This window comes from Panthera uncia, chromosome B4 (assembly GCF_023721935.1).
Source record: "Panthera uncia isolate 11264 chromosome B4, Puncia_PCG_1.0, whole genome shotgun sequence".
Classification (NCBI taxonomy): domain Eukaryota; kingdom Metazoa; phylum Chordata; class Mammalia; order Carnivora; family Felidae; genus Panthera; species Panthera uncia.
In genome coordinates this window covers 35032217-35320574 of record NC_064809.1, presented here as the reverse complement: position 1 = coordinate 35320574, position 288358 = coordinate 35032217, and the positions used below count along the sequence as shown (strand labels likewise).

Sequence of the window (288358 nt, the reverse complement as noted above, 5' to 3'; positions counted from 1 at the left end):
ATCTGTGGCCGTGCCTCAGTTTTCCTCTGTTGCCCTTTGAAGGCAGGTGCTCTGTTTTACCTACCAATTTTTCTTCTCAAGCCCTTAGTACAGGGCCTTGTACACAGAAAGAAAGTGTGTGATAAATGTGTTGAATGAATGACTTAATGCTGCACATGGCATATACTCACTCCTTGGCCTTTTTTCCGCTTTCTGGATCTCTGCTGTAGGTCATTAGCTGTGAACCCGGTGCAGAGACCCGAGGTGTTTATCATCGGTGCCCAGCCCGTGTGCAGCCAGCTTCCCGGGCTGTCCCCTGGCCAGAGAAAGCTGTGCCAACTGTACCAGGAGCACATGGCCTACATAGGGGAGGGAGCCAAGACAGGCATCAAGGAATGCCAGTACCAGTTCCGGCAGAGGCGTTGGAACTGCAGCATCGTGGACAACACGTCTGTCTTCGGGAGAGTCATGCAGATAGGTAAGAGGCCTCCCAGACACCGCCTGGCTAAAGGAACTGGGCTCACCCGGCCTGGGTGCAAGTACCTCAGGACTGGCGCGGAGAGCCCTCACAAGTGTCCAGTTCTCTCGAGGCTTGGAAGCAGTGTGCAAGGCGACGGGGAAGCATTCAGGAAGCAGAGTTTTGGATGATGTGTGGGTGGCACAGCTCAGTGCTCAGCTGGTGCTCCGCTGCTGGCCTCATCCTTTTTGGGACAACCAAACTTCCTCACTCGAGAAAGGTGGCAGAACAGCCGAGCTGAGTTAGAGTGGATTAGCAAGACTGCCTGCCGCCACTGCCCTTCGCCCCAGCACAGGGCAGCTCCCGTGCTCCTGCTCTGGTGGCAGCATTGGGTAGAAAACCAAAAAAGCCTGTATGACTTTTGCCTCTTCCACTTGGACCCTGAGAGAGATAGAAACTTTGAGCCAAATTGCTGATAGCTATCATTAACCTGACCCAGATCCAGTCCTGGCTTTTTCATTCCAAAGGGGATGTGTGTGAAAGTGGGGGAAGGGGACAGACCCAGAAGAAAGAGGAGAGGCCACCACCTCTTCCTGGATTCCTGTCCTTTCCCCTCTCCCACTTGGACCCTCTGGCTGCCCTATTGCTTGGATGGAGGTGTGATCTGGGGTCTAATTGTTTTAGGTCCTTTTGAAATGCAATCCTCCTCTCCCTGGCAAGAAATTGAGAAATCCGGCCCTATTCTACTGGGTCTGATCCCCAGGGCCATAAAAGGAAGGTGTTAGAGCACTGTATTCTTCTGTCTGCTATTCTCCCAAAAAAGTTTCTCCTCCAAGGATGGCATTCCGGAATTACCTGAGGCTGAGTTTTCCCCAAAGAATGCTTTTAGCAGCAAGCAGGGTGTTTGGAAGACCTCTCCTTCCTGACCCTTTTCCCTATCTCCCCTGCCCCATATTGACAAGCGAGGACCAGGGGAAAGTATGCTCTGAACCTTGCTGTTCTCTTCCTTCCTTCAGTATTCACTCAAGGGCCATACAAGGAATTCTCATGTGTTCCTGCAACAGTCTTATCAGGCAGTTTTCCTAAAAAAGAATGGACTTGGGTTAAGTGAGAATTGTTTGTAGTTTATTGATTCTTCTAAATACACTCGGTATATGGTGAAGTCTTAGCAGCACTGCCTGCTCTGGGTTCTGGGGGAGGAAAGTAGGAGACCCAGGTATAGAGAGAGGCATCCACTAATCACTGTAAGGGAACTCCTGTTTGTTTGGGACCTCATGTGTGCCTGACATTGGCTAGATCCTTTTCATGTGTAATTTTGTTTGAGTGAAGGCCAAGAATTGAGCTTTACTTCAGGAAAGAATCCAGATTTGATTGGGGGAATGACCTATGAAAGCAGATCTTACCATTGTCTCTGTACGCTATTCTGTTACAAATGGAACCCTCCGCTTGACTTCTTTCCACAGTTTCTTTTTGTAGCTTCCCTGCAGACAGACTTATACTACCCAGGAAGTTATCCTCCAGTCATCCCTTTGGGCCCAGGGTGGCTCCTAGTGAGTCTTCTGTCTGCTATCTTGTGTTACAACTTCCAAGAAAGTCCTGCCTTTTTTGAAGCTGCTGCAAGACTCCACCAGCAGAGGGCAGCAGAGTAGCTTGGAGGGAGCTACTGACACTGCCCCCAGCCTTGGTCAGGGGAACATGGGGGCACCTTCCTGGCAGTGGGTGTGGAGCAGAGACAGAGAGCATGGAACTGTCCTGCTGTCTCCTAGGGGATAGATGGCAGGTATCTCCAGCAGTTCCATGGCTGCTGGTTTCTTAGACTTTTTACTTGAGATGGTTTGAGTTTCCGCTCTGAGTTTTTCCACATATAGAGAAACTCCCCACCTTGCTCGTCCATTCTGAAGCCCTGCATCATGTCTTGTTTTCTGGGAATGGCACTATGGTCTGTACTAACCAGGCCTGTCGGAGGACCCAAATGCTCCCCCTGAATGCAGAGCCACCCACACTCAGTACCTAATGATGCCCCCAACCAAAAGAGGCAGAGTAATTGCAAGGACAGCTAATCCACCTGAGGACAGACTGGGATCTGAAACCATCAGGACAGACCAGGACCATCAGAGCACATAGTGGCTGCAGTATTATGCTCAGTTGTAGGTACGTTATTTTGAAAGGCAGTTCTGGGAGGAGTGATTTGGCTCTGAAAAGCATGTTTCCTAAAAAACCGAGGAAGAGATCAGACGTGTAGCCTGGAAAAGAGAAAACATAAAAGGCGTATCAGTTGTTTTCAAATGCTGAAAGGCTGTCAAATGGAAAGGGATTAGACAGCGTAGCTCCAGTGGGTGGAAGTTATAGGGAGGCATTTTTCAACTTACTGTAAGAAAGAATATTCTGGTGAGTAGAGTCATTAATAGATGATGGGATGGGATGGGTTGCCTTGAAAATCCAGCCTGCTTCCCTGAAAAATGCGTGAAAGGAAGACTCACGGTGGGTGGGTTGTCATTGGGCTGCAGATCAGAGGCTCCTTCCTGTCCCAGAAGGCCCAGTCAGGGGCTTGAGGCTCCATTTTAGCAAGACTTCTTAGACATGGCTCCCTCAAAGTGGGGCCTAGGCCCTCCTCCCTAAAGGCCTTTTGGTCACCCTAGCATCCTGGTTGCTCATTCTCATAGTCTGACTACCCTAGATTAGATAAAGCTCCAGTGGTTTCAGCACTGACTACATGTCGAGCTTGATGGCTGAATCATGAGAGTGACTTCCTGCATCACCTGGGTTTTTCTTGCGTGGCTCCTAGTCCACATCTGACCAGAAGCTGACCCCTGGTTACTTGAGAAACACTGACTTGCCCAGTCTGGTCTGGTTGCAAGCTTCACCGTGTCCTGCCCAGACAATTGAGAAGTAGGGCAAAGTTGAGAGATCACTCTAGACCTATTGATGAATGCAGGCCACTTCCCTGTCCACCTGCCAAGACAGGATTATGGGATGTCTGCTTCTGACCACAAGACTCAAGAGAGGAGGAAATGGAGAACAGAAGATTCTGCCTAGTTTAATCCCTGAGATCAAGATTGGATCTCAGATTCCTGCTAAGAACCTAGCCCTTTTCTTCCATACCTGAGTTTTTATGAGTGGTATTTATTATGACAGCCTTACTGAAACAGAATTCGCATGCTGTATAATCACCATTTTAAAGAGTACATACAGGTTGGTGTATATTCAGAGGATTGTGCAACCATCGCCACTGTCCAATTCCAGAACATTTTTGTAACCCTATGAAAAAACCTGCATACCTGTTAGTAATCACTCTCCCTCCCTCCCCTTCTGCTGAAACCCTAGGCCATCACAAATCTTCTGTCTCTATGAATTTTCTTATTATGGACATTTCATATAAATGAGATCATACACTATGTGGTCTTTTGTATCTGGTTCAGTACAGATGCCAAATGCTAGGGGCACCTGGCTGGCTCAGTTGGTGGAGCATGTGACTTTTGATCTCGGGGTTGTGGGTTCCAGCCCTATGTTGGGTGTAGAGATTACTGAAAAATAAAATCTTTTAAAAAATGTTAAGTGATTCACTCAGTATAATGATTCAAGGTTCATCCACATTGTAGCTTGTACCAGCACTCGATTACTTTGTATGGCTAAATAATATTCCACCGCTTGGATAATGCCACCTTGAGTTTACCCATTCATCCACTGATGGACAATATGAGCTCTTTCCATTTTTTTGGCTATGATGAATAATGCTTCAGTGAACATGCAGGTATAAGTTTTTGTGTGAGTGTATTTTTATTTATCCTGGATATATCTTAAGAGTGGAATTGCTAGGTCATATGGTGATTCTGTGTTTAACCTTGTGAGGAGCTGCCAGACTGTTTTCCAAAGCTTAAGGTTTCCACTAGGACTACATGAGCATTCCAGCTTCCTCATATCCTCACCAACTTGTTACTAGTGCCTTTTTTTTTAAAGCTTTTATTTTTTTTTAAGTCATCTCTACACCCCCTGTGGGGCTTGAACTTACAGTCCCGAGATCAGGAGTCGCATGCTGTACTCACTGAGGCAGCCAGGCACCTTACTATTGCTTTTTTGATTATAGCCATCCTCGTGAGTGCACAGTGGTATCTCACTGTGATTTTGATTTGCATTTCCCTAGTGGCTGAATATTATTTTTTCATAACATTTTTTATTGAAGTGGAACATAACAGGAGTTTTTTGTGTTTTTGTTTTGTTTTGTTAATCTCAGTAAGATCTCTTTTTAAGTTTATTTATTTATTTATTTTGGGGGTGGGGAGTGTGCATGCAAGTGAGGGAGGGGCAGAGAGAGAATGAGAGAGGGAGAATCCCAAGCAGGCTCCATGCTCAGTGCACAGCCCATGCTGAGCCTGATGTGGGGCTCGGTCCCACAACCCTGGGATCATGACCTGAGCCGAAATCAAGTTGGACGCTCAACCGACTGAGCCACCCAGGCGCTCCTACATCATATGAGTTTTTAAGTGGTTAGAGGAATACAGTTCAGATTTTCTACTGGGAGTGATTTGGATATTTGGAGAGACCATGCTGAGGGTCCTATAGATGTGGTTTCCCAGTGCTCATGAGTTGGGAGGCAGTGTGGACCCAATAGAAGACAGAGGGAAACAGCTTGGATGATCCTGGACATTGTAATTCGGGTTCACTTCTACTCCTGGTCTTTGCCACTATCTAGCTAGATAATGGCAGCAATAAAAAAGGCAGATGCATGGCCCATAGAGTGGTGAGAACTTGGCATCTGTGAGGGAGAGGTTTGTGCTAGGATACAGTCTTACTATTGGTCCCATGATTGCTACTCTGTCTCATCTTCCTCCCACAGGTTCTATAAACTCCTTAATGCCCACTGTCCCCTCCAGTTAGGTCTGCCTCCTAGGAATCTGCTGGCTATGTACCCTTCCCTGGAATGGATGTTAGTGCGGGCCAAGGCTGGAGGGGTTCATTCATGCCCTGTGTGTGTTCACAGGGCAGAGGAGGCAAATTTATGCTCATTATCAGGAGAAGTTTCTGACCATTAGAGCCATGGAAAGTGAAAGGTGCTTCTCCTGACATCATTTCCCCTGGAGTATTAAGGCCCAGGCGATGGTTTTGGGTCCAGGAGAGACAGAAGGAAGGAAGGGGCCTCCCCAGAGAGCTGGCATCCTTCACCACCTCTCTTGCCTTCTCTTGCAGGGAGCCGGGAGACGGCCTTCACCTACGCAGTGAGCGCGGCAGGCGTGGTGAACGCCATCAGCCGAGCTTGCCGCGAGGGTGAGCTCTCCACGTGTGGCTGCAGCCGGACAGCGCGGCCCAAGGACCTTCCCCGGGACTGGCTGTGGGGCGGCTGCGGGGACAATGTGGAATATGGCTACCGCTTTGCTAAGGAGTTCGTGGATGCCCGCGAGCGGGAGAAGAACTTTGCCAAGGGGTCGGAGGAGCAGGGCCGAGTACTCATGAACCTGCAGAACAATGAGGCGGGTCGGAGGGTAAGCTGGAGCTCTCCCACCTCCACACATACCGTGGGGTCCCTGGCTCATTCCTGGCTGAGCCAGGAACAGTGGCTTGGCTGTGAAAAAGGGGGTAGGTCTGACCATGGTGATTCTTACCTACCGTGGCTGACCTGGATTCCTGCATTAATGCCCCATTCCATTTCACAAGGCTCTGTTTCCCAACGGGCACATGCAGGTGTAATTTTTATAAACCTCATTTATTTTTTCACAGGACATCTGTCCCTATGGGACTTAGGAGGCATCAGGATTCTAGGCATACAGAGTAGAGTTCTTGTCTGCCCTTCCTTTGTAACGTGAGCAGATAGGATGGTGGGAAGTTTAGGCCATTTGACCTAGCCAAGGGTTTATGATTTGTTGGAGGCTCAGGTAAAAGCAGAGCTGACTTTTAAGAGCTGCCACCATGCGTGTCCAGAAGCCCAATCCAAAAGCACATGCAAGTGCTAACATCAAACACAGTTCTGTGCATGAGTGGAAGCAGGATGGGTAACCACCTTCTCAAGGCTGTGTCACGAATGTGATGCGAGATGTGACTGTTGGGTGAGCCTCCGTTTCAGTGGAAACTATAATGTGGGGTTTGAGGTGAGCGTGGTTTATTGCACATGCAGAGCATACCTGGGCAATGGCTCTAGCTTTCCTTTGTGGTGTGCTGAGGAGCACGGGCCTTCTCTGCCTGCCCCTCGCTCATGAAGGCCTCACCGCTGAGCACATGCTCTGCCTCCCCTTCCCTTTGCTGCTCCCGACATGATCTGTCTCTGCTGCAGGAAACCAGAGGGCTCGCTGGGGCAGAAGCTCTCCTTCTGCTGGTTTGGTACATCCCGTGTGCAGGGGAGTGTGGATGTGCGTCCAAGTCTCCTCCTAGAGAGGTCTGAGGTCTGAGCTCTGGGGAGTCCCTCCTGGCACAGGGCCAGGGGACTGCAGACCTCTTAGGAAACCACACAGACTTCTTTCTGGGAGCTCTGTCTGCACTCAGGTCTGCATCAAGCCAGTTTGCAAGGTACTGTAGGGACACCAGAGATGAACCCGTTAAACAGTGGGGCCAGCAGCTTCTTGAGAAGAAATACATTGAGAAATTTAGTGTTGGTTCATTGGTGATTCAGCAATAGGATATGGATGTATTTCTTAAAAAGTTTATTAACTTAAAAAAATCAACTCATGTTTCATAGGAACACATATTGAATAAATGGAACTGAAATGTCTTTTATAGGAACTGGGATCTGTGATGTTGGTTTGGTAGAACATGGTGCACTTGTGTAAACTTAGTATCATCAATAGTGTGATGTCAAGTTGAAATTAGAATTGGTTACTTAGCCAGTGTCTTTCTTACAAAGCCCATACCCGGAGGCTGAATCTGGGGTTGGGGGGGTGGTATTAATCTGTGGTGATGATAGGAATTCTGGGTGTTGCTCCAGTACAAACCAGAGCAGAGAGAGCAGCACTGTCTTAGATGACCTTCCATTCTCAGGGCATCTCCGGGGCCACTTCCTTCCGCCGTCCCCCAGGACTTTGTCTCTGTTTGGCAGTCTGCTTGCCAGTCTTTGGGTATCTACCATGAGACATTTGGCAAAAAAGGTTAGGATCTTCACTTTATCTCCTGAATGCCCAGATTCTATCCAGTTTTCAAGATCCCACTTCAAACAGCACCTACTCCTTAAAATCTTCCCCACCCCCCATAATTAGTAGTCTCTCTGCCTTTGAACCACAGTAGAGCAGTTGCTATGTTTCTTGAGGTATTCCTTACTCTACCTCATCCCACTGGCTGTGACTTCCTGAGGACAGGGATTCCATCTATAGCTCTTTGAAACAACGCTCACCGTGCTTTACATGAGTGGGCACATGCAAATGTGCAGAGCAAAGCCCCCGTATTGCCTCCTAGGAAGAGGTCAAATTCATGGAAGGCTGTTTCCCGTCTCTGCTCTGTGCTATCCTTGGGGAGTTGTGGCAGATGCCGAGGTGACTAGGCATTCATCCTAATCGGGACTCCATTTCAGTCACAGTCTTGACCCCACTTCTGCTGGCTCCTCATTTTATTGCCCTTAATTGTTTGTTTGTTTGTTCTGGCCCTTATCTTGGCAAACCTTCCTTCCATCTGCCTTGTTTCTCACTTACACACCTTTCCTGTCTTCCTCTGTCTGTCTCCCTGCCTTTGGGCCCCCTTCCTCCAGTCTCCACACCTCTTCCACAGCCTTTATCTCTCCCTTTGCTCCTGTCTGCTCCAGGTTGGGAATTCCTGTCCCTCTCTATTTTTTCTCCCCTCTCTGAGGAGCAGGCCTCTGCCATCAATCACCATCTGAGGCCAAAGGTATTCACCTCCCACCTCCTCACACCTACACAAACAGTTCCTTAGGAAAGACTAAAATGGCGGCAGGGATCGAAAATTCCCTGCACTTGTATTCTACAACCAATTAAAAATTTTATTTTTAAGTAATCTCTACACTTAACATGAGACTCAAACTCACAACAGCCCCAAGATCAAGAATTGCACACTCTACCGACTGAGCCAGCCAGGAGCCCCAAACCATTTTTTTAACAGACTATCTAGGATCTGACGTGTTGGCCACAGAATAAATCTTGGGCATACTTTGCAAGCAATTTCTCTTGGCCTTTGAGAGTCTCTAGTAACCCCATTCTAGACATCGATGGCAAGAGCAGTGGGTTGATACTGCCTTGTCACTCAAGGGCTTAAGCATTTTCCAGATAAAAGCTGCCTAATCCTTGTGACATTCCTATCAGTTACCAAGCTCAGTCACACCATTAGTGCAGAAGAGGGACTTAGGGCTTTGGCAAGGAGCAAGATGTAGAACCAAGAAAATATTTTAAAACTTTGTTGCTTTTTCAGTTAGCAGAAAAGGCCAAACATTGAGATTTTCCCCCCTTTTCCTGTAAGAGGAGCTTATATATATTATCAATAGTAAACTATTTGAATATACAAATATTACAGTGTCTCCATAGATGAAAGGTGGAATGAATGTCTGCATAGTGAAGATCCGTGACACTCTTCCTCTTGGATTTGTTTTACGAAAGCTCCGTTCTTACTCTGCGGAGTCGTCTCCGGCTCTCCTTCCCCAAATCTCCCTAAGTGTTTGCTTCCAGTAGAGATGCTTATCCTGTTCCCTTGGTCACTTAGTGGTGGGGTATACAGTTTTAGGCCCTTAATGTTTCCTCTTTCCAGCAGCACCAGATGCCTGACCTCCCTCTCCAAACCGAGGACCATTTCCAGAGGAATGTCAGGCCCCGGCTCAGACTGGGGGATTTGTGCCAGAAGAGGGTAATTGCAGACCCTGTCTTTGAAGTGCCTGTTGGAATGGGGTGTTGGTTCCTTTATGCCCTGGGCCTGGAGCTGCCAGTCAAGTGCTGGGCCTTTAACGCTAGGGAGGAGGCTCCTTCCTTCTCCACCCTAACCTGTTTTTAAGCCCCAAGATTGGAGTGCAAAAGTGCTAGTCATCCTGACTCCCTTCTGGGTGGCCCTGGCCAGATTACTGAGCCTCTCTAGAGCTTCAGTTCCTCCACCACAAAATAGTGGGGATAATTCCACACCAGAAAAAAAATCAGGAAGAGTTTTGACAATAGTAAGATGAGCTGATGATGGTTAAGCTATTTCTTGCACCTGCAGTGGTCTCTGTGCAGTGCTGAATAAAGACACAATCTGGGGACTCTTGAAAAGAAATCCTAGAGAAACCCTTGAAAAAATGAGTCCCGACTCCGTCCATGACAATAGCTGTGGCATAAGAAAATGTTTTGCAGCAGGCTTGCATTTTTATCTTGCCATCTGTACACCCGGGCCTGCCTCCAGGGCTATTGGACACAATGCATCGGTATGCTTTCATTGAAAAGCACTTTGTAAGCAGCTTTTTGCTGCTTTTTTGCTGCTCCCTCTCATTGCCTTCTTTCTCCTCCCCTCAGGCTGTGTATAAGATGGCAGACGTGGCCTGCAAATGCCACGGCGTCTCAGGGTCCTGCAGCCTCAAGACGTGCTGGCTGCAGCTGGCCGAGTTCCGCAAGGTGGGGGACCAGCTGAAGGAGAAGTACGACAGCGCGGCCGCCATGCGCATCACCCGCAAAGGCAAGCTGGAGCTGGTCAACAGCCGCTTCAACCAGCCCACCCCGGAGGACCTGGTCTACGTGGACCCCAGCCCTGACTACTGCCTGCGCAACGAGACCACAGGCTCCCTGGGCACTCAGGGCCGCCTCTGCAACAAGACCTCGGAGGGCATGGACGGCTGCGAGCTCATGTGCTGTGGCCGCGGCTACGACCAGTTCAAGAGTGTCCAGGTGGAGCGCTGTCACTGCAAGTTCCACTGGTGCTGCTTCGTCAAGTGCAGGAAATGCACTGAGATCGTCGACCAGTACGTGTGCAAATAGCCAGCGAGGGCCCGCCCACTCCTCTGGCCTCGCCTCTGCTCTGCCTCACAAAGTTTATATTATAGAAATCTATATAAATCTATTTTATATTTGTATAAATAAATGGATGGATGATAAATAATTAAAAGAAGAAAATGGAAAGGAAAAGCTTATTTAAGAGACGCTGGAGACCTTTGAGGATTGAACTGTGCTGGTTCTCTACTCTGGGTGGTTGGGGAAAGGGGATTCTCCCCCTCCCTCTGGTGGGTCCTTGCAGTGGGTAGGGACTCGGGGATATTCACTGTCAGGCCACCACGGCCTCGAGGAGACTCATGGTGGTTAGATGGAGAAGATGCTTTTGTCTGAAGTCTGGAGTCTTTGCTGGGTGGACAGCCGCCCTGTGACCCCCGTCGTTAGCCAGGAGGCCCTGTGCAAGGTGGCAGAACTCAGCTCAAACCATTGCATCCTCGGGGTCTTGTCAGAAAACCGATCATTTCTGTAAGAGGCCCAGGGCTTGCTTACCCTTGGGTTTATGTGCACCCTTGCAGAATCCACAGTTACAGGAACGAGGACAGGTCCCATGTCATCTCTGACCGGTGGCCACAAAGTAGACCTGCATCTCCCCAGACTCCTGGACCTGACTTTCCAGCGAGAATTATTCTCCCTCCACAGTTCACTAGCTCCTGCAACCCATTCCCTGTGCCGAGGGGAAAGCGAGTCCCTTGGCCTGACTTGTTAGGAGACATGTGAACGGAGTATTTGTGCCACAGCTGCAGAGAGCCAGGAGCATAACTGGACCAAGTGAACATTGATTGCACTGTGCTCCCGCAGGGAGGGGCAGCTGGGGTGTTGCTGTCACTTCCTCCATCACGGGGGCCCCACCAATGACAGGACGCGTGGCCAAGTCAGGCTCCGCTGGCCCGGCACCGTCTTTTCATCTCTGCCCCAGATGTACAGTTTCTCTCTGATATTAAATACCCTTCACTGGAATTTCTCTCCCTTTCCTTTTTGGACACGCGATTATGTTTCATGAGTCTCCTTTTATGTTTGATCTGATCCTTAGAACCCTGCTCCACGGTGCACGTATGGGAGAAGGTAAGGGCATGGAAATGCTTTAGAACTCTAGCCTGGTGGTTGGAGACAGAATAGTATGAAAATTAAGTAAGTTTATGCATTTAAGCACTCTCCCCAAGGGTTAGCCCAAAGTTAAATACTCATAAATGATAGCTATTAGTATTACTATTATGAAAAAAATATCACAATTCTAAGCAAAAGAATTCAGAGATTTCAGTTTAAACCTCATGTCTACCTTCCCTTCTTCCATTTTACAGCCCACCCAGTTATCCCTGGTTTGGTCACTGGGTCCTTGGTAAAGCACAGGTGATGGGGACACTCTCTGCAGCCTTCTCTATGTTGTGATCTCCTGTCTTGGACTCCAGGATGTGGAGACGGGAGAGAGAGGGAGACAGAGTTCAGGGGTGATCCACAAAGGGAGATGTTATATTGTAGAACAGGAGGAAGTAGTTATGGGGAGACACATTGATCCAGGTGCAACGGAGTGGCTAGCCTGCAGGTGACCCAGTAAGTAACCACATAAAAACACCAGTTTTATTCTAGAAAAGTTTACTTCTGGGGAAATAATGGAATTAAAGGAGTTAACTTGGGTTGTAATGAACAAATTATATTGCAAAACAATGTGAAAGAGGTTCTGTCTGAGGGTATTCATGGTCATGTATACTACTTGTATCTTCAGTGCCTAAAGAAGAACCTTCTGACTCGACATCAAAGAACACCAGACCTAGGGTTATTTCACTAGTAACTGCTCCTCACACTGTTACTCAGATTCCTTTGGTTGACATTTTCAAGATGAGTAGTCCATGAAAGAAAGGGATTGAACTCATCTGGCACACACAAGATCAACGCTGTGTCCTCATCTTCATTAGTTGGCATTTAGCCAAACTAACGTGGTCACACAGACCAGCCATGATAATAAGGGTTTTGAAACACTGGCTGGCATTATTTCCTACATCACTGTTGTAACTCCTGGAGAGTTACCTTATGTCAGGTGCTCAAAGTGTCTAAGAGCTGAAATCCAATTCATCTTTAGAAACTTCAGGAAATTAGATGACAGTGACTGGTCCACAAAAAGTGACTTTAACGTTCGTGAAAAGGAGATAGATCATCCCTGTTGTGTTGAGGTTTTCCTGCAGAGTCATGGCAAGGGGACTGAGTAAATATTAAATGTTTTCTTGAGAAAGCAAGTCACATGTTCCAATACCAATGTGACTGTTGCAGCCGTTGACCACCAAGGTTAGGAAAGATTTAACCTTCAAAATAGATTGGGATGGAGTAATAGTTACATGCTTGTTAAATCCTGATGAATTGGCAGTTGTCTGTGTTGTGACCAGTAATGCTGTAGGAATGTGGCTGGAAAATACCAACCTAAGAAAATGAGATTCTGCTCAGAACCACACAGTGTTAGAGCAGGAACAGAAGGTGGCAGTCAGATCTCCTGCTCCTGGGTTTCCAGATAAGGGCCTCCAAATCTTGAGTAGGTCCCAAAGTCTAGTGTGTGTAAAAATGCAGAGGCCTGGGCCTCCAGCATCAGAGATTTTTATTCAGTTGGTCTGGAGTGGAGCCAGGACAACTGTCTGAACCTTTAACAAGACCCTGAGGGGATCCTCTGCTGATGGTCCAGGCACTACACTGGACCTATGGTCAGTAAAAGTGAGCCCAACATCCACAGGGAGACAGGCATCTGAGTCGTCTCAGCAACGCTGTGCAGGATTATTTCCTGGTACCTGAAATTTATTATGGTTAACCTAGAGTCTAACTGAAAGCGCACTGCATTGGATGTAATGCCTGGACCAAGCAGTCCTAACCATCTCAGGGATCCTTTTTATTGAGAGGGGAAAGAGCATTCTGGCATAGAGCAGAACTGATTTGCCCTGGGATGTTCTACCTCCCTCTTCTGCCTAGGACTGGTCGGGGGAAACCTACAGATCTATTACAAATATAGTACGGTCATATTTGCTTAACTGTCTGCATGTATTCACCTTGTCTTCAAGATAAAATTCGGAGAAAGGTATGTCTGACTGCCTCCACTTAAAAGTAGATAAGCGGGGGGCGACGCCTGGGTGGCTCAGTCGGTTGAGTGTCCAACTTCAGCTCAGGTCATGTTTCGTGAGTTTGAGCCCTGCATTGGGCTCTGTGCTGACAGCTCAGAGCCTGGAGTTTGCTTACGATTCTGTGTCTCCTTCTCTCTTTGCCCCTTCCCCACTCATACTCTGTCTCTCTCTGTCTCTCAAAAATGAATAAACATTAAAAAACATTTAAAAAAAAAGTAGATAAGAGGGTAGGACGGCAGTCACAACCAGGGTTAAGATGAGGGTGGGCCTACATTCATAAAAGCGTTCTGATGCAAGTCTCTCAAGAACTTGGATTCGAAACCCTAATTTGGAGAACTCAGTGGTCATCCGCTGCCTATCCTCTGAGGTCAGAGACAAAACCTGCTATTTGTATTAAAACCCCAAATTAGTTATTGCTCCTGAAATTCTGCTCTGCTCACTGTCTTACTTAAGCTTTGTCATTTGCTGGAGTTCTAGGAGCTAGCAAGACATCTGTGGTTGAGATTGCTCCACGAGATACAGATCTCACAGCTGCAGTAGCTTATCAAAAAAGAAATCTATTTCTTGGGCAGAGAGCCGCACGATCCAGAGAAGGTGGAAGAAAATAGTCATTTCCATCTTAAAACAGGCTCTGACGCATAGCCAGACCCCACTGACACTGGTCACATGTATTTTGGGAGAACTTCAGTGTGTGTATGTGTGTCTGTGGGTGGGTGTGTGGGCATGTGCATGCATGCTCATGCACACCCATGCACACAGGAATGAATGTTTTTCATTAATTTGGGAAGAGAGATGGGGAGGCACTTGAGGCAAGGAAGCTGTAAAAAAAAAAAAGTAAAAATAACCATCATTTTTTCTGGCTGAGATGTTGCAGGATGTGGATTGTCCATCTTTATTGGAAATCTTTGCGCCTTGGTTGGCTAGTGATGACAAACTTCCTATCTCTAGAAGGGATGTTGGGAAGCTGAGAAGGGCCACCCGAGACATGCTTGCTAAATATTTTCCTTACTCCTTTATAGCAAAGGAATCCCTGCGCTGTATTTATACCAAAACAATAAGTAAAGGCTGCTTTCATTCCTGGTTTTACATGAGAACTATGGGTAATTTGCCCATAAATAGGAAGATATGAGGGTCAGACAGGCAACAGGGAAGACTGAGCTCTCCCACGTTTAATTTTCTAGATTGTTTGAGAGTTTGGGCATTCACCCTGTAGATTATCCACATTCTTTGCTTTCTCCCTCCTGCTGCCTGCCTTTTGCTCTTCAATCTGTTCATTTGCAACTCTACCAGAGGCAGCAACAGAAGATAGAACCAAATCAGTTCATTTGGGCCTCCTAAGTAGTTTTGATAAATAACTGAGTGGGAAAAGGAGTGGCTAAAATTAGATTTTAAAATTATCTGTGAATTTAATGTGTCACTTATGTGTATTATCTGCTGCTCCCCATGATAACTGAAAATAGACTGAAGCTGTCCACAGCCAAAGCAGGTAGGAAATCACAGTATCTATTAAGAGAGTTTGTCTAGGTGTGGGGCCTATCAGCAAAGCATCAGAAAGGGCCTAAGATGTAAAAGAAAAGACACTATAGAAAGGGTGAAGCTTTTTTTTTTTTTTTACCATTTAATTTAATTTATTTTTTAAATTTACATCCAAGTTAGCATATAGTGCAACAATGATTTCCGGAGTAGATTCCTTAGTGCCCCTTACCCATTTAGCCCATCCCCCCTCCCACACCTCCTCCAGTAACCCTCTGTTTGTTCTCCATATTTAAGAGTGTCTTATGTTTTGTCCCCCTCCCTGTTTTTATATTATTTTTGCTTCCCTTCCCTTATGTTCATCTGTTTTGTATCTTAAAGTCCTCATATGAGTGAAGTCATATGATATTTGTCTTTCTCTAATTTCACTTAGCATAATACCCTCCAGTTCCATCCACATAGTTGCAAATGGCAAGGGTGAACCTTTTTTAATCCAATCATATTGTAAAGCTAAAAGGAATGAATATTGTTTTAAGTGTCCCTGGCCCTCCAGTACATTTTCTAAGATGCCCGGCATGTGCCCTATCTGTTGGGTCAATCAGTCCTTTGGCTAGTACATGATTTGAAGTTTATATCTTCTCTCATATACTTATACCATTTCCAGAGACTGTTTAAGTGGAAGAGAAGTTTCATGAAGAAAGGATTTTGAAAAATCTCTCGTGCTTCCAGCTATGTCTCCCAGAACTTTAAAAAGTGCCTAGTGCAGAGGAATATTCAGTAAATATTTTCTGAATGAATGAATGAATGATGATTCTTACTGAACAGATGAGATTAACTGCCCAGGCCATTGTGTAGTTTGTGCTCTCACAGTTGTAAGCAGCAAAAATCAACTTGAATCAGCTTAAAGGGAGTCAGGTAGTATAAGAGTTAGGAGAGTCTCATTGACTCCAGGGTCTTTGCGGGGCTGAAGGCAGATACCTTGGCTCTCTCTCCCTCCTCCTCACTCTTCTCTGTGGTCTGCTCTCCTCTGTGCCTCTGCAGACCAGCTTCCTCTGCCCCTCATGGGGAAACATGGCAGCCAACAGAATCTGAGTTAACAAGCTCCAGCTCCAGCCATGGGAAGTGACTCTGAATCTCTCCTAAACCTTGTGCCAAATTCCTGGGCCAGGGCTGTCTCCACCATCCTGTGACCTTACAGTGGTTCAGGGTCAATGAAGTAGAGGAGTTTATGAATTCATCCAAGGGGCACCTGGGTGGCTCAGTCAGTTAAGCATCGGACTCTTGATTTCAGCTAGGGTCATGATCTCACAGTTCATGGGTTCGAGCCCCTGAATCAGGCTCTGTGCTGGCAGTGTGGAGCCTCCTTGGGATTCTCTCTCTCCTTCTCTCTGCACCTCCCCTGCTCTCTCTCTCTCTCTCACTCTCAAAATAAATATTTTTTAAAAGTAAAAAAAAAAAAAAAAAAAAAAGGAATTCATCCAAGCAGGAGAAGCCACTCCTTTCTCCATCAATTTCCCTGATGACAGATCAGACAGTATGTATAATCTAGCTTATTGTTGTGCATGGAAATACCTAGGTGTTTGTTTGTTTGTTTGTTTTTCTGAAATAACCTAAGCAATTCGCCCTGGGAATGCTCATGAAGAGTCTTTTATCTGTGGAAATGCATAATTATGGGACAAGTCCTGAGACTCTTCTCAAAGAGGTAAAAACCTGAGCCCAACAGTGTGAAGAGGAAGGCTCCTGTTCCCTAAATCACTGCAGGGATGAGATGGATGCCATTGATGTGTCTGACAGACACAGAGGAGATGAGGATGCTAAGAAGCAGATGACTAGATAAGACTCAGTGACAACGCCTGGCTGACATTCCATCCCGCAGACGTAGCAATTTTTTTTACACTGAACTCTATTTGAAGAGTCAGCCATTCCTGTTAATGATTTAAAGATATCTTCCTTTTGGTGGTGTAACTACAATGTCAAATGCTTCCTTCATACTTTCCCTAGTTCTTCGAAGTCTAAGTACACGCCAAAAAGAACATGTAAGAGATAAAAACAAACAAAAAGAATACGTATGAGAGATAAGGATTACAAGATTTTTCTGTAAATCTTCCATACCTCCCAAGGAGTGACACAGCAAACATCTCAAACTTTACCCATGCCCTGTGGCTAGCCTTCTTTTGTCCTTTTTGCTTTGAGAGCACAAGCCATCCAGCCTTCAAATCTTGAGCTGCGGACAGGGAAGACCCATTTGTAAGGTAGAAAGTAATTCCTCTCACACTTGCAAGGTGCTATGTTTCCTTCCTCATTTGACGTTCTGACTGACAGAGCTAACGGCTCATCTGCCGGCGCCAAGACTGTGGGCTCACGAGGCTCCCTCTGGGCGCTGGGCTGTGCTTCTATCTGACCACACGGAGTCGCTGTTTTACCAGTTCTAGCCAGACGTTTGCGTGGCTCACACCTTGGTTCAACAGTTGGGCAGTGGGGTCCTGGTGAATTAATGGCAGAAACGAAATCTGAACATCAAACGAAATCTGACTTTTAGATTTTTATTTGTTTGTTTGTTTGAACCAATTTGGAAAGAGGTGTTATTCTACTTATTTTTAGAGATGAGTGTGGAAAGTAATAGAGTTAAGGAAACCATGAGATTAAAAAATCAAGCAACCGGGCTGCCTGGGTGGCTCAGTTGGTTGAATGTCCACCTCTTGGTTTTGGCTCAGGTCATGATCGCAGGCTTGTGGGATCAAGCCCCATGTTGGGCTCTGTGCTGAGCATGTAGCTGCTTGGGATTCTCTTTCTCTCTCTCCCTCTGCCTCTCTTCCCCACTGGTAAAAAAAAAAAAAAATTGTTTAAATCAAGCAACCATTGGGGGAGGGAGAAGGAAACCATGAGGACAATGCCTAGTCCTGCTTGGCTGGGCCACTGAACTTGAGTGATGACAATGGAGTGTGGGTCAGGGAAGTGGCTGCATACTGGGCATGCCTTTGGCCAAAGTTTATTCCTTGCTCTTAAGTAGTTTCTATGCTGCGAAATACTTTGCATGCTTTGCTTGAAGGTTATCATTATAGACGTGGGGAATAATTATAGCTACCAATTATCTAGTGCTTACTGTATACTGGCTGCTCTATATATATTACACATAATTCTCTCAGCACCTCTGTAAGCTAGGCATTATTATCCACATGTGACAGATGGCAAAACTAAGACTCAGAGAGGCTATGTAATATCATTTGACTCACACAGCTAATAATTGATGCTGACACCGGAGCTCTTTCTTGTTCCTTAGTGGATTTCTGGGTAATTATAGCATCTAGTCACCTGAAATAAGAGGTGCCTATTTCCTTTTAAGTCTCAAGGTGTGTACAGTAATCTTCCTCATCTAGCCAGCATGAATTTTGGATGAGAAGAGCGACTGAGGAAATTTCTTTTGATGGGGCACATGGTGGAAGGAACTTGGTGATCTCAAATCTAAAGTCAAAGGACGGGGGTGCCTGGCTGGCTCAGTTGGTAGAGCATGTGACTCTTGATCTCTTTTGATCTCAGGGTTGTGAGTTTGAGTCCCATGTCAGGTGCAGAGAGTATTGAAAAATAAAATCTTTTAAAAAAATTGAAAAGATAAAGTAAAAGGACAAAGCATACAGAGCCAATTACAGGAAATCAGGCACAAAATGACCAGAGTATATTTATGTACATGTTGAAGCAAAGAGAGAGCTGTGTATTGCTGAACTTGGGGAGTTACATGTCTAGGACCGTGCAACCAACTAGGCAACTCACAGTATGAATTACAGAGCTGCCTTTGTGGTGGGGTCATTGTACACAAGAGAAGTGGCTTTTTTTTTTTTTTTTTTTAATAAGCTCCACGCCTGACATGGGGCTTCAACTCACAACCCTGAAATCAGGAGTCATGTGTTGTACCGACTGAGCCAGCCAGGCACCCCAGTTTTTTTTTTCTTTGCGAATCTTAATTTGTTCTGGCAATGTAAGTAACACAGCATTAGGACTTAAGCCCTCAGGCTAGGTGAGACATTGTGGCCCTTGGAGAAAGCACCAAGCTGGCAGGAGGCAGTGAGATGGACTCTTCATGGAAAGGGGATGAGCCATACAGATGAACAATGGGTAGGTTTCATGTGTCAAATCCCAAGTGCTAAGAGGGAGAGGAGGAACTGTCCCAGCCTTAATGTGGAGCTTTGAAAGAAAAAAATACCCTTCCTTTCAATTATTAAGGACAGGTCTGAGGGGGAAGGGGACAAGTCAAGTTGCTCATCGCTTGCCCTTCTATGGACCTACAGGGTCTATGAACAGAGGAAAGAATGGGGATTGGCTGGTGGGAGAGCAGGGGTGGGAAGGGGAGTCACACAGTTCCCTGGTTTATGAGTCAGTCCCTGTGCTGGCCTTCATCCCCCAAAGCCAAAGCAGCATCTCTTCCTTCTGAGGAGATGGCCTGAGCTCTCAGGACTGGATGCGTCAGCTTTCTGGCCTTCCCCATGATCCTTGGTTACTGGGATTCCCTTGTATCTCAAAAGCCTTGGAACAGTAAAGTCTCTCTCCAGGAATTTCCTTTCCAGTCAAAAAGCAGCCAAGTCTCCTGGCAGAAATGTCCTTTCCCTACCAGCAGGGTGGAAATCTGGCCAGTCCTCAGGAAGGGGCCTCAGAGGCCATTCTCTTCTCTGCTGCTTCCCCTGTATTTACCCAAAGGAAAACTCTCTTTCCATTGCCTTTCCCAGGTATTAGGAGTCTGAGGTTTTGAATAATAGTGGTCTTTATAATTCACAAGGGCTCTAAAAATGTCTGATGGCAAACAGACAAAACCATGAGCTGAGCTTCTGAACTTCCGTTCCCCAAGTGCTCTTCCAGCTGTCCAGTCTCTATGCCAGGACTTAATTCTTCTTCACAAAGAAGTAATTTCTATCGCAAGGAAAGGAGACAATCTGAAATACTTTTGAATTACGTGACCCATTCAGCCATTTGAAAGGCCCCATCTCCAAACCCAGTATAGCCTTGGCCCTTGACTAGACCAGTCAAAGCGTGGAGGCTGTGTGCTCCACAATGGGGTCAGAGGCACTGTGGGGACAGTGACACTGAGGGCAGGGCACAGAGGGTGTTTTGATGCCAAGTGAGAACGTGGAACTCTTCTCGTCACACTTGCCAGGTGTGCCCAAGGGAGTGTCTCACCCGGGCATCTGGGCTCAGAGCAAGAGTAGGGGAGTGCTGTGGAGTGAGCAGCTCTTGGGGTTCCCCATCCTCCAGCTGCTTGGGGAGAAAGGAGCCCCGGTCAAAGCAAGATGGGGTTTAGTGTCACAGGAGAGGAAGCTTGAAACGGACATCGAGCAGAGCTTGGATTGCAGCTGGTTATTTTGAGTTCAGTCTGAAGCAATGCTCTCTCTATCTAGTGTGTGGAAACAGTGAAATAAGCAGTTATGTTCCCCTTTTGGTGGTGCTGGTAAGGAGGGAGTTCATTGCTTGCTAGGCACTGGTTCCTCATTGCTTGCCCTCGATCTGGCTGAATTGAAAACTTGGGACTCTCAGGATCTAGACCTAGAGATACTGCTGAGTGAATCTGGGGTGGGGCCTCGGAACCTGTGTTTTAAAAAGACCCCTTGGGTGATTGTGCTCAGCAGCAAGGTTTGTGAATTGCTGATAGGTTACCATGTCTGACTACACCCAAGTGTTCCATGCAGTAAGATTGGCTATTGGCAGGAACAGTTGGGCTTAGAAGTGTGACCCAAGTCCCAGGGTGTTAGAGGTCTGAGGATGGGAATTCAGAGTCAATCATCAATGTCTACTCAAGAGTCAACTGGGAGGGGTGCCTGAGTGGCTCAGTCAGTTAAGCATCGGACTCTTCATTTTGGCTCAGGTCATGATCTCGTGGTTCCTGAGTTCGAGTCCCGCATTGGGTTCCATGCTTTCAGTGCCACGTCTTCTTGGGATTCTCTGTCTCTCCCCCTCTCTCTCCATCCCTCCTGCACATATGTGCTCTCTCTCGCTCTCTCTCAAAAATAAATAAACTTAAAAAAAAAAAGAATTCTCCCCTACATTTGACAAAGGCCTAAAAAGAGAAAGAAAAAGGGTGAACTGGGAGGGAGACTGGTAAACTGTCCCGGATTAGAATCTCCCAAGAGACTAAAAGCAGTACAGTCTGTCCCCAGATCCTCCTACATGAGAAGATGTGTAAATGTAACCTCCTAGACCCGTTTCTAATCTCTACTGTGGTCAGTTGACTCCCCTAGTTTTGGAGAGTTGCACCAGACACAGCACGCACAAGCAGCACTGCTCTCAGATTGTACAAGACTACACGCCTTGTGTGCAGATCTGGGCAGACCTGAGAGATAAGAGCTCAAGAGAAGCCTCTGAACGTTGTGGGTTCCCATGCCAGCCAGAGCAGGGCAAAGCTCTGCTGAACTGAACAGTTGCACACACTGGCTGGCTCTGCCCCAGGACTGACTGGCAGAAGCCAACTGGGGCTTCGTGTTCTCTAAGCAAAGTGCCCAGGAAGCATCTCTGTTTCTGTTTCAGCAGTCCTGAATTTGGGTTTGGCACCAAATTAAGAACTCACCCCGATAAAAACTTGGTTAACCTGTAGAGTCAATATGAACTTTTGATGGGCATGGAGACCCAGGGCCAGAGACCAGAATTCTCATCAGCTCTGTTGACAATTTGTGTAAGAACCTTAGACAAAAACATCAGGCTTCCAGGCGTTAGCTTGCTTATCAGCTCCTGGCCAGCTCTACCTACCACTCAGGGGTTGTGTAAGGCTTAGCTGCCACAGAAGATGAGGAAGTAATGTTGAAAATGCACACAATCCATTCCGGTGTTAGTTATTTCAGTTATGCTGTGGAGTGTTGTGAACTGACCCAGTCCCTCTTTCTAAGCCTTCTATTGCGTTTTCCCAAAAAACACTTATTCTGCCAAACAAACTTTTTTTTTTTTTGGTAACAAAAAAACCCCAAGGTGGATATAGAATAGCCAGACAGAGGCTATTTGTCACCAGGACAGGTAACTGAGAATTATAGATCTCATTCCCTAAGAAAGTTAAGAAAATAAGATACATTTAGATGTTTGGGAGAATTTAGTACAATCTGGGGACAGGGAGAAAACCAGACACACTCAGGAGACTCAGCTCAGCTACTCAACTCTGTGAGTCCTGCCTCCCTTAGGGAATTAACCAACCTCTAAACAAACATTAGCAAGGGCACAGATCTGGTGCAGATACTTGGCTTCTCAAGCAACTAGCTAAGTGATCTCATGCAGTTTCCCTGGCAATAAAACAGGGATAATAATATCTTTACCTCAAATAAGATAATGGATGTGAAAACCTTTTGTGAAATATAATCCTTTGAGAGATTGAGATATTGGTATAGATACACTGAGACTGTATCGAGGCAAAAGCAAAGAAAGCATGATTTTTAAAAAGTACAGGATTATGACATGTAAGATCTTGGGAATCATCTCTTGATTGAAGCCAACTACATCTGTAAGGAATCTCACCTGGATTTCTTTAGTCTTTTGCATACCCGGAAATCCACCGTTCTTTCCTATGTCAACTTTGGTCTTTCCTGAGACGGTCATTAACTGAAAAATAAGTGAATGTTTATAAATTAGAATTTCAAAAACGTGAAAATTCAAAATTAAGTAGAAAACCCGCTCTTCTTCAAAAGGGAGCCATTTTTTAAATCTCCAGTCTGCTTACCATTGTTTCTGGGGTACAAAGACCTTAGGAAACCTCAAAAGGACCAAGAAACCTGGACTAGAAGCAGAAGGAAAGTAGGGTTATCCTTGGGGCTCTCAGAAGATGTGGACGGGGAGCCAGATGCTCAGAGGAATTCTGGGATTTACTCTGCCTTCTTCAGGTTCTGGCCCCGCTGCTCATAGCTCTTTCTTTTCTGTGGCCTCCATCCCATGCTGTGGCAGTCACACAGAGGGCTGAGAATCGGGGAAGTGCCCCCGCCCTCCAGAAAAGTTCTCTGATGGGGGAAGAAGATTCTCAGGATCTCAGGTTGGACGTTGGAAGGCATTTTCTGAGGGATAACTCCCCCGGTGGGGTGGGGGGGGGGGTTGTGTTACCCTTGTACAAATGATGATTTCAAGGACACAGGAAGTTCTCTTGGGCTGTTCTGAATAATTAAGATTACACATTCCCTTGTTTATCTAGGGGAAATGCCTCCCAATTCTAAACATTTGACTTACAAATTCCCCTTCCGAGAACAATGCCCATTCATGAGTTGGGGACATTCTGTACAAACAATGGCTGGTCAGCTGTCACAATTCTCAGGACAGGGAGGTTGTTAGCATGTCACCCCTACAGAGTGGGGTGTGTTTAGAAACCCAACTCTTAGGGGCACCTGGGTGGCTTAGTCGGTTAAGTGGCCAACTTCGACTCTGGTCATGATCTTGCGGTCCGTGAGTTCAAGCCCCGCATCGGGCTCTGTGCTGACAGCTCAGAGCCTGGAGCCTGTTTCAAATTCTGTGTCTCCCTCTCTCTCTGACCCTCCCCCGTTCATGCTGTCTCTCCCTGTCTCAAAAATAAATAAACGTTAAAAAAAATTGTTTTAAAAGAAACTCAACTCCTAGTGTTTGTTAGGGACGCATAAACATAAAAGACAGGTCCAGACCTGTCCAGAGGAACATGCCCTGTGCATGTGACAGTCACACGTCCTAACGTGTCACCTAACCTTTGCTCTGAGCTGAAGAATATTGGGTAACTGTGACCTCCACTGAGGTCATAGTAACACACCTTCAGATATTATCCAGGCTAACAATGTTTAGAAAAAATTAACTCCCAAGTAGCACACTTATCATTTTTCCTGCTTATCTTTTTTTTTTAAGATTTTATTTTTAAGTAATCTCTACACCCAGCATGGGGCTCAAACTCACAACCCCAAGATTGAGAGTAGCATGTTCTACCGACTAAGCCAAGCAGGCACCCCTCTCCTGTCTTTTGACAATACAGGAGTAGAGAAACTCTTTGGAAATCAAAACACTGAGGTTATGTTTTTTTTGCATTTCATGTAGAGAGTTTCTTTCTTTTTTGCATTTCTTTCTTTTTCTTTTCTTTCTTTATTTCTTTTTTGCATTTCATGTAGAGAGTTTTATTTATTTCTATTTCAGCTTTTTAAGAAAACATCATTGGCATAAGTACTGTACAAGTTTAAGGTATACAGCATAATGACCTGACTTACCTATGTTGTATAATAATTGCCACAGTAAGTTTAGTTAATGCCCATCATCTCAGATAGATACCAAAAAAAAAAAAAAAAGAAAGAAAAAGGAAAGAAAAAGACAAAATGCTTTTTTTCCTCATAATGAGAACTTTTATGATCTACCCTCTTAGCAACTTTTAGATGAACCGCATAGAGCAGTGTTAACCACAGCCATCACGCTGTCATTACGTCCCCAGGACTCATTTATAGAACCTGGGCTTCTTCCAAATCCCAATTTGTAGAGTTCTAGGCAGACATAGATTAAGATTTTGTGGGACTTAAAGGCTATACAATGGAGGTGGGGGAGACAATAAAAAAAAATAATGAATACCAAATTATGAATAGCAAGAGAGACACCCTGAAGCTTAAACTTCACTCTGGTTCTAGGGAAAGCATCCAGAAGATTCCATGAAAATCTTATAGAGGCTTAAATTGTTTTTTGTAAAACATTCTCACTCCTCCTTGCCTTAAGTGAATTCTGGAATTTCCTTGACAATGTCCTCAGTTGAAAAACTTGCTAGGGTGCCTGGGTGGCTCAGGCATGAAGCGTCTGACTTTAGCTTAGGTTTTGACCTCACAGTTCGTGAGTTCAAGTCCCCATCAGGTGAACTCCAGCTCTGTTTTGGGGGAGTCCCACTTCTCTCTCTCTCTCTCTCTCTCTCTCTCTGCCTCTCCTGGGATTCTCCTTCTCTCTCTCTTTGCCCTTTGCTCAGTTGAGCCCTCTATCAAAAAAGAAGAAAGAAAGAAAGAAAGAAAGAAAGAAAGAAAAGCTTTCTAGGATAAAGGCTCTTCTTTCTCTCATGCCCCCATGCTAGGGGGCTTGAGGAGAGGGAGGTGCTGCGTGCATACCCCACAATTTCAGAACTAGCCAGCAAAGCCTCCAGTCAGACTTTCCCCTCTCCGCACCTGGGGGTTCCTCTGCAAAGGCAGTGGGATTGAGGCACGTGGCTACCTCTTCCTCCCAGCCAGTCTCCTGACAGCAAGCTGGGCCATGTTGGCAACTCACAAGCTGGCCACACCTGTGGAACTTGTCCCCTGATTTTTGTATTATCTGGCAGTTTCAAAGCCTAGATGCCCTTTGGAATCCCTGAGCCCCAGCTCCCCTGCCTCGCCCTCATGGCTTCCAAACGTGCCCCGTGCTCTCATTACTACACTTCCTGGCTGTCTGCCCTCGCCTGCCCTCATTTTCTGCTCTCAGGACCGGGCCCTCATGGCCAGTCATGAGCACCCACCCCACCGGCACCCTCAGATTCCATCTTCCACTGGCCATTTGTTGAGAAGCAGCACTCAGCAGCGTGTGACTTACAGGGGTGAGCTGGTGGCATCCAGCCACTGAGGAAATACACTTCACTTTCTCTCCCACTGGGACAAAGAGCCTTCTCAGATCCGATTCCTGACCCCTGCAGGGTAGGAAGGGTCTTTTGCACCTGTATACAAACAGCTTTCAAATGCTCAAAGTGCTTTCCCGGGGCATGACCTTGAATGGTTACCTCCTCACCTTGGCCACCCACTGTCTGATTTCTCTCTGTTCCTTTCTCCTGCTGTGGTTTGCTGAAGAAAAACCACAGACCTAGGCATTCGCCCTCAGACAGACTCCTGCGGCTGGACCTCTCTTCTCCTCAGATGTGCCCTTCTCCCCTCTTCGGTTTCTCACCCTTGCCCCCCCCCACTGCCCCCCCACTGGTGTCCTCATCCTCTCCGCTGATGCTGCTCTGCCCTGGCCCTGAGACTGGGGGCGACACGAATTCCTGCCATTTCGCAACCCCTTCTCCCTCCAGAATTGTCCATTAACTTCACTCTTCCTCCACGACAGCCTTCACTGTGGAGAAGAGAGAATTCAAGGAAGGTCCCAATGGGATTTTGTCCACACCTCCACTAGATCCCCCTCATCATGCGCAGTGGAGGTGTCTGTATATCTTGAAGCTACAGTTGGGACCTGCTAATAACCCCTGTTCCAGTGAGGGATTGGCTACTGGAAGGAAGTTTATTTAGTGATTTGTTATGGTGTTTTCTTTTTACTTGTTTTCAACATTTTATTTATTTTTGATAGAGAGAGACAGAGCACAAGTGGGGGAGGGGCAGAGAGAGACGGAGACACAGAATCCCAAGCAGGCTCCAGGCTCCAGGCTGTCAGCACAGAACCCGGCGCGGGGCTCGAACTCACAAACTGCAAGATCATGACCTGAGCCGAAGTCGGTCGCTTAACCGACTGAGCCACCCAGGCGCCCCAGTGATTCGTTATATTATGTCTGCTAGATTGTACAGGTGCTGAAGACAGTGCTTGGATCTGTTGGATACAGCACCAGTTCACGGCACATGTGACTGACACATGTTAAAAGCTCAGTAAACATTTGTGGAAGGGAGGGAGGAAAGAAAGAAAGGAGGAGGGAAGTTGCTTAGGGGTAAATATTTCTAGGGAGGGTGCAGCCATGCTAAGGGCTAGTAGAAGGTTCAGATTGGAACCTTCTACTGAGAAGGGCTGTTGAAGGCAAGAACGATGAGGGAATACACCACTCAGTCCAGAACAACTAATGATCTTTTTTTTTCAGTCTTATTTTTTAATACTCAGCGCTTAAATAATGATGTTTTGTGCAGCCCTTTGTATTTGTGATAGAAGAGATATGGAAAGAGCAAAGGAAATAGCTGACCAGGGCAGTTTGTCTTTACAAACTAGGGAAGAAGAATTTGACGAAGAAAATGAAAAGGATGTGTGTGGGTGAAACCTTCAAAGAATACACTAAAGCAAATTCCTAGTTGCACACTCACCTGTACACCTGTATTTACCTTTATGGCTTTCTCTAGGAATTAGAAATTGTGCATTTGCATTGATAGCCATATTCCAATTCCAGTCAACACCATAAACTTCATTTTCATTTTCTCTGACAGTGAGAAACTGGCTCCAATGAGAAGTATTTTAAGGAGCTGAAAAGAATAAAAAAGAAGCAATGGGTCACCACGATCCTAGCTCCCGTGTCAGCCTCTTTGTAATGCCTGCAAGGGCGTAGCTCAGACTAGGGCAGAAGCAGTCTAAGCAGACCAGCGTGGCTGTGGGTGCACCCCCAGATTGTAAGAAGTCCCAGATGTGTCAGTGCTTCAGATTGACTTAGGACACCCTTTATTTATTGATTTAAAAAAAATTTTTTTTAACATTTATTTTTGAGACAGAGAGAGAGCATGAACAGGGGAGGGTCAGAGAAAGAGGGAGACACAGAATCTGAAACAGGCTCCAGGCTCTGAGCTGTCAGCACGGAGCCCAACGCGGGGCCCAAACCCACGGACCGCGAGATCATGACCTGAGCCAAAGTCGGACGCTCAACCGACTGAGCCACCCAAGCGCCCCGATTTAGGACACCCTTTTAAATGCACACCAGGGCAAAGCTGAGCCAAAGCCAACTGGTGCCTCTGTGATTATGTCAAACCTCCAGGGTTCACATGGCTTAACTCTGGGTGACTTCCTCCTGTTGATCTAACCCTAGACCCAGGAATATGAGGTGAGCTTTTGGTTAGACTGGTATCAGATTAATTTTGGTATTTGGAGAAAATGAGAAAGTAGGAGAGACAGAGAAGGAAGAGAAAGCAATAAATGTATCATCACTTTTTTTTTTAATTTTTTTTTTGTATCATCACTTTAAAGCTGTCATAAAGTTTGTCATAAAGCTGACAAACCCAAAAGAAAAATGGGCAAAGGACCTTCAAAAAAATCATAAAAGAAGAAATACAGATGGCTTTCAAACCATAAATAATTGATCAACCTCATTTTTAAAAATGTTTATTTATTATTTATTTTTAAGAGAGAGAGACACCAAGAGCACGAGGTGGTGAGAGGCAGAGAGAGAGGGAGACAGAGACTCCCAAGCAGGCTCCATGCCAGCAGCACCAGTGTGGAGCCTGAAGTGGGGGCTTGAACCCTCAGGAACTGTGAGAGCATGACCTGAGCTGAAGTCAAGAGTTGGACACTTAACTGACTGAGCCACCCAGGTTCTAACGAAAGAAATGTAAATTCAAATTATAAGAGATGTAATTTTTCACCTAATAGATGAGTAAAGATGAACAATTTTTGGATAAATCACTGTGTGAGAGAGGATGTGGAGAAACAGGTACTCCGTGCATTGTTAGTTGGAGTAAAAATTGGTACCACAACTTTGGAATATCTATCAAAATAAAAATACACACATCTTTTGATCCAGTGAACCCACCTCTATAGAATTATCCTAAACATATGTGTATACAAAGATGTTTGCACAAAAAAAAAAACTTCTTACATCATTATTTGGGGAGGAAAAGTCTGAAAGAACCTAAATGCCTATCAATAGAGGGAATGAATATTAAACATGGCTATTATGTAAATTGAAAAATACACAAAATGGTTCATGGGCGTATATATGAACGCATGTGAAAATATACAAGCTTACTGAAAGGATATAACAAATTCATGATAGCACTGGATGGGAGGAGGAGGGCAGGATTGACTGTGAAGATCATAGAAATTTTTTTTTTTGGTCTTAGACTATTTCAACTTTCTCTGTAACATTTTACCTCATTTATGTAAGAAAAAAAAAAACTGTTATGACTAAGCATTCTCATCAGCTCTGAAACTTTGTGTATTGCCTCCTACTTTTCTGTATTTTTCCAGAAGGCATGATATAGATCAGTGGGTATAAGGTGATATCTTTTATGTAAAAAAAAAAGGCACCTGTGTGCTTGGTTACATGGAACCATCTCTGGAAAGATAGACAAGGTGACAATGGTTGATTGCTGGCAAGGGGAACAAGGAAGTGGGTGAGGGGTGGGAAGGAGATTAATTTTTCACTGCACATTCTGACTCTGTATATATTTAACCATGTGAGTGTATTACTTAATAATCATAAAGAGCAAACAAAAAGCATGTGTTAAGAGCCAGCTCTGCTTAGAGAGCAAGATAAGCATTGCCTGCCCTCTAGATCTGGAGTTACCTCGACTTTACCAAGAGAAGAAAGGGCATCTTTTGGTTCTCTGAAGTCTTTGCCTGAGGAGAGAGAGAAGGGGAAAGATGGGGTGCACACCCTCAACCCCTGCCGAGAGCCAGAAGCAGCTATTACCACACCAGTTATGTAGTGCACAGGCAGGAAAAAACACTGAAAAATGTCCAGTATGGCAAAGACAAGTATATTTTAGGGAGTGAGAAGGAAGCCCCATGGCCAGGCAAATTTTCAGATGGTTATTCTGTTTTCAAGTCAGAGTCCTCAGCAAGAAAACAAAACAAACAGTCCAATCAATGGAAAACAAACTATAAAAACCTTATGACAAACATGGATGAACCCTGAAGATGTTATGCTAAGTGCAACAGACCAGTCACAAAAGGACAGATACCGTGTGGTTCCACTTCTATGAGGGACCTACAGTAGTCAGAAGAGACAGAGAGTAGACTGCAGGTTGCCAGGGATGAGGTGGGAGTAGGGGATGGGGAATTTGTGTTTAATGGGAACAGAGACTCAGTTGGAAATGAAAAAGTTCTGGAAATGCATGGTGGTGATGGGGTCACGGCAATGTGAATGTACTTACTGCACTGAACTGTATGCTTAGAAATGATTAAAATGATAAATCTTATGTGATGTACATTTTACCACAATTAAAAAAAAGAAGTTGCCTACCGAGCTGACAGTCCTGACGAGCATAAAACCATTAACTAGTCATTTAAAGGTGCTATGTGGAGCACCTGGGTGGCTCCATCGGTTACGACTCAGACTTCAGCTCAGCTCATATCTCACCATTCCTGAGTTCGAGTCCCACATAGGATTCTGTTCTGACAGCTCAGAGCCTGGAGCCTGCTTCAGATTCTGTCTGTCTGTCTGTCTCTCTCTCTCTGCCCCTCCCCTACTTGTGTGCTCCTCTCTCTCTCTCTCAAATAGTAAATGAATAAACTTAAAAAAAAAAGGTGCAATGCTTAACTGGTCTTATTATTGCCTCATGAACCTTAACCAAACCCTCCTTTATTTTTTTCTCTATAAATTTTTTGATGAGAGTGTGAGTTACAACTCTGACATTCAGACATAAACAGGCGTGCATGCGTGAGCTATTAACATAACTATATATATAAATATATATATGTATATAAAACTAACGACAACAAAACTAAACTAAACAAACAGCTCTTAAGTGATGAAGACAGTGAGCCTTACTCAGATTTCCTTCACACAGGTGGAAACATCCAATGAACCATTGGATGAACCAAATGAAACCATTTCTGTTTTCTGTAATGGCCAAGAGGGGAGAAACATTGCAACTGTGGGAGGACCTCCCCCCGGCCCCTCACTCCTTCCACACAGCAACTATCCGTTGGTAATGTTCAGGTGAATGACATTTCACTGCTTTTTGACCTTTCCACCAGTGTCCTAACTGAATTTCCTTTCAAAGACAGTGTCATAATATGTGTGAGCGAGCATATCTCAAGCTCTAGACTTTAGGGAGAGTCCTGGTTTCTGGACTTTGAACAGAACTAGGGCAGAGGGAGTCTGGTATCTGAAAGTGATATTGCTGTCTACTTACGCCAGCCAAATGCTGGTTTTGTAACTTTGTGTAGCCATGACCCAATCCCTGCTTGCCCCAACACTAATTAGCCCACTTTATTGTGCTCTTGTTATTCAAAATAACAGTCTGAGAGCCAAGGTGTCCGGTGGCATGTCACCCTATACCGCCTCTACCAATGACAGGGCCCATTTGGTGTGCCCAGCCCAGGCCTGTGCTCTGGTCCCCGAGCCTCCCACTCAGCACCACGGGATCTGTACATGGCCTAATGGCATGGAAACATCACTGCCATTGGACTCTGACTAGAGAGAAATTGAAATACCCATCTTTGATTGGGAAACCTAGCTAGAATATTTCTAATCTGCCTTGACCCTTGTCTAAAAAGAACTTTTATTTCAGTTGGCGTTTATTTGTCTTACAAATGGGAGCTCTGGCTCAAGGAGGAGGATTGGGGAGAAACAGACTATTACAGCAATTGGGTACAATTTGAATCCTTGACACATTAGGTTTTTTGTTTTTTGTGTTTTTGTTCTTCTTGTTTTGTTTTGTTTTTGTTGTTGTTGTTTTGGCATTACCTTCAAATAACCTCTAATTATCAGAAACATCACAAGCTTTTGCTTGCATAGACCAAAGAACCCCTCAACACATCTTATTTCTTCTGGTGTTAGAAAAAACAGGGCTCATTCTATACTCTTACTACCTCCAAACACTCAGGCTACAGGGGATACTTGGCTTCTTCCACACTCCAATCCAACTCTCTTTCTGAAGAACACGGAGAGGCAAGTACTAATATCACATCTCCTTCTGTGGGCTGAAGATTTGAGGGTGGAGGAGAATCAGCTCCTTAAGGAGGGAGAATGAACCAAACCAGAAAGGGGATGCATGGACCTGTTTGGGCCCTTTAAAGCTTTCCTTGAAGACCTTGCCTGGAGGCAAAAGCTTCTTTATCTTGGAGCAACCACAGCTGTCGCCTCCTCTTCACTCACTTCCAAAGCTAATAGTGCCTGACTTTGTTTCCACTGCAAGCAATTCTTTATAACGTTCCTCAGACAGGCACTCTCTCCCCCTATTCTCTATTTTTATCCCTACATTTTTCTCGTTACTGGTACAGGTCTTCCACAAAACCGGTTAACGGAGGGAATCCTGATGATTTGTTCATTCATTCATCTTATATTTGCTGAGCACATAATTTACAAACCACTGGAGGTTTAGACTTCATTCCATTAATTTAAGAAATGATATAGTTTACAACTCATTTGGAAAGACTTTGCTTGTTAAGTTTCTCACTTCAACTAAATTATAGTTGGTTTTGTTTTGTTTTGCAATATGAAGTTGTCGGTGTGTTATTAGACAGTGTCCAGGACAGTGTTGTGAGTCACAAGTCTACTCCTGACATCTGGTAAAAGGTCTGCCACGTTGGCCCCAGTGTATTTACACCTGTAAGTGCAGTGTTCATTTTACCCTGTGGTTCTCACTGGCACCAATGTCTGAATCTTGAAGCTGGCACAGTATAGCTTTTCCCTAAGATTCAGATGTACTTTTTCACCTTTAAAAACCCCAGCATTTTAACTTTACCAATACAGCTAAACACACATTGTTTTTCCTCCCAGTTGCTCCTAAAGCTGGATGTTCCTGGAGTTCTATGTCTCTACCGGGCCTATCTCAGGTCCACAGTAGACATAAGAAGTACACAGAAGCTTCAGCCTAAGTCCCATTGCTGTAACTCTGGTGCTCAAGGGTCCGCTGTTCCTTCCTAGTTTTTTCACATTGATGCCATAGGGCTGGGTTTTTACTTGGTTTCCCTGTCTAGGCTTCTAGTTTCCTACTGAGATTAAAGACTGCAGTGTCTGTCTTTCCGTATTGGTTCCTTTAAGGACCCCTCTAAAGTTTTATGTGATCCTGGTGAGGCTATGAAGACCTCCTCCTAATCCCTGGATAATAAAGTGCGATAGGTGTGTGACCTAGGCTGGCCAATCAGAGGGCCCTATCTTCCTTAGTGGTGGTGGTCAGTTCAGGAATAGGTAAAACCCATGCCAGCCCAATCAGAACTCTTCTTAGACTTTTTTTTTTTTTTTAACTAAAGTTACCTGGAAAGATGTTCTCTATCCATTAGGACTGCTGAGCTTGGGGAAAGTGAGACAGGAACAGTTAACAGCCATCTTGACTTTGGCAACAGAGCCTATATGCTAGGGAAGCCAAGCAGAGGCAAGGAAAGTTCAGAGATAGAGTGGGTGGTGGATTGGATTATAGCTTCCAAATCTTCATGCTTAATTTGAAATTATATATATATATATATATAGAGAGAGAGAGAGATTTATCTATTTACCTATCATCTATCTCTATCCATCTCTCTCGCTCTAATCTTTTGCCATTTGACTTTGCATTGCCTCCCACTAGAGTAAATGGAATTACATCCGTGCCCATTGACTTTGGACTTGGCCATATGACTTATTTTGACCAGTAGAGCAGGGATGAAAATGACCAGTGCAGGGGCTCCTGGGTGGCTCAGTCTGTTAAACATCTTCGGCTCAGGTCATGATTTCATGGTTTATGAGTTCAAGCCCCACATCAGGCTCTGTGCTGACAGCACGGAGCCTGGAGCCTGCTTTGAGTTCTGTGTCTCTCTCTCTCTCTGCCCCTCCCCTGCTCACACTCTGTCTCTCTGTCTCTCTCTCAAAAATAAGTAAACATAAAAAAAAGAAAGAAAGAAATGACCAGTGCGCCCATTCTAAGCTGAGGCCTTATGAGTTTCCACCAACAATTTTGGATCTTCTGCTCTCTCCCATGGAAAGAACAGATAGCTGTTCATCCCTCTGCTTTGGTCCCAGGATGAACACATGGAGCAGATCTGTAGCTAACCTGAAGACTATAGTCCAGCTAAGCCCATCCATGACCAGCCAATATTAGCTTAAACATAGCCAATCTACAGACTTGTCAGCAAGAAATAAATTTTCATTGTTGTAGGCCACTGAGATTTTGAGTTACTTGTTACATAGCATTGAGGTGAGGCGGCTAACTTGCTACAAAACATGTTTACAGCAAAAGTGACTAACATAGATGGCCAGTGAAAAAGAGTTGTGAGTGTATCATTTAAACCTTTGATCACATTGCATCTGAAGTTAATGCCACCCAATTATGTGAGTTTCTATTATTAGGAACTAAACAGGTCCCACCAATGCAAAAATCCTTCGTAAGCTCGCAGGATATAGTCTTACAATCTTCACTAGTCCTTACCAAATCTCTCCCTCAATATTGGTTCTGTATATCTGCTAGCATCCTGACGTAAGTGGTCAGATCACAAGCAATAACACTATTGCCACAGCCTGACCTTTAATCTGACCCAACACCCAACACTTTTAACAGAGCTGGTGTATTCCAACTGCCAAATAATCATCTGTCCTTTGTCCTAAGGGCTGATATCTGTCCTAACTACAGCTGAACTTGCCCTAACCCTTGGATGCTGCCCTTTTTAGATCCAGCCTCTGTCACTGGATCTGTTTCTTCAGTTCCTTTGGTCCACTTAACACTTGGCTGTACTCTTGCCCACAAACCTACATATCTGAAACAAAATACACTTTTACTATGACAATGTAAATATAGCAAATATAAAAAATAAGTGCAAGATAAACATTTCACCTTAATTCGTGATGTTATCTTTGACTGCACTACAAATAGAATGTTTTTTTTCTAACTTACCCTGAATTCTATTCTGGAGTTAAATTTGTGAGGAGAGGAAATCTGAAAATGTGGATCAACTTGGTCAGAATCTAGAAATAGGAGGATGGAGAGCAAAATTGGTGTATGTCCTCCCATGAAGCAGGTGCATAGCTCCAAGAAAATCCACATGCTAGCAAGGATTATTTATAGAACATAGATGACATTAGGCCAAAACTTTAGATTGCTCTTTAGACTCCCTAATTCTTCTTTTTAAAACACGTATATAATTTTCAGACATTTATAATATATTTTTAAAATTCAAGCACAGATAATAATATAGAAAACACAAATAATATAACAAACACCTCTACTCTCACAATCCAAGATTTCTGTTAAATTTTTGTCTTATGTGCTTTATCTTTTTTCCTGCAGAGAAATAAAACATTATGAATGTAGCTAAAGTCCCTTTAACCACGACTCTTAGTTCTTTTCCCTCTCCCTTTCCATCCCATGAGCAGATAAGTTCTTTTTAATTCAAATCAATGCCATTTTACTGTTCAGGTTCTTTTGCCACTTGGTTTTAGTTCGTGTGTGTGTGAGTGTGTGTGTGTGTGTATGTGTTTGAGAGAGAGAGCGAGAGAGAGCATGCATGAGCAGGGTAGAGGCAGAGAGAGGGGGACAGAGGATCAGACACTGTGCTGACAGCTGCTCTGACCCGTGCTGACAGCAGAGAGCCTGTTGCGGGGCTGCAACTCAAAAACTGTGAGATCATGACCTGAGCTGAAGTTGGACACTTTTAACTATGAACCAACCAGGCGTGCCCACGTGTGTGTTCTTTTGATAGTATATGTTTATTTTCTTTTTAATTTTATTTAAATCCAAGTTAGTTAACATACAGTGTAATAATGATTTCAGGAGTAGAATTTTGTGATTCATCACTTACATAGAACACCCAGTGCTCATCCCAACAAGTGTCCTCCTTAATGCCCATCACCCATTTAGCTCACCCCCCACTCAACACCCCTCCAGCAACCCTCTGTTTCCTGTGTTTAAGAGTCTCTTATGGTTTGCCTAGTCTATGTGTTTTTGAGATCTATTTTTTTTCAACTTTGGTGTAAGTGAGATCATATTGAATGTATTCTACTGTAACTTGCTTACCTCAAAACACATTATGTTTTGCAATTTATAGCAGGGGCACCTGGGTGGCTCAGTCGGTTAAGCATATGACTTTGATTCAGTTCATGGGTTCAAGCTCCCTGTTGGGCTCTGTGCTGACAGCTCAGAGCCTGGAGCCTGCCTCAGATTCTGTGTCTCCCTCTCTCTCTGCACCTCCTCCACTCACTCTCTGTCTCTCAAAAATAAATAAATGTTAAAAAAATTTTTTATTGAAGTATAGTTTTTAGATGTACAACATATTAGTTTTCAGGTATACAACATGATTTGACATTTGTATATATTGCAAAATGATCACCACAATGTCTAGTTACCACTTCAAAAAATCCTTTGCAGTAATTGACCTATTCAGATTTTCTATTTCTTTATGAATCAGTATTGGAAGACTATATGTTTCTAACAATGTTTCTATTTTTTCCCAGGTTGTCAAATGTGTTGGCATATAATTGTTCATAGTAGTGTCTTATGATTCCCTGTATTTCTTTGCTATCAAATGCAAAATGTGACATCAAAAATATAAAAAGTTATGGAGAGGAACTAAAAATGTAGAGTTTTAGAATGCATTCAAACTTGTTATCAAGTTAAAATAGATTGCTTTTTGATATCACAATTTACACCTTTTTATTTTGTACATCCCTTAACTAATTATTGTGGTTATAGTTATTTTTGCTACTTTTGCCTTTTAACCTTCATGCTAGCTTTGTAAGTGATCAACCCACTACCTTTACTATATACTTATATTGGAATTTTACTCTCATATGTTTTCTTCTTACTAATTTGTGCCCCCCTCCCTTTTTTTTTTAGCTTAGAGAAATTCCTTTAACATTTTGTGTAGGACCAGTTTAGTGGTGATGAAATAATCCTTTAGCTTTTGTTTGTCTGGAAAGCTCTTTATCTCTCCTTTACTCTTTTTTTTTTTTTTAAAGTAGGTTCCATTCCTAACTTGGGGCTTGAATTTACCCCCCTGAGACTGAGAGTCACAGGTTCTACTGACTGGGCCAGTCAGGTGCCCCTCTTTATCTCTCCTTTAATTCTGAATGATAACCTTGCCAAATTGAGTGCTCCTGGTTGGAAGATTTTCCCCTTCAGCACTTTTGAATATATCAGGACACTCCATTCTGGCCACAGGCATTTCTTTTTCACATTGTGCTTTGTTTTTTCTCTTGCTGCTTTTAAGATTTTCTCTTCATCTTTGACTCTTGACATTTAAAAAAAAATTTTTTTTAACATTTATTTATTTTTGAGACAGAGACAGACAGAGCATGAACGGGGGAGGGCCAGAGAGAGAGGGAGACACAGAATCTGAAACAGGCTCCAGGCTCTGAGCTGTCAGCACAGAGCCCGACGTGGGGCTCTATCTCACAGACCACGAGATCATGACCTGAGCTGAAGTCGGACGCTTAACCAACTGAGCCACCCAGGCGCCCCATTAACTCTTGACATTTTAATTATAATGTGTCTCGGTCTGGCTCTCTCTGGGTTTATCTTTTTTGGAAGTCTTTTGGCTTTCCTGGACCTGGACGTTTGTTTCCTTCCCCAAGTTAGGGAATATTTCAGCTATTATTTTTTCAAAGAAATTTTCTGCTCCTTTCTCCTCTCTCTTCTCCTTTTGGGACCCCTCTAATGCAGATGTTATTCTGCGTGATGTTGTCTCACTTTTTAAAATTAATTTTTCTTCTTGCTACTCTGATTGGGTGAGTTCTACTTCCCTCTTTTACAGCTCACTGATTCTTTCTTCTGCTTCATCGAGTCTGCTGTTATACCCCTCTAATGTATTTTTTCAGTGCTGTTATTGTACTCTTTAGTTCTGTAACTTCTGTTCGGTACTTTATTATATTTTCTGTCTGTTTGTTGAAGTTCTCACTATGTTCATCTATTCTTCTCCTGAGCTCAGTGAGCATCTTTATGATCATTATCCTGAACTCTTTATCAGGTAAATTACTTATCTTTGTTTCATTAAGATTTTTCACCTCTGGGGTTTTATCCTGTTCTTTTTTAGGGAATATACCCCAGTCTCCTTATTTTGCTTAACTCTCTCTTTCTATACATTAGGTGAAACAGCTATCTTTTCCAGTCTTAAAGGAGTGGCCTTTTGTAGGAAAGAAAACCTATCATTTAACTTTGCCTTAGTTCTTGGTTGTTTCTCCAACTTTAGTGATTGTCTAAGCAACCTGATTTATTCCTTTAAAAAAAATTTTTTTTAATGTTTATTTTTGAAAGAGAGAGAGATAGAGTGCAAGCAGGGTAGGGGCAGAGAGAGAGGGAGACAAAGAATCTGAAGAAGGTTCCAGGCTCTGAGCTGCTAGCAGAGTCCAATATGGGGCTCGAACCCACAGATCGTGAGATCATGACCTGAGCCGAAGTCGGTCACTCAATTGCCTGAGCCACCCAGGCACCCCAACCTGATTTATTCCTGATAGGTCCCAGTTGTTGAGAGGCTTCCAGTTCCAGAGGGACAGTCTCAGCCCCTAATTTCAGGCTAATTGGAAAGTAGACCCTCAGGCAGCAGCTTTAAAGGTATGCAAATATATACAGTCCTGTGGTACCATAAAGGTTAACCTTGCTGGCCTCCAGATCAGGAAATCTGAAAGTGTCTCCTTGGAGACAGTTGCAAAAATCAGGACTCCAGATGAGTCCTTTCTGGGAGGTACTAGAAAACTGTAGCAAGGCCAAGGGACAGTGCAAAGATGGCATCCCCAGGCTACATTCCCTGAGAGCATTTCTATAGCCTCTGGGTGTGTGGCTACCCAAAATTTGCTGCTCTATTCATGTCTTCTGCCCATTAAAAAAAAATTTTTTTTAACGTTTATTTATTATTGACAGACAGAGAGAGACAGAGCATGAGCATGGGAAGGGCAGAGAGAGAGCAGGATACACAGAATCCGAAGCAGGCTCCAGGCTCCGAGTTGTCAGCACAGAGCCCCACCCGGGGCTCAAACTCACAAACCTCAAGATCATGACCTGAGCTGAAGTAGGTTGCTTAACTGACTGAGCCACCCAGGTGCCCTTCTGCCCATTTTTTAACTGAATTATTTGTTTTTTGGGTATTGGGTTTTACAAGCTCTTTATATATTTTCGATACTAACCCTTTATCAGATATGTCATTTGCAACCATCTTCTCCCATTCCAAAGGTTGCCTTTTAGTTTTGTTGATTATTTCCTTCACTGAGCTTTTCTTTTCTTTTCTTTCTTTTCTTTTTTTTTTTTCTGTAGTCCCAATAGTTTATTATTATTTCCCTTGCCTCTGGGGACCCTATCTAGAAAAGAGTTGCTAAGCTAGTGTCAGAGAAATTACAGACCGTGCTCTCTTTGAGGATTTTTATGGTTTCAGGTCTTTTTTTTTTTTAATGTTTATTTATTTTTGAGAGAGAGAGAGAGAGAGAGAGACCGTGAGTGGGGCAGAGACAGGGAGACAGAGGATCCAAAGCAGGCTCTGAGATGTCAGCACAGAACCCGATTCAGGCCTCAAAATCATTAGCTGTGAGATTATGATCCGAGTCAAAGTCAGAGGCTTAACCAACTGAGCCACCCAGGCGCTCCTGGTTTCATGTCTTGCATTGAGGTCTGTAATCCGTTTTGAATAGATTTTTGTGTATGGTGTAAGACAGTAGTTCAGTTTCATTCTTTTGCATGTTGCTGTCCAGTTTTCCTAACACTATCTGTTGAAGAGACTGTCTTTTTCTCATTGGATATTCTTTCCTGTTTTGTCAAAGGTTAATTGACCACATAATCAGGGGTTTATTTCTGGGCTTTCTATTCTATTCTGTTCTATTGATCTATATGTCTGTTTTTGTGACCTATATGTCCGTCTTGATTACTTCAACTTTATAATACAGAACTTAAATTTTGGAGTTGTGATGCCTCCAGCTTTGCGTTGCTTTTTCAAAATTTCTTTGGCCATTCAGGATCTTTTGTGTTTCCCTACAAAGTTTAGGATTATTTGTTCTAGTTCTGTAAAAAGTGTTGTTGATATTTTGATAGGGATTGCATTAAATGTGTAGATTGCTTTGGTTTATATAGACAATTGTTCTTCCCATCCATGAGCATGGGTTATTTTTCCATTTCTTTGTGCCGTTTTCAATTTCTTTCATCAGTGCTTTATAGTTTTCAGAGCACAGACCTTTCACCTCTTTGCTTAAGTTTATTTCTAGGTATCTTATTGTAACTGTAAATGGGGATTGTCTTCTTAATTTCTCTTTCTGCTGCTTCAATATTGGTGTACAATCATGCAACAGATTTCTGTAGAATGATTTCGTACCATGTGACTGTACTCAATTTGCTTATCAGTTCTAGTATATTTTTGCTGGAGTCTTTGAGGTTTTCTATATATAGTATCATATCATCTGCAATAGTGAAAGTTTGACTTCTTCCTTGCCTGTTTGGATTCCTTTTATTTCTTTTTGTTGTCTGATTGCTGTGGCTAGGACTTCCAGTACTATGTTGAATAAATATGGTGACAGTGGACATCTTAGTCTTGTTCCTGACTTTAGGGAAAAGGCTCTCAGTTTTTCCCCATTGAGGATGATGTTAGCTATGGGTTTTTTCTATAAGGCCTTTATTATGTTGAGGTATGTTGCTTCTAAACTTACTTTGTTGAGGGTTTTTATCATGAATGGATGTTGTACTTTGTCAAATTTTTTGTCTGCATCTATTGAAACAATCATACAATTCTCTTTTTTTAATTTATTTTGTGAGAGAGAGAGGGAAAAGGGGAGAGACAGAGAGAGAGAGAGAGAGAGAGAGAGAGAGAGTGGGGGGAGGGGCAGAGAGAGGCAGAGAGAGAATCCCAAGCAGGCTCTTCATTGTCAGTGCAGAGCTCGATGCGGGGCTCAAACTTCCAAACTGTGAGATCATGACATGAGCCGAAGTCAGACGCTTTACCCACTGAGCCACCCAGGTGCCCCACCATCATATGATACTTATCCTTTCTCTTATTGATGTGATGTATCACATCGATTGATTTGCAAATATTGAACCACCCTGGCAACCCAGGCATAAAACCCACTCGATCATGGTGAATGTTTTTTAAAATGTATTGTTGGATTTGGTTTGCTAGCATTTTTTGAGGAATTTTGCATCTATGCTCTTCAGAAATATTGGCCTGTAGTTTTCTTTTTTTGTGTGGTGTCTTTATCCAGTTTTTGTATCAAGGTAATGCTGTCCTCTTACAATGAATTTGGATATTTCCTTCTTTTTCTATCTTTTGGAATAGTTTGAGAAGAATAGGTATTAACTCTTCTTTAAATATTTGGCAGAATTTGTCTGTGAAGCCATCTGGTCCTAGACTTTTGTTTGTTGGGATTTTTTCCCCAAGTTTTTTTTTTTTAATGTTTATTTTTGAGAGGAGGAGAGAGACAGAGACAGAGCATGAGTGGGGGAGGAGCAGAGAGGGGGACACACAGAATCTGAAGCAGGCTGCAGGCTCCGAGCTGTCAGCACAGAGTCCGACATGGGGCTTGAACTCATGAACCGTGAGATCATGACCTGAGCCAGTGTCAGATGCTTAACTGACTTGAGCCACCCAGGCACCCCTTCCCAAGTTTTTATTTAAATTATAGTTAGTTAACATATACAGTAAAATTGGTTTTAGGTGTAGAATTTAGTGATTAATCAATTACAATAACGCTCAGTGCTTATCACAACATCACAACTGGCATCACAACCCAGTGCCCTCCTTAATACCCATCACCCACTTAGCCCATCCCCTACCCATCTTCCTCCATCAACCCTGTCTGGTCTCTGTAGTTAAGAATCTCTTATGGTTTGCTTCCCTCTCTCTCTTCCCCCCTATGTTCATCTGGTTTGTTTCTTAAATTCCACATATGAGTGAGATCATATGGTATTTGTCTTTCTCTGACTGACTTATTTTGTTTAGCATAATACATTCTAGCTTCATCCATGTCATTGCAAATGGAAAGGTTCCATTCTTTTTGATATCTGAGTGATGTTCCACTGTGTGTGTGGGTGTGTGTGTGTGTACACCACTTCTTTATCTATTCATCAGTCCATGGACATTCGAGCTATTTCCATAATTTGGCTATTGTTAATAATGCCTGCTATAAACATCAGGGTGCATGTACCCTTTTGAATCAGTATTTTGTAGCCTTTGGGTAAATACATAGTAGTGCAATTACTGGGTCATAGGGTAGTTCTATTGTTAACTTTTTGAGGAAACTCCATACTGTTTTCCAGAGTGATTGTACCAATTTGCATTCTGACCAACAGTGTAAGAGGGTTCTCCTTTCTCCACATCCTTGCCAACATCTATTGTTTCCTGTGTTGTTAATTTTAGCCATTCTGACAGGGGTGAGGTGGTATTTCATCATGGTTTTGATTTTCATTTCCGTGATTATGAGTGATGTTGAGCATCTTTTCATGTGTCTGTTAGCCATCTGGATGTCTTTGGGAAAATGTCTGTTCATGTCTTCTGCCTATTTCTTTCTTTTTTAAAAAAATTATTTATTTATTTATTTATTTATTTACTTATTTATTTAGAGTATGTGCACATGGGTACAAGCAGGGAAGGGGCAGAGAGAGGGAGAGAGAAAATCCCAAGCATGTTCCACACTGCCAATGCAAAGCCCAATGTGGGGCTTGAGCCTATGAACCTTGAGATCACAACCTGAGCCAAAACCAAGCGTCAGATGCTTAACTGACTGAGCCACCCAGGTGACCCACTTCTGCCTATTTATTACTGGATTATTTATTTTTTGGGTGGTGAGTTGGATAAGTTCTTTATGTGTTTTGGATATTAACCCTTTATCAGATATGTCAGTTACAAATATGTTCTCCCATTCCATAGATTGTTTTTTAGTTTTGTTGATTTTTTCCTTCACCGTGCAGAAGCTTTTCATCTTGATGAAGTCCCAATAATTCATTTTTGCTTTTGTTTCTCTTGCCTCTAGAGATGTGTGTAATAAGAAGTTGCTATGGCTGAGGTCAAAGAGGTTGTTGTCTGTATTCTCCTCTATGATTTTGATGGTTTCCTGTCTCACATTTAGGTCTTTTATCCATTTTGAATTTATATTTCTGTGTGGTATAAGAAAGTGGTCCAGGGGTGCCTGGGTGGCTCAGTCGGTTAGACGTCCGACTTCAGCCCAGGTCACGATCTTGCGGTCCGTGAGTTCGAGCCCCGCGTCGGGCTCTGGGCTGATGGCTCAGAGCCTGGAGCCTGCTTCTGATTCTGTGTCTCCCTCTCTCTCTGCCCCTCCCCTGTTCATGCTCTGTCTCTCTCCGTCTCAAAAATAAATAAACGTTAAAAAAAAAATTAAAAAAAAAAAGAAAGTGGTCCACTTTCATGCTTCTGCATGTTGTTGTCCAGTTTGTTTTTTGAACCCCATTTGTTGAAGAAACTGTCTTTTTTTCTATTGGATATTCTTTCCTGCTTTGTTGAAGATTGTTGACCATATAGTTGTGGGTCCATTTCTGGGTATTCTATTCTGTTTCACAGATGCATGTGTCTGTTTTTATGCCAGTACCATATTGTCTTGATGACTACAGCTTGTGATGCCTCCAGATTTTCTTTTCTTTTCTTTTTTTAAATATTTTTTCTTTATAATTAAAAAAAATGTTTATTTCTGAGAGACAGAGCACAAGTGGGGGAGGGGCAGGGAGGGAGGGAAAATCCAAAGCAGGCTCCAGGCTCTGAGCTGTCAGCACAGAGCCCAACCTGGGGCTCGAACACAGACCGTGAGAACATGACCTAAGCTGAAGTTGGACGCTTAACCAATTGAGCCACCCAGGCGCCCCTAATTTTTTCAATATTATTTTGGCTATTCAGTGTCTTTTGTAGTTCCATACAAATTTTAGTATTGTTTGTTCTAGCTCAGGGAAAAATGCTGGTGGTATTTTGATAGGGATTGCATTAAATGTGTAGATTGCTTTGAGTAGTATAGAGATTTTAACAATATTTGTTCTTCCAATTCATAAGCATGGGATGTCTTTTCATTTCTTTGCATCCTGTTCAATTTCTTTCATAAGTGTTCTATAGTTTTCAGAGTACAGATCTTTTACCTCTTTGGTTAGGTTTATTCCTAGGTATCTTATGGTTTTTGGTGCAATTGTAAATGAGGATTGTCTTCTTAATTTCTCTTTCTGCTGCTTCATTATTGGTGTATAGAAATGCAACAGATTTCTGTATGTTGATTTTATATCCTGGAACTTTGCTGAATTTATGTATCAGTTCTAGCAATTTCTTGGTGGAGTCTTTTGGGTTTTCTACATTGAGTATCATGTTGTCTGTGAATAGTGAAAAGTGAAAAGTTTGATTTCTTCCTTTCCAATTTGGACACCTTTTATTTCTTTCTGTTGTCTAATTGCTGAGGGTAGAGACTTCCAGTACTATGACAAATAACAGTGGTAAGAGTGGACATTCCTTTCTTCTTCCTGACCATAGAGGAAAACCTCTCATTTTTTCCCTGTTGAGGATGATATTAGCTGTGGGTCTTTCATATATGGCCTTTATGATATTGAGGTATGTTCCCTCTGTCCCTACCTTGTTGATGGTTTTTATCAAGAATTCATGCTATATTTTGACGAATGCTTTTTCTGCATCTATTGAGAGGATCACGTGGTCCTTATCCTTTCTTTTATTAATGTGGTATATCACGTTGATTGATTAAGATATTGAACCACACCAGCAGCCCAGGAATAAATCCCACTTGATCGTGGTGAATAATTCTTTTAATGTACTGTTCAATTCGATTTACTAGTATCTTGTTGAGAATTTTTGCATCCATGTTCATTAAAGATATTGGCCTGTAATTCTCCTTTTTTTAAAAAAATCTTTATTTATTTTTGAGAGAGAGACAGCATGTGAGCAGGGGAAGAGCAGAAAGAGAGGGAGACACAGAATCCGAAGCAGGCTCCAGGCTCTGAGCTGTCAGCACAGAGCCCGACGTGGGGCTTGAACTCAAGAACTGTGAGCTCAGGACCTGAGCCAAAGTCGGACGCTCAACTGACTGAGCCGCCCAGGCGCCCCATGTAATTCTCCTTTTTAGTGGAGTCTTTGTTTGGTTTTGGAATCAAGGTAATGCTGGCCTCATAGAATGAGTTTGGAAGTTTTTCTTCCATTTCTATTTTTTGGAAAAGTTTGAGAAGAATAGATATTAACTCTTCTTTAAATGTCTGGTGGAATCCCCCTGGGAAGTTATCTGGCCCTGGACTTTTCTTTGTTTCACAAGTTTTGATTACTGATTCAATTTCTTTGCTGGTTATGGGTCTGTTCAAATTTTTATTTATTCTTGTTTCAGTTTTGGTAGTTTGTATGTTTCTAGGAATTTATCCATTTCTTTTAGGTTGTCCAATATGTTGCCATATAGTTTCTCATAATATTCTCTTTTTTGAAAAAAAGTTTATTTATTTTTGAGGGTGGGAGAAGAAGCAGAGAGAGAGAGAGAGAGAGGGAGAGGCAGAATCCCAATCAGGCTCCACACTCTCAGCACAGAGCCCAATGTGGGGCCTGAACCCATGAACTGTGAGATCATCACCTGAGCTGAAATCAAGAGTTGGAGCCACTCAGGTGCCCCCATAATATTCTCTTATAATTGTTTATATTTCTATGGTGTTGGTTGTTATTTTTCCTCTGCAATTTGTGATTTTATTTCCTTGGGTCTTTTTTTTTTTTGCTTGATAAGTCTGGGTAGTGGTTTATCAATTTCATTGATTTTTTTCAAAGAACTAGGTCCTGGTTTCATTGATCTGTCCTATTGTATTTTTTAGTTTTATATCATTTATTTCTGCTCTAATCTTTATTATTTACTTTCTTCTGCTAGTTTTAGTTTGTTGTTGTTGTTGTTGTTGTTCTTTTTCTAGCTCCTTTAAGTGTAAGTTTAGGTTATTTATTTGAGATTTTTCTTGCCTCTTGAGGGAGGCCTATATTGCTAAACACTTCCCTCTTAGAACTGCTTGTGTTGTGTCCCAAAGGTGTTTTTTTTATGTTTGTTTATTTTTGAGAGAGAGAGAGAGAGAGAGAGAGATCATGAGTGGGGAAGGGCATAGAGAGAGAGTGACAGAGGATCTCAAGCAGTCTCTGAGCTGACAGTACAAAGCCTGATGCAGGGCTCAAACTTATGAACCATAAAATCATGGCCTGAGCTCAAGGTGGACCTTTAACCAACTGAGTCTCAAAGTTTTTGAACTGTTGTGTTTTCATTTTCATTTGTTTCAATGTATTTTTTAAATTCCTTTTTTAAAAAAATGTTTATTTATTTTGAGAAAGAGAGACAGAAAGAAGAGGGGGTGAGGGGCAAAGAGAGAGGAAGAGAGAAAATCTTTCTTTTTTGCGGGGGGAGGATCTTTTTTTAAAATTTTATTTATTTATTTGAGAGAGACTGAGCACGAGTAGGGGAGAGGCAGAAAGAGAGAGAGAGAGAGAGAGAGAGAGAGAGAGAATATCCCAAGCAGGCTCCACACTGCCAATGCAGAGCCTGATGTGGGGCTCAAACTCACAAAACCATGAGATCATGACCTGAGCTGAAACCAAGAGTTGTACACTTAACCAACTGAGCCACCCAGGTGCCCCTGGGAGAGCAAATCTTAAGCAGGCTCCGTGCTTAGTGTGGAACCCAACACAGGGCTCGATCCCACGACTGTGAGACCATCACCAGAGCCAAAACCAAGAATTGGACACTTACCCAACTGAGCCACCCAAGTGCCCCTACCTGTATTTTTAGATCTAAAATGAGTCTCTTGTAGGCAGCATAGAGATGGATCTTGTTTTTTTGATCTTTCTGTCATCCTATGTCTTTTGATTGGAGCACCTAGTCCATTTATATTCAAAGTAATAATTGATAGATATGTATTTATTGCCATTTTATTACTTGTTATGTGGTTGTTTCTGAAGGTTTTCTCTGACCCTTTCTTATCTTTCTCTCTTTCCTGGTTTGCTCGTTTTCTTTAGTGATATATTTGGATTTTTTTCTCTTTATTCTTTGCATATTTGTTACTGGTTTTTGATTTGTGGTTACCATTTGGTTTGTATACAATATCTTCTACAGGGGCGCCTGGGTGGCTCAGTCAGTTAAGCGTCCGACTTCGGCTCAGGTCACGATCTCACGGTCTGTGGGTTTGAGCCCCGCATTGGGCTCTGTGCTGACAGCTCAGAGCCTGGAGCCTGTTTCAGATTCTGTGTCTCCTTCTCTCTGTGACCCTCCCCCGTTCATGCTCTGTCTCTCCCTGTCTCAAAAAAAATAAATAAACATTAAAAAAAATTTAAAAAAACAACAACAATACCTTCTACATATAGCAGTCTATATTAGGTTGTTGGTCATTGAAGTTTGAACTCATTCTTTACTCCTTTCCTCTCCATGTTTTAGGTATATGTTGTCATATTATACATCCTTTTATTTTGTGAGTCCCTTAACTGATTTTTTACAGAAATATTCATTTTTACTGCTTTTGTGTTTCCAACTTCATATTGTCATTTTTTGGTCTTTCTTCTCAAAAAGTCTCCTTTAGTATTTCCTACAGGGCTAGATAGTGTTCATGAACTCCTTTACTTTTTATATTTCTGGGGAATTCTTTATCTATTTTGAATGATAGCCTTGTTGGATAGAATATCCTTGGCTGCAAGTTTTTCCCTTTCAGCACTTTGAATATATCATATTAGTGCTTTCTGGCTTGGAAAGTTCCTGTTGAAGAATCCACCGATAGCCTCATGGAGTTTCCTTTGCATGTTACTGTCTTTATTGTCTTTCAACTTTTAATATTTTTTCTTTATCATTATATTTTTGCTATTTTAATTACAATATGTGTTGGTGTGGATCTGATTTTGTTGATTTTGATAGTGGTTCTCTGTGAGTCCTGGATCTGGATATCTGTTTCTTTCTCCAGATTAGAAAAGCTTCCAGCTGTTATTTCTTCAAATAAATTCTCTGCCTGCTTTCTCTCTCTTCTTCTTCTGGGACTCCTATAATATGAATGTTACTACATTTGATGGAGTCCCTGAGTTCTCTAAGTCTAATCTTGTTTTGCATAATTCCTTCTTCTCTTTCATTCAGCTTGATTATTTTCCATCACTTTGTCTTCTGGGTCATTAATTTGTTCCTCTGCTTCTTTCAGCCTGCTGTTCATTCCATCAAGTATGTTTCCCATTTCATCTATTGAGTCCTTTATCTGTGCTATGTCACTCCATATTTCTTTTTTTTAATGTTTATTTATTTTTGAGAGAGAGAGAGAAAATGGGGGAGGGGCAGAGAGAGAGGGAGATAAAGAATCAAAGCAGGCTCCAGGCTCTGAGCTGTCAGCACAGAGCCCAATGTGGGGCTTGAACCCACAAACAGTGAGATCATGACCTGAGCCAAAGTCAGACACTTACCAACTGAGCCACCAGGTGCCCTTGTTATTCTGTATTTCTGTGTTAAGGGTCTCACTCATGCCCTCCACTTTTTCTCAAGTCCAGTGAGTATCTTCATGATCATTGCTTTAAATTCTCTATCAGGCATGTTACTTATATCTGTTTTGCTTAGGTCTTTGGCCACAGCTTTGTCCTGTTCTTTTGTTTGGGACAAATTCCTCTGTCTTCTCATTTTGTCTAAGTCTCTGTGCCAGTTTCTCTGTGTTAGGAAAGTCAGTTACATCTCCTGTTCTTGAGTTTAATGGCTTTATGAAGAAGAGGTCTTCTAGTGCCCTGCAGTGTAATGTCCTCTTTTCCACAGGGCCTGACACTTCTGAAGGTGTCTCCAATGTGTGCTTCATGTGTTCTGCTGTTGTGTCCTGGCCACTTTATCCTTTTGGCCATTTGCAGAGGCTCTCTTTGCCTGTGTGGGCAGTGTTTGGTCCCTGGCCTGAATATGGTGAGTTTAACTATGTGTGCTCTGGTCAGCTTGTGAAATGAGACCCATTGCTACCACCACCACAACAGAGGGCTCACAAAACTCTTGAGTCAGGAGACTTTGTGTTGGGAAGGGTGTGGGCTGGTCTTCTGGGGGAGGGTCCCACCACACTGGGACTGAGGCAAGTATGACTGGGAAGAGTGGTTTTCTGGAGCATGGGGGAAGAGGCTTGGTGTAAGCAAGTTAGGTAGCAAGTGTGGGCACTGTGCTGGCACCTGCAGATGGCTCTGTGTTTATGCTGAGTGGGGGAAGAGGGAAATGGTAGCAGCTAGCTCCTTTGTTTCCGGAGGGGTCCCTCTATGTATGCTGCCTCTCTGGGACATGCTCCGATATGAGCAACTGTCCTCACCACTGTGTGCCTGGGATACTCTTCAGATTGCTGTTTCCATGTTGTATGTTCATGGGTTGTTTGCTTGCCTTCTCTCCAAGAGCAGCCCCAATGGCTCTGAGCTCTCCTAGAGCCAAGCACACTGACCTTTAAAACTCCAGGCTTTAAGCCCCATTGGTTGCAAGAATTTGCAAAATTTGGGTCCTCTTTCTTTCCAGGCCAGTTGCTACGGGGATTTGTTTTCCTTGTGTGCTCCTTTGTGTGCTAGTTTGTCTCTCACCCTTCTCTGAGTCCATAGCTCCCTCCTCACTGCAGCAGCTACAATCTGTTTCTTTCTCAAACCACATCTCTGCACTTCCTACCTTCTTCAATGTGACCTCTTCTCTACCTTTAGTTGTAGAGTTTGTTCTGCCAGTCTTCAGATCAATTTCTAGAGTATTTAGGATGATTTGGTAGTTATCTAGTTGTATTCGTGGGACAAGGTGAGCCTAGGGTCCTCCTACTCTGCCACCATCTTCTCTTCTCCCTTTTCTCCTTCTAGATCACATTTTATTAGAGTTATAATGAACATATATTCCTCTTTTCTCTAAAAGTCTATTCTTTCTCTCTCATCTGTGATGTCTTCTAGGTTAATCCAGCCAGTCTTTTGATTTTCTCTTTAGCTATATCTAATCTGCTGTTCAACTTATTCACTAAATGTTTATTATTTTTAGAAATTTGATTATTTTGCATTTCTACTTGTTCTTGTTTCATTTATTCTTGTTCTTATATTTTTCTTTTAGATAGTTTATAATTTTAAAATCCTTATTTTTTAGCATCAGTAATATTGTTCTACATTTAAATCTTAGGCTTACATGGTTATTGTAAGGTTATTAATTTCTCAGGGAAGACTTTTTTCTTTTCCCTGTTCCCTATCTTCAGGGGAAAGTTAAGCTTTAATTCACATTTACTACAGTGGTTTTCATTCCCTTTGTGAAACCTGAGTAATTAAATTTCTTTCTTGAGTATTCAGTGTTGCATTTAAAAGAAAGCTTTTGAATTTATTCAGCAGTTCTAGGTATTCCTCACAGGAGAAATTTCAGGCCATCTAGTCTGCCAACTTGCCAAACTTGAAGGTTATTAATTAACTGTGTGTATGTGTGTTAATTTAAACAAGTTTTGAATTGTGGTAAAATACATACCATAAAATTTATGAGTTAGCTTTTAATGATGTTTTAATGATTGTTAACCAAATGGGCAAAAAGGGTGCCCATTGTTAGCTGCAGTATTAGAAAGGACTTCTTAATAAGTTAGTAGGAAGCTAAGGTTTTCCAAAAGAAGGAAAGGCAGAGAGGCAGAGAGTGGAGGACATAGTCTGGGAATACACGGTACATGGTACAGGAAATGATGTGAGCAAATTTCTGGAATAGTAAATTAGTGACAATGTGGGGGGCCTTGGATGTCAGCTTAAGGGAATTTGGACTTTGAAAGTCCTTGAAAGTTTTCAAACTTGGTTCATTTTGAAGGTTAGTCTTGGCAGTAATATATAGAATGGTTTAGAGGGTGGTGAGACTGATGGCAGAGAGACCAATTAGGAACTTATTGCAGTAGCCCAAGAAGAAGGTATGAAAGCACATAATAGGGGTAAGGCCTGACAAAGACTCAGAGCTGCTGAAATGACCAAAGCATAATTGTAGTTATTAACCAAATTGGGGCTGACAAAAGATGCTGTTATAGACAAATGATAGCATTCTCTAGAGCTAAGTTGCTTCCCAATAGAGTAGCATTATGAACTCTCAGACATGCTATTTATAAAATGTCTGCTCATTAGCCTGTTGAGCTAGTTAGAGCTTTCCTGTGATTGAACCCAGGCTTGAAAAACATGCATCAGTACAGTTTGAAAAATAGTTTTAAAACAGGAAAAATAGAGGGGTGCCTAAGTGGATCAGTTAGTTGAGCGTCTGACTTTGGCTCAGGTCATGATTCGTGGGTTTGAGCCCCACATCAGGCTCTGTGCTGACAGCTCAGAGCCTGGAGCCTGTGTCTCCATCTCTCTCTGCCCCTCCCCTGCTCACTCTCTTTCTCTCTCCCTCAAAAATAAACATTAAAAAAAATTTAAAAAAAAAACAGGGAAAGTAGAGCAAAACAGAGAGATCCATTGCTCTACAGAGTATAAACAACTGTTCTTAGCATCAGCAGTAAGAGTTTTAAGGGGTCCCCTGTTGTTTGCTTCTATTGTTAATGAGATCTTCTGAAATCATTGATCTGGACTTTCTATCACCAAATTTCTTAGCAGGCCAATTTAATCACCTGTTTCTACTGGGTCATATGTCTAGCTGGCATGATGACAACCTAAACTGTCTTGGTTTGCACTTGTTTTCTCAATACTCTGGTATATTCTAAGGTTATTGTCATACACGTGTCCTGAGTATGAGTCTCCCTTCTCCAAATTGTTGTGGGTTGTTTTCTAACTTGTTTTTTAATTGGCTAAATTAATTTTTTAATTATTTATTATTTTTTTAATGTTTATTTATTTTTGAGAGAGAGAGACAGAGTGTGAGGCAGGGAAGGGGCAGAGAGAGAGGGAGACAGAGGAACTGAAGCAGGCTCTGTGCTGATAGCAGCAAGCCCAAGGCTCGAACTCATAAACCACGAGATCATGACCTGAGCCAAAGTCAGCCGCTTAACTGACTGAGCCACTCAGGTGACCCTTAATTGGCTAAATTTAAATGGACACCTGCTATTCAGAAATGCCACATTTAGTATTTAATTAATGAGTGAACTAATGAAAAGCAATAGAGCTATCAAGCTAAGAAGTGTATTGGAGCAAAACTCAACTGAATTTTGAGAATGAGTTGTCAAGGTGTGGGTGTGGACTGAGGGAAGAAAGAACTTGGAAAGTAAAGGCAAATATTGATGTTCCCTCACCAGATTTGCAACACCTATGTAGATTTTGCTTTGAACCTTTATATATTCTTTTGTGTGTTTTTCTAATTGCTAGCTTTGTTCATCACAGATTTCACATTTCACAGATTTCACAGATTTCACATTTTTGGTGTGTTTGTTCCTCAGTGCCTTTTAAATTCATACCCTTGATGCCTAGCACGGTTTATATTACATAATAAATATTCAACAAATCTTATTAAATAAATATTTGAATAGGTGAATACTATTAAAAAGGAGCTAAGGGGTGCCCGGCTGGCTTAGCCAGTGGAACATACAACTCTTGATCTTGGGGTTGTGAATTCGAGCCTCACACTGGGTGTAGAGATTACTTCAAAAGAATCTTAAAAAAAAGAAGTTGAATGATATTTTGGAATCACATTTACTACACTACTAAGGAACATTATGATACTTTTACCTTCCTTTTCTCCCTTTTCTTCTCTATCAACATTTATTGGCACTTAGTATAGGTAAGCACCATGTTACATGCTAGAAATTACGGTGATTTGTTCTTTCAATTTGAAATAATTTGGCAGTTGATAAAAAGCTTTAAAGTTTGTTGTTTAGGGGCACCTGGGTGGCTCAGTTGGTTAAGTGTCCAACTCTTGATTTTGGCTCAGGTTGTGATCTCACAGTTGGTGAGATTGAACACCGTGTTGGGCTCTGAGCTGATGGCACGGAGCCTGCTTAGGATTCTCTCTCTCCTTCTCTCTCTGCCCTTCCCATGTTTGTGTGCACGTGCGGGCTCTCTCTCTCTCTCTGAAAATAAACACTAAAAAAAATTTTGTTATTTAAAAATAGGCTGTTTTTGGATTTGATGATATGGTACAAGCATAAGGCTTACAAGTTTTATTAATGGTCTGAGTCCACACTTCACAGAACCATTAGATTTTTCTATTTATTTATTTATTTATTTACAGACAGAGAAAGAGCATGAGTGTAGGAAAGGGGGTAGAGAGAGAGAGAGACAGAGAGAGAGAGAGAGACAGAGAATCTTAAGCAGGTTCCACACTCAAAGCCCTATGTGGGATTCGATCCCATAACCCTGGGGGATCATAACCTAAGCCAAAATCAAGAGCCCATTGCTCAACTGACTGAGCCACCCAGGTGCCCCACCATTAGATTTTTAAATTATTTTTGTCTTTGGCAGTTATAGCTATTTTATGATTTTAAATAATTAGTGTCTGGAGCAGGCATTTTTAGCCTGAGATTGAGTCATAAAGGTAAATGTATGGTCTTGGAGGAACAAAGGCAGTCCTCTGACAGTTTGTAAATATGTGCTGTATATATTTATTTTTCTGAGGGATATAGATTCTCAAAGGAGTCCATAACCCCAAAAATGTTCCAAACAACTCTGTTTGCTTTGCTTCATTAAGCTCCCTGAATAGTGCTCTTTGCTACATTGTCTAGTGGTTAAGTGCTTGAGTAATATAGTCATAGTCCCTGTGTTTGACTCTTGGCTCTGCTATGTAATAGCCGTGTGACCTTAAACAAGTCACTTAACCTCTCTGTGATCAGTTTCCTCATCTGTAAAATGGAGATAACAATGGTACTGTGTCATGGGGTTGTGGTAAGGATTACATGACTTAATATATATATATATATTAATATATACATATGTATATTAATATATATGTAAAATATATAATATATATGTATAAATAGCTCAGAAAATGCTCAGCACATAGTACATAGTCTATCTATATTAGCTATTGTTTTTACAATTATTACATGCATGTGGCATTGATGATAACGATGGTGAAAATCATGATGACTTATATCTTCCCAAAGCCACTTAAGAGTGAATAAAAACGAGCAACCATAAGAAATGTTGAATAACCAGCTGACCATTTTGGGTGAAGCTAATACAGCTTTTCTCATTCTACTTTAAGGATAGCTAGGCTCTTAAGCCTGGGTAATCTTATTTGACAGCTGAGATGAGTGTATTCAAGTTGCATTTTGACTCTTAGATTTAACTAACATGTGCACTGGTTCTATTTTTTAGCCTGGAATGAAACTGACTCACTGCCTCAGTTGTTTTTTTACCCCATGGAATGTGCATTGTTGATAGTTTACCAATGGTAAACATTGAATGGGGAAATGGGAACTTTTGATTGGCAGTCAAAGTTTTTTGGTCCCAGTGCTCCTATAAAATACTGTGACAATCTGACAAACATTTTCTTTAAGTCCCCATCTCTACCCACTCATCTCTACTGCTCAAAGGGTTAGGTGAATTAGATTAGATGACAATTTATTCCAAAGGTCTTTAACTTTTTCTGGCTTTTGATGACCAAAGTTTTCTTTTGACAATTGAATTTCAGGGTTATCTGTTCACCTTTGTTGGGTCAATTTTGCCTCCCCTCAAATGCCTGAGAGTGATTGTTCTCCTTGTATTATTTTTGAGGTCTCTACCTTTTTTTTCCTTTCTTCCTTGAGCAAATAATTTCCAATTCCTGTAACAACTGCCCCCAGGAATTTGCTTCCTGTAATAATGGCTACTTATCTCCCTGGGCTCTCCCTCTGGAAACAAACCCACTTAGGAACCCCTGATCCAAGAGTGCCAAGTAGAAATTGTGTAAAGCGATTTTATTCAGATGCTGGGTATCTGTCAGTCTTAAAATCCAATAGACCTATAGACAGTTGCCTGAATATTTTCAGTAGTGAAAGATTGAAGCCTAAGGTCTAAACCCTACTGCATGTTTTTCAAAGTGTGGTCCATGGGGACAGGACCAACTATGTAATTTTCAAGACCCAGTGGGAAGGGTCTCTTGTTCAAAAGTAAGAATTTCAACAGCTACAAGAGAGCATTAAACACAAGTGAAGAGTCCTTTTGAGCACAGAGCCCTGTGCAATGGCACAGGGTGATGTCCATGAGACTAAGCCTGTGTGGAGCCCATGGCATCAGAGAATATGGAATCTGACTGGTAAATTTGATTTCTGGGGCCTACCAGAGAGTTAATGAAATAGAATCTCTGGAGATAGTGTTTGTGAATCAACATTCTTAAGAAGCTCTCCAATGTTGATTTTGTACAAACACACAAAACTGATAACCTTTCACCTATTTCTTTCATTTGCTTGGAAAGAAGAAAGCAATTCTATCTTTTAAAAGTGTATGGCTTACTTGCCTTGATAGCTACCTGAGGTGGCTACCTTACACCACCTTCAGCTTTTCTTTTTGCTTTCTTTTCTCTTTCTCTCTTTACTTTCTTTCTTCCCTTTGCTCTCCTATTCTACATTTGTTTGGGGCCTGTCAGTAGTATGCCAGGCATGGGTAAACTTGGCTGATGATACCCAAAGCATATGAAACTATTAAACAAAGAGAAAATTTGAGAAGAGTGAGTAAGACTTTCAATGGTTTAGGCACTTTTTCTGTAGGGATTGTGTGTGTGTGTGTGTGTGTGTGTGTGTGTGTTTTGCGAGAGCCCCCTTTTCTTACTTTAAGTTTGCTTTTACTTAAAAACAAAAACGAAAAAAAAAAAACAAAACAAAAAAATAGAAAAGGAAAAAAATTAGAGAAACAATGCTGTGAGAACAACCCCCAATTTCCAGCCTCACTCTCAGTGACTATTTGATCACATTTATTGGAATTTAATTCCAGATCAGTCCTGTTTCTTTCACGGTAAATGCCTGTCAGTTCTTGGCACTTATTTCTGCAAAATGTCTCTTCACTAAATTGCAACCTCAAGGGCTCGGGAATTCATACTGGGTAACCTGATGAGAGAATTCTTATCAACTTACCCTAAGCACTTGGTTGTAAGTTCTGAGTTTAACTGTACATCATCAAGATATTTCAAGATTAAGAAACCTCCTTGAGCACAATAAATGCTCTTTTTTCTTTTTCTTACTGGTTCGCAGTTTTCCCTGTGTGGGTGATTGCTTAAGTAGTCACTAAGCAGAACAGATGTTGTCTTGAATTTTTTCTTAATAAAAAGCTGACAGATTTTTACTAGCAGTTGTGTCTAAATTACTTATGAGACTAATTTTATCTTTATTGATTTTTTACCTCTGTTTCCTGTCCTCCCCCCCTCCAGTATTTGTAGCTTTTTAACACAGAGCTTTATTACTGTGTTTTTATGTTTTGTATCTATTTATTTTTAAACTTTATTTATTTTGAGAGAGAGATAACTTGAGCAGGGAAGGGGCAGAGAAAGAGGGAGAGAGAGAATCCCAAATAGGCTCCATACTGTCAGTGCAGAGTCTGATGCAGTGCTCAAACTCACAAACTGTGAGATCATGATCTGAGCAGAAATCAAGAGTTGGATGTTCAACGGACTGAGCCACTCAGGTGCCTCATATTACTCTATGTTTTTAAAGTAATGTAAACTTTTCTGTTTCTATTTCCATTCTCACAGTAAATGAGAGACTAAATGAAAACAACTCTTTGTAACTTTGGAATATTATGTAACCCTGAAATTCTTAAAAAATATATCCTGCTTGCTTTTTATTTGGGCAAAGAAGTTCTATGCAAGAAACACAAACTTACCATATAACTCAACTATTCCAGTCCTAGGTATTTATCCAAAAGAAGTGAAAACATATGTCTTTTCAAAGATTTATATATAAATGTTCATAGCAGCTTTTATTCATAGCAGTCAATAAGTGGAAATTACCCAAACGTTCATCAATGGGTGAATAGGTGAAACTGTGATATATGCATACTATTTAGCACTAGAAAGGAATGAAGTACTGATACGTACAAAACATGAATGAATCTCCAAAACGTTATGTTGAGTGAAAGAAGCCAGACACAAAGGAATACGTACTGCAGGATTCCATTGATTTGGAATTCTAGAAGAGGCAAAACTACTCTGCAGTGACAGAAAGATCAGTGTTTGCCTGGTTTGGGAGGGGGCTATTGACTCAAAGGGGAATGAGGGAATTTGGGAGGGGGGTGTTGGAACATTCTATATTTTGATTAAAGTGATGCTTCCATGAGTGTATACCTTTGTCAAAACTCATTTGAACTGGATGACTGCTGAACTCCTCTCTTCTCATGGACACACCAAGTGCATAGCAACACACAGAGCAATACGTCTGAAAGAAATCCAGAAACTACCTATACATTGGGTGAATGAGAAAATACTCACATCAGAATGTGCAGGTAAGGGTGAAATACACTCTTACTATTAATCTCACCCCCAGCACAACATTACATCATGGGGAGGGAACTCCCAACTTCTAGCTTCTCCCTGAAGAGCAAAGGATTTGGACTTCACATTTAGTGCCCTAGCTTTTAAGATTTCCACCTGAAGGATGGGCTCCCAAAGCACCTAGCTCTGAAAGCCAATGGGCTTGCATCCACAAAACCCTCAAGAATATAGCAAACCGGGGTGCCTGGGTGGCTCAGTTGGTTGAGCGTCTGACTTCAGCTTGGGTCATGATCTCGCAGTTTATGAGTTCAAGCCCCACATCAGGCTCTGTGCTGACAGCCTGGAGCCTGGAGCCTGCTTTGTTCAGATTCTGTGTCTCCCTCTCTCTGCCCCTTCCCCGCTCATGCTCTGTCTCTCTCTATCTCTCAAAAATGAATAAACTTTAAAAAAAATAAAAAAAGAATATAGCAAACAAAGAAGCAGCGTTAACTGGCAGTTAGCACTCAACAGCTATCCCCCCAGGCTTGGAGCAGAAAAAGGCAAAAATTTGTATATATATCAGCCTTTTCCTGAAAGGGGTCCATTTGTATACTTTGAAAGCTATTTCCTGAGGGTCAAGCTTCTAATTTAGCACACATCTAGAGGCTGACTGTGACCTCCCCAGAGACCAGGGAAACTGGTGGACAACTCCCCCACTCTCTCTCTCCAGCCCCCTCCAAGTCACCAGTATTCCCCTTGAGTGAGTGTGTACACACTGTGCCCCAACTTTTTCAGCTGTTGCCCAAGACACAGGTGTCTAGATTACCTGACTCTCAGAGCCATGGGATTTACATTCGTAAGTCCCACAGGACTATAGCAAACAAGAAGCAGCTCTTCATGGGTGCCAAGAGTTATCTCCTTGTAATTTTAGACTTGGGCCCAGTGCAGAAGGAGCAAACAAAAATGCCCATCTCCTAGTTTCTCCCTGGAAGGGGCTTAACTACATATTTTCTTTTTTCTAATTTTTTAAATGTTTATTTATTTTTGAGAGACAAAGAGAGACAGAGCATGAGCAGGGGAGGGGCAGAGAGAGGGAGACATAGAATCTGAGGCAGGCTCCAGGCTCCGAACTGCCAGCACAGAGCCTGATGTGGGGCTCAAACTCACCAACTGTGAGATCATGATCCGAGCCAAAGTTGGACGCCTAACCAACTGAGCCACCCAGGCACCCCTTAGCTACATACTTTCTTAGCTCCTGCCTGAGGGTCTGGCTCCTAATCAGCCCTTATCTAGGTGCTGAATGAGATCCTCCCCTTTGGGGCACTGATGGGTCTTGGCACACTCTCAACTGCTGGGAGACACTAAGAACAAAGAAGGTGGCTTGGATAATCACACAGGTTTGGGAGACAACCAGGAGCTCAGGCCAGGCTGATTGACAAGGTTGGTTTCCTACATGGGACCACTCTGTCAAAATTGGAAGAGGTGGCTGTCTTATCTAATATACAGAAACCAACACAGAGAATCAAGGAAAATGAAGAAAAAGAAATATGTTTAAAAAAACAGACAAATTTCCAGGAACAGATGTAAATGACACTATAGAGAAAAGTAATTAACCTGATCAAATTCAAAATAAGGGTCATAAAGATGCTCACCAAGATCAGGAGACTAATGCATGAACAAAGTGAGAATTTTAACAAAGATTTTTAAAATATTAAAAAGTACCAAACAGAGGCACCTGGCTGGCTCAGTTGGAAGAGCATGAGACTCTTGATCTCAAGGTTGTGAGTTCTAGCCCCATGATGGGTGCAGAGATTACTAAAAAAGTAAAAGTACAAAACAAAAAATATGGAGCTGAAGAATACTATAACTAAGCTGAAAATTTCAATAGAGAGGTTTGACAAAAGATTACATCAAATAGAAAAAAAGATCAGCAAAACTAGAAGGCAGGGCAGTGGAATTCATCCAGAGTAGCAAGAAGAAAAAAGAATGAAAAAAGTAAAGATTCTTTAAAGGACTTATGAGATACCATCAAGCAGACCAATATATACATAATAGGGGTCCCAGAAGGAGAAGAGAGACAGAAAACGTCAGAAAGCTTATTCAGAGAAATAATGGCTAACAACTTCTCAAACCTGGAGAAATACACGAATATCCAGATCCAGGAAACCTAGAGCATTCCAAAAAGGTAAACCAAAGAGACCCATACCAACTCACATTATAATTAAACTGTCAAAAGTTAAAGACAGGAGAGAATCTTAAAAGCAGCAAGAGAAAAGCAACTTGTTATGAACAAAGGAGCCCCCATGATAGTATCAGCAGATTTTTCAGCAGAAACTTTGCAAGTCAGAAGGGAGTGGCATGACATATTCATGGTGCTGAAAGAAAATAATCATATCACATGTACACCTGAAAACTCATGTAACATTGCATGTCAGCTATACTTCAATTAAAAAGTAAATTATTAAAACACAAAGGAAGGGACAAAAGAAATAAAGAATTATAAAACAACCAGAAAACAATGAACAAAATGGCAATAGTAAGTTCTTGTCTTTCAATAATTACTTTAAATGTAAATGGACTAGATTCTCCAATCAAAAGATATAGACTGGTTGAATGCATAAAAACAACACCCATCTCTATGCTGCCTACAAGAGACTCATTTCTTTTTTTTTTTTTTCTTGTTATTGTGTATTTTATTTTATTTTTTTTTATTTTTTTTATTTTTTAATATATGAAATTTACTGTCAAATTGGTTTCCATACAACACCCAGTGCTCATCCCAAAAGGTGCCCTCCTCAATACCCATCACCCACCCTGCCCTCCCTCCCACCCCCCATCAACCCTCAGTTTGTTCTCAGTTTTTAACAGAAGAGACTCATTTCAAGTTTAAGGACGCACATAGCTTGAAAGTGCAGAGATGGAAAAAGATATTGCATGCAAATGGAAACCCAAAGAAAGTAGAGCTAAACTATACTTATATCAGGAAACAGACTTTAAACCAAAGACAGTAACAAGAGACATAAGCCACATGCAAAAGAATGAAATTGGAACATTATCTCACACCATATAGAAAAATCAACTCCAAATGTATTAAAGACTTGACAATAAGACCTGAAATCATAGAACTCCTAGAAGAAAACATGGAGGATAAACTCCTTGACATTTGTTTTTGCAGTGATATTTTGGATTTGACACTAAAAACTAAAGGCAACAAAAGCAAAAATAAGCAAGTTGGATTACATTAAATTAAAAAGCTTCTGTTCAGCAAATGAAACCACCAACAAAATAAAAAGGCAACTCATGAAAGGGTATAAAATATTGGAAACCACATATCTGATAAGTGGCCAATATTTAGTATATAGGGGTGCCTGGGTGGCTCACTAGGTTAAGTGATTGACTCTTGATTTCGGCTGGGGTCGTGATTTTGTGGTTTGTGGGTTTGGCCCCATGTCCAGCTCCACCCTAACAGTGCAGAGCCTGCTTGAGATTCTCTCTCCTTCTCTCTCTGCCCTTCCCTGGCTTATGTGCACTTTCTCTCTCAAATAAACAAATAAACTTAAAAAATATATAGAAGGGACTCCTACAAGCTAATAGCAAAAAAAAAAAAAAAAAAATGTAACCCAATTTCAAAATGGGCAAAGGACTTGAATATACATTTTTCCAAAGAAGACATACAAATGGATGACAAATACATAAAAGGCTCAACATCACTAACCTTCAGAGAAATGCAAATAAAAACTCCAAGATATAACCTCACACCTATTAGGATGGTTATGCTAAAAAATACAGGAGCTAACAAGTGCTGTGAAGAATGTGGAGAAAAGGGAACTCTTGTACAATGCTGGTAGAAATATAAATCATTATAGTGGTTCCTTAGGAAATTAAAAGTAGAACTACCATATGGTCCAGCTATCCCACTTCTGGATATATATCCAAAGGAAACAAAACCATTATCTTGAAGAGATATTTGCACCCCTGTGTTCATTGCAAAATTATCCACAGTAGCCAAGATGTGGAAACAACTTAAGTGTTTATCAATGGATGAATGGATCAAGGATATGTGGTATATATATGTATATACGTATATATGTATATATAAACAAACATGCACACATGCACAATGGAATATTATCAGCCTTAAAAAGAAAAAAATCTTGTCACTTGCTAAACATGGGTAAAGCTGGAGTTCATTATGCTAAGTGAAATAAGCTAGACAGAGAAATACAAATACTGCTGCATGGTATCACTTACACGTGGAATCTAAAAAAAGTTGAACTTGTAAAATCATAGAGTAGAAAAGAGGTTGCCAGGGGCTGTAGGGTAGGGGAAATAGGGAGAGGCTGGTAAAAGAGTACAAACTTTCTGTTATGAGTAAGGTCTGAGGATCTAAATTATAACATGGTCACCACGGTTGTTATACTATATTATATCAGTGAAACTTGCTAAGAGAATAGAACTTAAATCTTTTCACACACACACACACACACACACACGCACCCACACACACACGTAATTATGTGAGGTGATGTATGTGTTAACTCACTGTGTGTGTGCGGGAATCCTTTCACAATATACATGTATATCAAATTGTCAGGTTGTAAACTTTAAATATTTTATAATTTTATTTGTTCAATATACATCAATAAAGCTGAAAAATCCATTATTTGAACTGTGCACAAAAAATTGGTGCATTTTATTGTATGTAAAGCGTAGTTCAATAAAGTTGATTTTTATAAACTACAAAAAATGTTTAAAGAAGACTCTCACACACATCCACGTGCACACGACCCAGGGTTAATAAATGTTAAACATTTTGTCATTTGCTTTATCTTTCTCCATATAGGAGAAATGAATTATTACCAATGAAGGTGAATTCTTAGTTCCCAGATCTATTTTCAACCCCTTCCCACCAGCAAGCACATTCATAAAGTTGTGTGTTTCTTTCTCTGTCCATTAATAAAATGTATTAATAGACATCCTCACTTTACTAATGAAGATATCAAAGCTTGACAAGAACTGTGTATAGGTCATAGTTAAACAGGGAGTCAGTTAGCAGCACAGCTGGTAATAATGTTCCCAGTCATATGCTCATTCTCCAGGACTATGTTACCTAACTTGTGTTTGTGGAGCTACTATCATAATTTATGTAGTTATGAGGACGTTTATACTGTTCTTTATCCTCAGTTTTAAACTTTACAAAAATGTGGCCTAAATGGGAATTTAGTGTGTTGTGATGTTTCTCTAAGTGTTTAAAATGGACTCCTTGAAAACTTTCAGACTAATGTGATATTTATCAATATATGTTTGATATCATTTCAATTGTAATTAAGCAAGAATGCAGATATTTATGTTTTTCACTCTAATTTTGCCATATAGATTACTAGATTATTTTTATTTTCTTATTTTTTTAATTAAAAATTTTTTAATGTTTATTTATTTTTGAGAGAGAGAGAGAGAGAGAGAGAGAGTGGGGGAGGGGCAGAGAGAGAGGGAGACTCAGAATCAGAAGCAGGTTCCAGGCTCTGAGCTGTCAGCACAGAGCCTGACGTGGGGCTTGAACCCATCAACCACAAGATCATGACCTGAGCTGAAGTTGGATGCCCAACCGACTGAGCCACCCAGGCGCCCCTATTTTTATTTTTTTTAATGTTTATTTTGAGACAGAGTGTGAGAACGCATGAGTGGGGGAGGGGCAGACAGAGAGGGAGAGAAAGAGAATCCCAAGCAGGCCCTGTACTATCAGCACAGAGCCTGATGTGGGCTCAAACTCACAAACTGTGAGATCATGACTTGAGCCAAAATCAAGAGTCAGATGCTTAACTGACTGAGCCATGCAGGCACCCCTAGATTACTAGATAATTTTTAAAGCAACTAACACCATTGATTCCTAATGCTTCAAACTCCAATTAGCTGGCTGCATTTGACTGTTTTGCATTGGAGGGGTTCAGAACACGCCACTCCAAAATATGAAACTTTGGCATGTTGATTATTTTGAGCTGAGAGTACTTGAGAAACAGCAAATGCACGAAGCACTCTACCCTGTCCCTTTTTACCTAAAAGCAGGCCATAAATTTCCTATGAGAAAGGTAGTCTTTCTGTACCAGGAAGAGAACATTCTTTTTTTTCTCCCAGTTTTATCAAGATATAATTGACATTTTAACATTGTATAAGTTTCAGGTGCACAACATAATGATTGGATATATGTATACATTGCAAAATGATCACCACGAAAAGTTTAGTTGACATCCATCACTTAAGAACATTCATATCAGAGATCGGGATTCAATGCCCAAGTGGACGTATACAACCTGCTAAAGTAACCCTTAGCTTCTCCACTACAGTTCCTAGTCATTTTCCCACAGTTTATTGTCCTTAGCGCAAGCCCCTTGATCTTGCTACATCCCTAGAGTTCTTCATTTTTTGTGTAAAAAGTATATAAGCTTTTGTGTCTAAAGTCATCTTCAGGTCTTCATTTTCTTTCTGAAGATTCCTGTGTACATGTAAAAATATTAAATACATTTGCATACTTTTCTCCTTCTAATCTATTCTATGTCAGTTTAATTCATATGCCAGCCATGGAACATAAGAGGACAATCTCTTCTCTCCTACAACATGTATATGACACAGACACAGGGACTGATTTGACATGTCTTGCATTTACTTCTGGTTTATCTTTTTTTTTATGGTCCAACTTCTATATTGTCCAGATTTTTTTCCTTCAGTTCTAATGTTCATATTTCAAAAGCTTATAGATCTTGAGGGACAAAAGAAGAGTTTAGCTGGTTTTAGATATTTTGTAATAATGAAGCTGATTTCCTTTGTAATCTTTTGGGGAAAGTCATACAAACAGTTCTCTCAAAGAAGACTACTAATTTTGGTTTTCTCTAGCAGATAATTTGGCCTTTTTTCTTCTTGAAAATAGCAATTGTTCTGATTAGGAAAATAATGAATGAAATAATTCTTCTTTTCTTTATAGAAGTAACAAAAACCAGTTGTGAACTCAAGTTTAAGTTCACAATGGAGTGTAGAGTACTTTTTTCTTACCCTTTAGAATTTGAAAGCTGTACCTTCATTTGCTTGTCATTTTAGATACAACTTCAATTCCCATTGGCTATTGACTCACATATCACAATGGAACCTAAGCCTGCTCCTCCAACGAGTCCAATATCAACATTTTGGCAACATATTGTAATGTCACTCAAGCCTCATTCTGGGATGGCTACAACTAGATTATGAATGTTACTCACCCAGTGATGCATTCTCTTTGTCAACAATATCTGATAATTGTTGAGATGACTACATCAGACTAGCTGTGCCACAGGCACTATTGTGTCATTGGTGACTGGTATGGAGAGTAGGGGTGGAAGGGACTCTTCTTGGTGCTGTGGAAGATGAAGAACTCCACTCTCCTGTGGTGGGGAAGTGTGACACTTTAAGAATGGAGACAGCAGAGATTCTAAAGATCCACAGCTGACACTGAAGACACAGAATTGTCCTGAATTCTCCTTGGTTTTTGGACAGCGAGTCATAAGTTAATATATAAAGATTAGCAACTGAAGTACAGCCTGGGAGAGAGTCCTGAGAAATCTGCTTTGGAACATTTAATGGTGACATTTAGGTAAGGGATATGGGTGAAGCCAGTATGGACATGGGCCTCAGGGGAATGTCCCTCAGGTGAAGTATGTTGGCAACACCCTCAATAGCTGAGAAGTTGTGAGCATTCTGAGGAAATGAAGTGGTTTATCATTGTGAACATCAAGAATTGGCAGTAGTGATCTGGGAACGGGATCAAGGTGACAGAGAATGGGAGGTAAAATCTTGGTGGGAAAATAACACTCTTTCTCACATGTTTTAGCACACAATGGACTGTTCCAGAGGAAGTTTCTTTGAGTTGAGCATTTTGTCAAAGCAAATCATTAAAAGAGAAGGATGCTTTGAGAAAAAATTTGAGATCCTGGATCTTTTCTAATTGTCTTTTTTATATAGCTCTGTTCCCTTTAGCAGACCTTTTATTAACTCTCAGGCTCTTGTTCTCGTCTTTTCCCTATGTGATTTGGTATACCGGGTCAAATTTACCATCCAAAGGTGTCTGTGTTTCATTTCTAATGTGCTGTGGAAGTGTATCAATGTCTTCCTTGATATCAATCTCAAAAGCTTTATGTCTTTACCTGGAAAAACAGAAGTCATTATTGTTAGATCTTTTACAAATTATGTAAATTAAAAAATATGTAAATTTAAAAAATTTACATTTTCAGTGTAAACTACTCCTTGAAGGGAATTTATTCTTTTAATTTCTATAATCTTATTTGCATTAATTTTATCTCTTGCAACCTTAACTGGGTGGCCTAACTTATCAGTATTAAGAGCATTTTATTCATGCTCCTCGTGATTTTAGTGACTTTAATCACTTCTTAGAATTTACATTTCCAGGCTTGAAGAGTTCCCTATTTTTTTTAGGGGCAGGTTCCTCATACATTAGACTCTAGGCCTTTTGATTATGAGATCTGTGCAGGTTTTTCCAGAATTCTTTGTTTTCTCCTGCTGTGGTTCAAAGGACAAGCAAGGTATGGGCATAAGTGTTCTTGAAAGCTTATGGATTTCCTCTATATCAATAAAGGAGTTTTGACAGTTAAGGCAATTACCTCTTCAGAGTGTGATAAATTCATCTTATAACTGAACGTGAGAAACACATTTTTCTATGCCAACCGATTTCACCTGGCTATCCGAAAGTACAGTGTTCTCACTGAAGCCTTTCCAAAGCCAAGGCGAAAAACAAAGAAACAATTACCATTTCGGAAAAGCGAAAACCTTTTTTATTTTATTTTTTTAATTCTTCCGGTTAGTGAAAAAGCGAACTTTTGGCTGGGGGGTGGGGAGCTTTTACTTTCTTTTCTTATAGAATAAGTATGTAACCAAACCATTCTTGGTTTCTTAGAAGTTAGAGCTCAATAGAAACTCATTCTGGGAAATAGACACAGTATTTAATGCCAGATTAGTTTCTTCTATTACATTTCTGCTATAGTGATCTATTACGTTAAAAACATTTTACAAATTAGTCCGAATTACATGTATTTTAAGAGTGAGTGGGTTCACATTTGTTTTTTAGAAGGCATAAATCATAATACCTTAACAAGGCAATAAAAGGTAAACGCTATTGTCTTGCACAAGACTTGACTAATACTTTTGGATTTATTTCGGAAGCTCTCACAGACGACGCCTAGCAATATACTGGCCGTTGGCAGAAACACGAGCCACCCTAAAAAAAATCCCAAAATTTTGGCTTCCGCCCAAGGTGTGTAGCCCGTATCCATAGAGACCGGAAAAAGCGTCCCCTAGCCGGGCGGGCCCTTGCCTCTTCTGATCTAAATGCTTCCGCTTTCTATGCGAGAAAGAAAACGAAGGAGATTTGTGTGAGCGCCCGTGGAGCACTTTCTCAGTACTGTTTTCGTTGAGTTCCTGGCCGAACCACAACTCCCAAGATGCCACCACGTTCTAGAGCGGTCAGAAGAGCAGTTTCCGGTTTTGGCCAGCGCGCCTGCGCACTAGCTGTGACTTTATTGGTTCGAACCGCCTCGTGCGATGCGCGTCACGGCGACGTGCAGTCGTGGGGGCGGGAAGACGCGGCGGCGGCGGTCGCGGCGGCGCGAGCACGATCCCAGACGCGGTATCGCGGCGGCGGCAGCGGCGCGGCTACCTCGGGTTCGGTCCCCTCCCTCCTCCGCTCCCCCCTCCTCCCCCTCCCCTCAGCTCTGGTTCCAGAGGAGTCCGAGACGCGCGGCGAGGCGGCGACAAGCTCTGGGTGAGGGTCTCTGGAGTGTGAGTGCCGTTTCGGGGGAGAAGAGGGAGAGCCCGGGGTCGAGAAGGAGGTGAGGGCTCTGAGGGGGAGACTGTCCCCGGCGCGGGCCGGGGAGCGCGCGCTCCGTCCCAGCCTTCAACTCGGCCTCCTTACCTGACCTGTCGCCCTGCACGGCGTGTTGTGCTGTGACCGGGGGGACAGACCGAGAGGGGCCTGGAGTCGCCCTCCTTTCAACCGCTGTCTGTGGCGCCTGGCGCCCACCACCTGCCTCGCCCCTCCTGATAAAGCGTCCGGAGCACTGTCTCAGCTCTTCTCCCCTTCGCGTGCAGTTGCCCTGCCTTACTGCCCACCGAGAGAATCTGCCCTCCCTTTCTTCATTTTTGTCTCTTTTATTAGCTCTAGGAATTTCTTTGGTGGCAGGCTTCGAATGGATCTGCTTAGTGCTACTTTTCTAGTCCCTGGGGTAGGAAGATTTTCTTTACCTTTTCTTTGGTGGCGCTTCAGGCAACCTACTTGGAATAGTTAGTACCTTGGGCCCTGTTTTCCCAAAACTGGTTTGGCCTTTCGTCTGTCATTGCTTGCTTCTTTTAAAACTGATGCTGACAGGGTTTAAATCAGTTCTTCTAGGGGTCCATGAGAGAGTTTGGATTGGAAACTGACAGGTGACTTTTTTTTTTTTTCCTCTTTTTGGTTTTTGACATTAAATACAAATACGTTTGTCTCTGGAATTTGATTTTATGAGACGGCCCAACTGTGACTTTTGGTAGAAGGATTCAAATGTCAGATTGGAATTTTACTGGGTATGATGACTTCAGTGCAGGTTGTTGGCATTTTTTTTAGTACACTGGCCTTTTAATATTTTTATTTTTAGATGCTGGATTTCTCAGCCTTATGTTAACCCCATTAAATCTCTTCCAAAAACAGTGCCCCCATCCCCAAGAAACTTTAAAATTTGAAGAAATCTGTTGCAACATTTAAAATAATTTGATCACAGAACTTTTCAGTGAAATGTTAAAAATAATTTCCTTCAACACAAAGCTTTAATTTTGGAGGGGAGATCTTAAACTTATTTCTGAAGTTTGAAGTGTTCTCTTATCCAAAGGCCACCTCTATGTCTCCTTTTACCACCCTCTGACTTTTTTTGTTAGAATTTGATAGATTTTTCTACTTTTTCATTTCATAGAAATGAAAATTTTCATCCATAGTATTTATTTTATAGAAATTTCATTTCTACTGCTGTTGTTCATAGATATTTTCATGCTTTCTCATAAATATGTCAGAGTGCTGACTGTGATGATCTGTAACTAAAATAATTTCATCAGTAGTTGGGACTTCCGCACATGTGTTGGCAGCTGCTTGGTGGTGAATTATTGCAAACTTTGAAAACATTTCAGATTGATTTAAATATGAAAGACGTTTCTTTTAGCTTCTATTTGTAACTACATACCCACCAGTATATGTTTATATCTACACTTTATAGGCTATTTAGTAGCAAATTTTCTCTTCTTACCTGAATGTTAGGGATGAGAAAAGGATTTCCAGAGCCTAAGAGTTTGTCTTTTTCTATTCCTAGACTATGAATAAGTAAATGGATGGATTTTTTTTTTTTTTTCTTCCCACAATGGTATCAATTTAGCTGATGCACTTTCTTTGGTATAAATCACATCAGGTTTTCCAAAATGAAAATAATTTTATTTTTTATCTCCGGGAACAGACTTTATTGCTTGTGGGGCAACTTTTGCTAGCTGTTTTTGTAAATTAAGTTTTTATTGGGATATAGCTGTATGTATTCATTTTGATGTTGTTTGTGGTTGCTTTTGCAGTGTAAGGGTAGAACTGAGTGAGTAGTGGGACAGAGACTCGTATGGTCTGCAGAGCCTAAAATATGTATTGTCTGGTCCTTAATAGAAAAAGCTTGCTGACTCCTAGTTTATTTTATTAAAAATCATGCATATGTAATGTAGAAAAATTTTTTTAATTTTTTTCAACATTTATTCATTTTTTGAGAGTGAGAGAGACAGAGTGTGAGTGGGGGAGGGGCAGAGAGCGTGGGAGACACAGAATCCGAGGCAGGCTCCAGGCTCCAGGCTCTGAGCTGTCAGCACAGAGCCCGACACAAGGCTGGAACTCAGGGACCTCGAGATCATGACCTGAGCTGAAGTCTAACGCTCAACCGACTGAGCCACCCAGGCGCCCCGTATAGAAAGTTAAAATGAATCAGAAAAGTATAAAGAAGAAAGTAAAAATTGTCTAGAATCACACCACTCAGAAGGGTTTGTTTTTGTGATTATTCTTATAGAATCTGTTAGTTGTTTTTGTATAAATGGGCTCATATTGTTAAGTGTTGGTTTGTAATCTGGTTTAAAAAAAACCCTCATTGTCTACTTATTTATATTGTGTATTTGTTTATTTTATTTTAAGTAGGCTCCATGCCCAACCTGGAGCTCAACTCATGACCCTGAGATAGAGTCATATGCTTTACCAATGTAGCCTGCCAGGTGCCCCCAAACTCAGATTATTGTTACATCGCTATTGAATACATTTGTACTTCTGCATCAGAGAGCTCACTGGAAAGGGGCTGGATGAACCAGGTTTTCCTAATTTGTTTACCAGTTAAGATAAAAATAAAATCAAGAATGAAAGATGCTTGATGGTGATGGTGGTGGTGGGAGCACTTCTGGTGTACTGGTACTTTTCCAATACTTTCGTGTATCAACTTACTTACCTGCAGCAACTCTGTAGAGACATGTACTAGTATCCATAGTTGAAGATGAGGAAACTGAGGTACAGAGAAATTAACTGCCCAAGTTTGTCAGCTAGTTAATAGTGGAGTTGGGATTTAAATCCATGCAGTCTGGTTTTAGGACCCAGGCTCCCAATATGCTACAGAGCCTTTCCGCTCAGTGTAGAAAGTTTAGACAGTCCAGGGGTACGTGATGTAGAAATTTGTTACACACTTTATTTCAGTTTCACTCTCCGTAGAAACCCACTGTTAATAGTTTGATACAGAGATTGCCACCTCTTTGTCTGCTTATACAAATGTTTATTCCCAAATCTGTCCACATGTGCAGGTCTTAAAAAAATTAATAGACTTCATTTTTTAGAGAAGTTTTAGGTTTACAGAAATTTCTATGGATAGTATAGAAAGTTCCAATATCACCTACTCTCTGTTTTCCCTTATTAATAACATGTATTAATGTGGCATATTTGTTACAATTGATGAACCAATATTGTTACATTGTCATTAATTAAAATCTGATTATAATAGGGCTCCTCTTTGTGTTACAGAGTTTTTTAAAAAGGGATTCAACCTGTCATTGTTCTATAGTGTGCTTTGTGGTTTTCAAAATACAGTGCTTCTGGACTTTTTAATGCAAATGAACATCATTGTTTCACTAATTTTCAGATTAATGACACATATTTAACAGTCTTCTTGGAATGGAAAAGTTGCTTGAAAGTTACTTCATTCTGTTTTTTTCTTTTTCAAAAGTTTATGTTATAGTGCCAGTTGCTTTTCTCTGAAGGAATGCTTATTTTTTGATTGGACATTCTGGCTCCTCCTTGAAGCTCTTCAGCTTCTTGGAGATTTTGTTGCTGTTCTTCCTTGGAAGCGTGATAACACATCAACCTATTTACCATTAGCATTCTCTGCCTCACTGAGACAGCTACTTCCCCATGCATCTTTTTTGTTCTCTTCCTCTTTCTCAATTTCCAACACTTCTGTTCCTAGAATATAAGCTTTAGCATCTAATTCTCCATATCCTTGTACTCTTGATTTTATCTAGTCTTAACCTGGAATTTCTTCTGCATCTGAGAAATTCATTGTTCAGAAGAACTGAGTCAAAGTTGCAGCAGACATCATCAGATTCTTTACTTTGAGTGTTTTGTACTAGGCCAGGATTTGGGGAAATTGTGTCATTAAGCGGTTATCTTTTTCTTAGAATCTCCTTCATTGATTCCTACTGTCATGATTTCCTCAGAGTTCTTGTCCACAACAAAATGGGTGGCCTCAATTATGAGCAATGACTGATCTCTGGGACTACCAACTTATGAGATGTTTGTGCACAAACAGAAGGATCTTGCTCCTTCTCTTTGGTGCTGCTATAGAAACCTTTGCACAAAGGGATAGAAATTAGAAAAAGCTCATGAATTCCCACCAATCTGGAGATAAGTTTGTAGAGTATCTCTTTAGAGCTCTTCAGCGGCAATAGTATTTCTGCAAAACCTTGGGGAATCATGACTCAAATGGATAGCTGAGAAGTTAAACACCTCCGTTTTTTTCCCTCTTCTTTTGTTTCTAAGCACTTCCATAACCTTTTCAACCTTTCCTTGTATTTGGAGCCTGTTTTCCTTATGGCATACTGCACTAAGATTCTTAGTCACTGTCCTGTTTCTCTTGTTCTTTTTTTCCTAGGAGGAAGGTCAAGGTAGCAACTAATACTTTGGTGACCTTAGAGAAGCATGAATTGTGATAACACTGGCAGTCTTGGCATCATTTCAGATGTTTCTTCTGGAGTTCAGTCATCACTTTCAAAGATATCTTGGCTACAGTTGCATTGCTGTCTCTTAAAATGTGCATATGGAATTCTGCAATAGTATATTCACTTTCTTCTTCTTGTTTTAATGTTTGTTTATTTTTGAGAGAGAGAGAGCGTTGGGGAGGGGCAGAGAGAGAGAGGGAGACAGAGGATCTGAAGTGGGCTCTGCACTGACAGCAGAGAGTCCCATGCAGGGCTGGAACTCACGAGCTGTGACATCATGACCTGAGCTGAAATCGGGCTCTTTTTTAAAAAAATTTTTTAGGGGCGCCTGGGTGGCTCAGTTGGTTGAGCGTCCTACTTCAGCTCAGGTCACGATCTCACGGTCCGTGAGTTCGAGCCCTGCGTTGGGCTCTGGGCTGATGGCTCAGAGCCTGGAGCCTGCTTCCGATTCTGTGTCTCCCTCTCTCTCTGCCCCTCCCCCGTTCATGCTCTGTCTCTCTCTGTCTCAAAAATAAATAAATGTTAAAAAAAAAATTAAAGGGGCGCCTGGGTGGCGCAGTCGGTTAAGCGTCCGACTTCAGCCAGGTCACGATCTCGCGGTCCGTGAGTTCGAGCCCCGCGTCAGGCTCTGGGCTGATGGCTCGGAGCCTGGAGCCTGTTTCCGATTCTGTGTCTCCCTCTCTCTCTGCCCCTCCCCCGTTCATGCTCTGTCTCTCTCTGTCCCAAAAATAAATAAAAACGTTGAAAAAAAAATTAAAAAAAAAAAAAATTAAAAAAAATTTTTTTTAATGTTTGTTTATTTTTGAGAGAGAAAGCATGAGCAGGAGAGGGGCAGAGAGAGAGGGAGACACAGAATCTGAAGGAGGCTTTAGGCTCTCAGCTGTCAGCACAGAGTCTGATGCGGGGCTCGAACCCACAAACCATGAGATCATGACCTGAGCCAAAGTTGGACTCTTAGCCGACTGAGCCATCTAGTATTCTTGTATTTTACACTTTTTTTCTTTTTTTTTTTTTTTGTAATTTTTTTTTTTTAACACTTATTTATTTTTGAGAGGCAGAGAGACAAAGCATGAGTGGGAGAGGGGCAGAGAGAGACACAGAATCCGAAGCAGGCTCCAGGCTTTGCTGTCAGCACACAGCTGGATGTAGGGCTGGAACCCATGAACTGTGAGATCATGACCTGAGCCAAGTCCTGATACGTAACCGACTGAGCCACCCAAAACCCCTCTTTTATTGTTTTTAAGGAGGCTTCATGGCCAGTGCAGAGTCCAATGAGGGGCACGAACTCACAACCCTGAGATCAAGAGTTGGATGCTTAACTAACTGAGTCACCCAGGTGCCCCAGTATTTCACAGTTCTATTCTGTTCTGTTACAAATGAGTGTATAAAGTCTTAGAAGCTTATATGGCAATGTAGAAGTTAAAAGAAGAACAGTAGTGGGGTGCCTGGGTGGCAGTTAAGCGTCCAACTCCTGATTTCAGCTCAGGTCATTATCTTATGGTCATGACATTGAGCCCCACATTGGCTCTGTGCTAGGCATATAGATTTAAGATTCTCTCTCTCCACCCTCTGCCTCTTCCCTGCTCACTCTTATGTGCTCACTCTTGTGTGCTCTCTCTCTTAAGTGCTCTCTTTCTCTCCCTCAAAAAGAAAAAAGAGCAAACTTGATGGGTTGATCAGATTCTTCTCCCAGAGATCAAAGATTTGCAAAATGTTATTGGAAGATCTGTGTTCAAGATAGTGTAATTGTAGGAGAGCAGATCTTTCAACTCTTGAGGAAAGTTGTCTAGATGTTCTGGGTAGCAGTGACCAATTGGTGCCATAAACATCACCAACTTTGCCAGTTCTTTGCTGGGTTTATTTGGTTGCAGTTTGAAAATCTCTACTGAGATTTGCATTGAAGTTGATTTAGAATTATTTTAGGTGGTGCTTACATTCTGTAGTTATTCTTCCTAGTACTTTCTTAGATCTGTTCATCTATTAAGATTTCCTACTTAGCCCTTGAAAGCAGTGTGATTTTGCCACCCCTCTTAAAAAAATCTGAGTGATGGCCAGTAGATTATATATTTCTTGAGGGTAAAGAGAGGATAGCTTTCTTTATATCAAACAGCAGTCCTGGTGTATAGCAAGTAGGGAGTAAATGGTCTTTTTAAAACCTAAATTGGATTGTATTCTTTTGCTAAGTGAAGTGCTTCAATTCTGTTAAAAATAACCTTTTCAAAGTCTTTGTGAAATACAAACTTGAAAAATTGCAGCTTTATCTCCTCTTTTAATTCTAAAATGAAATAAGGCTGATTGATATCCTAGGACCTGTTTGTTAGGAATAATTAACCTAATCTATTTAATAAGTACATTTAGTATTTAGTTTTGGAAGTTAAATGGATTAAATAGAGGATTTGTTTCACGTGACCCATGGTTTTGATTTTTCTGTTTCGTAGCATACCATGCGTTAGAAGGGATGTATGTTGGTTAAGTGATTATATAGCCTGGCTTAATCAGACATTTTAAGTGTCCAGACAGAAGGAAAAGTGAAGCTAAATTCTGGAAACGGCCAGAATGTCTTCAGACATGGGGAAAATAACTGTGGGAAAGGACAATTGAAGTTTTTTGATGTAAGAGCACAGAAAAATAAGATTTTTTTAATAGCTGACTTACAGTATTGCATATTCTTTTTGGACTTCTGTATTTTCCACATTATGTACTAGAAAACAAAGCATATAAAGCATATGGTCTTGAAGAGACAAACTTAATTACCTTATTAAATTTTGGCCAGCTAGGCCTTTTGTATGCATTTTTTTGTTAGTATATTGCTGATTATTTTTCACTGGCAGCATATTCACTTTAATCCTATGTGCCCTGAAATCTTACTTTAGTGAGCGTGTATACATAATTGTATCTGTACATTCCTTGGGTCAGGGAAGAAAGTGGTGGTAGTAAAAACTGTTTAGCATGTTGGAACAAGAGGGTTACTTTTATTTTCTTGGAATTTATTTATATCCAATTTCATCCAGAAATGTAATTATAAGGAGGAAAAGGAGGAAGCATAATTCAATGACTAAGAATAAAATTTGGATTTGGGTTTTCTTGGCAGCAAAGGTAAAAATGGAAATATGGTAAAATACATAGCACTAAACTGAAAGGAGGAATAAGACCAATTTTCCAGGGGTAAATCTTTTCTTGACAGATTTTAAAGAACTGTTTAAATTGGGAATTACATAAAAAGCTGTTTCTTTAATTTTTTGTTTGTTGTTTGTTTTTGCTAGAGGCCCTAGTTAAAGGGCTAGGACCAAGCATTAGCATTTCAAGCCAATGGAAGAAATTTTTTATGGGGTTTGGTTTGAATTTGGGCTGCACATGTGTTTTTTATTTGGCTAACAGATTTTTTTTTTTCTTCAAAATACTTCAAACATTCAGAATACAGAGACCAATATAATTAACATTCGTGTATCTACTCTACAGCTGTATTATATCTTAACATTTTTCTCATTTCCATTTTTTTAAGAAAAAAATTGCACATACAGTTGAAGCACCTTCTTGGATTACATTTCAGTTTCTTTACAGAAGTAATGATATCATGAATTTGGTGTTGATCATTCCTAATGCCTATTTTTATGTAATAGCTGCATAGAAATACGTTTATAAACAAATCATAATATTGTTTTGCATATTTTCAAACTTGATGTAAACAATGTTCTGCATATTCTGTAACTTGTTTTTCATGAAATGTCTGTATTTATTTACTTAAAAAAAAATTTTTTTTAACGTTTATTTATTATTGAGAGACAGAGACAGAGCATGACCGGGGGAGGGGCAAAGAGAGGAGGAGACACAGAATCCGAAGCAGGCTCCAGGCTCTGAGCTGTCAGCACAGAGCCCGATGCGGGGCTCGAACTCACAAACCGCGAGATCATGACCTGAGCCGAAGTCGGATGCTTAACCGACTGAGCCACCCAGGTGCCCCTATTTTTAATTTTTTTAAATTTATCTTAGAGAGCGAGCCTGCATGACAGTGTGGGAGGGGCAGAGAGATAGGGAGACTGAGGATCCAAATTGGGCTTTTGTGCTGACAGCGTAGAGCCCAATGTGGAGAGCCTCATGTAGGGCTGGAACTCATGAACTATGAGATCATGACCTAAGCTGAAGTTGGAGGCTTAACCAACTGAGCCACCCAAACACCCCATGAAACATGTCTTTTAGATTCATATGAAACTGTTGATACATTACCATTTTTGACCTACAAGAATGACAGTTTCCTGTCGTTCAGCCTAATTATAGTCATCACTTTTTTCTGGGGTACAATTACATTATTATATGAATACATCCATTTTTAATTTATCATGTTGATAGGTATTTAGGTTGTTTCCAATTTTTCCTCTTTTAAAAACAATGCTACGTTGAACATTCCTGATTAGGAATCCTTGTGCACATATTTCAGCTCTTTGGCAGGTTTTCTAAACTGCATGTTGGAAGCCATTAATGGGTTCTGAAATCAGTTTTAATCAGGAATTAAAATAGGATAGAAAAGTATTAGGTTGTATTACAGGCAGTATGGATAAAATGCTTTGTGAAAATTTTGTTTCTTTTTGTGTATGTGTATCTATGTGGTTACTAAGTGTTTTTTTTAAGTTTATTACAATTTTTTTTTTTTAATGTTTATTTATTTTTGAGAGAGAGAGAGACAGAGCCTGAGCTGGGAGGGACAGAGAGAGAGAGGGAAACACAGAATCCAAAGTAGGCTTCAGGCTCTGAGCTATCAGCACAGAGCCTGATGCAGGCCTCAAACTCACAGACCTGGGAAATCATGACCTGAGCTGAAAGTCGGATACTTAACTGACTGAGCCACCCAGGTGCCCCTGTGGTTACTAAGTTTGAAATGAAGTGAAAATTACCCAGAAATGAAGTTATTGGGTTGGAGGTTATGGAGATTATGGGAACTTTTAACTATGTCATAGATTGCCTAATTATCCTCCCAAATTGTGCCACTTTATTTTAGCACGAGAATATGAGAATTTGCTGTTTCCAAATCATTAGGATCCATGGCATTGCCAGATTTTTTTATGTGTTTACAAATCAGATGATATTTTTACAGAAAAGTATCATATCATCTTTATTTTTCTTGATTAATTATGAGATAGAACATGTTTCAATTGTTGAGTGACTATTCAAGTTTCCATTTCTTGAATTGACTATCTGCTACCTGTCCTGCCTATTCCTTTGTCTTTTTAAATTGATTATAGGAGCTTATTAAATATTTTAGTTGTGTCTGCTAAATGAATTGCAAATATTTTCTTCCAAGCTATGTGGTTTATTTGTTAACTTTTTATATGGTTTTGTTGAATATAAATGATTATTAAATCTATTACCATTTTCCTTATTTGTGTCCTTTGTGTCTTAAGAAATCTATTCCATACCCCAAGGTCATTAAGAGTTTTCCATACTTCTTTCTAAAAGTTTTTGAAAAAATGTTTTGAATATTTTGCCTGAAAAAAAAAGGTATTTTTATATAATATGAGGCAGGGATCTAATTTAATTTTTTATATGCATAATCAGTTACTACAGATTTAATTTAATTTTTTATATGCATAATCAGTTATTACAGCACCATTTAACAGTGTGTTTTAGAATTTGAATTGTTAATCTTTTAAGCAGTTTTGGTTCAACACAGTAACAGCCTTTGTCTTTACTCAGGCTGTTTCACATGTTCAAGTTTGTGACTTCTGGGCAAGAGGAAATGATTGAGCGATTACTTGATTCAGAAGTACAACCTAGAGGAGTAGATAGATACAGAGCATATTTGTAGATCTCACCCATGTCATTTTTCTCAACCACTTTTGTAATAGAACTGGTGTGCAGTTTAAGGATACACTTTGAGGAAACAGATTTCTGTCTTTTGCATTGCTGGTTAATATCCACAGACTTTGGAAACCAGATAAGCAGGTGTTCCATTGACATCTTGATACTTGAAACTTCAGAATATAGTTGACCTTTGAACTACATGGGTTTGAACTGTGCAGGTCTACTTAATACGTAAATTTTTTATAGTGCAGTACTGTAAGTGTATTTTCTCTTATGATTTTCTTAATAACCTTTTTCCTCTAGCTTACTTTATTGTAATGGTACAGTATATAATACATATAGCATAAGTCCAGTGTGTTCCCTCCAATTCTGTTTCTTAAAGGCTTAGAACTTGACTTTATGTTTTGGGAATTTGACAAAATTCAGATTTTTTTTACTGAGGAGTAGAAACTTTTTTGGTCATGTTTATGGTTTAGCTTTTTAAAAAGTCAAATTTATTGAGTATAGTTTACACTCTATAAGATTCACCCTTTTTTTAGAGGTACAGTTCTGTGAATTTTTGCAAACATTGCTGAAGGATTTTTTATGCCAAAGTGGACTTGATAACTGGTGGAAAGGCCTATAAAGTAGCAGCACAGCAAATAACAGTTGGCATCTTTTTATCACTTTAGAAATCTTTATAGGAAGATTTGCATTAGGCATAACAATAGACCAGTTGTGTGGTCTGCTCCACTGACTTTTCCCCCAACTGTCATTCACATGATCATGGGATTTGTTTTTTTTTTTCTCCCCTCAAGAAAGTTGGTCAAGTGGGATATGGCAGTTAGAACAGGTTCCATGTGATTTTACTTAAAAGTTGGCCTACTTCATGCTAGGGCAAAAAAAAAAAAAAAGTAGTGTAAATGATTCAAAGTGTTGCCTGTCTTTATATATTCAAAATAATTAAAAAAATTTTTTTTTAATGTTTTTATTTTTGAGAGAGACAGTGTGAGTGGGGGAGGGGAAAAGAGTGAGGGGGAGACACAGAATCTAAAACAGGCTCCCTGAGCTGTCAGCATAGATAGAGCCTGATGCAGGGCTCGAACCCACGAGCTGTGAGATCATGACTTGGGCTGAAGTCAGATGCTTAACCAACTGAGCCACCCAGACTCCCCTATTCAAAGTAAATTTTAAAAAATAAACTGTTTGATTTGAAATGTTTCTTTGTGTTTATAGCAGTTAAGATTTTATGAACATGAAGGCTTGAGAATGCTTGTCTTAAAAATTGAGGTATTTCTTCTTCTCAGTTGTCAGCTGTACCATTTTCTTAAGGGCTGTATCAGTAGCATATGTTAGGAACTTTTCCCATTTTATCAGTCCCTCCCCCCCCCCCCCCCCCACCATTACCAGTTTTGTTTTATTGACATTTTTCTACTCAGAAATGTTTTGAGTGTCTGGGGAAGAATTCCAATTTTAATCAGTCGTTTCATTGGTTCTGGTATGTAGCAAGGCTCTATGTTCTTCCCTATTTTTTGACTGTTTCTTAATATTTTCAACGTTGTTGTAAAGTACAACGTATTATCAGTGTTTAAACTCCTGATTTTGGCATTTAAGTAGTATGCATTTAGTAGAGCTTATGTTTCATGGAAACAGAGGGTTGTGAATAAGAGCATTGACTTGGGTGTTAGGCAGAGTAGGTTGATTAGGTAGGTTAGTTTGCCACTTGTAAATATAGTTAACTCAGGCAAGTTATTTGGAAGTTTCCTGGGGGTTTTGTCATTTCCAAAATGGAGGAAATAATTGTACCTATCCCCCAGGATTGTTGTAAAGATTAAAGAGATAATTCATGGGAAATGTTCTTTGCATGTAGTAAGTACTCCTCCTCTTTCTCCTCCTGTTCTTCTCCTCCTCTTTTTCCTCCTCCTACACATCCAACAAAGGTTTTGAGTTCCTACTTTGCATCCGTGTTATGAAACAAAAATGGATTCTAAAGGTTTTCTGACCCTAAGAAGTTTCCAGGAGGGGAAGGCAAACATGTAAATGGATAAATGCAGTAAATTGTGACAGGTGCTATAATAAAAACATTAATAAGAATAAAGGAGTTAGTGTTAGGAGCCTGGGGAGGTCAGGGAAATTAATTTCTGCCCCTGAACTTCTTACAAAGTTTGAGTAGTAATTCCCTATACATTTATTTGGCAAATACTTATTTTGAATACAGTTAGTGTGTGCCAGTTGCTGTTTTAGGTGCTAGGAATATAGGAATAAAGAAGACAATGTCTGTTCTCTCAGGGGCTTTCATTCTAATGGGAAAAGAGCAGTAGTAAACAAAAATCTCACAGACAAGAAAGAGATTAAAAGGTCATGTGGTAAGGAGTAAGTTGAGTTAGGAGGTGCCAATTTAGATGGTGTAGACAGAAGGATTCTTTGAGCAGGTGACTTTTAAATTGAGATCAGCATGTGTAGAAGGAGCCTGCAATGGGGATGATCAGAGGGATGAGCATTCCAGGGTTTGGGAAACCTGGTGACATAAAGCCCTTTGAGCTTTTGGAGTGTTAGAGGAATAGACAGGTCAGTGGATGCAATGTAGTGTGCAAGGGGGACAGTGGTACAAGAAGAGGTCAAAGGTAGGGCTAAAATCACTTAAGGTTTTGTAAGCCAGGATAAAGGTTTTTCTAGTTATAAAGGAAAGTTATTGGAGGGCTCAAAACAAGGGGGTGCCTTTTGATAAAGATCACTGTGACTGCTGTGTGAGTAGTGGATTCTGGATTCTAAAGCATAAGGAATGGGGATAGTTGGGTAACAAAGATGGAACCAAGGAGACCTTTATAGGCTAGTGTATTAGGACAGGTGAGAGAGATTTTATTTTCTGGCTGAAACCAGAAAGTAATAGAAATGGGTAGATTTGGACTATGTTTTGAAGACTGAATTAGTAGGACTTGCTGAGTGTATTATGACAGCTCTTATTACTTTGGTGCCTAAATAATGTTTTATAGGTATATGTTGCATCACATATCACATGGTAATAATTGTGAAGAGTATTATGTAAACATTTTAATAATATTGTATCTAGTTTTGAGCTTCTTATGCTAGATAGGATATGAAAAAAGTGGGTCGAGTCTAGTAAAGTCTCCAGGAAATGATCAGAAATTAAAAAATGAGTCCTTTATGGAAAAGCTTAATGAATAAGAATTATTTAGCCTGGATTGGTCAAAGTTGAATTAACAATAATGATTTGCAGCAAACTAATGGATATTATCATTGTGGAAAACTAAAATGATGATGTCTTTTGATATTCATCCTGAATACTATGGATTTCTAGACCTTAAGGACTATTAAATATTTGAAGAAATGCTTGTGGGAGAGCCTCATCTTTGGAGACCTTTGAGAATCTATTGAATGATTTCCACTTGGTATAAAGAATTGAACCCATCACATATTTTGAAATCATGTATTGGGTTTGATTCTTTATATTGCTTAGTGAGAGAAGAGTAGGTATTGGTTAGTTATCATTATTTCCATACTTTTGCATTTCATTATGTGATTATAAGCTAGGGCTTCCGCCATTTAGTTTAAACACTACATTTATACTTAGCTAATTCTTTTGTATACTATGGGTACCTCATCTTCCAAATAAAAAAATGGCAGAGAGAAATGCACAAATTTAATGAAATGGCATTAAGGTGGTTTTTTAAATTAAAAAAAATTTTTTTAATGTTTATTCTTGAGAGAGAGAGAGAGAGAGAGAGAGAGAGAGAGAGAGAGAGAGAGAATCAAGCAGGCTCCAGGCTCTGAGCTGTCAGCACAGAGCCCATCGCGGGACTCAAACTCCCGAACCATGAAATCATGACCTGAGCCCAAGTCGGGTGCTTAACTGACTGAGTCACCCAGGTACCCCTAAGGTGTCTTTTTAATACTGGTTTGTCATTAGTGTTTGTTGTGACCAGAAACTTCACAATCTTCAAATATGACTATCGCTACTTGGTGTGTGGTATTTAGCTGGGCTTTCTCACTAGTGATCTCATTCTATTGCCAACCTCACAGGGCATGATTTAAGTTAATTCTTGGTGCTTTGCCTCTGTTAGCTTATTCAGTTCTCACAACTATGCATGACATGGAGATTGTTGACTCTTTTACACATTAATTTGCCATCTGCCATGGACCTTTGAAGTTGTTAAAAATTAGGATATTAAGTCTTCAGATTCTGAGGGCCGGTAGTGCAGTGTCTCTTTGTATTAGTTGGGACACAGTGAGTAGGGTGTAATAGTTGAAATCTAGGAGCATCACTTTCTAGTTCTATAATTAGATTATTCAGTGGTAGAGGACAGGCTGCCAAATATGTCCCAAGGTTTTTGTTGGCTTCCTCTAAGGTGAAAGTAGCCAATTTCAAAGTGACTGGAAAGTTGTATACTGAAACTATTCTGTGGTCTATCATTCCACACTGAGGTATGCCTTTGAAGTTGGTGCATGGTTAATGAGATTCCTGATATCAAATTCATGCTTTTCCTTCATTGGAAACCTGAATGGTGCAAAATGTTCTACATGGAAGTATTGGTATGTTGTGTCCCTTATTACCTCCTCTTTCAGACTTCATTGTGAAGTAAAATATAGTGGATACAAATTGTTCAGATTTAGTTATTCAACTAATGGAATGGGATTATTTTTTAGGATGGAATAGTTTATTCCATCAGTAGGATCAGTAAGAATATTAAAGGTGCTAGATTTTCTTTTGAACCCTAGCTTTTTCCTTTTTAACCACTATCAATGAAGTACTGATGTGTGTTACTTGACTGGCTTAAGTTTTTACAGAATTCGGATGGAAGATTTCTGTCACACTAACTGCACGGAAAGTGGTTGATCTCTTAAAATTAATACTTACAGAACGGTACAGTGATGGGGGAGAGGTGTCCTCTGGATACCAGAATGTTGTTCCTTGCTGGTTACGTGACATTTATGCTTTGTGATCTTTGTGAACTCTGTGTGCTTTCTTGAATGTATTTTTTACATCAATAAAAAGTTTATTAGACAAAGAGGCAATGCAGTACTGTAGTATATTTTTCTGGATTGCAGCCTTGACATCTTATTTCACAGTTCTTAAAACTTTAATTTGGTACCTTTTTCTATATTTTACAGGCTGTGGACTTTATGGGCTTTAAGCTGAGCATGTTTTTTTGAAATATATTTCTATTTTCTTTATTCATCCAATTTTTAATGGTAATTTGACTTACAATTTTTAAATTTCTTTTCATTTATTCCCCAAGTAGGGATCAGTGAATTGAGCTTTTTCTTTGCTAATATTAATCATTTATTAATAAAACTATAGAAGTAGCATTGATTAATAAGAGCACCAGGAATGAGCACTAGATTGAAATTTTAGCTCACCAGTTACTAGTTGTGTGTTAGTTACTCAGACTGTTTTGCTTTATGTCCTCATCTATAAAGTGGGAATTGATAGTACCCATCTCATATCTCAGAGTTTTAACTGAATTAATTCTTTATTACTTAAAAGACACAGTGCCTGGTGTATAGTAAGCACTAAATAAGCTATAGTTGCTATTACCATTTTTCTTACTGTGATAAAATATACATATGAAGTTTACTATTTTGAGCATTTTTAAGTTTATATTTCATTAGTGTTTAATATATTTACAATGTTGTGTAACCTTTACCAGTATCTATTCCAAAACTTTTGAATCACCTAAAACAAAAACTAACCATTAGCAATAACTTGCCATTACCCCCTCTCACTAGCCCTGATAATCTGTGTTCTGTCATTTGTACCATGAATCCAAACTTAATCCTCTTTTGTTATTTATTAATAGCTTAATAGTTCATTGTATGTTTTTAAAAAAAATTTAATGTTTTATTTTTGAGAAGGAGAGAGAGAGAGGAAGAGAGTATGCATGGGGGAGGGGCAGAGAGAGAGGGAGACACAGAATCCGAAGCAGGCTCCTTGCTCCAAGCTGTCAGCACAGATCCCGACATGGGGCTTGAATTCAGGAACCTGGAGATCATGACCTGAGCGGAAGTCGGATGCTTAACCTACTGAGCCACCCAGGCACCCCATTTCATTACGTGTTTATATTACATTTTGTTTATCCATTCATTTGTCCATGGATGCTAGTAGAGTTTCCGTGTTTTGTCTATTGGGAGTATTGGTATACAAGTATCTATTTGAATTCTTGTTTTCAATTTTTAGTATATGTCCAGGAGTGGAATTGCTGAATCCCAGTAATTCTGTTTACCTTTTTGAGGAACTTTTGAGGAACCTGTTACTCTTGTTTTTATTATCATTATGGTCACCATTATTTGGTGAAATGTATTGATGAGATTTTTTTTTTAGAAATTACTACCCAGGTGCTATTAGCATTGTGGTATGTATTTTTATCGGAAACTATGTGCATGATTTTCCACTCCTTGCATTGAAATTTCTGGTGTGGAGTATTATGTATAAAACTGTGGAGCTGGACTTGCCTGCTTTCTCTCTTTTTTTTGAATTAAACTTTTCTGTTGGAGATAATTGTAGGTGCATGTGCAGTAGTAAGAAATGATACAGAGATCCCCATACACTTTGCCTAGTTTCTCCCACTGCTAAAATCTTACAAAACTATATCTAGTGTAATATTGTAATCATGATACTGACATTGTTTTTTCTTTTTATGATACTGACATTTTTAAGATACAGGACAATTTTTTTTTTTTTAATTTTGAAATTTAGTTTAGAGAGCAGGGAGGGGGCAGAGAAAGAATCTTAAGCAGGCTCCACGCTGAACGCAAAGCCCCACATGGGGCTTGGTCTTTCGACTGTGAGATCATGACCTGAGCCAAAATCAACAGTCAGACGCTTGACTGAGCCCCCTAGGTGCCCCAAGATACAGAACAATTCTGTTAACCCCAAGGATCTTTCATGGTGACCTTTTATGACCGTATCCACTTCTCACTCCTATGCCTTCCTTAAGTCCTGACAACCACTAGTCTGTTCTCCATTTCTATATTTTTGTTATTTCAAGGATGTCATAAAAATGGAATCATACAGTATATTACTTTTTGGGATTGTTTTTTTTCTCCCCAATTAAAAAATTGTAAAATGTATATAAAATTTACTGTCTTTTTTACTACACATTTTAAAAATGTGCAGTCATGTTGTGCGTTTTGTGCAGCCATTTATCTATAGAATTCTTTTCATCTTACAAAATGGAAACTATAAATTAAGCAGTAATTCCCTGTCCCCCCCCACCCCCCAAACCCTGGATACCATCATTCTACTTTCTCTGTGATTTTGACTACTTTAATAAGTTCTCTCATACAAGTAGAATCATGTAGCATTTGTTCTTTGTGATTGGCTTATTTCACTTAGCAAAATGCCACAGTTCATCCAGGTTGTAGTGTGTGTCAGAATTTCCTTCCTTTTTGAGGCTAAGTAGTATTTTGTATGTATAGACTATATTATTGATTCATCCATTGATAAGACACTTGGGTTGCTTCCATGTGTTAGCTGTTATAAGTAATGCTGTTATGAATACGAGTGTATAAATGTCTCTCCTGGACCCTGCTTTGAATTCTTTTGAGTGTATACCCAGAAATAGAATCGCTAGATCATATAGTGATTCTATTTTTAATTTTTTTGAGGGAACTACCATACTGTTTTCCACATCTTGCCTGTTCTTTTAAAATTGAGGGCAACATAAAAATCAAAATCACAAAATAGGTAAAGTAATACATTGTACTAATATCATCTAATAACAAGCCCAACTTACGATTAAATATAAATAATTTTAAATCCTTTTCTTTTTTCCATTTGTCCCCCTAGAGAATGGGACATTTATTTGTTCATTCAAGAAACCTATATTGAATGTCTCCTGTGTATCTTGCAATTTGTGTTTCAGCAGTGAACAAAACAGGAATCCTTGCCCTTATGTAACATGCAAACTATTGTTTTTTAAAAAATACATTTCCTAGAATAGAGTTGTATTTCTAGACCTGAAGTGTCAAACAATTAAGTTAGCAATTTCTTCAGGTAGAAAAAATTGATTTTGAGGTACATGTAAGTTACCTCGGTGTTTTTAATCAGTGTAGTAACTTTATGCAGTATTATTTGAAGGGAAAGTGAAGTCTATGAAGTGGGAATTTAAAATTTTCCATTGCTTTTCCATTAGAAAGGCAACCTGGTGTTAGTACATTTGCCTGGGAGTCAAGAGATCTAGGTTCCAGTCCATCATGTAATATTTGGTATTCTCCTGGATTCTTCACTTTCATTTTTGTCCCTCCTCACTTCTTTTTAAAGGATTTTGGCCACTGTTGTTAGGCTGGTAACTATGTTAGATCACTTTTGTTACTGGTAACACCCAGTACTGTTTTCAAGCTTATTCTCTTTTCTTAATTTGTGCTTCCTGATATCAACTGAATATTTGTTACTTCAAACTTCATTTCCAAAAACAATTTCATTACTTTCCCCTTTAACATCCCTTCATCTCATTGAATGGTATTCTCTAAATACACTTAACTGCCTAAGCAGAAAACCTGAGTCATCTAATGTCTTTGTATTCTTCATTGACCCTCATTTAATCAGTCATCCAGTGTTGATATTTCTCTACTGAGTATATCTTGAATCTGTCCCTTGTCCTCTAATTTTTGAATAGACCTTACTATTCTTGTTTGCATATGCTCTTTGCACAGAATACCTTTCATCTATTGTGATTGGCAAACCCCCTCTGTAAAACCTTGAACATTTCTTTTGGGAGAAATGTTGTAGCATGTGTCAGTACTTCATTACTTTTTTTTTTATTGTGAAAAAAATAAAATTTACATTTTAACCATTAAAAAAATGTTTACTTTGAGAGAGAGGGAGAAAGTGAGCACGAGTTGGGGGAGGGGCAGAGAGAGAGGGAAAGAGAGAATTGCAAGCAGGCTCTACAGGTCAGCGCAGAGCCCAAAGCAGTGCTTGATTTCCTGAATCATGAGATCATGACCTGAGCTGAAGTTGAGTCGGACGCTAAACTGACTGAACCACCCACATGTCCCCATTTTAACCCTTTTTTAAGTGTACAGTTCATTAAATACATTTACATGTTGTGTAACCATCACCACCATTTCCAGAACTTTTTCATCATCCTAAAAAAAATATGTACCAATTAATAACTCCTACTCCTTCCTTTCCATTCCTTCTGGTAACTTCTGTTTTACTTTCAGTCTCTGAATTTGCCTATTCCAGTAACCTCATGTAAGTGGAACCATACAATATTTGTCTTTTGTGTTTGGTCTGGTTTATTTGGTACATAACATAATGTTTACAACATTGGTTCATGTTATAGCATGTATTAGAATTTCATTTCTTTTTATGGCTGAAGAATAATCCATATTATGATTATACTACATTTTGTTTATCCATTTGTCTGTTCTTTCAGCTTTTCACCCGTTGTGACCAGTCCTGCTATGTAGATTTGTTCTCTGCCCTCCTCTAGCTTTATATGTATACACACATACACATTTTGTAAGGTGGTTACCACAGTCCAGTAATTGACACATCTATCAACTGACAGTTACCTCCCCCTCCCTTATCTATCTGTCTAGTAAAAACACTTAAGATTTACCCTCTTAATATACAATGTTAAGTATGTATACAAGTATTCAAGTATACAATATTCAAGTATACAATACAACATTATTAACTGTAATCACCGTGTTGTATATTAGATCTCCAGAACTTACTCATCCTGTGTAACTGAAACTTTGCACCCTTTGATTAACCTCTCTCTGTGTCCTGTACTACCCAACCCCTGGCAACCACCATTCTTTCTGTTTTTTGAGTTTGACTTTTTTAGATGACAAATGTTAAGTGAGCTCATGCGATATTTGTTGATCTGTGTCTGGCTTATTTTACTGAACATAATGTCAAGTAATTATTAACAGTTATTATAATTATATGTATAATATATATAATTAAATGTTTTATGTATAATGTTATATATAATGTTAACATAATTATTAACATAATGTCCTCCAGGTTCATCCATGTTGTTGCAAATGGCAGGATTTCCTTCTTTTTTTAACACTGTGCATGTGTGTGTAATGGAATGTTAACGTATCTTAATTTCTTCATTCATCTGTCAGTGGACACTTAGGTTTTCTTTCATACATATATATATTGTGAATAATGCCTCAAATGAATATGGAAGTGCAGACATCTTCTTGAGATCCTGACATTTTTTCATTTTCTTGGCTGTATACCCAGAAGTGGGATTGCAGGATCATCCTCTGTCAACACTTGTTATCTTTTGTGTGTTTGGATAATAGCTTTTCTAACAGGTGTGAGATGATATCTCTTGGTTTTGATTTGCTTTTCTCTGATGACTAGTGATGTTGAGTACCTTTTAGTATACCTGTTGCCATTTGTGTTTTCTTTGGAGATGTGTGTATTTAGTTCCTTTGCCCATTTTTTAATTGGGTTATTTTTTCTTTGCTGTTGAGTTGAGCTACTTGCATATTTTGAATATTAGCCCCTTATCAGATATATGGTTTACAAATATTTTCTCTCTTTCCATAGATTGTCTCTTCATTCTGCTGATTTTTTTGTTTGCTGTGCAGAAGCTTTCCAGTTTAATGTCATCGCACCATCTTTTTGCTTTGATTAGCTTTGCTTTTGGGCTCCTATCCAAAAAATGATTTCCCATGCTAAAGTCAAGAAGCTTTTCCCCCATATTTTCTTCTAGTAGTTCTATAATTTCAGGTCTTACATTTAAGTCTAATTTATTTTGAGTTGATTTTTGTGTATAGTGTGAGATAATGGTCCAGTTCCATTCTTTTGCATGTGGACATCCAGTTTTCTCAACACCATTTATTGAAGAGACTGTTGTTTCCTTGTTATGTGCTTTTGGCACCATTGTCGAAAATCAGTTGACTGTAGTTGCATGTGTTTATTTCTTGACTATTTTGTTCTGTTAGTCTAGTCTGTTTTTATGTCAATACCATTTATTTTGATTACTGTAGCTTTGTAATGTATTTTGAAATCAGGAAGTGTGACGCCTTCAGCTTCATTCTTTTAGCTCAAGATTGCTTTGACTATTTGGAGTTCATTTTGGTTCTATATGGATCTCAGGACTCCCCCCTAGCCCCTCCCCCCCCCCATTTCTGTGAAAAATGCCATTGGAATTTTGGTAGGGATTGCTCTGAATTTGTAGATTGCTTTGGGTAGTATGCACACTTAACAGTGTTAGTTCTTCAATCCTTGCACATAGAATAACTTGCTGTTTATTTGTGTCTTCAATTTCTTTCATCAATACTATAGAGTTTTCAGTGTATAGATCTTTCACCTCCTCGGTTAAATTTATACTTAAGTATTCTTTTGAAGTTATTGTAAATGAGATTGTTTTCTTAATTGTTTTTTTTTTTGGATGGTTCCTTGTTAGTGTATAGAAATGCAGTTGATTTTTGTGTATCAGTTTTGTATCCTGCAAATTAAAAAAAAAAGCCCTGCCATCTGCAAATAGAGATGATTTTACTTTTCTAACTAAGATGCCTTTTATTTCTTTTTGTTGCCTAAGTGCTCTGGCTAGGACTTCTAATGCCATATTGAATAGAATGGGTGAGAACAGGCATCTTTGTCTTGTTCTGAACTTAGAGGTAAAGCTTTCAGCTTTTTACCATTGCATATGATGGTAGTTTGTCATTAGCTTTTGAGATGATCATATGAATGATAATCACAATGACCCTGTTAATGTGGTATACTACATTTGTGGATTGCATATGTTGAAACATCCTTGAATTCCAGGGATAAATTTGATTCGATCATAGTAAATGATTGTTTAAATATGCTATTGAATTAGGTTTGCTAGTATTTTGTTGAGGATTTTTGCATCTGTGTTCATCAGGGATATTGGCTTGTAATTCTTTTTTCTTATAGGGTCCTTGTCTGGCTTTGGGAAGAATTTGAGAAGAATTGGCATTAATTCTTATTTATGATTGATTAGAATTTACCAGTAAAGTCCTCTGGGGGACTTTCCTTCTCCCACCCTCCCTCCCTTCTTCCCTCCCTTCTTCCTTCACTCCTTCCCTCCCTCCTTCTTTCCCTTCTTCTCTCCCTTCCATCCTTACATTTACTTATTTTGAAGAGAGAGTGAGCAGGGGAGAGACAGAGAAAGAGAGAGAGAGAGAGAGAGAGAGAGAGACAGAGAGAGAGAGAATATCCCAAGTAGGTTCCATGCTGTCAGAACAGACCCTGACACAGGGCTCGATCTCACAAACTGAACTGTGAGGTCATGACCTGAGTCGAAGTCAAGAGTTGGACCCTTAACCAGCTGAGCTAGGCATTCTGGTGCATTTTTCTTTGTTCAAAGATGTTTAGGGGGGCATCCGGGTGGCTCAGTCGGTTGAGTGTCTGACTTTGCCTCAGGTCACAATCTTGCAGTTCACGAGTTTGAGCCCCATGTTGGGCTCTGTGCTGACAGCTCAGAGACTTGAGTCTGCTTTGGGTTCTGTGTCTCCCTCTCTCATTCTGCTCCTCCCTGGCTTACACTCTCTCTGTCAAAAATAAACATTAAAAAAAAAAAAAAAAAAGATGTTTGGGGTGTTGAGTTTGGAGTCTGCTTAAGATTCTCTCTCTCCCTCTGCCCCTCTCCCCTGCTTGTGCACTCTCTCTTAAGTAAAATAAAAGACATTTGATTACTGTTTCAATCTTACTTTGTTTTTGGTTTGTTCAGATTTTTTATTTCTTCATGATTAAGTCTTGGTAGGTTGTATGATACTAGGAATTTATCCATTTCTTTCAGGTTATCCAATTTGTTGGAGTGAAATTGTTCATAGTAGTCCTTTATGATCTTTTCCATTTTTTCAGTATCAGTTGTAGTATCTCCTGTGATTTGTAATTTTCTTTTGCTTGGTTAGTCTAGCCAAAGATTTGTCAATTTTGTTTCTCTTAAAAAAACAAAAACAAAACAAACCACAACCCAAGTTCTAGTGTCATTTTTTTTTTTTTTTTTTTAAGAGAGAGCGAGCACTCTAGCATGCTGATGAGGGAGGGGCAGAGGGAGAAAGAATCTCAAGCAGGCTCCTCACTCACTGTGGGACCTGCCGTGAGGCTTGATGCCTTGACCCTGGGATCATGACTTGAGCCAAAATCAAGAGTCGGACACCCACTGACTGAGCCACACAGGTGCCCCTCTAATGTCATTGCTTTTTAAAATTTTTTTTCTTGTCTCTATTTTATTTTTGTTCTAATCTTAGTTCCTTCCTTCTGCTAACTTTCGGCTTAATTTGTTTTTTTCCTAGCTCCTTGAGGTATAAAGTTAGATTGTTTATTTGGGATTTTTCTTTTTTCTTAATGTATGTATTTATTGACTTAAACTTCCTTTTAGAACTAACTTCTTTTGCTGCCTCCCAGAAGTTTTTGATATATTTTTTTTCCATCTTTGTCTCCATGTATTTTTTTGATATCTCTTTTAATTTTTGCTTTGACCCATTGGCTGTTCAGGAATGTGTCATTCAATGTCCACATTTTTGCACCTGTTCCCATTTTCCTCCTGATTTTGATTTCCAGTTTCATACCATTATGGTTGGAAAAGTTAGATATACTTTTAGTCCTCTTAAATTAGTTAAGACTTACATTGAGGCCTAACATGATCCATCCTAGAGAATGTTTTGTATGTATAGTTTGGTTCATATTTACTTTATGTTTTTAGGTTGTTTGGTGTTGATTGCATGTGTATTTACACTTACTATCCTTTTGATGAGTTGACCCCTTTATTATTGCATAATGACCTTCTTTATCTTTCTTTTTGAATGTTTTATTTTTGAGAGAGAGCGAGTGCATGAGCAAGCATAGGGGAGGGGCAGAGAGAGAGAGAGGGAGTCACAGAATCTGAAGCAGCCTCCAAGCTCTGAGCTGTCAGCACAGAGCACGACATGGGGCTTGAACCCACAAACTGTGAGATCATGACCTGAGCCAAAGTCAGATGTGTAACTGACTGAGCCACCCAGGTGCCCCTCTTTTTTGTCTTTGTCATAGTTTTTAACTGAGAATCTGTCTTTGTTTTATATAATAAGTACAGTTACTCCTGCTGTCTTTCATTTACTATTTGCATAGAATCTCTTTTTTCATGCCTTCGTTTCCAGCCTATGTGTGTCCTTGCAGCTAAAGTGAATCTCTTGTAGTGAACATACTGTTGGATCTTGTTTTTTAATCCACTCACATACTCTTATGTCTTTCATTGGAGAATTGAATCCATTAAGATTTAAACAATTATTGATAGGTAAGGACTTAACTCTTGTCATTTTGTTAATTGTCTTCTGTTTTCTGACTTTATTTCCTTTGTGCCATTCTTCCTTTCTTACTGTCTTCTTGATTTAATGATTTTTTAAAATAGTGGTATGCTTTAAATCTTTCTCTCTTTTTTCTCTTCTCTTCTCTTCTCTTCTCTTCTCTTCTCTTCTCTTCTCTTCTCGTAGGCTTCACGCCCACTGCAGAGACCAATACGGGTCTTGAACTCACACCCTGAGATCAAGAGCTGAGCTGAGATCAAGAGTCAGATGCTTAACCTAATGAGCCACCTAAACACTGCTGTATCTTTTTTATCTTTTGTGAATCTACTAGAGTTTTCTTTGTGGTTGCCATGAGGCTTACCTAAAATCAGCAGTTTATTTTAAGCTGATAACAATTTATCATATTCTTTAAAAAATTTTTTTTTAAACATTTATTCATTTTTGAGAGATAGAGTGTGGGTGGAGAAGGTGCAGAGAGAAGGAAACACAGAATCTGAAGCAGGCTCCAGGCTCTGAGCTGTCAGCACAGAGCCTGACGTGGGGCTTGAATTCACAGACTGTGAGATCATGACCTGAGCTGAAGTTGGATGCTTAACTGACTGAGCCACCCAGGTGCCCCCAATTTAACATATTCTGTACTTTTACCCCCATTCTATATTTTATATTATTGATGTCACAATTTACATATTTTTATATTGTGTATTCATTAGTAAAATATTATGGCTATAGTTGTTTTTTTAAGTTTATTCATTTATTTTTAGAGAGAGCAGAGAGAGAGGAAGAGAGAGAGAATCCAAGTACATTCTGTGCCACTAGTGTGAAGCTGAATGTGGGGCTCGAACCCCTGAACTGTGAGACCATGACCCGAGCCGAAACCAAGAGCTGGATACTTAACTGACTGAGCCACTGAGGCACCCCTAGAGTTAACTTTTTAAAAAATATTTATTTTGGGGCGCCTGGGTGGCTCAGTTGGTTGAGCATCCGACTTTGGCTCAGGTCACGATCTCGCGGTCCGTGAGTTCGAGCCCCGCGTTGGGCTCTGTGCTGACTGCTCAGAGCCTGGAGCCTGTTTCACATTCTGTGTCTCCCTCTCTCTCTGCCCCTCCCGCGTTCATGCTCTGTCTCTCTCTGTCTCAAAAATAAATAAACGTTAAAAAAAATTTTTTTTTTTAAATTTATTTTGAGAGAGAACGGGAGAGAATGTGTGAGTGAACAGGGGAGGGGCAGGGAGAGAGAATCCCAAGCAGGCCCCGTGCTTGGTGTGGAGCCTGAGACAGACTTGGGGCTTAATCGCATGACTGAGATCATGACCTGAGCCGAAATCAAGAGTTGGACACTTAACCATCTGAGCCAGCCAGGTGCTTCTAGAGTTATTTTTAATAGTTTTGTTTTATAACTTTTAAAGTTAAAAGTGATGCCCACAACATCATTACACTATTAGAGTATTCTGTATTGAGTCTATACTTGCCTTTGCCAGTGAGTGTTATAATTTCATATGTTTTCATGTTATTAATTAGTATCCTTTCATTTCAGTTTGAAGAACTCTTTTTAGCATTTCTTGTAAGGCAGGTGTGGTGGTGAAGAACTCCCTCAGCTTTTGTTTGGGAAAGTCTTTATCTCTCTTTTGTTTCTGAAGGACTGTTTTGCTGGGTATTCTTGGTGAAGATGGTTTTTTGTTTTTGTTTTCTTTTAGCATTTTTAATATGTCATCCCATTTTCTCTTGGCCTGCAGAGTTTCTGCTGAGAAATCTGCTTATTGCCTTATGGAGGTTTCCTTGTATATCATGAGTTGCTTTTCTCTTTCTGATTTCAAACTTCTCATTTTGTCTTTAATTTTTGAGATTTGGTTATAATGTGTTGTTGTGTAATCATTTTAGGATTGGTCCTATTTTGGGACCTCTGAGCCTCAAGTATCTAGAGGTCTATATCCTTCCCATAATATGGGAAGTTTCAAGCATTGTTCCGTTAATTTTTTTTAAAGTTTATTTATTTATTTTGAGAGAGAGTGTGAGCATGTGCACGAATGGCAGAGGGGCAGAGAGCGAGGAGAGAGAGAGAATCCAAAGTTGACTCTGCACTGTCCATGCAGAGCCTGACTTGGAGTCTTGAACCCACAAACTGTGAGATAGTGACCTGAGCCGAAGTCAAGAGATGGACACTTAACCAACTGAGCCACGTAGGCCCCTCTCTGCCATTGTTTCTTTAAATAAGTTTTCTGCCTTTTTTCTCCCTCTTTTCTTTCTGGGACTCCCACTATGGGTATATTGGTTCATTTGATGGTAGCCCATAATTCCTGTAAGTTTTCTTCGTTGTTTTTCATTTGTTTTTCTTTTTTCTTCTCTGACTCAGTGATTTGAAATGACATGTTTGAGCTCAGAGATTCTTTGTTGTGTTTGATTGAATATGCTTTTGAAGTTTTCTATTGCAGTTTTCATTTTATTTATTGTATTCTTCAGCCCCAGAATTAGTGTTTGATTATTTTTTGTGATTTCTATATTTTTGTTGAACTTCTCGTTTTTATGTCTTTTTCTGATTTCATTGAGTTGTTTATCTGTGCTCTCATGTAGGTCACTGAGTTTCCTTAAAAAGCAATTTTGTTGTTTATGCTGAAAGGCTCCCATTTATTTTTTCCTAGGGCAGTGTCCTGAAGTTTTAAAGGCCGTGTACCATCTTTCAATCCAGGAGAGTTGAGCCAGCCGTCTGTGATTGCTTTGTCTATGATTTTCAGTGCTTTGCGTGAGCTGGTTTCATTGGGGAAGAGCACATGGAGTGCTGGGGGCACATGGGGCCTAGTTGGGGTTATCTTCAGGTAATGTGTCTTATGAGGTTTGTGGGTAGGCCTCTTGCTGGAGCCTGTGAGTGGTCAGTAACATCCATGGCACTTTATTGAATTCTGTGCCCTAGTTGCTGTGAGCCCTGTTTCTCTTCCCTGCTTTGTCTCAGTGTTCTGGGTGGAATGAGAATGAAGGGGCCCCTGAGCAGCATCCTGTAGATCTGGGGAAGTGGGTGCTCATTTTGTTCGCACTTTCCCCTGTGGTAGAAATCACAGGTGGAAGGATTCTTTCTTGGCACTGATTTGTGCTGCTTTAGGGAAAGTATGCCATTGGTGAAGTTGTAACTGTTCTTCTTACTTTCTTCAGTGTACTTACTTGCAGATTTTTTTCCTCCAAAGAGCTTATGAGACCTCTCTGGGACTCCAGGGTTCCCACAAAGGTACTCTAGTCCATGGGCAATTATCAAAATTGCTGTTTCGTGGGAAATGAATGCTGAAAACTCCTGTTCCTTCTTGTTGATATCACTGTCTGTCGATTCCTTTTTAAGCAACATATTAGATTGTAAGATTTTTCGTGATGTTTGCATGACTTAACTGATCATGTTAACTCAGGTAATAAAATGATTTTGGAAATGTTTACAATGATTTAGATTGGACTTTATATTGAACTTTTAAGAAATTGATGTATAAATTCCTATCTATAGAAAACAGTTTTAAAGTGGTGTTGAGATAAATCTCTAGCTTTGAAAAATGTGATAGACCAGGTTGGACATTTATTTTCAGTGTTGGTTTTCATCATAACTATGTGGTATCTTGTCATCAGTTGAGCTGTAGTCTGTGGATGATTTTGTGGTAATTATAAACTAAGTAAGAGATGAGTAAAAGAAGTAGAGTTCATTTCTTCTAAAGTCTTAAAAATTTGAGGGAGGCATATGTTCCTACTGTTCACATCAAATTCTTCACTTTCCATTGAAATCATTAGTCATTCATAGTCACTAAGTGACTGAAATTAGCTGGCAATTATATAGATTCCTCACATCTTCCCCCTCTACCCCTCAATATGTGGTGTAATAGTTGAAAGCTGCCACTCAACTTTTTTTTTATTCCAAATTGAGGACAATTAAAAAAATCACAGATGGATAATTTGTGTGCGGTTTTATGTAGGTAAAACTAGGAGTGAATTGATTTCTGTTTGGGGACTGGGCAGCTACTTCACACATTGCTAGAATTATATTTCATGGCTGATGTGTTGCTAAATATAATACATGAAAATAACCAATTCTAAAAGGAAAAAAATATCACTGATTAATCCACTACTCTACCTGAATGATCTTAGTTTTTTTATATTTGTTTTTGTCAAAGTTTCTTTTCAAAAAAATTAGTACCTTGTGTTTTTTTTGAGCAATTTTAAGTTTTTAGAAAAATTGAATGGAAAATACAGAGTTCCCATATACCCTCTCATTTCCTCCAGTTTCATCTAGTATTAGTATCTTTCATTAGTATAGTATGTTTGTTATGTTTGATGTGCCAATATAAATGTTAATATTAACTAAATTCCAAAGTTTACAGTAGGGTTTATTCTTTGTGTGGGTTGTGACAAATGTGTGTATGTATCCACCATTACAGGATCATACAGAATAGTTTCACTGCCCTAAAAATGTCCTGTGCTCCACCTATTCATCTCTCTTTCCCATGAACTCCTGTTAATCACTCATCTTTTTACTGTCTCCCTAATTTTGCCTTTTTCAGAATGTCAGCTTTGAAATCATGTAGTATGTAGCCTTTTAGAATGGCTTCTTTCCATTTAGCAAAATTTCCTCTATGTAAGTTTCTTTGCATGACTTAATAGCTTCTTTTTTTTTTTTTAATTGAGTAATGTTTTGTTGTATTGATGTATCATAGTTTATTCACCTATTGAAGAACATGTGGTTGCTACAACTTTTGGCAATTGTGAATAAAGCTACTATAAACTATTTGTGTAGCTTTTTGCATGGACGTAAGTTTTCAACTCATTTTGGTAAATTGCCTTTTAAACTTTTGTATTATACACACATTTTTATATAGCTGTAAAGCTTATTTTTATCTAATTGTGATAAGCATTTTATCTTGTTCTTTAATTTTAAGATACCATAAATAAACTGTTCATACATTTCTAAATGTTATTTAATATTCTAATAAAAAAACACAAGAATGGTTAATTGCTTTTTTTTCTCTCCCCAAAATAAATACTTTTGTGCATATGGATTTTCCTGTTTTTGTATTGCTTTAGTATCAGTTTCAAAGAGAAATTTGAAAGAGTAGGATTTTAGGTCAAGGAGTCATGGCTGTTTTTTAGATAATTCTTGATATATAACTAGGTCTGCAAGTCTTGTTCTATGTAGATTGGAGGTTTACTGCAGTTTATATTGCTATCTAAACAAGAGTAATACCAGGTTATGTGTAATTCTAAGGTCTAACTGTTTAGCTTTTAAGCTTCTCAGTGGTTTCCCTTAAGAAAGTGGTGATACTGTGGTTTTTTTTGTTTAAAAATTAATGTTTGTTATCTGTATCTTCTGTTCTTGATTACTTTAGAACACTAAATGTGCATTTAGTGTAATTAAATAAGATTTTTTCACAAATACTGCTTTTTATAGGTGGGGAAACAGGATTTCCTTGAGATAGCATGCTCTTGGAGATAGCCCTAAGAGTAATTAGACTCTTGAGACCTGCATTAACTTCTTTTTTTGCAAGTTTTAAATATCAATATCAATAGAATTACTGAATCAAAAAAAATTTTTTTGTAGATTATTAAATTAGATTTTTTGGAGCTGCATTTCAAATATAGAAATTTAAAGTTAGGAAAATACAGAGGCACCTGAGTGGTTCATTCGGTTAAGTGTGTGACTCTTGATATCGGCTCAGGTCGTGATCTCACACTTGTGAGATCAGGCCCTGTCTTGGGCTCCTTGCTGAGCGCAGAGCCTGCTTGGGATTCTCTCTCTCCGTCTCTCTCTACCCTGCCCCCATGTGTGCTTTCTCTTTCTTTCAAAATAACTAAATAAACTTAAAATAAAATCAGGAAAATATATTTCTAGTTAAACCTTGCACCCTATTTTTGGCACAAAAAATTTGGTCAGAGTTACTGTGCATATTGTTGGTCTATTTTCATTTCCACTTAGAGCATCATGGCTGACTGGAAAGTGTGAAACACCTGAGTTTGAACTCTCTTCTTCCATTTGCCAGCTGTGAGGCTTTGAGTTACCTGCTCAACCTGTCTGAGCCTCAGATTCCTCAGCTGTAGATGGGAAGTATTGAATCTTTACAGTGGTTATGAAGAATAAATCAGATAAAGGATACTTGACAATATATGTTTATATTAAATAATGTATATTTATTTCTGTTTGAAATGGTGGTCTCCTTTTGTTAGATATTCAATGTCTAAATACTTGTTCTTCAGACAGATCGTTTAAGTATATTTCAGTGTGCTTTTCATAGTTGAAGTTGTATTTGTTTTTGTTTTTAAAGAGAGTACCCAAGATACTTGGGGATTTTTTTTTTAAACAAAGAGTGTTAATAATTTGTCATATAGAAAATGTATGTTTGTTACCAGGCTTTAGGTTTTCTGCTGAATTGTTTCAAAATTAGTCCATTCCCTCTAGAGTTGGTACCTAGTTGTCTTCATGGTATTAGGTGCAATAATTTCCAAGTTTACCAAATAGAAGTATGGGTCCTTAAAGAAGTCAGTGAGTGATTAGTTTTCCTATAATGCAAAAAACACGGTTTGTTATACTGACTTTTAAAGACAGCATTACTCCAACACTTTTCCATATTCATACTTGGAATTTAAGATTTGGTCGGTGTCTTATTAGAGTTTTCAGGTGTCAAATTCACTTAAAAAAATTTTTTTTTTCCTATTCAGGGGTGGAAGTAAATGTTAGAATATTATCACTACTTGATTTTAATGTGTTATTCCCTTATGGGCACACCTTGATGAATTTTATTACTTTGTTTTATTTACAAATTGTATTTAATTTGTCATGTCAGCCAATAAAGCTCCAATTCTGTCATTTCTTGTTTTAGAGAAAACAAAACAACCCTTTATCCCCCTGCCTAGGGAGTTTGTATTTTCCTCCCTCTCTTACTGTTTTTGTTTAAAGTGTGTCTGGAAGAATTCCAGAACCTAAAAGAATAAAATACTATATTAGGTGAATTCTCCAGCCAGCAGAAACCATCTTATCTCAAATTGCTAGTTATGCTGGTTTCTCCTTTCTTCCCACCATCACCTTTTGAGGGTGGATAAACTCTGGTACTCAAAACTATCTGGCAGCTTCATAAGCATGCTTATTAATGGAGTGAGTACATTTAAGAGACAAGATTTTCTTCTGTGTTGAATGATGAAGGCATTTTCATGGATTTTTTTCTCTATTTAAATCTTCAGATTTATATTTCCTTTTAAGAGCACAGGAATATTTTTCTTAAAAATAAGAATAAATAGTTACATTAATTAGTAACAATAAAAAACCCATCTCAAATATATTTGAGGGTAGGTTACTTGTTTTAAAGAATAACATTTTTTGAAAGAGATTCTCTTCAAGATTTCTTGTTTAATTTTATACTGCCATAAAAATTCTTTTTTTTTTTTTTTTTTTGGTGGGGAAAATAACTTCCATAAAGGCTTCTTTTGGGGGCGACGGGAGGGAAGGGGCAGTAATTGATTTGAAAGAGAAATAAATAAATTTTGAGGGTGTACTGTATGACAGACACTGTTAGAGATACATGTGGTGAACAGGACAGACCAGGTTTAACACTTTTGGAACTGATGGTTTAGTGGGGCAAGATAGATAATAAAAAAGGGAACAAGTAAAAATATGATTTGAGAGTGGGAAGTGCTATGAAGGAAATTAAACAGTGTAAAGTGCTATCAGTGACTGGTATGGAGGCTGGGGTAATGCTGTGTTAGGTAAGAATGGTCATGTAAGAGTTTTTACAAAAGGTGACTCTAGGGATCAGGTCTTTTTCCAGGTCCTGATGATGATCAAGATTGGTATAGACAAGGATTAAAAGAATAAGTGAACCGATGAGTGAGCTTTATGAGTTAAATTGGAGAGATTGACAGAGACAAAATCATGAAGGACCTTGTGGAGATTATGGAAAAGATTTTGGTTTTCCTTTGCACAAGGAATAAAATGTACTGGAAGGATTTTAGTGGGATAATTGGTATGATTTTTCTGTTTGAAAGAGCACTTTGGCCATTGTATAGAGGACTGTAGGTATAAGAGAGACAGGGAGACCCATTAGGGGATTATCAAAAGTATGCTTTTTTTTTTTTCAAATTAAATTTTATTTTCTTAAGTTCATTTATTTTGAGAGAGAGTGAGCGTGAGTGGGAAAGGGCCAGAGAGAAAGGAAGAGAGACAATCCCAAGCAGGCTCTATGCTGTCAGCACAGAGACCAATGCCGGGCTTGAACTCATGAACCCTGAGATCATGACCTGAGCTGAAATCAGGAGTTGGATACTTAATGAACTGAGCCACCTGGGTGCCCCTATCAGAAGTATTCTTGGTCAGAGAATACTGGATAACCTGGCTTAAGAAGTGTGACAGAGAAGAGGAAAAGAAATGGAAATAATTTGAGAGGTATTTTGGAGGTAAAATCTATAACATTTGCTAATGGATTGGATATGGCGATTTGAGATAAGGGAGGAATATCTTTAGCAATAATGTTGTGTAATACTATCCTCTAAGGCAAGTAAATCTATAGTATTAGCAAGTTGATTGTTGAATCAGCAAGTTGAAGAGTATAACTTAGAAAGGTAAAGCCTTAAATCATTAAGCAGGAAAATATAAGGTTAATAAACAGTGGTTTGGTTTATTTAATTCAGTGGCCAACTGACAGGCTAGGAATCACTAGAAAACATGTAGGGCATTCATACTTTGCCAGAAAGTGTACCTTTGGGACAAATAACCTGTCTGGAACTAAAAAGCCTTGGAGAGTCTTACAAAATAATAAATGTCAGGTTTAATGGAATGATCATGAATGCCATTAAGTGATTTTCTTTAGAGATAGAGCTCTTTATTCCAAGGTAAATGTTTTTAAAGTGGAACAACCCTTAGGTGAAAGTAGGTATGGTAAATAACATAATGATAGGTAGAGATGAGATTTAATAGATTAAGATGGTCTTTTTGAGATTTGAAACATTCTAATACCAAGAATTTGAACTCATTGGGAGTCAGTTGTGTGATCTGGATCTGATTTTTGCTACTTACTTCCGTTGTTAGATCTCTACCTCTGAGGCTTAGGTCCCCCAGCCATAAGATAGGCACCTACTAGAAGAAAGAATTTAGTAATTCGAGGTTCTGAATGGAATGTACAAAAGTAAGGTTAATATGATAGCAGCCTTCTTTATCTCAAGACCACCAAGTTTTGTTTTATTTTCCTTATGAAAAGTAGGGAATTGAAGGGTTTAGTTGTGTTACTTTCTTATTCAGGGAGATTATAGCAATTCTTTCTTTCCTTTTTGTTTTTTTAATATTTATTGTCAAGTTAGCTAACATACATTGTATACAGTGTGCTTTTGGTTTCGGGGGTAGATTCCCGTGCTTTATTGCTTACATACAACATCCAGTGCTCATCCCAACAAGTGCCCTCCTCAGTGCCCATCACTCATTTCCATCTCTGCTCTGTCCCCCCCCCCCCCAACTCTCAGTTTGTTCTCTGTATTTAAGAGTCTTTTATGTGTTTGCCTCCCTCTGTGTTTGAAACAGTTTTTTCCCCTTACCTTCCCCCATGGTCTTCTATTAATTTTCTCAAGTTCCACCTATGAGTGAAAACATATGATATCTCTTTCTCTGACTGACTTACTTCACTTAGCATAATACCTTCCAGTTCCATTCGTGTCATTGCAAATGGCAGGATTTCATTCTTTCTCTTTGCCAAGTAGTATTCCATTGTATATATAAACCACATCTTCTTTATCCATTCATCAGTTGATGGACATTTGGGCTCTTTCCATGATTTGGGTATTGTTGAAAGTACTGCTATTAATATTGGGGTATAAATGGCCCTATGAATTAGCACTCCTGTATCTTTTGGATAAATTCCTAGTAGTGCAATTGCCTAGGTCATAGGATAGTTCTATTTTTAATTTTTTGAGGAACCTCCACACTTTTCCAGAGAGGCTGCACCAGTTTGTGTTCCCACCAGTAGTGCAAAAGAGATCCTCTCTGTGCATCCTTGCCACCATCTGTTGTTTCCTGAGTTAATTTTAGCCACTCTGACAGGTGTGAGGTGGTATCTCATTGTGGTTTTGATTTGTATTTCACTGATGATTATGATGTTAAGCATCTTTTCTTGTGTCTGTTGGCCATCTGGATGTCTTCTTTGGAAAAGTGTCTATTCATGTCTTCTGCCCACTTCTTCACTGATTTATTTTTCATGTGTTTAGTTTGATAAGTTCTTTATAGATTTTGGATACTAACCCTTTATCTGTAAGTCATTTGCAAATACCTTCTTCCATTCTGTCGGTTATCTTTTAGTTTTATTGATTTTTTCCTTTGCAGTGCAGAAGCTTTTTATCTTGAGGGGGTCCCAATAGTTAATTTTTGCTTTTATTTCTCCTGCCTTCAGAGACGGGTTGAGTAAGAAGTTGCTGCGGTTGAGGTCAAAGAAGTTGTTGCCTGTTTTCTCTTCTAGGGTTTTGATGGTTTCCTGTCTCACATTTAGGTCTTTCATCCATTTTGAGTTTGTTTTTGTGTATGGTGTAAGAAAGTGGTCCAGTTTCATTCTTCTGCATGTTGCTGTCCAGTTCTTCCAGCACCATTTGCTGAAGAGACTGTCTTTATTCCATTGGATACTCTTTCCTGCTTTGTCAAAGATTAGTTGAGCATGTATTTGTAGGTCCAGTTCTGGGTTCTCTGTTCTATTCCATCGGTCTGTGTGTCTGTTTAGTGCCAATACCGTACTGTCTTGATGATTACAGCTTTGTAGTAGAGGCTAAAGCCTGGGATTGTGATGCCTCCCGCTTTAGTTTTCTTTTTCAACATTACTTTGGCTATTCGGGGTCTTTTGTGGTTCCATATAAATTTTACAATTGTTTGTTCTAGTTTTGAGAAGAATGCTGGTGCAATTTTGGTTGGGATTGAATGTGTAGATTGCTTTGGGTAGTATTGACATTTTAACTATATTTGTTCTCCCAATCTATGAGCATGGAATGTTTTTCCATTTCTTTGTGTCTTCAATTTCTTTCATAAGTTTTCTATAGTTTTCAGCCTACAGATCTTCTACATCTTTGGTTAGGTTTATTCCTAGGTATTTTATGGTTCTTGGTGCAATTGTAAATCGGCTCAATTTCTTGATTTCTCTTTCTGTTGCTTTATTGTTGATGTATAGAAATGCAGCTGATTTCTGTACATTGATTTTGTATCCCGTGACTTTGCTGAATTCACGTATCAGTTCTAGCAGCTTTTTGGTGGAGTCTTACGGGTTTTCCACGTAGAGTATCATGTCATCTGCGAAAAGTGAAAGTTTGACTTCTTCTTTGCCAATTTGGATACCCTTTATTTCATTCTGTTGTCTGCTGAGGCTAGGACTTCCAACACTATGTTAAACAACAGTGGTGAGAGTGCATTCCTGCCGTGTTCCTGTCATGTTCCTGATCTTGGGGAAAACTCTGGTTTTCCACATTGAGGATGATATTGGCTATGGGCTTTTCATGGGCTTTTTATGATATAAGATATGTTCCTTCTATCCCGATTTTCTTGAGGGTTTTTATTAAGAAAGGATGCTGTATTTTGTCAGATGCTTTTTCTGCACCTGTTGATAGGATCATATGGTTCTTATCCTTTATTCTATTAATGTGATGTATCACATGGATTGATTTGCAAGTATTGAACCAGCCCTGCAGCCCAGGAATGAATCCCACTTGATCATGGTGAATAATTCTTTTAATATACTGTTGAGTTCGATTTGCAAGTATCTTGTTGAGAATATTTTCATCCATGTTCCTGAGTGATATTGGCCTGTAATTGTCCTTTTTAGTGGGTTCTCTGGTTTGGGAATCAAGGTAATGCTGGCTTCATAGAATGAGTCTGGAAGCTTTCCTTCCGTTTCTGTTTTTTGGAACAGCTTGAGAAGATAGACATTAACTCTGCTTTAAATGTCTGGTAGAATTCCCCTGGGAAGCCATCCCAGGACTTTTATTTGTTGGGAGATTTTTGATAACTGATTCAATTTCTTTGTTGGTTATGGGTCTGTTCAAATTTTCTATTTCTTCCTGAGTTTTGGTAGTGTGTGGGTGTCTAGGAATTTGTCCATTTCTTCCAGGTTGTCCAGTTTGTTGGCATGCTTTTTCATAGTATTCTCTAATATTTGTATTTCTGTGGTGTTGGTTGTGATCTCTCCTCTTTCATTCGTGATTTCATCTATTTGGGTTCTCTTTTCTTTTTGAGAATTCTGGCTAGGGGTTTATCAGTTTTGTTTATTTTTCCAAAAAACCAGCTCTTAAATTCATTGATCCGTTCTGCTGGTTTTTTTTTTTTTTTTAATTCTATATTGTTTATTTCTGCTCTAATCTTTATTATTTCTCTTCTTCTGGTGACTTTGGGGTTTCTTTGCTGTTGTGCTTCTAGTTCCTTTAGATGTATGGTTAGATTTTGTGTTTGAGATTTTTCTTGTTTCTTGAGATAAGCCTGGATGGCAATGTATTTTCCCCTTAAGACTGCCTTTGGACTGTCATGTTTTCATTTTCATTTGCTTTCGTATATTTTTAAATTTCTTCTTTAATTGCTTGGTTGACCCATTCATTCTTTTTCTGAAGAAATGTTCTTTAACCTCCATGCATTTGGGGGTTTTCCAAATTTTTTCTTGTGGTTGATTTTAAGTTTCATAGCATTGTGATCTGAAAATATGCATGGTATGATCTCAATTCTTTTATATTTATTGAGGGCTATTTTGTAACCTAGTATATGATCTATCTTGGAGGATGTTCCATGTGCACTTGAGAAGAATGTGTATTCTGCTTTTGGATGAATAGTTCTTAATATATCTGTCAAATCCATCTGGTCCAGTGTATCATTCAAGGCCATTATTTCTTTATTGATTTTCTGCCTAGATGATCTGTCCATTGTTTTAAGTGGAATATTAAGGTCCCCTGCAATTACTGTATTCTTACCAATAAGATTGCTTATGTTTGTGATTAATTGATTTATATATTTGGGTGCCTCCAAGTTGGGGGTGTAAACATTTGTGATTGTTGGCTTATCTTGATGGATAGACCCTGCAATTATGATATAATGCCCCTTTTCATCTCTTGTTACAGCCTTTAGTTTAAAATCTAGTTTGTCTAAGTATGGCTACTCCAGCTTTGTTTTGACTTCCAGTAGCATGATAGATGGTTCTCCATCTTCTCACTTTCAATCTGAAGGTGTTTTCAGGTCTAAAATGAGTCTCTCATAGATAGCATATAGATGGATCTTGTTTTTTTTTTATCCATTCTGATACCCTGTATCTTTTGATTGCAGCATTTAGTTCATTTACATTCAGCATTATTGAAAGATATGGATTTAGAGTCATTGTGTTATCTGTAGGTTTAATGCTTGTGGTGATGTCTCTGGTCCCTTGTGGTCTTTGTAGCATTCCACTCACAGAGTCCCCATTAGGATCTCTTGCAGGGCTGGTTTAGTGGTCATGAACTCCTTAATTTTTTGTCTGGGAACCTTTATCTCTCCGTCTATTCTGAATAACAGCTTTGCTGGATAAAGGATTCTTGGCTGCATATTTTTCCTATTCAGCACATTGAATATTTCCTGCCCCTCCCTTCTGACCTGCCAAGTTTCAGTGGACAGGTCTGCTACTACCCTTATGTGTCTACCCTTGTAGATTAAGGCCTGTTTGTCTCTGGCTGCTTTCAGAATTATCTTTTTATCTTTGTATTTTGCCAATTTCACTGTGAAATGCCTTGGAGAAGACTTATTCTTGTTAAATCTGAAGGGAGTTCTTTGTGCCTCCTGGATATGGATGTCTGCCTCCTTCCCCAAATTAGAGACGTTCTCAGCTATAATTGTGTTCAAATAAACCTTCTGCCCCTTTTCCTTGCTCTTCTTTTGGAATTCTTATGATATGGATATTACTATGTTTCACTGAATCACTTAGTTCTCTAATTCTCCCCTTGTGGTGTGGTATTTTCTTATCTCTTTCTTGGCTTCATCGTTTTCCATAATTTTATCTTCTATTTCACTTATTCTCCCCTCTGCTTTCTCCATCCTTGATGTCACTGCGTCTGGTTTATTTTGAACCTCATTTACAGCATTTCTGAATTCATTGTGACTATTCCTTAGTTCCTTGATCTCTGCAGCAATAGATTCTCTGCTGTCTTCTACACTTTTTTCAAGCCCAGCTATTAATCTTATGACTATTAATCTAAAATTTCTAGCTGTCATTTCTTCCTCTCTTGTCATTTCTTCCTAGAATTTCTTTTGAGGAGAATTCTTCCATTTTTTCATTTTGGGTAGTTTTCTGTACCTTATGTGTTTTAAAAGCTTATTATGTGTCCTACACCTGGAAGCACTATTATATTAAAATGGGGTCATAAACTATCCAGGGCCTGGTCCTTCAGGACGTGTTTTTGGAGTGTGTTGCGTGCTGTCTCTTGTTGTGACTCTGGGTGCTTTATCTTCCTACTTGTAGTGGTGGTTTGGGCCTTCCACCAGGTAAGCTTTGATTTGTTCATTGAAGTAACCCTGGAAAAATTTTAAAAAAAAGAAAAAGGGGGGTGTGGTAGAAGAAGGCTATCCCATACAAAAAGAGAAATGACGGGTAGGGAAAAAGAAAACAAACAAACAAAAAAATTGACCAGGCAGAGAATCAGAGAAACTATACGGCTTAATCCAGAGAGAGAGAGAGAGAGACAGAGAGACAGAGAGAGAGAGAGAGAGAGGAAAATAAAGAAGGAGATAAAGAAGAGGTGTAAAAAGAATAGATTAAAAATGTCTGCTTAAACAACTCAATAACCTTAGTAACCAGAATAGAGAAGGGAAGGAATAAGCAGAAGAAAAGGAAGAAGGAAAAAGATACATATTATTTTATATGTATATATAAAATATAAAATAAGAATTGACCAAGAATCAAATCAGAAAATGCAAAAATGCTGGACTGATACCTGATGGTGCCTTGGAACTGGTGGCAGTGCTGGTCTGGAGGAGGGTCTGTCTGGTCTGGTCATTGTCAATCTTGCTCAGGTAGACATGCAGTTACCAGGCCCAGAGGGGTGTGGTTTGGTGTAGGTGGTCCCGCCTCCACTGTGGGCCCCTCATCCGTTCCCTGAAGCCCCACCTTGTTGGTGATGGGGAGAAAAATGGCGATATCCCAGTCTCTTTCCCCCTGGACTGGGTGTCCCAAACCACTCTGTTCAGGCCATCCTCACTGTGCTGGGCAAGTGTGCTCCACAGTCTCCTGCACCTCCAAAGTGCTTGGCTGGGATTCAAACCCCGATATCTTAAAGGATCCCACTCCCAAGTTTCCTGGTTCTGGGGAAGTGCCACTCCAGAAGCCAACAAAGGGCCTCTGGCTCCTCACAGTGCTAGGTGGGCATGAGTGAGCAGGTTTGTTGGATGTCTTAAAGGATCCTGCTCTGTGCCCCAGTTCTGGGGTAGCACTACTCTGCTCAGCTGGTAAGGGGCCTCTGGCTGGCAGGAACCTGCAGAGTCTTTTGTTCTTGGAATGGCTTTTTGCCTTCTTCCCACAGCATTCAAGGGAGAGGATTGCTGTCTCTGACTGTGCCTCTGAACTGGCTACGGAGACTGAGGCTGGCTCCCCTCCTCCCCAGGTGCATGCACAGGGTGGCTCCAGTCTGGAGAAAGCCCTGCCACCCTAGAATGAGGTAGAAATTGGTTCCTTCTGTTTTTTCTGTTCCCAGGTCTGTGGTTTTTCTCTTGTCCAAATACAGTCCTACGTTTCCACAGCCTCCCTTTCTCTTCCTTTTGTCTCTCCACCGAGGGGAAATCTCCCGTCTGTGCTTGTACCACCCGTTTTATCTCTCCTAGTTTGCAGTCACACACCTATAGCCTGTCTAGTTGTCCCATGGGTCCCTGGAGATGTTTCTGTCACTGTAGCCCAGATTCCTGGAATTCCCAGTCTTCTGGCCTTAATACTGCTGCGTTTGAGGGATGAGGGAACTTTGGATCCCCCTACTTCTCCACCATGTTGACTCCTCCCCTAGAGATTATAGCAATTCTAAAGGCATTTGCAAAGTACAGCTCTTAGAGAATCATTAAAAAATACTGCTTGTGAGGGGCGCCTGGGTGGCTCAGTCGGTTAAGCAGCCGACTTCGGCTCAGGTCATGATCTCACGGTCCGTGAGTTCGAGCCCCGCATCGGGCTCTGTGCTGACAGCTCGGAGCCTGGAGCCTGTTTCGGATTCTGTGTCTCCCTCTCTCTGACCCTCCCCCATTCATGCTCTGTCTCTCTCTGTCTCAAAAATAAATAAACGTTAAAAAAAAAAAATTAAAAAAAAATACTGCTTGTGAAAAGAGATTTATGACAGCCCCAAATTTGTCAAGTGGCATTGGCAGGCAATAGCTCAAATTCTGTGAAACATCTAACTCAGATATCCACATACTGTTATTGGTAGGTGTTATTTTGAATTGTTAAAACTAAAAATTGATCATTTTTGGTGATTTCTATTTGTATAAAGGTCTGGCTTAAGAGAGCTGTATGTGATGAATAGGCTATACTATGTACAAAAGTTATATATATAAAATAATGTAACTTTTTTTATTACATTAAAAATGTGACCTTTGGAGTTGTCATTTCATGATCAGTCTTTTAATTGTTTCAGACTCAGACGTTATAGGACAGTTTATGTAAAATATGGAAAGGTGGGGTGCCTGGGTGGCTCGTTTGAGTGTCAGACTCTTGACCTTGGCTCAGGTCGTGATCCCAAGGTCATGGGATTGAGCCCCGTGTCGCGTTTTACACTTGAGTGTCGAGCTTGCTTGAGATTCTCTCTCTCTCTCTCTCTCTCTCTCTCTCTCCCCCTCCCTCCCTCTCTCTCTCTCTCTCTCTCTCTTTCTCCCTCTCTCTCCTCCCCTCCCTCCTCCCCTCCCTCTTCCTCTCTCTCTCCCTCTCCCTCTTTCTGTCTCCTTCTGCCCGTCTCCCCTGCTTGTAAGTGCGTGCGCTTCTCTCTCTAAAAAAGAAAAAAATGCAGAAAGGAATGCTTAATTTTCTTTTATGTTCTGAATACTTGGAAAATTTTATTTATTTTTTTAATGTTTACTTATTTTTGAGGGAGAGAAAGAGAGAGAGCATGAGCAGAGGAGGGGCAGAGAGAGAGGGAGACACAGATCCAAAGCAGGCTTCAGGCTCTGAGCTGCCAGCACAGAACCCAGTGTGGGGCCCGAACCCACGAACTGTGAGATCATGACCTGAGCCAGACACTTAACCTACTGAGCCACCCAGGCACCCCTGAATACTTGGAAAATCTTAAAAGGTACCTATACTTAATGATTTTGGTAGTAAAAACTATATTTAGTGCTTTTGACTATTTTCATTTTTTATTAATTTTTAGAATTATTAAATTTATATTGGAACAGATACACGAAGTACAAAATTCTGATCTTAGAGAAAAAGTTTTAAGTCTTTCACTATTATGACGTTTGCTATGGTTTTTTTTTTCATATATGACTTTTGTGAACATTTCCTTCTCTTCCTGTTTTACTGAGTGTTTTTATCATGAAAAGGTGTTGAATCTTGTCAAGTGTTTTTTCTGCATCGGTTGTGATGCTTATGTGTTTTTCCTTCATTTTATTAATGCGATGTATTACATTGATGGATTTATCTGTATTGAACTAGTCTTGCATTCTAGGAGTAAGTCCAGTTGTCATGGTGTTTCTTTTATGAAGGCCATGCAGCAGAAGATCTATAAGATATTTGGTGGGACAGACCTAAGATTTTCTTCCTCCTCCCTGTTCCTGCCACTCTACTCTCCCTTCCCCTTTCCCTTCCTTCCCCTTCCCTTTTCCCTTCCTTCCCCTTCTTCCCTTTTTCCTTTCTTTTCCTTTCTTTTCCTTTCTTTCCCTTCCCTTCCCTTCCCTTCCCTTCCCTTCCCTTCCCTTCCCTTCCCTTTTTCTCTTTTCTTTTCTGTTTATTTATTTTGCGAGAGAGTGCTGGTGAGCGAGGGGAAGGGCAGAAAGAGAGGGAGACAGAAGAGAATCCCAAGCCGACTTCGTACTGTCAGTGCAGAGCCGGACGCAAGACTCAAACTCACAAACCGCAAGATCATGATCTAAGCTGAAATCAGAGAGCTTAGTCGACTGTGCCCCTGGAAAACTTATTTCTTATTATTTGCTTTTTTTTTTCTTTCTGAGTTGTGGATTACAAAACAATTCTAACTTAATAGAACATTCCATTTATATTCTCATAAATGAGCAGTACTCCTCCATGTATAGCTCCCACTTAGGAGAAGTTTAGTGTGGTCATATTTCAAGGCTACTTTGCAGTAAACTTTATTTTACTTGCTACAATTTGTGAATAAAGATTCTGATTCTGTAGTTTACTTGCCATGTGAGCCAAATGACTTTAGGGTTCAAGTTTTTATCTCCCCCCCCCCCCCAATCTTAATCTTTTGAGTATAGAAAGAACATGGATATTGTGCAGGCCAGAAAGACCTGGATATAAATTCCAGCTGCTCCTCTTGACTAATGGTCTTGAATAAATTAACTAATCTCCAAGTCTCAGTTTCCACATCTATAAAATGAGAGATAAAATATCCCAGGGGGCTATATATTAGGGTTATGTGAGATACCACATGTAAATTCTCTGGTATGGAATTTAACTTTGTTGAATTGTTGATCTGCAGTAAATGTTAGCTTCCTCTTCCCTGAAACAAAATGAAATGGTGGGTGTGAAATAGCTTTGTGAAGTGTACATAAATAAACAGAAATCATTAACATTGTTTTCTCTTTCAGAATTTGGCATTAATAGCATAGTTTATAATCTCAATATTATTAATATGCTTGCTTAGGTCCTTATGTGATAGGAACGTGCTAAGTTTTGGTGATCCTTAAAGATTTGTATTTGTTCTTGCTCCAGAACTTTGAAAGCCCTTAGAGAAATCCTGAAGCAAACTCAAATGATTTGTTAAACATATAGTTGGCTAATTTTTAGTCCAGTTTGAATTCTAGGACTGATTCTTAGTTTTAGTACCCATATATATGAAAGCCAGATCCACATTTTACCTTCTTTTTATAATATCCAGGCCCTTCCACTTTGCCCTACTCCTCCTTTCCCCCAGTAAGAACTTTGAATCTCATGGGATTTATAGCATAACACATACCCTCGCTTTATCATGTTTTAGTGTTTCTAGTTGGATTGGCTGTGATAATGACCTTATTAGTATATATAACTACATGTCTAAATTAAGTTTTGCATGTGAGTTAAGAGGGTCAAGGACTTGAAATAATTGAACACCTAGGAAACGTACTACAGTCTAGTTTAGAGAGATAGTGATGATTTCTGGAAGTGTTTTTACACAAAAAACATTTAAATATTATTTATCATATATTCATTAAACATTCATGTGCATAGTACTTTCTGGGAACTCAAGGAATGTAAAAGGAGTATGCTCTCTCTGGTCCTGAGTTTCTTGCCTTCCAGAGTAGTCTAGTTAGAATTCAAAACAACTCAAATATTGAAATGTCAGACATTTAAGCAATTTATATGCAAAATATTACCAATAATATGTGCTATAAAAGTCACAGACTTTGTCCTGTTTCATACAAAGTATGGTGAATTTTTGTTTCCCTACCTGAAAAGTAGAAACACAAAAAATATACCCTGTAGGGTCATTGTGATGTTTAAATGAGATTAGATATATAAGACCCAGCTGTATTCTTTCTGCAGATAGGTATGTTTTTCATTGAAAAAGTAATGGTATGTTGTAAAATAGTATATTTGAAACAGTAATGGCATATTGTAAAAAAAAAAAAAAAACAGACAGAACAAAATGATTTGTTAAACAAATAGTTGGCTGATTTTTAGTCCAATTTGAATTCTCACTTGAGACCCTAAGTTCTTCTCTGTGTACCAAGCACAGTTTTGACTATTTTCCAATAATTACTCTGTGTACATATACAGTTATAGTTTTATAACTTCTGGGAACATTATCTGCATTGTCTTGTATACTGCTTTTTTTATTTACAAATAGATTTTGGCAATCTTTCCTAGATATTATATACATTGTTTTATTTTTCTTAATGATTGCTTAGCATTCTTTTGTTTGAGTGTATAATAACATAACCTGTGTCTTCCTCCAGCACTCATTTAATATGTTTATTTAAAATATGTTAATTCATAACTTTCCTCTCCTTAGCGTCAACTCAGTATCCAGAAAATCCATCCTCCCAAGAAGAAGGGACAGAAAGAAACATCTCTTTGTAAGAAAGGCTTGATTGTCCCATGAACCAGACAGCAGAAAACCGATTGGGGTGCAGCAGGACTCCAGAGCCAGATATAAGGCTCAGAAAAGGGCACCAACTTGATGGTACAAGGAAAAGTGATAATGACAACCACCAAGGAAATTTGGAGCCTATTTTAGAGGCATCTGTTCTTTCTTCGTATCATAAAAAAGTAAGTTAAAGGGGGAAGGATGGTAAGTAAAACAAAGTTTATGGGAATGTGGTTGGAAGGAGGATATTAAAAAAAATGTATGGGACATTGCTGGAGAGAGGACGGGGTTTTGAAAAGGAATCTTGAGCATATTTGTTTTTGTTTTTGTTCAAGATGATTTGAAGTCCCATTTTTAAATTGGCTAGGTATTCTTTGATTTTATAATCCTTTTCTGCGGACACTTAAAATCATACTTTGTCTGCTTTATTTTGTTTGAGAAGGGAAATGGGTTTTTGTAGTTACTATTTAGTCTTTATAATTCAACTTTATTATTTATTTTTTAATTTTTAAAAATGTTTTATTTATTTTTGAGAGAAAGAGAGCAAGCAGATGAGGGGTAGAGAGAGAGAGGGAGACACAGAATCCGAAGCAGGCTCTAGGCCCTGAGTTGTCAGCACAGAGCCCTGCGTGGGGCTTGAACCCATGAACCGTGAGAGCATGACCTGAGCCGAAGTTGGTTGCTTAACCGACTGAGCCACCCAGGCACCCCTAAACTGTATTTTAGTTATGACATTGTCATTTATAATTTTGGAGAAATTCTGACTCTGTGCTGGAACTGCTTCTCCAAATATGGTTTATCTCCAGTGCATACCTTGGGAGTCATTAGAATTCTAGGAACAGAAGGTAGGTTTTAATCTTTCCTTTTACTTCCCAGAGAAAAGAGCAGCTTTTAAATTATTTAAGCACATCTACCTAGAGAGCAAAGGCATAAGTGTTTGTGAACAGCATCAGAAAGTCCTTATTTATAGGGGCACCTGGCTAGCTCAGTTGGTTGACCATCTGATTTCAGCTCAGGTCACGATCTCACAGTTTGTGAGTTTGAGCCCTGCATTGGGCTCTCTGCTCTCAGTGCAGAGCCTGCTTCCAATCCTCTGTCTCCCTTTCTCTCTGTCCTTCCCCTGCTCATGCTCTCTGTCCCTCAAGAATAAATAACTATTAAAAAATATAGTAAAATATTTGTATACTATAAGCCCTTATTATAGATATTTAGCTATATGCTTTGTAACTTTGAATCATGTAGCATGTGTTCAGTGTTGTGGCTCTAGTACAATGTTTCTAAAACTAGGTTGTGTCCATTAGTGGTTTGTGAAATTTTGGTACTGTAAGCTGTGTTTAAAATATTAAGCAACAAAATAGAACAAAGAGGTGCATATATGTAGTAATGTTCATTTAAACTATGTTATTTGATGAAATTGTTTAGTTTTATATAGATATGTATACAGATATGAAAAATACATACATGTGAGTTGTAGCTAAAAACATTTTGAAAGCCTCTACTCCAAATTGCATCTGTACCATCCTAAGACATACATTGGTTGTGTGGGTAATAGTGGTGTTGGTTTGAACTCCAGAGGGTTGTCTTGTCCTTTCAGGTCTTTTATAAGAATTTCATCAGAGCATTGTAGCAGTATAGGTACAGAATAGGAAATTTAAAGTATTTCTTCTGTTCTTGGTAACACTTTCTTTATAAGTCAGCTTTATCTTCTTGGCTAGGTTGTACTATGGTGAAGGATTATTTGCATGCATGTGGGTGTATATACCCATACATACACAGGACAGATTAGTAGGATTAAAAAAAAAAAAGCTGTTTGCCTACACTACATATGATACAATTTGGCTTTTAAGCCAGCATTATTATTTTTTTTTAAAAAGTTGACCAGATAATCTGGGTCAAGAACTTGTATCAACACTTAAGACCTTGCCTTCTTGCTGCCATTTTACTGTAATAAGTACTAGCAACTAAGACTTCCCTATCCAAGCTGAGCCAGCTGTTTTCCTCATTTGCTGTTAAGGCCTAAGCAATGTTACTAAGCTTGGATGAGTGACTGGGGTTATCTTTTTTTTTTTTTTTTCTTTTTATTATAGTGAGCACAACATGAAATCTACCCTCTTAACACATTTTTTAAGTGTATGGTACATTATTGCTAACTATATGCACATTGGATCTCTAGAACTTTTTCATCTTACATGACTGAAACTCTATAGCCATTGAATAGCAACTCCCCATTTTTCTCTGCCCCTGCTAGCCCTTGGCAACCACTATTCTGCTTTCTGCTTTTATGAGTTTGACCACTTTAGACACCTTGTATAAGTGGAATCATACAGTATCTTGCCTTCTATTATTGGCTTATTTCATTTAGCATAATATCCTCAAGGTTTGTGCATGTTGTAACATGTGATGAGGCTTCTTTCTTTTTTTTTTTTTTTTTAAATGTTTTTATTTATTTTTGAGACAGAGACAGAGCATGAGCAGGGGAGGGGCAGAGAGAGGGGGAGATACAGAATCTGAAGCAGGCTCCAGGCTCTGAGCTGTCAGCACAGAGCCTGATGCGGGGCTCAAACTCACAGAGTATGAGATCATGACCTGAGCTGAAGTCGGACGCTCAACCAACTGAGCCACCCAGGTGCCCCGAGGCTTCTTTCTTAAGGCTAAATAATATTCCATTGTAGGTATATACCACATTGCTTTTATCCATCCATCCACTGATTGACATTTAGGTTTTTTTCCATGTCTTGGCTATTGTGAATAATGCTACCAGTAATGTTTTCAGTTCTTTTGCATAAATACCCAGAAGTACTGGATTACTGGGTCATAAGAGTTCTATTTTTACTTTTTTTTGAGGAACTTCCATACTATTTTCCATAGGAGCTGCATCATTTTACATTCCTGTCAATAGAGCACAAAGGGTCTAATTTTTCCATATCCTCGCCAACACCTACTATTTTCTTTTTTGTTAATGGCTATCATAACAGATGTGATGTGGAACATCATTGTAGTTTTGTGATAGGTTTCTTTGATGTTAGTGATGTTGAGCATCCTTTTCATATACCAGTATGTGTCTTTGAAGAAATGTCTGTTCACATACTTTGCCCATTTTTTTAAGCCAGTATATAGTGATTGAGGCCCCCTACCCCCTGTTGAGTTACATGTATTTTAGATATTAACTCCTTATCAGATATATGGTTTGCAGGTATTTTCTCCTATTCTGTAGGTTATCTTTTCATTCTGTTGATTTTTCTGTTGTTGCCGTGTAGTAGCTTTTTAGTGTGACATTCTCCAAATTGTCTAATTTTTGCTTTTATTATTTGTGCTTTTGGTGTCATACCCAAGAAATCATTGCCAAGACCAATATTATGAAACTATTTCTCTATATTTTCTTCAAGGAAATTTGTAGTTTCAGGTCTTACATTTAAGTTTTTTTTGAGTTAAGTCATTTTGAATTGTTTTTTTTGTGTTATGTAAGATAAGGGTCCGGTTTTACTCTTTTGCATGTAGGTATCCAGTTTTCCAGCACCATTTATTGAAGAGATTGTATAGTCTCTTTCCTATTATATAGTGTTGCTGTTCTTGCTGAAGATCATTTGACTACATATGCATGAATCTATTTCTGGGCTCTTGATTCTGTTCTGTTGGTTTATATGTCTGTCTTTATGCCAGTACCGTACTATTTTGATTACTGTACTTTTGTAGTATGTTTTGAAGGAAGTGGGATATTTCCAGCTTTGCTCTTTCTCAAGACTGTTTTGACTTTTGGGGCCCTTTGTCATCCCATATGAATTTCAGGACTTTTTTTTTTAATGATTGAGGTTATCTTTTTTTTTTAAACTTTTTTTTTTTTTTTTTTTTTTTTTATTTATTTTTGGGACAGAGAGAGACAGAGCATGAACGGGGGAGGGGCAGAGAGAGAGGGAGACACAGAATCGGAAACAGGCTCCAGGCTCCGAGCCATCAGCCCAGAGCCTGACGCGGGGCTCGAACTCACGGACCGCGAGATCGTGACCTGGCTGAAGTCGGACGCTTAACCGACTGCGCCACCCAGGCGCCCCGTTGATTGAGGTTATCTTAAAGAAAGTGGAAATGTAATAAACAGAATTGGAAGAGGGTTGACTAGTTCACTGAACACAGGGTCAGAAGACCTATCATTTAGCCTTATAAAATAGGCAAGTTATTTAATTTCCCTGGATTTATTTTTTTGTCATATATAATAGGATAATAGTTGATGCCTGTTTTCATTTCCAGTTGTGATAGGATTCTACATTTTTATCAAGTTTTTGATATTAAGAAATATTCTCAAGGGTTTCTAGAATGTACACATTGAACTATTCCTTTTTTTTTTTTTTTTTTTAAGATTTTATGTTTAATCTCTACACCCAATGTGGGTGGGACTCAAACTTACAACTCCAAGATCAAGAGTTACAGGCTCTACCAACTGAGCTAGCCAGGTGCCCCACATTGAACTATTCTGAAATATACCCATAACTAATTTAAAGAACTGATGGTGATAAGTAGTACCTCTGGCAGTTTCTAAAAGTGATTATGTAACTGAATGCTTAGTAAAGGCTGGTTGAAAGTGAGGGAAGAGGAAAGGAGGAAGTATGTATAGGGCATTTCGAATAATAGGAGTAGTGTGTTCAACGCCTTGAATCTGAAAAAATCTTGGCATATTTAAGAAGTGTGGTCAGTGGATAATGGGGAGGATGGTAAGAGATGAGGAAAAAATGTAGTAGGACCTTTGTAGACCATGATATGGAGAAAGTACATTGGAGGCTATTGGAAAGTTTTAAGCAAGGGAGTGATAGAATCTTATTTACGTTCTGAAAAGATCACTTTTTGGCTCTGATGTGAAGACAGATTTTGGGGGCTGTTGGTGGGGAGAGAAACTTGGGGATGAGTCAGAAGGCTGCTACAGAAATTCATGAGAGTAGCTTATTCTGGGTTGATGGTGATTGTTGGTTGGCAAGAAGTGGATACATTTGAACTATGCCTTGGGGATAGAGTTGACAGTTTGCTGGTAGATTGGATGTGATGGGTTAAGGGAGAAGAGAAGGAAATGACAAGAATGAGTCTGGGGTATGATGTGAATATTTAGATTGCTGGGGTAAGAATCTGTATTTTGAGATGGGAAGAACTAGAGGATAAGTTTAGAGGTGAAGTAGGTTTAAATGGGAGGATCAAGTTTGCTTTTGGCTGTGTTAAATATGAAACGCAGGGACTCATTCAGTTGAGCATCTGACTCTTGATTTTGGCTCAGGTCACGATCTCACCTGCTTTGGGCTCCGTGCTGACAGCATGGAGCCTGCTTGGGATTCTCTCTCTCCCTCTCTCTCTGCCCCTCCTCTGCTCATATTCTCTTTCTCTCAAAATAAATAAACTTACAAAACATAGGAAATGTATGTGAGACATCTTACTGGCTGTGTCTAGAAGATAGTTGGGTAGGAGTGTGGCATTCCTAAGAGTGGCCTGGGCTTGAAGTAATTATTTAGGAAGTAGCTGCAGTGTAGCTGATATTTAAAACTGTTGAAATGGTTAAGGTTACTTAAGAGTCCTAAGATCTAGCTTGAAGAACACCAGCATTCACAGGGCATTTCAAAGAGAGAAAGCAAGTAGAGGAAGGAAGCTAAAGACAACAAGCCTATAAGGTAAGAGGAAACTCAGGAAAGTGTAATATCACAAAAATTAAAAGTGTTTCAAGAAGGAGGGAAGGGAGCAGTGATTGGTTCGTTTCTACTGATGCTAAAGAAATCGTGGACAAAAAGGATAGGCTAGTGACCACTGGTTCCAGCAACATGGTGGTCATTGGTGAACTTAAGAGCTGTTTTGGTGGAGGAGTGGGAACAGAAGCCAGACCTTGGAGTAGGTCAGATTGTGAATAGCAGGTGATGAGTATTCAATGGCATGTGTACTAAGCAGTCCTTTCTCTGTCATGTAAAAAAACATGTGAGCTTTTTTCCAAGTGTGTTTCCTGTGTGCTGAAATTATTTTAAACTTTCTGGTTTCCCATACAGAATAATAATAAAATTACATAAAGCCTTTAATTTTTTGCTTATTCCTTTTATAAATGAGTACATTTTAGTCTGCTGATGGCAAACGTGTAGATACAAGTATTTATTTTTTGGTGTTTTTTTGACTATAAAAGGAATACTAAGACTAATTTGGAGGACACGGGCCTACTATATTCCAACTCTCTAGATTTGTGAACACTTTTTCCTGGATTCTGTGTACTTGGTAGTTATACTGTGCTTTGTGGTATTTGTTTTTTTATTTTTTAGATATTTATTTATTTTGGGGAGAGCACAGGACAAGGAGGGGCAGAGAGAGGGGGTCAGAGGATCCAAAGTGGGCTTTGCACTGATAGGCTGAGAGCAGCGAGCTTGATGTGGGGTTCAAACTCGTAAACTGAGATCATGACCTGAGCTGAAGTTGGACGCTCAACCAAGTGAGCCATCTTTGTGGTATTTAAATATTGAAATGTGAATTGAGAATTTTAAAACAACTGTCTTCAGTACAGACAGATGTTCTGATAATTTTTTTTATCTCTGAAAACATTCATAATATGTATATTGAATAATGTTAAAGAAAAGCAAAAGATTCTGTGTGTGTGCGTGTGTGTGTGTAGAGAAAGAGAGGGAGGGAGAGGGAACAACTTATAATGTCCTATACGCTGAAATTCACAGTTATGTAAGTATTTTAATGTTTGTGTACTCAAAAAAGTACATCCCTGTGTTAGTCTGCTTTTGCTGCAGAAACTAAATACTCCAGAAGTTCAGTGACTTTACAACAATACAAACATACATGAGGGCAGTAGGTAAAATGTTACTAGTCTGTGTTGCCGGTCTGTTGCAGGTCAGCTCTGTGAATCCATTCTGGGACCCAGGTTGAAGGAGGCTGGTTGGCACATGTTCTTGTGGCAGATTGCAAAAGTCCCAGAAAACAAACCAAATTGCATTTGCATTCAAAGTTCCTGCTCATATATGATGTGTGTTACATTTACTTATGTTCCGTTGGCCAAAGTAGTCATGTAGCTAGGTCCAATGACAATGGGGTGGGATTATATTCTTCTGAGGGGAAGGAGTAAGTGAATAATTGAGAACTTTAATATATGATCTGCCACAGTTTCTAAAGGAAAAAGGCATTCCCTATCCCAGTATCTTTATATAGGTTATCATACTTCATATAATAAGTTTTCAGTGTTGCGCCACATGCTGGAGATAATTTTCTTGTACCACAGAATATTGGAATGACAATTGGAAGATCTAGGTTCTTCTATTTATCGAACTCCTAATTATGACTTTGCAGAATTTTTCAGTGCATCAGTTTCTTTGGAAAAGAGCAAAATAACATTGTGTATATCTTCTATATGCATGTTATATGAATAATGTGAAGATTTGTGAAAATTCTTTTAGTTTTTAGATTTAATGCTTACTTTGCTATACCACTTTGTTGCCCTAAATTCAAATAATGAGCATTGGGTTAAAAAAAACAAAAACAAACTTAGTTGTGTAAATATCCAGAGGTTTCTTCAGATGATGTAAACGAGTGTGTACAGTTGAACTGACTATGATATGTTGAGCCTCTTTGATAAGTTGAGCCTTTGTGTGTTATAGATGAGAAAACTGAGATGGTGTAAGTCCAAGTGACCATTCCAGTGGTTTACAATTTGGGGCAGTTGTGACTCCCAGGAAATATTTTGCAGTGTCTGGAGTCATTTTTGGTTGTTAAAACTAGTGAGTTTATGCCACTAGCATCTTGTGGGTAGAGGCCAGGGATGCTACTAAACATCCTACAATGCATAGACAGCCTCCACAGCAAAGAATTACCTAGCCAAGTATGTAAGTGCCAAGGTTGAGAAACCTAACCTATGTTCTGGCTACCTTGGTAGCACATTGTTGCATTAGCATATCTAGAAATATTATAGTTTTATTAATGGAAGTATTGTAGGAATACATTTTTCAGATCCAGGTCTGTTTTTTTGCAAACCTCCAAGAGATTTTCATCAAATCATAATCCATGTGAATGATCCATCTTAAGTTGTGCTGTGTACAGCCTAGAGGGTAGAATATGGTGGCCCTGTCTGGACCAGCTGCCTTTCTAAGTGCTAGGAATATGGTGATGGGTAAGAGCCACAATTTTTCCCTGCATGGTGCCAGTGCAGAGGTAGGGAAGACATGGGCAATAAATCCGTGAAACACATAAATGAATAAGATAATTACAAACAGTGATAAGTGCTACAAGGAGAAAAGTATGCTAAGGTAATGAGGTGAGGTGATTTAAAAGAAATACTTTTTATTAAGATTTTATTTTTTTAGAGTAGTTTTTAGGTTCACAGAAAAATTGAGGGGAAAATATAGAGATTTCCTGTCGTCTCCCTGCCTGCACATATACATAGCTTCCCTCACTGTCACCATCCCCAACCAGAGTGCTACCTTTGTTACAGTTGATGAGCCTATATTGACAAATTGTAATTACCCAAGGTTTACTCTTGACATTGTATATATTATGGATTTGGACAAATGTATAATGATATGTATATATCCATCATTATGATATTATACAGAATAGTTTCAGTGCCCTAAAAATCCTCTGTGCTCTACCTACTCCCTCCACCACCCCCAGCAATTCTTTAGATATAGTTAAGGAAAGCGTGTTTGAAGTGAAGCCTGAATGATAAGGAACTAGCAAAGACCTTGGGGGAAGAGTATTTCCAGATAGAGGAAACAAGCTAGTACAGAGGTCCTTTCCTCCCTCTGCTTCTGCTGTTTCCTCCTATCTCCTCCTCCTTCCCTCCCCCCCACCCCCCCAGGACTGAAAGACTAGTGCAATTAGAGCATGAGGAGCAAGAAGGAAGAGTGAAATGAGGTCAGTAGGCCAGAGAGGGACCAGGATTCTATAGGTGTATAGAAAAAGCTTAGATTTTATTTTAATAAAATCCACTAGAAAGTAGGCAGCCTTTGGGGTGTTTAAACAGGGGGTAGGGATTGGTGATTTTATTTATTTGTTTATTGTTGAGAGAGAGAGAGATAGCATGAGCAGGGGAGGGACAGAGAGAGGGAGACACAGAATCCAGAGCAGGCTCCAAGGCTCTGAGCTGTCAGCGCAGAGTCTGGCGTGGGGCTCGAACCCACAAATGTTAGATCACGACCTGAGCCGAAGTCAGACGCTTAATCAACTGAGCCACCCAGGTGTCCCGGGATTGATGATTTTAAAAAGATGACTCATTGTGGAGAATGAATTGTGAAAAGACAGAATGGAAGGACAGGAGCCTATAGAACATTCCAGGTGAGAATATATTCCAGTTTTCCATGTTAGCTTGAAACAGGGTGATAGTAGCAGCAGAAATGGAAGTGGATAGATTCCGAATATATTTTGGAGGTCAAGTCAGCAGGACTTTCTGGTGGGTTTGATGTAGACAGTGAGGAAAAGAGGGGAATCAAGGATGATTATTGGATATTTTAACTCAGCAAAAACTGGGTGGAATTGGTAAAGTGAGCAGGTTTATAAAGGGGAATCAAGGGGTGCCTGGTTGGCTCAGTCGGAAAAGTGTGTGACTCTCAGTCCTTGGGGTCGTGAATTTGAGCCCCACGCTGGGTGTGGAGATTACATTAAAATAAATAAATAAAAAACTTTTTGAAAGTGGGGGAGGAATCAAGACTTTTGTTTTAGAATGTGAGACTTGAGATTCTCTTTAGTCATCTTAGAGATAATTGAATAGTCAGTAGCTGTATCACTGTATGATTTTTAATGTACCACTGTTTCTTAATTATATTTATTTTTTAAAATTATTATTTTCTTAACTATATTTAAAACTGATACATGTTCTTATTTAAGCTAAGGAATTGTAAAACTAGAAGGAATTTCAGACTAGCCAATTTGACTGAGATTAAGAATGGCAACAAAATTCTGTATATAATATTAATTATGAGACAGTAAAATGTTTTTAGAGTTGAGAATTTATCCATCCTGTCCTTTTGTGTCAGATTCACAGTGGTTATCTGTTTCTCATTATACTATGTATTTTTGTTTATCATCTTCATTTGATAGAGTGGTATCTTCTAAATAACAATGTTTGTGCTCTTTGTTTCACTAAATAATAGTGTTTTTGTTTCACTAAAAACAGATAATTAAGTGAATGTGATTTTTTTTCATCCTTACGAATGAACTCATTCTATTGCCTTGAAAACCTGTATTTCATTTTCCTTTACTCTAAGTTAACCCAGAAGCCAATAGCCTGAACAAAACCATTTCTTTCTTCCTATCTGTTGTAACAGATTTTCTGTGAGGAATCATGGAGTTGAGAGAATCAGATCCATAGATTGTGGAATGTTACAGTTGAAAAGTCTCTTTTGAAGCCATCTTGTTTACCTTCCTCAATTTACTAATGAGGAAATTGTGTCTTTTTGTTCCTTTGCCCTTTGTATATTATTTCTCTTTGGTGTAGAAGTTCTTTGCTGAAAAAAAGAAGGTGGTTTCTGAAAAAACCAGTCCATCTGTAGGTACTACCTACTTGGGAGATAGTTTTGATAGAAAACTTAGTGGATCATTTAAGCAATGAAAAGTTTTCTGCTGCGCTAGTTCTCCCTTGGCCCTTCCTCTTCATTCATTGCTCTATATACAGCACTGTTCCTTGCTGCTAATTTCAGGGTTATTAGTATAGAATAATCATGGGAATTAGAAAAGAAGGAAGGTAGAGTTACAGAAAACTGTAATTTTGAGACTGGAATTAAACACAAAATATTAACTTAATATCTTCAAGGGACTTAATGATTTCCATACACTAATTTTTTGTTTGTTTTTGAAGGAAGGACTAATTTCTTGAAATTTCCAGTTTTGAAGTGGAAGTATGCGAACTGTTAGCAGATGGAGAGTATCCTTCTAAATTATAATAGTGCCTTAAATTTGTATGTAGCACTTTCACAAACATCTAATTTGCTTCTCAAGATTGCCCTCTGAAATAGGAAGAACAGATATGATCTCTTTTAAAAAGTGGATAAAAGTAAGATTTAGAAAGTTTAAGAGTAATTTGTCTAAGTTCACATGTATACGAGAGCGTGTGCTAATTAATTAGTCCTCTGCACTCTCGTCTGAACAAAGCTGCCTTTATAAAAATTGGCAGCAGGTTGACTTCATATTTCTCAATTCCAAACTCTGCCTGAGTATTTATGTTGAACCCAGAGGTTAGATTCAACTATTGGTACTTGTATTTTGACAGAATTGTTGCACACACCTTTTTTTTTGTTAGGCCAGGACAATTTTGCCTCTCAGATGCATTCTAACCTTTCAATGGATTTTTTGCTTACTTTGAAATTAAATAAACCTAACGTTATCATGGTGCGGTCTTCCACATTTCTGATAATTTTGCATTATTTTCTTTGTCTATATGTTCCCTCTTTTTAAAAAAAAAATTTTTTTTTAACGTTTTTTTATTTATTTTTGAGACAGAGAGAGACAGAGCATGAACGGGGGAGGGGCAGAGAGAGAGGGAGACACAGAATGGGAAGCAGGCTCCAGGCTCTGAGCCATCAGCCCAGAGCCCGACGCGGGCTCGAACTCACGGACCGCGAGATTGTGACCTGAGCTGAAGTCGGACGCTCAACCGACTGAGCCACCCAGGCACCCCTATATGTTCCTCTTTTTAAGATGTACAACTTAAGTACATTGCATAGGCTTTTAAAAAATGTGGCAGTTTCCATTAGACTCTCTAGGTACATTAAATGCCAATTGTGCATAAGAATAAAAATGTAATAGAAAAGATAACAGGAGTGTCTTTTTTTTTTTTTTAAATAAAAAGTGAAATTCTGAATTTATAAAAAAAAATGGGTTAAAGGTAGTTGTAATCCATTACAGAGTGATATGTCTTTATGATCAAGTGTATATCAACAGGTTCCTTTAAGTCAGTGAATCTGTTAGGAGTGCTTATCTGATCGCTTATCTGATCATGACCTGAGCCCCAGGTGCCCCAGCCTATGGCCCTTTAAGGAAACTTGGTTCCTGGAATATCAGAATGGAGGGAATACCAAGAGTCATTTAGTTTTAGTAAAGATACATGCATTAATTGGGGCGCCTGTGTGGCTCAGTCGGTTAAGCGTCCAACTTCAGCTCAGGTCATGATCTCACCGTTTGTGGGGGCTCTGTGCTGACAGCTCAGAGCCTGGAGCCTGCTTCAGATTCTGTGTCTCCCTCTCTCTCTGCCCCTCCCCTGCTTGTTCGTTCTGTCTCTCTCTCTCTCGCTCTCTCTCAAAAATAAACAAACATTAAAAAAATTTTTTTAAAAGATGCATCAATTTTCTGCAGATGTTTCTAGTGTTTGTTTTTTTTTTTTTTAAAGTATGTATTAGCACTCTTGGAATACAAAGATAAGACATAGTGTCTGCCTTTAAGCAGCTGACACTCTAGTCAGAAGGACAGACAAGTATATTGATACATTTATGCTAAGTGCTATGTGATTGTGGAGTGTACTATGGGAGCAACTCTAATTTCACCTGGGCATCTAGGGAGGTAAAATTTGAGTTTCAGAGTTAACTAAGAGAAAAGCCTAAGGACATTCTGGACAGAAGGAACAGATGTGAAGACACAGAAGTAAATAGCATGATGCTTTTAGGGAATAGTACCAATAATAGCTAACATGTATCGAGTATGTACTGGTGTGTACTGGTATCTAAACCTGTTAAATGTTCAGCATAGTTAGAATGAAGGGTCAAAGGTACAAGGCAGTGGAGGATTTGGTAGTAAGTAAGCCTAGACAATTGAGGCCTAAAATGCAGATCTCTAGAGTCCTGGTGCAATATTTTTTATCATCCAAAATTCTTTTTGAAATGTATAATATGGTGTATTGGTTGAAATGAATAGGCCATTTCTTCCAGGCCTCTGACTCTAAAACCTGGACTGTTTTAACTGTATTTGTTGAAGTATATAGTTAAGCATTTTGTAAACTTCCTTAGACCAAAAAAAAAAAAAAAAAAAAAAAAAAAAAAAAATCACAAAAGAGACATTTGAAACCAGGTTGCCCTCATCTTTTTTTTTTTGTTTGTCCCCCCCCCCCCCCCCACCGTGCTCCCAGGTCTCTGAATTTTCAAGGTATTAAGTCAGATAAAGAGAACAACCTTTATGGTTGTCCTACTTTTCCTCTGCTCCAGATTCTTACACGTTTTCCAGGGCTTGGTTCAGATGTTACTTTTCTAGAAAACTTCCCAGCAGTGCCAAAGTTAAATATTTTTCTATTTGCATCAGACCTTTTTCATACAGTTCATACTGTTCACTAGTTCCTTGCTGTATTTACTTACATGCATGGCTTCTCCACTAGGTTTTGATACTAACTTTAATGTTCTTAGTACCTAGCCCATCATCATAATAGTAAGGACCATCATTTATTTCTTGTCTTCTGAGTCCTGGGCCCTGTGATAGTTTCTTTTTATTTATTATCTTTGATCCTGAAAACTTCTGTATTGTAGATACAATATTGTTAAAATCATCTCACAGGTAAGGGAACTGATGCTTTAGTTAAATACAATCTTGTCAAAGATGATAGAATTTATCAGTAGTCACTGTTTATCTGACTTTAGACTCACTCTTAATCCATTATGGCAAGCCACCTTTTCCTAAAAAAAATATTTGACTAAATGTATAAACAGTGTTTTTGTACACTAGTTGGTATTTGACTTAGACCATACATCTTGCATTCTGAATGTACTTGTTTTCTTTCAATAAACATGTATTAGCTTTGCTGAAGATGTGAACCTGTTTCTTCCCCAGCAACAGGGTCATTATTCCTCTTCCCTCCCCATGATTGGGAAGTTGAACCATTCATCTCTCTTTTCTGTATATGGGTATAGTGGTGAGTACCTATGGAGAAAGGTCACCTTATCCTCCTTTCTTATCTAAGTCTATAATTTAAGATTAAGTGCATAAAATGACTTTAGTTTGCCAGGGAGACTGGCTTACCTTTTCCTATCAGTAGTCTTCTGTGGATCCAAATGCATTATTAACCTGATACTCAAAACTAACTGGTTGTAAGTAATCCCATTGATATGTCAGACAGGTCTACAACTTTTAATAGGATTTTACTTATGATAGTACAGGAAACATTTAACTATAGTTCTACTTTATGTGCTCATCTGTAGTTTTATTAGAAACTGCTGGCATAATTTATTTGTGAGAAAGTCCAGACTGAATCTTTGTTTCTGTTACTCTTTGTGAAGAATTAAATACATGTTGAACATGTATAAATATTTGAGCTGTTTTACATTTTATATATAAATTTATATTTTATACTTTAAAATCAGTCTGCCAATCATTTTAAACTATTATCTATTTTCAGTTTTCATATAATTGATTAAAAACATTTTTTTATTATTTATTTTTGAGAGAGAGTGGGAGCGAGAAAGGAGCACAGAGAGGGAGACACAGAATCTGAAGCAGGTTCCAGGCTCTGAGATGTCAGAGTCTGACTCTCAGGGCTTGAACTCAAAAGCCGAGAGATCATGACCTGAGCTGAAGTCAGACGCCTAACCGACAGAGCCACCTGGGTGCCCTGTATTTGATGTTTTAATGAAGTTTATCATTTTAATCTTATGTTTTATTAGGCACAATCCTTTAACAATTTTTGTTGAAAAAATTTTAAAGCATTAATTAATTAATTGAGGCCACCATGAAGTATATAACATATTACAGAGAACTGTTCTCGGGGCCATGGGAAAGAAGACCACAAAGACACTTAAAGTCTTCTTTAGGAAATGATACACTAAAAAAGTAAAATCCAGTCAAACACGAAATAAAACAGTGTAAGTCAATGAGACGAGCTGTAAATCAGATATTATATTCGTTGTCAAATGAGAGCTGCAGACTTCAAGTGTTAGAGAAGTTCAGAAAGGGAGGCAGTTGCTATGGATTAGGGCATATATATTCTCTGGTGAAAACTGCTTCTTGATTGAGGGGGATTTGAAAAAGTCTTAAATATTACAGTGGTTTGTAGCCCTCCGAAGAGCCATAGCACATAAACATGTAGTATATCTAGGTTAATAAAATTTTCTGGGAATGGGAGAAGCAAACTAAAAGTGCCTTGGGGGAAAGTGGCAATCATGAGAAACTGGGCACCGAAGGACAGACAATAAGTTTTAGGTAAGTAATGAAGAGAGGGTGTTTTATAAGTAAGAATTGTAGAGAAGCAGAGTCAAGATAGATTTCTTGGAGAAGATAATTTTTTAACAGTTGAGATTGGGTATGTTACATGTCTTACATGCGTCTTAATACTAAGCCCCTAGTTATCTTGAAGAGTAAAGAGTAGGAAACTAAAATCTTAGGATTTCATTTTAAACATGTCCAAATTCAAGTGTTGTGGTAGATTACCTATTGTGCCTACATGTTCATCCTTTACCAGTTTTCTGACTGGAGGTAGAAGGTCATTTCATTTCTTCATGCAGGTATGTTAGCAGTACTATTTATCTAGCAGACTTATTAGATATGGAATTACCGTTCTCTTGTGCTTTCATTTATTCACTAAGTTGCAGAATATCAGAATTTTAGAGAATAGGGAAAACTGTAGAGATTGTTTAGTTTTAAACTCCTCTTTTAGATTAGAAATGAGGAACTTGAGGCTCAGAAAGGTTGAGAGACCTATATAAAGTTCCATGGATATTAGTGGCAAAACCAGACTTAGGTCTTCTGACTTCTGGTCAGTTGCCCTTCTCACAGTATCCTTCTGTCTAGTAGAAGCTTCATCTGGAAATAGAAGTCTTAATTTTAGTGATTTATTTCTTAAGGTCTAACCAGATTATCATTTCTTTCTTCATTTTGTCAAGAATGTAGAAAGGCAGTGGGTGGGGGGTTTTTACTTTTTCACTTTATTAGTCTTAACCTTAGGCAACTTATTTAACCTTTTTGCCTAATGTTCTTTATATGTTAAATGGGGATAAGAAAACTTATCTAATGATAAAGTGGCTGTCAGGATTAAGTTAGATGGCCTTTATAAAGTCCTTTCTTTTATGCTTGGCATATCTTAAGAATTGAGTAAAATTTTTTTCTTTTTTTTCCCCTTTTTTCTCTTTAGAGCACTTACCACATTGCATTACAATTATTTATTTTATACACACCAGGTGGGGTTCCTGGAGATTTTTCCTCTCAGTAATTTCTCAATTTTGTAGTAATAATATGTGAACTGTGAATATATTCTTAAAACAAAAAATGAACCATTCAAGCTACCCCAGGAATTTGCTACTAAAACAAACATAGGAATGCTCTTGTATTTCATTTGTCTGTTAGAGAAGAATTAATTAACTGTTGTTCATTTTTAATAGTCCTAATTCTATAATAAACTGACTTTACTTCCTATATTGTTACTTGTTTGAGGCCTTGCTTTGACCTTAAGAGAGAATTACTTCATTTATAATTTTTCAAAGAAAGTGTATTGATTCTTTCGTTTGGCCCTGGTCTCTGTCCCTGACTGTTTCTTTGATTGCCTTACAGATCTCTGAGGAACATGAGTGCAATGATGAAGTTTCTCAGGAAGATGAGGGGTTTATGGGTATATCCCCTCTTTTACAAGCACATCATGCTATGGAAAGAATGGAAGAATTTGTTTGTAAGGTAAGATGACAGTTTCTTGTTATTCCTATGCTATATATTTAACCCTTCCCAAACAGAAACCTTTAAGGAGAGCTGCCTTTGGTTTACTCTGGGGATAATCTGTAGCAAAATGGAGACAGAAACAATATCATGACTTTAACCCTGTTTAAGACAAAATACATTTGTTTGCCTGCAGCAGCCATGATAAGGTTGTGATAAAACTAGAATATCCATCTATTAACAAGTGTTTCCTGATGTAAGTTAACAGAATAGATGTCTTGTTGATAGTTTAGATAAGACAGGATGAAAGTTGTGTGTGTGTGTGGGGGGGGAGATGATGCCTAGAGATACTGAAGTCCCAAGTGCCTTGAATCTCTTTTGTTATTTGACTGTGATGGCAAATGTGCTAATTTTGCTAAAGATTATTTGGCTAATCAAACTATTCTTTAGATAGAAATTTCCTGGTTTTCATGAACATCCAGGATTTCCAATTTAGCTGGCATGTTTTCAGTCTCTAAAGTTTTTCTTCTAACACATTATCTGATTCTTTAAGACCTATTGTGGGGATTTTTTCCTTCTAAATCGGTAACTGGAATTGGGGGTGCTTTCTTAGAGAAAATAGGGACACTGGTAAATTTACAGCTACTTGATAATGTGATCATTAGATAGGGCTCTGACAGATCTAAAGTCACAAGTCAATCTATGTTTGTATGTGTAAATAAATTCATTTGTTAAATATTTCTGGAGAACTCTTGATCATTTAGAGAGAAATTTTTGTGACTCTTAGGTTTTTCATGGGTTTCATGAAACCAAGACTTTTTATGCCTGTGGTCTTGGATCCTGAAAACTAAATTAGGTTTGCTTACATTCACAGTGGTGGTAGAAATAATTGGGGCCAGTTGACTCTAGAATACTATACTTTGGACAAGAGGATGAGAAGAGGACATTATAGACACCCCTTCTAAGATAAAGGGATGGATGAAGAGTGGTGAGGGAGGGGTATAAATATTTATGGGTCTACTTAGAGCCTAGGAAATTTTAATCAGTGTTTGAAAATTGATGAAAAAAAAAACCAAGCAAAACCATAGCAAAAAGCCAAGCAAAACAATGCATTCTTTCTAGTGATTGCTGTCTTAGGAGAATGAATACAAAAGTATATAGAAGATACATTTTGTTTTTCAACAGGCAAATTTGATGGTAAATCTCTCAAAGTTGGATATTTAGTGTCTGGGCCATTAGGGATTTTTAATATTTATAGATCAGTGGGGTCCTATTCTCTTTTATTCTTTTTTATTCTCTTTTTCTGAACTAAGAGTAAAGAATAAAGCAAATAAAAGTTTCAGTGTGACAGCTAATGGGAGAATAACTAGGGCATTTGTTTGCTCCAAACTATGATTTACTGAAGAAAACTGAATGGAGCACAAAAATTGTTACCATTCCCTTATCACCCTCTAGAGTTTGTCTGTGAGAGTGGTCTAAAGGGGCTTCCTGTGACATGACATTCTCCAGGCTTGCTTCACCTGCTGCCGTAGTGCACCTGAGTGTACTTGACACTAGAAAAAATTTTTTTCTTGTATTGGAAGCAAGTAAACAGTATTTAAAATGAAGTGTCCTGTGGCCTTGCTCGTATACTTACTATCCCTTTTGGAAAAGCTTTTCTTATAGGAATAGGGGAAATAAAATCATATAATCTTTATTGAGTGTCTAAGTTTGATCATGGTCTCTTTTTTCCCAGCCTTCAATTAAGAATAAATGTTTTGTGCGTTAATGGTCTAATATGAATCCAGTGGACCATTGCTCAGACATTTCTTCTATGCAGTGCCTTTGTTCTGCTTATAAATGAATATGTATTTGACTAAGCTGTGATCCTATCCTTTTTACTATGGAGAAGTAAAAGAGGATGCCTGTTTGGGTTGGCATTTGGATGGACTCCCAAGTTGGGAATTGAGGTTGCAATGTCAGTTGAATATGACACTAATTTCAGTATAATTATGAAAGTATATCACCTTGGCTCCGTTTAGACCGTTAGAATGTTTGTTTAGAAACAGTGGAGAAAAAAATCACTCTGATATTACATGCAAATACAACTAGTAAGAAACTCAACATATTCTTTCTGACTGCAGAAAGTGTTCATTTTGACTGTGTGGGATAACACAATAGCACTTTTCATATGGTCACACACAGCTGTTTGCATATTGTGAACTACTGAGCAGTTGTGAGGATTGATTTCTCTTTTTCTCTCCCTGTTAGCATATAAAATTCTCCCAAAGTGAAACAGAGTAGCATCTTGTAAAGTTAACATTAACAGTAACTATCTTTTTTCAAGTAAAAATCAGATAAAAGAAATTCAGTATCTTGGAATGTTCTCTTTCTCTCCAGAAAGTCCTTATACCAGTAGACATTAAAAATCTAGATTAGTCTTTTGACATTATTATTTTTTTACTGTATGTTATGAACAAGCATGGAATGGTCAGATTTGCACCCGTAACTGCAGGCCTCACAGTTTGAGTTAGAAGGTGAGACAGGAAGTGGGGAGGCTAGAGAGTGAGTTTCAATAGTGTTAAGAGGGCCACGTCTACTCTTAAATTGTTCTCATTTCCTTTGGAGTTACACAGAAGATCAGTTCTTTTATAAATGTATTTCAGTAAGAAGGATTAAGGATAGCAGAGAACAGGAAGATGTGGAACAAAAGTCATTTTGCATAGTAGAGAGAGAGAGAGAGAGAGAGTGCCAAGTTTGTATAGCTTAGCCGTGTTATTTGTCACAAGAACCCTGGGGGATAAGTGTGGGGGTCATTGTCTGAACCTGAAGCCTGTAGGTCGACCACGTACCTGGCATTTTTCCTTGTATCCTTCTGGTTAGTAGAAATAAGTTAGTTGAGGATTAAGTGATCCTTGTGATGTGTACTTTCTGGGCTGAGAGACATTAAAAGAAACAGTGCAGAGGTTGACAAACTTATTTTAAGGAAGAGTACCAAATTCCTGACCCTTTCCTGTTATAGTCTTTGGGGGAGGGACAGTGAAGAAAAGGGAGAAGGGGAGGTGGTGACGAGACTTGAAGGGCAGTGAAGGTTGAGTTTCTTTGCCATCTCTCCAGCATGATTGAGGGTGGATTAGTCACTAACTCTTAGGTAGGTAATAAATAGCCTCTGGGGATGGTCAGGATTACATACCACCTGTGGGGTGGATGCTGGGGCTTGCTTTGGGTTATTTCATTTGATCCTTAGGAAGTAATCAAAGTATTGTTACCTTCATTTTATAAATGAGGAAACTGAAGCTTGGTGATTTTCTTTTTCTTTTTTTTTAAGTTTATTTTTGACAGAGACAGAGTACGAGCATGAGCTGGGGAGGGGTAGAGAGAGAGAGAGGGAGACACAGAATCCAAAGCAGGCTCCAGGTTCTAAGCTGTCAGCACAGAGCAGGGCTCGAACTGTGAGATCATGACCTGGGCCAAAGTCAGACGCTTAACTGACTGAGCCACCCAGGCACCCCTTGGTGATTGTTGTGGTAGGAAGAGAAGGGAGAGGGAGAGATTTTAGCAGAAGACACAAAAGTGATTCTGATATGTTGTTGGGGTCCAGGAGCAAATGTTCAAGAAAGAAATCTTGAGACATCTTTGGTGCAAAAAAGGTGGTTTTATTAAAGCACGGGATAGGACCTGTGGGCAGAAAGAGCTGCATTGGGGTTATGTGTGACTGATTATATACTTTTAAGTTGGGAGGAGGTTAGGGATAGCATAAATCTCTAAGGAATTTGGGAGCAAGATTTCCAGGACCTTGAGGGACTAGCTGCTATTAAGAAAAGATCATTTACTACTGCCTAGTAAAACCACTTGTCATGAGACCCTTCAGATGTGTATCAGTGGGCCATATGCTTGGAGCGTGATTGCTAATATGTATCTTGGGGAGTGGGTAAAGATAAAGAAAGTTTCCAAAGGGATCTTCATATGTTAAAGAAGACTTATAGGATCCTGGAGTTCAGGCTAATGTCAAGTTAAGGTTGCCTTTTGCCTCTAGCAAAGTATTAACATTGAGATCAGCGAGTTCCGGGAAGAAGGCCACTCTGCCTGTCCCAAGTACTTGTCAGTGGGCTGTAAGTTGTAAGGAAATATACTTTTTTCTTTTGCCTTTGTTCTTTACATCAATTCTGTATACCAACTTAACTATTAATAGGGTTCTGTTGACTGGAAGCCTTACCAATAACATAAACTCAACTATACTGTATTCTTACAATAAAGTAAGCTAGAGAAAGAAAATGTTACCAAGAACATCATAAGGAAGAGAAAATTCATTTATAGGACTGTACTGTAAAAAATCTGCATATAAGTTGACCCATGCATTTCAAACCCACATTCAGGGGTCAACTGTAGTTCTTTTTTCCACCAACAGAAATATTAAATATAAGAACGGTCATATTTAATACCACAGGGAATTTTCAGAGGTAAAGTTTGTTGTGGATAATGAAGGAAGGAGAGTTTGTATATGTGGACCTCTCACCCTGCCTTTAGCCAGACTGAAACCAAGCTTGAAACCACTCCTTTAGGGCAACCAGTGTTGCTGTGTTGACACAACCACATACGTATTTGATATTCTTCTTCCAGGTATGGGAAGGCCGATGGCGAGTAATCCCTCATGATGTACTACCAGACTGGCTCAAGGATAACGATTTCCTTTTACATGGACATCGGCCCCCAATGCCTTCTTTCCGGGCCTGTTTTAAGAGCATTTTCAGAATACACACAGAGACAGGAAACATCTGGACCCATCTCTTGGGTATGTAATATCAATGGTGTCAGGAATTAGTGATTCACTATATATTTTTTTCCCCCATGTATTTGAGGGTTAAGGATAAAACTTAAAATGTATTTGGGACTTGCCATTTTGTTTTCTGAATTTCTAATGATAATTTCTTATTGGTTTACTCTGTGGTTATCCTAGTTTGCACTTTGATTTTATTATAGCTGAGTCATATTTTTCTCTACTTAGATTGTCAGCTGTGTCCTTGAACCAGGCCAAGGCCATTTTGCTATACAAAATGTGTATAATATTTTAATGAACAATGTGAGGAGGGTGGTTATTTAATAGGAATAAGCTGATTTTGGGGGAGCCTACGTGGCTCAGTCAGTTGAGCGTCCAACTTCGGCTCAGGTCATGATCTCACAGTTTGTGACTTCGAGCCCCGTGTTGCTCTCTGTGTTGACAACTCAGAGCGTGGAGCCTGCTTTGGATTCTTTGTCTCCCTCTCTCTGCCCTTACCTGCTTGCACTCTGTCTCTGTCTTTCTCAAAAACAAAAATGAACATTTAAGAAAACCCTGATTTTTCAAAGTCATTACTTAAAATATTCACAATTTTAGTTTCACTTGAAGTAGAATGTGATCTATAATTTTTTTTCCATCATGATTGCATATTAAAGAAAGAGTACAACGAGGGAAGATTAATCTTTTCAACAAATGGTATTCAGGAAAACTGAGTAATTATATGTAAAAGAATCAAGTTGGACCTCTACATCACTCCATATACAAAAGTAACTCAAAATGGATCAAAGACCTAAACTAAAACTATAGAACGATTAGGCGAAAACACAGATGTAAATCTTTGTGACCTTGAATTAGGTGACAGTTTCTTAGAATTGATGCCTAAATTTGGCACAAGCAACCAAATTAAAAATAGATAAGTTGGACCTTCTCAGAGTTAAAAACTTTTGTATGTCAAAGGACATTATCAAGAAAGTGGAAAGATCACCCACAAAATGGGAGAAAATATTTGCAAATCATACAGCTGACGAGGATCTAGTAAATAACTTTCTACAACTAAACAAGAAAAGGACAAGCATCTGAATAGACATTTCTCCAAAGATCTACAAATGGCCAGTAAACACATGGAAAGATGCTGAAGTGTCAACTCTGTTTCAGTTAAAAAAAAAATGATGCTCAACATCATTAGTCATTTTGGGAAATGCAAATCAAAAACTTGGAAAAATGTAATGAGATACCACTTTATATTCACTAGAATGGCTATAATCAAGAAAATGGAAAATAACAAATCTTGGCAAGGATGTAGAAAAATTACAACTCTCATACATTGCTGGTAGGAATGTAAAATGGTACAGTCTTTATGGAAAACAGTTTGGCACTTCCTCAGAAAGTTAAACTGAGTCACTAGCAGTTCTGCTCCTTAGTTAGGTACTGGAGAATATTGAAAACATGTTCACACAAAAACATGTATACAAATGTTTTTTGCAACATTATTTGTAATAGTTGAAAAGTAGAAACAATCCAAACATCTTTCAGCTGGTGAATGGGTAAACAGGATGTGGTATATCCACACAAATGAAGTATTATTTCACAGTAAAAAGAGATGAAGTACTGATATGTGCTGCAGCATGGGTGAGCCTTGAAACATTATGCTAAGTGGCATAATCCAGACTGTATGATCCATACACATGAAATGCTCAGAATGGGAAAATCCACAGACACAGTAGATTGTGGTTGTCTAAGGCTGTGGGGTAATGGGGAGTGGGAGATGAATGTAATAGGTATAGGCTCCTTTTTGGGGTGATGAAAATATTCTGAAATTAAATAATAGTGATGGTCGCATAACATTGTGAATATGTTAAATCTTTTCTGGCTTACCCGATTTGACTTGCATTTCATATCACACATTTGACTTCCATTGTGTCTCCAAGTTCTTGCCTGCTAGTGTAGTGAGAGTAGAATAGAGAATCAAATCCAGCTTGTTGCTGACTTCCAACTCAGGGGTAAAAGATTTATTAAATAGATTGAACAGTCACATAACACATGTTTAACTTTTTTTTTTTTTTTAATGTTTGTTTATATATTTTTATTTTTATTTTTTTTAACGTTTATTTATTTTTGAGACAGAGAGAGACAGAGCATGAATGGGGGAGGGTCAGAGAGAGAGGGAGACACAGGATCTGAAACAGGCTCCAGGCTCTGAGCTGTCAGCACAGAGCCCGACGCGGGGCTCAAACTCACGGACCGCGAGATCATGACCTGAGCCGAAGTCGGCCGCCCAACCGACTGAGCCACCCAGGCGCCCCAATGTTTGTTTATATTTGAGAGAGAGGGAGACAGCATGTGTGGGGGAGGGACAGAGAGAGAGGGAGCACATGTTTAACTTCTTAATTTCTGTGCCTTCCTTGTGTTAAGTGGCCTTTCCCTAAGCAATAAAAACATGTATCTCATTGTGAAAAAGAGCAGTTGAAAAACTGGTTATGAAATAACATAAATGGGCATAATTTATTGTCCTTAACTTTTGAATCTATTGGGTCAATGGACAGGACCAGAGAAGCATAATATTCCTTGACACCTATTGGTGGAGGAAAGCTGTATTTCTTGCCAGGGTTTGGAGGTATTAGAATTCATTGCAAAGCAAACATAAAATGGACCTTTGAAAGCTGGACTCCAATATATGTGCCAAAAACTAACTAACTTACTTTCTCTCTTTCTTTCTTTCTTTCTTTCTTTCTTTCTTTCTTTCTTTCTTTCTGTTTATTTATTTTGAGAAAGAGTGTGAATGGGGGAGGGGCAGAGAGAGAGAGAGGGAGAGACAGAATCCCAAACGGGCTCTGCTCTGTCAGTGCAGAGACCAGCATGGGGTTCAAACTCAAAATTCATGAAATCATGACCTGAGCCATAATCAGCAGTCAGGCGCTTAACTGACTGAGACACCCAGGTGCCCCACCAAAAACTTTCTAAATGAAATTTTATACTAGATCTAGAGGTAGAAGTGGAATAATTTAGCCTTTTTTTTTTTTTTTTTTTTAATTTATTTTTGGGACAGAGAGAGACAGAGCATGAACGGGGGAGGGGCAGAGAGAGAGGGAGACACAGAATCGGAAACAGGCTCCAGGCTCCGAGCCATCAGCCCAGAGCCTGACGTGGGGCTCGAACTCACGGACCGCGAGATCGTGACCTGGCTGAAGTCGGACGCTTAACCGACTGCGCCACCCAGGCGCCCCTAATTTAGCCTTCTAAGGAGTAGCAGCATTGTATTTTTTTTTTTTTGATTATGCTGTTAGATAAATAAGTTACTGTATTCTACAAACTCATTTTTTGAGGCTGAGGAGTATAGGGTACCAACCATGTATGAAGTAGACCAAAATTTTGGATAAGCCTCAGTTATTTGGAACATTTTTCTTATGGAACTTTTGATTTAGATATCATTATGATTGTGAAGGACTGAAAGCCTAATGAATATACAGCACTGTTTCTTCACAAGGATAATCTTTTCTCTCCCCACACTCTTTTCATAGGTTGTGTATTCTTCCTGTGCCTGGGGATCTTTTATATGTTTCGCCCAAACATCTCCTTTGTGGCCCCTCTGCAAGAGAAGGTGGTCTTTGGATTATTCTTCTTGGGGGCCATTCTCTGCCTTTCTTTTTCATGGCTCTTCCACACAGTCTACTGCCACTCAGAAGGGGTCTCCCGGCTCTTCTCTAAGTACGTATCTGAAAGCCTACATTGTAATCAAATATTAGAGTCAGTGGTTAGGGAAAAACATCCAGTAGAGTAGGCAGAATTCTTGATACCATCTGAAGAGAACTTAAAAAAAAATTATTTATTTAGTTTTTAATTTAAAGCAAGCATACTAGTTTGCCTCTTGGCTGTTACTGCTAGCTCATGTCATAGGGGATTAATTGGAACCTGTAGTGGGCAGTACTTTTTAACATCAAATGGATTTTTTTTTTCTTAATTTAGACTGGATTACTCTGGTATTGCTCTTCTTATTATGGGAAGTTTTGTTCCATGGCTTTATTATTCTTTCTACTGTAATCCACAACCTTGCTTCATCTACTTGATTGTCATCTGTGTGCTGGGCATTGCGGCCATCATAGTTTCCCAGTGGGACATGTTTGCTACCCCTCAGTATCGAGGAGTAAGAGCAGGTAAGAGATACGGGAGTTTTGCATTGGACATTGATTTATTTATCATTTTATTAAAGGCCTACTTGGCAAGTCTTATGCTGTGTACTTGTGAGGCAAATATAAATAAGCCATAGTTTCTGTTCTTCAAGGGCTTTTTATGTAGTAGTGTTCATCAGTTATCTTAAAGCACTAGAGTTTAGGGTATTGTGAGCTTTATGAGCTGATGTATATATTTTGTAATTCACTTGAGTTTATGGCTATATGCTGTCCATAAGGCAGCAAGTGGCTCTGTAACCTTTGTAAAACAATGATTATTCTTAGTCTGTCAGCTTGGAGTATACTTTTTTTTTAGTGATTTGTTCTTTTGTTGTTATCATTTTTTTTTGTTTTGTTTTATATTTTTATTCTAACATGTGTACTGCTTAGGTAAATAAAAACTTCACTCCATACTGATTGTATTCTACTCAAGTAGGCACCATACATCTCTTCTGATGTAAGGATAAAGAGGCTTTTTATATTTAGGATAATGGCTTGTTTAGCTGGAGATCATATGGAAAGCCAAAAGGCCTTGGCTGAGTTTTCCTGTAGAAGTGTGGAGTTCAGAGAGACATGTTTTTGTCTCCCAGTAGTCTGGGGACTCCTTGTAGCCAGAACCATGTCTTCAGTTTTCTATCCACAGTGCCAAGCCTGGTGCTGAGAATGAACAATTAGTAGTAAAAGGAATATGTTTTCTTTTGACCTTTAAAAAAACAAAAACAAAACATTGAGTATTAAAATCCAAGCTGCGGTTCTTCTACGGTTACCTAGAAGGTTAGAAGTTAGAATTTAACTTCTTGTTAATGACCACTGTTAGCAACAGTCTACCGACTTCCCTTTTTAAGTGATTATATGAGCAGATAACCAGTGGTCAGGATTGGCGTCCAGTAGTACTTAACTGTGGTGCTAAGCCTGCTTAAGCATGTGAGATAAGAAACATTCTGCTGTGATACAAATCAGAAGAACCAAGTTCCTGAGGCTCTGACTTCCAAGAATGATAGGAAAGACCAGTAGAGCCTTTATTTAACACGTAGAGGGAAATAACAAGTGAAACAGGATCATGATGATTTTTCTTCTGTGAGGAGTATTGCCATTTTCCTCTTCTCTTGGAGATGTATGTGTATACATATATTGCTGCATACCAGCAGTGTATTTGGTAATGTCCAAAGCAAGCAATATGCCTCCTGTATTTTGAGAGTTAAAGATCATTTTTAACTGTGTCAAAATGTAGGAGCAGTTACTGGCTGCTGAGAGGTGTTCCTGTGGTGTTTTGATGGACACAGATTTGTGTATATATTCATAACTTCACACACATATAAATTACTCAGCTTTTTACAGACTTTTACTTAACATTCTATTTATGACAGTCTAGTAATTTTTACTTTGTTTTAGTTCACTTAAAAAAAATTTGTTGATTGAGATCACTTAGTTGATCTTATAACCTAGGTCCTATCCAGAAGTTTGAAAAACACTGCTATAAATGATCTGGAAAGCAGTAGGGCTGTGGTGGAGTGATTCTGATAGATTTCTGTACCAGATTGGTACTTTTTGGGCCTGGGAGCTTTCAGGAGCAGTCGTGCCCTCCCCTCCGCCCAGTTGCCACCTCCACCCTTTCACTCTGCTTAAACGCCAGGAATATCTGGTGTTTCACAGGGAAGATAAAATATGTAAAACTGCTCTGTTTTGCAATCTTTGTCTATAAAGAGGCAACATTTAGGGAGGTTTAAACAAACTCCTAGAACTGTCTATTCCTGAAACCCTTAGCAACACAATTCTGTACCCTTTGAGGACTGCTGACTTGTTAAACTAAGCATCTCTTAGCGGGAGGCTCCTTGCATTTGTAAATAGATCTGTCTTTTAGAACTTAGCTGTGCTGTCTGGTGTGGCAGTGTCCAAGAGTTTGAAGAACCTTTTTCCTTTCAAACAAGAAGCCAGTGTTGCATCACACTTGAAATATTCAGTTTGTAGAATTACTAGTACTGTGTTTTAATATTGACTTCTTCTTCCTTATTTCTCTTCTGCATTTTTGCTTTATTCTGTTCTTATGATTGCTAGGAGTGTTTTTGGGCCTTGGCCTGAGTGGAATCATTCCTACCTTTCACTATGTCATCTCGGAGGGATTCCTGAAGGCTGCCACCATTGGGCAGATTGGCTGGCTGATGCTGATGGCCAGCCTCTATATCACAGGCGCTGCCCTGTATGCTGCCCGCATCCCTGAACGCTTCTTTCCCGGCAAGTGTGATATCTGGGTAAGTATGATCAGGGGCAGTTAGTGTATATACATACATATCTGTTAGTTTGTTATTGGAAGACCGGGGAGTGAAATAATTGAAAAAGTTTTAGACTAAGAACTGAGAGACCTGTATTCTAGTTGTAACTATCCCTCATTAGTGTTTCTCTGGATAAGTACAGTGATGACTTCTGAGCACTAACTTGGTGTTGGCATGGTAGTGAGTTATCACTTTACATAGATTACCTCATTTAATACATCGGCCGTATAAGGTATGGCAACTTTTATTAATGTTTTCATTTTACAGATTAGGAAATGTGGTTTAGGGAGACTAGCAACATTAGGACAAGTTACTCCTGGGTGGTAGGAGCAGAATTTGAATCAGGCTAGTCTGATATCAGAATCTGTGCTCCTGTATACTACACTGAATTGGCCATGCATTTAGTTTGTTTTGGTTTCCTCATTTGTAAAATGAGGGTGATGGACTAGAGTTTTTACCAAAGTCCTTTTTGATACTAAAACACAGTGATTTGTAATGAGAGATTGAGTGTGTATATGTGTGTTTGGTTACAATAGGAGGTAGAGTTAACTAGATTGTGGTTAAGAGAGAAGGAAAAAGGGATGGAAAAGAAATAGAAGGGACCAACAGATGGAAAATTTTATAACTGAAATTGGCCTGAAACATTTTCAATAGGTATAGAATTGGAGTGTTGTTGGATATGAAGTCTGACCTTTGGAATTCTGTTCCTCAAACCTGTTGCTGATTATTGTAGGCTAAGTTGATCACCTAGTCTTCAAAGTTTAATTTAGCCCTCCTAAAATGAAGATAATACTAATTTAGGCAATCTTTCAGGTTCAAATTAGTTAATTTATCTTTTGGAGATTGCCTCATCATCATTTTGATGTTGATTATGGAGATAATTCTCCCCCCACTTTTGGGAGAATGAATCCCCATTGGTTTCCTAGGAAGCCTTTCTTGGGATGTGATTTGTGGGTACTTCTAGTTTACACCTTTAAAATCAATATCTTTCCCTTGATGAATACTGTTTTTGCAACTGTACTTTTTCATTTTGAGAGTATAATGAGAGAATAGTGTAATTTTTGAAGTGATGTTTGGTGCACTGAGCAATTGATAACCCCTTTTAAGAAATGAACTAGCATTCAAAAGAACAGATTAAGTCAGAAAAAAACATCACATGCTTATAGACCAATTTCTTATTTGAGAAGGAATTAAAAGGCCCTGGCTTCCCTAGTCTTTTGATAGAGTATATTCATGTAATTCCAGACTCTTAGAGCTGAGCAGACATATGTTTTGACCTTCTACCTAATCCTAGAAATCCCTGTAGTTTTTCTGGGAGAGAGCAACATTTAAATGGCCATAGCCCTGGTGCTTTATTCAGTCCATGATAAAAATCTCTATCAGCAATGAGAAAAACCTCCCCATGTCTAACTGCAGTCCATTGCTGGGCAAGGAGGAATCCTTGGGCCTTTGATGTCTGTTGGCAAGAGTATGTGTATGTCATTTGCCTCTGAGTTCACCAGATACTGCAGTGTTACGTGTGCAAATCTTCATGGTTAAAACTTAGTGGCAACACCTTGATTTCTTTGGGGATGGCTAGCCTTCGGTTCAGCAGAATGTGATATGCCTAATGGATGTTCCAAGATCTGTGGACACTTCGAATTTAAGCTCTGTCACCTCCGTTCCCTGCCCTGCTCAGCACAAATGATCTGAAGACTCTTTAGCAGACTTTAATAACGAATGGATTTCTCTCCCCCTCCCCACTCCCCCTTGCCTCCAGTTTCACTCTCATCAGCTGTTTCACATCTTTGTGGTTGCTGGCGCTTTCGTTCACTTCCACGGTGTCTCAAACCTCCAGGAGTTCCGTTTCATGATCGGCGGAGGCTGCAGTGAAGAAGATGCACTGTGACACCTTCCAGAAGCCAGGGATTGTGACCCTGAACCAAGGCCTGTGGTACCTGCAGGCCTCTCTTACTGGCCATCGATGCCAGTGCCAGAGGAGCCCCAAAACTTTGACAGCCTCATGGGCTTTGTGATGCCCCTGGGGCTCCACCTGGTACATGGCTGAGAAGAGAAAAACAAAAATAAATCATACCTCAAAGGATGGAGTGCATCAATTTGGAGAAAAGGAGAAATGGCCCAGACCTTGACTTATACTTGGGATCTATCAGTTGTGGGCTCTGCAAGACCCTTGGCAAACTGGCTTCTGATCCGTGTTCATATTTATTTGTAGAAGATGGGAAAACAGTTTAGCTGGTGGTTTGTTCTCCCTTTCTCTCTCCTTAAATCAGTAATACAAACAAATTTAGGTGAACATTTGTATCCTATTAAAGGGTGGGAATGTGATTTTAGATGCTCTTTTGGGAGAACAAAGAAATTAATGTAAATAAGATTCTAACTTACTGTTTAAATAAGAATTTATATAAATGTTTAAAACATAGGGGTAGGGGAGGGAAGGGAATTTTTGTATAGAATGAAACATGCAAGTACCACACACTGTTTCAATTTTGCACAAGGTGACTGTAGGAGGTTCAGGTGATGGCCCCAGAATGTATAATGCCTTGGTACACCAAGGTGCCTTCTAAAGGCTGACATACCTTGGACCCTGGGGGGCAGAAAGTACAGCCCTAATCCATTGATCACATGACCACTCTCATGTCTGAGAGCTTTTGAGAGTCCTGTGGTAGAGGGAAGCTGTATGTGTTTTCTCAGTGGAAGCAGCACGTGAGGCTAACAGGATGTGTTAGATAAAGGCTCTAGTTAAGGTATCATTTGAGAGACTGACTGGTTGTGCTGATAGTGACCCCTTCTAAAAAGTAGAGCCATCTACTTGGGAAAATCAGTTATGCCAGCAAAGGGGTAGTGGAGACAGTAGGAGGAGCTCTGGAAATGTTCTGATCTAATTACTTCCTGGCATCCTATTCAATTTTGTGGTGATTTTTATCTGATTGAAGGGATGTGAGTTTCCCATATCCTTGCTATAGAGCTCTGGAATGTCCTAGAAATTTCCTTCTGTTAAAGTCACTGCCCTAACTACCTTTCTTCCTCCTGGGAATGTAAGTGGACCTTTCCCTGGCATCACAGTTTCTGGCATGGAGCCAGCTACAAAAGAGATTCTGACTTGTCCAGGTGCCTCCTGAGCTCATTTACATAGGTTGGAGAATGCTTCCTTTAGATCAGGAAAGATGAATTTCACCTCTAGCATCGCTTAGTAAGCCTAGTTTGTGATACACATATCAGCTGTCCTTCGAACAAGAAGGCCAGTGGAACTCTTATAAAAGCAAAGTCCAGTACCCACCATGGAGTTTTCAGTATTCTCTGAACCCCAGTTTTGGGGGATAGCATGATGGGAAGTTTTAAAAGAAAGTTGTTTGTTACTGCCAGGGAATCTGGTACAGTCCTTAAGCTGTATCTTTAAAGAGCTGCCAGGAATAGAAAAATGAGTTTTCGTGCCCCAGAGGTACCCTCAGGGAGAGTGGTAGGGGAAGGTTCTGGTTCATAGAACCCTGAGCTTGGCTCATAGGCAAACCACCGAAATAGCACTTGAGTCTTAGGTTACTTGCTATCATCCAAGACTCCAGGTGATTGAGTTACACCCTGGGGATTGTGGGCTTTAGAGGGAAACATTGAGGCCCTGAGCACAGGGACTGGCACCAAATAGGTGCTTGGGAATATGGGGAGGGCCTCCTTTTCAGTAATGAGTTTCCTTGGTCATTATTCTCCTTTCTCTCCCCTTCCAATCTCCAGCAAAAGCTGGGAACCAGGAAGAAGGACTCCACTGGTAGAACTTGGAAGGAACTTGAGTGTTTTGGTTCTGAATAAGGTAACTGCCCTGGGTGCTAGGGGACCCAGCAAAAGACTGAGTGGGTGAACTGGTGCAGTGCCTGACAACATAAAGAACAGTATTACTCCCTTTGAGGGAACGGTCCAGCAGGTCAGTGGCCATTGGGAAGAAAGCTCACTTAGTCTCATGGAAGCAACAGCACATATCAGAAGCCAGACTTGCTCTTCGGTCATGCACTTCGGGATACAGGGTGTGAGATGCAGCCCTGTAACAACACCAACAGAAGTAGCAGTTTCCGGGCCCAGTCACCCCACACCCCAAAGGAGGAGCTGAATCTGGTTCAATATAGCACAAACTGTTAGGAAAAATGAAATTAACATCAATGATGCGTAATCCAGTAAAAATCTCCCTCTTTAGGGTGTGTGTGCGCGCGTGTGTGGGTGTGTGCGCCCGTTTATATGTGTGTGTCTATGTGCAACTCACTACCAGTAGCCTCACTATGCACTTGGTCTTCACAGTGCTTGCTGAGAACTCTCACCAGGTTGGCGCCTGAATGCCTTACTCTCAGCATCAGAGGCTTGCTTGCTCTGTGCAGATTTTTAATTTTCTTTGTTGGCCCTAGGCTGGTTAGGACCTCTACAGCTTCATTCACCATTAAATAGTGGCCTTTTTCAGTATTTTCCCCTTCCCCCTTTATAAATTGCTGAAGCCACAAAGCACATTTTTGGGGATCATAGAAGGTTGGGGTTCCAGAGAGGCCTCTGTGTGATGGTTCCATTCATCATGGGATTTCCCTTACTTGCTGTATTCTCAACTTCTAATAAAAAGAACCAAATGGAATATGAACTTTTGTTGTGTACTTTTTTACTGGTTCAGCTTACCTCCCTTGAAGCCTTAATTTAGACACTGAAGCTTATCTTCAGAGACTTCTCATTCTCAGTGTATAAGTCAAAGTATGCCCAACTCACTTTTCCTGACCTTTCTTAAACTTTCATGACAACTGGGACCAGGTTAGAATGGAGGGGAGAGCTAACTCCAAGGCCATTTCTCAATTTATGGTTAAAGTTTATAAGAATAATACCTAACATAATGGACACTTCATGGGAAAGTTTCTGTTGAAGGACTCTTGACATTTCAGATACCTTTAACCACCTCCCTGTGAACAGATCAGTATTATTCCCTCATTTCCTGGATGAGGAGACTGAAGCTCAGAAAGGCCAGGTCTGAGTCTCTTGTGCCAGCACTCTTCACAATAAGAAGAAAGTTTGGGTTAAATAGTCTCATGTGTGTTGACTTAAAGGTTTTGGGATTTGTTAACCCTTTGTGTAATTTACAAAAGAGGAATCCCAACCCCTTTGCCTTGGGTAAATTGTTTTGCAAGGGGAATTTACAATATTTGAATTCTCATTTTTAAGTATAGATCTAACTTTAGGGTTTCCCTATATATTATCTGTGTATAGAACACTGGATTGCATTCTCTTCTAAGGCCTTTAAAAAAAAAAACACTTGGTTTTTTCCTAGTCTTTTGCTAAAAACGGTCTATATACTCCCTTTCTCAGGTGATTTCTGTGGATATTATAAAGGAAATAAAGGATAAGTTTGAATTTTGACTTTATAGACTGCTAGGGCTCTGAGTTCCCTAAAGAAGCTCCTGGCAATGTTGCTTTAAAGTTATCCCAGAAATAATATCCTTGTCTCTAGAATATTGTGCTTCAGTTACAGCACATTCTGTATTTTTCTTCCTTCACTGGTCATGAACTATTGACCACTGCTCCCTGTTTCCTAATGTGCAAAGTTTTTCTGCCTTCAACTTTTTGACTTGGTGGAAACAAGGTCAGTTTGCCTCTTGTAACTTCTACTTGTGATGGCCTAGGGGAAACTGAGGAAACAGGGAATCTAGCTGCACGAACATGAAAGCCTCTCATTATGGCCCACTACCATCCCTTGCCTTGGCTATGCTTACCTGAAAAAAGAGGTAGGTTCAGAGTTAGGTTCTGCCATTTGCCAGTGACCTAGGAAGAGTCGTTTTATTTTCCTAATGCGCCTTTTCTCACCTGTTAAAATGGGCTTATATTCTTTGCATCTTTCACTGAGATTAACATTTCTCAAAGTTTACATAGTGATTGGCTGGCATTTCTGCCAAACTCTTACTCTGATTCCTCCCTTTTGTCACCCTCTTCCCTGTATTTACTTTTCTGGCTTTAAGATATGTCCATTTCCTTGTCCTCCTAAACCAAAACTTCACTTAGCATTATGAAGTAGTGAACTCTTAACCTGAAAGCACTTCTATTAAAATGTACAAAATTATTAGGTGGATCTACTAGTTAATGTATCACTGGTACTGAGAAAGGATCTGAAAGCAGCTTTGAGTTACTGGTCATCCAAAGGCGTGCAACATTGTAAAGAAATGTCAAGATTCTGTCTTCCAGAATCTTGTTCTTTATTAAATGACTTTGGTTTTAACTTTGTTCCTCTGAAATCAAAGTGATGGCTCTTTAGCTTGGGTTAGGCTGCCACCTGCTGTCCTTTATTCTGTTAAAAGAAGAAAGGAATAGTTTTGACCTCAGGAGCTCAAGAGGACATTCTGTTCTGCCAGGCGAGGAACAAGGCTAGTTATCAGAAGTAGTTCATTCCTTCCATTGGTTCTAAAAGTGATTTCCCAATTTTACGGTCTCCTCTTGGCCATGCAGAGGCATGGGGATGAAGCAGACAAAACAAGGCCAGGAGCTGCCCGGCACTTCTTTTTTTTCTTTTAATTAATTTTTAATTTAAAAAAAATTTTTTTTTCAACATTTTTTATTTAGTTTTGGGACAGAGAGAGACAGAGCATGAACGGGGGAGGGGCAGAGAGAGAGGGAGACACAGAATCGGAAACAGGCTCCAGGCTCCGAGCCATCAGCCCAGAGCCCGACGCGGGGCTCGAACTCTCGGACCGCGAGATCGTGACCTGGCTGAAGTCAGACGCTTAACCGACTGCGCCACCCAGGCGCCCCTAATTTTTTTTTTTTATTTTTGAGAGAGAGAAAGAGAGCGTGAGCAGAGCAGGGGCAGAGAAAGAGGGAGTCAGAGAATCTGAAGCAGGCTCCAGGCTCTGAGCTGTCAGCACAGAGCCCGACGTGGGGCTTGAGTTCATGAACCATGAGATCATGACCTGAACTGAAATCAGATGCACACTTAACCAACTGAGCCACCTGTTCACCCCCACTGCCCCAGTACTTCTAATCTTGGTTTTTAAATTATATAGCTGAGATGGGTGATAAATTTGCCTGAAAATGCTCTCCCTGGTTGGGCAGGGAAGACAGGCCTTTCAAAAGACAGGCTTGCTGTTTTAGGGAGAAAGACAAGCAGCCTGTGTCTGGGAGTTGGTAGTAGAGGTTGGATCCTGTTGGAGGCCAGAAACAGACAAAGAAAGGCAGAGGGAAGGCCATGGGTCCTGGTTGGGGGGGGGGGGGGCAGGGGGGTGTTGCTGGAGCAACAGTTAGGAAGTGTTCATGTTGCCATGCCTGTCACAGTAAAGTCTTATCATGAAGGTGGTGGCAACCGAGGGGGCTGGAGAAAGGGTTCCCTGATGCTTTCTTTAACCACCTGTGCCAGGCGGACAAACACCTGTGATCTTTGCCTGTTATTCTTGGCATCCGAACTGTCATATCTTGCCCCCACCTTCACAAAATGAGGGAATAGAATAATAGTAGTTAACATGTAATTCATGCTTACTATATGCCCAGCACATTACATGAATATCGCACTCAAACTTCATAAACCTCTTTCAGTAATTGGCAGTCAATTTTCAACTCTGTGCTTCTATAATATGGAGCTAATAGCAGTACCTACTTCAGAGGGTTGTTGTGAGGATTAACTGAGTCAATACCTGTTACTTACCAGGTACCTGTAAGCCTTGGCCATTCCTAGCATTATTTTGCCACTTAAACTGGCTGAGCAAGTGAGCTTGAGTCACTGTCTTCTCTGAGGCTCGATTTCTTCGACTATAAATGGGGCTGTTAATGCCTACCTCGCAGGCTTGTGAGACTAAATGGTGAAAACAACGTCATATAATCAATAATACAAGGCATGTTACAAACACTGCAATGAACAAGGCCGTACAGAGTCAGCCTACTCTAGGGAAATGGCACTATTTGCTGGTGGGAAGCTTGTACTCTGAATTGTGGAGGACTGGAAGGAAGGGTTCCCTGAGGCCCTGCATGCTGTCTGTGCCTGTCATGGGATTTGGCTGGACCTCCTTATTGGAGGTTGGTTAAATTTAAAGATCTGAGGCCACCTAAAGATTTCTACATGGTTCTATCTTTAATATTGCTCTCACAGTGGAGACTGCTGTCTCTCAGGAGCCAGGTCTGAGGGAGAAGGAGGAGGAAGCTCCAGGGCCTTGACACTCCTGCGGGGAGTTGTGCATGTGGAGAGTAAGTTCTTAGCTAGCTAGAGCTCCCCTCTCAGTGGACTTTGCTTTGCATATTGGAATGTTCCCCGAAGTTCCAACCCGAGGGATAGAGTCTGGTAATGTCTTGCACCGATTAGTGGCTAGAAAAAGACTGCCATGGGACCTGGACCTCCTGCGGAGTCTGGAGCTACCCCTCAGGAGACCCCTCACCAGTCCACTGTGAAGGACTGTTCTTTTTTCTGGGACCTCTATGCTTGGCTACAGCTACATCTATACTTAAGCCACTTACATCACCTTCTAGTGCAGCAGCTGTATATTTTACCCTATTGGCTTTTTCTTAGATACAAAAGTTCCTGTATGTTAGAGCTTTGTAAAGACATTTTTAGAAGTTTTTTAATGGCAATAGTTTGCATATACCACAGTAATATAAAAGGATTTAATACCTGTAGGAAAAGAGTTTTTCCCATTACTATTTACTTTCCTTCCTTCTCTCTGTCTCTTTTTCTCTTTCTCTCTGTTTCTCTCTCACATGCACACACACAACTTTTTTAAGTAGCAGCTAGGAAATTGAGCTACCCTCTACCATGCATCTCATTTTGAGAAAGCTGTATTTCAGGTTGATGAAGCATGTTCTTCATCTCATTTTCTGCTGTTGGCCTCATTCTGCCCCTCTTTCTCAGTACCTTTAAGTTCTTGGATTCTTCCAAAGTCCAACCAGGTTCATTAGAAACAGCTGACCCTTGGCTGGGTCTGGACTTCCGGAAAATAGATGGAATTGAATTCTTTTGTCTTGGTCCAAGTTGAGCTCATGCTGGGCTCCTGAAGAGGAGGTAGGAAGGATGGGAGGATGCCCATCGAGACTTGGGGTGGATGGTACTAGACACCCTGGAAGGTCTTTGAGAAGTGGTTTCTGGTTCTGTCCAGGAAGCTCAGGAGGCAGGGACCATTAGCCTAAGATTGAGATGAACAGTGACCTGGGTGATAACCCAGGTGTAGTGAGGTGGATCCCACACCAGTTGTTGACTCTTTAGAATATCTCTGCAAGGACCATCTCATCAAAACAGAGGTCAGATTGGGCAGGTGTCACCGCAGCAACTGGGGTGGAAGGACCCAGGCACACAGAGGCAGCAGGAGCATGGGGAGCGAGGCTGAGAGGTCCGAGGTGCCACCACAGTCCTGGGCATTTTCCTGTGAACCCAGAGCAGAGATGAAAGGGTGGCATTCAAGATGAGGCAACCATCCCCAACAGAGGAGACAAGGAGTAGGGAGGAGGGTCTCTGGGACTAATAGGAACCAAAAACCTAGAGTAAGAGGGAAGTTCCAGAAAATGGAAGAAGCACTGCCACCTTTAGGCTGTTTGCCTTGTAGGGAAAAGTAGAGGCTGTACACTCAGCCCCAAACTGGGCTCAAGCCTCTGCTTGTCCCTAGTCTTGGAGTGGCTGTGGGGCCATGCCTTAGAATGACTTTAGGGAAGCCATCAACTCTGGAAGCTTCTTTGAGGTGGATAATTTGTGGCAGCCATAGTCAGCAAAGACAATACTATGTATAAAGCACCCAGGTTAAGTCCATAAGCTAAAAGCACCTTACATAGTGGGTGCTCAATTAATGTTGGTCACCATTAGTATTATGCACACCATTAGTTTCTTCTATCTGATCAGATCATTTGGAGCTAAGTGCAGTAGTAAGAACAGCAATATGGGGAAGCTGGATTTTAAACCACTGAGGGCCCAAACCCTGGGAAATTTGGCCCTCCTTGTAAGAGTATCCTTGGCTCCTGGTTGACTTAGTATTTGAATGACACAGGGGCCTAAATGTAAATGCACATGCACAAATGTATTCCACAGAGATCACGTGTACGGTTATGTTCATAAGTGTCCAGAAGCACTCCTATCTGCAAGTGCCTTGGCACAGTCCCGGAGCTGAGGATTTGGGGATGAAGACCAAGCCCCGCCCCTTATCTCCCCTCCAGCCCTCACCTCTGGATGGAAGGCATGGCAAGAATCTGGTCTCCTGCGAAGCTTCTGGGAGCGCATCCTGTCACACTTGACAGAGGCATTATGTGAAGAATTCACTGTTAAGGTGAACACCTCATGACAGGAATGGATTCTGGAGATTCTAGAGACTAAGTTCAGGAAGAACCTCCCCTTGGTGGGACCAGCTGTCTTGCAAGTGGCTTCTAAGGTCAGAGGCAGCACCCAGGGGTGGGGGGGGTCAGAGTGGGGTGGAAGGCTGGAGAACAAATCACAATGCTCTGTGGGGGAGGGTGGGATGCTGATGGTGAGGGAAGCTGGCCTCGGCTTCTCAAAATCTGAGCCCCTCAGTGACATCTCCTTCACCTCCACCCTTCCCTCAGCCGGCATATCGTGGAGGATTGGAAGGATATATTTGACTTCTGTAGCCTCCTGCAGGATTAGTGGGAAGATGCTACAGTCACAGGTGGGGTCTGTCACCAGGAGGAGAAGGTTACTACTGGGAATCTGTTGCATCACAAATATCCTGCAGCAGAGAGAGAGATGGGTCATGAAACTTCTCTATGGCAAGCATCACATTGAGTTTCTAGGGAGAGAATTTCTGGAGACTTAGTGTGGAGTTGGGCTGGCAGAGGAAGGAACAGAAACATGAGGCAGGTCAGATCAGGGGCAACTGCAGGGACAGTCCTAGGCAAGGAACTCAGGCCTTTTGGCTTATTTTACCCACAAGCCTTTGCAGTTGTACTGCTCCTTTCTAGCAGATCAGAGGTGAGGAAGTCCAAACTGGGACATTTTGAGAGTGAAAGGAGTTGTTATTAATATATGCAGGGACAACAAGCATAAATCAAGACTGTCCCAAGCAAATAGGGATGTGTGGCTGTCCTTGCTTTGGATGATGGCGGAGGCAGGCCTTGTTGGGAAGATGCAGTGCTCAGGCTTGGCCACAAGGTGGCACACACAGCACACCTGCACACAGCCCCGGAGCCCCACCAGAGGGAGGGAGTGAAGGATTAGGGAAAGCTTGTTGTGCACTAGGCCTGGTGCATTATATAACAGTAGCTGCCACTTCTTGAGCATTTCCTATTGGGGTGGATGATTTTACACACACACGCACACACACACACACACACACATGTGCGCGTATATATTTAACTTTCACCATTCTGTATGAGGTTGGTATTATTCCTGTTTGTAGCTGAGAGAACAGGCTAGAAGTGGTTAAATAACTTGCCCAAGATTACACAACTAGGAAGTAGCAGAGTTAGTTTTTTAACTCAAATCTGTCTACTCTAAAGTCTTTGCCTTATACCATACCATTTACTTTATCCTCATAACAAGACTTTGAGATAAATAACAATATTTCCAAGAAAGCTGCTGTGGTGAGATTAAAATCCCAGGCATTGCACACTAGTAGGTCTGACTATCTCACACCACAGTCTGAGGTGCTACACTATAAAATAATTTGCTTGAGGTCTAGGGCTCTAAGGTACATCTTGGGAAGCCCCTGGTAATGGCAGGGCTTTTTGGGAGGTCCTTGAGGTCGGGGTGGGAGTCAGCAGGAGAGAGCTTTCTGTCAGGCCTCCCTGCCCTCCTGGGCCAGGGCTTGGCAGAGCTGGTCAGATCTAGTGGTCTGTACAGGGGAGAAGGCCTGAGTCTAGGCAGGGCCACACACAGGCTCCAGGCCCAGGAGTGGAGAGGCCAGGTGACAACGCTACGAGCCCTCTTCTAGCCCACCCACTCCTGAGAACACCTTCAAGCTTGCCAGTTTCTCTGTACAGAGATTTCTGAGGGATAGCTGACTGGTTTCTTTCCTCAAAGCTATCCTTGACTTCCAAGGGCTTGCAGATGCAGCCAAGCTTGCCTGGCCCTGACACTGAGCTGCTGTGGGCTATGCAGGTGTGAGTGAGACCCACACTGAGGGGGTCACCGAGAGAGGTTGTGGGAGCCTTTCTTCTGTGTGGCATGACTTGGGAGGCTGTGGTGGGGTGGGTGGGCCTGGATCTGGCCTCTGGACCAGCTCTTCCCAGGTTCCCTAAGACAGCACACGGAACCGATCAGCGCCCCCAGCTGGCTTGCCCTCTGCAACAGCCTGTGTTTCCTTCACTAAGGCAAGTGAGAAGCAAAGACCCTGGGAGCATGGCTGGGGACCCTGGGAGCTGCCCTTGGGTCTTACTTCTGGCAGGCCCCACACTCGATGGCCCCGTTGGTCTCCTGGATGGCCGTCTGGTGCACAAACACGGGGTACTGTGTGTCACAGGGCTGCAGCATGTCCTGTTTCTTGTGCTTGTGGGCTGCAGAGAGACAGAGTCACACATGGGTAATGGGGTGTTGCTGAATTGGGAGGGCCTCAAGAAGCCATGCCTGTGGGGGTCTCTGCTTCAGCACTGCCAGGGCAGGTGCAGTCCCTATGCAATGAAATGCCCCTTTGTCCATGTGCATGCAGATGGCCCCCTTGTCAGAAGTTCTCAGGGCTTGTAGAGGAGAGGTTGGGTGGGAGGAAGACAGGGAAGGAAAAGGAACAGAATAAATGGAGCAAATGATATCACAGTGGAAAGGGAAGCAGAGAAGGCGTTGGGGGCCTCGGCTCTCAGTTGTGTGTGATTAGCACACTAGCCCTGTGACCTTGGAAAAAACCACCTCCTCTCTTTGGAAGCCTGATCCTCAATGTAAGCTGGTTGGTTGGGAGGAGGGGTGGAAGTGGACCCCTTGAAGGTGCCCATGAGCTCTGACATCCAGGATCCGAGAGGTGAGCAGTAGGAGTGCCAAGGGGTGGCTGTGGGAGACTTTGGTCCCTTAATGCTATCAGCCCTCCCATTCCCATTGTGTACAGGTGACATTTCTCAAGTCTAGCTACAGTGCTCTCCATATGCAGCTCCCAGACAAGCCCTAGGCTTGCTGTCTTACCCCTGTGTCCAGTTATGAGCAGAGCAGCAAGGGCTGAGTGCCTGACTGCCCGGGACTGGGAGAGAACCGGCAGGGGAGGTTCCAGTGCCCAGAGCTGCCTAAGCCCAGGAGCCACAGCCTTTTGGGCTCCTTAGTATCTGTGTGGTACACTTGAGTTCATTCAGAAGGGGACAAAGGATGAGTGAACAGGACTCTGCAAAAGGAAAAGTTGAGGCCCAAGAAGCCCAGTCCTAAAGGGCCCACATTTGCTCCTGAGGTGAGCAAAAGCAAAACAAGGCTGGTTCACAGGCTGAGTGACATTATTTCTGTTCAAAATAGCAGCACTGTTTTGTTAACAGCACTTCTATTTCTTCCAGGCACTTCTCATGCCTTTCCTTTTGCTCTCAGGGCCTATCTGTGAAATAGGGGGGTAGGGGTGGGCAATATCACTCCCATTTGATAGATCCCTAAGTCAGGATTACATAGGTTAGTAGGTCTCAGGGTTAGTAGGATAGCTATAGGTCTCCTAAACTCCCAGACCCAGAAACTTCCCACTAGACCTTGAAGGGGAGGGGAGGGGAGTCTGCAGGCAGAGAAGTCGGGTGTCTATATATTCGGTCAGGTTCCACCAGATCTTCAAGGGCTCCTGCTGGGCAGTGTGGCTGTCTGGGCCCCCTTGGAATCTGAGAGTGGGCACTCTGGCTAAAGCTTGCAGAAGATTCAGGGCTGGCTCCACTCCTTCCAGGGGCCAGTTGCACTGGCTTTGTCCCCTAAGCCTGTCACCTGAGCCCCTTTGTGTGGGTAGGTTATCTCAGTGACAATGATAGTAACAATGCCAGCCACGATAGGGTGAAGTGGCTCCCATGCAGCTGGGAAAGGGCATCAGGGCCTCACTCATCCATGTCCTTGGACTCCCAAGTCCAGCACTATTCACTGAGGACATGGATGAGTGGCCAGACCAGGCCTCCTAGGCAGGAGGGAGAAGCTCCAGGGACAGCTGCCCTGAAGATGAAAAATTCTGAACAAGCAGATTGAGGGAGATCATTCCCAGTTTTTGCAAGATGCAGCTGCTGGCAGAGAGAGAAAGATAAGGAGGGGAGCTGTGTCCCCCACCTTGTGTTCCCATGCAGAGGGGAGGAGGGACCTGTTTCTAAATGGGTTGTGACACATGGTTCCTGGTTCCTGTCACAGACACCATCAGGAAGCCAAAGTCTTAACAAAAATGGGGTGGGGAGTGCAGCCCAGGCAGTGGCAATGTTCCAGAACCCCACGGCAAAGGCTCTATTAACATGGAGAATTGAGTAAAACTGGCTAAAGCAAGACAGTCCTGTGTGGTAGGGGAACCCCATGTTAGCCAGGCAAGTGGAAGCCACTAGCTTCCTTTTTGCATTTAAAGATCAAGTGGCTGCACTCTCCTGGGAGGGGGGCAGTCTAGAGTCACAGCTGATCTTTGACTTGTGATCAGGCCTTTGGAGGACACTGTCCTCAGATACAAGGTCACAGGAGATGTACTGTCCCCACAGTGTTCCTGTGACCAGACCAAGGCCTCCACCTACCATGCCTTCAACCCTGAGCGCTGCTGAGGGCTCGGTGGACACCTGAGCTGGAGGCATCACTGTTTCTTGCTCTGCAAGGAGATTTGGTGGCTGCTCATCCTTTTCCACTTGGAATCATAAATGTTCCTACCCAAGGAGGTGGTTCCCCTGGGGTAGGACTGTACTTGTGTGGGATAAGATCTGGGCTGCCCCACTGCCCCGTGAGGAATGGGGCTTTAGGTTGGGAGAGGCCCTCTGAGTTAGGGTGTCCCCAGTGAAGAGAGCTCAGCCTTCCTTAGATGCACGCCTGGGATGGAGAGCTGAAGACAGGCCCTTTGTAGTCCATCCCATACCCCCCACACCCCCAGGCTCCCCAGTGAATGCTACTTACACTGATGGAAGACCGCTTTGGCTGTCCAGATGTGAGGCCCAGCACAGGGTGGGCATGATGTCCCATGAGGGCAGGATGGCACGGGTGGTGATGTCACATGGGATGAATGATGTCACATGGAGCAGTGGGTGTCCCAAGATGGTGTGATGTCACACAGAGAGGTGAGGGGAGCCAGGAGTGACAGGGAGGTGATGAGTGAGAGATGGCCCAGCAGGGTGAGAGGTGAGCAATGGACTTTCCAGAGTCCCCATCCCCTCTGTCATCCGCCCAGAAGTGACAGATTCTACTGAAATGGCTTTGATAGTAAGCACTCCCTTTTGTGGTCCTGTATACTCACCCTCGGCCTTGCTGTCCGCACGCCAGGAGCCCCAGGCACTCCACTCGAGCAGGAGCCTGTCAGATGCAGAGCGGAATCCCAGAGACCTGCATGTCCTCCCCAGCTGGGCCCTCAGTTGGCTGGAGCACCAGAGCTCCCTGATGGCCCCTGGTCAAGCCCCTCTCCTCCAGGACACCCTCTCCCTGCCCTGAGGCTCTTAGGTGAGCAGAGAGCCTCACAACCTCTGGCAGCAGAGTGTAGGAGGCAAGCACCATACATGCCTGGCCAGTTCCACCCAGGGATCTTGCCTGCCTCCTCTGGGGTTGTGGGGACTTTGGGCAGCTCCTGCTCAAAGGGCTCCCTCATAAGCCACACTTGCATGAAGTTCCCCCCGGGCCCCACCCCCTGTCCCAGATGCAGACCCCACTCACAGCAAGAGCTCATTCACTAGCCACCTGGTAGCAGTCAGGAGGGCAGAGATTGGCTGGGAAGGAAAGGGACACACAGTTAAGCCCAGGACCCCAGGACCCTGGCGAAGGCTCCCCTCAGCACCACCATTAACGACCATGGGGGGGGGGGTTCCCCCTCCTGCTGCCACCACCCCCCATCCCTTCCCAGCAGAGGGAACATTTATAACTGAGTTATCTGATAAATTTCTATTGTAGGGCAGACACTTGGGGTTAGACAATGCCCATCTAGAAGACTAGTGAAGTTCTCTTCCTGATGAGCCAATTAGGTTTCTGGTGCTAGCGAAAGCACTAGCAACTGAGGTTAGGAACAAAGCAAGAAAGGAGCTATGTGGTCTGCTTTCTCTGCCAGAGATCCCTGGTTATCTCACGAGCTGCCAGAACAATTCCCTGAAGCCCCAGAGAGAAGACCTGGGGGCAGGGGACAGGCTGAGAACAGGGAGCAGGGGTGTGGGAAGAGGTTGGACAGCACTTTCTGATCAGAGTCAAGAGTGGGGTCCTGGAGCTAGCAGGTGGGAAGAAAGTCTGGGGTGACACTTACGCTGACCAGGGGCCGGGCAGCGCTGTGGTGGTGATTTGATGGTTTGCACATGGCCTGGTAGTCATACATAGTCACTCTGAAAATCAGAAACAGAATCTGGGGAGTCCAGACCTTCCCCTATTCCCTGCCCCCACCCAGGGGAAGTTTGCTGCAGGGTTTTCATTCACCAGGATTCATGAGGGTGCATGGGTTAGGATAGGCAGATCAGAAAATTACATCTCGGCACTTTGACTGCTTTAAAGAAGTTGAACAGCAAATTTGGTTTTCCCTCTAAGGGCCCATATGACCTTATACCCCTCTCCACCTCATGTCAAGTCCCTGGCTTCAGAAAGGTTGCTTTGGGAGCTCTTTGGGGCTTTTGCTATGGGTTTTTGAGGTCAGGATCCCGATATCTGTCGGGACCATTTAGCATCAGCTCCTGCCTTTTCTGTGTGTATTCAGTCTGGGGAGAAGCATGTCCCACTTACTGGCTGAACACCCCCATGCTGAGCAGCTGGGTCATGAGAGCGCCATCCACCTCCCCCAGGAATCTTCCCATCTGTGAGGGAGAGAGAGGGGGGAGAGGGAGAGAGGAAGGAAAGGATGGATGGAGAGGGAGGGAGGGAGAGAGGGGGAGAACAAGGGGAGGGAAAAGACAGAGGGAGGAGGAGGGGGCGTGAGAGATGGGTGGTGAGAGGAGGGAGGGAGCTGGAGCTGGATGAGGACTTCTAGGTCCCCCACATTAGGCCAGGCTCATTTCTGAGCTCCAGACTAGTTGCTGGTTGGGTTTCCCCTCAGATTCCTTTCAATATAATCAGAACTGTATCCATTCCACCTGGCCCTTCCCTCTTTAACCTGCTCCCCTGCCATATTCTCAGTCCTTTTTAAACTCTAAGTTGTAATCCATTAGTTGGCCATGAAATCAATATGGGGGTTGCAATCTGATTTTTTTTTAGGCACAGAATTCCTTTGAACAATTTCATGTGAACTGCATGCAGTCAGGTTAAACAAGGTTTTGTGAAATTTGGTTTCTTGTATATGGTGCATGTGTATGTCCTAGATCAGATGTAACATGTATTTCTTTCTGTGAATCATGGTCTAAAAAGGCTCAAAAGCAGAGTTCTGTCTCTCACACTGGCATCCTTATCACTCGGCCAAATCCTGTTTTCGGAACTCTGGAGCTGCCTTTGATCTTCCCTCCCCACTCCCCCCACCTTTCCAGTTACCAGTGTGCCCTGCGGGTTTGTCATTCACCTTCTGACTCGTGGACAGTGACTTAACCCAGACCTTTGTCAACCCCAGCTCACTCCACCCTCCCAACTGGGCTGTCTCCCAGTCCCCAGCCCTGCTGCCAGACAACCTTTCTCAAATACAGCTGGGATTTGGTCTCCTTCTTGCTCCGTCCCTCCATTACCCAATCAGCCAGCACTGGTGAGCACCCACCAATGTGCCAGTGTGCCAGGCTAGGCGGTATCCTCCAAGCCTGCAAAGTCTCTCCACGTTGGTTGACACCCAAGCCTGCTGTGCTCTGGCTTCAGACTGCCCTCCAGCTGCACCCCTACACCGACCTCCTCACCTGCCCTGGCCTCTTCTGCCGATTTCTCAGCATGGCAGAGTGAAAGAGTCTGGACTTAGGTACTGGATTTTGACTCAGATCCTGGCTCTGGCACTGCCCACTGTGTGGCCATGGGTAGGTTAGGGGATAATGTGTACCATGCATCTGGCACACAGTGAGTGTTCTGTATGTGGTGGCCATATGACAGGAAATGCTCCAGGCCTTGGCTCTTCTCTCTGCCTCAATGACCCTTCCTCAGTCCCACTCCAAGGAGCTTTACTTGTCCTCCTCTAAGAAGTCTTTCTTTCTCCCCTCTCCAGCTGGAGTGATGGCATCCCTCCTCTGCACTTGGAAACCTAGAGGCTAATGACTAAGGCACGAGGCAGTAGCCATGAGAGAGCTGGATACAATGAGACACTCAGGCTTTTCTGAGCTCTGTGCTTTCTTTGGCCAGAGGCTCATTGTGTTCTGAGGCCTGATAGGCTTCTTGAAGGAGGGCAATGGACAGAGCAGGGGACAGCAGAGAGGGGCTGAGGGCACTTAAGGGAAGGAACAGCAAGTGAAAAGGTGAGAGGCATCCAGTCCTGCTGTTCCTCACAGTGCAGCCCTGAACCCACCTGGAGTCCCTCCAGTTCAAGTCATCCCTCTCCGTCAGCTGCGGTTTGCTAAATTTTGCTGTTCCAGTGACCAGGTGTCTGTGCATTCCTGCATTACTAGACAGCGAGATCCTCCAGGGCAGACATCCACCTCCTGGCTTCTCATAGACCACACAGTGTCTTGTTCATGGTCACTATTCAGCATGTATTTGCTGAAGGAATGTGTGAGTGAATGGACAGGGGGATGAATCAGTGATCTGAGTACTCTTGCTGGGAAAGTGCAGCGGGATGGAAAAAAGGCAAATTCCCACAAGGCTGTCCCTTTATCTCTCCTTGTTGTTCAGACACTTGATTCTGAGAAGACAAGCCCCTGGACACTGGGAAAAACGTGTCCTCCTCTGTACCTACACATACACAGCGTGACTTTCTAGGATATGTCACTCTGGCAGAGCATATCCATCCTCCCCTTCTTCTTTAGGTAAGGCGATCCTGACTTGAATTACGGTAGCAATGTGTTCGCTAAAACACTACATTTCCCAGACTCCCCTGCAGCTGGGGCTGGCCAATAAAATGTGAGCAAAGTTCCTGGGTGAGACTTCTGGGAATCTGTTTAAAGGGAGATCTGCTGAAGCACCTCATTCATGGCTGTTGACCTCCCCCTTCTTCCTGTCTGGAAAGTGGACAAGAAGGCAGGAACTCCTATGGCCATGTTGTGATCTTGAGGATGGGGACACCTGGTGACCACATCATACCAGGCCTGGGCTACTTTTCTCTATTCTTTCACGTGAGAGAATAAACCTTTAATTTGTTTAAAACACTGTAGGGGTGCCTGGGTAGCTTAGTCAGTTAAGCAGCCAACTTTGGCTCAGTTCATGATCTCGCAGTTCCTGGGTTCAAGCCCCAAGTGGGCTCTATGCTGACAGCTCAGAGCCTGGAACCTGCTTCGGATTCTGTCTGTCTGTCTGTCTCTCTCTCTCTGCCCCTCCTCTGCTCTCAAAAATAAGTTAAAAAAAAAACCCACATAAAAAACACTGTAGTGGGGGCACTATTCCTGACAGCAGAACACTATTCTGTGCTGATAGTTTCATTTGAGCCTCATCAGAGTGAATCAGTGCCTCAAATAGGTAAACTGATTTAGTTCCTGACCCTGCAAAGCCCAAGTTGAAACACTCAAACTTGAGTACCCTTGTCAGCTTAGGTCCCCCAGACTGACTGTGGCATAGCACCCAAAGCACAGCACAGCACAGCACAGGGTCTCCTGCCTCTGTCCACCCACAGCACAGTACAGGGTCTCTGGAAGCTCCAGGTCCCCATGCCATCTAGGTTTGCTCACAGCAGGTCAGGGCTCCACTTGTACAGGGGACAGTCCACAGATAAGCAATGTCCTTTGGACTGCCTGAGCTCTGGGACTGCATCCAAAGGGCCTGGGGCTTTCTGTGTTTCCTGTCTGTTATGAGGCAGGAGTGAGATGGGGTCCTGCGAGGTACCACCCAGGGCCTCGAGCAGGAAGCAGATGGGGCAGGTGGTGGCAGAGGGGGCAGAACTGATGAGTATTCCTGCTGACTGAGCAGCAGCCCTGTGCATAGGCTAATTTGCATGCCTGTGTGAAGCTACTATCCCCAGAGGGAAGGGAGGCCAGAGGGTGAGTGGGGGAGCCCTTGACTCTGGAATGGGGCAAATGTCTCACAGCCTTTTACCCAGGGACAGCCTCAGTTTCTTCACTAAAAAATTAAGGGGTGTGAGGATTAAATGAGTTACCAGAGTGAAGTCACTGTGTGTGGCTCCTCATGAGAACCAATTTCTTTTTGTTCCTTACTAGTGTACAGCCCTGCCTGTTTCCTCTGAGCTTCTCAGTCTCTTGACAAGTGCCTTTGGCCCCACAGTGGGACCAGGGAAGCATGTGGAGGAGTGGCCATTAGCACCACTTTGGAGAGAGGCACCCAGAGGTCCTCTGCTGTGATGGGCCATCTCTGGGGCAGGTGGCCAGCTGAATTTTTCTCTGGAGACACCCAGCCTGAGCTGCCCAAATGAGGCTGCCCTGACCCCAGCAAGGCTCTGCTGCCAGAGACTGGGGGAGCCTGGGATGTGCTGAAGCAGGTGGTGAGGGATGGGGGCTGGAGCGGCACGGTCAGAAGCATGAACCAGGCAGGGAGGCTGGAGGTTTCTCCTGCACTGTGTCCACCGTACCCACTGCACTGGGAGTATGACTGGAAGACAGTGGGGGGCACTTGCATGGTAGGTGTGTAGGAAGGCAGGGAAGGAGAAGGGGAAGCCAAGGAAAACAGGAGCTGAGGCTCAAGACAGGCACATCAGAGGCCCTGGTCTGAGGACAAGCTCAGCATTTTGGGCTGGGGGTAGAGGGGCGCATTCCTTCTGAGAGATTCAAGTCCTCAGGGAAAGACATCATGATGGGGCATCTGATTTTTTACCTTTGCTGTCCCTTTGAGGTCCACTTTGAAGCTCTCCTGTGTGGGTGCTACCCACAGGCAAATGACAGGACTTGGAGTCCCCAAATCCAGGGTGACAGATCCACTGTAAACATTACAAAGATCTATAGAGCTGTTGTCACTTTCTTGGCCCCAGCTGTCTGCTTCTCTTTCTAGGCCCCAACAAAGGGCTGTAATCCTGTCATCTGTAGTTCTTTATTAAAAGAATGAGCCCTGAGCTGGAAGAGAGGCTCAGTGGGACCAAATGTCTAATCAGCAGGACTGGAACACCACCAGGGCCAGGAGAGATTCAGGCTGCCCCTCCCTCAGGCAGACCACAGATGGTGCCTTTGGGCATTGCACTCACATTATTTGCTGGGCAGGAGGGCCGCAGTGAGGAAGGGCTGGGAGGGACTTTGGGAAGAATCTTTGCATCCAGAGCAGTGACAGTCTTCTCTCCTCCGGTCCCTGGGTGGACCTCAGCAGGGACAAGGAGTAGTCTGGACCTTCTGGCACATTAGCCCAGTTGGGAAAGTGCATCCAGATCAACAGCAGCTGGCATTAAGGCCTAGGAAGTGGCTCTCAGACTTTATCACACATCAGAATCATCAGAGGCCTTGTCACATCGCAGTTGGTGGGCCCCACCCCAGACTTTCTGATTCCCTTAGTCTGGGTAGGGCCCGAGAACTTATATTTCTGTTAACTTGTATTTCTGCTGCTGCTGCTGCTTCCAGTACCCCTGCCCCCCAACACTTGGAGGCTTAGGAGTAAAAGGGGGGGAAATGAATGAGTTGGAGGAGGGGCCAGACCATGTGGTCCTTGACAGCACTTGGGTGTGTTTGGGGAAGGGGAAGGGGTTTATGGTAGAACACTTCTGTAATGGCTCCTTGGTAGGTTGGATGTAGTAACTTGCTTCTAGTGAATAAAATATAGTAAAAGTGATGGGATGTTGCATCTGAAACTAGGTTCCAGGAGACAGTGACTTCCACCTTGTTCTCACTCTCTCTGTCTCTGGCTTTTCTTGGCTTGCTCACTCTGATGAACCAAGTTGCCATGTTGTGAGCTGTCCTGTGGAGAGGCCCATGTGGTAACTGACCATGTGAGTGAACTTGGAAGCTGACCGTCCTCTAGCCAAGCCTTGACATGAATACACAGCCCTGGCTGACACCTTCCTTTCAGCTGTATGACAGACCCTGAGCCAGAATCAGCTAGCTAAGCCACGCCCAAGAACTGTGGGACAGTAAGTCAGGTGGCTTTAAGCCACTACATGTTGGGGTAAATTGTTACGTGCAACAGATAACTGTTACAGAGTTGTTGAATGGAGGAGTTAAAACAAAAGCAAAAATGGATGGATAGACAGCTGATCTACAGCATCAGCACCCGCTTTCCACCACTATGTTTCCACTCACCTTCCAGTCCAGTCCCTGCTTCTTCCAGGCCTCTCTTACCTTTAGGCCAGTTTGATTCTCCATGTAGTAACTGTGTGTTGTGCCTGGTGTGTGTGGTGTGTGTGTTGTGCCTGGTGCTGCTATACCATTGGTGCCTCCCTTCCTGCCCTCTCCTAACCTGACACAGCTCCGGTCACAGGGTGAGAGTTGTCCAGAGTGAGGAAAGAGGAGCTCTGTCAAGACACTGCTCCCAGAGCCCTGGCACCAGCCTTGGAGTTTAATCTGGGGGTTGGGATGCCTGGCCTTGGCATTCAGCGTCCTAGAGGCATCGGTCCTAATTCCATCAGACTCAGCCAAGCGCAGCAAAGTGAATGAACTCTGCCCCAAGCAGTAACAGAGCAGCCTGGGGTGGGTGCCCAGGCCACAGGAAGACCACCCCGGAGGCTGGGGCTTGCGGCCTGCCACGCCCCCCAGAGAAGGCCTTATCTCCCTGGTCACTGTCACTGCCCTTCACTCGTATTTCTAGGCTCAAAGTCTGACTTTTCTGTAGCTGTTGGTTTTCGGGTTGCTAACCTCACCTCGCAGCCTCAGTTTTAACTGCAGGACAAAATGAGACTAATACCACTACTGAGATGATGGTGGCGGTGGTGTGGGGCCCCGAAGTGGGGGAAGGGAGGCAGTGGAAGCACCGGAGTGTCAGAGGCTGGGGTAACCAAGCACAGTGGGGGCTTGGGGCTCTGGAGGAGCTTCTGGATGGTCCCAACCCTATTATGAGATTAAATTTCATTTCATTTACACCCTGCTTCATTCTATAAAGGATTTGGGATGGCTTTTAAAAGTACATACAGTGTTATAATAGTTGAGAAAATAGGGGTAAATAAGCTAAATAAACACATACTTTATAAAATATGTCTCTATTTGTTTTTACAAATATCCAAAGTTGTACCAACTTGTGAGCAAATGTGATCTGGGTAGAATAGGAATGGGATCAGTGCCTTTATCAAAGAGACCCCCAGAGCTCCCTTGCCCTTTGTGCCATATGAGGATACCATGAGAAATCTGTGCCCTGGAAGAGGGCCCTCACCTGAACACACGGGCACCCTGGCTTCTGACATCTGGCCTCAAGAACCCTGAGAAATAAATTCCAGCTGTGGATGAGCCACACAGTCTGTTCATGTTGCAGTGGCCTGAATGGACTAAGCGGCGAGGGGACGTGATGGAGGGCAGTGGGGCGATGGGCAGTACAAGGGGGTATGGACTCTGGGAGTCAGCGGCACGGCCTCGGCACAGGACACACGCTACCCTGAGGTGGAGTTTGGTCTTGCCTCTCCTCATCATGTGGGCAGATTCTCTACCAACCATGGGATGAGGCCAGATGAGGTATAGACAAAATAAGAAGCAACATTTTCTCTGACCACCCAAGTGGAACAGTGTCTGAATTTTGTGATCTTGCTATATGGACTTGGTTTCAAGAAGAGACTCCGTTTTCTTCAGACCATTTACTCTCACCTGCTCTAAGCCAGGATTACTTCCTTCCCCTGGCTGTCCTGGCTGCCAGATGACTTGATTGACCCCTAATTCTACTTCCCCAATGCCTTACCTCCTGGGACCTCTCTGAGATTAGGATGAACCCGTTGTTGTCGATGACGAAGCAGTCCAGGCTCTGGGGAGAAACCCAGGAGGAGGTCATGGCTGGGCCATGACCCCTGGGTGCCCGTCCCGGCGTTCGGGAAGGCAGGCCTGCGTGTCCAGTGTAGAGGCACGCAGTGTGGCCCAGCATTTCAGGGAAGGATGTGGTTGGGGGGGTCCGTGGAAGAACTTACACTGTCCTGGCAGCTCTCTGGGCATGGCCCCTCCACAGTGCCGCACTGGAAGGAAGAGGAGAAATTGTAAACTGTGTATGCCTGTGTACGTGCATCTGCATGGTGTTGTGTGTGTGTTATATTCGTATACTGATGTGGGGTTTATACTGTATGTGTTTGGTGTGTGTGTATAGTATATGTGGTGTGTATGCTGTGTGTGTGTTGTATGTGTAGGGCGTCTGTGTGCAGTGTGCATGTGTGCACGTGTGGTGTATACGTGTGGTGTGATGCACGTGTGAAGCTGTTAGTGGGGTCAGGGCAAGGAGAAGCAGGCCCTTGCTGGCGGGTTCAGCCTTGTCTGAGGGGCCATGGCCACTGCAGCCCATGTGTGAGGGCGGCACTGGAAGCCTCATGGGGTGGCTTCAGAGGCTCCTGTTCTTTGTGATCCCACCTGATGTGAAGGGTGCTGCTAGGTTATGGGGCTGGTGCCCCTTCCCCTCCCATCCCTTCCATCTTCATTCTGTGGTTTCCTAAACCCGCTCAAAGGGAGGATGCAGCAACACGCAGATGGGGGGGCCATGGCACAGAGGGGAAGATTCTGGCCAGAGGAGCTTGAGGAAGACAGTGAGGAGACCCAGGAAGTGGGGAAGAGCCCAGTGCGTGGGCTCCAGGCTCCGGGGAGGAAGAGCAGAGGTGGGGAAGGATGGGGTGGAGTGGGAAGCACAGGATGGACAGCAGTCAAAGCCTGGGTCTTGGCTGGAGGGACGAGGGGTGCTCTCTCCTCTGCCTGATGGGGCAGGGCAGGTGGGAGCATTGTGACCTGCCCTTTCTCTGGGTCTGAGCTGAGACAGAGCCCCTGGTGAGGAAGGTCAGGAGTCCACAGGCTGAGGTGCAGGCAGAGAAGGAAGAGAGCCAGGCAGAGCCAGGCAGAGAAGGAAGGGATCTGGGACAGTGGACTGAGGGCCCAGGAGGTGGGCCAAGAGGCGGTGGGGGCTGCCCGGGGGAGCGGGCCCTCCTCACCCCAAGGTGTCGGCCAATCCTCTGGCCCTGACCTGGCACCTTCACACCCACCTGCCGGGTCGCTGCCCAGAACGTGCGTTGTAGGAACTCCAGCCTCATTTGGACTCCCACCGCTACAAGGAAGTGGGAAGAGGGAGGGCAAGACCATGGGCGTGTTTTTTGGGGAGGGGGTTGGTGGGAGGGAAGAGACAGTGAGAGAAAAAAATAGATCCAAGTCAGAGAGAGGAGGTGCATCAGCAGGAACTGAGGGGAGAGGTAGCATCGAGCTGAGTCAGATGGCAGTGTGCTCGAGAGCTGAGGCTCCTGTGGAGTGGGAGTGGGGAGAAAAGCAGACCGGCTGGTGGCTTCTGTCTCTCCACAGCAGGCAACACCAGAAAATGCTCAAGAGAAAGATGAGTCCCAGGTTCTACAGAACAATGAGGACAGCACTCTCCTCTGATCTTGGGAAAATTGAGGCAGGTGCACTAGGCACATCATTCTCCCTTTTCCCACAGATGGAAAAACAGGCAGAGAGACTGAGCCATTTGTTCAAGGTCATCGGACCAGAAGTGGTAGGCTGAGACTGGAATTCAGCACCCTTTATGAAGCTTTCTAGATTTCAAGTCTGACATAACAGCCTGTCTTGTACCCCATTCCTGCTCAGGGTCTCCCCCACTTTGTAAGAAGTCTCTTTCCTTGCTGAAAGGTACGATCAGGTTTACCCAAGTAGGTTCCAGAAAACTAGAGATGCTACCAACCGGCAAAAGCTACTCTTGATGATGCCACGTCCAAGGGCCACCTGTGCCTCTTTGGTTCCCAAATAGGCTCAGAGGATGCGAGCTGGAGCTCACATGCTAAGAGAAATCTGAGGTCAGAGAACATAACAAAAAGGCAGGTTATATTGAAAAGAAAAGGAATAAAAAAACTAGGTCGACTTCCTACTGTCTGGTATAATAATATTGAAAATTTTGAGTGCCAGTCACCTTCACATCCATGAGCTTATTTCATCCACACAGCGGACCAGTTCTATTCTTATTTGGACTTCACAGCTGAGGAAATGGAGGCTTGCAGAGGTGATGTGCTTGCCTAAATCACCCAGCCCCTAAAGGCAGAACCGGGACTCAGCTGGGTCTGTTCCTAAGGCTCTTAACTGTTCTCTAGTCAAGCACTCTCCCACCTGAGGCTGCGGTCCCCTCATCAGCACAGTGGGCGTGGATCTGAGCTCCTGACTGTTATACTATATTCATGAGACATTCTAGGCACGCCAATGACCACTCATTGGAGAGATCTTCCATTGTGACCATTCTGACTTGCCAAAACTCAGCAACAGGCTCTTCTAAATGGGCTGGAGTTCTAGAATGGTACAGAGATACAGAATTGTATTTTTTTTTCAATATGGAATGATCCTAGACAAATATTATGAAAAAAAAAATGAGACAAGGAAGGGTCAAGGGGCCAGAGTTCTGGCCCTGGGTTTGCCAAGGCTGTGATCTTTGGATTTGTTTCTTCAGTTACAAAATGAGCCATGATTATACTCGCCCTAGGAAGGCAGAATGAGTATAAGATTGTTGAGGCTCAAACAGATAATGGAGGAGAATATTATTTTACACTAGAGCCTTGGTTCTCAAACTTTGGCATGCATTAGAATCATCTGGAAGGTTTTCCCCTGTCCCTAGAGTCTCTCATTTAGTATGTCTGGGGTGAGGCCTGAGAATTTGCAATTCTAAAGTGTTTCTAGATGATGTTGATGCTACTGGCCCAGAGACCATATTTTGGGAACCACTGTTGTAAAGCAATACTATCTGATTGAACTTTCTGTTCTAGACCTGCACTGTTTCATACAGTAGCCACTAGACACATGTGGCTATTGAGCCCTTGAAATGTGGCTGGTATGACTGAGGTCCTGAATTTTAGATTTTTAATGTAATTTTAATTAAATTTAAATAGCTACATGTGGCTGATGGCCACCATACTGGACAATGCAATTCTAGATACATGAATTTACAGATGATGAAACCAAGGCCCCGAGAAGCCCCTCCCCTCCTTTGGAGTCTCATGGTACTTCTGTGGCTGGAACTTTGGCTAGCCTTCTGGAACAGGTTCTGTGATATGGGAACATTTGAGTTCTTTGTGCACTTCTTTGGGCTGCAAGGTCTGATGACTAAGAGGAGGGGTGGGAAGGGCGCAGGCACACCCACTTCTTGGTCATGACAAAGACGAGAGATGCACTGACACAGCACATGATCAACACATGAGGCTTGTGCTGGAGAGTCCAGTGCTGGTGACCACACCCTATCCTCCCTTCCATGCTTCCCTCTAAACTTGCAGGTGACTTCTTACTCTCTCTCCCTTTCTTCCTTTTAAGACCACCCATGATATTCATTTTAGACCATTTCTTTCACCAACAAAAGAAAGCTGAGTGAAGGAAGAAACTTTCTAAAAATTGTCAGAGAGGGGGCGCCTGGGTGGCTCAGTCGGTTAAGCGGCCGACTTCGGCTCAGGTCATGATCTCGCAGTCCGTGAGTTCGAGCCCCGCGTCGGGCTCTGTGCTGACAGCTCAGAGCCTGGAGCCTGTTTCAGATTCTGTGTCTCCCTCTCTCTGACCCTCCTCCATTCATGCTCTGTCTCTCTCTGTCTCAAAAATAAATAAACGTTAAAAAAAATTAAAAAAAAATTGTCAGAGAGGAGTCACACTAATGCTTAGAATGATCAGATCTTTGGGCCACTGACCCTTGTCCTTGGCTTCCATAGTCAAAGAGATTTCAGATGATTCCTAGAGGAAGACCCTGACTTTCTACCTGCTTGCTCAGAGCCAATTCTCATGGAATCATGACATTCCAGAGCCAGAAGGAATTCTGTGATTCTAACATAGAGAGGCTTGAGAAGGTGGGAGTTAGTTTTTCCCTAATGAAACAGGTTTTTGAGGCTCTTGGCTAGAAATGGGAGGAGTGGGGAACCAAGCAGATTGTCTCTCCCCTAGGTTCCGTCTCACAACTGGACCAGAAGCTCTTCTAAGGTGAGCTCCAGGTCCTTTGCATCTGGGTGTCCTTTGCAGAACTGAGGACATTCCAACTGCCTACATCTCCACTTGGGTCACCAAGAAGCATTTCAAACTTCACATGTTCACAACTGAACTCTGGCTTTTCCTCCCCCAAATGTGACCTTCCTTGAGACTTTTCCATTTGGGGCATATTCCACTTAATCGTTCTCATGTTCCCTTCTTCCATCCAAGTTCGGCAGCCCTTATTCCAAAACACTGTAAGTCTGTCTACTCTGCTGCTACCACCCTGGGCCAGACCAACATCCCTCACTTGGATTAATGTGCTAGATCCCTAAGCAGTCTCCCTGCCTCTCTGCCCTCCGTTCCCCAATAGCCATAGCAATGATCTTTCTGAAGATCAAGTCATGTCACTCCCTTGCTTAAAACCTTCCAATGCCTTTCCACTGTTTTTGGAACAAAATCTAAACTCCTCTGTAATATGGCCTCAAAGCCCCACAGGAGCCTGCCCTGCCATTCTCTCTGATTTCAACCTGAATCATCTTCTCCCTTAAATGGCTGTGCATCAAAGCTGTGCTTCCTTCCTGGAATGCTCTTCCCCTAGAACTTTACATGGCTGGCTCCTTCTCATCATCAGATCTCAGCCCAAACATTGCCTCCTAGAGAGGCTTTCTCTGACCTCTCCAGACAGAGCAGACCACTCCTTCACCCTCCACTCTCTATTTCATCATTTTAGTTTCTTAGCAACAGATTTATTTTATTCCTATTTATTGCCTGCCTCACCTTATTAGCATGGGGGCTAAAAGTAGGGAAGAGGGAGTGAGTTCTGATCCCTGCACCTAGTATAATACTTAACATACTGTGGGGCTCCATAAACATTAAAAAAAATTTTTTTAAGGTTTTATTTTTGAGAGGGAGAGAGAGAGAGAGAGAGAACACAAGCAGGGGAGGGGCAGAGAAAGAGGGAGACACAGAATCCAAAGCAGGCTCCAGGCTCCAAGCTGTCAGCACAGAGCCCAATGCGGGGCTCAAATTACAGAACCCCAAGATCATGACCTGAGCCAAAGTAGGAAGCCTAACCAACTGAGCCACCCAGGCGCCCGTCCATAAACATTTTTTTAAGTTTTTAAAAATTTTATTTATTCTTGAGAGAGAGAGAGAGAGCAGGGGAGGGGCAGAGTGAGAGGGACAGAGAGAGAGTCCCAAGCAGGCTCTGCACTGTCAGTGCAGAGCCCGACGCAGGGCTCGAACTCATAAACCATGAGATCATGACCTGAGCTGAAACCAAGAGTCAGATGCTTAACTGACTGAGCCACCCAGGCTCCCCACCATAACTATTTTTTGAACTAAGTAAATATTTGTGAATTCCATTGAGTCAGCCACTTGACTGGGAAGCAAATTCTACAAGATCTTGCCATCTCATCCCTTACCTTTAGGGCTTAGGACTGAGCTGAGCTCCTTCCTCCCATATGGATCCTGGCCTCTTACAGATCTGGACTTGAGACCCTAGAGGTTTAGCTGTGCTCTGATTCCCCTGAAGGCCTAAGAGGGAGCCCACTAAGAAACAGGGACTTTAGGGGAGACAAAAAGAGCTTCCTCATGGTAGGATCTGCTAGATTCTGACAGCAGGGGCTGGTATAGAGTGGGGGAGGTAGTGAGGATCACGGGAGCATCTTCAACAACAAATCGTCTGTTCTGCTGTTCATCATTTCAAATCCTGTTCAATTCCTGCCTTATAACCCAAACTGTACTTTTCCACCCCAGACACTGCGAGAGTCCAGGCTTCTCTCCTGGGAAACCTGCCAAGGTGGCCCTTGGGTCCCTGTTCTGCTTGCTCAGGTGGTCGGCTATTGTCAGAACCTCACTGGACCCCCATCTCAGGGGAGCACCAGGGGGTCACCCCCCTCCTAGTGTCTCCTATAAGCCTGCTGTGTGCAGGAGATAATACTTCATGGTATTATGTTTGCAGGCAGGCACAGAACTAGTGGTGAAGAGAAATCCAAGCAAAGGGGCCATGGGAATGTGCAGCACTGGCCTCTCTGGGCTGCCACGCCCAGTGGGTTATTAAGAGACCCCCTCTTTTCTGTGCGTGATTGGTCCTTGTTTCAGAGACAGACGTTGGACCCCAGGTCCCACTACAACCTGACAGAAGCAGAGAAATGATGCTCCTTCCTCCTGCCCCTAGCCGTGCCTGTTCTTCTCCCTCCCCTGGCCTCCTCCTGCCTTTCCTCTCTCCCCTGCTTCTGCACAAGGATCTCTCCTCCACAATGATCTTGTGCCTTCCTCCGAAGCAGCTTTTCTTTAACATTCCCTTGACTGTCAGACAACCTAACAAAAAGCCTCAATAAGGCCACAGGCAGCAGATGGCTTATCAAGATGTACCTATCTGCTCGGGGTCCTGGCTGTCACCTCAGTGCTGCTTTGTCATTACAGATGGCAAAACAAAGCAGCTGTGCACACACACACACACACACACAGAAATGATCCCTGTTGGGAGCCATTCTCCCAGCACCTCCACACTTTACCCCCTAGCTCTCATAGCTACTTTGTCCTTCCCCCCCTCTCTGCCTTGATAACTCAGCCTGGAGAGCGTTTAACTGATCAAGAGCTGTGAGATTAGGAGGGGCCCATCTTTTACCCTACAGGCTGGTTTTCCAGCAGATGCTCAAGGTCATAGAGTGCCAGTAACAGAAGGGAGACCCAAGATCTCAATCATTCTCCCTCCTCATTCTATAGAGCAGGAAAATAAGGCCCAGGGCTGTCAGGTTCATTAACTAGCTAATAGCTAGTTAATGAGCAGCAGAGTCTAGACTCTGGGTCTCTTGATGCCTAGGCTTGGGCTCTTTCTTCCCTTCTAGCCCTGATTCAGCTGACAAGAATGTACTGGGGTGTGGGAGAGGCAGAGTCCATTTTCTGGTACAGCTCATAGTACACGAAAGAAGATAAGCCATCCCACAGAAAGCTGCTGTACATTTTCTGTGATATGAACCGCAAGGGTGCCCCAAAGAAAGGCCATAGATTGGAGAAGGTCAAGTCTGTGGACCAGACAGGGAAACTTGGTAAAGGTGGTGACTTTCTGGCTGAGCTTTTAAGAAGGGGAGGCTACCCATGGGGATGGAGGGTGTTTCAGACTCAGGGAAGGAGCTGGGAGAGCCAAGATCTGTTTAGAGGTAAGTGGGTGCAGTTAGCCTGAAGGATAGGACGCACTTGACCTCTGTGTAGGTGAATTCCCAGGTAGAAGATGCCCTCTTTCCTCCTGGAACAGTGGTCTGAGCCTCTGCTGCTGTGTTGTGCAGCAGGGCAGACAAAAAAGATGGTGCAGGAGCATCTGTCAGAGGCATCTTGGGGGTTTCTCAACCTGACCCCCACCCCTGCCCCAGTCCTGATGGTGAATCCCCCAAGGAACACAGGTAAAATGGAAGAGGGACACCGGGATACCCCTGACATATATTATCAACATGCCATGCCATCTGCTTGTCAGGCAGATTTTAAGAGATGCAAGGAAGGGTCACTTAGGGGTCTGTGCCCCAGGCTGGGACTCCTCCTCTGGCTTAGTTGCTGGTGTCTTTTGCCTTTGGATCAGACACTTGCCGTCTCTTGGAATATCAATTTCCTCAACTTCTTTGTCCTGATTGGTTAGCAACCAGGCCTCTGAGTTCTTGAATACCAGTCTCTTCCCTTCTGCAAGCCTACCTCATCTAGATAAGAACAAGGAGCCTAAAGAAGCCAAGTCAGATGGGGCGGGGCTGCATTTACCCCTGGTTCCTCCAGGGCTCACCCCAGGGCACTACAGACAACCTGTCAACCAGCTCCAGTCCCCTTAGCTCCCAGCCTGTCAGCGCTGGCATTTTACTTCCTTAAATAGCCCTGGTCTGGGGTCACTGAAGCTCAGTGATCTATGTGCGACCATGACACTAGCTCTGTGTGGCTCAGGGCCCCTTTCTGGAGGACTGCCAGGCATATGGGCTGTCCTGTGCACCCCTCCAATGACCCTCTCTGGAATAAATCACCCTTTGACCGGGAAAAGGGTTTAGTTTTTCCTTTTCCACAGGCAGGATGGAAGATACTGCCCTGCAGATCTCTGAACGGGAGACAGACCCAGCCTCCTAGGGGCCTCTCTGCCCTCTGGGTCCTGGCCCTCTTTCTCCAAAGGGAAGGGGAGAGACAGGAGAGGGGGGCGGCGGTCGGGGCAGGGAGAGCTTGGAGGACATTGGGGAAGGAAGATGGAGGTACAGGGTACAAGGGCTTTCAACAGCTTTCCTCCTTTCGAGTTGGAAGCGGTTAATCCATAGGTGCTTTTTTCCACCGAAATGTGAGCATTTCAAGGGTGAGCGCTGCCCTCTGGCCGCAAGCGCCTCCGGTGTGTGTGCGCCTGTGCGTGCGCGCCTGTGTGTGCTACTGTCGCTGTCATCACAGATGTACCCCCAGCTGTCACTCCATTGCTCCGTCTCTTCGTTCGCGCGCACACGCGCGCGCTCTCCTCCTCTCCCTTTCTTCCCCTTTCCTATCGGTCTCCCTCTGTCCCTCCCTCTTTCCTTCTCAATTTTCTATTGACCCAGCAGCCCCGTCCCCCTGGCAGCTGCGGCAGGCATTCCTTCTTCCCCGTGCTGTGCGCTGCGTGCCAGGTCCCTGCTCCCGGCCGGCTGGGCGACTGGAGACTCAGTGCCCCCAGCGCTCCGCTGGGCAGTGCTGTCTGGATTTCTCCAGGAATCCCAGGAGGGGCTCGCTGGACGGCTAAGAGCTACTTGATTTAAGGAGCTTGCAGTCAGGGTGAAGAAAGGTGAGTGCTGTCCTCTGGAGAGAAGGAATGAAGGGCCGGTGGGGCTGCAGGGTGGCTGGGTCACAGGGAACAGGGCCCATCTTTGCTGGGGGGTCTCCTGGCCCTGCACAGACAGTGGCTGTTGCCTGCTGCCTGGGAGCGATGGCTGGGGTTGGGGAAGTGCTCAGTACCGGACATCTGGGTGACCCAAAGATACAGGACCCAGGGGTACTCTGACATCACAACATTGGGGAGGTGAGCTGGGATTCTGCTGGGGAGGGGGCAGCTGGGGAAGGGGAGGGGACAGGAGGGCAGTGCCAGTGCCAGATGACAGGCCCTGGGGGGCAGAGAAACCAATCCCTGCAGCACGGGGAGTGCCAGCCGAGAGCCCTGTGCCGTCTGCCTGCCCGGCTCGCGCACACAGCCTGAGGAGCTTGGGTGCTATGGAAAGGGATGCTGGTGACAGGGCTGGTACAGAGGACAGCTTGTTGGGGGGGGGGGGATGGCAGGCTGGAGGACTATGCTGTTTGAGGTCTGGGAATAGACCTGGGGCAGCCTCTCTGCAGGATGCCCTCAGCACGGGATTGTCGGCCTTCAGGAAGCTGTCCTTGTACAGGGTGCAGTGGAGCTCTTCCCTACATGGACATGGGTCCACGCGGCTGTGGGGGAAGCCTCCCTGGTGGGGGCGTGGCTGGGAGTGGACGATGGAGAAAAGCCTTGCAGCTCTTCCTTGGCCAGCCTGAGGCCTTGCTCCCAGCCCTCCAGGGTCCCAGGGGCAGGGGGTGGATCCAGGCTTGTGAGAATTCGCTCGGGGTGTCCCCCAGCTACACACCAGGTCCTCTATCCATAAATGGGTTCAGAAGCCTTATGCCATGGTGGGAATTGTGGACTCAGCTTAGGGGGAGCGGGTGGTATATGGCCAAGCCATTCCTACCTGGTTTCCCAACCCAGTGGGGCATGGACACCCTGAGTTGTATCAGGAAAGCTGCTCTCAGCAGCCCCGAGGCCCATTTTGACAATGCAGAGAGGGTAGTCTGACCAGGAGTCCAGACCACCCAGCTCAGTTCCAGTGACTGCTTTGTCTTTTCCTTGAGCTAAGCTTTTCAGAGTTTCTGGGGGTGATGGTGAGGGTGGCACCTGGCTGTCAGGGCGCATTGGGCATTGCCTTGGCATGACTCAGATTGACACTCTGCAGCTTAGATAACTACATAGGCTGGGGGAGGGGAGGGGAGGCTGAGCACGTGGAGGGGGCGGGGGAAGTCCAGCAGGAGGGAAACCCGAAGCAGCTTCCTGCTCTTCCCACCCCACCTCCCCACTGCCACAGTCTCAGTCTCGGGCACTGCCAAAAGAGGGAGCCCAGGAAAGCCAGCCTGGGGGTGGCAGGAGAAGGAGGGAGGTTTCTTAAGCAACCGATCTGGTTTCTTTGGGGTTTGGCTGGAAGCTGTGTCTGGGGCCCAGATAAGCAAACCTTATTCCCATTTCCTAGGCACTAAAACCAAGGGGCCCTACTGGGCTGTTTTTGGTGGAATGGGTATCATGGGGAGGAGGCAGGGGAGGGCTTTTATGTAATGTTGGGGTGTCTGGGGAGGAAGGACTTGGAGCAGAGGCAGTCTCTCTTCTCGGGTTCTCCCTCCTTCTACCCAGATCAAGCCTCTTCTGTCCCCCTCCCCACCCCCAACCGCCCCGACCCAAGGCCATGGCCTGAGCCCAGATCCATGACCTCGATGGACCCAAGGCCATGGCCTGAACCCAGATCCATGACCTCAATGAACATGCTTAGTCTGTTCACAACGGAGACGGGCTCCGGTGAGGAACGACTCAGGGGGCGTTTCTGTTCTGATTAGCAGAGGATCTGTTTGGGATCAGGAATATTCAACAAGGAAACCAGGATGCAGGAAGCTGGGGGTGAGAATGGGGTATGCATTTTGAAATGAACCAGGAAGGTTTGCCTGTTCCAAGTACAGATAGAGAGATTAAAAAAAACCTGCTTCCGTGCTGCCTGGGCAGTGTATGTTATGGGGGTGACAGGCAGGAAGAGACTGAGAATGTCTCTTGGAAGGGCCCAGATGGCCAGACTGGAGGCAGCAGGTGCAGAGCCCAGCCCTGCACAGTCCCCACCAAACAGGGCTCAGCTCAGGCCGCCCTGCGGTGCAGGTGCCTCTCACCCTCTTGGTGCCTCTCACCCGCCTGTGACCTTCACCTTTCTGCAGAGTGAAGTGGGTGCACAGGCGACTACGAAGTCCCTTTCTGCTTGTAAGTCCTGTGACTCTTGGATGCTGAGGGCGTGCAGAAGCCTTGTCCTCAACTAGGGATACTTGACCAAAGGGAGAGATACCAGTGGAGGTGAATGGCAGGGACAGCATGATGTCCTAGGAGTCAGGAACCCTGGTTGAGGTACAATAGGCATTAAGCGGTTGTATGGTTTGGACACTTGACTTAGGAAGATGGACGTGACAGAGGCATCAGGGGAAGGGTGTGGACACCAGGCTGCTGGTGGGTGTGCTGGAGATTTCTAGCTGGGGTCTGAGGCAGCTCCACTTGGAGGATTAACTCTGTCTGTAGGAGGAATTGAAGGGGCAGAAGCACAGAAAGGCCATGGCTCTGCACCGACCTAACCTGAGCACTCAGATTTGGGGGCTCTGGCTGGCTGCTTCTCGCCCAGGGGGCTGAGGTGAGGTGCCCCACCCGGGAAGCAGCCCCCACTCCCAGTCTCCAGGGGATGCTGCACCCACTCAGCTCAGCAGGAGCACGTGGAACCTTCTGCTCTTATTGCTGCCTCTCATTCTATCACTACCCTCCACCCCTGGCTTCCCTGGAGCTCCCAGCCTACCCTCCTCACCTCAGCACCCAACCTTCTGCCGGAAGGTTTCTAGAAAGCCCCCTTCCCTTCCTTTCCTAAGATCTTGGCCACCTGGGGCTTCTCCCTACATCTATGATGCTACTGGAAGGAGGGGCTGGGAGGGGGAGACTGGGCTTGTGTCTGAGTCCAGGACCTCACAGACCCTGTTTCTTCATCAGGAGGAGGGGCATCAGAACCTCTGCCTCCTCAGATCCAGTGAGACAGTGGGTGAGGGAATGCTGTGTAAACTGTGAAGTACTGTATAAGTGAAAGGTTGTGTCTCCCTTTTCTGCCTTTTCCTTCTTATACCCAGAACCTCCGTGTGTAAACAGACCAGGAACAGAACAGCCCGAGAAGCCTATAAAGGCAGCTGAGTTAGTAGCTTTGTCACCAGACTGCTTGAACCCAAAGCTGTATTCATTCTTCCAGGGCCTATCCAGAGGCAAATTACTTAATTTCCTTTGCCTTAGTTTCCCCCATCTGCAAAAATGGTGTTAATAGTAATACCAACCTCAGAGAGTTGTTATGAGGACTAAGGACACTATACACAGACGTTTGTGGCTATGGTCATCGCTTCTTCCCATACAGAGGCTTTTTGAAGGGGGTGCCAGTGTCAGTATCCTCCCCACTCAGCCAGGTCACTGACGCTTCCGAGATGGGGCCTGGCTTCCAGAGACTGACTGGCATGGCCTCCTGGGAGGTGCCGGGGCCTGCTGGGGGAGAAGCAATCTCGTCTTGTGCTTCTCAAACTTGGGATCTTGTTAAAATTCAGATTCTAATTCATTTGGACCAGGGTGGGGCCTGAGATTCCACATCTAAGAAATGCCTAGGTGAGGCCCATGGACCATGCTGAGTAGCAAAGGGTTCTCAGGGGTTCTCCGTCTGATTGCTTGTAGCTCCTTGGCCCCATCCTCCAATCCTGGTTCTCTCAGCACAGGCTGGCAAAGGAGGCAGGGGTTTCCTGCTGGGGCCCAGCCCCTCTCTCTGGTGTCTCTGTCTCTGGGACTGGGACAGTGAGTCCCATGATGATTAGGAGCAGGTCTGGCATCCAGAGCCAGGAAGCTGTAGGACTTGGAGATAGATCTTTCTGGCAGGACCTCCCTGCTCTCTTCTGTCCCTCATTCTCCATCCTGGGTGGGACTTCCCTCTCAGACAGTGTAAATTTATTCCAGCAGCCGGCCAGTGCCTCCTGCAGCAGCTGCTCTCCTAATGTAGGTCACCCCCTTTCCTGATGAGGCTAGATACTTCTGGGGGTAGGAAGGGGTTCTTTGGTTGGAGGTGTGCTTGTGGGCAAAGGGCCAAGGAGCCAGGAAGTGCTGGGTTCTAGCCCCAAATCTCCCTAACGGTCACTTCCATGGTGCCCACGGAGGCAGGGCCAGCTCCCTAGGGAGCACAGGTGAAGCCCCCATCCCCCACCCATGGGCCTGGGGGATTTTGTTTTCATCACATATCTCCAGAGATACTGGGGTCAACAGTGCCCTGCCACCTCAAAGATGATGCCTATGGGTCTGCATTGTGGCAACTTGCCTGACTTGCCTTGTACAGGTGACATTGTCTAAGTCGGGATGGGGCATCAAGACCTGCTCCAGGCCACTGTCTCCACTGATGGGTGCTTGCTGGTCAACTCCTCGGCTCACCATGGGGGTGACACTAAGGTCAGGGAGGGGTAAGTGGGGTGGAAAAGGAGAACCTGCTTGAAAGAGGGGAGGAGGTTCATGTGGACATAGGGCCTGGGCTTGGGTGAGAGGGATTCTCTGCCACCTGTCTCCTTGCAGAAAGCTGGAAAGAGCAGAGCGGAGGCCTGGATTGGGTCTCCAGTACCCTTGTGGTTCTGGGTATAGAAAAAGTCTTGGGGTAGAGGTTGCCCTTCAGGGTTTTCCTTAGACCTCCCTTCTAGGCTGGAGGTGCCCCTGTACATCTGTCCACTGGGGGCTTCTGGGACCTGCCAGGCATCTCACTGTGCTGACTGTTGGCATCTGAAGAGGAGGGCTGGAGGGCTGCTGGCAGGGCATGTGTGTGTGCATGCGCGTGTGCGTGTGTGTGTGAGCACGTGCCTAACTGCATAGCTCTCTGTGGGTGTGTGTTTGCACCAGGTGCTATGTTGGAAGCTCCACACACGTGTCTGGGAGCCTATGTGCACCCTGCCCTGTGCACACATATGTGTCTTCCCTTAAGACCCCACAGTTGCCAGGGAGTGGATGAGCAGCCAGGCTCAGAAGCCCATGACCTATCTCTGATCTAGCGTGTGACCCTGAGCAAGTTGGTCCTCATCTCTGTGCCTTGGATGGCCACCAATCTGCCTAATATTGTGTGGGTGCTGTGAGCTCTGGATGTGAGGGTTCTTGCTGGAGAAACAGATCGTTCTGAGGGTCAGGGCCTGAGGGACACAGAGAGGGTGGACACTGTCATCTGTGATGGAAGTCTGTGAAGCCTGTGTGTGTGGGGTGTCTGGCCATGAGCATCATGTGATGGCCCATCTGCTCAGGAATAGAGAAGTAAACACATGCGTGAGGTTGGTGGGACCAGGAAGGAGACATTACCTAGAGCTGTTGCCAGCTGCTGTCCCCTACCCACAGAAGAAGGGAACTGGTGTTTCCTCACATCTATCATGGGCTCAAGTCCAAGCTGGGCACATTCGCCTGAATTCTCTCCTAAGGTAATGTGTACTAAATATAGTAAATGCTAACTCTCCTCCCTTAATTAAATGGATCCACACAGAGATTCCGCCCATGAGGTATTACGATCACCACTTTTAGAGATAAGATAATTGGAGCTCAGAGAGTGTACGGGTTTGTTTAAGGTTGCACAGCTAGGGAGTGGTGGACCAGAAGGAAACTAGGAGTCCTGCCTGCCTGGGCTTCTGAACTAGGAGCCTATGGGGGCCTGGCCCTGAGAGAACAGCTGAAGAAGATACCTGAGCTGCTCTAGGCTTCTTCACACCTCAGCCAAGAGGCAGTGTGGGGAACCTGGCTGTTCCCCACGCCCCATGTCAGGGACCAGTTGTTGTGGCTGTCTCTGCCAGCTTCTGGGAGGCCTGTACAACCTGGAGCCCTCCCCGGTGGAGGGGTGGGAGGAAGGCAAAGCCAAGACCCCCACACACCAGGCTTCTCTTGCTGGTAGTACAGCTGAAGTTCTCGCAGGGGTCGCTGTGTTTTATGTGGGTTTTGTCACCAGAGGCAGCTGGATTCAAGAGTGGGAGCTGGGGAGGCAGTGAGAGACACCAGGAGCTGCAGCAGGACCTGAAATGCCTGAGGGAAACCCGCTTCACTGGGTGCAGAGACTTCAGAGCTGAACGCATTAGCTTCCCAGCAGCCCATTCCACCTCCTCAGCTGCCTGCTTAACTCTGCCCCTGGCTCCGGGGGATGGGGGCAGGGAAGGGGGGCGAGGAGAGGGAAGGCTGCAGCAGGAAACCAGAGGAGCCAGCCAGAAGCAGTGGGCTGAGAGGACGGTGCCCTTTGGGAGCCGGAGGGGCTGGGCTGTGGGCAGGGTCTTCCCTTCCCCTGTCCCCTTCCCCACCTTGTCCCAGCCTGCTGCAGGGCAGCCCACCAGTCTCCTCTCCCATTCCTCTGCTGGGGCTGGGAGAGTGGAGGCTCTGGCCTCTGTCTAAGGGCCTTAGCCATATCTGGAAGGAAATGAGGACCAGAGGAGGGCCCGTGTCCCTCTTATTAGCCATAGGGTTGGGGCAGGGCAGGTCCTGAGACCCTAGACAGGGTGAATACCCCTCTTTCATCATCTGCGAGAGAAACCTGCCTTCTTGCAGCCCCGGGGCCACTCCTAGCCCTTCCTGTGCTCCAAAATCTCCTCTTCTCCTTCCTGCCCCTGTCTCCTGCATAGACAGCTGCTGCAGCATGAACTCCCTGAGCTGATGAGTCTTATTATAGCCCAGCGGGCGGAAGACAGAGCACTGCACCTCACCTCTCAGGCAAAGGTGGAGGGGAAGCAGGAGGCCATCCGGCAGCAAGAGCGAGGCCCAGGCTGCACACCTGACTCAGCAGCAGACTCTGCCTCCTCGGGGGCCATGGTAAGAGCAGCGCCGGGCCTGGCAACAGTGTCACTATGGCCTCACTCTGCTTATCTGGTAGACAGATCCCTCAATTTCCCCATCTGTGACATGGGGGAAAGCCCACAAAGGAGACCATAAAATGTTTCCAAAACATTTTAGAGATCAACACACCAGAGAGACAACAAGAGAGACAGGGGAGACGATGCAGGAGAGTCCCACACACAGAGCCCAGTGCTATGCCAAAGGCCGGAGCCTGCCCTCCTTGCCTCCCCAGTCGCCCAGGGAAGTGGAAGGATTCCTGGTTTCTCTGCCCCTCGTACCCACCCCCCCCCCCCCCCCCCCCAGGGAACCATAGCTGAGCTGAGAAGAACAGGAGAGGGGACGACAAGGAGTGTAAAGAGACACCTGGCCCTCTCCCTAACCCCTGGGCTGGAATGGGGCCTCGAGTGCCTGCTCACCACTCTCTTTCTCTCTCTCTCTCAGGACTGACAGCACACACCGAGAGGCTCCTCTCTCCCCAGAGGTTCAGGGCCTTGAGAGCTGTGGCATTCACCATGCTGGCCCGGGGCAGTGGCCCCGAGCAAAGGACCGGGCTTGCCGTGCTGTGGAGGCAGATTTACTGTGAGTACCATGGGGTGGGGGCAAGCAGCAGGGGCTAGCCTGGCGTGCAGGGATGCATGCCAGGCTGCAGGGGGCTCTGGGGGCCAGAGGTTGCCCTCTAAAATCTTGCCCATGCTACTGGCATCTGTGGCAGTCAAAGGAAGAGTCGATGCTGAGAGCTTTAGTGGTTAAATTGGGAGCTGGAGGCCATGATGGGTGGACCTGTTTTCCTAGGTGAGTCTGTTCCTGTGCCCAGAAGTCCGGTTTAGGAGAGTCCTTTTGTTCTAATGGCGATTCTCCCTCTTGTCTTCCATTGGCTGGGTGAGCCTGGAGACTTCTCTTCTGCCTCAGACTTCCCAGTTCTGAAATGGAGGGAGCTAGAGAGCTCCTGGGTCGTGGTGTTGGAAGGACCTTACAGGTTGGGTCCCACCCCTCCTTCTGAGGAGACTGAGGCCTCCATTTCCCATAAGAAAGGCTTTAAGTTGTCAGGTTGAAAGAAGTCCTGAGAATTCTCGTCACATGAGGGAGAGGGCCGAGGTCTGTAAGGACCGGTTTGCCCAAGGCTGTGTGGTTAAGAGGTAAGACATAGTCCTAAAGGACATTATTCTGCCTGACTTCTCCCCTCATAAGGTCAGTCCTGTGATGCGGTTGCCCCACTACATAAGCAGCCTGAATTATTCATCATGTGAGAATGGCTGATCCCCGAGCTGCTCAGATCCCCTTTCAACCTCATTCTGGAATCATTCAACATCTTGCAATACAGGATTATGTTTTCTTGTCACCAGAGCTTTTATGTCACCCTGAATTTCTCAGGGGTGGGGAGAATAATGGCTTCTGGTTATGTTGATCCTTTTGAGAGGGAAGCTGGATGGATTGAATTTTTTCTTGTGGAAAGTAAAGTCTGAAGAATGTTGATTTTCAAATGGCATAGTGGGGGTAGTGTGGGCAGGCTGACCTGGCAGCAGATGGGCTCAGAGGGGTAAGAGGGTGACAGGTAGCAGCAGGTGTCCACATGTGGCCAGGGAGGGTCACCAGTTGGCTCCCATGGCCATGACTGTGCTCATTTCCCCCTGAGAATGAAGAGGCTCAGGTGTCAGCCTTGCAGTCTGCTTCTCAGCTGTCAGTGACCCTGCAGGTATGTGTGTGTGTGTGTGTATGGAGGGGGGGACAGTCCCCTACTGTTCCTTCAAGCTCTGTTCTTGAGGACACCAGACAGTCGGACATCTACCAGACACAGATTCATTCAGGCACTCAAGTCAGGGTGGCTGCTGCCTGTCTGGGTGGGGCCACCTGGGCCACGAACGGGGTCTGAACTTCTCTGCCACTTCCCTGGCTAGGGTCTTTCCTCTGGGCTTCTCTTTCCAAAAGAAAATGGCCACACTACTTCTTCCTTCCCTTCTGCACCCCCACACCTGGAGCTGCACTAGCCTAAGACATGCCATGAACGGAAGAGAGAGAGCACAAAAGGGCACTCCCACCCCTGGCCCTCTACAGCCTCCCACGTGCTGTCAGATCTGCATGAATCCCACATCCAAGATGGGGCCAGTAATTTGCCAGACCGGGTGCTGACTTAGTGAAGTTGAACTATTTTGAGCTCATCCCAGGGATGAGAAAGAGAAAACTCTTTCACAGTGAGCAAGCTTCTCTGATACTCAGGAAGACACTTAACTTTTGCAGTCACTCTGAAAAAGGGCTGCTGGGCAATAGGATGAACTGCTCTGTTGTGATTGTTCTTTTAGGCCCCTCCCCCACCTCCCAGCCCTTCCCCAGACTAGGCTCTGAGCTTACTCAGAGGGGTCCTGGGCAAAACATGGGACCACAAATGGAATGCTGTTAATGGGTCCATTCTGCAGCCCTTAGGAACAGGAACCCAGCCTAAGTTCATGGCTGGTTTTAGAATGAGAATAAATAGAAAACTTCTGGACCTATGGTGTGAAGTGGCTTGTGCCCAAGTCTTCCTCAGCATGGAAGTGGAATTGTGCATCTTATCCTCATCATTTTCACAGTGGTCTCTGGAGTGGGACTGAAGATGGGTTCAAGCTTCTGGTCTTCATGCTTCCATGCATGGCATGTCTTAGCCTAGTGCAGCTCCAAGTTGGGGTGGGGGTACAGAGGAGAAGGAAGCAGTAGTGTGGCCATTTTCTTTTGGAAAGAGAATCCTTCTCTGTGACACTGGGAGAGGAACAAGGGAGGAGGCTTCTTTGACTACTAGATCCTTTATTTTGTCAACATCTATGGTGTCAGTGGGGCCCAAACTCCCAAGAAGATCAACCATGGGAGGCCCTGCAAGCTGGGACATTTTTGTGGAACAACATTGCTTGTCTTCTGGACTCAGGTCTGCCATTCTGCAGGACTGTACTCCACTAAAGGGATTCCTTTGCCAGATATGCTGGGAGGCAAGAAGCCCTACTGACACTGTGTGATGTCCAATAATATAGACCTGTTTTGGGTTTGTTAATTATCTTTTTATGTGGTCAGTAAAGGTTTGTGTATTGACTGTGGCTTGGGCCAAAACAGATAAAGTCAAGAGGCCATTATGATACAAATTAGAAAGGAGGGCATAGAAGCAGGAGGTGATAACCCCCAGCCTGTTGCTTTCTTTCCACCTCTTTGTTCTCTTCCCCTCCAGGGATCACCTGCTGGATCACCCTGTATGCTGTGGAGGCCCTCCCCGCCTGCCCCTTCTCCTGTAAGTGTGACAGCCGCAGCCTGGAGGTGGACTGCAGTGGCTTAGGCCTCACCATGGTGCCCCCGGACTTGCCCGCTGCCACCCGAACCCTCTTACTCTTGAACAATAAGCTGAGTGCCCTGCCTAGCTGGGCATTTGCCAATCTGTCCAGCCTGCAGCGGCTGGACCTATCCAACAACTTCCTGGACCAGCTGCCCCGTTCCATTTTCCGGGACCTGACGAATCTTACAGAGCTGCAGCTGCGCAATAACAGCATCAGGACCCTGGACAGGGACCTGCTGCAGCACTCGCCCCTGCTTCGCCACCTGGACCTGTCCATCAACGGCCTGGCCCAGCTGCCCCCTGGCCTTTTCGATGGACTCCCGGCTCTGCGCTCCCTATCACTTCGCTCCAACCGTCTGCAGAACCTGGACCGGCTGACGTTTGAACCCCTCGCAAGCCTGCAGCTGCTGCAGGTTGGGGACAATCCCTGGGAATGCGACTGTAACCTACGTGATTTCAAGCACTGGATGGAGTGGTTTTCCTACCGAGGTAAGCACAGCTAGTCCTGCCTGGGTGTGAGGAATTGGGAGGGTCACCCCCTGGCCCAACACACTTCCTGGAGGCTGAGCGCTGACTCAGGGCTGAGGTCCAGGGAGAAGGGGGTGGTCCTACCTCTCTACTAGCAGGGCTGGCTGGAAGAGTCTCAGCCTCGGTTCCAAATCATCAGCAGGGCTGAGAGGCCAGTGCTGCTTTCCCTCCTGTTCTACTGATCCGCTTTCTTCCCTGTGCACCCCTCCCAGCTCCCAGCCTCCTTCCTGTTCTTTTTCTTTTAGACTGACTCACTGTAACTTGATCTCACTTCTGTAGATTTCATGAGGCAACTTAAAGACTCAGTATAATTTTTCTCTGCATCCCACCAGGTATGCCTCTAGGCTTCCCCGGCATGATGGGAGGAAGAAAAAACACCCTTGCTCTTCTGAATAATACAATACCTTCTTAAATATCTACAGTTTCAGGAGGGTGGAATGTAATTTAAATCCACAGATAAAACCAAATTTTCACTTTGATGATGATCTCAACTCTCTGTCTCAAGAAGTTTTATATTCAAAGCTTTTAATAAGCCAACTGTCTTTAGGTTTTTTTAATGTTTATTTATCTCTGAGAGAGAGAGAGAGAGAGAGAGAGAGAGAGAGAGAGTGCAAGTGGGGGAGGTGCCAGTGGGAGAAGGAGACACAGAATCTGAAGCAGGCTCCAGACTCTGAGCAGTCAGCACAGAACCCAATGCGGGGCTCAAACTCACAAACTGCGAGATCATGACCTGAGCAGAAATCAGATGCTCAACTGACTGGGCCACCCAGGTGCCCCCACCTATCTTTAGTTTTACTCTTTTCCCTTCCCCTTTTTGTTAACCTGGGAAAGTTCTAGAATGACTATAAAATGGAATGGAAAAGGAGGGCAAAGAAGTGAGCATAATGGTTAAAAGTGCCAGATCTGGGTTTGATGTGTGGCCCTGTCACTCACTTACTAGCTGTGGGATCCTGAGAAACCTCTTTGTGGTAGTGTTCTCATCTGTAAAATGGGGCAAATAACACCTATCTCATAGAATCATTGTGAGGATTAAATAGTAATGCACAAAAAGTGTCTTGACAAGTACTTAGCATAAAGTAAATCCTCCATGAAACCTATTCACTTATTTGTTCATTTGTTAGTAATATCCATAATAGCAAATGGACTTAATAAGACATAATTTGTGCCCAGCACAAAGTAGATGCTCCATGAATATTTGCTGAATGAGTGAATCAATATGAAGAGTGTTAATGCTTTTCCTCAGTCTTACTCCTTTTGTTTCATATCCAGCCACCATCTCAATTATTTGGGTGATATTCTCATGTGTTAGTTAATTAAAAAATTTTACAAACTGTAAAGTGCCATAAAATGTTAGTCACTATGATAATTTCTCCCATTTTTGTGAGTTGGGAAATAATAATTAATATAGCTTCCAGTTTACAAATATTTTTTCATGTACATTATCTGTTTAATCCCTATAGCAGTTAAGTGAGTTAGATGTTCTTATTTTATGGCCAAGAAAACAAGACTCAAATGCAATTAAATTAAATAATTTGTGCAAGATGATTCAACCTCAGGTCTTAGAGCAGGAAGGTGAGGTTGTCCCCATCTCAGCACCCAGTTCCTGCCTGTACAAAGGTGGCTCTTGGACACATTTCGCTGGATGTAAGACCTGCCATAGGTCACCCAGGCAGTCAGTGGCATAGGGGAACTAGAGACCAGGTGTCTTCAGACCCATGTGTTATCCCGAGGGAATGTCCTTGTCCTTTCATATAGTCATCAGGAACTAAATTCTCAGCACAAAAGGGCATGGAATGGGAATATATATTTTTGGAAATTTCAATAGTACAGTTGTTTTCAACCTTGCATTTCTTTAAAAAAAAAATCCCAGGGTGTTTTCATCAGCATCCCAGGAGAAGCATATCTGTTGTATGAGGAGGCTTGCAGCAGCTGTGCTGGGAGATGGACCTGGGAGTGATGGACTGGCAGGAGCACATTTAGCAGGAGCCATTTAGAAGGGGGGGGTGGTGTCCCTTGCCTGGAAGTGGATAGAATGCCAAAATCTGACTTTGACATCCTAGGGGATTCTCCTCAGCTACTTTCTCTCTTATCCCACCCATGTTCTTCATCTACATGCCCTCATGACTTCACCATTGTGTGGCTGTCACTATTGTTGTGATTAGCCCATGCACCTATTGCTGCCCACACCCCCTCATTAGCACTGGCCCCCTCTCCTTTGCCCTTATGGGTTTTCAGGATTTCCTTTCAAGATGCTGCTTCACTCAGAGATGCTGTGGTTGGGGTGCTAATGGGTTATAGTTGCTCTTAAAAAGGAAAAGGAAAACATTATCACCTGACCTTTTTTCTCCAAATAGGTGGTCTTGGGCAACCAAAAGGTTCTGCATGGAAGCGTGGTCACTGTGACAGTGGCTTTAACTTGTCCTGTTTGTGAGAGGGAGGAGCTCTGGAGTAATTAGATACTGTGGAGAACAGTGCCCTGGGTTTACAGATAGTGAACGGGCAGATTCAGGGGCAAGGAGAAGAGAAGAATTATAGCCTGGGCAGGGCTCTTGGCTCTATCTTTGCATTGTCAACTCTTCCCTGAGCACCTCCATATATAATCATTGCCTTACTCTTGTGCATCAGTTTGACACTGGAGGGAGCAGGCTTGACTGAAATGGTTGTGTGCTGCTCTAAAATGGGAATAATGGCAATATCCATTTCATATGGCTTCTGTGTAGATGAAATGACATGATATATGTACCTCACCTATCATGATCCTTGGCTTAATAAATGCTAGTTTTTCTTCTCTCTTCCTCTCCTATTGATGTGATTTCAGGACTGACTGCATTCCTGATAGAAACTAGACCTTCTGGGCTTTCTGGAGATGGGGAGAGGGAGTCCAGGTTCTGCATGTCTCGTCATCTCCTCCTTTTTTTCTCCCTGGATGCAGGGGGGCGCCTGGACCAGCTTGCCTGCACCCTACCTAAGGAGCTGAGGGGGAAGGACATGCGTGTGGTCCCCATGGAGATGTTCAACTACTGCTCCCAGCTGGAGGATGAGAATAGCTCAGCTGGGCTGGATATTCCTGGGCCACCCTGTACCAAGGCAAGCCCTGAACCTGCTAAACCCAAGCCAGGGGCTGAGCCTGAGCCCGAGCCCAGCACTGCTTGCCCCCAGAAGCAGAGGTATCGGCCGGTGAGCGTGAGGCGGGCCATCGGCACGGTGATCATCGCGGGGGTTGTCTGTGGCATTGTCTGCATCATGATGGTGGTGGCTGCTGCCTATGGCTGCATCTATGCCTCCCTTATGGCCAAGTACCACCGGGAGCTCAAGAAGAGGCAGCCCCTAATGGGGGACCCGGAGGGTGAGCATGAAGACCAGAAGCAGATCTCTTCTGTGGCGTGAGAGCCCAGCCCCATTTGGCCTAGGTAGGAAGGGCTGGGAGAGCACGCTGGGGATTGCTTCAGTAAGGGCTTGCCCTTCCCTCCACCATAGCCACCCCCCTCTCCTCCCCATCCCTCCAGCAAACAAGCCACAGTGCGGCTGTCTCCATGAACTTCCAAGTCTCTGCGGAAGCCACCCTTGTGCTAAAGGCTCCTGCTCATGCTCCTTTCTGAGCCACCAAGTCTCTGGAACACCTGGGGGATCTCCCTAAGCTTCTGGCCATAGGGAAGAAAGGATATGTGTGCAAGTGGAGGCTTCTGGACTCAGTGTTCCCCTGTTGCCCTTCCTGCCCTGGCTGTAGACTGGGTGACTCTCCCTACCTCCTGCTCATAGCACCTCATCTGCATTAGGGGTGGGGAGGAAGTGATAGGGGGGCCAAGGGTCAACTTCTGTGACCCTCTTCTAAGCCAGGAATATATTTTCAGCTGCCCTTAGTGTCGGAGTTGGGTCCAGCTTTCAACTGCTAGTACTAATGTACAATCACACCAGCCATGGCATCTGGACCCAGCTCTAAGAAACATGATTATAACACACCCCCTCTGCTGAAGCCATTAGGTCTCTCTATCTGCTATAGGCCACACCGACTGCATTGCTCCTGGATTCACTTATCCACTCTCACACACACTCAGCATCACCAGCGCAATTATATCTATTGGAAATCTCTCTTTCTTGGTCTCTGTCTTGTCTGTCTGTCTCTCCCTCTTTCTCTCTCTCTCTCTCTCTCTCTCTCACACACACACACACACACACATACACACACAGAATCACATGGACACAGGTCATGAGAACTTGGGCAGTAGAGACATGTTTCCCCCTTGGGTCTCTAGCCCTCAGGCCACAGAACCTTTTGCTTGCTCACCGCAATCTTCTCAAGTCAACAGGGGGAGAAGCACACACTGACAACACAAGGCTTCCTTTGAGATCCTCTGAAGTGGGCCAAAGTGGTGCTGCTGGATGAGACTGCCTGTCACCATGGTAACCCTCTCACACCTCTCCTGCTGGGTTTTCCAGGGACACCGGCCCAGAGGCCTTGAAGCTACAGCATGTGTGGATGGCAGCCTCCCGGGAGCCCAGGCACATACACCACTGGGCATTTCTTCAGCGCTAAGGACATCATCACTGCCAGGCCCCATGGGGACACCCACCAGTTCCACTCCTATAGCCTGCAGCCCAAGAACCATTGCTCTGTACCCCTCACCCCTCCATCTTAAGTAGCTCCAGGCCTGGGACCTTGGGACAGGGACTGGGTCATGATTGGTGGCATCTTGGGAAAGCAGGTGGCCCTCACCAAAGCTCACTGCCTGCCAGCATATTCCAAGCAGACCCCAGGGGCAGAGAGAGGGCTGCCACATTCTGCTCAGAGGCCTCAGTTGTGGGGTCCCTTTCCCAGGGTTTTATGTGCCCAGTCTGGCTTTCTGGAGGTTTTAATTGCACTTGGACTGGGCTCCAAACAAGAGCTTGGGCCAGGGGGCCTGTTTGTTACTAGTATCCTACACAAAAGGGGTGGCAGGTGATAAGATGGCTGTATGGGGTTTGGGGGTCACTAGTCCCCTCTTGTAGGTCTGTGCCCTCCTGCAAGTCTGATCTCAGATGAGTACTAGGTCTCCCTCTGCTGGACACAAGTTTTCCAAGGCTTTTGGAGGGTCGGGAGGCATCAGGCTGGTTTCTGGCTCCAAGACAGGAGTCTTGGTGGTGGCCTGGGAAGAGGCCACTGGAACACTGAGGTCAAGGGTCTGAAGAGGAACAGGGAAGGACAGGGCAGGTCCACCTTGCCTTGCACCCCTCGATCCTTCCATCTCATAGAGGACCATGGTAGGTGAAGGGGGTTGTGGGGGAAGGCAGGGAATGCTGCTTAGCAGGCTGCTAAACATGTCTCCTGAGGCTGGGGGCACAGTCTTCCTTCTTTCCAGCTAATACCAGATCTAGGCATTTTCTAAGGGAAAGAGAGGGAGGGGTGGGTGTTGTCAATGGTGGTACCTTCAGCCAGAGACAGAAGATTTTTAAAGGCAAAATTATATTTCTGGTTTGTTGTTTCAGAAGAACAATAAAGACTGTATTTTCCTACGTACCTCCTGGTTTCCTTGGGTGGGGAGGGCATGTAGGTTCTGGGAGAGTGGCTTCCTGTCCCCTGACCTCCCCAGGCAGCTGCAAAAATTGCTTCAGGATGTCACCCCAGTGTCCAGACCTCCATAAGACAGACAGGAAACTCCTGCCTGAGGGAATGCTTTGGGGCACTGCCAGGAGAGATGTGGAGGGCTGAGTCCTGGGTTAGAATGGGTTCTGTAGCCGAGTGTGACAAGTCACCCATGTGCTGGCCTCACAGTATGGGTACGTGAGCCTCAGGTTGGGTCTCCATGTAGCACTGGGCAGTGAAGGTCAGCTGGAGACCTGTCACTGCTCCGAGCCCTTTGTGTGCTCATCCACTGTGACAGTCAAGGACAGATGAGTGGATGTGGTAGGAAGGCATGCATTTTCCCAGAGGACACCACTATGTGATGGGAGGCGGGGGCATGGCTCTCCAAGAGCTATTGGTTAGGTTTTATCAGCTTTGGTGAGATTGGGGGTGTTGCTAACGTGAAAGAGGAATCCCTTTTAAACTATTATCCTCTTGCACCTTCAAGACTGACTTTAGGTACAGGCAGATGACACTCTGAGCTTACAAATATGATCTTCCACAGGATTGAGCAGGTTCAGTGGTGGGACGGGACCAGAATTATAAACTGGAGGCTGGGGCTGGGAGACCGGGAGGGGAGATGAGCCAGAGGGCCAGATCTCTGGGGTTGTTCATCCATCCCAAGCTGGAGTGACTCATCTCCAGGCCTGGACCGGCCTCTGGCTAATTGGGCCTGGGCTCTATGGTTCATTAGTCATCAGAGACCAAGACAGAATTTTCTCCTTCCTAGGAGCTTTCCTTTGGATGATATCCCAGCGAGCCAGGAGCAAGCCCTAGGGAGAAGTGAGCCATCCAGGCCCCTTCCTGGCATTCAGCTGGAATCCCAGCAGAGCCGGGCTGTTTGCTTTTCAGAGGCAGTGATAATTGTGGGGTGCTGCCTCCTGAAGCCTAACAGGTGTATCAGACCCAAGAGACAGTACTCCCCAAGCCCTGCTGCAGAAGCAGAGGCCAAGGTCCCTCAGCAGCCTGGCACAGGCCTGGGGAATGCATAGGTGTGTCATGCACGTCACTGCTGTGCATGTACACACACAGGTCTGACGGCTAGGCCTATTTGCATGTAGGCAGAGTAAGTGGAGGAGCCCTCGTGCGGCTCCAGACAGCAGGCTCGTCGCTAAAGGCCTCTAGGCAGGGGCATGTGTGTACTACAGGACACGTGCTAGAGAAACACACTTGCAATTTATGGTGCCACCATCGTTATGCTGGGCAATATTCTCCAAGTAGGTCTGGAGGGCATGGGAAATTGAAACTGGATCCTGATCAAAAAGATTCCTAGAACTTCTGCATAAACAGTTGATAAACCACCTGCTTAAAATCAAAATGATCCCTCTTTATTCATCTGCCCTTCTGTGTGAACCCATGTCATTATGCATACATTTGGCATGTAGCCGGTCCCTGTAGCTGGTCTGAGTACCTGTCTCTTACCTTCTCCCTTTGCTCACTCAGTGTGCAAAATCACACATGCAGCCCGCCTGGCAGCCACCTTGCTCACCTGGTCCTGGAGCTCACATGCACATGGTGCCACTTATTTCCAAGGGATGAAACTGTCAGGGTAGCAAATAAGCTGCCTACTCTGCTTTCAACTATTGGCCTCCTCTGGCCCCAGTATCAGGGAGGTTGAGCCATTTGCCATGGAGGGGAAATTGCAAAAGGAGACACTCCCCAAAAAGTTGAAGTATAAGGTCTCCAGTGCCTCACTCTTTTCCTATCACATCCATGCACCCCAGAGCGTCAGAGCCATTGTCTGCAGTGAGTTAAACCGGAGGCACCAGGACACGGTTTCTATGGCAACCCCTGGAGGCTCTGATTCAGCTCTGAGTTAAAAATGATACCAAATGATTGGAGAGTGCAGGAGAATGCAGCCGGCAGCCTGACCCCTGTCCCCTCTGGTTTCTAGACTCTCAAGTCTAGCAGGAGCTAGAAGGTCCATATCACAGGGAGCAGGACAGGCACAGATTTCAGCTGGGACCACAGAATAGTCTTTAGGGAGACAAGTTCAGGTCCAGTTTTGGCCTAGAAATGGGTCTGCAGTTAGCACACTGTGGCCTGAGTTTAAAAAGGTGGCTGAGATGGCCCCTTCCAAATGCTGTAGCGGTACATCCTGAAGGCCAGCAGTGGTGCTGATGTTTCCTCAGGCAGTAAGACAGGCTTGGACAATCTCTGCCAGACCCTAGCCGGCTCCTCCCACCTCTTTTGCCCTGAATCCAGCTTTGAGGGACAAGGCGCACCACCCCTGCCTGCCCCTGCCTGCTCTAGCTGCTGGAGCCCTTTCACATGGCTCCAGGCCCCTGGTGAGGCAGGACAGGACCTGTGGTGGCTGATGCTTGACTGCCCACTGGATTGCACAGCTTTGCAGAACACAGCTGGCTCTGAGACATGGAAACCGAAGCGAGGATTTATAACCGAAGCTGAGGGCTTCACCACACAGGCCTGACGGCACTCAGGCAAGGAGGCACCCATGCAAAGGACTCTTTTAGATACCAAGAAACTACCAAGTCAGGGCAGTGTGGGAGGGTCATTGGGTACTCTCATCACATTTGTGGCAAATGGCAACATGGGGTAGGAAGCTGGGGCTTAAAGAGAGGCAACCTGAGTTCAAATTCTAGCTTCATTAATTATTAGCTAGGTGACTTTGGGCAAATATTTTTTCTATGTCTCAGTTTCTTTATCTGTAAAATGGAGCCAAAAGTATCGGCTTCATTGGATCACCCTGAGGGCTGAATGAGATGCACCCAGGAAGCAGTTTCCGAGGTGCCTGGCACATATTGAGCATGCGTCCTGGGCTCTTACTTTAGGGTCTCAGTCACAAGCCCAGCTCTCTCCACAGAAGGATGCTAGACCCAAGGTGATGGAAGCAGGAAGTAGCAGAGAGGGGTGGTGAGGAGGTCTGGGTTGCAGTCTCTGTCCTGTGCAACCTGGAGCAGATCTCTTAACCTGTCTGAACTTCATTTTACTTCCTAAACTCTTTTGGATCTAAGATTTTATGGTTTTATAACCAAAATGGCTTGGGAGGACTCCTTTCTCCCTTAGTCCCACATTTCACTTGGGAAAACTTATGGCCTGAGGGCTGTGTCACTTGCAGACCATAGGTAGGGTCCTCTTGCTATTACTGTGTGCCTTATTCTTGACATTGACTCACAGCTCCTCGACCATGGTGGTGCAAAGGGCAGCTCCTACCTGCAGCGATAGCTGTCTTCTTGTCCACCGTCACGGCCACAGCAGTGCTCGCTGTTACTACCATTGGCTGGCCTGGACTTTCTGGGGAAACAAAAATTGCTAAGTCAAGTTCTCAGTACCTGAGGAAGAGCCTGTGGTTGGGTAGTGATTGGGTAGGCTGAAAAGACAACATAAATACTAGGTGAGGGCATTCCTTGAATAAGTCGGGGTGAAGGGGGCAGTGTTTGGGGAAGTTGTTGCCATGGTGGCTCTGTTACCATCAACCACTGGTCTTTGCAGAGCGCCTCCTGAGTGTCAGGCACTGCCCCTCCTGTGCAGATCTGAATCTGCCAGATAAATATACCACAGCCCCTGCCCACCTGGACGATGCAGTGTTGTCCACGTCACAAGGACACTGTGAGTTTGCTCTGTCTCAGGACAGCAACTGTCTGCTGGTTGTTGCCTCGCTTGAGCTCAGGGACACTGCTGTGACCCTCTCAGCACATGCTCCACTCAGAAGACTTGCTTTGCGTCAAATGATTCTTTCTAGCAGAAGGACAGGCTGCGTTCCAGGACTCGGCAGTGGCTGATCCTGGGTTGTCCTTCATCAGTCACATGAGTCAGGGTGACACTGACAGCCAGCCCCTCTGGAGGCCAGATGCCAGGGCTGAACCAGGCACAGAAGGCTGGCTAGTGCCTGACACCTCTGAGGCACTCCATAAATCCTGGTCATTGGTGGCCAACCTGCCACCACCACCCTGTTATCAAGCCATGTCTTTCGCTTTGCAGATGGTTGGTGTGCTTCTGGGATACTCTGCTGGGCTCTTGAAGGGCAAGGGGCTTGCCTTGAGCTGCCACCCCCACCTTTTCTAAGAGAATCTGGCCACCACAGGTGCAAAATTCATGTGGCAGTTTCAGCTCTACATTAAAACAGAGCTTTCTGGCTCCAAGACATGGGCTAGTATCTGACCTCGGGCTTTTTAATTTTCATCAGTCCAGGGACATGGCTTCGCTTTTCAAAGCATTCTTGTCCACAGGCCAATTTCCATTACTAAAAATTCCAAGAAAGGGGAAAAATTTTATCAAGTGCTATCTTGTTAGAATGTCTTTATATATCAAATGTTGCTCGAAACAAATAGGTCATGAGAAGCTCGTGTGGAAATCGTCTGCTATAGCAGAACTTAAATTAACCACTGTTTTCTCATATCTCTTTTGCTAAGCTCATCTATCGCACCTCGCTATAATCAAATATCCCACAGAAACCCAAAATTACTCTGATACTAGCAACTTACAATATGTAATGTTGTCCTTGATCCGAGGAATTTGCCATGATAAAACCACAATAAATACAGAAGTCAGCTTCCTCACCTTGCCTCTAGAAATGTCTAGAAGCAGGAATGATGAGCCTGAGGCACCTGGGCATTGGTGAGACTGCCCTGTGCTGGCAGATTTCTCAGGGACTGGTTGCAAAGGATGGCTCTGTGTGGGCAGAACTCAGCCCACCAGGCCTCAGGCAAAGGGCAACAGAGTCAGCCTGCAGAGGCAGAGTGAAGACTCCACTCACCCTGGAGGTGACTCCTCCACCTCCTCGGGGTACCCACTCCCCATTACAATGAAGCTGTTGTTGTCTTTTCCCTTGGGGGAGAATGGAGTGTGCAGAGGTGTCCACGTGTCTCTAAGCATAGGCAGGAGCTAAAGCAGCAAGCGAGGGTGTGAAAAGAGAGCAAGCTCCTGCCTCCCTACTCAACCGTCCCCCCTTCTGGGTTGCCAGCTTCCCTCTCTTCTCCTTGCGGCTTGGTTCCCCACCCACCGCCCTCCTACCTCACCGCCACAAAAAGCAACCCCAGCAGCCTTCAGGCATGGGCCCAGTGACAATGCGGGTAGGAGGGAGCCATCATCATGGACTGGGGGTGGGGGGCCAGAGCTTCACTCTAGAGAACCTCCCCAGGACCTTGCGGGAGCCCCTCCTTTGGTAGCCCTTGCTCCTGCTATAGAAGGCGACAGGAAGAAAGAGCTGCCTCTTTCTGGCTCTGGGGGGCAATGTGGGGAGGGGACCATCACCTTGGCTTTGTGAGCCTCCCCTGTAAGCTTTCACTGGGCCTCCCTTCCTCTAACCCCTCCTGGCTTATACTTAAGGGGGTAGAACTTGGGTTTAGCCTGGCCTGTGTGGCTCTCTAGCTGCATGATCCTGGTCAAGTCACAGAACCTCTCTGAGCCTGAAATTTTTCCCATGTAAGAAGAGAATAACAACACTTACAGAGTTGTGCAGATTAAATGAGTTATATGCTCTAGAACATTTTGTAAAGCCTATTAGTGTTGCATTCAGTGAGGGGAACAGGCATGGGATAGAGAGGTGAGCTTAGGCACAAGGTGAAGAAGGAGTCAAAAGGACATAGAGGGGGACCTCCTGGGTCTCCCCAGCTGTCAGCTCAGGGAATTTCTCCATCAGGAAGCTGAGGATGGTTTTGGTGGAAGTGGTGGCTGGAGGGTTTTGGTGAAAGGACATTTCCATTCCAGGTGGACTCAGCTGAGTTCTCTACTTCTCCCTCTTCCCCTCCTCTTCTCCTTCTCTTCCTTCTCTCCTTTCCCCTGCCCCTCTTTCTCATCCTCCTCTCTCTTCCCCTCCTTCTTCTCCTCCTCTCCTTCACCCTCCTTCCCTTTTCCCCCTCCTCCCCCTTCTCTTTCTCCTCCTCCCTCTCTCCCTCCCTCTCCTCCCCCTCCTCCCTCTCTTTCTCTATCTCTTTGCACTCTGACCTGGACATGGATATTTCTAGGCCCTCTTGCTCCACTGTGCTAGGGTCAGTTTCCCCCAAGGTGACCTGGTGGAGAGCTTGCTCTGCTGCAGACTCTTGGACCCCTGGATGAGTCCCTTAACCTCTCTGGGCCATAGAATCTTTGAGTGTACATTAAGAAAGTGAAGCCTTGCATCCTCCAAAGTCCCTTTCTGTTCTAAACATTTTGCAATTTTCTTGGTGCTCTGTTAAAGTCACTTAACTTTTCTTGGGCTATTTTTCAGAGTGGGGTCTGGGGGTTGAGAGTTGGGTGCCTGCAGCTCTGAAACCTTTCCTGGGCCTTGGACGAGTAGGGATTTGGTAGCTTGGTCCATGGGACCAATCTTAGTTGCCACTCTTCCTACCCCTTGAGCCCCCAGTGGCCTGCCAGCCAGGAGGCACCCAATTATTACTGGGAGTTCCTGAGGAGCAGACGGGGAGCCCAATATTGCCCTTCCTGGGAGACCCCAAGGGAGTGGAGACCAGGCTGCTTTCTCTGGGCAGAAGTGCGATGGGGGCAGTGAACTTGGTAAGTACAGAAGTCCTCTGATGGAATAAGGTCTGTTACTTTCATCTGGGTGGTTTAAGACATTTTCAAAAATAGATGTTTAGAAATAGAAGAATGTTAAAGACAAACTTTTCTAATATCCACCTGTTTGGACTTTGGGCTAGAATCCAGCTCTTCTTGACTTTTGGGTCAAATTTCTTCCTTTGTGCCATGCTGGATTTTTAGGGACCAACTTTGGCTGCTGGCTGGGAGATAAAATGATCTGTCCTATATTTAGGGTAGAGGCCAATTGTGTGATAAGGCATGAGTAAGCTTTCCCAAGTTGCTGACAGGTGTCAGGAAGGAAGGTTGGACCCCGAGGTGTGGACATTCTGTTCCATGTCTGCTCCTGTTTCCCACCAAAAGCCTCAGGAAGAGCCATGCCCTGGTCCCAGCTCAGCCCCAGGAGCACAGGGGTGCCGATCACCTGGTGCCTCTGCTGATTGGAGATTGAAGACAAAGCTGCCAGCAGGATGCTCAGCAGCCTGTCGATACCACAGAGGGAAGTGGTCCATGGTGAATATGCTGGCTTCATCCTCAGGAGTCAGGAACTTTCTGCAAGGAGAAAGATTTGGTACCTCCCCCTAAATCTGGGAATATGTTCATCCCTCTTTCTTTTTACACAAGGTCATCCTGGCTGGGCCAAAAAGAGAGATTCATCTCTGCCTTGGTAGAGTTGCAGGTAGAAAACATTAGCCCCTAGTTTTACCCCACACAATGTTCCCCAGCAATTCCTGCCTTTTCCAGAATCAAATACTGTTGTACCTGATGACATATTAGTAGCTAGAGGAGGTATAGAGCCTGTATTGTGAAAGAACACCTTTGTTTTTTTTTAATGAAAACTCCTTTGCCTGCAGGGTTTATTTCTTTGGGATATAGCCTAGTTTCCTTTTGTCTGGTTAATCGGCATGTCTGAATGGGGAAACTATATAGTCAATTCTATCACTGCACTAATAGAAGGGCATAAATTCCCCCCAAATGGTTACTTCAAAAGTCATTGCCTCCAGGGTTTAGAATGCATTATGAGTTATCTTTTTTTTTTTTTTGAACAGCTTTACCTTGCTAATTATGGTTTTGCATTCCCTGAACACACAGCAGCCAGCAGAAGGGAGTGTTGGTCCAGAAGCAGAGTGGGAGGCAGGGAGAAAAGCTGGTTTGTGGATTAAAAAAGACACTGTGGATAACCCACAAGGTGGATAACTGAAGTTTGATTTTAAGAGTGCTTGGCTTACATATTCAAAAGAAGCTCTCCTGCACAATTCCTGAGTGGCCAGGTATATCATGGTCTAGGTGAAGGGAGACCTCTGGAGTTGCATGGTGCCCATGCGGCCATTTGTGGTGGCTGTGTTTGTAAGCCAGGAGAGTCTCTCTGTATTGAGATTTTCCTCTTCCATTCATAGAAGCCTTTCACAGAAGATTTAGGGAAATACGAAGGATGCTTTTATTCCCTTCATACTGCCAGGTGTGGTTCACCCTGTCCAACTTTGGCTAGCAATGACATGGGTGTCATTTTCTGTGTGGGGGTGGAAGTGTAAGCAGATGAGGAAGTACAAGTGGGTGGAGAGCTGGAGGGGTAGTAAGTGTGGGGAGGTCACTTCCCCACACTGCTCAAGGCCTTAGAGTGAATCTACAGTTTACCTACCAGATTTGGTCCATTGAGTCATTTGCTCTGTCTCTGACAGGGCCATGGAAAGGGTTAGCGAGACAGCGCTCTCCTCTGTTCACCTCTCTGGGAGTGAGGGGAAGTGGGTGAGGGAGAAGCAACTTTGTTTTCCTAGAAGGCCTCAGCTTTCAAGCAAGTATGGATCTGTCAGAGTCCTGGAAGAAGCTTAAAGATGGCACTCCGTGGCTGAGTGTGCTTGGATTCAGTGAGAGCAGCCATGTGTGGATGGGAGACTGTGAGGTGCCTCCTCACTGTTCTCCTCCAAGTGCCTGGTAGCCTCTGCCTATTTGAGTCTGGTGGTTTGTGGAGTGGCAGGTGGCTGTGTTCTCCTACCCCCACCCAGCACCCTTTTCTGGCTCCCATCCTCCCCTTGCTTCAGTATTTGGTGGGGAGGACACCCTGGCAAGCTGGTCTCCCAAAATGTAGGCTTTGCTGGGAGCAGCACTATTGACATTTTAGGCCAAATAATTGTGAGGATGTTTAACAGCATCCCTGGCCTCTGTCCACTAGATGCCAGTAGCAAGCCCCCATCCCCTAGCTGTGACAACCAAAAATGTCTGCGGACATTGCCAAACGTCCCTGGGGTGGGGATGGGGGAAAATACCCCCGTCTTAGGGGATATGTAAGTTGTTAACAAAAAAGGGGACACAGCCAAATAATTTCACTTGTCACATAGACACTGGTCCCAGTGGGAAAAACAACTTCTGGTTTTCCCTTTATGGAAGTGATTAACCCTTCCAACTTTAGTCTCATCCACTCTCTTCTCTGACTGGGCCACTGTCCCTTCTTTCTTGGGGATACCTCCAGGATGCATCTAAAACCTGGTGGAAGAGTTACTTTTCTGACCCTCCCAATCTGCAAACCATAACCTTTCCACCCTCCTTGCATTGCTGGACTCCAAGAGTCAGCCTGCCCACATGCCACAGGAACACCTTTTGGGGATCCCGCTCCCTCTCCAGCATGACTCACTTGTCGGAGACCTTCTCGGAGCCTACAAATAAGCTGCTTCTGAGGAGGCCAGCCCGGGTGCCCAGGAATGCCATGTCCACCACCTGCTCGGACTCGCTGTGAAGCAGACAGAACAGGTGTCGTTATCATGCAGTGCAGTGACAGGACTAAGAAGAGGGCATTGGGGGCACGGGGAAGACCTGTGGGCCTCTTCTAGTTCCTGGCCTGATCTTCGGGATGGGGAGCATGAAATGGACAGACACGTTGCTTGCTCAGTACACACATGCACTGGCCATCCTCTGTGAGCATCATGTTTGTTACATCTGGTTACCTGGCTCCCCTGGGCAGCATCTTCCCTTGTTAATGGGGTCTCTTGGGCCTCGGCCTTTCTGCTTTTTTTTTTTTTTCTCCTAATTTGTCCATCCAGGTTTTAGGGGAGTTGGTTCTGGAGGACAGAAGGAATTCAGGAAAAGAGATTTTGTCCTGGAACCTCAGGAACAGGAGCTTCTCATGACCGACACGTACATGACACTTCACAGCTTTAAAGCCCTTTTCACATGTTTACCTTATTATTGAATTGTGAAAGGAGGAGAAGCCACTGTCTACATCTACCTATGGGAACCCAGTGAACTTTATAACCTTGCCAGCAAGATTTGAGAAAGAAAATCCATTAGCTAGCTGGAGTGTAACTAGTTTTTCTTATGGTCTCAAAGCCATACTTCTGCCATGATGGCACCAGGGGTGGGAGTCATCACCTCTTTTTTTTTAATTTCAGCTTTTTTGAGGTATAACTGATATACAATTGTAAAATTTTTAAGTGTTCATCATGGTTATTTGATATATTGTGAAAGGACTCTTCCCATCTAGTTAATTAACACATCCATCATATTAGGTATTTTTATCTTTTTTTGGGGGGTGAGAATATTTGAGAATATTCTCTTAGCTAATTTCAATTATACAATACAGTGTTAATCAACTACAGTCACCATGTTTTACATTAGATCCTGAGGCCTTATGTGGCTTGTAGTTTAAACTTTGTACTGACCTATCTTCACCCAACCAGCTCACAGCAATCACTTTTCTTCTCTCTGTTTCTATGGGTTTGACTTTATTTTATTCTTTTATAGATTCTCCATATAAGTGATATGATGTAGTATTTATCTTTCTCTGTCTGGCTTGTTTCACTTAGCATAATGCCTTCAGGGTTCATCTAAGTTGTCATAAAGGGCAGGATTTCCTTCTTCTTCATGGCTGAATAATATATCTTCATATATATATATATATATATATATATCACATCTTCTTTGTCCATTCGTCCAGTGACGACATGTTGTTTCCATATCTTGGCTATTATAAATAATGCTGCAATGAACATGGGGGTGTAGATATGTCTTCAAGATAATGGTTTCATTTCCTTTGGATAGATAACCAGAAGTGAGATTGCTGGATAGTTCTATTATTAATTTTTTGAAGAACCTCCAAACTGTTGTTTATAGTGGGTGCACCAATTCACATTCCAATTCACATTCCAATGGTGCACAGGGGTTTCCTTTTCTCTATATCCTTGCCAACACTTGTCTCCTGTCTTTCTGATAACATTCTAACATGTGAGGTGATACCTCACTGTGTTTTTGATTTGCATTTCCCTGATGATTACTGATGTTGAGAACTTTTTCATGCATCAGTTGGCCATCTGTAGGTTTTTCTCTGGAAAAATGTCTATTCAGTTCCTCTGCCCTTTTTAAAAAATCAGATTGTTTTATTGTTATTGAGTTGTGTGAGTTTTTAAAAATATGTTTTGGTTATTAACCCCTTATCAGATATAATTTTCAAATATTTTCTCCCATTTCATAGGCTGCCTTTTCATTTTGTTCTTTTTCTTGCTTGGCTAGGACTTCCACTACTATGTTGAGTAACAGTGGTAAGAGCTCCTTGTTCCTGATCTTAGAGCAAGAGCTTTCAGCTTTTCATCGTTTTTACTACTGAATATGCTATTAGCTGTGGGCTTGTTATATATGGTTTTTATTTAATTACTTCTAACTTTATTAATATTCACATGCCTAGCCCAATTTGCTGCAGGAGACTACCTAATTTCTCTTAGTACCTAGATTAGTGGTTTTAGTGAGTGTATAAGGTAGTCAAGCCTGACGCAGGGCTTGAACTACTGAATGCTGAGATCTTGATTGAACCAAAATCAAGAGTCAGACGTTTAATTGACTGAGTCACCTAGGCACCCTGGGTTTGTTTTTTTTTTTTAATCAAGGCTCAGCTCTATGGCTATTAGGGTATCCCTAAAGGAATATTGTGAAGAAGGTTGCTCCATGCAATATCAATTGATAGTACCTGGAGCTGGGTTAAAACACTTGGTCTACATTCTGGAAAAGCACCAAGGTCTGGAGATGCAGATGGGACTGGCTGCCCACCTCTGATGTTGTAGTAATCAGAATTTCCAGGGGTGGGGCCCAAGGGACTCTTTCTCTGAAAATCTGCCTGATGCAATTCTTTATTCAAAAGTAGTACAGAATAGTCTAATGAGACTCCTGCACCCATAAATTAGCTTCAACAATTACCAGTCTATGCCAATATTGTTTCATCTACAGCCTCCTGCAGCCCTCAGATTATTTTGAGGCAAATCTCAGATATCATTTCATTGATAAATATTTTAATTTCTATCATTAAAATATAAGGAATGGAAAAAATCATTAATGACATTATCACATCTAAAAAAATCCACAATTCCTTAATAGCATCAAATAATCCAATAATCCACAATCCTCATGACTTTTTTAAAGCTTATTTGTATAAGAATCAGACTAGGGTCCATAGTTCATATGTCTCTTTTCTTTTCTCATCTCTCTTTCTCTCTCTCTCATTTCTCAATCTCAATTTAGATATTTATTGAACTGTAATCCACTTGCCATACAGTTCATCCATTTAAAGTGTGCAATTAAACAGTTTTTAGTGTATTCACAGAGTTGTATGGCCATCACCAGTCTATTTTAGAACATTTTCATCATCCCCAAAAGGAACCCCATACTTGTTATCAGTCATGTTTAGTCACTTTCAACCTTCTTTTCTCTTCTTTCCCTCTCTTCTTCTCTTTGCAATTTATTTGCTGAAGTAGGTTGTTGGTTCTGTAGAGTTTCTGCATTCTGGGTTTAGCTGATCATGATGCTGTGGTGTTATTTAGCATGCTCTCTTGTCCCATGTATTTCTTATAAACTAGCAGTTAGAGCTATGGGTTTGACATAGGTTTGAGTTATAGGTGGTGTGTTCTTTGTCAAGAGGCACACACTCTCTCATTGACGAGAGGTTGCAAGACAGAATTCTTCCTTATTTTATTTGTACCTGAAATACTTGATTAAAGATAGACTTCTCCTCATCAATATTTGGTTATCCTGAGATGCAACTTCTACAGAATAGCCAGGATAAATAATTGTCTCTCTGTTTACTTGCCAGTTTAGAATAATGAGTTGGTTTCCTAACATCTTCTGAAGATGACCAAAAGTCTTTTTTTCTCCCCAGTATCATTGTGAACACAGGATTTTAGCATACCTAATATGTTTTAATCCACTGCAGTTGTCATTGCTTTTGCTGCTCTAATTTTTCCACCTATAACCAGTGAGAATCGCTTCCAGTTGGCTCTGGGGTCCCACTGGCACAATCTCATTATAGTCTTCAGTAACTTCTTGCTTCTGGTTATGACAAGATACTCCTGGCTCATTTTGTACATTTGTCACTGTCTTGAAATCAGACATTTCTCCAAGGATCGCTGACTCATTTTAATAAGAATTTCTTAATATGGACATTGAAAGTCCACAATCTGGGTCTGGGGTGCTCACTGAGGTTGGTCTTTTCAGTGTACAGGGCTAGGATATCCTTTTTGTTTCTTTCAGAGAAAATAATCATGAGTTCATTGATATTTCCAATTCGTATTCAGCAGTACATCTTAACTTCTTTGATTTAAAAAATTTGCATCTCTTTTTTTGTTTGTTGAAAACCTTGGTTCCTAATGACATTAACACAATACTATTTGCCCTACCCATCTATATAGTTTGAGAATAACAGTGCCAATGTTGTTTCTAGCAATGCGGTTATTGAACACGGTTTATGATTTTATTTATTGTTTATGGTGTGTGTTTTTAAGTCCGTTGAGGGAATTAATCTATGTACAGTTATTTCATGAACTTGATACACAGGTTTATTTGTTTCTTTTGTTTTCAATTTTTTAGAGCTTATTTTTTATTTTTTATTTTATTTTATTTTTTTAACGTTTTAATTTTTGAGAGAGAGAAAGACATAGCATGAGTGGGTTAGGGGCAGAGAGAGAGGGAGACACAGAATTGGAAGCAGGCTCCAGGCTCTGAGCTGTCAGCACAGAGCCTGACGTGGGTCTCGAACTCATGGACTGTGAAATCATGACCTGAGCTGAAGTCGGACGCTCAACTGACTGAGCCACCCAGGCGCCCCTAGAGCTTATTTTTTAAAATTTAATTTTGTTTTATAATGATATAAAGCATTTACATCATTCCAAAGTCAAATATGCAAAATAAAGCATTTTTATAAGCCTGTCTTTCACTCTCCCTAAAGTAACTTTTGTTTGCTTGTTTATTGTTCCATTAAACATATATGTGTACATATGTACATACATACATGTGTCTATATTTATATATGTGTAACTATGAAAATATATTTGAATTTCCTCTTTTTAAATAAATAGTGGAGGTGTTATACACACTTTTCTCCATTGGTGAGACCATTCCATAACAGTTTATAGATTTCTCATTTTTTACAGTTACATAGTATTCCATTATGTGGATCTACCATGGTTTATTTAACTAGGCTCCTGCTGATGGATGTAGGTTATTTCCTATCTTTCACTAAACGGAGCTGTAACAAAAAGCTCATGTATATATCTTTTCCTATTTTTATTAGTGTATCTTTGGAATATGTTCCTAGAAGTGGTCTTGCTGAGTCAAAGTGTAAATGCATTTTTAACTTGTTAGATATTGCCAAATTCTTCTCCATAGCCCTTGAAACATTGTGTATACCCATTGACAATATACAAGAGCCTGATTCCCCACAGCCTTGCCGGTAGTACATGTCAACAAACTTAGATGGTTATCAATCTGATGAGTGATGAATATAATCTTGGTACTGTTTAATATGAATTCCTTTTATTATGAGCTATATTGACCATTTTCTCATATATTTAAGGACTATTTGTATATATTCTCAGAACTGTCCATATACTTGGTAATTTTTCCTATAAAGTGGTTGGTTTTTTACTTCTCTATTTTCGAAGTTCTTCATTTTTTGAGAATAAAAGATTGTAATCTTTTGTTTTTTAAGTTGCAAACATTTTTCTGGTTTGTCATTTATGTTTTCACCTTGCTTATGTTTTTATTTTTGCCAAATAAACATTTTTATGTTGTTAAATTTATCAGTCATTCTCTTGTTTCTGAAGTTTGAGTCATCATTGGGAAAGATTTCCTAATTCCTAGATTTTAGAGCAACTGGCTCATTTTTTTTTTTTTTAGTACTTATATGGTTTCATTTTTTACATTTAAATCTCTGAGTCATTTGGACTTTGTCCAGGTGTATGGTGTGAGGAAATAATACAATTTTATCATTCTCCAGATGGCTCTCAAATCAGTTATTAAAGAGTCCATTTTTTTCCTCTCACTGGTTTGACATGATGTCTTTGTCATATACTAAATTTCCACATGCATTTAGATGAATTTCTGGATTTTCTATTTTTTACTCTTTGTCTGCCTTTCTATTCATGTGTCAGTACTACACTTCATAAATTACATGTTTTAATACCCTGGGAGCACAAAACTTCCTTTGTTGCTTTTCTTTTTCAGGAATTTCTTGACTATTCTTTCAAATAAACTTTATAATCAGTTTATCTGGATCCATAAAAATACTGATTACGTTTTTATTGGGGTTGCATTAAACTTACAAATTAATCTAAGGAGGATCAATGTCTTTGTGATGTTGATTCTTTCTATCCAAAAACACTGAATACTTCCCCATTTGTTCAAGACTATGTTTGTGTCTTCCAGGAGTGTTTTAATATTTTCCTTATGTAAGTTTTGGGATATTTCTTATAGTTTATACCTAGGTGTTTGATTACATTTTATTTTTTTCCCTCTTAAATAGGAATTCTCTAATGATATTTTAAATTTAATTTTGTTTTTATAGGTAAAGGATATTAATTTTTGGATGTTCATATTATAAACTATTACTTTACTAAATTCTGTTATTGTTTTACTAGCTTTCCTATAAATTCTTCTGGGGTTTCCAGAAATATAATCATATCACCTTCTTAGAGATAATTTACCTCTCCCTTTCCCTTCTCATTGCTTCTAGGTGCATTCTCTTGTTTGGTTGCACTGACTAATACCTTCCGACCTTGTTAAATAGTAATAAGGATATGGGAATGCCTATCTTAGTCCTGTCTTTAGTTGAGAGAGCCTCTAGCCCCGTTCAGATGTTGACTTTCATGCTTAGGTCAATTTTAACTTCATTGATTAGTTTTTTAAAACATGCATGGATATTAACATTTGTTCAAATATCTTTCTGCATCTATGAGAGTGATTATATGACTTATCACCCTAGCTTTATTAATATGCTATTTTATATTAATTCTCCAGGTCTTCTTTTCTAATATACACCTTGGTTAAGAATATTTATTCTTCAGTGTTTCTCAACATTAAAAACATCTCTGGCTATGGGGCACCTGAGTGGCTCAGTCGGTTGAGCGTCCGACTTCAGCTTGGGTCATGATCTCACAGTCCGTGAGTTCAAGCCCCGTGTCGGGTCTGTGCTGACAGCTCAGAGCCTGGAGCCTGCTTCCAATTCTGTGTCTCCCTCTCTCTCTGCCCCTCCCCTGCTCATGCTCTGTCTCTCTCTCTCTCTCTGTCAAAAATAAATAAACATTAAAGAAAAATTTTTTAAAAAATGTCTCTGGTTAATCTCTGAACTTGGAAAGATGAAGATCATGCCCCTTCTCTCCAAACCAGTGATCCAATCCCCTGACTGCCTGGTTTGACTCCTTCACCTCTTGTGAGGCATATGACCTTGGGCAAGTTGTTTATCACACCTTACCTTGGTTTCCTCATCTGTAAAATGGGGATAATGATAGTACCTACATTGGAAGGTGGTTATGAGGTTAATATACACTAAGTAGTTAGTGCCTGGCCTGCTATATTCTTTTTATTTTTTCTAGCTTCATTTAATTTTGTATGTGTAATACATTTACATGGTTCAAAATTATACCAAAAAGTTATAAGTTATACAGTGAACTATTTCCTATTTGGACTTTCATAGACTTTATACACACACATGCACGCATGCACACACACATACAGATATACTGTTTTCCCTCCTTTTTATAGAAATGGTTTCAAACTGTACACAGTAGTCTGTATCTTGCTTTTTTAAATAGGTGGTTGTTTCATACAAAATTCTATTCTTTTCTTTAGGAGAGCATTAATTAACTTGAGTGTCTTAGGGGAGCTTGACATCTTCATGATGTTAACGTTGAATCTTCCTATTCAGGAACAAGGTGTAGTCCACTGTATTCTTAACCTCATTAATATCTTGTACCCTCCCAACACACATGCGTGCGCAAGCACACACACACACACACATGCACACACACAACATTCATTTCTTTTTTCTACCTATTCACTAAACCTGATAGCACAAGATAAATATCAGCAAAGGGAGTGAGGAAATCTAAGGCACTGGTAAAGGCCAAGTTTGTACTTCATAGTGTCTTGACCTTATGTGCTGGAAATTGGGTCCTGCTTGAACCACTCTTTCCAGGGTACTTGGCAAACAGGCTTACACAGCTACAGACCAACCCCAAGAGAGAGGTGTATTTGGAACGGGGCTGCTGCAGTGTGGGTGGGGGATCTGAGCTATGCCGGGGGGACCCACATTTGGTGCTTTTCCAGAGGGGAGAGCAGCAGCACATGTGGGATGTGGAAGCTGTGCCAAGTCCCTGCTTTACTGGGGCCCATGTGAAGGAAGCTCTCACTCCTCCCATGTCTGCCCACTGTCATCACCTTCATCTTGGACCCAGTTGTCTCCTGAGCTGCCAGACAGGAAGTGGGAGGGACCCTGACTCAGCCAAAGGAATCCTAGGGGCTGGAGCTGCTTCGCTCCACAGAACCCTCAGCCCCACCCTGGACTGACATACTCAGAGGTGTTGAGAGTCATCGCTGTCCAGTAGGCTTCCATGGGGGCCGTCACCACCGCATCAAGCAGTACCTCCCGCACCAGCTCCTCATCGCCTGGGGACAAAATAAAAGGAGACCAAACCACTTATTTCCTCTATGATGTTGAATACAGCTCATCCACCTTTGTAAGGAATCCCGACTTCAGGGAATGGGATGTGTCTCATAAACATGTATCTGGGACACATAAAACCATCTATGTGAGCTTGAAGAAATCATGTCGTCTCCCTCAGCCTTCACATCCTCAATCCCAAACAACATGTGAGCAGAACTGATTTCTAAGGCTCTTCCCAGTTCTGGTATTCCGTGAGATTAGAATCTCTCAGGGACATCAGATCTTGCCCTGAGCCCAGGCTACCTCTCTTTTCTGCTGCCATCAGTCTGCAACTTGATCATCACCCTCCCAACACACTGGCCTTTTGCCAGTGCTGTGCACGTGAATTTGCTTCAGAGCCTTTGTGCATGCTGTTCCCTGGTCTGGATGCTTTCCTCCAACTCTTTGCATGTGTGGCTCTTTTCCCTCTCTCTTTAAAAAAATTATCTACTTTTATTTAGGTGAAATCTATGTAACATAAAATCAACCAATTTAAAGTATACAACTCAGTAGCATTTAATACAGTCACAATGATGTGCAGTCATCACCTCTGTCATCACCCCCAAAACAGACCCTGTACCTGTGAAGGCACTTGGGTCACTCTTTTTTATCCTCAGCATAAGTAACACTACCTGACAGAGTTGGGCGCTCTATAGGATCCCATACAGTATCCTACTCATGGCACTTACCACAATCTGGAATAACCTACACCTACACACACATGCTTGCTTCTTTGTTGTGTGGTTTCTCCACTAGATTACAAGCTCCATGAGAATAAGGGCCTCATCTGGGTCATCTCTGTAGCTTCAGTGCCTACCCCAGGCATGGCACAAAGTACATGCTCAGTACTGATTACTGATGGAGTGAGTGCACAAATGAGTGCCCTTCTGGGCCAGCATGGAAGCAAGGTCCTGTCTTAGGGGTGACATTTGTGTGTCCCTCTTCCAAAGAGGAACAAGAGGGACCCTGCTGAGGGTGTGGCCCTGTGGTTTCACCAGTTGCATCTGTGTTGGGGAATTTAAGTTTAGCCTGAGAGCCAGGCACTGGAAAACTCTCACAGACTACAGGCTACAAGATGCCATCTGGCCAAATGCTCTCCTTTGCTGAGATGAGGACTTTAGAGAACAGAGCATCAGTATCAGCTAGATGGTAGTAGGGACAGATCTAGGGGCAGGTTGCTGATGCCCTTACACTGTGTGAGTGTCTCTTTGAAGGCTTAACAGTGCCCGGTGAAAGAGGCTTAAAGCAATCTCAGTCCCTGACATGGGGACACACTCATGCTGCCACAGTGCCAGGAACTTAGACAACTTTGTGGTCCCATAGGGAGGCTAGTTCTGTCTTTTTCTTTGAAAATCTCCCTGTTCTCCCTAAGCCATGGGTGAGTTCCAGGGATAAGGCTACTTGGCAGTAAGTAAAGTCCTCAGTGGCTTAGCCATAAAAAAGAGTGAAATCTTGCCATTTGCAACAATATGGATGGATCTAGAGAGTATAATGCTGAGTGAAATAAGTCAGAGAAAGACAAATACCATATGACTCCACTCATATATGCAATTTAAGACGCAAAACAAAGAAAAAATAGGCAGACAAAAACCAGACTCTGAAATTCAGAGAACTTGGTTACCAGAGGGGAGGTGGGTGGGTGATGGGTGAAATAGGTGATGGGGATTAAAGAGTACATTTATCATGATGATCACTGAGTAATATATAGAGTTGTTGAATCACTATATTATACACCTGACACTAATATAATACTTATGTTAACTAGAACTAAAAAAAGTTGACAGTGATAATGAATGTGATAAAATGTCAAAAAGTCAACACTTAAAAAAAACCACACATCGAAACCTTATCCATTAAGGTTAGTGTATTTTTTTTTGATTTCACTTAAATTTCTTATATTATTTTTGATAAATGGCATATTAAAACTCACATGTAGTCAAATTTTTAAAAAAAGAAAAAAGTAGACAAAACATAAGAGACTCTTAAAATACAGAGAACAAACTGAGGGTTGCTGGAGGGGTTATGGGTGGGAGGATGGGCTAAATGGGTAAGGGTCATTAAGGAAGACACCTGTTGGGATGAGCACTGGGTGTTATACATAAGGGACGAATCACTAGATTCTACTCCTGAAACCATTATTGTACTATATGTTAACTAACTTGGATGTAAATTAAAAAAATAAATAAAATAAATAAATAAGTAAAGAAAGAAAGAAAAAAAGAAAAAAGAAAGTCCTTGGTGGGCGGGGTCAGCACTCACACTCCAGATCTGGGTCCTCCCCTGTCAGGAAGCGGACTATGGCCTCCAGCTGGCTGAGCTTCCGATGGTCTGGGTCGATATCTGTGATGCAGTAGATCCTGGAGCCCAGGAGAATCAATGTTACCTCAAGAAAATTCCACCTTTCTCCTTCCCATTCTCTACTCTTCGTGAACAGCGAATTTCCCACTTACCAGTCACTGGCTAAGGTCAGATCTGGGTGAAGCAAGTCATGCAGGCCTGAAACCAGAGTTCACACTCAGTACAGTGCTCCCCACTGTTGTGAGAATGTGCACCTGAATTGTTTACAAACAACTGCCAGAAAGCTTCTCTAGGGAAGGACTGGGTTTTATTCTTCCTTGTTCTCAGCTCGGAGTAGGGACTCAACCCATAGGATGGTGCTGGGTTTGTACAAATCATGCCTTTGTTCTCAGCTCAGAGTAGGGACTCAACCCATAGGATGGTGCTGGGTTTGTACAAATCATGCCTTTGTCCATGTTGCTCCTGCTTCCTGAAATGCTTTTTCTTCCCATTGTCTTGTGTCCAAATCCCACCTATTTGGATCTCTCAAAGAGCTGATACTTTGAAACCAGTGGTTTTTGCTTCATTGTCTGCATTGTACCCAACTGAGTTAAATGGCCAGTCAAAAGTAGAACTCAGAGATGGGCCAAGTCTGTTTTGTGTAATCTCTGTAGCCTCTTGCTGTACCTACACTAACCGTGTGTTCAGTGTATGTTTGTTGATTGAATGAGTAAATGAACAATTGCCCTACTGAGCACCTACTCAGTCCTCAAAAATAGGTGCTCAATTGAGGTTTGTTAAATTGAAGGAAAGGATGATAGGAATGCCAAGGGGAAATTTGTGGAGTCATTAAAAGGGGTACTGGACTGACATAGACATAAGGCAAATAGCTACAGGGTGATGCTCCTTTCCCCACAGTAAGCCTGGTTGAGTCCATAATTCCAAGTCCTTGGATCACTGGTTGGTCTCACCCATGGAAGTTGGTCTCTGTCCCCTGCAGGAATGTGCCCTGAGAATATCTAAGTACAGAAAGAAAAGTATAGGAAGAGAGAATGCACCATGGAGGCCCAGGGAGTTTGATCGTTTTGGGGACAGTGGAAGACAGGGAAGGAGTGTGGTCTAATGCCACGGATGTATGCTGTGAAAGGGTGAATGCAGGGGTCACATGGGAGCATGTGGCTGGCCACAGGGGGTCTGCCAAGGACAGCTGCTGGAAAAGTGACATTTACACTGGGACATGAAGAGTGGGTCCAAGTTAGGTGGGATAAGAAGGTGGGCACTGGAGAAGAGAGCATTTCAGGGGAGAGCAAAGCACATGGGAAGATCTTAAAGCTTAGTGCATGGAGAAATGACCAAAAATAGAAAAAAACCCCAGAAGGCCATTAAAGGTCGTTTAGCAGTGACATAATCTGATCTGGCATTTCTTGATGGATCTCTCTGGCAGAGATTTACAGGAAGAGAGAGGCAGGGAGACCAGTTGGAGGCTGCTGTGGTTATCCAGGAGAGAGGTGACAATGACTAGGGTGGTGGCAGAGATATGGAGACATGAGATGCACTCAAGAGATGATAAAGGAAGAATGGACAGAATGTGGGTGTTAAATGGAACTGTGACCAAACCATCCCAGGACTTCCTGAGATATCCCTGAATCCCGGATATTAGTTTTGTTCTCTCAACGTGCTCAGGCAGCTGTAAGTAAAGAACAGGTTGGGTTAGGGAAGGTGGGGACCTTGTCCCCCATCCTTCCCCACCATTCCTTACTGCCCCTCTCAGTTCACTTCCCATTAGTTCCCTACTATGGGTTCAGCTGTGTCCCCCCAAAAAGATATGTTGAAGTATGAACCCCAGTACTTGTGAATGTGACCTTATTTGGAAATAATGTCATGGCACGTATCAAGTTAAGATGAAGTCATTAGGGTGGGCCCTAATCCAATATGACTGGTGTCCTTGTACAAGGTTAAATAGAGAGACACAGATGAGAAGCTACACAGATGGTGAGGACAGAGACTGAAGAACTGTAGCTTCAAGTCAAGAAATGCCTGGGGCTATCAGGAGGTAGAGGCCAGGAAGGATCCTGCCCTGGAGGTGTTGGAGGGGGCATGGCCTCCAGAACTGCAAGAGAAAGCATTTCTGTTGTTTATGCCACCCAGTTGGTGGTACTTTGTTTTGTTAGCCTTATCCAACGGCTACAGATTTGCTCCTTTACTCTTTCCGGCCTCCTTTGTCATGACTTAGGTGAAATTCAGCTTTGTTCAAAGAAGAAACATATCCCGTTGACCTACCTCTTCTGGTCCACCAAAGCTTTCCACAATGGCAAGTCCTAGGCTTTGCCGGCTTTGACAACCAACTGGCAGATCCTGCAGCCCCGGCACACAGGACACACAGACCCCTCCTCACCAGGCAGCCTTGCTCTGAGAGTTTGCTCAAGTCCAGGACCTGGGAGACTCTGGCTCTGCCCCAGGCTGGCCCTGCTCAGTGTCCCAGGAGAATCCACTTTCCTCCCACACTGCCCACCAGTACTGGGCACAGACCCACCTTCTTCCACAGTTGTGTTCCCCAGGAGGATGTACTCTCCATGGCCCCGGGACAGCACCACTCCCAGACTATGGGGAGAACAGAGAACACAAGTGCTCAACAGCATCAAGGACCAAGCAATGTCCAGCCTACTTCCTTGGCCTTCAGCAACTTGGAGTCTATGAATGTTGCCCCTGGCCTCACAAGTCTCCTCTAGAACTAAAGCAGCAGTTCTATGCTTCCATCAACCTCTCTTCCTGAGAAGGACTCTGTCAGTTCTGTAGGTCAAGAGCCCCATCACCTACCATTTAATTTTATTTATTTAAAACATTTTTTTTAATGTTTACTTATTTTTGAGAGAGACAGAGACAGAATGTGAGTAGGTTAGGGACAGAGAGAGAGAGGGAGACACAGACCGGAAGCAGGCTCTAGGCTCTGAGCTGTCAGCACAGAGCCCGACATGGGGCTCGAACCCACGAGCTGTGAGATCATGACCTGAGCCGAAGCGGGACGATCAACCGAGCCACCCAGATGCCCCATCACCTACCATTTTAGACAAGATTCATCCAAAACCTCTCAGGGACCTCCTGAAATGTGGAGAGGTTTCTATGTCTCACAGGCTTTCACAAATAGGAGAGTGCTTTCCTGCCTGGTGAACACCACCATGCCCTCCTCTCTCTCCTAGTAGAACACTGCTGTTAATGTTTGCTGAATATCTGAATTACAGGTATATCCTAGAAATTCTGAGTTCATTGGTTTGGATGGAGTCAGGGCATTGACAGTTTTGCAAAATTCCTCAGGTATTCTAATGAGCAGTCAGGTTGGGCACCACACTTTATTGAGAAATGAGGTAATTCAGAGATAAGGGCTATTTGTTTCCTAAGCTGTATAATGTCTCATGTTGACAACAGTTGGAAGGAACCAAAGAGATTTTCAGATTTGATCTTTCATCTTACAATCTTTTACATTGCATCGCTTTAAGATCTTTCAGTAGATTATGTCCTACAAACCACAAAGAAGTAGCTACTATTTTTAACTTCATTTTACAAACAAGAGTCAAAGGCAAAGAGAAGTTAAGTAACTTGACTAAGGTCACACAACCTGCTAGGGGTGCAATTGGGACCCAAACCCAGGCAGTTTGGCTCCAGACCCTGCAAAGTAGGATACACTGGCAAAGCAGGTCTAGACCTCAAGTTTCCTGAAGGCAAGCCTGGGGTTTTTTTCTGTTACCATAAAATTGCCAACTAAATATGAGTAAATTCATTCCCCAGACCTGGAATTTCTGCTCGCAGTTGTTGGAATTTATGTTCCAGCCATCCCACCTCCCCCTTCCAAATAAAACATGGGTCCCTCACCTGAAAGGTGTGTCACTGATGTCTGTGAAGAAGTAGTCATTGGTCAGGAAAAGAACTCTCTTCTGAAAGAGAGAAAAGAAAAGGAGGTTTGCTGGAGAGAGAGGTGCCTGACCATGCCACTTACCTTCTCACCTAATGCCCTTGGCTTTCATTGTCTCTGTGCCACTTCCTTCACCTCTGACCCCTTTCCCTGACTGCCAGGGGCATGCCTCACCTTGTTGACCACCAGGCCCAGCAGGCTGTAGCCTTGGGGCTGCCTGATTAAGGGACCAATGTCTACACCCTTGCTGTCCCATGAAGTGGCTGTTAGCCATATGAGGCTCTTGTGTGCTTGAAATGTGCAACTGAGGGACTGAAGTTTTAAGTTTTAGTTGAGTTCATATAAATTTAGATAGCCAACATGGCTAGTGGCTACTGTATTGAACAGTGCAGGTGTGGACAGCGATGCTAGGGTTCATACAGGACCAGCTGGTGCTAAAAGCTTCTGGAGCTCATTTGTGTATGACCCCCCTACAACCTCCCCCTTTCTGGAATACAGCCGAGGGAGAGGGAGCATGATTCCCTCCACTAACCCCTTCCCAGGGCTACGTCACTCTTTTACAACTTCTTTTTCCTTTCAAAGCTGCCATCTTTTCAGTTTCAGTAGAATTGTGTAAGTTAGGGCATCAGGTAGTGCACACGGTGGTTCAGGGCCTGGGCTCGGCATCAGACAGACCTGGATTTAGAGCCAGCTCGGCCATTTACAAGCTGTGTGCTCTTGGGTGAGCTGTTCCACTTCAATTCTAAGCTTCAGAATTCTCATTTGTAAATCAGGATTAATAATAGCACCCCATGCATAAGGCTGCCATGAGGTGGTGAGTGTGACTTTAATGGATAGGGGTGGATCCAGGGAAGAGCAGGATTTGCTCTGGGCTCTGAAGTCCTGTGGATTGTCCTGTCCATGACAAGTTTATGCTGTTGGGAAAGCCACATGTTCTTATTCCCTTCACTTCTTTCTGGCTTTTAGAATAAGCTGTCTGAGGGGGGTGCAGTGGAATTTGGGTGGCAAAAAAAGTTTGTTTCCGGAAGAAACCAGCTTTAGATCAAACCTAAATGAACAGTTCTCCAGCACCAGCCTCATCCCCACAATGTTCCTGCCTCCACTGTCTCAGTCAGAGCCTCCCTCACAGTGGTGCTGGGGCAGTCGGGGGCCAGGAAGGGCTGTGGTGGCCTCGGGAGCCCAGTGTTCCAAGATGGGGCTGGCTTGAGGGTCAGAACTGGAGATTACCTTTAAAATTTTTCCTTTTTTAAACAGTGTGGAGGTTCCTCAAAAAATTAAAAATAGACCTACCCTATGACCCAGCAATAGCACTGCTAGGAATTTACCCAAGTGATACAAGAGTACTGATGCATAGGGGCACTTGTACCCCAATGTTTATAGCAGCACTCTCTACAATAGCCAAATTATGGAAAGAGCCTAAATGTCCATCAACTGATGAATAGATAAAAAAAATTGTGGTTTATATACACAATGGAGTACTATGTGGCAATGAGAAAGAATGAAATATGGCCCTTTGTAGCAACATGGATGGAACTGGAGAGTGTGATGCTAAGTGAAATAAGCCATACAGAGAAAGATACCATATGGTTTCACTCTTATGTGGATCCTGAGAAACTTAACAGAAACCCATGGGGGAGGGGAAGGAAAAAAAAAAAGAGGTTGGAGTGGAAGACAGCCAAAGCATAAGAGACTCTTAAAAAGTGAGAACGATCTGAGGGTTGATGGGGGGTGGGAGGGAGGGGAGGGTGGGTGATGGGTATTGAGGAGGGCACCTTTTGGGATGAGCACTGGGTGTTGTATGGAAACCAATTTGACAATAAACTTCATATATTGAAAAATAAAATAAAATTTTTCCTTTTTTGATTTTTTTTAAATTTATTTTGAGAGAGACAGAGACAGTGCAAGTTGGGGCGGGGCACAGAGAGAGAGGGAGAGTGAGAATCCTAAGCATGCCTCATGCTGCCAGTGCAGAGCCCAATGAGGGGCTTGACCTTATGAAACCACAAGATCATGACCTGGGCTGAAACCAAGAGTTGGACGCTTAACTGACTGAGCCACACAGGGGCCCCTCCTTTTTTGATTTATTAAAGAAAAAGGCAAAATGTACAGATCTTAAGTGTATTCTTCCATTAGTTTTGATAAATATATATATACCCATGTAGTTACCTCCCCAGTCAAGATATGGAATGTTTGCATCTTCTAAAAATCTCTTTGCCTCCTTCCAGCCCATCCCCACCCCACCCCTCCAAGGGTGAACTCTGTTATGAATTCTATCACCTTACATTAGGTTTGTCTGTCCTTGCAGTGTGTACCTTTTGTGCTTGGCTTCTTTTGCACAACATAACATCTTTAAGACCACCCGTGTTGTTGTGTGTATCAGCAGTGTGTTTCTTTCTGTTGCTAAGTAGTGCTCCAGTGTGTGGGCATGCCAGCTTGCCTTTACACTCACCTATTGATGGGCATCTGGAGTGTTTCCAGTGTGGGGCTATACTGAGCAGCTTTAGCTGCTCCAAATATTATTGACAAGTCTTCTTGTGAACCTGTTTTTATTTTGCCTGATAAATACCTAGGAATGGAATTTCTGGGTGATATGCTAAAAGTGTTTGCCTTCATAAAAAACTGCCAAACAATCTTCCAAAGTTGTTTTTATTATACTTCCACTAGCAATATATGAGTTCCAATTTCTCTACATCTTTGCCAGAATGTGGTGTTATCTGCCCTTTAAATTCTAGCAGAAGGTATGGAATGGAATCTGACTGCAGCTTTAGTTTGCATTTCCTTGATGACTAAGGATACATAGGGTCTGCTCAAGTATTTTGCCCATTTTTTATTGTGTTGTTAGTCTTTTTGTTAACAATCTGTACAAGTTCTTTATGTATTCTGGACACGGTCTGAGCCTTGCTTTTTCATTTTCTTAATGGTGCCTTTTGATGAGCAGAACTTGTTGCTTTTGATGAAATCCAATTTATCAAATCTTATTTTATGTTTTGTGTTCTTCATGTTTTATCTAAGAAATCTTTGGATAGGGGTGCCTGGGTGGTTCAGTCGGTCAAGCCTCCGACTCTTGGTTTTGGCTCAGGTCATGATCTCACAGTTCGTGAGACTGAGCCCCACACTGGGCTCTATGCTGACAGTGTGGAGCCTGCTTGGGATTTTCTCTCCCTCTCTCTCTGCTCTTCCCCCCCCCCCCACTCTCTCTCTCAAAGTAAATAAATAAACTTAAAAAAAAAGAGAAACCTTTGGATAACTTCAGGTCGTAAAGATCTTCTATGTTTTCTTATAGAAGACTAACAATTATTGGTTTTACATTGAGGCTATGATCCATCTCAAATTAATTTTTCTTTAAAAAATTTTTTTAAAGTTTATTCATTTATTTTGAGAGAGAGCAGGGGAGGAACAGAGAGAGAGGGAGAGTGAGAATCTCAAGCAAGCTGTGCACTGCCAGAGTGGCTGGAGACCGTCATGGGGCTCAAGTCCATGAACTGTGAGATCATGGCCTGACCTGAAATCAAGAATCCTACACTCAACCGACTGAGCCATGCAGGTGCCCCTCAAGTTAATTTTTTTATGGTGTGAGATATGGCTCACTATTTATTTTTTTCATACATTTATTTAGTAGTTCCAGCACCATTTGTTAAAAAGACTTTCCTTTCTACATTGATTTGACAAGGTGGCTTTGTTGAAAATCAGTTGATAATATGTAAGTTTATTTCTGGATTCTCTATCCCTTCGTCTATTCTGGGTTCTTTTTGTTTGTTTGTTTGTTTGTTTGTTTAGAGAGCACAAGCAGGGGAGGGACAGAGAGAGGGAAAGAATCTCAAGCAGGCTCTGTGCTGTCAGTGCAGAGCCCAGTGTGGGGCTCGATCTCATGAACCATGAGATCATGGCCTAAGCTGAGATCAAGAGTCACAGGAGCTTAACTGACTGAGCCACCCAGGTGCCCCTATTTTGTCTATTTTTATGTCAATACCACCCTGCTTGGCTACTATAGCTTTACAGTCAGTTTTGAAGTCACATAGTACGAAACATCTAAATTTGTTCTTATTTTTCAAGGTCATTTTGGGCATTATTTAGGTCCTTTACATTTTCATATAGGTTTTAGAATCACCTTCTCCTGTTCACTTCTTAGCTATATCTAGAATAAGTCTGTTCAAATTTTGATTGGGATTGTATTGGATCTACCGGTCAGTCTGATGGATGGAGAATGGATGACTTAGCAATATTGACTAACAACCTGTAAACATGGTTATATCTTTTTATTAATTTAACTTTTTGACATTCTTTCTGCAACATTATGCAGTTTTGAGCGTAGAGGTCATATATGACTTGTTAAATTTATTTGTAAGTTTTTTATGTTGTTTGATGCTATTGAAATTTGAAATTAAAAATAATTTATTTCCAATTGTTTGCTGATATATATAATGCAATTGATTTTTATAGTATTGATCTTGTGTTCTGTCAACTTGCTAAATTTATCTGTTAGTTCTAGTAGTTGTTTTGCAGATTCTTGGAATTTTCTGTGTAAACAATCATCTTGTCTATGAATAAAGACAGTTTTACTTCTTCCTTTGTAATTTTTGTGCCTTTTGTTTCCTTACCTATTGTAAGGATAGATCCTTGCAGGGTCCAGTGCAGTGTTGAACAGAGGTGGTGAAAGCAGACATCTTTCCTTTGTTCACACTTTTCGGGAGAAAGTGTTTAATATTCCACCATTTAAAGTTAGCCTTTTCATAGATGCCTTTTACCAGATTGAAGAAGTTTCCTTTTGTTTCCAGTTAAATTTTGTCAAATGCTTTTTCAGCATCTATTGAGATGACCATATGGCGCTTTTCCCTTATGCTGTTAATGTAATGAATTACATTAATTGACTGACTTTTTTGAATGTCAAACTAGCCTTACATTCTTGGGGTAATTCCACTATGTGCTATCATTGCCATTTATCTTATACTTGGGTACATTATAAGCCCTACAATACAATGTCAAAACCTTTGCTTTAAATAGTTGTCTTTTTGAGGAGTTCAAAAAAAGTCTCATATTAGTGCACACATTTACCATTTCCAGTGCTGTTCATTTCCTCATATAGATCTGGGTTTCCATCTGTGTCATTTTTCTTCAGCCTCAAGAACTTCCTTAAGCATTTCTTATAGGGCAGATCTGATGGTGGTAAACTCTGTTCTCTTTTATAAGAAAATGTCTAAATACACATCTTTTGGAAGGATATTTTCTCCATACATAGAAATTTGGGTTGAGGGTTTTTTTTTTCCTTTTGGCATTTAAAACATTTTATTTTATATTGTTTTCGATGAGAAGTCAGCCATTATTTTATTACTGCTTTCCTCTAGCTTCTTTTAAGACTTTCCTATATCTTTGATTTTCAGCTGGTATATTATGGTGAGCCTAGATGTGGTTTCTTTTTCTTTTTATCTGCTTGGGGGGTTGCTGAAAATTTTATATCTTCTGGGTGATGTTTTTCACCAAATTCAAGATATCTGGGGCATTCTTTTTTGCAAATACCTTTGTTCCATTCCTTCTCCCTTCTTCTGGGACTCCAAGGACATAATGCCAGACCATAGGTAACTGAGGGATAGTTTTTTTTTCAAACATTTTTTCAAAATTTTCTTTGTTCTTCAGAATGGATAATTTCTATTTATCTGTCTTCAAATTCACTGTCCTTTTTTCCTCCAACTGCTGATAAGCCCATCCAGTAAAAATTTCATTTCAGATATTGTACTCATCAGTTTTAGAATTTCCACTTGGTTCTTGTGGTGGTTTTATATACTGCGTCAAATTAACTAAGCTGGATCTACATTTCCAGACTTACTTCCCTGAATGGTTCCAAGTTAGGGCTGGCCAAGAGAGAAGTTTGCATGAGATTTGTAAGGCAGAAGGGAAGTAGCAGCCATTTTACACGCTAAAGGTAAGTATAGCATATCGAGCACTTGCAGCGTGCTCTGATCTCTGGGCTTTCCCAACAGAAACTTTCCCCAGCTGCCACTGGATCTCCTCCTTCAGCTTCCCTGAGATCTGAGCCTGGTGACTGTGCAGCTCCACGTGAATGGCATTAACTCTTTCTTGCAGATTGCCCATATCCTTGAGATTAGAGGTAGTGAGAGACAGATGTGGGTTTTAGTTGTGCTTATGCTTCCTATTTTTCCTCATGGGTTTCAGTCTGTTCTTGTTCCCTCTCCTGCACCCCCCCCCCATTTCATCCAGCTTTCCTTTCAAATCGCTAGTCCTACTGACCTATGATGACTTCAAACTCACCACTAGATGCAGAGACACCAGCCTTACAAACTTCTTTACCAGCAATAACAATCTGATAATGTTTGACCCCTGGAATAAAACCCTATATTCATATCACTTGTAGTGGACCTACTTTGATTAAACCCCAACCATTTCTCTGCTGAGACTCTCCATTTATTCACTCATTCTGACTGCCCTTTAATTCCTTGTGCAAATGTGTTATATCTGCTATAAAGTCCTTCTAATCCAACAGCTGGTCATTTCTGGGTCAGTTTCTAAGACTGCTTTTTCTTTTAACTATGTGTCACATTTTCCTTTTTCTTCATGCACCTGCTAATTTTTATGCTATACTGGCTATTGTAAAGAATAGGTTGGAGATACCTTGTCTTCCTCTGACAAGTGTTGATTTTTATTTTAATCAGCAGATAAATAATTAGCTGATCACCTTGAGCATGTGGAGGCTTGGATTTACATTTTTGTTAGGGTGGGTCTGTTTCAACTTTGTCTTTAGGTCTAGAGTGAATCTCTTGGTCTTGGGACATAGTTTTTACTCCTAAAGTATAACTCTTCTGTGCTTTCAAAGAAAATCCTGAGGTATTTACCACACCTCTTCACCTTGGTGTGACTTAGACTCCAAACTGTCTTCATTACCATAGGCAACAGTTGAAATCCTTGTTCTGATTTTCAACTCTTTCAACTGTTGCTTTCCTCTGGGTACTTAGAGTCTCCCCTGCGTATATGTACTTTAAGGTCAGTCAAGAATTTGAGAGGAGTTTGTTTACATATATTAGGGCCAGCCCACCTGTAGGATCCCTTATTTCTAGGGTATTTTCTTTCATTTCAATACACTCTGAGAGCCCAAGTTCTGTTAGTTGATACTTCAAGATGGTAACTATAGCTTTCTGCTTGAATTATAGCTATTTCATTTAAACAGACTGGGGCATCCCTTAAGAAAAAAAAAAAAACATAAATGTGTGTTTCACCCAGTGTAGTTCTCTTGATTCAAGGGTTGAAGCTTCTTCAACCCTTGCTTCTGCCTGCTTTTGGCCACTTTCGCATGTCCTTAAATGTTTGTTTTTTAATATTTTAATATTTTGTTCAATTATAAATAAATTTATAATTGTTATATACTGGAGAATTAGTCTATTGCAAGCTGCTCCCTCATAACTAGAGTCATAACTTTGAGATAATCTTTTAAGGCTGAGGCAAAAGGAAGAGAGGAGTGGTGCTGTCTCTGAATCTTGTTAACCGAAAGAAAGAACTGGAGAGGTTTGGAAAATATGAGTAAAGAGGTGTCAGAACAATCTCCTCCTTTAATAGATTGCCTTCCTTTGCTGGAAAAAAAGTGAATGAGTGAGTGTGTAACACACAAAGAGAATGAGAAAGTGACACAGAGCTACCCCCCTGAATCCAGTGCATAGGGATTAGAAGGTACTGGAGGAATATAGGGCAAATCTGTCCTAACTGACTATGTCAGTTGCTGGTGTGTGTGTGTGTGTGTGTGTGTGTGTGTGTATGTACACACCATGCACCCATCAGCAGGGCTAACTTGGAAAAATCTAAAGGCTAGTAAAGAACACTGTCTCTCTTCCTCTCCCACTGCTAATTATTTTTTCTAAACTATCAAACAAGATGAAAATGATAAAAAGCGTGCCGGATAAGATACTTCAGGATATTTTACCTGTTTTTTCTTTCTTTTTCTTTTTTTTTTAATGAAGTTTTAAATTAAACTAATGAACTTCATTCCTTCCTTCCTTTTATTCTTTGAGAGTGTGTGTGTGAGTGGGGGAGAGAGAAAGAGAAAGGGAAAGAGAAAGAGAGTGAGAGAGAGAGAGAGAGAGACTCTTAAGCAGACTCTATGCTCAGTGAGGAGCCTGATGCAGGGCTTGATCCCATGATCATGACCTGAGCTGAAACCAAGAGTTGGACACTCAACTGACTAAGCCACTTAGGTGTCCCTGTCTTTTCTTTTAAACATGTCTTAGGATATCTGCCCAGGATGCTACTGATGGTTTAGAAATTATGATACCTATTACTGGTCCACATTTTGGGGAAAACAGACAGCTATCAAAATGGCCAATAGGAGGCCTACAAGCCAAAGCTGGACCCCTTTCAATTTGATATCTTAGATATTGGCTCAGATTGTATTTTCAATATTTTTGGAATTAAATGCACATTAAAAAATACAGATTCTTAGCTGTCTCCTTTAGATGATACTTGTAACTCTTCAGTTCCCAGAACCACAAATCCTGAGGCTTGTCTTTATTACTCACATTTCTGAACACAGCCTATCTGACCCCATAGGTTTTTGAGTTTGTGAGCCCTGCTCTAAATCTTGCTGGGTTGCTATTACTGTCTTGTGAATGCCACCATACTTACCTGTCTGGTGTTTAGGAAAAAAGGTCTAAATTGATCCATGGGAAGTAAGGATACATGTAAAATCCCCTAGAGAAAACAACAAAACAAACTACACCTGCCAGAAGGATGGCTTGAATGATGACAGATATTCCCACAATGCTTTAAGAAAGCTTCCCTTGGCCTAGATATGAAGAGTGTTTCTAGTGAGGAACGAGTTTGTGAGGTGAGACACACCACTGAGCTGCGAGGGATGGGATAGAGTGGCAGGCGAGAAAACAATGGAACTGTCTGTGACTCTTAAAAAGAGAAGACACATTGGGCAGACAGAGCAATTGGTAGTGAAAAAAATGTAGCAACATCGCAGAGTGGCCTCATAATAGATCAGAGCAGCAGGAGGCTGGATACCACAGTAGTGGCCACATAGCAAAATGTCCTACACACACAGTGCAGGTGTGATGGCTTCTGAGCATGGAAGTAAAGAGATGAAAGATTAGAGTTGAGTTATGATATAATGAGGTGGAGGGAGAGGAGAAGACAATGAATTTTAAAGATGGAAACAGAATTCTAAAGAGACTCTTGGGAAGTCTTTAAGGCTGGAGAGTGAGTAGAGAATTCAGGGCTACTCCTACAAAAAAGCCTTAAACATTAGTGGTTAAGAGTGTGGGGTCTAGGGGTGCCTAAGTGGCTCAGTTGGTTAAGCATCTGACTCTTGAAATCAGCTCAGGTCACGATCCCAGGGTCGTGGAATCAAGCTCCATGTCGGGCTCCAGTCTGGGTGCGGAGCCTGCTTAAGATTCTCTCTCTCAATCTCTCTCTCTCTCTCTCTCTCTCTCTCTCTCTCAGAAAAAAAAAAGAGTGTGTGGTCTAGAATCAGACACATGAGGGCTTTGCAATTAATCATCTAGATGACTGGGCAAGTTTTTAGCCTCTCTAAATTTCCTCATCTATAAAATGGGGATAGGATAGTATATACTTCATAGGATTGTGAATGTTAAGTGAATACTTATAACGTGCTTAGTCGAGTTTCAAATAAATGTTAGCTACCACTATTAGTAGTAGTAGTAGTAAGGCATGAACACCTATGTGCTATGAAATGTGCATTATATTATGATCATGATCAGCATCACCCTACTTCATGTTAAAGCACCCACATGTCTGGAAGCTTTTGTTAAATAGCACATTTGACCTGGATGGTTTATTAGCAGCAATGAACACATTTCAAAGGGATGGGCAGAAATTTGAGGAGAAGTTCAGACTGTCTGGATCTGGTTAGAACTCTTGCTCAATTGGTGGCTTTGAGAAGTGTGAAGGCAGCATGAGAACATTGGGCACTGGGAGGAAAGAATAGAAGACACACTGTACCTACTTTGTAAGTCAGTCTGAATTAGATATAGTATAGCTATATTCCAATATATCTGGGAGTTGCTGTCTGCCATGTGCATGTTAAAATTTTCATTATAGCTACCTGAAATGTTTTGGTTGGGCTGGGCTAAGGAAGAGCTCCTTCATGCATGTAAGCAGGAGTCTGTTGGGATAAAGGTGGAGGTACATGGAATAAACCTTTACTCTTTTGGATCAGGAGAAAGAGCTGCTATAACTGGTGACATCATTGATATTGTCCAGTCTGCCTAAAGGAGGCTCTTCTCAGCCGAGAGCTTATAAAAAGCAGGCAACTGCCACAGAAATCAGATACTGGTCCCAGTGAAATTCAGCCCATGTGTCTAAAGGGAATGCAATGAATTGCTTTTCCTTTCCAATGCTTTCTTGTTTGGCTTCCATGGAGGTTTGTGTTTGTGGAAGAACTTGGGTCTAATTGTTGCAGACAGATGCCTGTGTTCTTTTAGCTGAGGCAGATGGGCAACAAGAGGAGGAGGTGGGGGTGGTTGTGAGGGAGGAGGTGACATTTGTAAATATGTCAAGGGACAATGAAAATTCACCACAAATGCAGTGGAACCTTTTAAATGAGAAGATGAAATGATCTTTTATAAATGATGTGTAGATCTGGGAAGACAGCAATGGCATCAGTGAGTGTATTGATTCTTGACTATCTGTGGTTACAGTTGATGAAAATCAGCTCTAAGGAGTGGCAATTATTTTCAACCTCTTCCCATATAACACGATTTCAAGAGTTGCTAACAATTTATAAAATTAACTGTCACTTTTCCCCTTTCCATAACAAACAACAAAAGAGCCAAATAGCAGGCAGCATCAGGAAGAAAAAAGCGTTGTAAATGCCTTGAGCTAAACCTACTGCTTCTCTTGGTAGTCTCCAAAGAACTGATCGTTTTGTGGCCTGATGTTTCTCTGGGGTTGATGCACATTTTGGATATACTCTCTAGTCAAGCCCCATAGACTACAGCAAGCACTCAAGACTTAAGCTCTAATTAAGCTAGGTCAAAGTCCCTTGTCACCTCCCCAAATCTCAATCAACTGGGAAGCTGCCTTCCTGGTACCAGACCCTGGTTCTTTCCTTCGAGCACCTTACCCCTTTGTCCAGTGGAACCTTCACGTCCATAGAGAGAGACCCTGTTTCCCCATTGATCATGGCTGTTCTCAGCTTCAAGAGGAAAGATAATGGTATTAGTTCCCTGGCTCACACTGGAGGGCGGAAGGCACTGAGCTTTATTGACCAGACTGGAGGTGATCCCTAGGAATAGTTTCAGTTCTTCCCTTTTTCCTTTAAGCAGAATACACAGGAGGGAACATAGACATGATTCTAGGTTCCACTCAGCTTATAGTTCCAGACATTCACCGAGATAATGCTCCCAAGTACACTAATGTATGAGAGAACATAGTGCCATATTACTGAGACACAATTTTTTCTGAATGAGCTATTGACCCCAAAAGTCAGAATTAAATACCACTGGAGCTCAGCCTCTGTGGTTTACAGACATGGCTCATTCGGCCTCAGCACCCTCTGGGATTCAGTAAGATACTGCTATGTTATTACAGTTGTTGGAAGAATTTTCCATTACAGAAACTGCTTCTGGTTTGGACTTGGAAAGCCTCCATGGGGAGGAACAGGGTGGTCTCAGAGCTCATGGCCCCACAGCTGGCCTGAGTACTGGCTGTAGAGCTACACCAGCTTCTATTTCTCCTACTTTCCCCACTCACGGTTTCAGCTCGGTCTTCCCACTCCACTTCAGAGAGATCCACGCTGTTGTAGTTAGGTTTGGGTTTGAGTTTCTTCCCGTCTCTGTACTGGAGTGGGCAGGTCATGAAGAAAGACATGAGGTTAAAACATAAGGCCCTGCTATAATGCCTTACAGATATATTCATAAAATCAAAGAATCTCAGTGATTCTTTAAAGGTTATCTGGGTCAACCTTCCAGCTGATGCAGCATTTCCCTTCCCAACATTTGTGACAGATGGTCTCACGGCCTCTGAGTGAGTATTTCCCATGATGAGGAGCTCCCTATTTTGTGAGTCAGCCTGTTTTGGTTTTGGACAGCTCTAAATCGTTAGAAAGCTCTTCCCCATACAGAGCTGAAATCTGGCTCCTTGTTACTTTTACCCATTGGTCTTATTCTTTCCCTGGAGCTGCACATAATGTTTTCCACCTGACAACTCTTAAGGTTTGGAAGGTGCTTGTTACTCCTGACTTCACTTCTATAAGCTAAACATTCTCAGGTTGTAGATCCCTCAGGTCCCTCTGAATATGCTCTACTTTGTCCATGTCATTCCCAAAATGAAGTGCCCAGGATGAAAGTCAATATTTTAGATGGGGTTCTGACCAGTGTAGTGTGGGTGTGACCTGTGTGGACCAAAATATTGTATGGCTTTGACTGCTGCCTCTGATTCTACTGGATTTTCAGGGCAGCTACACTGCCCTAATGGCCCAAATAGAGTTTTCAGTCAGTTAAGTGCCCTTGGCCTTCCTCACATGGTACACTGTTAAATTGCATCTTTTCAATATTATGCTTGAGCATTGAATATTTTGCAGAACTTTCCATGCATCCTAATATATTCATCTTGTTAGTTTCAGCCCATTGTTTATAATACTGCCTGAATACTAATTTCCTCCCTTAATGTATTATCCATACCTTCCAGACTTGGTGTCATCTGATTTCTATGTTTTCATCTTGTTGATTGAATTCTTGAATGGGACAAAGTCAAGGACAGGCAGATTCTACAGTGCCTAATAAAGACCTCCCTCCAGCTTGACATAGAGCCATTAATCAAGTCTTTGAATGTTGTTGTTTTTTGGCCCTGACTTCCATCTCTCCCTGCCACCCTCTCTCTGATACCAAGACAGATATTGTCAAGGTATCTGCTACTAGGTTGGCAGCACTTCCCAGGTTTAGTTTAATAATAGATCAAAAAAGGAAACAGGATGGTTTATTGTCAGGGTAAATTAAGAATTAATCAGAGGGTCTACTTTTAGCAGAATGGGGCCCCGAAGATGCTTAAAAGACTGAAGTCCCCTATCACTGTGTATCTTGCTTCTGCCAGTTTTTTCTTTTTTCAAGAAAGTGTCACCTTATTTCTGGGAGTTTTGCATGATAATGGCCCCAGTAGTATTCTTTCATTCTTCTCTTTTTCTCTGCATCCATGCTTGGATGATGCTTCTGTTCTTGGCCTTGGTGATGCCTGTGCTCATAGCAAACAGCACTGCCCTGCCATATTTTACACCAGATCTGTTTCTTTTGAGTAAGGTGCAATAGTCATCATTCATTTCTATTTTCTAATTCCTGATGATACGTGAAAGATCATCTTTAGCTCATTTTATTAAAACCACAGTTCTACTTTGTATAACTTGGAGCACATAACAGAGAGATTTCAGGCCAGAAGTATGGCTCTTGATCCACTTTCAGTTTATTACTAGGCAAATCCTCTATTATTTTTATTTTTTAACTTAACTGTTATTCTTCTTAATATCTACCACAAATTGATAGTGCTTTCCTTAGGAATCTCATTATGGTGGCTTTACATAATAATGTTTGTTATGTAATAATATTCTACATGCTATTTTTCTCTAATTTCATTTGTTTAAGTCTATTTGTGTATACTTTATTTCCTTAATTAGATATAACCTTCTGTTTATAGTATTCTCAGAGTGTTATAAGGTCAGGCACCCAGTAGGTCCACAATATTAATTGATTGGTTGAAGTCTTATATTCATCTAGATTATATAGATGGTGACCGATGAGTTTCTGACCATTGCCCTTCAATTTTACAAGTCAGCTCCATGACTGACATATTATTTTTTTTTTTCCTAGTGAATCATCTTATTGCCACTGGGAATGCTCCCTATAGAACCCACTGGTAGAGGTCAGTGACCCATTATGGGTTCAGATGCTTGCCCAGTAGAGTCTGAATTGGGAAGACAACATGGCTTCCAGTGTGCCCTGATCTCTACTATGAACTTCTATATGTTGCCTTAAATAGCTCAGTCAGTTGCTTTATGGACACTCAGTATCTATCTGAACCAAATTGGAATGGAATTTGGCTTAGAATGATTTCTTCAAGTGGTACCTGGGGCAGATGAGCCCCTTAGTAAGTTCTCACAAAGATGCTCTGCTTGGTATTGTCTTCAGCTGCCATTTCAATTTAGTGTGAGACTTTAAGGGGAAAGGGCTAAGGTTCCTGTAGGACTTAACTGCCTTCTTCCTACTTCCCTGAACAATCACACTGAAAGGTGGGGCCATTGTCATCAATAGCAGCCAAGTGCCCAGACCAGAGGCATCAGGGAGCCCCTAGCCCTGAAGGCAGAACTTTTAGATAGAATGATGCAACTTTTTTGGTCATCAGTTGTTCTGTTGAATGCATGTGAAAATGTTCCCAGCCCCATGCATCAGGATGGAGCAAGCTAGGAAGGAGGCAGGAGTGCTAAGGAACATATCATCCCAAGACAAACTCTGGGGAGCCTCAGCTTTACTGCCCCTCCCCCCCACCTCTCATGAGACTCTTCCCTTGCCATTTTTATTGTTAACTCAATGTTCACACCCCCTTGAGGAGGGGGCAGTCCCTGGAGTTCTGCTGATACCACTGTAAGACTCCAAGAGGAGTGTGGAGCAACTGAGGCAGTGACAGGAATGTAAGTGGAAGCTTGTCCTTCAGGGAAAACTGCACATTTCATTATATGCTTTCTGGACTGTTCATTAATCAGTTCACCTATTTTTTTGTTTTGTCTTTCCTGCTAGATTACAAACAGTTTGAAGACGGAAACCATGACTTAAATTTTTTTTCTTATATTATCCATTGGGTTCTTAAATGGAGCCCAATGTGTGTTCATTGTTTTAACTGATTTTATGAACTGTCCCCAAATCCCATATAGTTAAGATCCCAATGCAAGTAAGATCTGTACCTACCAGGGGTCGGAGGTCAGGATGTGAGAGAATGTAGCCATTGTTAGTGTTCAAAAAGGCATATCCATGCACTCCGAGCTGCCAAAACAACAGGGATTGAGGGGCGTCAGACCTGTTGTTTGGGCTGGAGAACTGGAGTTGGGTGAGGGTTGGATTGCAGGACTATTAAAGATGGCAGCTCACAGCAGTGAGTTTTTCAAATAAGAATATAACTGAGCCAGCGTCATGCTTCTAGCCATTGATTCTGAATTCCTTTCTAAGTTTTAGTGTTTGTAGCAGCCACAATAATGCATATCATTACTCAGCCTCTTCCCCATCACATGCTCTATCTAGGTGCTTTGATGATTTAATCTCATTTTTTCCCCAAACAGGACTGCATGGCATGGAGGAGCAGATTGAAAACTGAGGCACCAGGAAGGGAAAGAACTTTCTGAAGCCCACAGAGCAAGTCAGAGCTGGTGGTGACACAGGGTCCCAGAAATCCAAACCACTGCCACCAGGCTCAGTGCCTGCACTTCTCTGTGGGGTGGGATTGAGGGGCCCCATCCCAACTCTGGGCTTGGCTGCAATGCCTGCAGAAAGACTCCTGAGCCTGGTAGCACAGCCCCCAGGGAGCCTGTGACCCCCGACTCAGGCATCTGATCCAGGCTCACCTTGTACCGGGGTGCCAGTTTCATCAGCTCTCTCAGGGCCACATCAGAGCCCACCACACCCAGAAGAATGCCATGGGATCGCTGGAAAGAAAAATACCTGGTTCAGGGGGAGGCCAGGCTTCCCTGTGCACAGGGCTGGACTGGACCCTTGGCCTTCCCAGAACCTGGAAGATATAAGCCACTTCCTTATATGACCCTTCCTCTGCAGTTGGATTTTAGGCTGAGCTCTCTGGAATAAAAATCTAGAACCTACCGGAAGAGGCCCCAGGAGAAATCTCAGCTGCAGGGAAGATTAATTTCCAGTATTAATATTTAAATCATAATATTTAAAAGAAATACAAAGTTGAATAAAATATTAATTTTCATAGCAGAGGCTGAGTATCAGAATCTGAAGGACCATAATCTATGGATGCTTTGAATACACAAGGCCTATAAGGAAACATTTTCTGACCAGATAGAGGATGGAAGGTTCTAGAAAGTCCTTTACCAGAGGCCTTTACAAATTAGAGGCTGTCCAAACTGGTAGGCTAAGTGTTGTTTTGCCAGAAGGTTGGCAGGTGACTTTTCTAGCCTTATATCCTCAGGACAGTGGTCCCACGTGCAGAGAAATAAGACAACCCTAAAATGACTAAGCAGAATCAAGGGGTGAGTTTGGGAAGTATGGACCCCACTCCACCTCCCACCCTCACTCCCCTCCCAACCAAGAGATTCTGATATAAATGGTTGGGCAAAGGGCTTGGAATCTGAATATAAAACCCTTCTGAGGTGGTTCTGATGCCCATCCAATCAAGAACCATTGGTCTAATGATGCCAGCCAGGGACCCCAACTTTTAAAATCTGCTGGAACTTCTCAGAGAGCAGCCACTCACCGTTTCATTCTTCTTGCTGAAGACTGGCATGGCCACAGTGGTGAGGAGCATCAAGCTCTGTGCCTGTGAAGTGAATAACTGCCAGGGAGGAAAGAGCAAAGGACAGAGATCTCAGAGTCCATAGTGTGGAGGACCCACAGTCACCAATGTCAACTATCGCTGAAGTTGATAGTTGACATTCAACTATCGCTGAAGCCACCTTCGAACAGGAAGACGAAACCACAAGTGAGGTTCCCCTTCTCTGCAAAAGGAGAGCTGGCAGAAATGCTGAAGGAGAGAGGTAGGCTGGAGAGGGGACCAGGCCAGTGTCTCTTAGCAACGATAGTCCTAAACCAGGACAAGTGTCAAAACCCCAGAGCCCACAACCCAGCTCCCAAACATGCTCATGAAGTACTCTTGTCTTGGCCATGCCAATGGTGAGCATGAACCATGGAAGGGGCACATCACACACATGCCCAGAAATCTCTGCTATGGATCCAAATGACAGCCCAGGGCAGTTAAGAGGGAGAAGGACATTGACACAGAGCCACCCACAAACACAAGCACATGCATGAGGAAGCATAGCTCAAGGGCAGGCGTAGTTGTAGCTGACCTTAGGGTCATGGTGTAGTTGTAGCTGACCTCAGGGTCACTCCCAACACACATGGGACAGACCCACAACCTCTTCCTCACTCAGAACACCAGAGCCACATCATTCCACACCTCCCAAATGGCCCTCCTCTCTGACTGCCTCATCTCATTGTGCAGCCTCCTTCAGCCTCCTTGGAAGGGGCTCTGCACAAGCACCCCACTTTATCATGAAGATAGGTCCTCACAGGTGGCATGCACAGGTATGTTTAATATGTGTGATCTTCATCAGGATCAACCAAAGGAGGGTGCTGAGCCATGGAAGTCTATAGTATACTTTCTTGGAGAATGAATAACTTTTAAAAAATTGAATATATTTGACATATAATATTGTGTAAACTTATGGTGTTGCTTTGATACATTCACATATTGTCACATGATTGCCATTGTAGTGATGTTATTTACATTACATAATTATAGTAAGATATTATCTATATTCATTATACTATGCATAGATCATTAACCATCAAGTCTCTTCCCCTTCCTCATCTGATTTTTCACTTTAGAGTTTGGAAGTAAGGTTTTCTGAAAGTGAGTAGTTTCAGTTAACTAATGTTTTAGTAGCTACTGGAACCAGGAGGACCCTGGGGTTGACCAAGGGGATGCAAGAAGCTGCCTGGGTCCCTGATGACCAGGAAGCTCCTCATCAGCTCTGGGATGCCACCTCTAAAGTTCTTTTACATGAGAGAGAACTACACTTTTCTCTTATTTAAGCCACTATGTTCAGGTCTCTCTCAATCCCAGTCTGAGACTTTACCACTGAAGCAGGTGGCTATGTATGTGATATGATTTGAGAAGTGCCAGGAAGGTCCCTCTTGCCCCCACACATCTCATCTACTTTGGCTATCTATTCCTTTGTGTAAATCACTGCAACCCACAGGCAGTCTCTGAAAGTGCAGGAAGGGGAGCACCTGATGAAGCCATAGTATCTTGAATTACTGGTTGGCTACCTTTCTTCCTGAAACAGGTAGGAGAGAAGAACAATGAGGGAGGTGAGGACAATGGGAAGAAGGGAGGCACAAGTCTGGAGAAAAGGGGTTCTATCCATGGAGAATAGCCTTGGGCGTGTCTGCTCATGGGGTTTCTGGGCCTCTGGGGGTAGCATACAGACAATGGGTCTTCTAGTGGGCTGAAGGTATTCACCCCTTCATGCCATCTCCTGAGGAGGTGCTCTGCTCACCCCTCTCCTGACCCAGGAAGTTACCTATTACTCCCTGGGGCCCCTAACTCTGGAGCAGGGTCAGGCCCCCACCTTGCTGTCCATGTAGGCTTCTGTCCAGGTGATGTCATGGTCATGGTTGATGACCATGGGGCGGCTGAGCACGTGCAGGTACTCCATCACGTTCTCCTGTGCATCTGCCAGTGTGGAGATCTGTGTATAGTAGCCTGGCAGAGGAAAGGGTTGTGTGGTTATGAAAAGCTGGGGGTTCAACTTGGAATCACTCTGCAGGGCCCACAAATGCTCCCCAAGCTGCTCTCAGCTTACAGGTTGGGCTCTCATTGGGAGCTGCCCTGGGCCACAGGGAACTACTTCCCCCAAGGTTGTGTCCTTTCCCGCAGGCAGCTGGAGGCCAGTGGTGCTGCCTTAATCTGGGAGAACTGTGGGGGGACCTCTCAGTCCAGAAATGCCACAGGAGCAGCAGGGGCCTTGTGGCTCTTTTTCCCTCTCACGATTATGCCCTCCTCACTTCCTTACAGGGTCATCTCCCAAGAGCACCCCCTCCTGCAGGCAGCTCTGTATTTGGGTCCAGTCTAAGACAGTAGCTTGGTGTCCCCTAACCCCCCTATCTCTGACTACTGTCCTTCCTTGTTTACAGGGAGGGGTGCTATAGACTTTTGGTTGTAGCCACAGTGATATTTAAAAGAGCAAATGGCTTATAAGGCTCTGAATGCCTTAGTACATGTTTACCTGTCTGGTCTCATTGTGCATCACTCCCCACAAAACATTCATTCCACCCTCCAGAAAGTGAAACTGCTTTCCATTCCCAGCATGCTCTTATCTCAGACCCTTTGAACATGATCTTCACTCTCTCTGGAACACTCTTTAATGCTCTCTATGTTGGCTGACTCCTACCATTATCTATATCTCAGCATGGACACTTCTTCCTTTAGGAGGCCCTCCCTGCCACCTTCAAATGGGGGAAGTGCCTCTCCCATCACTCTCCCAGCCCCTGTAAGGTCTGTGCCCCTCTGCCCTTACAGTTTATATCACCACTGATGGCTGATTTGTCTGTTTGCTGTGCCGGACAGCAACAAGAGCAAGACTGAGTCCATCCTGACCACAATTTGGAAACTTTGCCAGGCACGACAGTACATTCTCAATAAACTTTGGTCGAATCAATAGGGACCAAGTTGGCATTGCACAGCCCAGATCTTTGGCTCTGGCCAGAGACAGATGAGGACTGCACCCAAAACATTATTCTAAAGAAAATGATGACCCTCTGCTTTGTCTAGAAGCAGAACCAGAGTAAATGGACTTAATCTGCAACAAGAGGAATGGAGGCTAGACATCAGAAAGAACTGACATTTAAACTGTGGGTCTCACCCCTGCATCACTCTGTCTGTATTATGATTCATACAGGCTTTATTTGAAGAGAGAATTTTCTCTTCTGCAAACACTGGACAGATGACCTCTCAGTTTCATTTCAGGTGACTTTATAAGTTAGAGTCCTGCAGGGGTAATCATGTATTTACTCAAGTTTTCCTGGGGCAATCTACATTTTGTCTAGCTTTTTCCAAGTTAGAAGGAGGGGCAGATACTGTTATCTTGACACAGTACCTCTGTAAGGCCCCAGTACAGGAGCCATGGCTCAGAACCTCCGACGACTGGGTGCAGGCTGCAAGCAGCTCTGCTCACACACCACCTACCTTTGTTGTTGCATGCAATCCACTTCATGCGGTCAGCAAAAGTCACTTCTCTTCCAATCAGATAAGTGAAAACTCGAACCTAATCCACAAGACACAGATGCACTCAGCAGACATAGATCCTGGCCATAAGTAGTGTTAATATTATTTATGTGAGTCTTGGATGTCAGGTCAAGCATTTTGCTGACTTTGAATTCTCCACTCTCATCCTTTTGACCAGAAAGGACCCTGAGGCCTAGGCAGCAATGGGACTTGCCAGGACCATGGTAATGTGAGCCAGGTATAGCGTGGAGGGTCACAGCCTGACAGTTTTCATCTGAACACCACATCTGGTCTCTCACCCAGAACTCTCTCTCACATGAGTCCTCTGTGCCTAGGGTCACCATAATTTTGGAACACCAATCTGGGACATTTACTAATGTGTCTAATGGAGCAGGACATTTGAACTCAGGGAAGGCCTGGTTTTTCTGGGCACCACTGGTTATCCTATGCAGGCAGTAAGAGAACGCTTCCCTTGGCCCCTTCCCCTGCCCCCTTGACCTCCACCAGAAGGGTAACCTTGCGGTCAGGCCAGTTGTACTTCTCAAATACTGGCTCATAGTCTTCCACAGCCCCATCGGTGATCAGCATGATGGCCTGGTTGCAGAGGCTTCCTTGCCGGGCCTCTTGGAACTGTGTGGGGAAAGGACAGGTAACATGACTGCAGCCCAACTGTCCCCCCCACACCTCCACCCCGTCTCCTAACCCTTTACTCTTCTGGAGCTTCACCAGGTGTCGGTACCTGCTTCAGGATCTGGAAGGCTTCAGTCAAGGCTTGGTTCACGACCCCCACACCCTTGACCATCAGCTCATCTACCAGCTGTTTGAAATGCTATCATGGGTAAGAAATTAGAGGAGAGTCAGTGGATTGATGGCCAAGGAACCTTCATCTGTGGTCTTAATTTCAGAGGCTGTTTAGAGCTATTTGCCCAGAACATGACTACAGGATCCATCTCTTCATGATCCAGCTAATTTCATGGCTGGACCCTACAACAGATGTTTCTTAAATGCCCCCAAGATAAACAGAAAGAGTGCAAGTGGCTAGGTGCAAACACATCTCCACTACTGGAAGGAAATGCCAAGTGTGAGCCCATCCAGAGCAGGGAGGACAGTTCAGGCAGACCTGCTGGGAACCAATGCCCAGATCCCCAGCATCCTCAGCACCCAGACCTACATAACCCAATGGTGAGCATTTCACAGAAGAAACCATGGAGGCCGCCAGGGGCTCCAGTGTCCAACCCGAGGCTGGGATTCAAGAAGAAGCCAAACTCAAATTCTCCAGTCACAGAAAGAAGGATCTGTGACCTGCAAACTTTTCTTTTCAAAAAAGTTACCACATCCTCTCCTCCTTGGCCTTTGAGAAAGACTCAATCCAATGGGTTTGAACTTCTTTTCCTTTTGGGGAAGTTCTTCATGAGGACTGATACAGTGGAAAGACCCACAGAGGAGGCAAAGAGGGAAACTGAGTCATGGATAATCCACAGAGTGAAAAAGCAGTTCTGAATAAGTGAGATTTCCTTTGGATGGGAGGTCTCTCTTTGCTCACTATTCTGATAAGCAGGCAGCATATTTATGAGGCAATTTCTTGGGGGTATTTACATGGGTAACTGCTTTTCCCTCTTTCCAAGTGCCATGGAATAAGTAAAGGGGGCCGTCAGGAAGTCTGTTCAGGTGACTGCCTACCATCCTAATCAAGCAGGGGTTCAGAAGCATCAGGCACTCACCTATGGTGGACACTCACCTCACGATTGTCCCGATCTGCCTGGACAAGGATCCCTTTAAAACAAGGCTCGATGTAATGGATGTAGTCACTGTACTGTAGTTGCAGAGGGCAGAGGGGACAGAACAGATAGGATCAGTTTGGAAGCTCAGGAAACTCACAGGCTAACTTGGCACCTGTGTAATATTATCTTGGAGTACCCTATGCTTCTGGCAGTTTTCCTGAGTAGAGAGAAGGGGGTACAGAGAACAGTGGGGCTTTAACTTTAAAAATTCTCCTCAAATCCTGGTCTTGGTCTCCTCAGGTGGCTGAGTGATGTCCATCTCCTAGAATACACAGAGAACCTGAAGGCACTGAGAGAATTCCTTTGGTCTCCACCCTTAGGACAAGACAAAGTGCCTTCCACAAGAATCCCAGAGCCTTCTAGTTCTTCTATGTTCTGACCCCTCCCCAATGCCTGGGTATAGGGATTAGGAACTGAATTCTTTTACCTTTTGTCTTGCATTTATGATCAAGATCCTCTAGCTGTCAACAGGGAATGGGAAGGGGGGAAATGAATTACTACTGCCCTCTTTTTCTTAATCTCTCCATTTCCCTATAGTTAGAATTCAAATCTTGAAGATGTCTTTAATCTACTTCTGTTTAAATACAAGAGGGAGAGAAAGGGAGATGATGGTGACATGGTGGTAGGAGTGCAGGCAGGTTCTAGGGCAAGTGCTGGGGTGTTCTTGGGGAATGTAGGGAACAAATGTTTCTCCTGCCTCTCCTCCCCAAAAGCAGGAGAAGGGTTGGGAGAGAGGTGGGGCAGGCTCTGCAGGAGGAGCACACTCCCACTCTTGTGGAGGACTGAGGCCTGTCCTTGTAACTGTCCTGTCACTGCTGCAGGTCATGTCTAGGGATGGAAAGGTGGTGGAGTTGGGGAGGGTGAGGTCCAGGGGTGGTGTGGGTGGGTAAATGATGCAGGCCTCAGGGGAGCAATTCAGAGATGGGGGAGGGGCCCTTCTTATGCCTCCAGGATGAACATTTTGAAGTTAGACCATTTTGCCTTGGTATTTCTTTACTAGATATATAAATTCCATTGAAGACAAGCATTTTCAGCAATGTGACAGGATGATGGGGAAAGCTTTGGATCAGGTAGCCTTCAAATTGATGCCCCCAAGGTGGCAGTCAACTCTGCCTCCTTGGAGGGCTGAACTGGTCTGCTCTTTCATTGCATTGAAAGCATTCTTCTGACTTGTTATCTTCACATTTCTTTCTGCTTCATCCCTCTCCTTCATTATTTTTCTAGGTCAGGAAGACCTATCCTGTCTAGAGCTATCCTCAGGAAGATTTGCCATGCAAGCAGGACCAAGGTCTGCTGGTCCCTTTCTAGCTCCCACTACCTACATTCCCCTTCTCCTAATGTCTGGATTTGGTGGGATGAAGGAGATGGGGGACTGGGAATGTAAAAAGCAAGAGCGCAGGGCTCACTCATCCTAAGCATAATGGAGAGGCTGTTCCAGTGATGGGTACCAGTCAAGAGCACATGGATGGGGGTGAGTTAAGTATCTGCTCAGGGCAAGTGTCTCTTAATTTTTATTCTCAGACTCATCTGAGAAATTGATGAAATCTGTGGAATCATAAAAGTGGATGCACACATTTTACACACAATTTCAGAAACTCTGTGGATCGCTTAAAGCCCATCCTTGGTCCAGCTTAGGTTAGAAGCCCCAGCTTCAGAGAAGAGAATCATTCTACAGTGCGAAGCATCAAGTGATTGTACGTATAGGTCATTCTAGTGCAGGCAGAAAGGGTTTTTTTCTGGGGAGAGCTATTCTAGAATAGGAAGGCACATTTACCGCAATGATATTAACAAAATCATTCTCCCCCAGTGTGTCCAAGATGGTGGAGATGGTGTGCTTGGCGATAGTCATCCGCAGCCCCTTCATGCTGCCACTCGTATCCACTACAATCACTATGTCCTTGGGAGAAGTAGCAGCTTGTATATACCTTTAACAGAAAGAAAGCACAGGCCAATAATGGGAAAACTAAAGCCAGAACAGCCACCCAACTGAATCTCTTGTTATTTCTATTCAGATTGTGGCCCAGGTGTACCCAAGGTTCAGGGCAATGATCCATCAATGCTAGCTTTTTTCATGTCCCATAACCACCCAGCACAGTTCTAAAGCCATTTTGGGGTCAAAAGTTGGGACTGTGCTCATCTAATGGACCTATCAGGTGGGAAGAAGGTTCAGTCCCGGTGGTAACCCTTGTCCTTTTTGTTTTGGACCAGCCAGGGTCCTGGAGGGACAGGCAGCAGGAAGGGAGAAAGCTGGATTTCACCCTCAGATTCCATTACAAATCTGCCAGAGGAGGGGTGTGAAGGGAGGGGAGAGTCTGGCAGAGGGTTGATTTGGAGACAGCTCAATGTGCTGGAAGGAGGTTTGGGGTAAGAAAGACAAATGTGATGAGTCCTAGAGCAAGGACAGCTGCAGAGAAGGGAAATACAGCTGGCAACTCTTCCTGCTTTTGCATTGGGTTCGGGTTCTACACACCTGAGGCCCTTGGCTGGTGGTGGGGGTAGGGCAGTGACTGGAGGAGAACTGGGCAGACCCAAAGGTTATATGAGAGATACCAGCACCAGACACCGTTCCCCTGGAGCTCTTACCAGCCACGATTTCTGCAGTCAAAGGCAATGACTCCATTCTCATCAGGCGTCCATTTGATACCTGGGGAAATAAGGGCTGGTTCTTTTACCAGCTCAATAAAGAGCACTCAGTAAAGAGCACAGAATGTCCAGTTTGGCCACCCCCAAGGCAGGGCCAGCAGTGGACCTGGACAGCAGGTGTGGGACCACTAGATCACACCCTGTAAACTGAGGCAGCAGGCAAGGAGGAAGGGCAACTTATGGAGGGATACCTACCACCAACACTGCCCAGACCCAGAGTTGGGGTTACTTTCACAGGCCCCCCAAAATGTGATACCTGGGACCCATTTGTGACTGAACCTCACATCAAGTTGTAGAAGGGGAAGCTTGAAGGAGGTATGACAGTTAACATCCACTACCATCAGCAAAACATGGACAGAGCGATAAACAGACAGGTACTCTGTTCTCTAGCTCACCCGCTTTACTCAGCTTAATTAAGATCGCTGGGAGAAGTGATTTGGCTATAAGACTGTAAGTTCCTTGAAGTCAGGGATTCCAGGGCCTAGTATAGTGTCTAACATAGTACCTAGCAGAGTTGATGCTCAATAAATGTTTGTTACTTGAATGAAAAATGAATGAATGAGTACGAAAGGTCTTACCTTGAGCACTCACAGAATGCTTTTGTCTTATTCATCTGATCAAAAACTTGGATAAATGTACACAAAGCACAGATAGCACTGACATGATCAATGATAGAATCTCTTTTGAAAGATTTTAATGGTTGGGAATAGTGAGTTCAAAATAAGGAGATTAAAAATAACAGGTGAAAGTGTAGTTGGTTATGTTTGGGCTACAAAAAAGGTTGTGTCAGTATCACGAATGTCTAGAAGCTCCAAGGGATCATCCTTTTCCATAACAGTTAGACTTCAGATGAGGTACACCCTCTGAAGCATTGCTTGTCTCAAAGGTAGGAGATGTTTTCAGTGATCATGCCCCCAAAACCAAACAAGTGAAAGCCAAGTTCCAAGAGTGAGAGGCAGGGGCCCAGGCAGCCAGGAGCCAAGGCCTGGAAGGAAGAAACAGGACCAGAGCATGGTGGGAGCTTGAGTAACAATGGCTCTTATGTAGACCTGAAGGCAGCTGTGAGAAGTAGGGTCTTCCAAAGGACACATTCCTATAGCAGCAGCACAGGTGTGGGGAATCTGATCCTTAGAACAATAATGAGGAGGAGAAACTGTGTCTAAGGTTCTCAGTTCTGAACCAAAACCTTGGAAGAGCGGTTTAGTGGTCCTGGTGGGGGTACCCTCAACTCCAAGAAGAAACAGAAGTGGTCCTCTTGGGGGGAAGCTTGACTCTTGAACTGGTGTGGTAAAGATTACCAAAAACACAAGAAACAGGCAGTGTGAGTGAGAGGCAGCAGAAGCAAGAACCATCAGCTGTATCCTCCCAAGGATTACAGGTGTTGAAACTACCAAATACAAAGTAGAAGATGGCTATGTTGGAGAAATCATCAGGAAGAATAAATAACAAGAAGTGATTAGGAACAAAGAAACAGCCTTAAGAATATGGAACATTTTTCTAAATGTTGAAAAAAATGTATAATGGATTATGCAGAGGTCTGCATAAGAGAAAATCCATGCATTTGAAAGATTCCCCCAGAGACTAGAATGAGAAGGTCTAATATATATCTGGCTGGGGCTGTAGAAAGAGAAAAGGGAGAGTGCGAGGAAAGAAAATGGTCACAGAACTGATGTTGGCAAATGCTCTAGGACTGAGAAACAGTCTGAATCCATAGATCTAGAAAGCACAGCATATCCCAAGCAGGATAAATAAGATATCCACATGTAGACACATAGTAGTGAAACTGCATAACTCCGAGGGCGAATACATACATACGTACATACATACATACATACCTTGAAAACAGCCAGAAAAGCGAGAATGCTTACAAAGGAACAGCAGTTAAATTGATAGCAGATTTTCACAACATCAATGGAAGTCAGAAAACAGTAGAAACACAGTTTTAAGGTGTTGAGAGAAAATAATTGCGAATTTAGAAATGCATTCCCAGCCAAACAATCATTAAAGAATACAACAGTTTTGATAGAGAACAACAGTGTTGTTTTCTGAAATCTGCTTGGGGGTTTCTAGTTCCTCTGTGCTATTTCTCAGGGGTGTGTCATCAAATGCAGGCTTAGTCACTCCTCTCCAAAAAAAAAAAAAAAAAAAAGACTTGGCCTTTTCTGTTTAAATGAGATGACAACAGGAAATGATTTGTGTAACTCCTAAGAACAAAAAAGGATGAATTAAAAAGCAAAACAAAAAAGTGGGGATAAAATAAAGCGGTTATAGATAAACAAAGCAGGAGCAATTTACCACCAAGAGACCCACCAGAAAGGAACTTCTGACATTTACTTCAAGAAGGAAAAGGATCTTGAAAAGACAGCTTGGGATGCATGAAGGAATGGTGGGCAAATAAAATAGTAAACAAAGAGTCCATTCCAAATAGGCATGTCTGTCTCAACAGCATAGTATCTAATTTGTGGGGATCAAAAAAGGGATATATTACATGACCATAGAATGGAAGCCAAGGTGGGAGAAGTGGATGTAAGCACGAGTCCTAAAGCTCTTTTGTGACTGGAGGAAGAGTAAAAATATTATTTACTTTTAACATCATGTGTTAAGTATGCCTGATAAAATTTCAGGGGTAATTACTAAAAGAAACAGAAGGATAAGTTCTAAACTGATAGAAAAATAGAGAAGTAATGAGAGAAGGAGATATTTATCAAAAATGCCAATCTCTGAAAAAGACAAACAAAGAGGAAAGAGGAAACATAAAAATAGAAGGACCAATAAAAATTTTAAGTATCATATAATAGCATGTTTACAAATTTCAATACAATAAATGTAAACAAGTTTAACTTGCCAACCAGTAAAAGACATTGTCAGTCTGGATAAAAATTGAAAAGCTATGAGCTATTTTCAAGACATATGATTAAAGGAAAATGACATAGATGGTTGGAAGTAAAAGGAGGTAAAAAATATGTATTACTCAAATACTAACCAAGAGCAAACTGGTATCACTCTGTGGATATGAGACAAAATAGATTTATAACAAAAAGTGTCAAAGGAGCTAAAGAGAGTCAAGCAGACATAAACAGCAAAGAAATAGAAAATTTAAACAATACAGTTAACAAGCTTGATTACCAACATATGCAGAATTTTTCATCCAACAATTAGAGCACACATATTCTTCTCAAGCACATATGGAATACTTATAAAGTTTGATGACGTACTTGATGGCATCTCAACTAACTTCACATAAATCAGTACCACATATGGCATGTTTTCTGAATGCAAATAAATTGAATTAGAAATTTATAATAAAAAGATAAGTATATATGGAGAAACAAGAACACTCTTGCACTGGTGGTGGGAATGCAAACTGGTGCAGCCACTCTGGAAAACAGTGTGGAGGTTCCTCAAAAAATTAAAAATAGATCTACCCTAGGACCCAATAGCACTGCTAGGAATTTACCTAAGGGATACAGGAGTACTGATGCATAGGGGCACTTGTACCCCAATGTTTATAGCAGCACTTTCAACAATAGCCAAATTATAGAAAGAGCCTAAATGTCCATCAACTGATGAATGGGTAAAGAAATTGTGGTTTATATACACAATGGAATACTACTTGGCAATGAGAAAGAATGAAATATGGCCTTTTGTAGCAACATGGATGGAAATGGAGAGTGTTATGCTAAGTGAAATAAGTCATACAGAGAAAGACAGATACCATATGTTTTCACTCATATGTGGATCCTGAGAAACTTAACAGAAGACCATGGGGGAGGGGAAGGAAAAAAAAAATTAGAGAGGGAGGGAGCCAAACCATAAGAGACTCTTAAAAACTGAGAACGATCTGAGGGTTGATGGGGGGTGGGAGGGAGGGGAGGGTGGGTGATGGGTACTGAGGAGGGCATATTTTGGGATGAGCACTGGGTGTTGTATGGAAACCAATTTGACAATAAATTTCATATTTAAAAAAGATAAGTATAAAATACTTACATATTTAGAAATTTTATAAATTAAAATAAATTTTATATTATATATATATATAGAGAGAGAATCCCAAATAAGCTCATGCTAAGTATGGAGCCTGACATGGAGCTTGATCCCATGATCCCATGATCATGACCTGAGCTGAAATTGAGAGTGGAATGCTCAACTGACTGAGCCACACAGGCACCCATATAATACGCTTTTAAATAACTAAAAGATCAAAGAATAAATCACAAGGAAATTTAACAATATTTAGAAGCAAATGATAATTTAAACTCTACCATGAAACCAAAAACACAGGCAATAACTTCTGTGTATGAGAGGACACAATCAATAGAGTGAAAAGAGAACCACAGAATGGAAGATATCTGCAAATTATTTATCTGATAAGAGGTTAATATCTACCAAATATAAAGAACTACAACTAAAGAACAACAAAAGCAAACAATCCAATTCAAAAATAGGCAAAGGACTTGAATAGACATTTTTCCAAAGAAGACACACAATGGCCAATAAGCAGGTGGGAAGATGCTCACCATCCCTAATCATTAAGAAAATGCAAATCAAAACCATGATGAAATACCACTCATATCCTTAAGATGGCTACTCTCAATTTTTTTTTTCACATGACAAGGATGGGGAGGAATTGGAACCCTTATGCACTTGGTAGAAATGTAAAATGGTATAGTTACTATGGAAAACAGTATGGATGTTCCTCCAAAAATTGAAAATAGAATTGCTATATGACCCAGGAATTCCACCTCTCAGGACATACCCAAAATAACCAAAAGCAGGGTCTCAAGCAGGTATTTGTACATCCCTGTTCATAGTAGCATTATCCACAATAGCTAAAATGTAGAAGCAGCAGCTCAAGTGTCCATCTTCAGATGAATGAGTAAATAAAATGTGATCTATCATACAATGAAATATTATTGAGCCTTATAAAAGATGGAGATTCTGACATATGTTACAACATGGATGAATCTGGAGGGCATTACACTAAGTTAAATAAGCCAGGCATAAAAAGACAAATATTGTAGGATTCCACTTATACAAGATACTTAGAGTAGTCAAATTCAGAGACATAGAAAGAAGAATGGTGGTTGCCAGAGGCTGAGAGGAAAAAGGGATGGTGAGTTATTTTTCAAATTGGTAGAGTTCCAATCTTGTAAGATGAAGACAGCTCTGGAGATGGATGGTGGTGATAGTTGCAAAATATTATGAATGTACTTAATGCCACTGAATCATACACTTAAAGGTAGGTAGGATGGACTAGTACAAATAATACTAAAATTTGTATGGAATGGCAAAAGACCCCCCAAATCGCCAAAGCAATCTTGAGAAAGAACAAGGCTGGAGGAATCAATTGCTTTGATTTCAAACTATACTACAAAGCTATAGTAACCAAAACAGTATGGCATCGACACAAAATAGACATATAGATCAATGGAATAGGACGGAGAGCCCAGAAATAAATTCACAATTATATAGTTAATTAATCTACAATAAAGGAAGCAAGAACATACAATGGGGAAAAGATGATTTCTTCAATAAATGGTGCTGGGAAAGCTGGACAGATAAGTGCAAAAGAATGAAGCCAGACCACTTTCTTACACCATATAAAAAAATAAACTCAAAATAAATTCAATACCTAAATGTAAGACCTAAAACCATAAAATTCCTAGAAGAAAACATAGGCAATAAGTTCGTCAGTCTTAACAATATTTTTTTGGATAGGTCTCCTCAGCAAGGCAACAAAAATAAAAATAAAACGGGACTATATCAGGACACCTGGGTGGTTCAGTTGGTTGAGTGTCCGACTCTTGATTTCAGCTCAGGTCATGATCCGAGGGTCATAGGATCAAGCTCCGCATTGGGCTCTGCACTGAGCATAGAGCCTACTTGAAATTCTCCCTCATCCTTTCCCTCTGCCCCTCTCTCCAACTTGGGCTCACCTGTGGTCCTTCTATCTCTAAAATAAAAAAAATAAGAATAAAAATGGGACTACATCAAACTAAAAAAAATTTTCAGTGAAGGAAATCATCAACAAAAGGCAACCTATTAAATGAGAGAAGATATTTGCAAGTGATATATAGTAAGGAGTTGATATCCAAAATATATCAAAAACACACATAAAATTCAACAACAAAAAAACCAACGTGATTAAAAAATGTGCAGAGGACTTGAACAGACATTTTTCCAAAGAGATGCCCAATAGACACATGAAAAGATGCTCAACATCACTAATCATCTGGTAAATGCAAATCAAAACCACAGTAAGATACCACCTCACATCTGCCAGAATAACCATTATCAAAAAGACAAGAAATAACAAGTGCTGGTAAGAATATGGAGAAAAGGGAACCCTTATGCACTCTTGGCAGGGAATGTAAATAGGTGCAGCTACTCTGGAAGACAGTATGGAGGCTCCTCAAAAAATTAAAAACAGGACTACCATACAATCCAGCAATTCCACATCTAGATACTTATTTGAAGAAAATAAAATGCTAATTTGAAAAGATATATGCACCCCTATTTTCATTGCAGCACTCTTCACAATAGTCAAGATATGGAAGCAACCCAAATGTCCATCAGTATATGAATGGATAATGAAGATGTGGTGTATATGTACAATAGGATAGTACTCAGCCATAAAAGGAATGAAATCTTGCCATTTGCAAAGACATGGATGGAGCTAGAGAGTATTATGCTAAGTGAAATAAGTCAGAGAAAAACAAATACCATATATGTGGAATCTAAAAACAAATGAACAAACAAAAACCAGAAAAAGACTCATAGATACAGAGAACAAACTGGTGGTTGCCAGAGGGAAGGGGTTGGGAAATGGGCAAAAGAGGTGAAGGGGATTGAGAGGTACAAAGTTCCAATTATAAAATAAATAAGTCACAAGTATGTAATGTACAACATAGGGAATATAGTCAATAATATTGTAATAACTTTGTATAGTAACAGAGGGTAACTAGACCTTTCTAGGTGATCATTTCATAATGTATAAAAATATTGAATCACTATGTTGTATGCCTGAAACTAATATAATATATATCAATCATAATTCCATTTTATAAGTTAGGGTGGCACATTTTATGTTATATGTGTTTTACTATGATTAAAAAATTTAAAAACCACTACTAACTGCACCTGTGAGATGAAGCAAAAGTGGAGCTTCTAGGGCCAAGGTATTGCCATAAATGCTTATTTTAGACATAAAGAAAGGCTTAAAATTAAAGCTAAGTGTCCAATTTAATAAGTTAGAAAGAAGAACAGTAGAACACACTCAAGGGAAGGGAAAAGAGGAGATAAGCTCAGAGCTGAAACAGATGACTTGGAGAACAAAGATGCAATAGAGAGCAGTCCACGAAGACAAAAGATGATTCCTACCTAACAAAATAGAGAAATCAGTGGCAGGATAATGCAGAAAAAAATGAGTAATACTATAGATAAAAGGGGACATAATTATAGATACAGCAGGGATTAAAAAGATGATAGAATAATAGCTTCCTGGAAATAGTTTTCAAAACCCAGATGAAAGGGATGGATTCTAAGAAAAAGAATTTTACCAAAGTAAGAAGAAATAGAAAATCTTATGAGTCTTGCAAGTATTAAATATATTGAAGTGGTAATTCAATATATATATATATATATATATATATATATATATATATTTGAATATATATATAATTCAAATATATTGAAGTGGTAATATCCCCATAAAGAAAACATCAGGTCTATATGGTTTTATAGATGAATCCTAACAAACTTTTCAAGGAAAGGATCAGTCTAACTTATTTAAATACTTCTAAGAACCAGAAAAAGAGGGAATACTTTCCCAGTTTATTTTTTGAAACTACTATAATTTTGAAAACCAAAGACAGTATAAGAAAAAAATTTATAAGACCATTTCACTCATGAGTGCAAAAAATCCCAAACAAGATCATTAATAAACTAAATCCAGCAATGCACAAAAGACTAATTTACTATGATCAAGTTATGTTTTCATATCAATAAGGATGGATTAACATTGGAAAAGTCAATAGATAATTAGACAAATGCCATAATAGGCATTCACAGAAGAAGAAATACATACAATACATGACATATGAAGAAAGAGATACTCAGCTTCACAACTGATCAGCCAAATGCAATGCCAGACCAGTGAAATACCATTTTATACTAAAGGGTTATTAACAAAATCTTTTAATGTTTAATAATACCCAGGATTTCAGAAAATGTGGGTCAACAGACTCTCTTATTCATGACTGGTGGGAATATAATTGGTACAAGTATTTTGGAGAACAATTTTGCACTTTCTTGTCATAGTTGAACAGTCACATATCTCATAACCTAGCAATTCCATTCCTAGGTACATACCCAAGAGAAATTCTCAGAATATGTCTCAGGAGACATGTATAAGAACATTCATAGCAACACTGTTCTTAAAAGGAAAAAAAAAAAACAGAGAAGAAAAACAAGAAACTGCAAACAACCCAGATAGGATCAGGAGGATGAATAAACTGCCATATTGGCCCACAAGAATATGATATAGAAAAAAATGACAAAGTACATATGTGACATATGTGACAGCCCAGATGAATCTTGCTAGTATAATACTGAATGAAAAAGCAAACTCTGAAAGTCTATACTCAAAACCAGTTTAATAAATTTTAAAAACAAGCAAAACAAAACAATATATTGTTTAGGGAGATGTCTATGTGTTTGTAAAAATGATATAAAACTAAGCAGAGAGCCAAAAAAGTCAAATAGAGGGATAAGTTCAAAGTGGAGAATAGTTGTTGCCTGGTCAGTTGAAGGGGGTGAAATCAGGGAGAAGTCAGAGGGGCAGAGGCCAGAGGAGGAGCACATAAGTAAATAGAGGTTTGGTAACATTCTAGTTTTTGCATTGGTGATGTAAATACAAGCATTCACTGTATTATAAATAAAAATTAAAAAACACAGAAATAGGCCTGCATGGACCCATGAGAACAGTGTACCATGACCGTGGATTATGGTCACCCCAATACTGTGCACCTGAGGGCTGATATATATCTATAAATGTGGGTACGGATGTGAGAAGTTGCCCTCCCCTCTTCATAGACTGATGGGCCATATCTGGACTGTTTGGCTGCACACAAGTTGATGTCTCTGGATGTGGCAGAAATGTGCAGGAATTGGACCCTGAAGAAGACTTGAGGGACATGTGAGTTGTCTTCAAGCATTTTAAGGGCTGTTCTAAGGAAGAGGGATGAGCTTGCTTGTTGAGGCTGCAGAGAGCAGAGAAAGAAAGTGACTGGTTGTGGATTTGGGCAGAGAAACAGGGGCATGCTAAAACCCTGTGTGTGAGTTCTAAGATCCTTGTGTCTTCCTGCAGAAGAATTAGCTTTTCCAGCCTGGGGACACAGAAGGGTCTTTTAGGACTTCTGATTTCCTGTCTCAGAAAAACAGGGCAACTTCAAGACTTTCAGCAGTGTGCTAAAATACAAAAATGGGTTGGAGTAAAATGCAAACCTTGTGGTAGATGTTTCTGTTTTCTACTTTTATTGATGGACAAGGGACTTTTCCCATGCCATCTATTAAGTTTGCCACTAATCACATACTAACTGGTGACACTTTGTGCATTGCTGTTGAAAACTTCAAGTGAATATGCTCCATTTCTCCAATTAGAATGTAAACTTCTTAAGATCCAGAATTGTTTTATCTTCTTTTACATTTTCCACAGTGATTTTCATAGGACAAGAGTTTAATGTGGGCATTTTGTGATTAGTTACCATGGTGTTTGATAGTTTCATTCATTCATTCATTCAACGGCTATTTATTGTAAATGTGTTTATCATGTTGTGAAGGGTGTCAAAATGTGGGTTGGAGATGCTTTTGGACAGGAGGGGCGTCCATTCACTGGGGGTCTGAGTGCCAGGGCCCATCTTCAATGTCTTTTATTGCCTTTGTCCCAGAGAAGCTCAGAAGACCATGGAGATTCCTCCTGATATCCCTACCTGGATAGATCCTGAAGAATCCAGTGGAGCTGCCAAAATATTGCCATGTCAGTGTCGGGTCTCTTTGGAAATTCTCCACAAAAACAGTGTTCAAGGCTTCAGACATGTAGACTCCATTTAAAATGTCTGGGTCTAAAAGTTGAAATTATAGAAAGAACTGCAGAGAAACTAAATCAGAAGAAACAGTGACCATCTTTCACCTGCCAAACACACACGCAGCCTGCAGTGCTGTTGTTTACAACTTTCTGCTATGTTGTATTTGGCGAGCCACACTCACACCCTCTAATCCAGGAATGCTGAGTTTTCTCCCAGCCGAAACTGGCGTAGAATACTTTTTCTTGTTCTCCCCAGTCAAGGAGGTTGGAGAATCAGATTAGACTCCTCAAGTCTTCTCAGGAAAATGGAGGCAAATCTTTAAAACTCACCAGTACCACCTAACAACTACAAACTGTTAAGAGAGAGTGCCAGGTTGCGGGGTGGGGCAAAGGAGCTACCTTTGTTGTACACGTTCGTGGGCAGCTGCACGCTGCTGATGGAGGTGTTCACCATCAGGTTGCTGAAGTGCGCATTGGATTCAAGGACAAACTCAGCCCCCAGCTCCACGTAATTGCCATTCTCATCCCTCTCGTTGATCAGGACAGAGTTGTAATAGTTAAACTAGGGGTGGAGGGAAAAAAGCAGCACAGAGACAGTGTGGACACAAGAGACATACAAGGTGAGAAAGAGAAAGAGAAATGGCACAGATCAGAGCACTCAGATGTGAGAGGTGGGGTCAGACGGGCTGACAGCATCCATACAAGCAACATCCATGGACAACTGAGGCAGTGACCTGTATTACACATTTGGACAAATACAGATCCCAGACAGTTGGAGAGCATGGTTGATTCACTTGGTTTTTGATGTAAGTTGTCTAGATTACTGCCTCAGTTCTCCACTTTGTTTGTCATGTGTGGGCATGACCAGATCAGAGCCAGAGACAGGTAGGTAGAGGTCCAAGGTGAAGTAAAGAGACAGGGGCAGCCTCATGGGCACCATCAATTTTCTTCCAGTGTAGGAGGGCTCCTAGGAACCCAGAGTGGTGGGTCCTGAGAGGTGAGGCTTCTCTCTTTAGAAAACAGCCTTCAGCCTGGGCCCGAGGCAGGGTCTGTGGCCCCCGTGTCCCTCTGAGGAGCCAGCAGTGTGCTCTCTGCCTCTAGCACATAGTGTTGAAGGGTCTACTTGGAATACCACACTTAGAGCCATGATCAGACCTACCCCACTCCCTCCACACCACCTGGTTCACATCTTGAACAGCCCCCTCAGGGCACCCTATGTCTTGTCCCACACCACAATACTGCTGACTGCAAAAGCTTTCTTTCTTCCTTTCTTTTTTTACAATCAAGCATTTATTTAAGTTTTCATCATTTTTTTAGAAATAAAAAGGTCTAAGGACAGATTTGCTTTTTAAAGCAAAAAAGTTGCAAAAATGAAAAAATGATAAAATGTAGTTTTGTTATATCCTAATTGCTTAAGTGTGTTCTGTAAATTCCAAATAAGTAAAATAATATAAAAAATATTTTCAAATCTTTATAGAATGAAAAGAAAACCACAATCATTAAATACTCTTGGATTTCCTTTACTCCTCCCATAGATGAATTCACAAATATATAAAAACTGACATACATTTATCCTCCTGCTGGTGTTGATCCTATTATCTGGGAACAAGCCAAGGTGAATAACCCTGATCCTGAAAAGTTAATTCCGGTACTCATGGTGGGTTTCAAAAAACTTCTTCGAAGACTGAAGTTTCAAGATCAGATGACTAAGCAACAGCAGACCAGATTAGATATCATATCTGAAGATTAGCGAATTACAGAAGAATCAAACCACAACTATGGCCAAAATTGCACAATACAAGAGGAAACTCATGGACCTTTCCCATAGAACTTTACAGGTTCTAATCAAACAGGAAATTCAGAGAAAGAGTGGGTATGCCATTCAAGCTGATGAAGAGCAGTTGGGAGTTCAGCTAGATACAATTCAGTGTGAACTGAATGCACCTACCCAGTTTAAGGGCCGACTAAATGAACTGATGTCCCAAATCAGGATGAAGAATCATTTTGGTACAAGAGCTTTCTAAAGCACAAATCCAGCTGTGTCCCTCCCCTTCTCAAACCCTTCAGTCTGTGACATTCCAGGCTGAGTTGAGGCCAGATTCCTATCTGTCCACAGTCACTTTCTACTTCACCATCCCCTGGACATACAGAACTGACCATTCACAATTTTCTCTATCTTGTGTTTTCCTATTTCAGTGTATTGTCTTTTCCCTCAGCTTCTCCATGCCTTTCCTGTTTAAATCCCACTCAGCCTGAGGCTGGTCCTAATGCCACCCGGTCTGCAGGACTTTCTGAGCCTCTACTCCTTCCCTTCTGCATTCTTGTAACTCTGTTTACCAACTCTCATGGACTTGTTACATATGCCTCATGCTAGAGTTATTTGGTCTATGAGCTTCTTGACTTTTTATCTATCCAGAGGCTAGCACATGGTGGTTGGGCAAAAAATGTTTATGGAATGGGTGGATTGTCCCTCTATGTCCCCTGCCCCCCCCAAGTCTTGAAAATTTTCTTTCCTATCTGGTCCATAAATCTCTTCTGAAAAGACTGGAGAGTATTTCAGAATCAAGCTATTATATGGTCATACATATCCTATGCACATTAAAAGATGGTGCTGGACTGTCTACCTTCCCCCACCCCTCTGTATCTTATACCCAAGGGACCCTGGCTCTTGGTGGGGGTTTAGTGATTAGTCATCATACCCTCCCAGCAGCAGCTCTGGGAGAGGACTCACCACCAGCGATTCATTGAATTCATGGTTCAGGTCAGCCTCCTCAGCAGCCTCTACCAGATTCTGAAGGATGGAAACACAAAGGGGAGAATGAATGGGAAAAACAAGGCCAGTAGGTCTTCAACAATTTCTACTCCTAAGAATATACCCAAGAGAACTGAAAACAGGTACTCAAACACTAACCTGTGCACAAATGTTTGTAGCAGCACTATTCACAATAGCCAAAAGCTAAATGCATGTTATTAAGTGAAAGATGCCAGTCTGAAAAGGTTACCTGCTGCATTCCAACTACGTGACATTATGACATTATGGAAAAGAAAAACTATGGGAACAGTAAAAAGATCAGTGTTAGCCAGAGGTTTGGGGGAGGGAGAGATGAATAGGCAGAAAACAGACAATTTTTTAGGGCAGTGAAGCTATTCTGTATGACCTATAATAAGCTAAGTGAAAGACTCCAGATATAGAAAGTTACATACTATATGATTCCATTTTTGTGAAATATTCAAATGGAAAATCTATTGACAAAAAGCATATTAGTGGTTTCTGGGAGCTGGGGAGTGAGAGTGACTGCTTAATGGGTATAGGGCTTCAGTCTGGAAGTGATGAAAAGTTCTGGAACTCGGTGGTGATGGGAGTTGCATAGATGCATAGAGTGTATCTAATGCCACAGGATTGTACATTTTAAAATGGTAAAAATAGTAAATTTTATATTATGTGTATTTACCATAATTTTTTAAAAGAAGGATGTCAGCATTACAGAACATGATGGGAAGTAAGGAAATTAAAGAAGACACAGATAATGGAAAGATCCCTTTTTATGGATTGGATGAATTAATATTGTTAAAAGGTCCATACTACTCAAAGCAGTCTACAAATTCAGTGCAACCCCTATCAAAATCCCAATATCATTCTTTACAGAAACAGAAAAAAAAACACCATAAAATTCATGTGGAACCACAAAAGACCATGAATAGCCAAAAACAATGTTGGGTAAGGAGAACAAAGCTGGAGGCATCACACTTCCTGATTTCAAAATATATTACAAAACTACAATAATCAAAACAGTTGGTATTGGCAGAAAAAACATATAGACAAATGAAATAATTTGAGACTAGAGAGCCCAGAAATAAATCCATACATTTATTTAAAAAATTTTTAAATGTTTTATTTATTTATTTTGTAGAGAGAGAGAGCGCGCATAAGCTCAGGAGAGGGGCAAAGAGAGAGGGAGACACAGATTCCAAATTAGGCTCCAGGCTGCCTGACACAGAGGTCAAACTCACAAACTGTGAGATCATGATCTGAGCTGAAGTCAGACACTTAATACACATGCACCTCTAATCCAGCATTTAAAACAACTGATCTTGAAGGGTGCTAAGTACACACAATGGTGAAAAAAATAGTCTGTTCAATAGATGGTGTTAGGAAAACTGAATATTCACATGCAGAAGAATTAAATTGGATCCTTATCTTATACCAAATACAAAAATCAACTCAAAATAAAGACTTAAATGCAAGACCTGAAATTATAAAATTACTAGAAAGCATAGAGAAAAAGTTTCTTGTCACTGGTCTTTTGGGGGAGCGTGTGACACCCAAAACCCAGACAAAAAGCAAAAATAGAAAGGGGATTGCATCAAACCAGAAAGCTTCTGCACAGCAAAGGAAACAATCAACAGAGTGAACCTATGGTTGGCAAAACTGGAGAGCTACATGCAAAAGAATGAAACTGGACCACTTACTTACATTATACACAAAAATAAACTCAAAATGGATTAAAGACCTAAATGTGAGGCCTGAAACTATAAAATTCCTAGAAGAAAACACAGGGAATAATTTCTTTGACATTCACCATAAAAACATTCTTCTAGATAGGTCTCCTCTGGCAAGTGAAACAAAAGCAAAATTAAACTATTGGGACCACACTAAAATAAAAGGCTTTGCACAGTGAAGGAAACCATCAACAAAACAAAAAGGCAACCTACCAAATGGGAGAAGATATTTGCAAATGATATCTGATAAGGGTTTAATATCCAAAATATATAAAGAATTTATACAAGGCAACAGAAAAAAACCCCAAATAATACAATTAAAAATGGGCAGAAAAACTGAATAGACATTTTTCCAAAGAAGACATACAGATGGGCAACAGACACGTGAAAAGATGCTCAACATTACTAATAATCAGGAAAATGCAGACTAAAACCACAATGAGATATATCTTTGTACCTGCCAGAATGGCTAAAATAAAAACACAAGAAATAACAAGTACTGATGAGGATGTGGCGAGAAGGGAACTCTTGTGCACTGGTGGTGGGAGTGTAAACTGGTGCAGCCATTGTGGAAAATAGTATGGAGATTCCTCGGAAAATTAAAAATAAAATTACCAGATGATTTAGTAATTCCACTACTGGGTATTTACCAAAAGAAAATAAAGACACTAATTCATCACCACCATCCACCTCCAGAACTCAAAAAAGAAAAGAAAAGAAAAACACTAATTCAAAATGATATATGCATTCCTAGGTTTATTACAGCATTACTTACAATAGCCAAGATACGGAAGCAACCCAAGTGTCCACTGATAGATGAATAGATAAAGAAGATGTGGTGTATGTACAATGGAATATTAGTCATAAAAAAGAATGAAATCTTGCCATTTGCAACAACATGGATGGACTTAGAAGGTATAATACCAAGTGATATAAGTCAGAGAAAGACAAATACCATATGATTTTACTCATATGTGGAATTTCAGAAACAAAGCAAACAAACAAAAAAAGAAACCAACAACAACAACAAAAGGCTATTAACTATAGGAAACAAATTGACAGTTACCAGAGGGGAGGTGAGTGGGGGATGGGTAAAATAGGTGAAGGGGATTAAGAGTGTACAACTTGATGAGCACTGAGTAACGTTAAAAAAAAAAAAGTCAAAGGACCTGAATAGACGTTCCCCAAAGAAGACATACAAATGAGCAACAGATATATGAAAAGGTACTCAATTTCACAAATCATCAGGGAAATGCAAATCAAAACCACAAATGAGATACCACTGCATACCTGTTAGAAGGCTGTTATTAGAAATACATAAGATAACAAGTGTTGGTGAGGCTGCGGAGAAAAGAGAATCCCTGCGTTGTTGGTGGGAATATAAATTGGTACTACCATATGGAAAACAGCATAGACATTCCCCAAAAACTTAAAAATAGAACTATCATATGATCCAGCAATCCCACTTCTGAGTACATATCAAAGTAAATGAAGTCAGGATCTCAAAAAGATATCTGCACTCCCATTTCACTGAAGATAATACCAATAATAGGGAAACAACCTAAATGTTAGTCAACATGATCTCTCTCTCTCTCTCTCTCTATTCTATCTTTATTCAGCCTTAAAGGAAAACCGTTCTACTTGCAACAACATGGGTAAACTTGAAAGACATTATGCTAAGTGAAATAAGCTAGATACAGAAAGACAAATATTGTATATCATTTATATGTGGAATCTAAACTAATCAAACTCATAGAAACAGTTACCAAGAGCTGATGGGGGAAAGGCAAAATGGGGAGATGTTGGTCAAAGGGTATAAAGTTTCAGTTATGCAAGATAAATAAGTTGTAGAGAACTGATGTACAGCAATATGACTTTAGTTGGCAGTTTTGAATGTTGGCATTCTTGAGGTTTGCTAAGAGGGTAGATCTTGGGTGTTCTCATCACACATAAATAAAGGAAGGGAGGGAGGAAGGAAGGAAGGAAAGGAGGGGGGAAGGAAGGAAGGAAGGAAGGAAGGAAGGAAGGAAGGAAGGCAGGCAAGGAGGCAGAAAGGGAGGGAAGGAGGAAGGGAGAAAGGAAAAGTGCGAGGTATGGATGTTGGTTGGCTTGGTTGAGGTGAATATTTCACAATGTATATGTGTATTATTGGGTAATCAGGTTGCACACCTTAAATATACATAATTTTTGATTGTCAATTATACCTCAATAAACCTGGGGAATAAAAAAGACTTGAGCTCCTATTCTGGCTTTTTTAGGGGGCAAGTTACTAAACCTCTTTGGGTCTCTATTCATATAACTGTACATTTGGTCAAATAATTCAAGCACCAAGTCCTAGGATGTGATGAAGAAATTCCACAGGGCATCCCCATGGAAGGGCCCAACGTCTGTGCCCAGAGAGATGTTTTAAACAACACTGAAGATGGAAGGAGGCAAGCGTTACTGCCCATGTTGGCTGTATGTGAGGTCACTGTCCCCCTACTGTCCAGGATGGGCTTTCTAGTCCCCAACTATCTTCTCTGATGCTGAGATCCCTTGCCCCTAAGCTATAGAAAAGAGGCTGCAAATTGTCACTTGTGGGAAAGAAGTTCTCAGTGACTTTGACACTGATGCTTCCCAGGCAGTGGGCTTTGATGGGGATGTGGGGAGCCGGGCAGGACCCTGGTCAGGCTGCAGCTTGCTTTGTCAGCGCTGCCAGATCTCTCCCTAACCCCTGTCCTCAGCCTCTCCTGCACAGCCTACCACCCAGCTCCATCTCCTCTCTCCTTGTTTTCTTGGCTCCCCAAAGGGAGTCCTTTTGGGGATAACACTGGTTTTGGATGGCCAGATGTCTGGATGGGTGGATCAGGAACTATGTTTCTCCAAGCAGCCAAGTGCCCACAGATACCAGGGCAGTCCCTTCATGCTAGGGAAGGGACACATTCTGTTTCTAGCAGGGCCAAGCCAGGCTTGGTGGATGTGCAGTGAGGGAATCACCTGTGCATGAGGCCCAGCACTATAAGTACTTCTGCTGCGTGGATGGCCCTCTGAGCACTTGAGAGCCATGGTGGATGGGTTGGCATACAGAAGAGGAGAAGGTGGGGGGAGGAGTAGGGGAAGGAGAAAAGGGGAGAGGACAGAAGGGAGAGGAGATGAGGGAGCTTCGCTTTTTGAGCTCTCCATCTAGCTATATTCCCTCCCACCCACTAGCCATCCAGCCATCCACCTGTTCATTCAGCAGCTGACTCCTAAGCCCTCACTCTGTACCTGCTCTTTGCCAGTCTCTAAATGTGAGGTTGTGATGCGGAGTCCCTCTTAACACTGTAGGTTGATCCTATTGTATTGGACATTGTTCCCTAAGGCAGAACTCAAATCTCAGGCCCCTCCTCGCTCCCCTTACTTGCCATCATTTTCTCCGTTACAAGGATCTTTAGGCTCATGGGGATACAAAGCAGACACTCATAAGGTAGGAAGAGGATGGTGTGGGAAAGAGGATGCAGGGCCACAACACTGAGTGTCATTTTGGTGTCATGGGAGCTGGGGTGGAACCCCCACAAATCATAGGACCTGGAGTACCTTGACAGCCTCCACCTTCCTGTGTAGCATGGTTTCCATGTCCTCTGAGAACTTCCTCACCAGCTCCAAGCCATCCACCTCCTTGATCCTCAGACTGGACTCCACATCCTTGTATTTCTGTGTAGGGGAAGAGGGAGAGATGGGCACCTGTGGTCTTGTACATGATTATGTGTGGCCTCCAACCTCCCAACTAGTGTATTCACACCTGTGAAGTCTTGTTGACTGGACTAGAGGCAAGGACAGGCCCTCCCCTTCTTGTATAATCTCCCCCACTAACATTAATAGTTGTCTCTTATCAAATGTCCTCTCTGTTCCAGGAACTCTGGAGATGTTGTGGTTAATATCTTTAAAAGGGAGTAGACTGAGGCTCAGAGAGGTCAACAAACTTGACCAAGGTCACACTGCTAGTGAATGGAGAACCTCATCCTGGAATTCTGGAGAGCGCCCAGAATTCCATGTTTTTTGTGCAGTCATGCTGCCTCCCTTGGGCTGCTCACAGGGACTGTGAGACATCAGTTTATCTTTCCCTGACACCTACTGGTATCAGCGTGGCCCCTTCTCACATCCATGTGAACTGAAATTTTCACTGCTGGGGCAGGGCTTGGCAGCAGCTGCACGTTGCCCAAAGAACTGCCAGTAGGCCTAGGAATTAAGAGAGCTGGGATCAAATCTACTCTCTGGGCCCGCAGGAGATAATCTTTCACCTGGCGTGTGTCTAATGACCCAGTTTGGCCAGCTAGTGGCCATGTGACAGGCGAGTTACTTAGTTTCCTCATCTACAAAACGTCACATTTGCATGGCTTTAGAGCAGGCTCTAGAATGCTTTTACCCAAAACGGCGACGGCGACGTAATTACTGCTCTATCTCCCTCACCCAGGGTTGGAAGGCACAAATGAGTAAAGTGCTTTGCAATGTAGAAGCTCCAAGTGAGCTTAAAGGGTCTGAGTTGTCATTGCTGGAGCGGCCTGCAGGGAGCGCAGGACTTCCGGTCCGGCCCACTCCCGCCAGCCAAGGACCACATGGCCGGAGGAAAGGGCTGCAGCGTGGGCTTGCGAAGGCATAAAACCCTGGGGGTTTGCTCTTAGCAACGTTTAGAAAATGGTGAAGATCGTACTCACCTAATGAATTAAAGCGTGAATATAAAGCTCTTAGCAAATGGTAATAAAGGATGGCAGGCTATTACTAAAACCAGCCTGGAAGTTATAAATATAGAGAATGAGGTTGTTTATAATCCAGTGAGAGGACAAGCTTGGTGTCAATCTGCTCAAAAAGCAATTAAAAAATAAAGGAGTGGAGGGAGATCGTGCACATCCTGTCCATCAGACACTGCTTCCCGCCCTGAGCCATGCATGGGCTAGGCCTCAGCGAGGGCCTGTGTGGGTGCTTGGCAGCACTGCGGCAGGGCTGGAGGTCCTGAGAACTGGAGGTAAGGGAAGCTCTCTCTGCAGAGGCCATAGGCCCTCTCATCTCCTTCTACTGCCCAAGCACCTGCAGGATACTTACCCCTTTCTCCTTCCTCTGCATACCCCTTCACAGTCAAGCAAGCATCCCACTCTGCCTACACCTGCTCCCTCTCCCTTTTCTTCTTCATAGCCACACACCCCCATCTCTCTAACAGCATCCTGGCATCAGCCTCTGGGGCATCTGAGCTGACACTACACTGTGCTCTTGGCCACTCCACCGTACTGCCTCCACTGACTTGCTCTGTGACTTGGGCAAATCATTCCCTCCCCGGGCCTCAGTTTCCCCATCTGCAAATGAGGTGAATGGATTAGATAATCTCTAAGACCCCTTACAGCATGGACATTGGGGACTTGAGAACTCTGCTTCTCCATCAGGAGGAAGTCCCTGACTGACTGCCCCCTGTGAGCTCCCTGGAAGGGGGTTACTGACCTTCTGCAGCAAGAGAGAGCCCGAGTATTTGGTCACGGTGTCATATAGGTCCCTGCCGAAGGTGTCTGCCCACAGCTTCACTCTGCCGGGGAATGAAAGTACATGTGTATACACATGCACCACACAGACACACAGATATGGAGACACATATATGCACACACATATATGCACACACACATGCACATAGAACACCAGCGTGTACACACACACACACACACACACACAGACACACGCTGATACACACACAGAGACACACATAGCACATAGAGAGGCCCACATACATACATGGATGCACGTACACACCACCTACACCCAGAAACACCCGCAAAGAGCTACCATCCCTCCTGGTCCAGGCAGGAGACCTAGAGGACCCTTTGGGGGCACAGCAGCTGCCCTCAAGACAGGGAAGATGAGCTGGGAAGCAAAGCCTGATCCCAAACCCCTAAGGGTTCTGGTTTGTGGGTGGAGAACAGAGAGGAGAGAAAGGGAAGAGGTTATGGACAGGCCCAGACCAGGGTGGGGAGGATACTGAGGGTGGAAACAGGAACTGTTTGGTAGCACTGCAACTTTTTTTTTAATGCTTATTTATTCTGAGAGAGAGAGAGTGAGAGCGAGCACAGAGGTGGAGCAGAGAGAGAGAGAGAGAGAGAGGGAGGGAGACAATTGCAAGCAGGCTCCGCACCATTAGCACAGAACCCATTGCAGGGCTGATCCCAGGAACCTTGAGATCATCACCTGAGCTGAAATCAAGAGTTGGATGCTGAACTGACTTGAGCTACACAGGCGCCCCGGCACCACTGCAGCTTCTTAATGGGCTGTGCCCTTCAGTGTGCCCTGCTCAAGGTCACGACTGGCTGCCAAATCCTCTGTTGAAACTTCAGAGGGAACATGAGGCCAGGGGCAGAGGAAGAGGCTCTGAGCTGCTTTTGTGGGGCAGAAAGCAGGCCAGACAGGGAGGGTGTGAGGAAGCAACCCCTCACCCTGGGTGTAGGCAGCCTAGTGGAGAAGCCCTGACCTCTGATCCGTCCCCAAAAGTGCACCAAGATCCTGCCACCTGGGTAGGCTGGTGGCATCCTGGGGAGAATACATAGGACTGTGTCTGAGCCTCTCCAGATGGAGCAAAAGGAGCTTGCCCTCATGATCCTGTCAAGGTCCACATTAATTCAATCACTCAACCAATAATTATTAAGGTCCTACTGTGTGCCAGCCATTGTGCACAGCACTGCAGTCATATCACGGTCCTTCCTCATCTTTGTAAAACCCTCAGTTAGAAGGACACCCCTCCATATACAGATAGCATAATACATGTTCGAAGGGGAGGGGTGCCATTGCAGGGCTGATCCCAGCCCTGCAAAAAGCTGGGGAAGGTAGTGGTGGTACCAGGAGGCTTCTTGGGACAAGTGGGATCTGAGTTCAGTGTTAGAAGTTTGGGAGAGTTTAGGCACCTGGGTGGTTCAGTAAGTTGAGCATTCAACTCTTGATTTCAGCTCATGATCTCACAGTCAAGGGTTCGAGCCCCACATTGGGCTCTGTGCTGGGTGTAGAGCCTGCTTAGGATTCTCACTCTCTCCTTCTGCCCTTCTTCCCTGCTCATACTCTCCCTGTCACCCAAAGAAAGAAAGAAAGGAGGGAAGAAAGAAAAGAAAAGCACAGAAAAGAAAGAAAAGTAAAAAAAGTTTGGGAGAGTTTAGCCTGCCAAAGAGATTTCTAGGTAGAGAGTATAGAAGAGCTTGGAGGGGTCAAAAATGACTTCAGGTTTCTAGCTTGGGTAGTTGAGCTGATGGTGGTGCTATTGAGAATTATCAGGAAGATCAGGAGGAACAAGTTTGAGAGGGTGGAAGGTGATGAGTGTCTCTTGGGATATATAGAATGTGAGGTTCCTGTTGCAAAGCTACTGAGTGCTGTAGGATATGTTGTGCACTGCACAACTCCAGAAGGTACCAATTGCATTATATCTTGGAAGACACAAACTTAAACTTAAAACCTCACAAGATATTTAGAAAGAGCTGTCCACAGGCAATGGTATGTGAGTCTAACAAGTAGAGATAGGGCTGAGAGTCATTAGTACATAGGTAGAGTTGAAATTCTGAAGGTATATGGGCTCTCTCAAGGAGAGTGTGGAGCATGAGAAGACCTTTGAGTTGATGACAAACCCTGGGAGGCACCAACAATCTGGGGGGCAGGCAAAGGGAAAGAATTGCTTGAGGAGGACAGAAGGTCAGCTCAGGTGCCCAAGGAGTCCCAGAGGAGCACAATGTGAATGGAAGTTGAGGCATTGAGATTCAAGTAAAAGAGAGTCCAGGGAGATGGAGCCAGGAATGTCTACTGGGTTGGGCAGGGAAGAGATCTTTGGAGATCTCGATGGGAACAGTTTTGGGAGGGCAGTAGAAGCCTGGGCAGGTGGTGGAGGCTGAGGGCTGAGCAGGAAGCAAGGGCACAGCTGGACACAAGGGAGATGAAATGTCATCGGGGTGGAAGAGGATTCAGCAGGAGAGAGAGGTGGGGTTGTGTCAAGGGCCTGGCAGAGGTCCGGCTCCCAGGAAGAGGGCAGGTGCAGATACAGGCAGGTTTGAGGGCTAATAATCTCAGCCAACTGTGGAGGTTTCTAAGTAGATGGTCCAGTCTGCCATTCTCCTCAACAAAGACCTGGATTCCAGCCATCTTTACTCAGCACTCAGCCTATTCCTGGAGTTCCCCTTCTACAATTTTGGTGTGTATTCTGGGGCTGGAAACTTATTCTCAACATCTCCCTCAGCAACAGATAGTCTTTTGGCCAGCAACAGGTGAAGCACAGGCCAAGCTGACTTGAGTTTAGATTCTGGCACTTCCGTTTACTGCCTGTGTGAACTTGGGGAGGTCATCCAACCTTTCTGAGCTTATTTCCTCAAGTACAGAATAGGGAAGCTATCACCCACCTCATTGCATTGCTGTGTGGAGTAAATATATTATTTATAAAGCACCTAATGCTGTACTAGGCATAGAAAAAGTAGAGGTTATACAATCCAGTGTAAACAAGGCTGCTCAAACCCATTGCTCAACAAAGCTAGACATAATGTGCATTGTTTGTCCTCCCTGTCTCCACTTCTGTTAAGAAATGAGGTTGACAGCTGGCTCTGGTAGCCTATTTTGCTGGTCGTGAGTAGCTGGGCTTAGATATGGACTGAGCAAGCTGCCCCCTTTACTCTAGAGTTCTCTGCTCCCCACATACATCGGCATTTCTTAGTAGGACCACCTGATCAAAGGACGGAAAACTAGACACTCTCAGAGAGGTTGCACAGCAATTAAACTTTATACCAAAATGTAAATGACTGAGAGCAGATTCTTTCCTGGAGCTGGGCTGATTGACAGAATATAGAAGGGGGCCTGGAAGGAGGCAGAAGGAAAGACTAAGACGACCAAAGTCCAATTTTACTCAGCTCCCGGTTGCATGAGCCATTTTGTTGGTTTAGAACTGCCTTACCCTTTCAGAATGTCAAAACACAAATTTCCCAACAAATCCTTGGGGAGCCACGACGATCATTTTGAGCTAGCACATCTCCCACTGCCAGGGGCGTAATGGCAGCGATTATCCTGGAAGGAGCATCCATCGGGCCTGCAGGAGCTTGAGATGCTGCTTGCCAGCCAGAGGAATGAGGACCCTCACTTCAGTTCTGCCTGAAGTCAGCAGGTGTGAGGAGTGGCAGATGGGGCTCCCGAATGGCAGAATGTGGGAAGAAGGGAGGGAAAGGGAGAGTGGAAACCCCCAGGGGGAGCCCTGAGGGAAGCTAGAGGTCCAGGTGGGAAGGTGGACAGAGGATTGAGCTCTACAGGGGGAAGGAAGGGAGGAAAGGGCCAGAGGATTTTAGAGGGTTGGGGTGAACTTGATGCTTACGTTTCCGGAGGAATCTCAGTCTGCGCGTGTGTGGGGGACAGGGAGGTACTGGAGAGTAGCAGGCACAGGATGACCACGGTCTTCTGCAAGGAGGCCCAGGACCCTGGCCATTGGTGGCAGGGCCTCCTGCTGTGGGGGGCGCTGGTGTCTAAGTGGAACCTGGGGAGTCCTGGCATGGTGTCTCTGCTGGGCTCGGGGTGAAGGCAGGGAGAGAAGAGAGCAGTCTCCAACCGCCAGCTCTGTCTGCCTGTCACCTAGATCCTTGGGACAGCCCCAGGCCTTCTGCCTTCCTGGCAAGCCTGGGGTCCCCAGCTTTGTCTTGTCTTGGCTGCAATGCTTGGCAGGGGTGGGGGTCTCTCTGCCCACAGAGTACAGTGCACAGAGGAGCTGCCCCACCTGACCAGCAGGCTCCAGGAGGGGGCTGATGGTCTGAGGGGGGTGGTTGTGACAAAATGAACCCGTTAATCCATTGGCCTCTCCTCTAATCCCCTGCCTGACAGCAGGGAGGAGGAGGTGGCAGAAATGACCTCAGCAGGATTACCCTGATTTGAGAAGACAGGACTCGGTTCATTCCATTAGGGGCCAGAGCACAACCTCCCACTTTAAAGAGACAGCCCTGTTCCTGTAGACTTGTTTCTTCTGGACCCAAGGGGAGGAGAAGACTGTGACACTGGCCTGAGAACAACAGGGGGTGTCTGTCCAGTGCTCTGACTTATCAAGAGAAGGAACAAATTGGGGCGCCTGAGTCACTCAGTTGGTTAAGGGTCTGACTCTTGATTTCAGCTCAGGTCATGATCTCAGGTTCGTGAGACTGAGCCCTGTGCTGGGCTCTGCGCTGACAGCATGGAGCCTGCTTGGGATTCTCTCTCTCTCTCTCTCTCTCTCTCTCTCTCTCCTCCTCCTCCTCCTCTCTCTACCCCTCCCCCCACTCTCAAAATTAATAAATAAACTTAAAAAAAAGATGTAACAAATTGGTGTTTTAAATCTTAGAGCCATTCTGGGAGTTCAGTGTCATCATCCCTGTTTTCAGGGGGCTCTTGAGGCACAAGGAGGCTTGGGGACAGAGCTGAGACTGTAACTCTGGCTCCAGGCCTGCTGCTTTTTGATGAGGTCATAGATAATGTCAATATCCTATGGCCCCGACCTCCCCCATGTGCTCCTGGTCCTAGGCTAAGGGACATGTTTGCTGGGAAGCTGATGAAGCTTCAGGGCCCCTCCCTGAGGGGCAGCATGTTCCTGTACCCAAATGTTGCGTTAATATATGCAAAAGTAAGATTGTCCAAGTACAAGTGGTTAATAGCTCTGTCTCTTTCCATTCCAACTTCTCTGTCTGATTTTCCTTTAGTTGGGTGATGTTTGAGTGCCTGTGGGCATTTCGGGGATCCAGCTAAGAGGAAGTTGAATTGGGGAAACATTTAATTTGGGCTTAGAGAGATATATTTCTGTAGCTCACTGTCACTTCCATGTATAGATAACTTATCTGCAACCATCCGGGTATAGGAATGGTTTCCAGGAACACTCTCATCACTGCCAGTGCCTACACTGTTCATCAGGACGTGCAGGTGCAGCCTAAGTTTATCATGGTGTGAATGTCCTACAGCACCCACCATTGGAAGTATGTGGGAGGGGAGGGAAAAATAAGGTTTGGAAATACTTTGAGCCAGAAGCTAGTCTGGCAGATTCTTCCAATGATCAAACAAGTAAAATTGCCAGCAGAGGATTTGGTTCTTATCAAGGCCTGGCCAAAACAGTTCTCTCTTGTTAGGAAAGTAGTCAATGTTGAATGTATGTAATTATAAATATAGCTTATATTGTCTTCTCTTCTGATGGGGATTACACAAAACATAATTTGACCAAAACTGTTGTGTTTGTGGGCCTAATCTGGTAATGGTGGTACACGGGCACTGCATGTGAAGTCTCAGCTTACACAGAACACGTATCGGTGCTTCTTAGTGGATCTGATACATCTTGTCCTGACAAAATCTGCGGGTTCCAGCAAAGTGGCACACAAAATTGCCACCAACGCAGAGAAATGCCTGAAGAAGCAAGTGTTATAGTGACAGAACTCCTACACAGATTTATCAATAAGTCAATGTTGTAGCATCAGAGTAATCTGGTTACACAATTATTTGGTTCAACACAACGTGGCAGCCGATTTTTAAACGCATTTGAATTGTTTCTATGAATGCCTAATTTCAGATGAAGTTTGCACATTTTAAAAATACAAATCATAGCAAATTTAGAAAAAAGTACTACACAGGCTTATGGGACAATTAATAAATAAGAACACGTACTTTTTCTAGGTTTATGATTTCTGTAGTATTCATCACCTTAAAATATGTAGTTTCAAGTGACTTTTTTCATTCTAAATAAATGTTCACTTTAGTATCTATTTTTGTATTTCTAATTTGCATTCCTTTTCTACTATAGATAACCACCCCGAAATTTTGCAAGCTTCTGACCCCACAGCATCTGGCCCCTGACCCCTGTGTGGCACCTGCTCACTGAAGGCACTGACTTCTTCTAACGGGATAAGCATGGAGCTACATAGAAACTTTTGCTCACTTCACAGACACAACAGTGGCCCAGGTCCTACCTGGCCCTTTAGATTTGCTTGGGAAGACCTCAAGGTTCTTGTAAAGAAAAACACTGATGTTACAATGGTGAGTAAAGGAAAGTGATGTCTTTTGAATGACCTACTGAGGTATTTCACTCTGCAAGTGCCTAACCAGCTGTCTAGAGAAAAATACCTTTTAAATAACTCCAAAATAGTTGCTTTGTATCATTGTTTACTCTGGCCCATTTTGCTCATTAGGACTATGACCCAGAGGTATACTGCATGATATTGGGAAACACTATGGATTGTGGTGGGAGCGGGGGGAGTAAGGGAGGGCAGAGGACTTGGGAGCCGAATAACTCCAGAGAAGAGATGTCTTAGTAGGAATAAAATGAAGCATGGGAGCAGAGCATAGAGCTAAGGGAATGATCAGTCCTTAAGACAGATGTTTGAAACTCAGAACCTTCAGGGGCTCATCCCTTAGCTGCAGGCCAGGATGGCATATTCATGCTGGCTAGGAGAGAACTGATGTTGTGGCTTTATTTTTTTTAAGTTTATTTATTTTGAGAGACAGAGCAAGTGGGGGAGAGGGGCAGAGGGAGAGGGAGTGAGAGAATCCCAAGGAGGCTCCACACTCAGCTCAGAGCTCCACATGGGGCTCGATCTCACAACAGTGAGATCATGTCCTGAGCTGAAATCAAGACTTGGACACTTCACCAACTGAGCCACCCAGGTGCCCCATGGCTTTATTTTTAAGGGCCATAAGAGAAGGAGTATTGCAACTTTCTCTTGGTCAGTGTTTCATATCAAGCCCCCCACAATTTAATTAATCCATCCTAACCCACTTTCCTAGGGCATCTTGGCACCAGGCACTGGAGATATGATGCATAGAGCTGGCATGAAGATTGGACATGGTGCATGAGATAGGGCTCAGAGTCTTTACAGGAAGGCCAATCTCAAAACAACAGCTTAGGGAGCTAAGTGTTGTGATGCATAAGCGAAGTATTTGGCAATGTAGTAGAAGGGACATTATTCTCTCCTTATGGTGGGGAAAAAGGAGGAGGGAAGTTTTAGGGAAGCCTTCACAGTGAAAGAGACATTTGAATTAGGCGTTATTTATTTATTTATTTATTTATTTAAACTTACATCCAAATTAGTTAGCATATAGTGCAACAATGATTTCAGGAGTAGATTCCTTAATGTCCCTTACCCATTTAGCCCATCCTCCCTCCCTCAACACCTCCAGTGACCCTCTGTTTGTTCTCCATATTTAAGAGTCTCTTATATTTTGTCCCCCTCCCTGTTTTTATATTATTTTTGTTTCCCTTCCCTTGTGTTCATCTGTTTTGTCTCTTAAAGTCCTCATATGAGTGAAGTCATATGATATTTGTCTTTCTCTGACTAATTTCGCTTAGCATAATACCCTTCAGTTCCATCCACGTAGTTGCAAATGGCAAGATTTCATTCTTTTTGATTGCTGAGTAATACTCCATTGTGTGTGTGTGTGTGTATCTATATCTATATCTCTATATCTCTATCTCTATCTATCTATATCTATCTATATCTATATCTATATCTATATCTATATCTATATCTATATCTATATCTATATATCTTCTTTATCCATTCATCCATTGATGGACATTTAGGCTCTTTCCATACTTTGGCTATTGTTGATAGTGCTGCTATAAACATTGGGGTGCATATGTCTCTTCAAAACAGCACACCTGTATCCCTTGGATAAATACCTAGTAGTGCAATTGCTGGGTCGTAGGGTAGTTCTATTTTTAATTTTTTGAGGAACCTCCATACTGTTTTCCAGAGTGACTGCACCAGCTTGCATTCCCAAGTCTTTATTTATTTTTTTAAAGTTTTATTTATTTAAGTAGTCTCTACACCCAACGTGGGCTCAAACTCACGACCCCGAGATTAAGAGTTGCATGCTCCTCCAACTGAACCAGCCAAGTGTCCCTTGACTTGGGCTTTAAATGATGAATAGAGTTCACCAATGGGAGATTCCTCAATGGATAGTTATAAGGAACAGACAGCATACAAGAAACAGAAGGAGCAAGAGTAGGAAACCATGGTCATGTTATGTTGTATACACTTGTTGGAAAATAGTCAAAATATCAGATATCCATAACTGTATACTAAGTTATACTTAGTGGCTTAAAATAAATCAATATATTATTTAGTTAATGAATTGTGCATTTTGGGCAGGGCCCAGCAGGGAAGGCTCTTCCATGCGGTGTCAGCAGGACAGCTTAATGGGGCTGGAAGATCCACTTCCAAGGTGGCAAGTTGGTGCCGACTATTGGCTAGGAACCCAGCTCAGGCTGAGGGCTAGGAGACTCAGTTTTCCTCCACATGGCTGCTCAGACTTCCTCTTCATGGACAGCTTGGGTTTCCTCACAGCATGGTGACTGGGGTCCAAGAGTTAGAATCCCAAGAGAATATACTGGTTATTGTATTGCCTTTTATGGTCTGCCATGGAAGTCCCAGAGCATCACCTCAATTGTGTTTTATTGGTTAGTTAATTATCAAAGGGAGGAGACACAGACCCTACCTCTCAATGGCAAGAGGGTCAAAAATTTGCAGACATGTTTTAAAACCACCACTGTGAAGGTAGTAGGGTGAGGGATAAGGGAGGATGGCAAGGGTGGAAGGGTTGGGGGTAAGTGAGGTGAGAAAGGTGCTGTAGGAGATGAGGCTGAAGAAAAGTTAGATTATACCTAAATTATGAAGGGATTATATTAGTTCTTTCTAAAATATAACTCAAATCTCCCCTGCTGCAAGTCCACATCTATTGGAAAGTACCCATTTATGGGTGTGACAGTACAGGGGAACAGGGGGGTGGGAAGGAAAAGAAACAGGGAAGGAAAAGATATAAAAGAGTCATGTATCTGTGCTAAGCTCCTTTGTGCACAGACTACAAGTGTACTTCTTTGTCTATCGCTCAGTGAGCACTGGTCAGTGAGAATTCCCAAGCTCTCCTCTTTAGGGTGTGCATCCTGCCCTCTTCTTCCCTTGTCCCCTTTCCCCGCCTCCCCACTCCCACTCTCCCCCTCTTCTCCACACACACTTTCTTTATATTATTGGTGACTGTCCCTGTGGAGTTGGTCCACTAGCTCCTCAAGGACTAAGCTTAGGTTGGAGCTCACTCATCTCTGGGCTCTTCCTGTCTGAGCAATGGAAGGGCAGACAATGGAACGAATCAGGTCTCTAGGCCTGATTCTATAACCGAGTATGACAAATCAGTATTTCCCACCATTCCATGTCAATTTCCCCTTCATTCCATCAATATGAATGAGCACAGCTGCAGGCGAGGCCCTGTGCCCAGGCTCCATTTCCCCACTGGTCATCGAATACCTCCCCTACCTGCTTCAGGGGATAGTGAAGATCAAATGAGGCAAGAGCAGTGTATTTCATTGACAAAATATAAAATATGCTATCAGGGATTTCAGAACATTTTGTTAGCAATTGAATCATTTCTTCAAAAGAAATTTTTGCAGAAGCCAAAGAAAACTATTTCAGTTAATGGCAACCCTGTTCTTCTAGTTTTTCAACCCAGAAACCTTGGAGTCATTATGACCCTTCTCTTCTCACTCCTGCTCCATCCAGGCTGTTAACAAATTCTTTTTGTTTGTAAGCTCTGCCTTACAAATATATCCAGAATGCAGCCATTGCTCCCCAACCCACAGCCACCACCCTGGCCCAAGCCACCATTGTCTCTTCCCTGGATTGTGACATCCTTCCTACTACTTATGCTGGACAACTTCTGTTTGTCCCTCCAGATCTAGGCTCTATGCTGTGTATCCTGCTCTGTGCCCTGGGAGTCTCATCTGTATGGACCACCTCTGCTGAGGCTAACAGGGAGCTCAGCTAACAGGGAGCCTCAGCAGGTGCCTGGAAAGAGAGTGAGGTTTCCTTGTGCTGGCCACGATCTTCAACCCAACACCACTATGCTTCTTCAGGAGGGCACCTCTGAACAACCATCTCTTTGTATTAACCAGTCTTCTCCAGGAAAACCGAACCAATAAGATGTGTGTGTGTGTGTGTGTGTGTGTGTGTGTGTGTGAGAGAGAGAGAGAGAGAGAGAGAGAGAGAGAGAATGTGTGTGTATATACAGATTTATTATAAAGAATTGGCTCACACAATTAAGCAGGTTGACAAGCCTCAAGCTAGCTGGAGACCCAAGAGAGTAGACGGTATATTTCCAGTCTGAGTCCAAAGGTCTGAAAACCAGGAAAGCTGATGGTGTTTCAGTCCAAAGGCCAGCAGTCTTGAGACCCAAGGGGAGCTTTGATGTTTCCTGAGTCTGAAGGAAGGAAAAAAAACCCAATACCCTGGCTTGAAGGCTGTCAGGAATTCTTTCTTACAGAAAGGATCAGCATTTGTTCTATTCAGGCCCTCAACTGATTCGATAGGACTCACCCTCATTAGGGAAGGCAATCTACTTTACTTAAATCTGTCCATTCAAATGTTAATCTCATCTAAGGGCACCTGGGTGGCTCAGTTGGTTGAGCTGTTGGACTCTTGATTTTTGCTCAGGTCATGCAAGATCTCATGGTTTGTGGGACCGAGCCCTATGTTGGGCTCCTCGCTGAGTGCGTAGAGCCTGCTTGGGACTCTTTTACCCTCTCTCTGCCTCTCCCATGCTCTCGCTCTCATAAATACATACATACATACATACATACATACATAGTTAATCACATCTAGAAACACCCTCACAGACACACTCAGATTAATGTCTGCCCAAATGGGTGGGCACTCTGTGCCCCAGTGAAGCTGACATATAAAGTTGACCTCCATGCTCTCTTTGGACTCCACTAGTAACTGCTTCCTTCCCATGACTTGGAAAATATTAACATCTCAGTGGCTCCAAAGCTCTGGGCTACCCTTGTGTTTCCTCTACCTCTGCACCTTTGTAAGAAACTTTCCTCCAATTTTCCCATTATGAGTGTCCCACATATTTCCTGCTGGGCCTCTGTCTGACAGCTGGTCTCCCTGCCTCTGCTCTTGCCCTTTTTCAGTCTATTCTTAGAACAGCAACTGAGGGCTCCTTTTAAAAGGTAAGTCAGACCGTGTCGCTCTTCTGCTCAGAAGCCTCAGAGGCTATGCATCTTAGGGTAAAAGCCAAAGTTTCTGCCACAGCCTACAAGGCCCTACATGAGCTGAACCTGGCTTCATCCCTGGCCTGTTTGTGCTGTCTGCCCTTACTCATGGGCCCCCTTCCACAGTGGCATCTCGCTGCTGCCTGAGCAAGTCTGGCCTGCTTCCACCTCAGGGCCTTTGAGCTTGCAGCCCCTTCAGTGGTTCTGCCTGCCCTGCTGCCCCTGGGTGGCTGGCTCCCTCATTTCCATCAGGCGTCTGTCAGTCAGGGTCCCTGGCAGGAAGAGACGGCATACTTGAATTGGGTGCCTTGAGAAGAGTGTAATAAAGGGACTATTTACAGAGGTATGGACAGGGTGTGTGGGGAAATGACAGGGACACTGCCTTATCCTGGGCTGGAAACAGCAGGCACCCAATCCCTAGGCATGAAGGGACAAGGGGAGGAGAGTCCCTGGAACCTGGAGAGAGAGTGAGCTCCATGGAGATGACCATCTCACAGGGACAGTGGCCTCAGGATGCAGCCAGTCTGTGGGGACCCCACCCAGAGGGAACTTGAAGAGTAAGTCCTCCTCTTTTCTCCAGCAGGTGCTCCCAGCTATTTAAGCCACCTGGAGGCCCCCATAGAAGGAGCCCATTGATACAGCCCACCCATGTTCTGGGCCAAGAGGGGCAGACAGCATGGAAGGAGGAGCAGATGGAAGGTATCCAGCATAAGATATTTCTCAAAAATCACCTTAAATGCTGAAAATGTTCTGGAATTAGATAATAGTGGTGGTATACAACTTTGTAAATATACTGAAAGCCACTTTAACATGGGGACTCTTGTGGTGAGTGAATTACATTTCTTTTTTTTTAAATGTTTTTTTTCAGTAAGTAAATCCTTCCGTGGCTACAGGATCTAAAATTTTGCCTGCCTTCAACATTTCATATCCCTCTTCCCAGACTCTTCTTGCTTTGGGCTTTCCCTGCACTTTTTTTGCTTAGGGGTTGCCATCAAATATATCATGTACAGTATTTCGTTATGGCTTGTGCTCATCTATTGTCCACTCCACCAAAGCATAACCTCTGTGAGGACAGGGACTGTGGTCTGATTTTCTCTGTGCCGTATTCCCACCACCGTCTAAATCAGTGCTCAGTGCAAATGGGAGAATACGTGGGAAATGGATGAATGGTTGGAAGTGGAGATACTCTGGTAGGAGACAGTGTGAGGGGGGTCAGTCCAGGTCCTGCTTGCTCTTCCCCCCTCCCTTCCCAGGGCCCTGAACTCAATTTGGAAACCACCGCATAACCATGCAAAGGCACTCATTGCCCCTTCCTTTTGCAAATGTGTCTTGGGTGGTTCATTTCATCTTCAAATGACACAGAGGACATCACAAAGGGCATCTACAATATTTGTACACTACAATATTTGTTCATAGCAATATTACTTGCAGGAACCAAAAGCTGGAAATAACTCAACTGTTCACTGATGGATGAGTGGATAAGCAAAATGTGGTATTTCCACACAACAGAATAATCCATACAATAGAACATAGTAGAAGGAAATTCTGACTCAGCCGACAACTTGGATGAACCTTGAGGACATTATGCTAAGTGAAATAAGCCAGTCACAAAAGGACAAAAGAAGGGGGCGCTTGGGTGTCTTAGTCGGTTAAGTGTCCGACTTTGGCTCAGGTCATGATCTCACAGTTTGTAGGTTCAAGCTCCATGCCGGGTTCTGTGCTGACAGTTCAGAGCCTGGAGTCTGCTTTGGATTCTGTGTCTTCCTCTCTCTCTGCCCCTTCCCTGCTCGTGCTCTCTTTCTCTCTCTCTCTCTCTCAAAAATAAATAAACATTTTTTTTAAAAAACAAAAGAAGTCTGATTCCACTTATATGAGGTTTCTAGAGGAGTCAAGTTCATGCAGACAGAAAGCAGAGTGGTGGTTGCCAGGAGCTGGGGAGTTAATGTTTAATGGGTAGACAGATTCAGTTTTGCAAGATGAAAAGAATCCTGATGGTTGGTCTTGGTCACACAATAATGTGAACGTACTTAATGTTACTGAATTGTACCCTCAAACACTTAAGATGGTAAATTTTGTGAGATTTTTTTTAACCACAATTTTTTTTTAAGTAGGAAAAAAGGGGAAGCATGTATAGCTGCCATGAGCAGAGCCAAGGGAGTTTGGACACTCTGCTCTGTCTTCCTGAGGCTGCTTCCCATTTTGAAAATGTCCATTGCTAAAAAATACTAGTTCTGGCTGGATTCTAGACCTTTGAAAGAGAGAGTAATGTTCATATTGCCAATGCTTTTAATCATGGCTTAGCCAATTCTTACAAGGGAAAAGGGAGGAAGAATATGGCCACGGAACAAAGTGCTGTGGTCTAACTCAACATGCCTCCTTCCACCCAGCTGCACACACAACCTCCCCCCTGACCACATAGAAACACCACATGGATGCAGGTGACAACCCAGCACCAGCCTAACTTCAACCTGGATTTGCTGGTGCAATTGCCTGTGGGACATCAGGCCCCTGACTTGTCACTTCTGCCTGGAGGGTCTGAGGCACATCAAAGCCCCAGGGCAGAGGGCACAAGGCTGATTAGAGGTTGGCCAAGCAGGCAGCTGGAGAGGGTCACTAGGAGACCTGTGGGGTCTGTAAATACCTGACAGGTGGCTTATTAGAGGAAGGTGTGCAGGTGTGTGTGTGTGTGCGTGCACACGTGCATGTTTGGGAAAGGCAAGAAAGGAGGGTGGGAGACTGGGGCAAAAAGAAACCCCAGGAGGAGGTCCCTGAGGGGGGAGAGAGGGGCACTTGGTGATAAAGGAGATGGTGAAAGTCCACAGCTCTCTGCATCTCCCTCCTGCTCGGAGCTCCAGGAGGAGTGTGGGGAGGGGTCTCGAGGAAATTCAGGCTTCAAGGAATAGGCTTTGAGAGGAAGGACCAGGAAGTGCTTGCTGAGAGGTACCAGCCACAAGCCAGTAATTCCCTCATTTTACCAAGTGAGGGCTTGCAATGAGCAATGGGCCAGGATTGTGTGCTTCCAGTTCTGGTGTTGGGGACTCAGGACCCCCATGTATGGATAGTGTGGCAGTGTGACATTGTCCATGCCAGAAACCGATGGGCATTCACAGGACAGCAGCTTCATTGTAGAGACACACACTGGGAAGCAAAGGGCTCTGTCCTCAAACCTGGTCTACCTGTTGACCAAGTGGGCTTGGAGTCACAGTACACAGAGGAGCTCTGGAAGCCTCTGGGAGGCCACGAGTGCACCCACCTGGGGAAGGAGGCCTGGTGTTGGGTCTCAGCTTGGCCCTTAGCTAGAGGTAACTTTGGGCAAAGTGCTCCCCTCTCTGGACCTCAGTTTTCTCATTGTAGGTAGAGGGGCTTAGGCTAATTTGGTGTGCTGGAGTCCTCCTCAGGCTACCCTGACTTCCTGCCTCACTGCCTGTATCTGAAGAAAGATTGTGTTTGCTCAGCCCCAGTGAATCCCAGATCCTCTTGTGAGGGGCCAGCCATGTGGCTGTGGCTAGGGGAGGACACGCATAGCATTGGGGACAGGGGCCAATGCGCATGATTTAATATGAAGATAAGTTTCATTCGTAATTAACCTGTAGTTATCCTTTTAAATAGGATAAACGTTCTCCTTGCAAACTTATTTATATTAATAATTTGTTTAACAAAACTCTTTTTAGACAATAAGAGAGCTCAGGCTCTTGTGTGCAGGGATCTGGGTTTGAGCTCTAGCACTATTTCTTCCTTATTCTGTCATCCAAGGGATTTCATTTCTCTTATCTGTGAAATAGGGATGATACTCCCTGTCAGGTAGGAATGCATTCAGCTGCAAGTAACAAGATACACAGCTAACAAATAAGGATTTGTTAACCTAGAGCCAGGAGTCTGCAGTCGGCAGTTGCTGGTCTGGGTTTACTGCTTTGTGATGCTCCCAGAAGTCCTCCAGAGCTCTCTCTTTCTACCCTTCCCTCCTTCACTTGCTACAGTCCTCTTCTGTTTGTTATCTCATTGTCACAAAAGGGCTGCTGCTGTTCCAAACATCATGCCTGAGTTCAAGGTAGAGTGAAGGTGAAGCACCATGCCAGATGCTTCTGTTCATTTTTTAAACATGAGACAAAAAATTTCTCCAGAATTTTACTCACCTCCCTGCCCCTTGCCAACAGGCTTGTGTTTCTGACCCATTGGGTAGAAGTGAGTCACATAGTCACAATGAGCTACAAGGTAGATTGGAAATATGGGAACAGGATTGTTTCACCTGGTTTAATAAATCTTGATGTCCTTCCCGGGGCTGGACATTGTTACCAAGAAAGAACAGGAGAAGGGGGTGTTATGTGGGCAACTGGTATACCACACTCCCTAAGCAGAATCAGGATCTGGCCCTAAAAAACATCCTCTATTACTATTTACATATAAATTCTCTTCCATAGAAGGATCGACAGGCAGACCTTAACTCCCAGGACATTTTAAGGGGAGCTGGCAAAGAGCTTTTTCCCTCTTTTTCAGGGGAGAAGACAGGGTATGTAGAAAGGTCAGGGAAGGGGAGGACTCAGCTGCAGGGCACGAGGATCCATGGAGTCTAGGAGCTTTTCCTTGGCTACCAAATTCCTTCATAGTTTGGAGCACTGGAAAGAGCAGCTGCATCCATCTAGGGATCAGGAGACCTAGTTTCTAATTCTTGCCATGATGCTAGTCATCTGCATGACTTAAAACTTTAACCTCTTAATTTTGTCATCTATATACAATGATGTGTGTGATTCTTATAAGAGAGGACCATGTAAGATGGTGGACATGAGAATGTGATGTTCTATGCAAATGTAAGACATTTGAATCCTTGGAGGAAGAAGCACCTCAGGGCCTTAGTGGTTTGGGAGTCTAGTAAGCGTGCACACACACACACACACACACACGCAAGGTCCTCATTCAAGCACATGTATGCAGCATGTACAGATGAAGGGAAATTTCATACACATTAAAACATATGTAAAGTGTCAAGATGGGCCCAGGTGGCAAAAATTAACAAATGGAGCTACATCAAACTAAAAAGCTTCTGCACAGCAAAGGAAAACATCAACAAAATAAAAAAGCAACCCAGAGTGGGAGAAAATATTTGTAAATCATATATCTTATAAACGGTTAATATCCAAAATATATAAAGAACTTATACAACTCAATATCAATAAAACAAAGCAAAACAAACAAAAAAACCCCAAACCAATGCCCCCCCAAACCATACCACAATTCTATTGAAAAATGTGCAGAGAATCTGAGTAGACATTTTTCCAAAGAAGACATACAGATAGCCAACAGGTATGTAAAAAAGATGCTCAACATCACTCATCATCAGCAAAACGCAAATCAAATCAAACCACAATAAGATATTACCTCACACCTCTTAGAATGACTAGCATTAAAGACAAAAAAATAAGTGCTGGTGAGGATGTGGAGAAAAGAGAACCCTCATATGCTGTTGGTGGGAAAGTAAATTGATGCAGCCATTATGGAAAACAATACAGAGGTTCCTCACTATCTCAAAAAGATACCTGCACCCTCATGTTCATTGTGGCATTTTTTACAATAGCCAACACATGGAAGCGACCTAGGTGTCCATTGATGGATGAATGGACAGAGAAAATGTGGTAATGGATTATTCCATTAATGTTAAGAAAATAAAATGTTATTAAGAGAATCATAAGGAAGAGAAAACACATTTATAGTACAGTACATATATATATATATATATATATATTTAAAAAAAACACTCTGCATATAGCCAGACTTCCCAGGATGGCGATATTCCACACCCTGGTGGCCTTGGCCCAGCGGTGGCAGCCACTGGGCAGTCTGTGGGCAGCAACGGTGGCCTGGAGGTGCACCACCAGCCATTGGTCTTTGGCAGCTGTGGCCACACATGAATGCACCAGCCTCAGGGAAGCACGGGCCCAAGGCACCATTGTGGACAGGGGTTCTCACTTGGCCTGGGAGTGGCCAGAGGCCAGTGGTTCCCCTGAGCAGCCCCAGAGACTAGCATGAAGAGGGCTCCAGGGATGAAGGTACTGAGGGTGCAGGGCTCCCTGCACAGCAATATCCCTGCTCTCTGGGCACATTCCTCGGCTTCAGGTTGGCCTCCTACCTCCAGTCCTGGGTACTTGACCAATCTGCCTTGTGGACATGTGAGGTGCCCTGCAGGCCTATCCACAGGCTGCCGGTGGCCCCTGTGGGACTCCTGGCTACTCAGAGAGCAGCAGACACAATCTCTGTGCCAGCCACCTCTGGTTTGGTTCTGTGGAGAACAGGGCGGGCAGTCCTAAATAAATGCCTTGTGGCCTTTGCTGTCAACTCTTAAAAACCCACATATAAGTGGTCTTGCACAGTTGGAACTCATGTTGTTCAAGGTTCAGCTGAATATTTTATATGTGCAATTCCATTGCACATTCCATAGTGCTCAGCCATAAAAAGAAGGAAATCCTTCCATTTCTGACAACATGGATGGGCCTTGCGGGTATTATGCTAAGTGAAATCAGTCAGACAAAGACAAATACTGCAGGATCTCACTTACACGTGAAATCTAAACTCCTGAACTCAATAATACAGAGAACAGTTTTGTGGTTGCCAGAGGCAGGGGGTCAGGGTTGGATGATATGGGTGAAGGGGGTCAAAAAGTACAAACTTTTGGCTAGAAAATAAGTAAGCCCTGGGGATGTCATGTACAGCATGGTGACTATAGTTAATAATACTCTATTGTATATTTGAAAGTTTTTTGTTGTTATTGTTAATGGAGTAGACTTTAAAAGTTTTCATTGCAAGAAAATGTTGTTCACTAGACTTACTATGGAGATCATTTCACAGGATAGACAACTATCAAATCCTTATGTTATACAGCTGAAACTAATATGATGTTATATGTCAATTATCAAAAAGGAAGAGGAAGATGGGCCAGGGGATATAAGGTGCAAAAGGGCTTGTCAAAGTGGAGGAAAAGAGGAAGAGCAGGCTGGGGCTGAGGTCAGCTCCCTGTGGTAAAGGGGTCTTGGTGATTCTTATCATGTGAGGCCAACAGGCAGTGTCCATCCGGAATCTCTGCACGGGGGAAAGTGGAAACTATGTCCGTTTCCCTTGGAAACTACCCCACTGTCCTCTGGAGGAGACTGCTGCTAGGACTGCATCACTAGGAAGGCCTTCGAGTCACTTCCATCACTTCTGTTTGTAGTGTTTCCACTCCTTCCTGGGCAGGCAGGAAGCTGAGCAGTGAGACTTGGCTGAAGTGAAAAAGGGTGGGGGAAGCAGAGAGGCCCGGGCAGCACCCCAGGGAGAGACCTCTGAATGCCCCCACGGGTCCTGGTGGAGGAGGAAGGAATCCTGGGAGAGTACCTGAGAAATTAGCTGTGGACTTCCCCTTAACAGGTGGGGGAAGTCTGCAGCCTGCGTGTGTAATGTCCCCCCCAGGACTGGCAGCCAAGATTGGAGTGGAAATAAGTCCCACAGGCCACGCCACTGCCTGAGTCTGAAAAATTGCATGAGCTTAAATTAGAATTATTCAGCCGTATCCTGGCAATGTGGTTCTCAAAACCTGGCCCTGTCATTAAAAATCCTGGGGCCCATGCCAGCTGGAGCAAGGTGCTGGAAGCAGGTGCTGAAACGTAGTAATGTTCAGCTAGGAACCCCAGTGCTAAGCCCTATGGGCCACAGCAGGTGGGAGCAGTTGGAGGCAAAAGCAATGAGGGTGGCAAGGCCTTGGTCCTGGCAGGGAGTGGAGTGTTTCCTCACAGAGCTGGGCCAGGTTCTGTGAAAATTACCTCACCTAGGTTGCAAGTTTGCTCAGAAATTGCAGCTTGGAGCTTCCCAGGGATGGCATTCCAGAAAGGCCAGGAAGGGCCTGTTAAGTGTCTACTTGCGGCGAACACTCAGGTTGGCACTATCTAGGGCAAAACAAAGTGAAGAGACCCTGCATGCACCAGGTCTGCTGTCCAGGGCTTTCTTGATGCAATCTGTAAGGAAAATATTGCCCATCAATTGCACTGATGTGTGATTACAATGAACCCCATTAACCTTAGGAAGTTCTTACCTACTTTATCCTGAGCGGGGAGACCACACGAGTGAGGCAAAGCTTTGTCAGTTTACTCTGGCTGGGAAACTGAATGAAGCACCAGCTGGTGAGTGGTACCTTGCCCTCATTAATGGACTCTCACTCCATTGGCCAGCCATCCTCCAGTGGGATGGTCCCATGCCTTGCCCTGGTTGAGCTAACCTTCCAATTCACAATACCCTTGGGAACACCTCAGAGGCTTGGGGAAAGGGCTTCTGCCTCTACCTTGGGGAGACAAAATCTCAGAAGGTCAAGTGGCAAATGAGAGTTGGAACCACTCTCATTATGCAGGGGATCAGAGGGAGACTCTAAATTTCCTGCTCAATAGAACGAAGGGTGGTGTCAGGGGTGTGTGAGAGGAAATGTGCCACATCCTCCACATTGCCTGGCACATGGCAAGCACTCACTAAATCCTGTGGTCATCACGGCTCTCCTTGTCACTGTCACAATCCTCATACTCCTGGCCACAGTCCATGGATCAGTTACCCATAATGCAGGTAGGCAGTCTCACAGGGAGACTACAGCACATCCCTGGAGGTGGGGGTGGGTGATATCTGTGCTTGCTTCAGCAACTATTCTGGAGCAGCAGAATGAGCAATGTAGGTGAGGAGACAAAAGGCAGTTATTGGTTCTGATGAATCCACAAAGCATTTTTGGGAACCATAGCTAGAGTTACACACAGCTAGAAGTTCATCCCTATAAGCATAAGCTGTGTCCTCATTTCTGAGAGAGAGAGAGAGAGAGAACAGGGAAAAGAGAGGAGGCATACTGGGAGGGAGGGAGGAGGGGGACCAGATGGGCTTGCTGATAATGAGGTGTGTGCTCAGGCTCATTTGTCCATGACCACTGGCCTCTGGGTCCCTTGGGTGTTCAACCTTCTGTTTCACAGTCTTGCTTTCTTCCTTTATGGTCCCTATGAAGAAGACACACTACACATACTTTTCTCTGCAAATAGTTGTCTGGAACCCCACTCCTCACTTCCTTCCACTTCCCTAACCCTCTTAGCTTTCCCCTGTCTGCCTCCCCTTCTGTTCCTCCTCTTTTCCTGTTTCTCAATTGTTCTCCATGTCTTGCCAACACTCAGCAAACCTTTGCTGAGCACCTAGTATACATCCAGCACTGTGCAAGACCCCGAGGACTCAGAGCCACTAGGATGATGGTAATTTCTTGCTCTGGAGGAAGCTCATAGGCTGCTGACGAGGGAGACACACAAAAAAATCCCAACCCAATAGGGGAGTGTGGGAACCCAGAGCTGGAGCAGCTGACTCTCACTGGATCTTTGCCCTTTGCTCCATGCAACTTCCTTTATGCTGTTGTGATGGCAGATGAAGTCTAAAAGTAAGCCCGAGTATATCCCAAACACCTGATGGTCCACTAGGTCATAAGAGTAGAGAGTAGACTCTGCCTAGCCCATATCTTCAGGGAACTATTGGAAGGATGTCTTAAATAGGCTCAAGGTATATCAATGGAGTGGATATCAGTTAGTGCTTTTGCCTGAAAATAACAGAAAACCCCTACTCACTTGGCTTAAATGATGGCAATTTAATATCTTACATAAGAACTCTAGACGGTCTCAAAGTTGGTTAATACAGCAGCTCAATGATGTACCAAAGGTCAAGTTCGTCCCATCTTTCTTCCCTGTCATCCTCAGTATTTTGGATTGTCCTCAGCCTAGCTCCCTTCATGGTCACAAGAGGACTGCCATTGTTCTAGGCATTATGGTCAGACATCATAATATCTTGAAGGAGATGAAGGACTGATTTTACCTGGCATTGCTTATCTGTGAGGAATATTTGGTGCAGAAATAATCCAGCAGACTTTTCTTTTTCAACAGCCAGACTGTATTCTAGGGTCATGCTTGAAGGAGTAAAGGGCAAGGGAGCAGGACCGCTACATCTAGCTTAAAGCAATCATAATTCCCCTCCTGCTGGGGCTGGGCCCACCTCCCCAAAAGAATGTGACCACACAAAGGATACCCAAAACATTGAGGTCTGATAGGATGGAGGAAGGGAGTGGTGGACAGGTATTGTGTGATCAACCAGTGAGGTGTGGGCACTGGAGGGTGGGCAGTAGAGCCTGCCTCCAGCTGATGGGTGGCCTCTTCACAGGTTTCAGAAATATTTGGCCCTGAAAGTGGTTTTCCAGGTGTAGCCAACAAGTTAGAGGCAACAAAGAGTTAAGAAGTTAAGGAGCAGCAGCTGTGTCCTTGTCCAGTTGCTCTCCCCCAGATTCCCCTGCGGCTCACTCCTGAAGCTCCTTCAGGTCCTTACTGAATGCTTCATTCTCAGTGAGACCGTCAAAGAGTGCAATCCTCATTCTGAATCTGCCATACTCTTTCTCTGCTTAATTTTCCTCCTTGGTGTTTCTCTCGCTCTAATATCTATATATTTTACTTGTCTTTCTTTTTATCCATCTCCTCCTCAAGGGGGAAATATTTGTTTGTTCACTGCTCTGTTCCTGGTGCCTAGTAGCTGGCATTATTAGTAAATGCTCAATAAATACTTCTTGAGTAGATGAAACCTGGTTGCATATCAAATAATCTAGGGAGTTTGTGGGAAATGAAGGCTCCTAGGCCCTGTCCCAGACCTACTGAGGTGTGAGGCCCCAAGTCTCCCTGGGGGAACCCAGTGCAGTGTCTAGAGTTTGAGAGCCATTCCTCTGGGCTTACCTGCATTGATACAAGAGAGTTCAGCTTTGGGACTATAATACTTAAGTACAAAGGAGTGGGAGGTTGACACATCCTAGAGTCAGTGAACTGTGGAGAGATGGAGATTCTGTACAACAGTTTGCATGTTATCAAGTTTAAGGACAAAAGTGTCCTGGATTGAGTGCCTTTCTGTCCCAGCACTTCAGTCATAGACACAGGAGCAACTGCACAGAGCGATGGGGGGCTGTGTGAACAAAGTGTGGGTGCACATAAATAACTTACATGAGAACATCTGAAGAATGAAGGCAAATCAATATGAAAAAGCAAATAGGCCACTTAAAAAATAGGCAAGAAACCTGATCAGGCACTTTATAGCCCATATATGGGATTAGCCAATAACCGCATGTACAGCAGATGTACCCAACACCCTTAATTATCGAGAAATGCAGACTGAAGCCACAATGTAACACCATACACACCCACCAAACCGGCTAAAAATAAGAGGCTGACAGTATCTTGAGTTGACAAGGATGGGTATCCATTAGAACTCACACATGCTGCTGGAGGACATGTCAAATGGTATGTAGCCTGTCAGACAGGGGACAAAGCCTGCTATCCTGTGGCCCACAGTACTACTCTTGAGTGCACACCTGAAAGAAAGAAGCTCAGATATTCACAAAAAGACATGTACCAAAGTGTGCACAGTAACTTTATTATTCAGAAGAGTAGAAAAATTGGAAACACTTGACGGTCTATTAATAGGTCCAACAATTCAAAGGTCCACATGGCTGAATACCACACAGAGATTAAAAAAAAAAAAAATGAACATAGTGATGAGTGAAGGAAGCCGGTAACAAAAAATCTGTATGACTCCACTGTGTGAAGTTCAAGCCCAGGGGTCTTTGATGGTAGGAATCAGAAAAATGGTCTCTCTGGGGTTAGTTTTGACCGAGAAGGCTATGAGAGACCCATGCAGATATTTTTATATCTTCATCTGGGTGGTGTACCCAGACATACTTACACAGTTATTTATAAGATTTGTCAAGTTGTACTCTTAACATTTGCATTATTTATGTGTATCTGTTATACTTCAATAAAAAATAAATCCATACTTTATTGTACAAAACAATACACATTTTGTAAGAACACATACAAACAAAAAGGTCACAGGATAGTAGGCATTGTCCTCTCTCTGACAGGCTATGTGTCATTTGACACTTCTTCCAGCAGCATATGGGAATTCTAATGGATACCCACCCCTGCCAACTCAAGATACTGTCAGCCTTTTATTTTTAGCCACTTTGGTGGCCGTGTGTGGTGCCACATTGTGGCTTCAGTCTGCATTTCCCTGATAATTAAGGGTGTTGAGTACATATGGGCTCAATAGGATGGTTGTGGGGAGGCTGTTAGGAAGGAAGGGAATGGAGTGTGGTTTGAACACAGAAGAAAAGAAATGAATAAGATTAAAAAAAATGTTCTTGTCCAAACCAATAATGAAGGTTTATAGAAACTAAGGAGTATGATTAATCCAGTTTTTTTCTGTGCCCAAGGTAGAAAGGGACAGAGTTTGACAGAAAAATTGAAAACCAAAGAGCAACAGCAGCAGTGAGGTGGAGGCAGAATGCAGGCAGAAAGCACAGGCTTTAGAAACTTGAACTTAAATGGACCCCAAGAGTCTCTGCAGTCAGCAGGCAGTGGGACTCTGTAGTCACCATCTTTCCAGGCTTGTTGCCAAGAGAAGGACACCTGGCCCGTTCGATGTCAAGAATGGAATCCAAGACAGTGACAGACACAAGCAAGGAAGAATCCCCGGCTCTGGTCACTCAGGGTTAAAACTTCCCACGTCCAGTGTCCTCTCTGGCAATTAAATCAGACTAAACTGACTGCTGAACTGTGTGTCTAGCAATTAACACATATACACGAAGGCCAGTTTAAAGAAACTCGTGTACAGCTATGTTTGGGTTCTCCAGGTAAGGAGGCTCAGCCACTAGCCAGTGGGTTATAATCTTGGTGTCTGAATAGGAACATTTCTCATGTGAGTCACTCAGGCCACCAGTGACAGACACTAATTAGCCTAGGAGGACCTGTGGTTTTAGTGACATAGTTGTTTTGGGTTGAACTGTGTGTTCCTCAAATTTGGATGTTCAAGCTGTAACCCCCGGTACCTCAAAATGTGACCTTATTTGTAAATAGAGTCATTGCAGATGTAATTAGTTAAGACAGGGTCATACTGGATGAGGGAAGGCCCCTAATTCAATGTGACTGGTGTCCTTATGAAAAGTGAAAACTCGGAGACAGACATGCATACAGGGAGAACATCACGTGAAGATAAAGGCAGAGCTCAGGGTGATGCTTCTAAATGCCAAAGAATGCCAAAGATCCCCAGCAACCCCCCAGGAGATAAGCCGGAGGCATGAAACAGATTCCCCCCCCCCCATTTTCCCCCGCCGTGGCTCTCAGGTTGGAAGGAATCAGCCGTGCTGACACCTTGGTCTGACTTCTGTCCTCCAGACTGTGAACAATACCCTTCTATTGTGCAAGTCCGGCAGTCTGTGGTACTTTGGAACCCGGTGCAGTGGCCCTACCACCGACACTGAAGTGCCTTATTGGTCCTGGCCTTCCCCTACGAACCTCTCCTGCCTTAATGGGAGGGGGAAAGGACTATTTCTGCACAGCATGGGAGATGAGCTGAAGTGTGCGCAACATTTAGGAGTGAATTTGGGAAAGAGGAGGGGTGAGGGGTGAGGGTCATGTGGGGTTAAGTGACTCTGACCCTGGAGCATCCTCTGGGCACTGCTGGTTGGGTGAAACCACAAGGGAAGGGGCTCAGGGAGGCGTCAGAGATGCAATCAGGATGGAGTCAGCAGAGGTTTGCTATGAAGGATGCTAGAAGGCTGCTGGAGATGGCTGGTGTGTGTGTGTGTGTGTGTGTGTGTGTGTGTGTGCACACGTGTGTATGCATATATGTGTGTGTATATGTGTTTATACATGACCGCACACACGTGTATGTGTGCATATGTATGAATGTGCACATACGTGTATATGCATGTATATGTGTGCATACGTATGGGTGCACACATGTGTGTACTGAGGAGAGTGAGAAGTTAAAGAAAAACAGGGAGAAGCACCCAGCAGGAGAAACTGGTCCTTTAAAGAATCCCCCCACCCCCGCCCCAAACCCTTCCTTCCCTCTTGGGCTTGCTGTGAACCTTCCTTAATTAATGCCTGTAAAATGCTCTCAGATGCTGGAAGGAAAGCAGCAGCTTTATAAATAAACACAGACTTCTAAAGGTTGACGAATGCTGGAGTCCCTTAGGGGGGAGGAGAGAGCTGTGCTGTGCTGTGCTGTGCTGTGCTGTGCTGTGCTGGGGGAAGAGGCATAGGAGGTAGCTGTCGTGAAGCCAAGGTTTTGGTACTGGTTTGGCCATTAACTGGTTGTACCTCCTTGGGCAGGTCAAAACTCACCTCTGGGCCCTGTCTTCATCAGTAAAACGAAAGGGTCAGATTATGATCACAAAAGCCTTTCTCATGGTTACGTTTTATGATCAGTGAGTGCCTTTGGTCAAGGTCACAAAGTGCATTTGAGAGAAGCAAGCAGGACCTCCCATGGGGTGCTTGAAGGGATGCTTAGAAAAGGTACATAATTTGCCCAACACCTCAGATCTGATCAATGGCAGAGCTAAAATGGGGCTGTAAAGCCATCCTCCACAGTCCAGAGCATCCTTATCCTGGGCATGGAGGGAACCTGTCTCTAGGTGGTAGTGAAGGCAGGGAAAGTGGGAGCCACCTTACACTCAGGACCAGTGACCACCTTTGACAGTGACCTCCTCTGAACTTTCATCTTAATCCAAAAGGAAAGGCCCAAAAGGAAAAAGGAAGCTGGATGCTGAGATTGGAGGAAACCACGTTTAGTTCAAACCCTTCATTTGACAGAGGAAGCTGTGGCTCGGAACATTGACATGACCTGGCTTTAGTTACACACAGCAGATTAATGACAGAGCCAGGCCCAGAATGTGGCCTCCTGACTTTAGACTCCTTGTGTGCAGTCTGATTTCTTTTAGGCTTGGTCTAAGGCTGGTGCTAATTGCACGGCTGAACCAGGGGATCTCTAGAAGAATATATGTGGTGACCATTTGTTCCCATTTGCTCAGGATGGTGCAAGTTTATGCCTACAGTTTGATGTAATTATTAATAGTTCATGCCCAGAAGTGTCCTAGTTTGGATGACAGATTTTGTGGTCACCTTATTGCTGACAACTGGGTAACACCAAAGTAGAGAGAGGCGGGGTGCCAGGGAACGTCCCAATTCAGCTCAGGTCATGATTTCACAGTTGGTTCATGAGTTCAAGCCCTGCATGGGGCTCTCTCCAGTCAGTGCAGAGCCCGCTTGGGATCCTCTGTCTCCCTCTCTCTCTGCCCTTCCCCCACTCACGTGTAGGAGCTTGCACTCTGTCTCTCAAAAATAAAATAAAATATTAAAAAAAAAAAAACAAGAAGAGAGGGGACTTGAAACTATGGAATTCTTGGCCTTTAGGCTTGAAAGGACCTCTGTTCACCACAAAATCCCTCCAAGAGGTTCTGTTGGCTTCAGCAGAAGTGGTGCTGTTATGGAGATACCATTCTTTCCTCCCACTGGAGTGGAGTGTGATGGTACAAAGAGAGTCCTGCAGCATCTGAGTTAGAGAAGGTTCCCTGAAACTCCCGAAATCAGAGACAGTCCCCACTTACTTAACAGTTGTCCAAATACCTGCTTCACAGTGTTGCTGAGTCTGGAACTGCAGAGAGCTCCTCACATGTAAGGCATCACTTTTTATTAAGTCGAATCATCTTATCTTCTAAATAAGAGAAACTGACATCCAGAGAGGGGAAAAGTCATGCAGCAGGTTAATAGCAAAGCATGAAATAGAACCCAGGTCTCCTGGGCCTTGCTCTTTCCTCTCTGCTGCCCTGGCTGTTGGCATTCCCACAGGGCAGCCGGGCCTGGGCAGTGGGGAGAAGGGGGGGGGAGCTGTCCCCTCACCATCCCACCTCAATCCACTAAACCAGGTGAATATCTGTGGGTTCCAGTGCAAAGTGCTGCTTCCCTCAGGTTCTCCAGAGGGAGCGACAGCTGGAGTGGGTGGAGAGCCTCCCAGGGATCCTGAGTGGCCTGCCTGGGAAACACTGACAGGAGGTGGGGAAGCTGTCAGGACAGACTTTGCTGAGAGCCACGGACTGTAAGGAGGCTGAGGGGTCCTCTGGGATACAACAGGACTGCACACTCACAGAATTTGGGGTAAGACCCTGGGAGGTCATCAGTCTGGGCCCAGATTTCCTCATTCCTAGGACTGGCCCTGCTCCGCTGTCATCAACCCCAGGGAGGAATCTGGATTTGGGGAAGCACACACCGTGTGTTCTCCTTTCCCCAAGCCTAGGCGAGCCTGCCAACATGGCCATCCCACCTCCTGCCTCCCATCCCATTCAGCTTGGGCCCCTGGGGAAGGATTGCCCTGCCTCTGAATGACTTAGTAAAACGGTCCAATTAAGAAGTGAACTTTGAATTTTAGTTTCCTCAGCCATAAAATAGGGGATGCTTTGCAGGATTTCAGTGAGGGACAAATGAAATAAAGTACTAAGTACTGAGAAAAGTGCCTGGTACATATGAAGAACTTAATAGGTGCTATCTGCTATTATTATTATTCACCTCTAGCCAGCATTTCCTCATCTAATCTCATGATCATCAACCTAGGCAACCAAGCAGGAAACCTGATTCCTTCTCTACTATCCGCAGATGAGTAATTAATCATCTTACTTACTACTAAGTCTTACTGATTTTGCTTCCTAAATATTTCTTGTAACTGTCCCTTCTTTTTCAAACAACCTCAGCTACCCCTCCCTCAGACCAGGTCATCATCCTCCTCCGTGTGAACCCCTGCCACACCTCCCCACAGTGTCCCTGTTGCTCATTTTCCCTGCCTTTGCCCTCTCTTCAGTTGCCGGGGATCTGACCATGGCCCTTCCTGCCTGAATCGCCCAGGCTCCTTGTTATCTGCGGAGTCTGGCCTGGGCTTTCTCCAGCCACGTTTCCTGCCTCCCTCTAGCTTTCCATTTAAATTCCAGCAACACCAAGTGGCTTGTGTTCTACCTCCCTCCTTCCCATCCAGCTACACACCATTGCTGCTTCTTGCCTTCTTATCTTACACCATCTTTTTTTGCCTTGAACACCCGCCTCCCCCCATTTTGTCCACCCTTACCTGTCCTTTGTGAATCGGCTCAGGCCTCCTCTTCCTGGAAGTCTTCTCTCAACCTCCTGTCTGTTTTAGGTGTGCTGTAATATCCCATGCCTATCAATAACTGCCCTTACCACGTCTTACAGTTAGTCTCCTTCCAACCTGGACTGTGAGATCCTTGGGTCAGGATTAGGTCCCTTATGTCTCCCCACACAGAGAGCTCAGTACATGTTTACTGAGTGAATGAATGAATGCAAGCATGCATGAATGAAGTGGCCCCAAACTTGGCATGAGGAAAAGAGTTTAGGGAAAGGCAGCTCATTTCCAAAGGGTGGGAAAGATAGACATGCTTTTTGGATATATGAACCGGAACGAGGCACATTCCTCTAAGAGGAAAGGGAAAGCACTGGGGAGGATGAGCATTTTCCAGGAATCCAAAACTAGGAGTAGCTGTCTTTTTAGCCGATGTTACTGTGTTTGGCCTGGGGATGACAGAGGCATCTGACGGGTAATGGACATTCAGACACAGGCTGGGCATTTCACTGCAGAACAGAGCCCCCCATCCCATCAGGGTCTGATATTTACGGATTTTCTGTCAAGCCACAGTTTCTCAGCCTCTGGGCATGCTGGGTGAGCTACTATGCATACAGCAGGGAATAAAACTTAAGGAACTCATAACCCTGGGGAAGTGCTATAGGAAGGAAATATGAAAGCATCAAAAAGAATTCTGGACAGATCTATGATGGAGCCATAAATGGCAACAAAGAGAAGCTGGGATACACCTAACCTTTGAGGCTGATGGGAGTGAAGAGCAACTCCTCCCTTGCCACATTCCCTGGGGCTGCTGTCCAGAAGAAAACGCCACTGCGGAGCATAGATGGCTCTGACCCAAAGCGACAACTTCTATGCTCCCATGATAAACACACAGAAAATAATTTTCTTTCCTGCTACTGTCTTGGTTGAAGAAAGAGACAGGAGGTGGTGGGATTCAAATCCAGAACTGTTTGGCCCTAAGTATATGTTCTTTGCCATATGGGATAAGATGCTCATGGCAGCCTACCTGTTGGGACTGCCATCTTGGTCTTTTGAGCCCTTAAGTTGATTGTGTAGGCTCTAGCTGTGCTGAGGAAAGACATAGTCGGCATTACTTCTCAGCCTGGTGGTAGGAAGTGAGAACAAATCTCTTGGAGGAACCAGAGCTTCTTTCACTGCTTATGTCTTCCATAGAATCGTGTGTGGACACAGCTGGATGGGACCTGTCATGGGGCCACTGACAATATGCAGTCTTCTAGACCAGTGGGCTTATTGTTGCTGTTAGTGATGCTCAGCATCACTAAGTTGGGAACACCCACTGCCTCTCTTGAGTGTTTCAGCTCCTCCCAGCCTTGGCAGGATGTCCTACCTGGATTTTCACTCGGTAGCTTGTGCCTTTCATCTTGGTCCTTAGACTTATAGGGGAATTCTTAGGTTTTGGCTTACAAACATTGGGTCTCCCACCCTTTCTCTTGTCTATTTAGAATGATCTTTACTTCCTTCCTGTTGTGCCCTTGTCCAAGAGGACTGGCTTATCCAAGAAACCCGGCTGCATGGTTTGGGCTGTGCTAGCTGGCTCAGAGCCACAATGCCCGTCTGCACTGCTCAGTCCCTGGAGAAGGTTAACAACAGAGCTATGCTTTCCACCTCCCCGTTGGTGTTTTAAGACCACAGTCGACACACGCAGTTTTTATTTGTGTACTTTTCTCAAGGCTCGAAGTTGTTGGAAGGCATTACTCATAACTCAATTTGGTGAATATCTATCTAGATACTCGAGGTTGAGTTAAATATACCAAGTATTTGTAACTGCCTCTCTCACTATCCTAATTATAAGAGGGAGGGGGATGCCAACCACTTGAAACCTGAAATCAAGTATTCAGCAAAATGCTGGGGAGACCCACCAATCTGTGCAGCCAGGCAACTTTACATGTTGAAGTGTTGCTACAACCTGCTGGCTGCAAACGATAAATTTAGCCTTAAAGATGGCTCAATGTTCCAAAGCTTAGGAAGCAAGCTGATTGCTTTGGAAAGGGAGAAGGAGCCGCATGTCTGAATAGAGGAGGAACTGGAGAAAAAAGGGCTTCTCTATGGCTAGAAGGAGGGAGCCGCCAATTTGTCCATAGATTCTAGAGACCTCACTCCTAACACAGCACCATCTACCTCCACCCCAGGCCAGCCCAGCCCTGTCCTGTCCTGCCCAGCAGAACAAAGAACTGTCTTCACAGTTCAGTTGAGTTCCTCTCCTTCCTTGCCTTTGTACTAACATATGGTTGAATCCAGGTGAAGCCTGGTATTTAGAGGCCTGGTCTTTGATGGGACACCTCCCATTGTTAGCATTACATACCTGGGGATGTGGGCTCTAACATGTGTCAACTGTTGCTTTTCTCTTTAACACCCAAGAGAACTGAAGATAGCCAATGTCATCCAATTTTATCAGCAAGACTGGGTACAAACACTAGAAAATTCTTAAAGATGCTGGTAAATGTTTCTCTCACTCTGCAATTACCTCCATGCCTGGTTTTCTAAATGGGGAGACTGAGCAATGTGTCTTTTCAGAAGTTCAGGGACTATAAATTCTATTAACAGCACTGTCTTCTCTGGTTTTACAAGTAAAATGGCACTTCACCTATAAATGCAGGGACAGTAACAATACGATCTCGGGTCACACTGACATCTTTGTCTTAAAGAGCTCATGTCATCTCCTTTGGAAAGAAGGGGTAAGTGTTACTGTTTTCATTTTACTGATAAAGAGATGAAGGGGAGAAGAGGGTATAGTAAAGTGACCACAGAAACGTAAGTGTCAATATAAGACTTAACACTCAGTCACAGTGGATGACAAATGATGGCATGTGAGGTTCACTCCAGCAGCTTCAGGCCTCATCCCAGTGGCCGGAAGACTGGGACACACCAAATAGCACAGAGGGGGGAGAACGAACTCATAGAATGCACAGCACGTAGGAACCGCTTTCCACAAATTGCCCCCATCTAAGGACCCTGTGTGGCGGGTCTTACTTTCATTCTACAAATGAAAACAGCATCTCTGAGAGGCTCACCTACACAGGCGCTGAAGGCAATGCCTGATGAAGGCTGTGTGTTCTGTCCCCACACCTCGCAGAACTGACTTCCGTAACTTCTGCAAGCTTGAAATCCACCATGTCGGAGAACACTGCCTTTAGGCATAATTATCTCAGTTTTGCATCTGAAATTCAATTAGCTTAAAACTGCTGCCTGGGAGCCAGTGACACCTAGGGAGTGGCATCCGTGATGGTCTCAGAATTTGGGATGAAAGTAGGAAAAAGAAAAGTCAATTTATATATGAAATCTAATTTGGGGTACCTTAGATAACCCATTTTATCTATTTCTTGGACTCTCTAGAGGAAGCTCTTTGTACAAAGAAGGTCTCCTCTGTTTTGCCATGTAGAAGAAATAAGCACTCAATCACCAAGTGCCCTTTAAAAGGGTGACTTGGTCTTTGGTCTAAATGAATTGGGCCTGTCACTTTTAAAGTGATTCATTCCAGTAAAGGATGGACAATTTATTACTTTTCAAAACAGATCACTGTGGAGTTGACCTAAAAAGTCCCGAGTAAAGCCTGCAGTGCAGGTCTGACCCTGCTGGGCCCAGGTCCTTTCTTCTATCACATAGCACTGTGCATCCTTTCACGTTAGGTGCTGCAATTGATATTTCTATTCTATTTATTCATTGCTGAGGTTAAAAAAATAAATATTTCAGAAATTAGCCATTTTCTACCCCCAGATATATTAAAACATTTAAAATGGAATTCATTTCTTTCTAGTTAGAGAAACAACTCTAAACATGTAATTAAGATCAAAGAGACTTTTTTAAAGAAAAGGTTGGCAAGCAGTTAAATATATCATTGATTTTGTTCCAATTTTAGTATGTGTGTTGCAGAAGAGAGCACAATCGCTGATTTCGGGATAAGAGGTCATGTGTGTCTCTCCCCTTGCC

At 43.0% G+C, this 288358-nt stretch overlaps 4 protein-coding genes and 1 pseudogene across 6 annotated transcripts in view; 3 read left to right on the top strand and 2 right to left on the bottom strand.

The window, feature by feature from the left end:
• WNT5B (Wnt family member 5B) overlaps window positions 1-11440 on the top strand; it is a 12615-nt gene extending 1175 nt beyond the window's left edge. The window contains exons 2-4 of the mRNA XM_049627043.1: window positions 210-457; window positions 5621-5913; window positions 9838-11440. Of these exons, the coding sequence (XP_049483000.1) occupies window positions 210-457; window positions 5621-5913; window positions 9838-10296 (1000 nt within the window). The 3' untranslated portion in view covers window positions 10297-11440. The remainder of the gene's footprint in view (window positions 1-209; window positions 458-5620; window positions 5914-9837) is intronic.
• Window positions 11441-63779: 52339 nt separating this feature from the next.
• ADIPOR2 (adiponectin receptor 2) lies at window positions 63780-143396 on the top strand. Of its 3 annotated transcripts, none has more exons than XM_049627040.1 (8): window positions 63780-64171; window positions 110970-111226; window positions 127503-127622; window positions 132201-132372; window positions 135876-136062; window positions 136321-136508; window positions 138579-138772; window positions 140553-143396. In XM_049627040.1, the coding sequence occupies exons 2-8, from the start codon at window positions 111056-111058 to the stop codon at window positions 140679-140681; spliced, it is 1161 nt and encodes a 386-aa protein (XP_049482997.1). In that variant the 5' UTR covers window positions 63780-64171; window positions 110970-111055; the 3' UTR covers window positions 140682-143396. The 3 variants fall into 3 exon arrangements, with proteins under 3 accessions (XP_049482997.1, XP_049482998.1, XP_049482999.1); XM_049627041.1 differs by lacking the exon at window positions 63780-64171 and adding an exon at window positions 66185-66352; XM_049627042.1 differs by lacking the exon at window positions 63780-64171 and adding an exon at window positions 66185-66419.
• Window positions 69825-70965, bottom strand: LOC125920065 (protein SDA1 homolog; annotated as a pseudogene).
• Window positions 143397-147384: 3988 nt separating the features above from the next.
• On the bottom strand, window positions 147385-259989 carry CACNA2D4 (calcium voltage-gated channel auxiliary subunit alpha2delta 4). The gene is made up of 38 exons (XM_049624840.1): window positions 259757-259989; window positions 255886-255967; window positions 253993-254109; window positions 248669-248728; window positions 246337-246499; window positions 245843-245974; window positions 235794-235854; window positions 234985-235135; window positions 233168-233242; window positions 232169-232258; window positions 231946-232059; window positions 231391-231469; window positions 229775-229908; window positions 227896-227973; window positions 227027-227107; window positions 226377-226451; window positions 223180-223266; window positions 222551-222622; window positions 211425-211486; window positions 210091-210158; window positions 207731-207776; window positions 207540-207637; window positions 205150-205243; window positions 196959-197054; window positions 194754-194881; window positions 191030-191110; window positions 163870-163931; window positions 162820-162864; window positions 162597-162659; window positions 155520-155590; window positions 155053-155128; window positions 154476-154528; window positions 154066-154121; window positions 153729-153749; window positions 151093-151210; window positions 149333-149445; window positions 148926-149008; window positions 147385-148137 (listed from the first exon to the last, which is right to left on the bottom strand). Exons 1-38 carry the CDS (start codon window positions 259930-259932, stop codon window positions 148033-148035), a joined length of 3366 nt encoding a protein of 1121 aa, XP_049480797.1. The 5' UTR covers window positions 259933-259989; the 3' UTR covers window positions 147385-148032.
• On the top strand, window positions 178874-186316 carry LRTM2 (leucine rich repeats and transmembrane domains 2). The gene is made up of 4 exons (XM_049624841.1): window positions 178874-179018; window positions 181627-182217; window positions 185189-185666; window positions 185763-186316. Exons 1-3 carry the CDS (start codon window positions 178952-178954, stop codon window positions 185641-185643), a joined length of 1113 nt encoding a protein of 370 aa, XP_049480798.1. The 5' UTR covers window positions 178874-178951; the 3' UTR covers window positions 185644-185666; window positions 185763-186316.
• Window positions 259990-288358: the final 28369 nt, after the last annotated feature.

Coding starts and splice junctions, on each gene's coding strand:
- ADIPOR2 (XM_049627040.1), top strand. CDS start 111,056: ATGAACCAGACAGCAGAAAACCGATTGGGGTGCAGCAGGACTCCAGAG. Junction 111,227..127,502: donor TTTCTTCGTATCATAAAAAA/GTAAGTTAAAGG, acceptor ATTGCCTTACAG/ATCTCTGAGGAACATGAGTG. Junction 127,623..132,200: donor TGGAAGAATTTGTTTGTAAG/GTAAGATGACAG, acceptor TTCTTCTTCCAG/GTATGGGAAGGCCGATGGCG.
- LRTM2 (XM_049624841.1), top strand. CDS start 178,952: ATGCTGGCCCGGGGCAGTGGCCCCGAGCAAAGGACCGGGCTTGCCGTG. Junction 179,019..181,626: donor GCTGTGGAGGCAGATTTACT/GTGAGTACCATG, acceptor CTTCCCCTCCAG/GGATCACCTGCTGGATCACC. Junction 182,218..185,188: donor GGAGTGGTTTTCCTACCGAG/GTAAGCACAGCT, acceptor CCCTGGATGCAG/GGGGGCGCCTGGACCAGCTT.
- CACNA2D4 (XM_049624840.1), bottom strand. CDS start 259,932: ATGCCAGGACTCCCCAGGTTCCACTTAGACACCAGCGCCCCCCACAGC. Junction 245,975..246,336: donor CACGAACGTGTACAACAAAG/GTAGCTCCTTTG, acceptor TTCAACTTTTAG/ACCCAGACATTTTAAATGGA. Junction 149,009..149,332: donor GGAGGCTACAGAAGTCAAAT/ATATCCTTCCAA, acceptor TGAATTCTTCAC/ATAATGCCTCTGTCAAGTGT.